This window comes from Corythoichthys intestinalis, chromosome 1 (genome assembly GCF_030265065.1).
Source record: "Corythoichthys intestinalis isolate RoL2023-P3 chromosome 1, ASM3026506v1, whole genome shotgun sequence".
NCBI classification, from domain to species: Eukaryota; Metazoa; Chordata; class Actinopteri; order Syngnathiformes; family Syngnathidae; genus Corythoichthys; species Corythoichthys intestinalis.
Window position 1 is genome coordinate 64,609,058 of NC_080395.1, and position 227,287 is coordinate 64,836,344.

Consider the following 227,287-nt stretch of genomic DNA (forward strand, 5'->3'; position numbering starts at 1 on the left):
ACAAAACTTTTTTACATCACAAACAAGCTCAAAAGTAGCACAAATGATTGACATTTTTACATAAATTTGCGTCTGATGGGGGGCCAACTTCATGGAGGTGTTTTAAGGTGGGTCATAGTGCATTCCCATCAAAATTAAATGTGCAAACTGGAAATGTAACACCTACAAGGCAATTTAAGACCTTAATTACACGGATTTTGATTCAATACTTTTTAAGGGTGATTAAGAACCCGCAATAAATATTATACATATATGTACTATATCTAGTGACAAAACAACAGGGCCCTTTTTTTGGTGGTCACCCTGTACATACACCACACACACACAGCATACTTACAAAAGGTTTTATGACCTCAAAATCAATTTAAAACGCACTGAGACAACCCAAGCATATGTAAAATGCAGAGTCTCAATGATGATTTTATTTACCAAGAGGGGGAAATTTTGATTTGACCCTTTTTGAAAAATTACCCCCTCAACCTTCAGTGGGGCAAGTAAGTATTTAGTCAACCACCTATAGTGCAAGTTCTCCTACTTGAAAAGATTAGAGAGGCCTGTAATTGTCAACATAGGTAAACCTCAACCATGAGAGACAGAATGTGGAAAAAAAACCAACAGAAAATCACATTGTTTGATTTTTAGAGGGCACGCCACCCTTTTCCGACTGAGGAACACTGTCTCCGATTTGGAGGTGCTATTCTTCAACTCAACCGCTTCACACTCGGCTGCGAACTGCTTCAGTGAGAGTTTGAGATCACGACTTGACGAAGCCATCTGCACCACATCATTTGGAAAAAGCAGGGATGAGGCTGAGGCCACCAAAACAGAACCCCTCAACGGTTCGGCTGCGCCTAGAAATTCTGTCCATAAAAGTTATGAACAGAATCGATGACAAAGGTAACAAAAATCCAACTTACTGCCAGCAATGTGGACCAAACTCCGGCACCGGTTGTACAGGGACCGAACAGCTCTTACCAGGGGGCTCGGTACCCTGTACTCCCGAAGCACCCCCCACAGGATTTCACGGGGGACACGGTCGAACGCTTTCTCAAAATCCATAAAACATATGTAGACTGGTTGGACGAACTCCCATGCACCCTCAAGGACACTGCCAAGGGTGTAGAGCTGGTCCACTGCTCCACAGCCTGGGACGAAAACCACACTGCTCCTCCTGAATCCAAGATTCAACTTCCTAATGGACCCTCCTCTCCAGCCCCCATACATTAACATCCCCACTAATCTAAAGCTAAAATTTGTGGAATACTGAAGTGGTCATCCGTGCCAGTCAAAAAGCCTTCAATCCAAAGAAAACCCCATCCAAGCAACGCCATTTCCACAAATACTGTAAGTGTTTTTCAACCACAAATCTCAAGTGTTAGGCAGACGTGTGAGTGACATACACTGTCCTACCACTTCACATTTGTCAATGTGACATTTTATATATGAGAGCAAGGCTGCACAAAATTCCAGAACTCGTATGCCCACATCCTGCCATATACAGGGGGGCAATTAAGTATTTAGTCAACCACTAATTGTGCAAGTCCTCCCACTTTAAAATATTAGAGAGTCATGGAATTGTCAACATGGGTAAACCTCAACCATGAGAGATAGAATGTGGGGGTGGGGGGGGGGGGGGGGGGGGGAGAAAATCACATTGTTTGATTTTAAAAGATTTATTTGCAAATCACAGTGGAAAACAAGTATTTGGTCAATACCAAAAGTTCATCTCAATACTTTGTTATTTACCCTTTGTTGTCAATAACGGAGGCCAAACGTTTTCTGTAACTCTTCACTCTTCGCTTGGTGTAAAGAATCCACTGTGGGAGCAATTGTTAGAAAATGGAAGACATACAAGATCACTGACAATCTCCCTTGAGATTATCAGTGATCCATGCAATAACTCACCCCGTGGTGTCAAAATGATAACAAGAACGGTGAGCAAAAATTCCAGAACCACACGGGGGGACCTAGTGAATGACCTACAGAGAGATGGGACCACAGTAACAAAGGCTATCAGTAACACATTACGCCGCCAGGGACTCAAATCCTGCACTGCCAGACGTGTCCCCCTGCTGAAGCCAGTACACGTCCAGGCCTGTCTGCGGTTCGCTAGAGAGCATTTGGATGATCCAGAAGAGGAGTGGGAGAATGTGTTATGATCAGATGAAACCAAAATAGAACTTTTTTGGTAGAAACACAGGCTCTCTTGTTTGGAGGAGAGAGAATACTGAATTGCATCCGAAGAACATCATACCCACTGTGAAGTATGGGGGTGGAAACATCATGCTTTGAGGCTGTTTTTCTGCAAAGGGACCAGGACGACTGATCTGTGTAAAGAAAAGAATGAATAGGGCCATGTATCGAGAGATTTTGAGTGAAAATCTCCTTCCATCAGCAGGGGCATTGAAGATGAGACGTGGCTGGGTCTTTCGACATGACAATTATCCCAAAAACACAGCCAGGGTAACAAAGGGGTGGCTTCGTATGAAGCATTTCAAGGTCCTGGAGTGGCCTAGCTAGTCTCCAGATCTCAACCCCAAAAAAAATCTGTGGAGGGAGTTGAAAGTCCGTGTTGCCCAACGACAGTCCCAAAACAGCACTGCTCTAGAGGAGATCTGAATGGAGGAATGGGCCAAAATACAAGCAACAGTGTGTGAAAAGCTTGTGAAGAGTTACAGAAAACGTTTGGCCTCCGTTATTGCCAACAAAGGGTACATAACAAAGTATTGAGATGAACTTTTGGTATTGACCAAATACTTATTTTCCACCATGATTTGCAAATAAATTCTTTGAAAATCAAACAATGTTATTATCTGTTTTTTTTTTTCTCCACATTCTGTCTCTCATGGTTGAGGTTTACCCATGTTGACAAATACAGGCCTCTCTAATATTTTCAAGTGGGAGAACTTGCACATTTAACTACTTATTTGCCCCACTGTAATTGCGAGTTGTGCTGCTTTTGGCAGCAACAACTGAAATCAAACGTTTGCGACACTTAGCGATGAGTCTTTCACCCTGCTGTGGAGGAATTTTGGTCTACTCTTCTTTGTAGAATTGCTTCTGTCTGCCAAATTGGAGGGTTTCCTAACATAAACTGCCCGTTTAAGGTCATACCACAGCATCTCAGTTGGATTTGAATCCGGACTTTGACTTGGCCACTCCAAAAATCTTAAAGGGCAGATGAAGAGTTCATTCTTGAGCGTTTTACTCGGTTAAATTGTATTGAATGCATTATTCGCTGTCTCAAAACTCATACTGAATCAACCGCAGAGTTTTTAAGTTACTGCCGTAGCAACACCTAAGTAACGAGAGATGCGCCTAACTGCTGGCCGCTACCCAATGACGTAATATACAGAAGGCCTCGCCAGCACTCCAATATGGAAGTATAGCACTACGCTATCATTGCCATATATTGCAAAATTTTCCTGGGTTTTCCTAGCGAGATTCATCACGCCATCTCGATGCGAGGCGATGAATTGCTCACACGAAGGCTCGAGACTCTGTCAGTGGCCCAAAAAACATTCTTCTGCAAGGATTTCGACATCTTTTGTGAGAGTCAAGCGGAAGAATTTCTCCCCGGTTCCTCAATCGCTTCGTTTTCAGCAACGACAGCTCATTGAAATGGCTTAGTAACCTTTTCAAGAGTCAGATTCCAATCACTTTTTGCTCATTTCTCTTGGAATTTCCTTGGGTGTTGCATTTGTTCATTAGATTAAATGAGAATTGGTTTGATGAACTGAAACTTTTCTGATATTAAAAAAAAATAAAGAAGCAAAACAAAAAAACAAGAAGGGGGCAATTAGTTTTTCACACGACTACAATATTTTTATTTTATTCATTCACAGATCAAATTAAGACTTGTAAAATCGACACTTACATTTGTCAATATTATGTCCTTTTTTGATCTGTTTATAAGATAAATAAATGTCAGACTTGCTTTGGCAATACAAGCCGGCGTCAGTTGAATAATTTGAAAACAAGTATAACACAACAATACAAGTGCACTGGACTATAAGGCACACTGTCAATTTTAGAGAAACTGGCCTTACAGGTAATGATCAACTGTATGAAAATAACCCACGTAATAAAAAACTAATACATACAGTAGTATGAAAAAGTATCTGAACCTTTTGGAATTTCTCAAATTTCTGCAGAAAATCACAATCAAATGTTATCTGATCTTTGTCGAAATCACACAGATGAAAAAACAGTGTCTGCTTCAACTAAAACCACCCAAACTTTTTTAGGTTTTTATATTTTAATGAGAATAGTATGCAAACAACGACAGAAGGGGGAGAAATAAGTAAGTGAACCATCACATATAATATTTTGTAGCCCCCCCCCCCATTGGCAGCAATAACTTCAACCAGACGCTTCCTGTAGCTGCAGATCAGTCTGGCACATCGATCAGGACTAATCTTGGTCCATTCTTCTCGACAAAACTGCTATAGTTCAGTCAGATTCCAGGGATGTGTTGAATGAGTTGCTGTCTTTAGGTCATGCCACAGCATCTCAATGGGGTTCAAGTCTGGACTTTGACTTGGTCACTCCAGAACGTGTATTTTGTTCTTCTGAAACCATTCTGAAGTTGATTTACTTCTGCGTTTTGGATCATTGTCTTGTTGCAGCATCCATCCTTAGCTTAGTTAGCTTCAACTGTCTGACAAATGGCCTCAGATTTTCCTGCAAAACAACCTGATAAACCTTTGAATTCATTCTTCCATTAATGATTGCAAGTTGTCCAGGCCCTGAGGCAGCAAAACAGCCTTAAATCATGATGATCCCTCCACCATGCTTCATAGTGGGGATTAGGTGCTGATGTTGGTGAGCAGTTCCATTTTTCCTCAACACATGACGTTTTGTGCTACACCCAAACAATTCAACTTTGGTTTCATCAGTCCACAAAATATTTTGCCAAAACGTCTGTGAAGTGTCCTAGTGCCTTTTTGCGAAATTAAACAAGCAACAATGTTTTTTAGACAGCAGTGGCTTCCTCCGTAGAGTCCTCCCATACACCATTCTTGGCCATATTTTACATATAGTTGATGTGTGCACAGAGATATTGACCTGCGCCAGTGATTTCTATACGTCTTTAGCAGACACTCTAGGGTTCTTTTCTACCTCTCTGAGTATTCTGCGCTGAACTCTTGCCGTCATCTTTGGTGGACGGCCACTCCTTGGGAGAGAAGCAACAGTGCCAAACTTTCTCCATTTGTAGACAAGTTCTATGACGGTTGACTGATGAACATTCAGACTTTTGTAGATGGTTTTTTATCCTTTCCCAACTTTATACAAATCAACAATCTTTGATCGCAGGTCTTCAGACAGCTCTTTTGACCCAGCCATGATGCACATCAGACAAGGCTTCTCATCAAGACATTTCTTACCAAGTGTGTGTTTTATAGTGGGCAGGGCAGCTTTAAATCACTCATCGGTGATTGGGCACACACCTGACTTAAAATGTTTGGTAAAAATTGGTTTCAATTGCTCTTTAAGCCTCTTTAGGCAGAGGGTTCACATACCTATTTCCCCCCTTCTGTCATTGTTTGCATGCTACCCTCATTAAAATATGAAAACGTATAAATGTTTGGGTGGTTTTAGTTAAAGCAGACACTGCATTTTCATCTGTGTGATTTTGACAAAGATCAGATCACATTTGGTGATTTTATGCAGAAGTGTGAGAAATTCCAAAAGGTTCAGATACTTTTTCATACCACTGTATACATGTGTATATATATGTGTATATATATATATGATTATTATTTTTTTAAAACCTAACAAAAGTCCCTTTATTAACATTAGTTAATGCATTTTTAGACAGTAATTAATGTTTAAGTCAATATATTAACATTAGTTAATGCATAAGATGCCACCTTGATAGTGTCTGTTTTCAATAAAATATGTACAAGTATTTGCTTGTGATTGCCTCAATTTCATTCATTTGAACTATTAATGGTTCAGCATATCTGCTACCCAAGGGTTACATGTGGTCCACTTTCCAATCAGGGTCCAAAAAAAACATTCAGGAATGAATTAATTGGTCTATAATTTCTTAGTTAGGGACGCATGTGCTCCACATAATACCGTACTTAAAGTTAGGTTCGGAGCAACTAATGACTGACAGAGCAATGTTTCTCAATTTAGAAGAATATATTCACTTACTCGAACTAGGATACATTAATAAGTGTGTAATATTGCACTAATGTGTATGTGAGTTAATGTAAAGTATTGTATTACATTATTATTTTTTTTAATGTTCCTTAACCATTAGTTTAGTTACCGTCTGGTTTTGCATTAACAAATGTTAATTAACGAATTAATGTTTGATAAGGGATTATATGAATATTACTTAAACATTGTCTAAAAATGCATTAACTAATGTTAATTCAGGGACCATTATTGTAAAGTGTGACCAAAAAGAATAAAATAACAAATTAACATCTGAGGGCTACCCTTAGTTTTGCAGAGCGAGCTCGAGCATTCTCTTTCACGTCATCTTTTTCTGGGGTGATCACCTTTTTAGACAAAGGATGCCAAAAACCACTTCCATCTTTTTTCATCCCTGCTGATTTTCCTGTCCTTTGCTTCCACAGGCCAAAGTGAGAGTGTTCAAAATTGGACAGATCATCCCCCTGAAGGAAGCGCTTCACAAGTCTGTCTTCCAGTGAGTGAAATGTGATGACGCAGAGACGTCCTCCAGATCTCAGTACTGTCTGTGCTGCTTGCAGACCAGCGTGAAGTTCGTTCAACTCATTATTCACAAAGATGCGCAAAGCCTGAAAGGTCTTCGTAGCCACATGCGCAGGTCGATGGAGTCTGTCCTTACGGGCATAGACAGCCGCTGAAGGAAAAGATCCTAGAGACGGACAGATGAAGAGAGACAATACATGTTTAAATGCTCCACATAGAGTTTAGTATTTATTTGGTTCTAATTTTAGATCTCACTTATAGCCATCTTTATTTTTAATACTTAACTTCGATGCCTGAAATATTTTGAGTTGAGGTAGTTACGTCTTAGTCATGCTAAATTTCTGGACAGCAGCATACCAGCACATTGAGTGGAAATATCAGAGAAAGCCAAGCCACCTCAGCATGGCCCTCTTAACATGAACTCGATATACCGTATTTTTTGGACTATAAGTCACATCTGAGTATAAGTCGCACCAGCCAAGAAATAAGCAATGAAAAGGAAAAAAAAACATATCAGCCGCACTGGAGTATAAATCGCATTTTTGGGGGGAAATGTATTTGATAGAATTCAGCACCAAGGACAGACATGTCATCTTGAAAGGCAATTTAAAATACAATAGAGAACAACAGGCTGAATAGGCGTATGTTATGCTAACATTATATAATGCTAGAAGTTAGATCGGGCCTGAAAAATCCAGCCCGACCCGACCAGCCCGTGGGTATTAAAGCCCGACCCGGCCCGAGCCTGATCAATTAACTTGATTTGCTTGCCCGAGCCCGAAAAACCCTTGTGTGATCACGTTTCTGACGATGCCGGTGCATATATGCATAATGATCACAAATTAAAGCCTGTCTTTTGTAACAAATTCTCCCAGTTAAAATTAAACAAGACTGCTAGATGGATAGTCAATAAACATTTATATCTTTTATATTTGTGTGTCTAACAGGCGGATAGTGGATTTGACATTTATTTTTATCTCCTCGAGTTGGCAGAAAAAAACACAAGTTTTCTCAATGTATATATATGTAATAGTCTATATATTTTTATGATCATTATAAATGTATTTACACAACCAAATAACGCTGGAAAAGTTTGTTAAATTTATTTCTTGTATGAGACCAAAGCGCCACATTCGTTTACATTCAGCGAAGTCGACATAGGTTTCTGTATAGCATCTTCAACAATCAATTTGAATCCTTTCCATACCCCACTCCTAGCGCAGTTGTTTGCTTTTCAATTCCACTCCTATTTCGCTCCATATCAAAAAGGAAAGGGCACCAGAGCGGGAGGGGAAGATTGAAAAGAGACTGGGGGCCACGGCGTTCAAGTGCACAGGCCTTCTCCGTTTTATTCAAATTATTTATTTTATTTAACATCCATACATCGTTTTAATATAAATATATGAATACATATTTATTTTTTTTAAAAAAGCGAGAGAGAAGTCGGCCCGACCTGACCGTAAATAACACACATAAGTCGCTCCAGAGTATAAGACGCACCCTCTGTCAATCTATGAAAAAAACTGCGATATATAGTCCGAAAAATACAGTAAGCTGTGATTCAATCTTTTCTCTCCACACCGTTGTAGAAAATTTTGAGTTTTCCTTTTAATCTAAAACAGATTAAATGACGTGTTTTGGTTTGGTGAAAATAAGAGCACTAACATTTGGAGGCATGTGCCTCCTATAGGCGGAGTTTGAATTTTGGGGCAGGGGGGGCACAAAATGTTGATGACCCCAAAACGCAGTGTCTACAATCAAATAAACTTACAAGAATATTTATAATAATGTTGAAAATAAGCGTTCTTTTGTTTCCCATCATTCTTGTGGGGTATTTTAAATCAGGCTGTTTACGACACCTATACTTTTCGCTAAGATCGTCATCCATTGAATATGGCACGCCCACCGGTGTCGTGCCAATGTAGTTACCCCCGTCACAAATTGTAACCCCTGGGCGGAGCCACTGCGCTGCACTGATTTGCTTGATTTCCGTGTTTTGGTGATGTAGTTATCTACGAGGTTTTAAAACATGGCCCATCCATCAAAAAAACCCCACTTTTTTTCTGTCATGTAATGTAACATACTGTACGTACTGAACGTAAAAAGGTAATGCTTCACTGTTTTACTCGTAGGATGACCTATAACTGTTATTACAGTAATTCAAGTCCTGTATGGAGTTTCTCCAGTTTACAACCCATAGCGTAGCACTCACAACTAATGTGTGTGTGTGCGCTCCCGTAGCCAGGGGACACGATTTTTGACGGGGTGTAACTACATTGGCAAGAACCCGGTGGTGGCTCTGTTGTACAACTAGAGTCTTTAGCGGGCAAATTGAAACTCCGCTCACAATTTTGACGGGGGTCTCTAGCGTTTCATGGTCCACATTTTCAATCCTTGGTTCTTGCTAGTTGTCGTCGCTTTTGAAAGCTTAGCTTTCATTTTATTTATTTTTGTTGTTTTATTGCTTTACAACTTTTATAGACAATAGTTTACCGGGAAATTCTTAATTTTAAAATAATATATAGGAAAGTAAATCACATGCAAGGACACTTTTTGGCCACCATGCCCTTCTTAAACTCTGCTTATGTCCCCCAAGAGTAGCGCATGTGATAGATTGAAGAGCCTCATGGAGATGACAACTCCAAATCCTTAGCAACTGGCACTGGTACAGTGCTAATATATTTATATCATTAATGCATCATGACTCAAAAATTGAAGGCAACAAAGATGAGATGATCACATATGTATGTTTAGGCCACTGTATGAAGGAAAGAAGGAAGAACAGCAGGACTGAACTGCAAGTCCATTCGGCCCATCAGAGCCTCAATGCAGAGCAGATGGATGGTGTTGACTGGCCAATGTGTCACTAAAATACTTAAGTCAAAGGAGCCAAATGTTTCTAATTCATGAGCGCCGTGTTCATATTTCAAATGTTTTTGTAGTCTGGCTCAGCTGTCACCATTCACAACAGGCACTTCAGTACTTCTGGTAAATGTGCACATTGGCTCCACAATGTAATCCTTTATATTTCAAATGCATTCATACATATTTTGATCATAAATGCCAGTGATCCTCATTAAAACGCACACCAAAAAGGAGAAGTTAAAACATCATAGAAGATGGCTTTATGCCAGCAAATTTACACTGACCAGTATATACTACATTTCTTTAGAGTCATGCATGAAGACAGCGTTTCAGATACAAAATCATGCTCAAAAGATGAATTTGAGTTTGTGTACTCAAAAACAAATCACAGCATTTACCAACTGTTTGGTGCATTTGTATAGAGTTCATGGTCCAGCATTATCCACCTCCAACCATCAGACAGAAGACATAGGAATTTGATGATACACAATAGTATTGTTAACTAACATTTACTGCTAAGGTTTTTCCTGTCTTCCTTACTTTTGTCACATAACCTGAGACAACAGGACATTATTTATTTTATCAACATAATTCCATACATCTTAGCTTCGTCTGGGTCCGAGTAGCGTTTTAATACTTCCCTGCCTGCAAACACTGCCTTCAGCTCTTCTGAAAGGAGGAGGAGGGAAGGGGTACTGAGGCATTCCCGGGGCAACGGAGAGACATGTGTCCCAATTCAAGGTCTGCACCCTTCTCAGCTGAGTCCTTCTCCATAGGTGGAGGACCTCCTCCCAGGTGGTAACCAACTGGGACAGTCTAGGCTGTGTTCACGCATGACTAGGTGCAACTAGGCACATTCAGGTAAATGAGATTGTTGGTGACAAGATTAGCGTCTGGGTTAGCAAAGTGTAGGATGTTAATTTATCAACACTCACTGGTTGCTTAATACTAGGTCCATCATCTCACAATAAGGTACGTATGACACCAAAAAGCATGTTTATTTCATATTTCACATAGTATTTTATGACCCTAAATGAAATGGATCGCTTGGATGTGTGTGGAAGCGATCGTTTTATTTCTTCAATTTTTTTAATCCCGCACGCGTGAAAATGAATAACTTCCTGTTTTGAGGAGGAATGTGAAGGTGACGTCACCTGGGATAGCATCTCACAATACAGCATTGCTTTATAGCATGCAGATAGACTGCGGATTCAGCTCATTTAGCAGATTGTTTATTTTTTCACATCACGCCAGCCAAATGACCTGCAGAAAATTGTTTCTGCGCCAGGGAGAGGCGTGTGAGCCTTTTTGGGTTTCAAAAGGTTCCCACTGACCGCGGATATTGGCCAAAACAAGCCCTACTCCTGTAAGACCATTGGACTTACAAGGACGTGAGTAAAAATCGTATTTTGTATTATGTCAAATTCTGGGATCATGGCACACGTTTTAATACGGAGGTGGCTTGCATTTTGTGGCTGATTGTCCACAGAGAATGCCGCTCGACCGGCGGCTTGTCGCACACCCCCCTCTATACTCGGCTTATTGCCCCCTTCGTGTGCCCGGTGTTCTGTCAAATGTTCAACCCCATCAAAAATTGCAACTTTGTGTTAAAAATGGCCGCGAATACAGCGATTACAAGGTAAACACTACAAACTTTCTTTAAACAAAGGACTATTTACTTATGTTTGATCATGGACGGACATGTAGAAAAGTTCTCCTCAGACACATCCTGCCATGTTAGCTGCACAACAACTGCACGCCGCTCTCGTATGACTCACTCACTGTTTACGTGTTCGCCATGTAGTACAGAATTATTTAACCCTTTAACACCGAACGTGTCGGCTGCGACACGTTTACCCATATCTTCTTTGAAGCCTTGTCACACTGCAATTACGTCCACCACGTGCCGCCGGTTGCTCTCATTTGAAAGTGCGGAAGTTGATGACCCCGCCCGTTTTTACTTGAAGTCAATTGACCAAGTAAAACGGGAGGTAATGTCATTTGAGTTTTATAGTTTTATTGCACTCATAAATAAGCATTTAAACGCTGAACTGACCATATATTTATGTCCATATTTCCATCATTTCTTGTCCTTTTTCAAAACCGACAGGAACACAAAAGACTACATATTCCAGGAGCCGTTGTGAGGTCAAGAAGGATGAACGTGAACTTTTTTAATAAATTGCCAAGCGAGGCGCCACCTAAAGAAAGGGATGCAAAATTTCACTATTTTGCACTGTATGTGTAAAGGCCAAAAACGGCTATGACCATACATGCTGTTTGTGTTAAATTGCCAAACATATAAATATTCATTCTTATTTTTTTCTGTTAAATGTTATCCTATCCTATGTATCCTAACATGTTGAATAAATATTATCAAGCTTCAAAACGGTTGGTAGAACATGTTTGGTTGTCAATAGGACATCAACATTAAAATTTTGACAAATGATTTTAGGATTTTTTTTTTCTTTTTGGATTTTTCTTTTTGGATAAAAAATATTCATTACAATTGGTCAGTGAAGAAAACAACAGTTTGGACATGAAGGTTATGGTGTCCTGAAAAAAGGGATCCAACTTGGCCATTGTGAACAAATTTTTTTCTTTGAAATATAAAGGCAACATCAAAGGCATGCAAATTCGGACAAAATAGGCTTACGTGTTAAAGGGTTAACGCCATATTGGTGTTGACCATGTGGCAGCTATGCGCTCCTCCGACGTCGGCCGGTTTGTCCGGCGGTCATTGTCCAACTGCTTCCCCGCAAACGAGCCGTCTGCCTGCAGCAGGGGAACGACTAGCTCTAACTTGCTCGCCGCCGCGCGGTTTGCCGATTGGCAAAGACAATCGACAACCCCGCCACTGTGTGATATGATCCGGGCAGGTTTTGTGTCATTTTTCGCTTCGACAAGCAAAAATAAGACTTTGAGACGTCACGTGGTTCGGGTTAGCATGTCGGCTAGCTGTCACGCCTGTTTGTTTACATTCTCCGAAGCCAGGGCAGGGAAATGACAAAAGCCGGATTAACTACGGTGACATAAAATATTGTTTGGGAGGTGCGACAGTAAAGGTGAAGTCGACAGTTGTGACCATTATGGAGTAATTTTGCCATGTCGTACTGAATAAATGCCTTTTTAATATTTCATATTCCATTTAGCACAAGACTGTTATTTGTCATGACCATACCATATTTTTTTAGCAATTGGGGAAAAATACTTTGATAAAAAGAATATCCTGTAAAAATATTGGAGCAGCAAGATTGAAACAATGACATTTAGCTGCTCTCTTCCTCGCATTTTCCTCATTCTGAATAATTACCCCTCAATGGGCTGGATTCTAAATCAGATGAAACCATGACCCTGCCGACGTCATCCTCCTGTTGGGACACTAGAGCCCTATAATGGTAGGCGTGGCTAAATGGCAGATTAAAAGACTAATTTCTCGTCATCTGCGCTTTGCCAAATTGTTGTATATAGTCTAATCGTCTCAGAATATGATTCTAATTCACATAATAATCCTATTTAAGACTTTTTTTTTATCCTGTAGTATGCACTTTAATGGCATTTGCATGCCTGCCCTATCACATCTCTATCTGAATAATCTTCCCTCCTCTGATCCATCGGTTACCCCCCACACACACACACGTTGTCCACTCGTAAATATAATTTAGATCACGATAGCACCGCTATGTTCAGTGGTAGCATGTGTGTTTAATGATGTATTCATTTTGTTTGTTGGCTGTTCTTTACTTCTGTCTATGCTTATCTCTGTCCCCCCAAAACCCCTTCCTGTCCGCTGCTTTCTCCTTATAAAACAATATGAACAAACACAATGGAAGTACACCTCCCACGTGGTACATTATAACTTTTCAGTCTATAAAGACACCCGGGGCGCTTTCACACTAGCACTGTTTGGTCCATTTTAAACGGACCAGAGTTCTTTTCCTCAGATAGTCCGCTCGTTTTGTAAATGTGAATGCGGACCCAAACTCTAGTCCGCACCAAACAAACGAACTCTGGTCGTCTTAAAATCGTGGGTCTCGGTCCGCTGTAAGCGCACCTTGCTTCCTTCGTGAATGCAACTGGACAGGGTATGTTTTTCGTAATTTATGTTCAATATTACAGCATGGAGCAGGGAGGGCATCCTTGGAAACGGAGTACAGCGCGCACGCTATTGAAAGTCAACAAAGGCAAGATGACAAACAAACCATGCTCATTGTTGTTGTGCTTTACTAAGCAGTTGTATTTGATACACAGAATTGGGTTCTAATGTGGCAGATGTGTTTTGCATGCTGTTGCTGAACGTAGTGTGTGAGAGTGACAGAAGCTGGGAAAGGCGGAGCCTCTCCGGGCGACTGAGTCTCTCCTGGAAGTGGCGACAATTTGACAGTCCAAAAAGTCACAGAATTCAGCGACCGATCGCACGCCTGTGTGATTGGGTACTACGTGGTTCCCTTTCATGGCATTTTTTTTAATACAATGCAGTTTGGCGGGCGCGACCCCCCCGTAGGCCAAGCGGTGACTTGCTATGCTGTGCTACATTAGGTTGTTTTTCTTTTGACTTACATGCATACAAACATCTGCTGCACAAAACAGTCAGTTGACCAAAAAAAAGGACACATACAGACGCACGGTTATATTATCATTGCTATATAAAAGACAGTAAAAAAAACAAAAACTACAGCATATACAGTTTAATATCACGTGCAGCATCACAGCACTACGCTGTGACGCACCACCTTCCCTCCCCTGCCGTGAGGGAGGTGTTTCCTCTTCTATTTGTCCAATCAATGAGTGCACCTTTTGTCCACGCCATGCTCCTCGGAAAGTTCGTTTGGCACAGTGTGAATGCTGATCCTTTTCAACAACTGGTTTGCGTCTGTTACTGCGAGGCAGCTCTCTAACCGGACCCTGGTCCTCTCTGTCTAAATTGAAAGTGGCCTCAGATTCCCATTCTTCATGTCTAAGCAGCGGATTAGGACAGGTTAAAAAAAAAAAAAAAAAAAAAAAAGCGGGTGGGTGTATAACGCAACCATCTCTATCTTTCTTTTTCTCATTTGCTCTCTTTCTGTCACTGTCGTGAGAGCCATCTCTGGTGTGTCCTCCACCACGGTCAACTAACTGATGCAGGTACGGGTAACACAAAACTTTTTGCAAGCATCACAGGCCATTGTCAACATCTCGGGCCTGTCCCGTTGCAGGCAGTTGCCAGCAGAGGGTGTCTTGATTTTGCCTTTTTACACCACAGAACAGGACCAAGACTCTTAGTATCACGATTTCAATACATGTATCGTTAGTCTTAATATATGGATAAAGCTAATAAATGTGGGTTTTGGGTTAGAGTTTACACCATTTTAATATAAAGGTCTGTAAAAGACCTTTAAGAGAAACTGCAATAAATAGGGAAGTGAGTGATGTGGCATTTCTTCCCTCCTGCACTAAACAGCCAAAGGTGTGAGTCACACTGCAATCAATACAATGCCTGCACAGAGACCAAGCCTTAGTCTCGCCTCACCTAGCCATGTGCTCTCTCTCCCTCTCTCTAATTCATCTTTCAAAGGTCCAGGAGACAAATCCAGGGGGAAAAAGGCTTATCGTGTGTGTGTGTGGGGGGGGGGGGGGGCATCAATATTAATACATGTCACAATCCCCCACCCCTGTACAGTATATCGCTGTTGTGTTTCATTTGCATTTTATATGAACTGATATTGTAGCGTCGCTGGCCAATATGTGAAGGAAAATTCATTGCACAACAACTTAGAACATCAACAGCATTGTGCACAATCCTGCACAAATGTAAGGGCCACCAAGAGTAAGGTAAAATAAACTACTGAATGTACTGTACTATATTATTTTGTGGTTTGGATGCATTATCCAACCTGCAATCCTGCAATTGTTTTACAGGATGTTGCAAAAAGAATATGCTAAGATCAGCACGCAGTATTTCAAAAATGAAAAACAATACAAAACTCCAGCATTGAAAGGTGCTGTAAATACATTCAAGTTTTTTTTTTTCCATCTTTCATCTCATCGATATTTACTGGTAATTGAATAACACTTGCAAACAACATGGTGGACCGAGACATCCTGACGCGTGTTTGGAAAAAATGTTCATATTGGCTTGATGTTATCCGTGCCGCTGAACCAGATGCCCGAGCCACCTCAGCTGGCTCCTCTGAATGTGGAGGAGTAATGGCTCGTCCTGAGTCCCTCCTGGATGACCATGCTTCTCATCATATCTCTAAGGGAGAGCCCGGACACCATGCGGAGGAAACCCATTTCGGCTGCTTGTATCCGGGATCTTGTTCTTTCGGTGACGATCCACAACTTGTGACCGTAGGTGAGGGTAGTAACATAGATCGACTGGTAAATCAAGAGCTTCCCCTTTTGGCTCAGTTGATGTCCCGCTCCCTCCTACCCCTTACTGGTGAACAAGACCCCAACATTCTTGAACTCCTCCATTTGGGGCAGGATCTCATCGCTGACCTGGAGAGGGCATGCAAGCCTTTTCCAACTGAGGACCATGGTCTCGGATTTGGAGGTGCTGATCTTCATTTAACTGCTTAACACTCGTCTGCGAAACACCAGTGAGAGTTGGAGATCACGACTTGACAAAGCCAACTGCACCACATCATTTGCAAAAAGCAGTGATGAGGCTAAGGCCACTAAACCAGAACCCCTCAACGCTTCGGCTGCGCTTAGAAGTTCTGTCCATAAAAGTTATGAATAGAATCGGTGACAAAGGTAAGAAAAATCCAACTTACTGCCAGCAATGTGGACCAAAGTCTGGCACCGGTCGTACAGGGACCAAACAGCTCTTACTAGGGGGCTCGGTACCCTGTACTCCCAAAGCACCCGCCACAGGACTCTGCGAGACACACGGTCGAACGCATACTCCAAATCTATAAAACATATGTAGACTGGTTGGGCGAACTCCCATGCACCCTCAAGGACACTGCCAAGGGTGTAGAGTTGGTCCACTGCTCCACAGCCCGAAAACCACACTGCTCCTCCTGAATCCGAGATTCGACTTCCTAAGGGACCCTCCTCTCCAGCCCCCATACATTAACATCCCCATTAATCACACTGTTATAGCTGAAATTGGTGAAATACTGAAGTGGTCATCCATGCCAGTCAGAAAGCCTTCAATCCAAAGAAAACCCCATATAAGCAACGCCATTTCCACAAATACTGTAAGTTATTTTCAACCACAAATCTCAAGTGTTAGGCAGACGTGCGAGTGACATACACTGTCCTACCACTTTACATTTGTCAATGTGACATTTCATTTATGAGAGCAAGGCTGCACAAAAATCCAGAACTCGTATGCCCACATCCTTCCATATACAGTGGGGCAAATAAGTATTTAGTCAACCACCAATTGTGCAAGTTCTCCCACTTGAAAATATTAGAGTGGCCTGTAACTGTCAACATGGATAAACCTCAACCATGAGAGACAGAATGTGGGGAAAAAAAACAGAAAATCACATTGTTTGATTTTTAAAGAATTTATTTGCAAATCATGGTGGAAAATAAGTATTTGGTCAATACCAAAAGTTAATCGCAATACTTTGTTATGTACCCTTTGTTGGCAATAATGGAGACCAAACGTTTTCTGTAACTCTTCACTCTTCGCTCGGTGTAAAGAAATCAACTGTGGGAGCAATTATTAGAAAATGGAAGACATACAAGACCACTGATAACCTCCCTCAATCTGGGGCTCCATGCAAGATCTCACCCCGTGGCGTCAAAATGATAACAAGAATGGTGAGCAAAAATCCCAGAACTACACGGGGGGACCTAGTGAATGACCTACAGAGAGCTGGGACCACAGTAACAAACGCTACTGTCAGTAACACAAAGCGCTGCCAGGGACTCAAATCCTGCACTGCCAGACGTGTCCCCCTGCTTAAGCCAGTACACGTCCAGGCCTGTCTGCGGTTCGCTAGAAAGCATTTGGATGATCCAGAAGAGGACTGGGAGAATGTGTTATGGTCAGATGAAACCAAAATAGAACTTTTTGGTAGAAACACACGTTCTCGTGTTTGGAGGAGAAAGAATACTCAACTGCACCATACCCACTGTGAAGCATGGAGGTGGAAACATCATGCTTTGGGGCAGTTTTTCTGCAAAGGGACCAGGAAGACTGATCTGTGCAAAGGAAAGAATGAATGGGGCCATGTATCGAGAGATTTTGACTGAAAATCTCCTTCCATCAGCAACGGCATTGAAGATGAGACGTGGCTGGTTCTTTCAGCATGACAATGATCCAAAACACAAAGCCAGGGCAACAAAAGAGTGGCTGTGTCAGAAGCATTTCAAGGTCCTGGTGTGGCCGAGCCAGTCTCTCGAACTCAACTCCATAGAAAATCTGTGGAGGGAGTTGAAAGTCCGTGTTGCCCAGCGACAGCCCCAAAACATCACTGCTCTAGAGGAGATCTGCATGGAAGAATGGGCCAAAATACCAGCAACAGTGTGTGAAAAGCTTGTGAAGATTTACAGAAAATGTTTGGCCTCCGTTATTGCCAACAAAGGGTACAAAGTAATGAGATGAACTTTTGGTATTGACCAAATACTTATTTTCCACCATGATTTGCAAATAAATTATTTAAAAATAAAAAAATGTGATTTTCTGTTTTTTTTTTCCACATTCTGTCTCTCATGGTTGAGGTTTACCCATGTTGACAATTGCAGGCCTCTCTAATATTTTCAAGTGGGAAAACTTGCACAATTAGTGGTTGACTAAATACTTATCTGCCCCACTGTATATGCGTTTTAAAGGCCTAAAAAAGTGATACAGTACTGAATTGAAAATAATGACAAAATCACAGCATGGAGATTTAGCACGTATTTAAAATGAATTCAGAAGCATGGTTGAAAGTTATTTGTTTTCTAACAATCTTGAAATTTTCCATTTTCTCCAGCATTTGTACTCCTGCCCTCTGTAGTTGCTATGGACACCGCAAGCAGTTGATGTAAAAAAGAGTGACTAATCAAACTGCATTTGAAAACTCGTGACTTTTTGTAAACTGCTGGACCCCGTGAAGGAAATGCAGACTAATTTAAAGTATGTGCCATGTTGTCTCATCTGCCCGTCATTTTCAATTCGTGTTATTTATTGTAATCTTTTTAGCTGAGGAAAAGAAGGCAAAGAAACGCAGCTTGAATAGGGACAGTAACAAATTTATATTTCATGTTGTTTATACATCTCATAGTTGCATTGGGTGCAGGTGCACAAGTCAAAGTTTAGAAATATGCTATTTCCCCTCAACTGACATATTTTTCTTGTCAGCATTTGTGGCACAATTGGTCACATAGTCCCTAGTGCTACTTCCTTCAATAAAGACCTATTTGCATTGTTTTGAATAAGCAGAGGCAGTGATTTGCTGTTGCTCTTCAAAAGAGATCAGACGGCTGCTCTTACCCACACCTGTTCTCCCAGGGCGATGCTGACGCACATGCTGCTCTGTGTAATAACTATTGACTACAACATTTTACTCATTCAGCATCTCAAATCTTGGAGCCATATAAATAAAAGCGGTGGTGGGAAATATGTGAAGTTAATAATATTGCAAATAATTTTATGTTGTGTATGAGCTTGCATCCATTACCATTAGTGTCTGTCTGTCATGAGGTTTTAGCGTGCGCAAGGTAATAACAAGGTAGAGGGAATGGCAAAAAACATCTCTACTGAAAATTCTATTTGCGTCAGTGTGAAAACATCTTTCAATAGAAGAAAGTAATCTATTTGAAATGCACAATGTATGGTGCAGTAGTTAAATTTGAAGGTACTGACCACAATTTGTTAAAATGCTTGCATTTCTGTCATTGCTATTTTGAAAAGGGAAAAAAATAGATGAAACGGGCAAAATGAAACCGAATGACTAAGACCACTACTGTAGTAATGTTTCTTTTTCATTGGAAGCAGGATTTTGAAGTCAACTTTTTGAGACAACTGAGTGAAGTAATTAGGTTCATGTCTCACTACCTGCAACCACACTTGCAAGCTGCTGTGTCCGGGTGATGGGGTTGACACGGCGTGCCTCCACAATGGCAGAAGCTATTTTCCTAGCGTGTCTCTCTTCACCATATGCAGTGAGTATAGAAGCAAGAGCCTGTTGATCTAAGGTATTCACCACGTCAGCAGCACAAGGCATGTCGGAGAACCTACGCACAAAGAGAAGACCAATTAAAGTCTGCAACGTCATGTCCTTGCTGACAGCATTGAATCCTGACTGAGGTACAGCTGAAAACCTTTATAGCTTATAGTCATCCCAACAATCATTTGTGAGGGATCAAAACAACAAAACCACGATACAGTTATGATTGGTGGGGAAAGGGCAGATGCTAAACTGAACTCATAGTATATATAAATACTATTTGCAATATAAGTAGATGTAAATTATGTATCCCAATAACAGTGTTGTTAATAACAGCATTAGAATATAACGGCGTTATTTTTTTCAGTAGTGATTAATCTAATTAATTACTTTTATCATCTTGGCAATGCCGTTACCGTTACTGAGGCGGGAAAGGCGTGCATTACTATGCGTTACTATGTTGGGTGAATGACGCGAGAAAAGTCTGAGAGAGACGGACTAACGGAGACGAGAGAGCAGAGCAGGAGAGGGGTGGAGGCAAGGGAGTTGTGACCGCGTTGCAAACGCGATGCTAGGTGGCTCCATTAATACCTGACTGTAGCGGATAGCCTACATACTACGCCCACATGATTCTACGGCCGCATTGCTTAGTAGAAGGCGGGGTGAGAGGCTGTGGCGCTGTACGAGCATGAAGCAGAAAAACATATATTTTTTAAATCAAAAACCCAATTCCAATTCTCTGAAAAATAGCGCAATCGATTTCCGACTACGTGATCGGATCATCCCTAGTGCTAACTACTCTGTCACCGGGCCACCTAGATTTTGAACAATTCCTCAAAAAGAGTCAAATATTGATTGTTTTCAAGCAGCTGCCATCCCTCCCGCTTCAAATAGATAGAACCTCTACTGTTGATCAACTAATTTCAATTCACAGCAGAAGGATGAAAAGTGCCACGTGATTGGAGGTTTATCATGGTCAATGCCCCTGAAAGTCTAAACAGAAAGTTTTAATTTGGATTATTGTTACTAAACCTTATAACATTCAAGTTTTTTGCCAATTTGGTGAGTGATAAATCTCATGAAAATATGTCACCTCACTCCATCCATTCTCATGTCCAAGGGCCCATCCTTGCTGAGTGAGAAACCTCTTTCGGCTTGATCGAGCTGCATTGAAGAACAGCCAGCATCCAATAGGACAGCATCAATACTTCCAGCTTTTACGTTGACGCAAGAGAGCAGGGATTCAAGCTCGCTGAATAGTCCAAGAAATGGTTTAACACGGCCACTAGAAGAAAAAAAAAAAAAAAAAAAAATCACAGTTAGTTGTACTGTATATTTGGATAACATTGTAAGTGTCAGTTCTTTCTGAGGCCAAACAAAACCATCAAATTAACTGAAGTGCCCCTTAAAATAGTACACACAGTAGTTTGGTCCCACTGATTCTTTGATTAATTTACATCGATACAATTAAAACCAAACAAATTACAAGCAACCTTTTCAAAAGCATAAAAACAATCTGCATGGTGAATGTATATATACAGTATGCCTACAGTATAATTCAGAGCTACTATACATGCAGAAAGTAAAAATAAGATGTTTCATATGACATGGATCTTGTTTGTCAAAGGTCAGTACAGCACACCATTTAAAAATGTCTTAATTTAGGAAATGCCATTTCCCATCCAAAGCAGAAAAAGTAACATTGCCTCATTGATCTTCAACTGCAGTGCCAATTTTCATTTTTCTGCTCTTGTACGTTGAAAAAATGAACATGATATTCTTTGGGAGCCTTGAATCTGCCTCACCTATTCCATTAGGACTTTCCAATAACTGACAGAGCAAAGCCGTGTATACTCAGTCACTTCCTCATGCAAGCACAGTGAGATCCTGCAGCCACATTCATGAAAGATTCATGTGACCTTTTAACATTGTGTGATCAAATATGATGGCACAAGAAAGCAACAGGAGTAACCATCTTCAACATTAAAACTAAAAAGTCCTCTGCAGCTTTTTCTACCAATCTAGTGGTGGTTATTACATGCGGTCCTATATTTAGATGGAAACAATACCTTCCAGACTTAAGTTCACAGCGTCCTGTCCTCCTCAGAACGATGCTGTTATAAGTTCAGTGTTTCCCACTAATGGACGAGACTGTGGCGGCCCGCCACAGTCTCGTTTGGGCCCGCCACAGTCTCGTTTGCGCCCCCCCCCCCCCCCCCGAAAAAAAAAAGATACTAATCAGATGCGTCAGTCAGCCGATTACACAGCTGTAGCCCACTCCACTCTACTACCCGCGCGAGCGAGAGCAGCATTTTAGAGCAGTATTTTATTTATTTATTTATTTATTTATTTAAGAGACGCAAGGGGAACGAGTAGGAAGAATGGGAGAACGAGCGAGATAGCGAGAGATAGCGGTCGCATGTCGTAGCAGCCCGCTGTTATTTTGTTATTGTTTCTCTTTATTATTGTTACCACAATCGAGTGGTTAAGCAAATACAGACTTCTCTCCTTCTTCCCCATATCCGGGGCATTACAATAGTTTCGATCGGACTTTTCGGCGAAAGTGAGCGGTGGACGGAAAGAAAACTTTGATTGAACTTGCGCGGAGAGGCGGGGCCCAAAATAAAGCCTTGCTCTATTTTCAGAGCGTTGGTCACAGTAAAGTATTTATTAGTTCAAGCAGAGTAAAATGATACATATTCACGGTGCAAGAACGTCGTTTCCGTGTCCATCGATTGGTAAGAAAAGGCTGTTTGTACGAGTGACGTGTGGGCGCTCCCGTCGGGGGGACATTTCGCGTGGAGTGGCTATTTTTCGGCACAACACCGACGCGCCAACTTCAGACAATTATGGCTGACGAAAGTTGGATAAATGCGCACCCCCCCACACACACAATTTCGCGAGCTCTGGGACACTCGAAAAATGACTCTCTTACCTCTCCTTGCTAAGTTAATGGTACCTCGATGTGCGTTTGTGTGGAAATTTAGTTAACGAACAATGTGGAAAAAACTATTCACCTTCTCACCGAATCAAGAAAAACTCTTTACACGGCCATTAGAATTCCCCCTGTCCTGTAAATGGGTCAGTTGACAGAAGGACTGTTATTGTTGTGGTAATGTAGTACTTATGAGGGTCAAATAAAAAGAAAAAAGGAGGGCTACGACGGCGGTCTGAAACCCGCGGCTCTTGGGCCGCATGCGGCTCTTTAGTGCTGCTTCGGAGCTTTTTTTTTTTTTTTTTTTTTTTAAATGGAAAAAGATGGGGGAGGGAAATATATTTTTTGTTTTAATAGGATTTCTAGGAGGACAAACATGATACAAACATTCTTTCAATTCATTAATATTGTAATGAAGTTAAACTTGTGGTGTCATCGTACAACAGAGTAGTCACATGGTGCGCTATAGGATCCACTGCAGGGAAAATAAACATTTAATCATGAAGGCTAATTATGTATTTCTAGCCAACTTAGTCATTTTTATAGTAGGCTAATATTGCTAGTATTGATAATTATAAGGCTTGTACAAGGCTTTTAATTTTTTGCTGCTCCAGACATACTGTATCAGTTTTTCTTTGTTTTTTTTTGGGGGGGGGGGGGGGGGGGGTGTCAAATATGGCTCTTTTCAACAGTTTGCCAACCCTGAGTCACTACGAGATGTAAGTCGTACTATTGCTACGAGAAAAAAAGTCGCATTATTACATAGGGTAACGTAGCTGTACTCAGCAACGCATTTTACATACATGTACCGTAGCTGAGAGCTATAACATTAGCCTAGCTAATGAAATATTTCAAATATATCGTTGTTATGGTTCTTCTTGGGGGGAAAAAATAATGAAAAAAAAAAAAAAATCGCCGTGGCATGACATGGTGTGGCTGTCCGACTCCGATGCAGCCCACCACCACAGTTTCAAAAAATCCTATGGTCAGAGACCCTCCCACCACAGTCTCCTAAAATCCTGTGGGAAACACTGAAGTTTATTTTATAATTCGATACAATGGCAACACTATTTAAAAATCTCCTTTGTCTTTGTTTGAGAAACACAAATACCAGTAATCTGCATGTATTTAAATTGGAATGAATATAAATAACTCTTTCATGGAAAGCAAATGGTTCCAAGTGTTTGCGTTAATTTTGACAGTAGGACTAAAGGTTTCTGATAGAGCATGCATTGCTTTGACCTGAGACTTCTGCTGACTGACGTGTTGGACAATTCTCCAAAAGAGTAGGACAGTTAGATGTTAGAATATTATCCAACAATCTAAATTGAAAAATTTAGTGTGACAGATGCGGTTGCTTCTGGTTTGATCTCAACATTGGTAAGGACGTTATAACAGCATAACCTGCATGTACACTTTTTGCTGGGGACGCGACATTTATAAGACCAAACAGACTGGGTGAACGGTGGTCAGGGCAACATTTCTCCCCAATATGAACCGAATTAATTGATAGGCTATCAATCAATAATCATTGCAAAATAAATCTGTTTTGACTTAAACTAACTTTCAGGTGTATTGGTTCAGGTAATACACGGTTCGATTTCCTTCGTTTTCAAAAACTACTAAAGAAACATTTTGAAAGCTTCCAGAATAAATGTCTGGATTTTATTAGGAAATTTAAATTGCAATATTTGAACACAAATTATATTAACATACACAACAAATATAAACTTTTTAATGAGCAGTTAACTATCTACACAGTGGCTGAGTGGTTAGCACGTCAGCCTCACAGTTCTGAGATCAAGGGTTAAATCCCGGGCTTTGGCCTTCCTGTGTGGAGTTTGCATGTTCTCCCCGTGCCTGCGTGGGTTTTCTCCGGGAACTCCGGTTTCCTCCCACATCCGAAAAACATGCATGGTAGGCTGATTGAACACTCTAAATTAAGTGTGCGTGTGATTGGTTGTATCTCTCCTTGTGCCCTGTGATTGGCTGGCAACCAGTTCAGGGTGTACCCTGCCTACTGCCCGTAGTTAGCTGGGATAGGCTCCAGCACCTCCGTGACCCTCGTGAGGAAAAGCGGCATGGAAAATGAATGCACGAATGAATGAATGAACTATCTACAAGGGGGATAATCTTTAGTTCATTGATATTTCTCTCAACACAGTTCCTCCTCAAGTTTGCGAAGGTCACATAGATCAATGTTTTACTAACTCTGACGCAGGTCTGACTTTCAGTAACAAAATTTGTGGTGTGTTCCTCACATCCACAACACTTGACGTCTTTTTACATTATTTACAGTAGCTGCTGCTGGTGGAAAAAAAATTCTAATATCCCTCGTCTTCGAAGGGGGAAGTATGTTGAATTTCTGTCGGGCTGTGAATGTGTGTGTGTGGGGGGGGGGGGCAGGGGGTCAAGTCATCAGCCAATCAAATTTGCGTTTGAGAGGGAAAAAATGGACTGGCACATTCAGCAAGTGAAAACGGGTCGATGTATAGTAAGTTTGAAAATAATGAAAATAATTCACTTAATAATGGTAGGGTCAATTCTATCCTTACAACATATGGGAAGACAATCTAAATGACCTATATTCTGAAGCCATTATATAATGCAAATAAGGTTGCTTAAAAGTTAACGGGGACAATTTCAGCATCCTGAAAAGTTAGTAGTGTTATGTCCCTTCCGTCCCAATGCAAACCTACGCCCTTGCTTCTGTCTACAAACACACATGGGCTTAGGCCTCAAATAGAAGATAAACTGGTATACAGTAAGTACAGCGGTACCTCGACATATGATCCTTTCGACAAATGACATGCTCTAAATACGATGATTTACAAGAGCGATGCAATTTCATTTTTTTCCCCGCAAGGCAGCACGGCGGATTTTCTTGTGAGAGAAATCAACATGAGTCGCAAGAAAGCTACTGCAGGTTGTGGAAAAAAAGGAAAAAGGTGACGCTTACCATTGAAATTAAGATAACACGATGGAATATGTCTATGATCTTGACGGTCCACCTCCTACCTCCTTTCGGCAGTCTTTATTGGTTAAGGTGACAATTGTTATTATTGTAAAATCGGCAAGGAAGTCACCAGATTCGTCAGGTTTTAAATAATTTATTTCAGAACTTGTGCAACACAACACGGCTACTGTACGCCGTAGCCGATGCCAAGAAAAATAGAACATGAAAAGTGAAAGCAAAAAGTCTTCTGCACCTCTCTCACTCTCTCGTCAGTCACAGTGCGTTCAGGAACAGCATGCAAAACCAGATCGCCACATTAGAACCTGATTTGTTAATTATTATCATATATTCCAATTTGTATTTATAATTTATTTGTCTTGCTATGTGTAATTGCTATTTGTAAATGTACCTGCAGCACTTATGAAGGATTTAGCGTAGGTCTTTGGTTTGTGGAATGAATTAATCGACATATAATGTATTCTGGGAATATCCCCCTCGACATGCGACCATTTCAAATAAGTTCATTTTTATGTAGAGGTCAGTGTTGTTGATCTTACTTTAAAAATTAATTACAGTTACAAATTACCTCTCCCAAAAAGTAATTGAGCTAGTAACTGAGCTACCTGAATATAAGAGTAATTAGTTACTTGGCCAAGTAACTGGTGTTACTTTTCTTTCTTTCTTTTTTTCCATTCAATAAATAAAAAAAACAACAACATAGGTCACACTATGTGAAGTTCAAAGTGTTTTTGGGACAATTGGCCCTAGCTCAATTCTTTATCCTAAACTTAATTAGACACAGGGGTATTGCAGGTATTGCGATAACTAGATAGTAACCTTTGCTATGTTTGTAAGTCATTTAATGTTGTGAATCAACTGTAACGTTAGTAAAATTGCTCACGTTATTGTATTAGTGCCCTTCCGTCTACTTTCGACATGTGAATGTTTTAAAACTGTTTCATCATTTAAAGATAGATTCAAGTCAAAATTTTGCCGATTTAGGAGTATTTTAGATAAAAAGTTACTTAGGTTAGCTAGGAAGGTTCTTTACAACAGAGCCTCCCTGTGAAGTCTACTGCTTTAAGATGGCGGCAGTTTACAACGCCGATGAATCTATTATTTCGCATCTAGTTCTCTATACAATGTGCCAATGCCGCCGAGTCTGTCATTTCGCATCTAGTTCTATACACATGTGATATCTACCGTAGCATCATGTGAGTGTAGTTTTTAGGCTATCGGCTACAGTCATGTATTATTGGAGCCACCTAGCATCACGTTTGCAATGACGTCACAACTCCCTTCCCTCTTCTCCACTCCTGCTCTGCTATCTCCGTAAGTGCGTGTCTCTCACTTTTCTCGCGTCATTCAACCTCCATAGCAATGCATAGTAACACACGCCTTTACATCCTCAGTAACGGCAAAGGCGTTGCAGAGATGAGAAAAGTAATTAATTAGATTACTCACTACTGAAAAAAATAACGCCGTTAGTAACGCCTTTATACTTTAACGCCGTTATTAACAATACTGGTACCACTGTGTGCTTAAATCTAGCCAATGAAGACCATTTAATGTATTAAAATATGGCAAATGACCACTTGTATTCATTTTAAATTTGTTTTTCCTTGCATTCTAAAGGTTTGCCTGTTGGTTGGTATCACAAGCAAGATACTACTTCAATTCCACTTTGAGGGACTGGATAATGACATTAGAATTTGGCAGTCTAAAGGAAAAAACACTTTTTTCATGTGCATACAAGTGGAAAAAAATGTTCATCAAATTGAAAAATCCAGTATTTCCCAAAGTGGCCATCATAGGTGAAGGCAGATACTGTATATGCCAGTACAGGTAGTCCCTGGGTTACAAACGAGTTCCGTTCCTACGCTGGCGATGTAACACCAATTTCCGTGTGAATCTGAATGAACCCATTAAGTACCCCTGAATACCCCCCAAATCTCAAAATAACCATCCAAAAACATGTATTATTACATGTATTATATTATTTTAATTATTAGGAAAAAAAAAAAAAAATGAAGACGAAATGGAGGACGAGACTCCGTTGTCGTGAAGTCAAAATCACATATTTCGGGTACGTCATAACTCGGGGACTACCAGTACTTTTTTTAGCCAATTAAATGCGAGTACCCCAAATTGACTGCCTTTCCTCGTGACGACAGTCATACTATTTGTCCCATGTGGATATTCAGAATTAACAGTCAGTATGCCAGTTTTCGTCTTTCGACTATACAGACAGGACAAGTATAAGGTCTTAGTGAAAAAAATTGCCACATGATTTAGGGCAGGTGTCACCATCTCCGGTCCTTGAGTGCACCTATTCAGTCTGTTTTCCATGTCTCCCTCCTCCAACACACCTGATTTAAATAATCAGGATCGTTATTAGGCTTCTGGAGAGCTTGCTAATGAGTTGATAATTGGACTCAGGTTTGTTAGAGGAGGGAGACATGGAAAACAGACTGGATAGGTGCCCTTGAGGACCGTAGTTGGTGACCAGTGATATAGGAAGATCCAAGGGTTAGGGTTTAAGATGGAAAAACAAGAAAGGTATCTACAGATTGAACAGGTACATAAACGATAAAGACTGTGCGCCTTTTTTTTTAGCTCCTTTATACCAGTGTTCAAGTCATTGGCGTGTATGTGCTGCTGATCATAAACAGAAGTCACAGGATTACAAAATGGCTTCACTCATACCGGTTTCTTTTTTCGTATATAAACATTACGTTCTCCATTTGCAGACATCTAAGAGATGTGCAATTTCTATAACATTTAAATACTTTGAGCAACTGTCTTTCACATCAATGTCATTTATACGAGGTACTGATGCTGTGTGATATGGAAAATATTTCACGACATGGGTCATTTCATATCACGATTTTGACTTGCAAGACTGCTGCATATTAAGTTACCATAATATCATCAATAATAAAATATTGATGTTGGAATGAATTGTTGTGTTCTGTGTGGATTATAGGTGTTGCTACTTTCAATTGTCTTGCATTCATTACTCATGTATGGCAAGAGGAACCAATAGCGTACCGCATGAATGCTATTTTTAGACCCTGACATCGCCATCGTAACGCGGAAGTGGGACATTACTGACACGCCCTCGCATACAATCCATGTTATTTCTGTTTGTTTTCTCCGGTAATCTTTCAAAAAAGAACATGCTGATCAAAGACTGCTGATATGGAACTTGTAGAAACAATTCAAGACCAGTGTTTTTCAACCTTTTCTGTGTCACGGCACGTTTTTACATTGGAAAAAATCTCGCGGCACACCACAAACCAAAAATGTTCCAAAATTACTTTCTGTACAGTATATTTAATTATGCAATAATTTCTCGATATCTATACTTACTCAGTGTGAAACTTGAGCCTGTATGGATGAACACAAAGCCGATATCCTTGCAGGAATCTTCATCAACAGGTCTTAGTCTCTCTCTATTTTTTATAGCGGTTAGGCTTGAAAAGCTCTGAATTGTCAGACGGGGACTTTAGAAATGTCTTTAATCGCAAGCATCTCACTGACAATGGCTTTGCAGGCAGGTAGTATTGCCTCTTTTTGGATTCAGCAGCAACTTTAGCAACAAGGTAACTGGCTTTGAGGGCTTTCTCATTTACCTTTGTAGTGTTTCTTAAAAAGTTGCCTTTTTTCTCTCTTTGTTTTCATGGAGGCGAACAAAATAGTCAATTGACCTGGTTTGAATCGAGAGCAAATGCAACTGCTCGTGTCACGTTCAAGAACTGCTCCGATTTTTAGCCACCTTGATGTCCTCAACAATGTTTTGGAATAAAACACAGGGGGAAGATTGACGGTCTCAAAAATGGTTGAAATGGAAAGGACACTTGCGTGTATATTGACACTTGACGACTCTAATCAAATGATGTACAGTAGACGTGCTGGGGTCCACATTTTCGCGGACAGCAAGGTAGCAGATGGCAAAAATCTGAGCAGTACTTAAACACGACAAGAGCAATACACTGCTCATTTGCACACAACCGCAAGCTTCTACCTACTCCTCCTTTCTTACTGCAACTTGTAACGCGTGGTAAGTAGGATGTGTGCATAAAAGTAACAAAAAGGGGAGAAGCTTCCACTTATGCACATTTATTCACAAAAAAATAATAATAAATCCACCTTGACCATACATACCCCTGCTTTCCTACTGCAACTTGTAACGCGTGGTAAGTAGGATGTGTCCATAAAAGTAACAAAAAGGGGAGAAGCTTCCACTTATGCACATTTATTCACAAAAAAATAATAATAAATCCACCTTGACCAATCGTCGCTCGGGAGCTGAGCGATTCGCACACACGCATTCGCAGAACTCCAACATAAAAGTAAGCAGCAACAGAAAAAGAACGTATTCAATGTAAATAAAGCAGCGTCACCTTGTGTTGGATGTCGGGAGGAACACCATTTAAGGAGGTGACTGTTACAAACTCCGCCCGACGACGTTAAAAAAAAAAAATAAAATAAAAAAATAAACTATTTTGGATAACTTCTCGCGGCACACCTGACGATCTCTCACGGCACACTAGTGTGCCGCGGCGCACCGGTTGAAAAACACTGCTCTAGACATTACGACATATGAAGGATGTTTTCTTCATACGTTTCCCGAAACCAAAAACTCGGAAGAGAAAATGTGAAGAATGGATCAACGTCCAAAAGACCAGTTTAGCGCCAGCAAGGTAAAGCCATTCACATTTCATATGCAGTAAAATTTAGCTTTTACTGTAGCTACTGTATTTAAACAAATTCACACCTGTTCTTTATATACACAGGCTAGGTCAATATTTTCTGCACGACCAATTTGTGCTTTACAAGTTGCTATGTAAAAAAAATTTTTTTTTCTCTAACTTGGTATTTTACTCCATCATATACATCAAGCATCAAATACTTTCATACTTAATTGGAATTACTAGAGGCCATCTCTAGTACGTTTTGAAATCGCTGATATGAATTTAAAAATATGCAAAATAGTTACATAAGATTTTAAATTATTAATTTCTTTATGTGTGCTAGACACAGACTTGGATACATAAATGCCTTATGTAACATTTTTTATTATTAAAAAGGACAAGTTCCAGTGGTGTATGGGCTATGGTTCAACTGTGGACTCATAATTACTTAAGAGTTCTGAACTATTTATAGTTGTAGCACCTCACAATATTTTATGGTGGCACCGAATGGGATTAATTTGACCCCCCCCCCCCACCCCCACCCCACAGGTGAAATAAGAGATTTTTTTTAAATTTATTTTATTTAATTATTAAATTTGTACACATTTATAAAATATCTAATTGATGATAAAAACTTCAATTTCACAAGATAATAAGCCATTACAATATGGTCTGAGGACAAGTGTTCAAACCACTGCTGCTTCTTACAAATCATGCCAGAAATACTCCCTTGTGTTGACCTGCTCAGTTCTGTTACCTGCGTCACTGAAGCCTAAGACAAGATGCTGATTGATTGCTTTCAGCAGGGGACCAGTGATGAAAATATCTTCAATCCGGTGAAGGAAAAAACAGAGAAGGTTATAAACATAGAACACACAGACAGACTGGTGCTCAAGTGCTTGTTCATACCTTAAACTTGTGCTCCCTCATTTCAGTTAAAGAAAAAAGTTCTAAAATCTAATATCTGTCAAATGATCTAAATAATGAATGTTATCAAAACTAACACACATTTATATTGCCTATATAGCAATGAATTTGGTAGCCACAACACTATTACAGGTAAATATTTGAATCTTAGCTGTGCTTTTCTGTGATATTTTTTCTCCTGCTTAGCTCACTAATACCAATCTCAAATAGGTTTCATAATACGTTTCTCTCTTGAGCCTTATCAAAGGAAAATAATTCAGGCGGTTGTTTCACATTTTTAAGCAAGTTACGTTTTTCATGTAATACAGTACAAAGGCAGAGCATTCTGCTGGTGAAAAGCGCAAAGTAGTTTAGCGTCTTGCAAGTGGAACAATAAATTATTGAAATTTGAACAAGCCTTAAAAAAGATCTAAAACTAAAGTCTAATACTAAAAAAATGCTCAGCGAGTCAGAGAGCAATTGTTTTGTTGCAGAAAAGACGTGTTAAGTATAGTTTCTGTCAGGGAGTAGTATTGTATTAACAGCATCTGTATAAAAAGCCACTAATGAGCAACAAACAGGAGCTGCTGGCATCTGTGTCTCAAGAATCTATCCATGCAATGTCCTAGAAAGGATTGCAGTCATTGTGGGCATGATTATTGCCTCCTGGCCATGTGACAGTGAAGAGCAAGGCATGAAGCAGTACTCGATAGCACTACCAGCTGCAGGTTCCTTTATTCTGCTAGGGGAGTGTAATGCTCATGTAGGCAATGACGGTAGGACCTGGAAGGGTGTGATTGTGACATAATGCCAGAAGTTTCATTATTTCATTATTATTTAAAATAAATAAATAAATAAATAAATGTTTAATGTCATTTTATCACGTTTGCAAGACCATTTGTCTTAAAAATGCACGTCCTTTTTAAAGATATTGGTCCCATATTATAAACCCATGTTATTCCCAAAATAAAATGAAGCCTTGTTTACACTGACACACTGCTACATAATTCGCAAAATTAAATAAATGAAGAAATAAAATAAAAATCTCTGCACGCATTCAAAAATCACTACGTTCACTTGACCAAAGATCAAATTTGACACCACAAATCTGAGTGACTACAATGTAGTACTCAGCCAGCAACAGGGGTTCCACATTGCTTTGGCCGCTTAAAATGCTTACTTAAAAAACAAGTACCGTAATTTCCCGAATTTAAGGCACCCCCGTGTATAACGCGCACCCCAAATTTACTTGTAAAATCTAGGGAAAATTATTGTACCCGTGTTTACCGCACACCCTAATTTTAGCACCTATAAATAGAAGAAAACAAGAAAACAGAGCTCGTGTACAGATACAGAAATGTCATTCTATTGACTGGTGAAACACAGCACAAGCATAGCACATTGGTAGTTTAAAACATTACCGTAAAATGACAATATGTACGGTAATAATATGATCTGACAACTTCTTCAATTTACCAGAATCCAGGAGAAAACAAAACAGATATGACTTTTCTTTTAAAGGCTGCTGTAAAACTTGCTCGTTTCATCATGATGAATAAATGTTTCTTCCATGGATTGATACGGTAAAATAAAAGTGGTGATTTAGGTCGGAAATCAGAAGAGCGCATCGCTGTTGACTAGAATGTAACAATAGGAACTAATGTTATTTGGATTTGAGTTTCCCGAGGGACAGATATAGTTGACGGACACAGAAAGTCTGTGTTGTGTTACGTTTGTTACGGTCCGAGTTGCGGAGCTGCAATAAACGTTGACTCAAATGAGTTCAAGAAACTAAATTCTGTGCTTTATGAACAGTGAAAAAATCAGAATTTAACACTGACGAAATCATTCAACCAATCAGAGTGAAGTATTACCGTGTAGCGAGTTATAACAGAATTCACCGGCAGAACTTATGTTGGCATGTTGTATAGTTCCCGGGGGGAGGTATTCTGTTGAGGGAACAGCGGGAAAGATAGTTATATTCCGCGGGTTGCATGTGAGACAGACATTGCTACCGTATTTTGTTGCAGCCTAAATGTCAATAAAGCAACTCGGATTAGCTCCGTTGTTTGATACTCCGCCTCCTTCCCTAGCTCGCCACAACCGAAACAAAATGCTGACGTCACGAACCGTAATGGTCGGCAACAGATCGCCGCATACGTTTCTTCAATAAAACGTGGCCGTGTCAATTAAAAAAAAAAAAAAATCGGTCTTTATAGATACAGTGGTACCTCTACATACGAAGTTAATCCGTTCCAGGACCTTGTTTGTAAGTCGAAATGGTCGTATGTCGAGCAGGATTTTCCCATAGGAATACATTATAATTCCATTAATTCGTTCCACAGCCCAAAAACCTGCACTAAATCCTTAAAAAATACTGCTGGTGCTATTACAAATGGCAATTACACGTAGCAAAACAAATAAATTATAAATCAAAATTGGAATAATGTAATAAAAAGAATAATAATAATTTCTGTAATAGTGTAACGAATCGGGTTCTAATAAGGCGGACGTTTTTTTGTGTACCTGAACGCACCGCGGGGCTCACGTGCCAGAAACAGACCGGTGAGCTTGAGTTTCACTTTCACTTTGAATGTTCTCTTGAGAACACCATCATTTGAGGCAGACAGCAGGCGTTTTGTGTTGAATAAGTTGTAAAAGAAATGATGAAAACGTGGCGAAGCTGGCGATTTCTTTGGAGACAATAAGAATTGTCAGCTTAATTTATAAAGACTGGCGAACGATGGTCGGAGGAGGACCGTGGAGATGTATTGTTGAGCCATTTCACGGATGCCCACCCCACGCTCATATTTTTCTGTCATTTGCATCTTCATTTCGAAGGTAAGCATCAACTTTTTCCTTGTTTCACCACCTGTACCAACCTTTTCTGAAACCTGTGTTGATTTGTCACACAAGAAAATCCGCCGTGCATTCGTCTGCGGTGCTGCCATTGTCGTCGTATTTCGAGCATGTCGTCGGATGTAGAAACAAATGGCGAGTCAAATTTTACGTCGGATGTCGAAAAGTTCGTGTGTCGAAGCGATCGTATGTAGAGGTACCACTGTATATATTTATATTTTTGTCTCCATCCCTGTGCCCGTTTATAATGCGCACCATGATTTTACAAGTTGATTTTGGGGAAAAAAAGTGCGCGTTATATTCGGGAAATTACGGTATATGTATCAAAACTTGCCTGGAACTCCAGACTCACCGCTGCTCCAGCACATCTTCTTTTAAAAGAAATGCTTCAAGCGCTGTCAGTTGCTGGGGTTTTAGCGATTCGATTTGTTTTTGGTCATTTAAAACTGAATTTACGCCGGATTGGAACATATTCTCGGCTCTCTCGTTCACCATCTGTGCTGTTGTGGAGACGACTTCCGACACGCAAGGGTGACGTTGCTCGTTAAGAACAACTCACGCTAATAAACGAATCTGATCGCACGGTTACTTTCATTCGGGCTCGAGAGGCCAATGAGGTGCTGGGTATCAGACTGTTCTCCCGGTGTTTGAAAAATACCGTGAGAACAGGCAATATCACAACACCTGTTATAGGTGCCTTTTATTGCGGTAAGCCTTTCGGTCAAAAACTAAATGCACACTACAGCTTGGGTCACAAGTCTTTTCCAAGTTGTGTAGTTTCAGTGATCATTGTGGTTTTTGATAGCTTTAATAGAAATGACAAATCAGTGCTTTTTTCGTCAACGATGACGATAACAAAATATTTGGTAGACTAACAATTTTTTCATTAGGAGGTCGTGACGATGACGAGCTAAAAATGTGTCTTGGGAGTAGGAATGGGAATTGATAGGATCTTTACGATTCCGATTCCATTATCGATATTGCTTAACGATTCGATTCTTTATCGATTCTCTTATCAATTCTAATTTGGGGAAAAAGAAGAACATACATTTTGATTGGAATCTAGTTTGTTTAATCAGAAGTCACAACCTTACAAACTCACAACGAGGTCAAAAGAGGCCCAAAGCCTGTGGCAATATGTAACTGTGGCAAATATACAAGAATGTGTGACATTTTACTGAAAAAATTTTCTAACACAAATAAAAAATCCTCCTTTTTAAAAGGACATATGAGCTGATAGCACTCAAAAATAATAATAAAAATGATAAATACTGTCAAATACAACAACAGTGCGTGGTGCAAATGTGCAAAATTAACAATTCTTTTGCAGAAAAATATGCATGTCTGCTTTTTCAGGTAGGATACGTGATCTTTCTAGACTTATGGTGTCTCCAGCAGTGGAGAACACCCTCTCAGATGGTGGAGAAAGCCTGCACACACAGAAAGTTTCAGCTAGTCCAAACAGCAGGGGCAGAGTATCTATTTTGTTGACCCAAATATTAACAAGTTTATAATTAGGTTGGTGTAATTACATAAGGATGGTTGGATCTCATACAGTATAAGAGGAATTTTAGCACAATCCTCCGTTAACTTGGATTTGTTACCTTCTTAGATATAGTTGGGGTATTCTATGGAAAGGCCTTTTGATCCTGATTAGAATAAAAGTGGTTTGGGACCAATGGGACCATCCTATCTCGAATTAAGGGCTAAAATATGCTGATTGGTTGTAGTCGTCAGGTGCATTTCGGGAAGTAATTTGGATGCGGATGCGGAGGTACAGTATATACTTTTGTGTCAAATCAGGAGTCAGATTGGCACTACGACACACCAAATTCAAATTATTCTGAAAAAAAACACTGATTGGTGGACTACCAACCGAGAGTGTTAAAGTTAATAAAATTGTTTAGGATTATTTTAGATACATATATGTTACATTTTTCTTATAGAGTATTCGAAAAGGAATATGATGGACCCAAAAAAAATCACCATTTCTTTACATAGTGTCATGAATAATGACCTGGCCTGTGAAAATTAATGCAAAATCACTTGGCATTGGTGCTCCAGATTACACTTGGTGAGTAATCATTCTTTTGAACAATTATGTCATTTTACTTGCTGAATACAACGTGTGTAACATGTGTAAATTACGTGACATAATACGTACTGCTTGGAATCTATAAGAGAATCATTAGATAAACTGCCATACGATTCCATGGAAATGAGACGCACGGAACCGATTCTCAATAGGAACTGGATGTCGATTCCCATCCCTACTTGGGCGACTTAAGCCTATCAAGACTAATGCCAGTTTTTGTCTGACGAGGCAATAACGAGATGAAAATTCATCATAGTTTCCGTCATAAATTTACCACGTGACATTTTCTTTATAAGAGTATTTAGCACGCATTGTAGCAGTGTTTGGTCGTGTCACTAATGTGAGGTGCTGCGCCCCTCGCCCAGGGATTAATATGTGACGGATCCTGCCGGAACAAGATCCGGCACCTCTTGATTTTGGCATACCGGTGTTCTGGGAATTATTTGCGCAGATCTGGCACCTCTCATGTATAGAAAATAATATGTGGACCGGCAATTTCCGTGGCTCGTTCGTCGTCGCTCCAACGTCCAATTCTTCCTTCGGGGAGGTGGTGTGGTGTATAAGACCACAGAGACGCATCGGACGGCTGTTGCATGGAGACTTTTATTAACTAAACAAAAACCAGCGGGGGACAGTCAGCCAGTCAACACCGTGCAACTCTCCTTTTCGCTCCCTCTCTCTCCCCCTTACGCTCGCCTACTTCTTCAGAACAGCAACGACCAGCGATGAGGGCTGCAGCAGCAGTAATCATGCTAACGGGCAGGACTGTGTGCAGCAGGAGGCTAGTGCCGCAGCAGCGAGCCAGGTTTACGGACAGCCAGGAGAGCCTGGGCAGGAGGCTGCTACCGTGGCAGCGGCTGGTCAGGTTCAGGGCCAACTGGAGTGGAGGCCAGCTACAGCGCCAGCAGTCAGGCAGGTGGCCCACCAACAGCCAGAGCAACAGGCCAGTATCCTGGCATCAGCTAGCCCGGTAGAGCAGCCGGAGCAAAAGGCGTGAACCGCGACATCAGCTCGCTTACATGGAGATTCAGAAGGAGAGGAGAGTGCACTGAGCAGAAAAAAATGTGGGACATCCAGCGAAAGGTCAGGGATGGGATGCACAACTGTTTGGACAGCAGCCCAGTTCAAGGTGAATGCAATAAAGTAGGGAACACCGTTTTGAATTATTTTCAACTTATTTGCTCACATGCGCCTATACAATAATTACAACTGTGTTATTGGAATTATTATGGAAGTATAGTGAATTGACGGATAAATATGTTTGTAAACCACAGACTCAAGGCACGAATATAACAGCGTAGTGATACATTTGGTGATGTGGCCCTAGCCATGTATTAATAATCTAGCCATGTTATATCGTGATTAATATACGGCAACTGACCAGAGAGCTTCTTCAAACCCACCCGTTATTATAATAAATAATAACGGGAGATTTGTGTTATTTATTGTTATCTCTGATTTTTTTTCATGTTTTACAAGTTAGACCTGTTGAGAAACTAATTGCTGACTATGTACTGTAAGTACCACCTGTGGTTATGTGGGCAACTGCCCGTGCTGTGCAGAGTATAGCCTAAGTAATTGTAAATTGTTGTCATAACATTTATACCATTGATAATATCTGAAATTGAAGCTTGAAAGTCGCACAGCATGGCAAGTGGGCATTTGCGTGTTTTTTAAGCACCAATTTCGTGCCGGGACCTGAGCCCGTCTCGTCATTCCTGCGCTGTCATATGTACTTTGTGTTCCGGTACCTTATGATTTACAAATTAGGCACTGCCCTCGCCCTACACACACGCCATAGTTTTGCCACAATTTTCTCGTAAATTTTTTAAGTCACCTCCTCTCCAGGCTCCAGACTTGCCTTTTGTGAAACACATGTCAGGTGCTGCTTTATAAGTTTCGTTTTTTTATCTTGGCTGGATATGCCATGTTGCTTTAGCCTTTAAAGGTCTGAGCTGAGTGATCAACACACATTAATTGTAACTTGTAGCCATAGCATTGAGCGTGGTGAGAGTTGTCTTAACTCTTGCAAAACTTTTTACATACAGTTTGTGACGTCCAGGTGAGTTTTATTCATTTTAATGTATTGTTTTCCTGCTGAGTGTTTTTTATCATCACAAAGATGGTTATGTCCTTGTACATTCTACAATTATGTGCTCGTCTGAGTCGTCTGTCAGTGTTCATTCGAAATTGTTGGAAACTATTTATTCATTCATGGACTGAAATTTTGAAGTTTTCAGACGAAAACATTTTGAGTAATTACTGACTAAAGCTAGATGAAATTTGAGTTTTCGTCGACTAAAACTAGACTAAGACAAACACAATTTGAAATGGCTAAAATGACTTATGACTAAGACCAATAAGTATTTTCGTCCAAAAGACTAATACGAAAATTAAAAGGGCTGCCAAAAACAACACTGCAACAAATGTGTCCATAGGTGTGTGCATGGATAGGGAAATGATGCTACTTCCGATTGATTGGCCATTACCCATCGCCGGATGATATTGGTGAAGATGTTTGTGACTGGTGATCGGTAATTCATGCCTTTGTCTGCTGATCCCTAACACAAATTACAAATGTTTTCTTGGCAAGCTTGCAAGCCTACATAAGGGAATACTTTTGGAAATGTGAATTACTGATAATTACAGTGCACATGCTAGTTCAGTACACATCAATTGATGTTTCGGAAAACTTTTTTTCCCCCCTTTCAGAAACAACATTTTGAATTGCAAACTACACTGTAAAAATAATCCCGCAATCGCGGGCCACTGATTTAGAGATTCGTTAAATTGCATTTTCAAAAAAGAAATTGTTTTACCAAACTGGTAAAGGGGCAGAAATGAATATACCCCCATGAAAGCTTTTGGATAAAAGATAAAATTCTCCCTAACAAGATTTCAACAACAGGTGAGTCATGACATGTGACAATAGAAGGCGTTGACCAATGAGGAAACCCCTCAACACTTCCTCCTGTCAGCTGTCATTAAATGAGATCGAAATGCAATCATCTCTGTTCGGCATCTAGGGCATCCAAGGAAGTTAACACCTTGACAGGAGTGTCACCTGATGGGTTGGGGTGTACTCAGCTATGATGTGACCTGTATCTGGTCCATTTTCAGCACTCGCCATAAATATAAAGAAAATATTTGTAGCTAATGCATGTGATTGGTATCAGTATCATGATAGGCACTTCTTCATAGAGAATAGTACCTAAATATACTTCATAACCTGGAGTGCAGCATCCTTAGGTAAAATAAGGGCCCGAGCAGCGACCACTGCTATAATGGCAGGAGCCTGCCAATTAGATATATACAGTAGAGGAAAAGAAAAAAAATGCTGAATATATTCATGTAATACAATAGGTTACTTACACAAGAAAGCTGTGTTTTCAATTACTTTGGAAATTTTAGATTTAAAAGGTTTGGTCACTGCAGTACTTTGTGACTTGCAATGAGGTTATGCGCTCTTATATCTTCAGGAAAGTCTAAAGTAGAAGAGAGAGAATCCTCCACCGCTGACGGACGATGCACTGCGTAGGCTGCAAGGGCCTTTTACTCAGGCTTCCAATAATATTGGTTAATTGCAAGATTTCTTGAGCTTCTCTCAACTTGCATCACGAGTAGGCGTCAAAGAGTTTACAGCAGGAGTATACTGCCGCTGACAGAATAGTGTTTGGAAACTCTCTCTCCTAATTGTCATTCCCTGCTCACAAGTGCATTTTTCTTACAGAATCCCTTGAGAGAGGTTTCCCCAGAATCTACGTAAAAGGATTCCTGCCCACGCCATGGTCTTAGGAACATCTCATTTTAATCCTCCCTCGGCTTGTTCATGAGTATGTACCCTCCCTGTCACCGTGGCAATGTGTCCCACTCTGTTCTCTTAGTCCCCAGCCCCCCTTCCCCTCGATCTTATAGTTCCCTCACACTGCAGAACCGTGGGCCCTTACTCTGACAAATGGCATGCTCAGCCCACCAGCTCTGCGTGGGGAGAGAAACGATGTAAGTTAAGAAGGAAAATGGATTTGATTGGATAACTAACTCACTAACCAGTGAAGAGCATTTGATTGGAGTCAAGCAAGTCCTGAGACATACAGCAAAAACTGAAATAATACATTGCTGCTACATACGTTTGCAGAGCTGGCCACAAACCAAACACTGCTCAAAAAGCTGTCAAGTGTGATGGTAGAAAGGGTAAAACATTAACCATTACCCTGAATAAATGTGTCCAGACAGATATCAATATGGGCTTGAGTTTAGGTGTTTATTATTTAGTATAAATCACTTACGGGTTCTCCTTTGCCAATTCTTCGGCCAGGGAAATTGCCATAGGATCTCGATCTAAAGCCAGGACAGTAACATCAGAAATGGCTTTAAGTACTGCTTTGGTATGACCACCACCGCCAAATGTCATGTCGAGGACAACCTATGAGACAAAACATAAAAAAATACATTGTGTTCAACAGGATTATACATATACTGTATATAGAAATATATGAGTAATATATTTTCATTTTATGATTTACAGTAGGCTTCATGCAAGCAGTCGACAAGACAAATTTTACAGAGCCAATCAGACATTTAAAGCATTTGTAGTAGCGGTCCTGCTGCTATGCAATGTTCTGCGCTGCTATGCCTATTGGGAGAAATTTACGGTTCAGTGTCTTGAACTTCACACACTACATTATAGTAAAAAAGGTTTATCCTCCACTGTTAAATCCACAATAAGTCTCATTCATGGTTCACACCTTTGAGTAAACAATCGCTAGTAGGCTTTATCAGTGCCCTAAATTTCAAATAAAGAACCTCTGTAATGCAATAAACATTTCTAAAAAAAAAAAAAAAAAAATACATAAATAAAAAAAAACAAAAAGAGATTACAATTGATTTTAGACCTATTTTATGGTGGGATGCTGAAGAATTTAAAACACCCCACTTCCTTTTGGAAATACATTAGAGTGATGTTGGAATTGCCGTAATAGATAAAGACAAACATAAAGATGAATTGATTTGTTTTACCTAATATCAATCAATTTGAATAATTGTAAACTAATCTCTTGACAGTCCTAATGTGTCAGTGTCCAAGAAATGGGAGGAATTTAGATTATTTCCTTATTCTGTAGGCAAGCTAACGATGACTGCGTGGATTTTTTTAAATGACAAAGAGGTTCCCTCCATATATAAGTGGATTTTGGTGAGGGCGCAAACTACTATGAGTGTACAGTAAATCACCAATTTCACAATATGATATTGATTGTTGGACACTAATACAATATTTGCTTATTATTTATGGATTTTTATTTTTAACAAACAAGCTTCACCTTTTCTCGTTAATTAAAAAAAAAAAAAAAGACATTTCCCTTTTCTATTTTGCACTGTTGCCCGGCGCGTTATCACTTGGGGTGCATTCAACGTCTCTAACAACTATAGTGGTATGAAAAAGTATCTGATACTTTTGGAATATCACACATTTCAGCATAAAATTACCATCAAATGTGATCTGATCTTTGTCAAAATCACACAGATGTAAAAACAGTGTCTGCTTTAATTAAACCACCCAAACATTTATAGGTTTTCATATTTTAATGAGGATAGCATGCAAACAATGACAGAAGGGGGAAAAATAAGTAAGTGAACCCTCTGCCTAAGAAGACTTAAAGAGCAATTGTGTGCCCAATCACTGATGAGTAGTTTAAAGCTGCCCTGCCCACTATAAAACACACATCTGGTAAGAATTGTCTTGTTGAGAAGGATTGTCTGATGTGCATCATGGCTTGCTCAAAAGACCTGTCTGAAGACCAGCAATCAAGGATTGTTGATTCGTATAAAGCTAGGAAAGGATCCAAAACCATCTCTAAAAGTCTGGATGTTCATCAATCGAAAGTCAGAGAAGTTGTCTACTAATGGAAGAGTTTGGCACAGTTGCTTTTCTCCCAAGGAGTGGCCAGAATACTCAGAGAGGTAAAAAATAACCCAAGAGTGTCTGCTAAAGACTTACAGAAATCACTGGCAAAGTCCAATATCTCTGTGCACACATCAACTGTATGTAAAACTATGGCCAAGAATGGCGTTCATGGGAGGACTCCACAGAGGAAGCCACTTTTGAGGAAAAAAAAGCAATGTTGCTCGCTTAATGTTCCCAAAAAGAACAAGAAAGCCTGCAAACAGTTTGCTGAAGACATGTCAACAAAGCACATGGATTATTGGAACCATGTACTATGGTTTGATAAGACAGGCGGCTTTCTTGTGTACCGTCTTCAGAAGAGGCTTCCCCCTGGGGTGACAGCCATGCACACCAATTTGATGTAGAGTACAGCGTATGGTCTTCGCACTAACAGGCTGACCCCCCCACCTCTTCAATCTCTGCAGCAATGCTGACAGCACTCCTGTAACGAGTCACATGACATTTTGGAGGGAAAATGACAAGCAATACTCAATTTGGACATTTAGGGATGTGCAGTTTTTCATAGGGGTGTACTCACTTTTGCTGCCAGAGGTTTAGATATTATTGGCTATATTTTGAGGTTTTTTTTGAGGGGGGAAATGAATTAACTCTATTATATAAGCTGCGCACAGACTATCGTACTTTTCATTGTGTCAAAAGTTTCATTTTGTCAGTGTTGTCCAATGAAAAGATATTCTTAAATATCTGCAGAAATGCGAGGGTCATACTGACTTTTGTGATACACTGTATATAGCCTTCTTCGGTTACTTTTTTGCCTTTCCTGCTTGTCATCAGTGTAATTTTGGGCAACCTCAGTGGTCGATGTATTTCAACAAAGAAAAGATGAAATCGTTGATCATTTCTCTTTTGGATTCACACCTTTGCTTAAGTTCTTACAGTATTACAAACATTAAGAGTTAAGGGGGATGCATCATGCTTTTGCAATTTGTATTTCAACTGTCAGAAATATTTTAACAAAAACATTTTGAAATAAAAAAAGAAAAAAAATTAGACCGATAACTTTTAATACCTCAGATAAGCACAATTCCAAAACTGATCTGGAATACAGTAATAAAATCAAAAATGAATACTTGTCTGGATAATTTACAGATAATTTTACATTTCTCACCTGTAATTTATGATATCAGTTACAGGGAATGATAATAAAATAATAACAAAATGCTTTTTTAGCCATTTCTCACAAAAACATTAAAATGTCGATCGATAGTGACGTGGAAGGTGGGCTGTGTGCATGAATGTGTGAGGAAAGAAATGATCAATGGCGGTTGCCTCTCCTTTTTAGCGCACAGCAGCAGACGGGGAGGGGGTGTGGGCTAGTGGGATGAGTCACACGCATAATGAACTTGCCTGTTGTGCTATTCAATACAAAAAAGGGAAAAGGAAAAGCAAAGTAGACTGGCTTTTAGAAAACCAGACGACATATCGTAAAGTGCCCACGAGATAAACTACAGTAGTTTATAACTTAAGTGTGCAGTACTTGTCACAAGAATCCTTGTTGACTTCTTAGGTAAGCTATGGCTGAAAGAAAAACATAACTTCTATCAGTTTTATTACTGCAAGAAAACTAGAGAATTACATGTGGTAATTTTCTATTCCAAATGAATATGTATATATTCACATGGGTGTCATAGTTGCACTGAGGGAAACAGGTTTCACACCTTTTGACCACATTAATGTTTACAAGACCATTTACTTTTGCTTTATCGTGGTCAACCTATCAGATGGGCAGACCAACTCTGGCATTTGTGACATAAACTGACGCCAAACTTCAGGTGAGTCATTCACATCAGTATTTCATTGAGAGGGGCACAACTCAAGCTGCTCCTCTTTGGAAAGACAAATATTGTAAATATACCACAAATTATTTTATTTTCCCTTAAATTGTGATGATATATATATATATATATATATATATATATAAACATCTCAATCAAGCTGATTACTGTATTTTAGGTTGTTATATCTGCCTTTCCCAGCAGAGGGAACAGGAGAGTTAGAGTAATGCGAGTGGTGCAGTGTGAGGCTGCAAGGTGGTATAATGCAGGAAACTTCGGCAGTCACCTCATCAGTCGATAATGTCCCCACCCCCCCAAAAAAAAAAAAAAAAATCATAATAGTCATTTTTTTATGTTCTGACAAAAACAGTACTAATAATTATATGAGGAACTTCAATGGGAAAAGGTACACATTCATAAAAAGTATGGATTACGGAACCCCAGAGGGTTACGGTGGAAACAGAGACCTCATCCCAGGCCGTCATATGCTTGAATTCATTAAGAAAAGCGGAGCAGGAACCTGAGAGACGTACTCACCTAAATCCTACTTGCGACTCCCAAGCCCAGGTAAGTTACAGTGAGGGATCTAAAATGTCATTGAGAGGAGTTTTTACATATCTTGTTACACTAACGGACAGACCATTAGAGAGACGGAGACACAGGTGCAGGATCGCTTTCCTTCGCGCGTCCGTTGCCATGGCAAGAGTGAAGCTAAACAGTTTGCATTTCTTCTTCGGGTTTACAAAGTTTATGGCAAGACAAGCTCGCAGGAACAACCAGTTCTTAACTTAGGAAAAACGGTGGCTTTTTTTTTTTTTTTTTTAAACTGTTCCTATTTGTGCCAATTTAAGTCGCTTAATAAACCAGTAAATAATGAACACAATTGTGGGGACAAATCTCAAACTTAAAGCAAATGCTTTTGTCTAAATCTACGACCGGTTACATTCCATAGAACATGTTCTATGTCATACTGAGTTTACCTTTTTCAACAGTGGCAAATAATATTTATTTGGAAGCAAGCCTTTGTTTGCATTAGGCAGAAGGTGGCATAGGATAACCAAAACTGATGGCTCTTTGAGCAGATAAACTGATACAGGTATGACAGCTTGCTACAATTAGTCTGTCAAACATATGTGGATAGTGAGCAGTGGTGTCTGATTACTTCCGACTTGAAAACTAAACATTCTGCTTGTGTGTCAAAATGGGTTAAAGAGTGAGTGAATGATAGAGGAACATAAACATTGAAAAACCTCTTTCCCAGAAAGCATTCCCAGTGGCAACCTGTATGTTTAGATAATGTTTCTTTTGTCAAAGGAATGCTCAAGAGTGGTAACAAATACAATAATTCCACAGCTTTCAGTAATGTTTGCAGTCTTTTGGCAAAGTTTGACAAGAATACGTATTTGAGCAAGTTATGAAAAAAACTTGTCCATGCATGCATTCACTGCCAGTGACCGCGACTGACATCAATCCATTTGAACTGGGATGGCTGGTAAATAATGGTAAAATTTCAATGCCATTAATGGCAATGGCCACTCCTTTTAAATTGGTTGAGGTTGGCAGTAAATAATCGCCGCAAGCTCTCCCAGTAAAAATTGATTGGATGTCTATCACCGTCAATGGCAGCAAATGAGTTGACAGTTTCAAGAAAATTGAGACGGTTTAGTTTTAGGCAGTGTTTTAGGCAGGACACCTGCCTAAAACTTGTGCACAGTACTGTTTATTTTTATTATATTATGTATATACAGGATATACTGTATGTATATATTTTCCCCAAGTGGAAGCTTCCATGATCCTAATAAATTTAGTAATAAAAAAAAAATATTCAGTACTGTGCAAAAGTTTTAGGCAGGTGTCCTGCCTAAAACATTTGCACAGTACTGTATATTTTATATATATATATATATATATATATTAGGGCTGTCAAAACTATCGCAGTAACGGGCGTTATTTTTTTTAATTAATCACGTTAAAATATTTGACGCAATTAACGCACTCCCCCTGCTCAGACAGATTTAAATAACAGTACAATCAACTGCTTGTTAATTGTGTTTTATGGAGTTTTGCCGCCCTCTGCTGGCGCTTGGGTGCCACTGATTTTATAGGCTTCAGCACCAATGAGCATTGTGTAAGTAATTATTGACATCAACAATGGCGGGCTACTAGTTTATTTTTTTATTGAAAATTTTACAAATTTTATTAAAACGAAAAATTTAAGAGGGGTTTTAATATAAAATTTCTATAACTTGTACTAACATTTTTCTTTTAAGAACTACAAGTCTTTCTATCCATGGATCGCTTTAACAGAATGTTAATAATGTTAATGCCATCTTGTTGATTTATTGTTATAATAAACAAATAGTCCTTATGTACTGTATTTTGAATGTATATATCCATCTTGTGTCTTATCTTTCCATTCCAACAATAATTTACAGAAAAATATGGCATATTTTATAGATGGTTTGAATTGTGATTAATTGCGATTAATTACGATTAATTTTTAAGCTGTAATTAACTCGATTAAAAAATTTTTAAAAAATTTTAATCGTGTGACAGCCCTAATATATATATATATATATATATAATATATATATACATATATATATATATATATACATATACATATATATATACAGTATATATATATTATATATATATATATATTTTTTTTTTTTTACAAATTAATCAATAACTTACCTTTTAGCAAGCATACGCGTCCTTGATTGACTGTCTTGACAATCAGTTGTTTATGTGGTCGGCGACAGAGCCCTTATCCATAGCGTTCATTTGGCAAGACTTCTTTTAAGCTTTAATAAAAGGAACCAAAAAAATTCCACCCCCCTAATCTTTTGGACCTGGTGTCGGAATTACAGGTACCCCACGCACAGCATTAAACTTTTGGGTTTTTGCCATTTTAAAGTTACAAGAAAGATGTCTTAAGTCACGACCACATAGTTTTCCAATGCAACTCTACGGCTAGGTGACAGACTTTTGCAATTTGGGGGCGTGGTTTTGCGATAGGTCCATTATCTTAGTGTTTTTCAACCGGTGTGCTGCGGCACACAAGTGTGCCGTGAAAGATCATCAGGTGTGCCGTGAGAAATTATCCAATGTGGCATTTATATATCTTTTTTCAACGCCGTCGGGAAGGACTAAGTAGAACGTTCTCGGTCGTGTGCAGATGAGCGAGGTATTGCTCGTGTCGCGTTCAAGAACTGCTCGGATTTCTAGCCATCAGCGAGCTTGCTGTCCGCGACAATGTGGACCCCAGCACGTCTATTGCACATCATTTGGTTAGACTCATCATGTGTCGTATACGACCGTCAATCCGTCCCACAAAGTGTTTTATTTCAACACATTGTTGAGGACAACAAGGTGACTAATGGCTAGAATTATGAGCAGTTCTTGAATGCGACACAAGCAGCTATCCAACAGCGCCATGGTGCCAAGCAAGTTTGAACGTCATCTTCAAATGAAACACCCGTCGCTTGAAAACAAGTTGATGGACTATTTTCTTCACCTTCGTGAAAACACAGAAACAGGCAACTTTTTTTTAGAAAAACTACAAAGGTAAATGAGAAATTCCTCAAAGCCAGTTACCTTGTTGCTGAACTTGTTGCTAAATCCAAAAAGTCCCACACTGTGACAGAGCCTGCAAAGCCATTGCCTGCGAGATGCTCAGCCCTGATGCAAGTAAAGACATTGCTCAAGTCCTGTGTCTGATAATTCTGAGCTTGTTCAAGCCTAACTGCTATTAAAAAAAAAAAAAAAGCAGAGAAAGACAGAGCTGTTGAAGAATAAGAACATTGGCTTTGTGTTCATCTAAACAGGCTTAAGTTTCACGCTGAGTAAGTATGCATACTGAGAAATTATTTGGTAATTAAATATACTGTACAGAAAATAATTTAGGAACATATTTAGTTTGTGGTGTGCCGCGAGATTTTTTCCAATGTACTGTAAAAACGTGCCGTGACTCAAGGTTGAAAAACACTGCATTATCTTATGCGATCTGACTGACAATATGGATAAGAAAAATATTGTTTTGTCATAAAAAAAAAAAAGTTACTGCATTTCTTAGCCCCCTTTTGTATAACACACAAAGTTTTTGCATTTATCACCACATTGCTGAAGCTGAGGATTAACAGATCATTTCTACACTGGACCGGTCTCGAACAAAAATCCAGAGTCCAGCCAGTCCGAGACTGAGAGAAAACCAAGACTTTTGTGAGTTGAGACTCAGACTGTCCGAGACCTGTAAAATATGTGCTTGAGATCAAGACCGGTTTTGAGAGTTACTAAAGTAATGTGTAATATTTTATATAATTTTTAGGGCTGTCAAACAATTAAAAATTTTAATCGAGTTAATCACAGCTTAAAAATTAATTAATCGTAATTAATCGCAATTCAAACCATCTCTAAAATATGCCATATTTTTCTGTAAATTATTATTGGAATGGAAATATAAGACACAAGAGGGGCATAAACATTCGACATACTGTACATAAGTACTGTATTTGTTTATTATAACAATAAATCCACAAGATGGCAATAACATTATTAACATTCTTTCTGTTAAAGGGATCCTCAGATACAAAGACTTGTAGTTCTTAAAAGATAAATTTGAGTACAAGTTATAGTAATTTTATATTAAGAAAAAGAATGCTTTGTGCTTCGCCCAAATGCATGGTGAGAAGTTGGGCAACCATGACTTCAGTGGTGGTTGCAAATGGTATACAGTACGTTCTGCGTTGTGTTCAATTAGGCGTGCTAAAAAAAAGATCATCTCCTGCTCCGCCCAAATGCACGATGGGAAGTTGGGCAACTATGACTGTCAGTAGTGGCTGCAAATGGTATACAATATGTTCTGTGTTGTGCTCAATTAAGCGTGTTAAGAAAAATATTGTCTCTTGTTCCGCCCAAATGCATGATGAGAAGCTGGGCAACCATGACTGTTAGTAGCGGATGCCAAAGCTTAACACAATAAAAGCTTCGGTCCAATGAACGCCTGTGTTCGCTCACATTTCTCTGCCTTTTCACTCTAAATGTGCTAAAACGGCATCATTATAAACTGTTTGAGGCAACGCAGGAACGGGTCATTCCGCGCATGTGTTAATTACGTCAAATATTTTAACGTGATGAAATCAAGAAAATTAATTACCGCCCGTTAACTCGTTACATTTGTCAGCCCTAATATTTTTTTAACTAATTGCATCATTAATAAAATAGAAATTACCTTGCTCAGCTTTACCAGTGTCTGTAAACTGTTCAAATTACTAATATAGATCGAATTTAAGTACCATAGTTATAATAGGGGAACAGAATTGTATTCCGAAATTCATTCTGAAATGAAAAGAATATCGAGCAAAAATAAAAAAATATTTTTACCAATATACAAAGTATTATTCAAATGTAGAACACTAAAGAGACAGATGCAACAGAAATGACAAAAGGATAACTTTGATTTAAAGCAAACAAGAAATAAGGTCAAATATGATGCAGAACGTCTTTTCAAAATGATGATGCGCTTCATTGGTGCCAGCTAGGAAGGATTTCTTTTAAGTGTGACATGATTGTCAATACAGTGTGCTAGGGAAACAATACAAACTATATAAAGCTTGAGTGAAGAAAAGAGGGGGCAGACTCATGTAACTGTATTCACAAAATGTAAAGAAGCATCAGGAGAGCTGGCTTCTTCTCCTGAAGGTGAATTTCATGGCACTAAAGGAAGACAAAGGAATAACAGGGCCAAGTCCATTAGGGAGAGCAAAGAGGAGTCAAGCTAAATGAGGGTTTCATGGTGGAAAACATGTTAATAGGAAAAACACATCTAGAGGCATTGAAGATGCATCCAGTAGTTTGAAGACTGAATTTACAATTCAGTCTGAAATGAAAGGATATAGGGGATGAGATGGGGGTGGTTAAGGTGGCTTCGGGGATGGGAGCTTCTTCAGTCTACCATTTTAGTCAAATTTTTACTCATGTTGCCTTAGGCCTTACAGCCATAAACAGTGTATGTTTTAACATTGATAGATATACGGTACAGTATAATACACTTTGAAGCTTCATCAACAGATGAACAAAAATCATTATCCTTAGTCCGTTTTAAATTTCAGTCACAATATCAATCACAAATGTGAATGTGCTTTCTCAAAATAATTATTTTTCTTTTCCTCTGTGCAAATACTGCAGGTAATGGATTTGACACGATTAGAAAGGAGGATAAACCACGCCCCCAAAGAAGAAAACTCCCACCCAGGAAGACTGTTAGAGTTGCATAGGAATGTGCTGTATGGTTGGGGCTTAAAACATCTTTTTTCTAACTTTAAAATTGCAAAAATGGTTAAATGCTGTGCGTGGGGTACCTGTAATTCCGACACCAGGTACCCTGAAAGATTGGAGGAAGAACATTTTTTGTGCCTTTTTCAAAGCTTTTAAGTACATATAACATGAATTAAAATCATATTTTGAGACAATTCATCTATCTACAACAATTTGGCAAAGTGCAGATGACGAGAAATGCATCTTTAAAGAGCATATGACACGAGAAAAAAAGTCTTAAATGGCATTATTATGTGAATTAGAATCATATTTTGAGACGATTCGACTATATACAACAAGTTAGAAAAGCACAGATGACGAAAAATTAGTCTTTTAATCTGCCGGTTAGCCACGCCTACCATTATAGGGCTTTAGCGTCCCCAACAGGTGGATGACGTCAGCGGTAGACTGGGCTCATCGGTTTTACTATTCAGCGCATTGAGGGGGAATTATTCAGAACGAGGAAAACGCGACGAAGAGAGCCGCAAAATGTCATTGTTTCAGTCTCTCTACTCCAATATTTTTATAGGATATTCTTTTTATCCAAGTATTTTTCCCCAATAGCCATATAAATGGCTTGAGAAGGACCAGTCAGCCCGTCGAGGGGGAACTATTCACAACGAGGAAAACGCGACGAAGAAAGCGGCAAAATGTCATTGTTTCTGTCTCTTTACTTCAATATTTTTACAGGATATTCTTTTTATCCAAGTATTTTCCCTAATTGCTAAATAAATGGCATGTTCATGACAAATAACAGTCTTGTGCTGAATGCAATATGAAATAATAAAAATGCATTTATTCAGGACGACATGGCAAAATTACTCCATAATGGTCAAAAATGTTGACTTCACCTTTACTGTCGCACCTCCCGAACGATATTTTATGACACCTAAATCGGACAAATGTCATTTCCCTTCCCCGGCTTCGGAGAATGTAAACAAACCAGAAGCCGTGACAGCTAGCCGACATGCTAACCCGAACCGAGTGATGTTTCAAAGTCTTCGAAGTGGAAAATCACACATAACTATCCTGGATTATTTGACATGACGACCCGGTTGTCAATTGTCTTAGTGGATCGGCAAACCGCCCGGCGGAGAGCAATTTACAGTTCGTTCCCCGGAGGAGGGTGGCTGGATTTGTTGCGCAGCTAACGTGCTGCTGCTAATGACCATTAGGAGAGCTTTTTACATGCCTATCAATGATCAAACGTAAGTAGTCCTTCATTTAAAGGAAGTTTGTAGTGTTTACTTTGTAATCGCTGTATTCGTATTTGACATAATACAAAACAAGATGTTTACTCACTTCCTCGTCAGTCCAATGGTCCCACAGTAAATATCCACGGTGAATGGGAACCTTTTGAAACTCCAAAAAGGCGCATACGCCTCTCCCTCATACAGAATGATTTTTCTGCAGCCATTTGGCTGGCGTGATGCGAAAAATAAACGTATTAATCCGCAAAATTAGCTGAATCCTTCGTCCTCATACACAACAGTACACTGTAGCGTGAAGAGGACGTCTTCTACCGTACACGTCACAGCGCCCTCCTCCTCAATGCAAGACCGAAGCCAGAAGTCACTCATTTTCATGGCGCGGGATTCAAAAAACTAAATAAAAATAGCGATCGCTTCCACACACATCCAAGCGGCCCATATCATTCAGGGGCATAAAATACTGCGCATATTATGAAATAAACATGCTTTTTCGTGTCACAGGCACTTTAAATCTGCCGTTTAGACCCTCTTGTCATTATAGCGCACTGGCTTCTCCATCTTGGTGATGACGTCAGAGAATTAGCGATTCAGCGGATTTAGCGTCAAGCCCAATGGAGGAAAAAACGTATTTTAGCGATTCTGGTTCAAGTCTGGATTTTTCAAACGATATTGTCGATCCAGAGGAAGTATATGACATAGAGCCATATACTATGTTTGAGTCGTATTTTGGAGGAGGAGGAAGATTCAGAACAAACACGAGGCTGATGACTAGAGCAGACTGCATGAGCAACACAAAATCTTTCATTTTTATCTCTCTACTCCAATATTTTTACAGGATATTCTTTGTATTAAAGTATTTTTACCCGATTGCTACAGTATATAAATTGTATGGTCATGACAACAGTATTGTGCTAAATGGAATATGAAATATAAAAAATACAATTATTCAGCACAACAGGGCTAAATTACTGCATAATGGTTAAAACTGCCGGCATCTTAAACCTCCCGAACGGTATTTAATGCCACCGGAGTTAGTCCAGCTCTTGTCATTTCCCTGCGTGGACCAGGAGACGGAGGAAAGAGCGTAAACAAAAGAGGACGGTGAGAGCTAGGCCACATGCTACCCGAACAGAGAGGCTCTTCCAATTCTCTTCTCGCCTTTCGAACACGAAAAATCACACAAAACTAACCGGACTCATGTCTCACACGGCGGCGGTGATTGCCTTCACCGATCGGCCAGCCCTTGGCGACGAGCAAGTTTCGGCTCGTCATTCCCCTGCTGCGGCCCTGGCAGGCAGTCGCACCAGACGCCCCCTGAGATTGCCCTGGGTCCGGCGGGACGCGACTGCTCGTCGCCGGGTACGCAGCAGGGGAACGAACGCCGAAAATGGCGCATTCTCAGTGGACAAACCGGCCGACGTCGGAGTGCTCTTTAGGCAGGCACGCGAAGAGGGCCGAAGGGGGTGGAAGTCTCAACACAATCGAGAACCGAGACGAGAGCGTAGACGTATAACAATGCTTGTCAAAAAATTAAGAAATTAATAGATAAATAACGGGCTGCACGGTGGCTGAGTGGTTAGCACGTCTGCCTCACAGTTCTAAGATCAAGGGTTCAATCACGGGCTTCGGCCTTCCTGTGTGGAGTTTGCATGTTCTCCCCGTGCCTGCGTGGGTTTTCTCCGGGAACTCCGGTTTCCTCCCACATCCCAAAAACATGCATGGTAGGCTGATTGAACACTCTAAATTGTCCGTAGGTATGAGTGTGTGCGTGAATGGTTGTATGTCTCCTTGTGCCCTGCGATTGGCTGGCAACCAGTTCAGGGTGTACCCTGCCTACTGCCCGGAGGCTCCAGCACCTCCGCGACCCTCGTGAGGAAAAGCGGCATGGAAAATGAATGAATGAATGATAAATAAATAACTCGAACCAATGGTGTCCATGCATTTTTTTTCTTTTGCTTCAAAAGGCACAAAAACGCAAAAAAAAAATATATATATTTAAATTAAAAATATTTTAAAAACAGAAAATTACAGCCGCCTTTCCGCCATGCTTTCTGTTTTGAATGTTTACTCGCAGTGACTGTGCACGTGATGTGTGCGAGTGCTGAAGTCATCGGAGTGAGAGCGTTCCATTCATATATTTGTGGAGCAATCCTCGCAAACGAATCCTTCTGCTTTAAAAGCCGTAATCAAAAGTTTGTGTCTTTGCCTTCTGTTTTAGCCGTCACCATGTTAAGTCGATGCCATTCCTTAACACAATTGTTGCGTCTTGGTGTCGCATAATCACCATGAAAACGGCCCATTAGCCTGATCGGCACTTTCTTGGATCTATTGGTTGTACGTTTGTCATGCCAGGATGAAGTAAAGCAGTTCGTTAAAGCCAGTTGTGAATGATTAGATAAATGTGTAGGCACAGCAACGGTGTAAGTTTGGTCTAAACATTGGTAGGGACACTAACCTGCATGTATACTTTTTGCTGGGGCCGGGACATTAATAAGACCAAACAGATTGAGTGAACGGAGGTCAGGGCTACATTTCTCACCAATATGAACCTAATTTATTGATAGGCTAAATGGTCAAGGCAAAATAAATCTGTATTGACTTGTATCAATTTTCACGTGTATTGGTTCAGGTGATACACACTTCGATTCAAACCTTTGTTTTCACTAAAGAAACATTTTTGAAAACTTCCAGAATAAATTTCTGCATTATATTAACAAATTTAAATTGCAATATTTGAACTACAGCCAGTGTTCTGCAATTCCTTCCTATGCGGTGAGACGTCCGACACAGTGCTCAGTTTGTCCAACAAATAAAGCATGAAAAAATAATTTATATGTTGTATATTTGACAAAATAATCGCGTTTCCAAAGTTCAAGCCTGAAAAGGGACGAACCCGGAAGTGATACGTCACACCGATGGCAGCGCTCCATACGGCCGCCATACAAAGCCCTTCAAACAATGATTCAAACAGCGATATAAGCGATAGATCGAGCGCAAGGGAGGAGATCCAAGTTTTTGAAGAGTTGGAGGAAGAATAGGAGGTTGGAATTTTATGTTGGACCTAACATGTATTAGCCAGACGCTAATCAGGATGCAAACAATGTGCCTAGACTACGTGACATGGAATGGAGACAAGACCCATCGAGATTACAAGATTGGTAAGATATAGGCTGTTATTATTTTCATGATTTGAAGATGCGGGCATTCGCACATAATTTTATGTTTTTGTCTATCTGATGACATTGTTTAAAAAAAAAAAAAAATCAGACTTCATGTTCATTTTGGCAGATCCGGCACATCTCATGCATATAAAATAATAATATAAAAACGTTGGGGGGAAAGAAGGAGATGAGTCGTTGATGGCTTTCTCCACTTTATTGTGGCAACAATAAGAAAACAAAATAATAGCGGACCGCCGCCACATTCGACCGCAAAGTTTTGGTTTTCGCTCATCTCCCCCTCGCCTCCTACTACTCACAGCTCTCCAGTAGTAGCGTCTCTTAAACGGATCGTGCATAGTGTCTTGTTATGAGCTTTTTGTTGACGAAGGTATCGAACACACGACGTGCTGACAACTTTGTTTCTTTATGAACACATGGAGCTAACAGTACGAACATAGCTTGGGGCTCTCGGCAGGCTGTGAGGAGCGATAGATAGAGCCTGTGCCTCTCTATCACACTCCCGCGTCAGGTGACCAAAACAAGAGTAACGTTGCGTGCACTTCAGGGTGCCTCGACAAACATTATATCAGAATATACACGCAGTTAGGACATTACAGTATAAAATAAAATGATAATATGCATAAATTCATTTACACAAATTGCATGTAGTTTATGAAAATTAACGTCATATGAAAGAGTCGGAGATTTGTTGGTGCACTGAGAAGCTAGACCAACAAATCACACTCCTGACATTAAAAAAAAAAAAAAAAAAAAACTTGAAATTTGCGGCATCTTGGGCGCAAGCAGCCGGGATCAAACGGTATTTCAACATGCCAGAAAGACTGTTGCATTTACTGTCTTTTTTCAAAAAGAAGGAAGATGGTTCAAAACAAGTCAGAAAAGCACATAGAAAAGAAAGAAAAAAAGGGAAGTCCCACAGCATGGCAAGTGGGCATTTGTGTTTTGTTTTCAGCACCATTTTCTGCATAATGTAATGTCCGTAACTGTGTGAGGGCCCGTGAAGGGGCCATCGGACAGCAGAGTGGTGACCTAGCGGGAAGTGAGGAGAAGAGTGCAGCGTGAGAGCGAAGTTGGCGGTCGCATGTTGCAGCAGTCCGCTGTTTTTTTTCTTATTTGTTATTTAACTGTTGCCACAATAAAGTGAAGGAAGCCATCATTCACTCCTCTCCTTTCTGTTTCCCTATTCGGGCTATTACAATATGTTCCGGGACCTGTCCACGTGCCGTCATCCCTGCGCTGTCATATGTACTTTGCGTTCCGGCACCTTATGATTTACAAATTAAGCACTGTTCCACAACAGTATGCAGCTCTGTCTTGACAAAGTCATCAGTCATCTATCCAAAAATCACAATTACTTTTTTGCAAATCCTTGATCATAAGCAGACCGGTTGAGGAAGCAGGCATCTTCGAAGTCTTTGTAGCAGAGAACACGACTCGATGATAGCGTGAAATTCATTCGCTTAGTGCGAACTAAAGATGTCCATTTACGTGCCCTGCTATCCTTCAGCCACTCATACAATTTTTCTTTAGATTGAGAACAATACATCGCCACACACCGCCATGGCATCTTACCGAGAAGCAATGCAACAATACTGTGTGTATGGCGGACTTCCCTCGAAGTTCTCGGTCTGACGTCATTTCCGAAGATTTCCGAAGATTGTCGAAGAAAAGCATTTTCGTTGTCAAGGGCTTTGCAATGGGTTAAACTAAGAATCTGGAAGGGTTGCGTTTAAAAAAATAACGAAAATATGCTTATAATTGTTTAGCCATTGATGTTATTCAAAAACATGGTTGGCCAACCTTACTCCACATTTGGTCTTTAATTAGACAGGAGTTGACGTAATGGTTTGTTTTTAAAGTGTTTGCATTTCTTTTAAATGATTTGGGTGGAGACACTTCCCTTTAGTGGCAACAGTAAATATGACGTGACTTTTAACAGGGCTCAATCCAGCTGCTCCCTGTTAAGACCAACATAAGCTAGGTTTTTGTTTGAGCTAATGTTTTTTATGCATTCGTAATTTAGCTTTTAAGTTGTAATTTAGCTTATAGTCAAACATAGAATCGAATTTAGTTTGAACAATTTTTTTGCATTGTAAAAAATGGCATTTTATAGCACTTAAGCTTGTGGACTTTTACTATGCCAATTGTTCTCTTGTACTTACATCCTCATTTTTTTTAATATACCGTTTGAGGCTAAGCTCAGGTATTTTATTTTTTAAATGAAAGTTTCTGTATTCGCATTTAATGCTTCTTTGAAAGTGCAATCTTAACAAGCCTTTGTTTTACATCTCCTAAAATTTATTCTGCAACAAATTAAATGTTCCTAAACCGATTACTTGATTATTCAAACAAACTAGTTGATAGATTAATAGACTGCTAAAATAACCGACAGCTGCAGCCCTATCAGAAATCAAAACAGTCCATGTAATACAGGGCAAGGTTCACCGGTAGTTTTCATCATGGCCCCTCAACGGTGCAGTTAAATAGCACCCACCACATACAGAAACTCCTTTAATTGCCTGACTGTTTACAATTTTTCCCTGCAGTCAGCAGCAATGCTTAAAAAACTAGTGGAACATTTATACTTATTTAAATTATTTCATTTAATGCAGTGTCCTGCAATTTATCGTTTTTTTTTTTTTTTTTTTTTTTTTGAATTTTCTGCTGCATGCTGTATGCCTGCTTTTTGAGTAAAGACACTGCTTTAAGACAGTTTAATGTATGCCAGGAGACACGATAGAAACAATGACAAGGAAAAAAGGAAACTACCATTAGTGGTTAGGGTGAATAGTGTCATGTAATGTCAAGCAGACATGCTCTTCCCTACCAAATTAGTCAGGAAAGAGTAAGCAATGAGTGGGAGCACTTGAGCTGAGAAAAACAGCACATACAGGGTGAGGCTGGTAATACAGACTGTGTTTGGTAACACAGATAAGGTCAATGCCTCACACTTGTTTAAGCTTTTTATAATACCTCTTCAGGATTGATCTTTTATGTAAAACAATACGCGATGTTGAGGAAATTAGTGTGCATTTTTTTACAGTTAGTGTATCAATACTTTGCAGAAAAACAGCATGTTAGAAATCAAGGTCAAAGCAGATTCAAGGCATTATACAAAAGCTAATCGTACTTCACTTGAGAACGTGAAATGTTCAATCATCAAATCCACAATCAGAGGCTCAATAACAAAAAATTAATTTGATCAAACTTTGAAGCCTTGCCTCACCAAAATTATTTCAGCAAAAAGGTTTTAGATTGTAGGATTAATCATCAAATACAGTATTTTCTTTCAAGAGCTCAATTTATTGCTGTCCCTTAAAGGAATTTGTAAGACGTTAAATCCAAGAATTAACCTAAGATATTCAACGTCAGGAATGGATACTTGAATTCCTTCATTGCATTCTGAAATAGAATACTGTGTATGTCCATCTACTTCCCTGTCACTGTCTGAAAAAGAGGTTCGCGAATATTCTTTTAACTTTCCACTTATTGTAATGCACCAGGTGTATTTGCAATGTGTTATCATTGTGTATTTCGATTACATCAGGTTTAAATTTAAAGGATTCACAAATAAAATTGTCTTATTCAGATTGTCAAATCAAGTATTTTCTTTGAATATAGACCACTAAATATTTTCACAGGGCTTCACAGGCCCACACATTTGGTCTGTCAAGATACGTATCTGAAGAGGGCAAAGGAGCACTTAACCATGGGGAGTAAATGCTGCACAAATCTGAAATAATTTTGATCAGTGACACATGATAAACATCTAGTAATTAAAAAGAACTATCCCTGATCATCTTCCCAAATTTACTAGAAAGTTTCAAATTACGCAGGTGGACGTCACACAAACACCAGTTCAGCATGTGTTGCAGTAATGAGTCATCCCAATCCAACTATCCACAGGGTATGTATCTGATTAGCATGCCCACGCTCATACAGAGAATAACTGTAAATATTGCTGATGGACCAAAAGTAATACAATCATTTCGACACTTTCCATGATTGCCACAACACTTGTTAGAGATTATCGATATTGGATACATGCAGTTCAGAATAGTAGTTTGAGTGACTGCTATGATAGCAATATTCAGATATGGCTCAACAGAGGTCTTCTGTCTTCCATGCACAATTTAATGTCGTGTGACACAAATACGGTTACACACACAATAAAACCATTGTCACATGTAACATACGATCTCTTCTGAAATAATTAGTTTGATTTGAACTATATTTGGTCCAGAAGCACCTTCCAACAGAATACACCAAGAACACTACTAAGGTCAGCCATTTAACAAAGTTTTGGGGTCAGGGTGAAAAAAATGTTTCTTCGTTCATTTGAAATTGGTTTAGGTCTGCAGCATCAGACAATGAGAAGAAAAAGAGCCCACTATCAAGCATGTTCAAAGGCTCTTAAAACCACAGGAAGTCGCACAGCCATCATCATGAACATCCAAAAATGGAGGTAGGCAATAGTTGAGGGAATGTTGCCGTGTAAGTGACATCTCAAAAAATGTCTGCTGAAAAAAAAATCAAAATAGCCAAATCAAAATAGAAATAAGGTTCAATGGTCACGTACGTTAAAAACCGAAGGAATTTGGCTCCAATAGATTTAGCAATTCTTGCCATGATACTATCAAACAACAAATGATTTAGGTTTAGTATTTGATGCACTTTGTAATGAAATGAAATTATACTACCTTATACTTATTAGATTTCTTAATAAAGTGTGATGAATTTCATTTTCTAAACATAGGGTTTACGGCACCTTAAAATTAATTTGCTTCGAGCAAAAGTGCTCAACTTATTGGTTGAGTGAGTAGTCTGTATAAAAATGACAAAACATACATTTTTATAATTTTTTTCTTAATATGTAAATAAAGCAATGGTCATAATTTCATTGAATAATGAAACTCTGAAATAAGATGCATTGACAAGGATACAACAAGAACCCTAATGCATGGTTACTCAGTCATAAAAAAAGGATTTATTGAGGAGTCCAAAGCATTCTTAAAGTGTCAAAAAATTCACAGCAATGGCTGGAAGGCAAAAAAACTAACTGGAACAAACGAAGCAACAAAAAGACATTGGCTCCAACATGAATCAAGGCAAAGCTTACATAAAAGAGGGTGGCTCAGGACATGGCACGAATCAAGACGAACTGACAAGTCACAAGGACAGACGCAGACTATTTATACACAGAGGAAGGGTCACAGGTGGAAACAATCAGCATGATGAGGAATCAAAAGGGCAGGAAGTAAAGCTCAAACAAGGAGGAAAGGTTACTACCAAAATAAAAGCAGACAAACCTACATGAAATGGTGGATAATGAAAATGAAACCCTAACAAGATCGATGGGACATGACAGCGTTGTGGTTATTGTGCACGATGTTGACAATGGTTAAGGAAACGTGATATTAATTTAAAAAACAATAAAAAGTACATAGCATGGGGGAAGAAGGATTTCCTCAGCCTGTGAGTGAACCAGGGGAGTAACAGGAGCCTGTCACTGAATCTACTTCTCTGGAGATGGTGCTGTGCAGTGAATGCCGTGTCTGTGACGGACAGCAGCTTTTTCAGTGACCTCCTTCCTTCCACTGATGTCAGGCTACAAAACTCATACCTCAGTCTACCTACCTTCTCAGTATAAAGTGAAAAAGATCTGTTATTGTGATGCAAACCCTTACCCAGCATACACAAGGGCATAACGTGCACTACTTGTCCCCAACCTTTTTTGCACGACGGACCAGTGTGATGTGGGCCCTTTTTCCACAAACCGGCAATGTGTGGCAGAAAATTACAGTAAATACCGTATATTATAACACGACAGGGCTAAAAAAAAAAAGATGAAGTCCAAGGAAAATGTAACTTGCCATATGCTGAATCAACTTATTTAACAGCAGCCGCTCCTAAAATTTAACGGCAAATATCCTTGGTCGCAGGCATAATGAGTTCTCCAATCGTGAAAAGTTTCTTGGCTTTAGCAATACAGTTCACCACACGGTCTGATGCTCTAAGTGCATTTGCTTTTGTTGCCTTGCTTGCTAGCTTTTAGCCACATATTACACAGACGGGACCTGGTTGTAGGCTACTCTTCTGGCTCAGCAAGTGGCCTTTTCCCTGTAAAAAAGCTGTCCAAACGTCGCCGCCAGCAGCACACAGCCAACAGCAGCTCATGCTACTGTTTACACTGACTGACACTGGGCTGCTATAGGTGTGCAAACACCCCAGTAATTGTTGTCAATAGAGTAGACAGGCATATTGATGTGTCACGAGGCCCAGGCCAGATTGCGGTTGTTAACAAATTATGGTCTAAGGCCCGGTGGTTGGGGATTACTGATGTACACAACCACGGATTGCCAAATCATCTTCAGCATCTTTTTGGAGATGATGATGGAAGTCAATCATCCGAGTTTGGAGTCTGTTGTTTCCTGCAAAAGAGGGTTAGGTGTAGTTTTGGCTGGGCAAATCAAAGGACCGTCTCTAAGGTGCTAGTCACATGATCCGTTCTAAAAATAATTTTGGCCCAATATGAAATACTTTGTAAGATTGTTGTTCATTTCATTCATTTTTGTTGTTTTATTGCTTTACAACTTTTATGGCCATTTTACCAGCTAGGTCTTTTTTAAAAAATCCTATATATAGGAAAGTTAATTACATGCTAGAGGTGTGCATCGGTACTGCGCTCACGATTCGATTCGATTACGATTCGGAGGGCCACGATTCGATTCAATTCGATTCGATTCGATTCAGAGGGTCACGATTCGATTCGGCAATGCATCAGGATGCCTTAAAGTGATCCTCTAGTTTTAAGACAAGTAATTCTTAAAAGATACATCTTAGTATGAGTTATAATAATTTGACATTAAATCCCTCTTAATGTTTTCATTTTAATAAAATTTGTAAAATTATTTTAACTGATTGTTCGCCATGGTTGTTGACGTCGCAGTACGGTGACATCACAAGTCCCGCTGCCGGACTTCAGCGTGTCATTCATTAGCAACATGTCTTCGGTTCGTTCCTTCCAATTTGAACCAGAGCGGAAAAGTGAAGCGGTAAAACACGACGCAATCAGAAAGAATGGCATAGTTTATTATTTATCACGAGGCGCAACCCTGCTGCGTCAATCGAACAAGGTAAGATTGGACAGACTGGAAGTCGCTCGTGTAAACATACAGTGGATCTGGTCGATTTTCAAAATAATATGCAATTAATTATATTAATTTCTGTGTGGTGCTTACATTTCAGAAAATTCATCAATAAAGCATTTTAAAACCTTTCATTAGGCAAATTATATTGTTCTCTTGAAATACCCACTACTCTCGAGCAATCTTACAATCCTCCCGTGATTCGATAGAGGGGGTGAGCGTCAGTAGTGCATAGACACTCCAGCAACGCAGATATGTCACAGCCTTGCCTGGTGTATAAAGCAGGGGTGAGCGAAGGCTATCGAACTCTCTCGCAAAACAGCTCTAAGGGGACTTTTACATTAGACCAAGAGGACCATGTTACTGTTGGAAAGCTATTTCACAACAACATTTGCAAATATCTTGTTGAAAGACTGATTATTCAAACTCTGCCAATCCAACTTTCTGAGTATCATCACGTGGACGAAAGAAAGGCCCAATCATTGATTGGACAAATTTAGAAGAGGAAATATTTCCCTCCTGGGAGATGAGGGAGCATTGAGCGTCACAGCACCCCACGTCAATTATTATATATATTATAATTAATAATTAATTATTGCAATGTTCATTAAAAGTGTCCAAGATACATGCGTCAATAAATGAGCAGCTCGTCATCACAGCTCTTTCATGTCAGGCGAGGCAGCTGGTTCTAACATGTTGGATGCAGAGTAGGCTGAGAGCCCAATGCGCTCACCAAAACAGCCAAATATGGCTCACAAGCCATATGTTACCAACCCCTGCTCTAAGAGGAAGCATATTTTTATTATCTGTCAATAAAGTGTCTCTATCCTTTCTTGGAAAGCATAAGTTAATGCTGAGAGACAAAAAAAAAAAACTTGGTTTAGGGAGAAATAAAGCAAGAAATAAAGCATGTACTTTCACAGGACTAACAAAAACAACACAAAAATAGAAATGTGAGCAGCTTAAGCTTCAGGTGCGGGTTGGATATTTACTTGACCTTAGAATGTCAAAGAGAGCAAATACTTTCTTAAGAGGAGCCCTGTTGTATTTGTATTTTGTTTGATGAAATTCGGCTTAAAATAGTTCATAATTTATTTTGTTTTTATCTTGAACTTTAGAAACATTTCACATATTTTATATTATATTCACCAGTAAAACTCAATTATCAAAATTTGAAGAAAAAAGTACAAATAAAAAAACTAAGCTAGAACAATGTGTCTAGTCAGTAAGGCTGACCGCAATCCTTCAATGACATGTTCTACTCACAACAGTAACTTCTCTAACCACTGATAACCTCAGACTAAATTTGTAACTTTAACAGATGAACACCTGAAGATCTGTCAATCAGCCTCTGCATCCCTGGCTGGAGTGTTTAATTTCAAGGATCAATTATTTAGTTGCCTTTTCTTTCACTAATTAGAGCATTCAAAAAGCAGTTTGAAAAACAAAAACATTCACAAGATGTATGTTTTTCCAACTCAATAAAGAAAATATAAATGTGGTTGTTTTACTTCTCTATTTCTGCGCTGTGTCAATAATGTGTTAATTGACAATACTGTTAAGGAAAGCTGCAACGATTATCAGTAATTTATATTAATGATAATTGAATGTGGGAATTCTACACAGCAATCTGATTCCATAAATGCAAAGGCAAGTCATATTGATCATGTCATACATTGTCTTGTTGTCAATCATTTAAAGTTAGAGGGAAAATTATGTAAACCCTACGGAATTTCTTACATTTTTTGCAGTGGTTGACACACTTTGGCAGCAGTTCCCTCACCAAAAATTTCCTGGAGTTGCGGATAAAAGACCAACAATGATCAGGAGTTTTTGACCCTCCAGCCTTACATTAACTGAAGATTTATGGGATTTCTGGTGTGAATAGGTCTCTTAAGGTCATGCCATAGCATTTCAATCAGGTTGTGGTCAGAACTTTGTCCGTGCCACGCCTAAAAACATTTTTCTCCTCTGAAGCCAGTCTTTTGTTGACCTTCCTGTGTATAGACCCGATCACCAACGTCACACAATCACGTAATCACTGTATTGTGCCGCCATATTGTCCGTCATTGTGTGTCCGTATTGTCATTAATCGTAGTTTCTAAAGGTGGATTCACTTGCAAATTATGGAAGCCCCGGTGCTTTCAGACGCTGTAAACTCATTGGATGAGTTGCATAAAAGCCGTTATTTGGAAAAGCTTCTGTCGATCCAGTCACCAGATCCATATTTGATGCCCAAACTGATGTTTCCTCCCGTCCGGTCCCGTCCCGTGCGTCAGAGCTCGTCCTGAGACCACAAAATTTCCAATCATACTCCAGCTTATGTCACGATGAGAAGTCGGGTACCCAAAATCGGCACCGGCCCGAATTTAAACCGACAATTGGTCAGCTGAGCGTCACCGTTGTAACGATTGTAAAATGAAACTTGATCGACAACGGGCCGGTGTGTGACGAAAAATAGCTGCCCTGCGTGAAATGTCCCCCCTGACGGGAGCGCTTATTTATAACGCTTTATTGACATGAAAACATCAAATGTTTTAATGGACGCATTACAGTAATGGATTTACGACTGTAAGATCAGTTTTAAATAATTAAATTACACAAAATATTATTACTGTATTTTAGTAACAAATCATGGACTGCGCCACATAACCATCTTTGAACAGAAATGTATTAATCTACAGGTTTTCATGACCATATCCCAATGACAATCACACAGGTATGACATCTATTAGTTCAAGCAGAGTAACATAATACGTATTAACGGTATAAGAAAGTCGTTTCAGTGTGGGCACTTCCGTCAGGGGGGACATTTCCCGCGGGGCGGCTATTTTTCGGCACAACACCTGTTGTTGCGCTCACCTTCTTGCTGCGCGACCGTGGCAACGAGCTTCGTAGTCTCCGTCTGATAATGTCTGCGATCGTGTTGGCATCATATTGATGTTTTTGCCGCTGTCTAACGGCTGTCGACACAAACGCATCATGCACCGAGATAAACAAATCGTGCTGCTTTCTAGATTTGCCCTTTCAACAACGGCCACAGAGCAACTACTAAAATGACCGTTTATCTTCTCTGTTACTGCAACCAACCGCCACACATGCCTTCACCATTTTGATTAATCAATGTTAACGATTGTCAGGAAGGTTTTTGGGTTCGTTTACTAGGCGGTGATTCCTTAGACAAGCAGAAAAACACGCAGTAATAGGAGGAATGTACGTAGCGGTAATATGTAAACACGATGAGCTGACGGACAATATGGCGGCAGCAGTCGGGGGGGCCGAGTTGTGACGTCACGTGATTGGGGTCAATATGGATTATTGCCCTGCTTCAAAAGCTTTCAATGTTGGAAGATGGCGTAAAAGTTCTTCTGTAAAATTCTTTGATAAACCTATGAATTCAAGTTTCCTTTTACGGCAAGCACATCCCATGATGTTCCCCCCATTATGCTTCACAGTCAATATATTAACCTGATGTTCTTGTGCAGTAATGGTTGGGGGGGTTCTAATGTACTGTATATTAAATACTCTAAAAAGACAAGGGGGTATGCTTATTTTCAGGCATATAGTATCATTCTAAATCACATTTAAGTAACAATTTTACCTTGAGTTGATTTGTGATAGCTATATACATGACACTTAATAGAAAACTGAAGAGGATCATGGCTGTCTCAAAGGGCTGGAAATGGAAATCTGTCTTTTTAAAAAACCTCATACCCTTCCCGACACACACCCTTCACTACGTCATCCTCCAAACACAAAAATTTGGCTTGCTTTTGTTTTCGGAGGGGTTTCTTTGAGCAAATTAGAGAAAGTTACATTTTACAACAGTGTAGCTATACTAAAGTCTGTTGGAGAGTGAAATATAAGCACAATTTTTTAATTTATACTTGCTAAGAAAGCCACAAAACCAAGAAACATACCCGTATCAACACCCAGCAGTCTCAGTGCATATTAAAACTTAGTTAGTAAATATAATTAGTACATGGTTAGATGTTATCTATTAATTTTATCATATTATATACAATAAAATATCAGTGAATGAGGAATAACAATAAATCCTAATAAATGAATTTATTCTAAATGAATAAAAAATAAAATAAAAAATGATTAATGATGAAATTCACTGATCTAACATCTCCCCATGAATCTAACATCTCCCCACAGGACTCAGGGGGTAAAAAGAAAGTGTTTAAAAATTAATAAACAACTGGGGTGAAAAAATAAAGGGACACCAAATGAGGAAGATTAAGCCACAATAGTGTCCCTTGAACATACAGTGTCACCTGAACTAATGTTTCCTAACCTTGATTTGGTAACCACTGCCATTTAGGTAAGAGTGTTTATGTCATTATGTGTCATTTTTTTTCTACCAATATGCATAATCCAGAGTTGCAGACTGTACATTTTACTTCGGTATATACAGTAAGTGTTTACAAGAGTGGTGTCTTCTGTGCAGTGATTACTGTTAAAACAAAAAAAAAAGAAGAAAAAAAAAAGGGGGGGGGGGGTTATGACTTTGTGGGGTAGTTTTAGGGTGGGGTGGGAAGCACCATCTGAGTTAAGGGCACCCAAAGGGGTTGCAGCAGGCCTGCAGTCAGGCATATAACACAGACTGGACCGATTTGAGTGGAAGGCGTCTACAAGTGCCCATTTTGCAGCTAAAATCTGTGATCCCTCCTATAGCCAACTTTACACCATTTGGCTGTGAGGTCGGCTTGTACTTCACCAAAGAACTGAAATGTCTAAAAATCAGACCTCTTCTTCCTCACGTCTAGGATGAGCAGTGCAGCGTAAGCACGGCATACACAAAGGGTATAGGAAGAAGCCTAATCATTGGTGTGAAAGGATTCGGTGGTGTTCACACGCCTCTACAGTGGCGCATCTTGCCTTCTTTCCAAGGCCCATGGTGGCCAATGTCCACCAGATGACGAAAACAATCTCTAAAGTCCCTCCACTTGGTGCAGCTGCACGTTGGTTTAAATTTGCACCAGGCACGAAAATAGGCCCTATATTGGGCAGTAAATGATTTTGAAATGATTTATAAAATTGCTCCAGCTTTCTCAGAATTGAAGAATGCTATCTCCAGACTGCATAGTTAAGCTACCTCTACAAATGTTCAATATTGAATAGAGGGCAACTGCAGAATATTCCAATGTTTTGTTCTTAAAATCGCTTAAGTGTTATTAGCAGTGTGCTTGAAGTCATTGTCTGGTTGGACAACTCAAGACATGAGGCTGATGTCAAGCTTTCTCACGCCGGGCCACACTTCACATTGTAGACTGCTGTGAAGGCCTGATTGAATCTGTGACAGATGCAGCTTAGCAGCTCCTGAACACAACAAAGTAGGTCGTTTTATTTTCTTCGAGTGGTAGAGCTTGCATGTTTTACAACTAGCTTTCCATACTAAGACCAATACGCAATGATACATATTACTGTTTTACCACAACCACTCGGTATCATTCTCATTGTCCACAGTAATAACTAGTGACATCCGTATGATAACAATGAATGGCTTTATCACAGGTTTAACTTGTTAATGAGACTATAATATAATCACAGCTGTTTCTAACAGTCCTGTCCAAATTTGTATTTAAAACTCCCCGAGTTACACCAGCACAGCTTTACAGTTACACTTTAAAGAGTGTAATAACATTGTATCACCATCAACACTTATGGGACAGCAATATTTTATATTACAGTGGTACCTCGACATCTGATCCTTTCGACATCCGACGTAAAATTTGACCCGTCATTTATCTCGACATATGACGAAATGCTCGAAATACAATAATTTACAAAAGTGTCGCGATTTCATTGTTTTCCCACAAAACGGTAACACGATGGATTTTCTTGTGAGAGAAATCAACACGGGTCACAAGAAGGTTAGTTCAGGTGGTGAAAAGAGGAAAAAGGTTACACTTACCATTGAAATTAAGATGGAAATGATAGAAAAATATGAAGGCGGTGTGCGCATCAGCGAAGTGGCTTGACATTACGGCTGGAATATGTCAACGATCGTCTTCCACCACTACTTCCACTCATCCTCTCCACTGATTATCATTATTGTAACATTGGCAAGGCCAGCTTCGTCAGGTTTTTAATCATTTATTTCAGAACTTGTGCAACACGACACGACGACAGTTCGCAGTAGCCGCCGCCAACAACAACACAATATGAAAAGAGTAAAAACTTCCCACTCTTCCGCACCTCACTCACACTTTTGTCAGTCACACGGTGCATGCAAATCGCCACTGCCACATTAGAACCCGATTCGTTACATTATTATTATTATTATATTATTATTATTACGATTTGGCTTTATAATTTTTTTTGTTTTGCTATGTGAAAATACCATTTGTAATTGCACCTGTAGTATCTATGAAGGATTAAGCGTAGGTTTTTGGACTTTGGAACAAATTAATCGAATTATAATGTATTCTAATGGGAAAAACCTGCTCCACATACGACCATTTCGACTTATAAAACCGGGCCTGGCACGAATTAAATTCGTTTGTAGAGGTACCACTGTATATTGAATTTGTGTCATTGTTTGAATAAGTAAATAAGCACATACCTGTGATGAAGCACAAATTCTGGATGTTATTGTAACAGTAACATTTTGGGACTATCAAATGAGTGAGATTTACAGCATGTACTGTGCAGCAAAACAAAATCTATCAGACTGCTTTAACAACATCTGATTGGCAAACTGTCTTGAGACAGTTGGCAAATGGGCGGACAGCGGAGGAGTTTAGAGGTGCTAAAGTTCAGGCAGGAGCGACGCAGCACCCTGTGTCGTGCCAACAGCTTTGCAATGGCACATTTCCTCACTAACTTATTGACCTGTGGCACCAACCTGTCTTGACTATGCATTGTAAGGGGGGCAGACACCCCCTCCTGTGCTTTGCCAAAACAGAAGAATTTTGACTCATAACCATCTGTGCAAGTTATCCACTCAACTAAACAAAGCAAAGATATGGCAAACCTGTCTATCAAAGAAAAAAATGGATACTGGACACGTTTTAATGATGAAATTTAGTCATCGGCCACAGCATATGTAACAAAACATGAGCTGTATCCGCAGTTCTAAAGAAGTGAATGATCAGTTTTATGTTTATTATTGGGGTTGTAATTTTCAGTCATACATGAACTGCATAATATTAAGTAAATATTAAGTTTTTCTAGGAAAGCTGAAGGATATGATAAAACTTATTTGTTTGATATTCATGCCAAATATAGCACTGACACAAAGTATTATGGGTTTGTTGAAACAGATGTATTTCTCTGAAATATCAAAGCAGCAAAAAAAAAAAAAAAAAAGCTTGAGAAGTTGGTTGAACAAGTGCTTATTCACGCGACTACTCTTCCAACAACTGAGGGTTGTTCTCTAACATAAATCTCCATGCTTGTGTCTCTTAGAATAGTCAACTTACCTCTTTTTAACTCCTTATTTTTCAGGAGTTTAAATAACGTCACCATTTTGTTCTGTGCATTGTCGCATCGAGGGAATGTGCATATTACAGGCATTGTGGTATTAGCCCTTGCTAAAATCCAAAACTAACTGACTAACCAGGAGCAGCCACTTATAGTGCGCTTAACCTTAAACTAGTATACTGTTGTGGCAGGGCGGGCAAGACCTTTTTCTGACGTCACCAAATACAATTTCAGACCCGCCTAAAAAAATCCTGGCAAAAATCCAGGAAAAAAAAGGTTCTCGTTATAACTCAGAGATTCATCACTCATTTGTTCTCACCTGTTGAATGCTTTCAGCCCTTATCTTCAAAAATATTTTATGTATTTAGAATAATCAAATCGTCAAAATAACTGGACAGTTGGCAGTTAAAAGTTAGCAAGAAATAAAACAATTCTTAAACATTTTACTGCAGCTATGCTTTCATAATAAATAACATGTATTTTCATGCAACCAATGGAATATGATATGAAATAGATACTAGTGGTGTCAACAATAATCGATGCGGCGATGCATCCCGATGCGGAGGCATGGACGATTCAATTCGATGCAAGCAACAAGCCGAATCGATTCAGCGCATTTTAAAATATATACGTACGTTCAAAAATCTTCCCTGCGCAATTCCGGTGATGCAACGGATTTGGTTTCCCCATTTGTATTATTATTCTCATGTTTCATTTTTTAGACACCGCATAACTCTGGTCAAGTTTCCCACCAGCCTCGTAGAAGCCAAAATGTCTCCAGATGTCTGCTTTCAATGTCTTAGGTGCATTAATAATCTTTCTCGCTCCCTCTTTCTCCGCTTCAGCCATTGTTATGTTATGTCCTATCTCTTAGAGGTTAGATGTGCTTGTGCCCGAACCCTCTAATAAATTCTATTTAAAAAATGGGATAAAACCGGGAGCAGGCTCTCTGTATTGTGCATTTGCTTGTGCACGCACATGAACGCCGTGGCCCGCATGTTTTTTTTTGTTTTTTTTTTTTATATTAAACTTTCCCAGCATTATTTCGTTGTGTAAATGCTTTTATAATGATCATTTTAAAAATGTAGACTATTTAAACATTAAGAAAACTTGCGTTTTTTTCTGCCAACTGAGAATTCCTTACGAAAGACACTTTTATTTATGCACACAAAGGCAACACAAATATGATCCTTTTGAATCTTCTCCTTTGTGTGTCTGCCAAACCACGTTTTTTTTTTTTTTTTTTTTTTAATATTAAACTTTTCCGGCGTTATTTGGTTGTGTAAATGCTTTTATAATGATCATAAAAATATGAAGACTATTTAAACATTAAGAAAACTTGCGTTTTTTTTTTTTCTGCCAACTGAGAATTCGTTACGAAGGACACTTTTATTTATGCACACAAAGGCAACAGAAATGTGATCCTTTTGAATCTTCTCCCGGTGTGTCTGCAAAACCCAAGTTTTTTTTTTTTTATATTAAACTTTCCCAGAGTTATTTCGTTGTGTAAATGCTTTTATAATGATCATAAAAATATGTAGACTATTTAAACGTGAAGAAAACTAGCATTTTTTTCTGCCAACTCGAATGAAAATAAATTGCTGCTGCTGCGTTTTTTTCCCCCGCGTCACTTCAACAAATAAAAATTTTTTAAAAATCGGGTTTTTTGGGCTGGGCCTGCAAATCTAGTTAATTGATCAGGCTCGGGCCTGGTCGGGCTTCAATTCCAGCAGGCCGTGTCGGGCTGGATTTTTTAGGGCCGATCTAACCTCTATTGCACATATATAGTGGGCTAGGCCTACTTTTACTTTTTACTACATTGCAATTTAGTTGATGTTTTGTTTGCAACTGAACTGATCCCTGGATTAATATTGCGATAAAGATGCTGCAGCACTACAATATTTTCTTTGTCGTTTTCTTTAATATTTACTTGAATAATTTCATTGATGGGTCGTTGTGACTAAAATACAGTGACTGTTATTACTGATTTTGCACAGGAGTTCAGATGTTGCACTGTGTGAAAGGCTGCTACTGTGTGTAAAAAAAAAGAGAAAGCCCTGGTCTCATTCAAAGCACTAATTCAATGCTGTGATCTTTTTTTTTTTTTTTTAATATATATATATATATATATATATATCTGAAAGTATTTTCATTTGACTTCAACCAGGAGTGACACAAGAGCCAATAAAAAGTTGTTTAATGTCTGACCGCTTGTGTTGCCTCATGATTCACGAAAAATATGCTTTGCTTTAGAATTTCAATGCATCCCAGGCTTTAATGCATCGTGATGCATTGCCGAATCGAACCGAATCGTGACCCTCTGAATCGAATGGAATCGAATCGTGGCCCTCCGAATCGTAATCAAATCGAATCGTGAGGGGAGTGCCAATGCACACCTCTAATAGATACCTGCATAAAGTGATTCAATTCAGTATATGGTTTTGGTCTGTGACACGTTACAAATTACCATGTCCCATTACCATCGACGTTTTCCCCGAGTAATTAAAGATGCTTGCTTATGCATTATCTTGTTTTTATCAAATGGCAAGATATAAGTATGCTTTTCTGGGAAACTCCCCGAGGTTATTAACAAAATTTTACAGGATGAAACTCCAAGCATTTGAGACAATTTTTAGTTGAGATGTGACCGAAAATTCGGCGCCAAAAACTATCGGCCGAAAACAGCTCAAAATGCATTAGTGCTTTTTGTTTTGGAAGACCGACAATTTACCACCGAAACTTGTGAAGAACCTTGGTCCTCTTGTGATGACGTAATCAAAACACAGTGAGAAGCAACACGCTGGGTGACGTTGTCTCGTTAACATTACCGGCTTGCAGCCAACATGTCCGCAGTTTGGAAGTATTTTGAGGTACCAAAGAAATGTTGTATATGAATTATGAAATGAAGGAAAACAGAATAAATTTGCTTCATCGCTGCTACACGTTCGTTTTAAAGTTGCTCTCTATTGATGTCCCGCGTCACATCGAGTACAGTGCATTTGACCCTGTGAGTTTAGTCAAGTGAACACAGAAAAATGTAATTTTTTTTAATGTATACATGTGCATTTGCTGTGGTTTAGTACAATACTTTTATGACAAACATTCCTCGTTTTGTCAATTTTTTTTCTGCAACTTCCAAACCCCTTCTTCCAGTCACCGTCTAATCCGGCAGGGAGTGATTTCACTCGGCTTCATTGCCACTAGGACTCGGCCCACTTGCTTGGTCCTCGATCGATTCCACTTCTTGCACAAATAAACAGCTAGTTCTATTTAATGGGTAGGAGGGATTGTAATAGCCTTGTAAAGAGCTTAACTAATTTCGGTGAAAACTGAATAGTTTGCTGTTGTTGTTGTTGCTGTGAACTACAGTGCCACATAAACGTACGTCGAGATCTCATTTAGCTTAGCAATTGGAGGCGTGAGACCCATTTTTCTAATGTCCCAAACTTCCAAAAAAGCGCATTTATCAAGGTTTCATAGGCCGTAACGTGTGTGTCTCCGTCCACCGAACAGAATGCAATGACGACGCCATCACCTCTGTTATAAGATGCGGTCAGAGTTTGCCACCAAATGCTTACTGCCGCCGGGAACGCACCCTCCCATGGGGTTTCAGAATCTGCACCTTTCGAACTCACTTTCTTGAGCCCCCGGGGTGATAGAACATTTTGGAAGACGTGCATACTTGTGATATTTTCTTTCATATTTTATTTCCGCCTAAACGCGTATATAAACATATAAAATAAAATAAAAATAAAAAAATGTTATGTTGTTTAAAAGGTACTGGAAAAACTAGGAATTTGGTCTTGAAAGTCTTTAGAAAGTGCTTGTATTTGGCAATGAAAAAGAACCTTACGTCAATAAAATGTATTCGGCAGGAGTGTCTCGAGGGGTCACAATGCTGAAAAAATTTTCCCCCTTCAGTTTAATCAGCCACTTGTCCGACAAACACGCAGAACAATACAGCAAGAATAAGGAGCTCACAGAAACGGGGAAAAAAAAGAAGTCGCTCACAGCAAATCGACTCCTTCTGTGGTGGAGGCTTTCGAGAGGGTGAAAAGGTTTCCTCGGGCTAGTGCCAAGGCAAAGGGCATTAATCGGAAAAGTGGCAAGGCAAAGGGCATTAATCGGAAAATAATAAATGTAATATACAGTGGGGCAAATAAGTATTTAGTCAACCACTAATTGTGCAAGTTCTCCCACTTGAAAATATTAGAGAGGCTGTAATTGTCAACATGGGTAAACCTCAACCATGAGAGAAAGTATATGGAAAAAAAAACAGAAAATCACATTGTTTGATTTTTAAATAATTTATTTGTAAATCATGGTGGAAAATAATTATTTGGTCAATACCAAAAGTTCATCTCAATACTTTGTTATGTACCCTTTGTTGGCAATAATGGAAGCCAAAGATTTTCTGTAACTCCTCACAAGCTTTTCACACACTGTTGCTTGTATTTTGGCCCATTCCTCCATGCAGATCTCTAGAGCAGTGATGATTTGGGGCTGTCGTTGGGCAACACGGACTTTCAACTCCCTCCACTGATTTTCAGCCACGTCTCATCTTCAATGCCCTTGCTAATGGTTGTTTATGATAATGATTTTCACTCAAAATCTCTCGATACACGGCCCCATTCATTCTTTCCTTTACACAAATCAGTCGTTCTGGTGCCTTTGCAGAAAAACAGCCCCAAAGCATGATGTTTCCACCCCCATACTTCACAGTGCGTATGGTGTTCTTCGGATACAATTCAGTATTCTTTCTCCTCCAAACACGAGAACCTAAGTTTCTACCAAAAAGTTCTATTTTGGTTTCATCTGACCATAACACATTCTCCCAGTCCTCTTCTGGATCATCCAAATGCTCTCTAGCGAACCGCAGACGGGCCTGGACGTGTACTTTCTTCAGCCGGGGGACACGTTTGGCAGTGTAGGATTTGAGTCCCTGGCGGCGCATTGTGATACTGATAGTCGCCTTTGTTACTGTGGCCCCAGCTCTCTGTAGGACATTCACTAGGCCCCCCCGTGTGGTTCTGGGATTTTTGCTCACCATTCTTGTCATCATTTTGATGCCACGGGGTGAGATCTTGCATGGTGCCCCAGATTGAGGGAGATTATCAGTGGTGTTGTATGTCTTCCATTTTCTAATAATTGCTCCCACAGTTGATTTCTTTACACCGAGCATTTTACCTATTGCAGATTCAGTCTTACCAGCCTGGTGCAGGTCTACAATTTTGTGTAAGGTGTCCTTCGACAGCTCTTTGGTCTTGGCCATAGTGGAGTTTGGAGTGTGACTGACTGAAGTGTGGACAGGTGTCTTTTATACCGATAATGAGTTAAAACAGGTACCATTAATACTAAGGGTGTAACGGTACATGTATTTGTATTGAACAGTTTCGGAACGGAGGCGTACCGAACGAGTTTCTGACGTAATGTAACCTTTACTTTTCGAGACTGTAAATCGATCGGGTTAAAATTTCTTTGTGTAGATTATATTTACTCAGTCTTCTCTACTATAATGAGGACCAACACGGTAGGATAGTAAACCCAGAAAATTCAACGGCGCGACAACGTGGCCGCCGCGAGAACACAGAGAAATGCGGACGTTAAAGTCAATCAGCCAATGCACACTAGTCGCAGTACGGCCGCGTGTTAGACGCGTCCCAGAAGCGGCTCAACACGACGCACATGAAAAGAATGGCAGAGATTATTATTTGACGCGAGACGCGACCCTCCTGCGTCAATACTACTACCGGTAGCTAGGATCGGGCAGACCGGAAGTCACTCGTGTAAAAATACGGTGGATCCGGTCGATTTTCAAACTAACATGCAATCGTAACCCACTTTTTGAGTCCATTAGATCTCTTCAGTGGTAGATCGGGGCACAGTTAACTTGTCTTTGTTGATTTACTGCTGTCTTCCCTCCTATAATAGTAACCAACACGGCCCTGTGTTCAATACAAAACCCTCCTACAACAACAAAACAAGTAGGAACTAATATTCACATAGTAACTAAAGTTATACAACATAAAATATACACTATAAATGAATACTACATCACATTTGTAAAATACGAACACATAATAAAATAAATAACAGCCCATTTAGATAAAATAAATTGAAATGAGCTAAAACACTTGTAATTAAATAATAAGAATAATACACAGATCCTGCTTACACAATTAAATTGATTAATTTCTGTGTGGTGCTTTAACTTGAGAAAATCCACCAATAAAGATTTTGAAAACCGTTCATAAGGGGAAAAAATGATTCATAGAGGCATTTCATTTGTAAAATACATGTTAAAATCTTTGTCATTGGGATCTCTTTTCTCTTTAGCACAGGACTTCTTTTTTCTTCTTTCTTTCTGAAAGAAAGCTGACCAATACGCGGGGTCTGAAAGGCAAATTGTTGTTGGATTATCTTTAAATACCCGCTACTTTTTGAGCAAAATTCTAGCTTTGTATAGGCTAATGTTCCTATTGTTGAAAGCACAAAGCTGTGTAATAAACAACTAGCCCATTTATATTTTGCATTTTGTTTTCTTACTGTACCGAAAATAAACCGAACCGTGACCTCAAAACCGAGGTACGTACTGAACCAAGATTTTTGTGAACCGTTACACCCCTAATTAATACAGGTAATGAGTGGAGCCTCGTTAGACCTCGTTAGAAGAAGTTAGAACTCTTTGACAGCCAGAAATCTTGCTTGTTGGTTTGTAGGTGACTAAATACTTACAGTGCCTTGCAAAAGTATTCGGCCCCTTTGAATCTTGCAACCTTTCGCCACATTTCAGGCTTCAAACATAAAGATATGAAATTTAATTTTTTTGTCAAGAATCAACAACAAGTGGGACACAATCGTGAAGTGGAACAACATTTATTGGATAATTTAAACTTTTTTAACAAATAAAAAACTGAAAAGTGGGGCGTGCAATATTATTCGGCCCCTTTACTTTCAGCAGTGTTGTTAATCTTACTGAAAAAAAGTAATTAATTATAGTTACAAATTACTTCTCCCAAAAAGTAATTGCGTTAGTAACTCAATTACCTGACTGTAAGAGTAATTAGTTACTTGGCAAAGTAATTGGTGATAATTACTTTTTTTTTTTTCCTCAAAAAAAAAAAAAAAAAAAAAAAAAAAAACATTGGCCACACTATGTGAAGTTTTTTGTGGAGGTTTTTGGTACAATTGGCCCGAGCCCAATTCTTTACCCTAATTTACCCTTTACCCTGAATCACCTGTTAAAAGTTGTTAAAATTGCTCCCATTATTGCATTAGTTCCCTTCTCTCTACTTTCAACATATGAAAGTTTTGAAAACTGTTGAATCATTTAAAGATAGATTCAAGTCAAGATTTTGCCGATTTAGAAGTATTTTATATGAAAAGTTACTTAGGTTCGCTAGGAAGGTTCTCTACAACAGAGCCGTCCGAAAAAGCCTACTGCTTTAAGATGGCGGCTGTCTACTAACGCATTTAGAGCCATGTCCGTCATTTTGCATCTAGTTATATCTATATACAGTACATGTGATATCTACCATGTCTACCATATCTACCATAACAAGCGGGCGTAGTTTGTCGGCTATCGGCTACAACATGTATTATTGGAGCTACCTAGCATCGCGTTTGCTTGGCGTCATAACTTTCTTGCCTCCTCCCCGCTCCTGCTCTGCTCTGTCGTCTCGGTGAGTCCGTCTCCCTCAGACTTTTCGACCAATATAGTAACGCATAGTAACGCATGCCTTTCCGTCCTCAGTAACGGTAACGGCGTTGCCAAGATGAGAAAAGTAATTAATTAGATTACCCACTACTGAAAAAAATAACGCCGTTAGTAACGCCGTTATATTGTAACGCCGTTATTAACAACACTGACTTTCAGTGCAGCAAACTCACTCCAGAAGTTCAGTGAGGATCTCTGAATGATCCAATGTTGTCCTAAATGACCGATGATGATAAATAGAATCCACCTGTGTGTAATCAAGTCTCCGTATAAATGCACCTGCTCTGTGATAGTCTCAGGGTTCTGTTTAAAGTGCAGAGAGCATTATGAAAACAAAGGAACACACCAGGCAGGTCCAAGATACTGTTGTGGAGAAGTTTAAAGCCGCATTTGGATACAAAAAGATTTCCCAAGCTTTAAACATCTCAAGGAGCACTGTGCAAGCCATCATATTGAAATGGAAGGAGCATCAGACCACTGCAAATCTACCAAGACCCGGCCGTCCTTCCAAACTTTCTTCTCAAACAAGGAGAAAACTGATCAGAGATGCAGCCAAGAGGCCCATGATCACTCTGGATGAACTGCAGAGATCTACAGCTGAGGTGGGAGAGTCTGTCCATAGGACAACAATCAGTCGCACACTGCACAAATCTGGCCTTTATGGAAGAGTGGCAAGAAGAAAGCCATTTCTCAAAGATATCCATAAAAATTCTCGTTTAAAGTTTGCCACAAGCCACCTGGGAGACACACCAAACATGTGGAAGAAGGTGCTCTGGTCAGATGAAACCAAAATTGAACTTTTTGGCCACAATGCAAAACGATATGTTTGGCGTAAAAGCAACACAGCTCATCACCCTGAACACACCATCCCCACTGTCAAACATGGTGGTGGCAGCATCATGGTTTGGGCCTGCTTTTCTTCAGCAGGGACAGGGAAGATGGTTAAAATTGACGGGAAGATGGATGCAGCCAAATACAGGAACATTCTGGAAGAAAACCTGTTGGTATCTGCACAAGACCTGAGACTGGGAAAGCGATTTATCTTCCAACAGGACAATGATCCAAAACATAAAGCCAAATCTACAATGGAATGGTTCAAAAATAAATGTATCCAGGTGTTAGAATGGCCAAGTCAAAGTCCAGACCTGAATCCAATCGAGAATCTGTGGAAAGAGCTGAAGACTGCTGTTCACAAACACTCTCCATCCAACCTCACTGAGCTCGAGCTGTTTTGCAAGGAAGAATGGGCAAGAATGTCAGTCTCCCGATGTGCAAAACTGATAGAAACATACCCCAAGCGACTTGCAGCTGTAATTGGAGCAAAAGGTGGCGCTACAAAGTATTAACGCAAGGGGGCCGAATAATATTGCACGCCCCACTTTTCAGTTTTTTATTTGTTAAAAAAGTTTAAATTATCCAATAAATTTTGTTCCACTTCACGATTGTGTCCCACTTGTTGTTGATTCTTGACAAAAAATTAAAATTTTATATCTTTATGTTTGAAGCCTGAAATGTGGCGAAAGGTGGCAAGGTTCAAGGGGGCCGAATACTTTTGCAAGGCACTGTATATATTCCACTCTAATTTGCCAATAAATTATTTAAATATCAAACAATGTGATTTTCTGTTTTTTTTTTTTTTACACATTCTGTCTCTAATGGTTGAAGTTTACCCATGTTGACAATTACAGGCCTCTCTAATCTTTTCAAGTAGGAGAACTTGCACAATTGGTGGTTGACTAAATACTTATTTACCCCACTGTGTATGTATATGTGTGTATATATATATATATATATATATATATATATATATATATATATATATATATATATATATATATATATATATATATATATATATTTTTTTTTTTTTTTTTTTTTTTTTTTTTTTTTTTTTAAATAAAAATGAATTGTATACATGTGTGTTATTCGGCCTTTCAGTTTTCGGCCAAGGGTTTCCAATAGAATTTTGCTTTGGGTACATCCCTGTTTTTATTCAAACGTCTCCAAACAATTACTGGTCATCAAATATTTATTATTACATTTTTTAAACATTATAGCCAATTCAAGCAATTCTTCTATGGTTCTTGTGTTTGGATTATGCTTTCTCCGAGTCCCTACACCGAAAGAAACAAACTCTTATTGATGTAGCGATCAGAGCCATCAGATCATTAATTGATACTGTTTAGTGTTCCTGGTGCCAATTCATTAGTTTAATCATGTTGCTGACCCAGTAAAATTAATTCCTTCATAAATTTGAAACTCAGGGTGAACAGGAAGTCCACACCTGTACTTCCGTTCACATGCAAATTAATGATTAAAGCCTAAATGTAATAACAATCATCAATTTATGCTAGACACAGGAATAAAAGCCATTGAGATATTACATGATCTGAGAAATAGTTTCACAGAAGAGCAAAAAAAAGGGAAAACAAAATAGAAAGATCAACTTACATGACCAGGGTGGATGTCCAAGTAGTGAAGCACCTCTTTGATCATGACAGGCATGTGAGGAGGCTTTGCAGTTGAAATAGAATGCAGTTCTTCTGATTTACACGAGGAACTAAAACCAGATTCGACACAAAGGCCAGTTGTCTGAGAGTGCAAATTTAAATTCCATAATCTCACCACTGTCTGCACAGTCAAACTTGTTTTGTGGAACAATTGGCGGGAACGAGGAGGAATATGGAAAATCATTTTCCTTAATTTGACCTGTGGAAAAGATAGAGTAAAGATAAGTAATGGATAATGCAATAAATAATTAGTAGCAAAACAGTCAGATTTTTTTGTTTTAAAATAGAAAATATATGAACAATGAATGTTGTACAATCACAAACATGTTACAAGTGCAGTGAAAATAAGAACAACTGTCCCATCACGATGCACGATCACAAGTATATACTACAAGCTTATATGATGTACTGCAATCTTACATGACAGGCAGACCAGATTAAACCATTTTGTTTTTAATATTCCCGGCTGGGATTAAATTTCTTTCTAATTGGAGACCACATTTTTAATTTCAGATTTATCCCTGCCAGGAGAATATATAGTACACTGTATCTGCAGGGTGGGAAGTCAGTACCACATGTGTCAGAAGATGAAAACATGAGATGGGGTGACAAATTATTGACACAGTCATTTACTATTAAGTGCAGAGAATATATATGAAAATGTTTATTCCCCATGTTGCAGTGGCATTATACACAACTGCAATCTTTTTTTCTCAATTCCAGTTTCAACATCATGTTGATCCTCTATATTAGTGGTCCCCAACCACCAGTCCACAAGCCGGTCACTTGGTACCTGGCCGCAAGACAATTAAATAATTATTTCCGTTTTAAACAAGCACCATCAACGCTTAAGTCTGGAGATCACGAGCCAATGGCGTACTGCACCTCAGGGTTGCCAGATCAGAAAGACATTCTCCAGACCAATCACACAGTGATGTCTGTCCAGAGCACAAATGTATTTATTTTTCATTGTTTCACAAGAAAACCGGGAATTTATCATTTCAAGGAAAAAGGTGAGATAATAACAGCTGTGAAAACAGCTATTGGGTGATTCTCATGAAGCTAACCTAAACCATGCATTAAAACCTTAAATATTTAATTTTTAGTTGATAGTTATGTCTATTATGTGGCCCAGTCCACAATTTTGTTACCAAATTAGAATTTTGTACATTCTTCCAACTGATTTTAGAGACACAAATTCATTAGTGTAATGTGTCCATGAAAAGCAAAGATGTTTTCACCTCAATACAGCATTATAAATATTCAATCAATTTCATAAATATATACAGTACATTTGTTTAAAATTATATTATTTAGAAGATTATGATAAGCTGTTTTACTTTTCATTAAAAAAAATATTTAAGGAAAATCTAGTGTGCAAGCATGCAGCTTTCATTACTGTTGCACTGTGTTCATGGTGCCTTTATAATCACAGTTTTTTTTTTTTTTTTTTTTTTTTTTTTTTTTTTTTTAAATAAAATGCACCACAAAGAAGGCAAGACAAAAGATGGCTACTAGGAAAGATTGTTTGGACTTCTTTGATATTGTTAACAGTTAGTTTATATGATTACTTTCACAATGCAATAATCATTACCATAATGTGTAATACTGTATTAGATGTTTGTAGACATTAATCAATTCGATATTTTCATTGTAAATAAAATATAATGGAGCTCAAACTGTTGATGAAAAAAAAATACTGTGTCATCATAGGATTCTGCTATTTTAAGATAGCTTCGGTAAATGTCCTTCATTACCATAATGAATAGCTTTCATGAGAATCACACAACTGCACTTTGCCTCCCTTAGCCCCGAGTCCACCGGAAAAATGAACATATGTCTACCGCTCCGCGTTGGGTTGGGATCACTGCTTTATATGACACACAACTGCTTACAAAAAGCACCTAAGTGAGTTGCACAATTTTAAAAAAAATCAGGTGTTTCCTGGCAACTAGATGAACTGAAATTGTGTTACTGATTTAGGATTCCAAATAACGCAATACATGTGGAGTAGCATCTGGCAATGATGAACTGAATATTGGTCAATGAATATGAGTGATCTTTTGTTATACTGTGCTATGTGCCCTTTGTTATATTCTAAGGGTGTAACGGTACATGTATTTGTATTGAACCATTTCGGTACGTGGTCCTCGGTTCGGCACGGGGGTGTACCGAACGAGTTTCTGACGTGATGTAAAGTGCTGTCAAATTTAGCGCGTTAACTGGCGGTAATTAATTTTGAATTAATCACGTTAAAATATTTGACACATTTAACGCAAGCGCGGAATGCCCTGTCATGCTTCTCATAATCCCACTGTTACGTCCCACGGACAACTGCTAAGGGTGTAACATAAAACGAGCCACGCACACAAGATGGAAGTAGACACAAATTTATTCACACAAGTCAAACTCGCAATGAACAAAATATACAAAATGCGGAAGGAGCTGGCTTCAGCGTAAGCCCAGGCCAAAACAACAAACATAAAGAAACTACACTTAAACCCCACCTACTAAGTAAACCCTGATCGTAAAAAAGAAAAACCAATACAGCCACTACCCTGGCTTCTACACTGAACAAAACGGGTTGAACGAAAACGGCAGTTTACCTCTACTGCTGCAGTGCTCTTATTTACAGTGGTGAACAAAAACGATCCAATAACGAATGAACACAAAATACCTCACAAAGTACCTCACGTGTAACAAAATAGCGATCAAATGCACAGGCGAATGAATGGCGAGCAAACAGCTGGCGAGGAGATACGCGGCACGTACAGTATGCTGTCAAATGCGAAGTTGCAAACTCTGAGTGTTGACTTTGAAATGACGAGCGGTCTGATGACTTTTGTTAACGCTGCCTTTATTTGGTTAACAAGACTCCATGCAAGCTCAAACAACGGCCTAATAGTATTACCCAGAGCCGTATTACCGTGTATCGGATTAGCTGCCGTAAAGCAAGTGTCGTTATTGCCGCAAATGTAAACAAAGCGCTGCATAATGGATACATGTCAGACAGCGGCTAGTTCGGGTTGCCCGTCAGTGGCGGTGACGTCGTCTGCTCGTCCGGCGTCAATCAGAGTACGCCACGTTGGGAGGGGAGGCAGCCAGCTGGCGGACGCGGCGATCAGATGACTGACAGTCTCAAAAACGATAAAAATTAAACGGCCAGGGCCGTCGCACCACTCAGAAGTGCAGTGAGCAGCGTGGGTAACGGTTAAATGTTAACATGGAAGATGGTTGGCCCTCTGGGTGGGGAATTCAAATTAAAGAATATAGATGGAACAACTCTTCAACTTCAGTGTTGCAACTGTTCAGTTTTGCACATCAGATATTTATTTTAAAGAAAAAGTCTTAGCCAAAGTTATTTTTATTTTGTTTTTCAAAATATCTACATTTCAGAATATTGCATTTTCTATTTTTGAGCAGAATTCTAGCTTTGTGTAGGCTAATGTTCCTACAGTTGAAAGCACAAAAGTGTGTAATAAACAACTAGCACAGTTATATTTTGCATTTTGTTTTCTTACTGTACCGAAAATGAACCGAAACGGGACCTCAAAACCGAGGTACGTACCGAACCGAGATTTTTGTGTACCGTTACACCCCTATTAAATACTCATTAAAAAAACATCAACAACAACCGTAAATACTAAATATGATCACATTTTACACCAGACATGTCAAACATACAGCCCAAGTGAGGTTCAGAGGTAAAATGAGTTGGTTGCACCAGGAAGGTGATCAAAATTCACTCCTTCTGTCAAATGTACAGGTTAAGTTCATGCATGCTAATCTTTGGTTGTCATATTTTGGGCAGACTTCGTTTAGAATTTTTTTTTGTGTTCGACCCGAAGTTATTGCACGACTAAATTTCTATCTTGCACTTGATGAGAATGATCTGTTTGACAGACAGAGCTATTAAATTGTATATCTTGTCCTCAAGTTTTTGTTTCATTGTCAATCTGCTTAATGTGAAGATTGTAAATTAAAAAAACAAACTACAGTTGTGGTCAAAAGTTTACATACACTTGTGAAGAACATAATGTCATGGCTCTCTTGAGTTTCCAGTGATTTCTACAATTCTGATTTTTCTCTGATAGAGTGATTGGAAAAGATACTTCTTTGTCACAAAAAACATTCATGAAGTTTGGTTCTTTTATGACTTTATTTTGGGTAAACAGAAAAAAGTGATCATATCTGCTGGGTCAAAAATATACATACAGCAGCGCTAATATTTGGTAACATGTCCCTTGGCCATTTTCACTTCAATTAGGCACTTTTGGTAGCCATCCACAAGCTTCTGGCAAGCTTCTGGTTGAATCTTTGACCACTCCTCTTGACAGAATTGGTGCAGTTGTTAAATTTGATGGCTTTCTGACATGGACTTGTTTCTTCAGCATTGTCCACAAGTTCTCAATGGGGTTTAATTCAGGACTTTGGGAAGGCCATTTGAAAACCTTAATTCTAGCCTGATTTAGCCATTCCATTACCACTTTTGATGTGTGTTTGGGGTCATTGTCCTGTTGGAACACCCAACTGCGCCCAAGACCCAATCTCCGGGCTGATGACATTAGGTTATCTTGAAGAATTTGAAGGTAATCCTCCTTCTTCATTATCCCATTTACTCTCTGTAAAGCACCAGTTCCATTGGCAGCAAAACACCCACACAGCATAATACTACCACCACCGTGCTTGACGGTAGGCATGGTGTACTTGGGGTTAAAGGCCTCACCTTTTCTCCTCCAAACATATTGCTGGGCATTGTGGCCAAACAGCTCGATTTTTGTTTCGTCTGACTACAGAACTTTCCTCCAGAAGGTCTTATCTTTGTCCATGTGATCAGCAGCAAACTTCGGTCGAGCCTTAAGGTGCCGCTTTTGGAGCAAAGGCTTCCTTCTTGCACGGCAGCCTCTCAGTCCACGGAGATGCAAAACACGCTTGACTGTGGACACTGACATCTGTGTTCCAGCAGCTTCTAATTCTTGGCAGATCTGCTTTTTGGTGATTCCCGGTTGAATCTTCACCCTCCTGACCAATTTTCTCTCAGCAGTAGGTGATAGCTTGCGTTTTCTTCCTGATCGTGGCAGTGACAAAACAGTGCCATACACTTTATACTTACAAACAATTGTTTGCACTGTTGCTCTTGGGACCTGCAGCTGCTTTGAAATGGCTCCAAGTGACTTTCCTGACTTGTTCAATTCAATGATTCGCCTTTTCAGATCCATGTATGTATATTTTTGACCCAGCAGATTTGATCACTTTTTCTGTTAACCCATAATAAAGTCATAAAAGAACCAAACTTTATGAATGTTTTTTGTGACAAAGAAGTATCAGTTCCCATCACTCTATCGGAGAAAAATCTGAGTTGTAGAAATAACTGGAAACTCAAGAGAGCCATGACATTATGTTCCTCACAAGTGTATGTAAACTTTTGACCACAACTGTACATGGAGGGCATATTGCTTCATCTATTCAAAGACAGCAAAAAATAATACGGAAATAAAAAAATAAGCAAATAATATGCCTAGTTCTTATAAAAGGATTTGCCACCTTTGCACTTGATATCGTTCCAATGAACACCTCACGTGGAGGTGTTTTTAAGAGATTGAACATTCCAAATTATCAGTCAACTGCTTCAATTCAAAAGAGGTTAGTTGGGTGATACCGTTTTTTTCATACACTGCCTGCCACAACGTTCAAGCATTTTTTTTTTCTTTATACATTTGCACAAGGCAGGGGGACACCTCCTCTCCCATCTTGTTCATCCTTGTTTACGTAGTCTGGTGCGTTGAGTCAGTTTAAATTCATGTAACTAAATGTATTTCTAGATCATAAATTGATTTATGAAAGGCTCATAGAGTACATAAACTGCTATGATCCACAATTTGCATAGGTACAATAAATTAGTGTATATTATATTGTTTAAATTCCACAAAGTTTTGTTTTGAAGTTTCAGATTGCTAATGATTAGAACGTAACTTTGCAAATTTGAATATTTTCCAAATCTACTTTTAATTATTTGCACCAAAAATAAGTTAGGAGGTAAAATAGTTATTTCACACATTAAAATTTCATGAGAGTACTTTGGATGCCTTAGATGTAGATCAGTCTTTCAAATGCTTTAGTTTGAGTCTAGGTCCCCCAAAAGTGGACTCATTCTTAGGTAGCTATCCTATATTTTTTTAATAAAGGGACTTTCCTTTAAAATGTTTGTTTAGCAGTTTTTGAAAAACAAAGGTTTGAATCGAACGTTGTATCACGTAAACCAAATTTACATAAAAGTTAGTATAAGTCAATACAGATTTATTTTGCTTTGATCATTTCCCCTATCAATTAATTAGGTTCAGATGCGTGAGAAATATGGCTCCGTCCCCCGTTCAGTAATCTATTTGGTCTTATTGATGTCCCGTCCTCAGCAAAAACTGTACATGCAGTTTATGCTGTTATATCGTCCCTACGGATGTTGAGACCAAACCTATGTCCTTGGGTTTATCACTTATCGATGGAAGAATACCGCCTCTACAACAGTAACAAAACTTTGCATACTGGCAAAACAGGGGTGGAAACAAACGCACACATCCCAATCCACCGACAGAGTGCTAAAAATGTTAAAAATTATCAGGCCAATTAATAATGTTATTGGAGTTATTGGGATGACATCATAATTCCTATTATCGGACCTATAATCATAACCGGATTTTCAGGGGGGGCCAGGCCCCCCCTGGTGGCCGAAAAGTGTCATTGCATGTTATTGACTTTCCTATACAGTATATGTTTTTTACAGTTAAGAATTTTCTGGTGAAATATTGTATATGAACGTTGTAAAGCAATAAAATAAAAAACATACATGAATGAAATGAACAAAAAAAGATATTTTTATAATGGGTCAAAATTATTTTGCTTTGCTTAGCCAAAATCACCCGAGGACCAAAAAGGAAAGATGTTTTTTTTTTCAAACCTAAGCTTTCAAAAGCAACAACAACTACTGAGCAAGAACCAAAGATTGAAAATGTGGACCATGAAACGCTAGAGACCACCGTCAAAATGGTGAGCGGAGTTTCAATTTGCCCCATTAAAGACACTAATTGTACAACAGAGCCACCACCGGTGTCTTGCCAATGTAAAAAATTGTGTCCCCTGGCTGCGGGAGCGCACACACACGCGTTAGTTATGAAGGTTGTCGACCTAAACAATTAATTAAAACCAGAAAAGAACCACAGTTATATATTTTGGACACTGACGTTTACTAAACTGGAGAAACTCCATACAGGACTTAAATTACAGTAAGAACAGTTATAGGTCATCCTACAAGTAAAACATTGAAACATTGCCTTTATTTAACATTTGTCATATGTTACGGTAGACGACAGAAAAAAAACTCTTTTTTTTTTTTTTTTTTTTTTTTTTTGGATGGATGTGCCATGTTTTAAAACCTCGTAGATAACTACATCACCAAAACACTGAAACCAAGCAATTCAGTGCAGTGCAGTGGCTCCACCCAGTCTGGGGTAACTACATTGGCATGACACCGGTGGGCGTACCATATTCAATGGATGACGATCTTGGCGAAAAGTATAACCTAAGCAGCCTGATTTTAGAATTCCCCTCAAGAATGGTGGGAAACAAAAAACGCTCATTTTCAACTTTATTATTATAAATATTCTCATTCATTCATCAACATAGTGTGCTCCCCTGCCCCAAAAGTCAAACTCCGCCTATCCCTATAATATATAGGTCACATGACCACGAGGTAGCACTAAATTGAGTTTGAAACCTCTGGTTGACACACACACTGTATGTCATCATCGGCTCTGTGTGTCCCAAATAAGCGTTGTTGAACTAACTAACTTGCAGGGCTTCTCAATATAAATGACAAGTGAGGATCGGTTGTACTTTTCGGGCGAAATGATTTTGTAGTGGTCATGTTCATGATCAAGCAAGTTAGCACACTACGTTGCTCAAAACAGAAAACATGCTAAAAACAATGCTACAATTTTGATGTCGTAAAAATTGCAGTATAAATAGTGTTGCATTGTATACTTGGAAGCTTCAGCACTATAAACTACAGTTGGTTCACAACACGTGTGGTTACGAGATCCAGATTTAGCTTAAATATAAGCCTGTTGTCAACATCTGACTCTTCCTGCGTGTTTCAACTGCATGGCAGCACACGGTGAACACATCCTCAACCATTACAGCAGCCGTGATGAGAACATAACAGACTTACTTCAATTTAATCCGTTTCCATATATTTAGCGAGGCGAACAGTAGAGTATCTAATTTACTAGAAGCTAATGCGTTGCTCCACCCACCACAGGGCAGTATGTTACGTCACCAAACTCCGCCCATTGACCAACGCTTCACACCCAATCTGAATCCACCAAGGAAGAGTGCTTGCTTTTAAAAATTTCGGCGCTTGCTTTAACGGTGATGTTAATCTTCGTCCGAGCTCGGGCTGGTTGATTTCAGAATGCAAGCATTGTTTGGATATTTCATAAATATTGCTGTCGTGACGAAATGAAAGTGTGCTCTTACAAACGATAGGTAAGTAATTGAGAATTGGTCCTGTGTGTTTTTTCGCTATTTGTTTATAACGTTAGCTTAGCTTCATTTACCATGACCGTTGTTCCGGCCGAACACTTGTGTCAAAGATCTTTTGTTTTTTAAATGCCACAGTGTATGCTACATATTTAGTACTACATTGAAGAAAGGTGCCACATGATCATCGAAGTCATAAGTCGCCCACAATCTACTTGTCTACTTTGGTCAAATGTAGTAATTTTCTCAATCTATTGCGATTTTTGACTAACTTGACGTGAAGTAGTAACGTTTAGTCATTCGTAGAGACACCCAGAGTTAACAACCGTTTTTGATCAGCCACCTTTGGGGGAAACAAAACGTATCCAGAACTTTACTGGATTTCTTGTTATTTTTTTACTAGTCTTGCTCTACAGAAACTAGCAGATGCAGGATTTCTTAGCATGGAGTAGTAGTATTGACCAATGACAACAGTGGAAGTGATGTCAAGTTGTCCAAAACTTTGTTTCATTTATATATAAATATATAGTCAAGAAATAAATCCGAGGGAAAAAAGTATTTTTGAAGCAACAAAAACACGTGATTTTATTGAAGCAGAAGTTATTTTGTTGAATCAAATCAAAAACTAAAGCAAGATGAATGTGAATTGGCAAATACCTGAGACCAATTGCAATTTCACCATTCACAATGTGTTGTAGGTCTGTAAAGAAAACTACAAGAAAAGTACAGTACATCCTTGTAATACACCTGAGCTTCTGTGATGCTTTGAGGCATCAGCAGTGTAGAACTGTATTGTGCCACAAGCCAAAGTGCATCCCTGTCACATTGGAGCCATGCCCCTTCATGTAGTTTCATGTTTTTCAACATGATTTATGCAAGTCCTTTGAATCCTGGTTTTATGTATTTATAAGTATGAAATGTAAAAATTGCACTATTTGTAAGGAAAAATTGCAATTACTTTTTTGTTGTTGTTCTTGTCAAAATTGTGCAGCCCCACTCTCATTGCAGCAACATGCAAAAGCCTGGTCCACTGTTTCCCTCGGGGCTTTTGCAAAGACTTACCACTTTTTTTCCCCATTGCAGTAACCTTTTAGTCACCAGTGAGGAAACACAATGGCAAGTGATGTTTGCAGCCACGTGAAGGTGGTTGTTCGGGTGAGACCGACCAATGAGAAAGAAAGGAATGAAAATGTTCACAACGTGGTCAAAGTTGTTGATAACCACATGTTGATATTTGATCCAAAAGAAGACGTACCTTGTTTTGGTTCCCGAAGACCTCAGAATAGAAATCTCAACAAGAAGACCAACAAAGACCTTAAATTTGTTTTTGATCATGTCTTTGGGGAGGAGTCCACTCAAGATGATGTATTTGAGAACACCACTAAAGGAGTGCTGGATGGTGTCATGAATGGGTTTAACTGCACAGGTAACAGGCCACAATCTACAAAATTCATTTTTCTTAAATTTGAAATATCATAGGCTTAATTAATAATTGCCATCATTTATCCTCACAGTTTCTCGTCATTAGTAAATGATTACTGCTATTTTACTTTCAAATTTGCTTAGAAAACCTACATGTCCACTGAAATACATTGTATGATGTCCCAATAAATACTTAAAGTTTCACTTCATGATTTGATGGAAGGGGTGCCGCCTATCTTGATGTAAGCAAGCTTGTCAATTTTGGCGAAGTTTTGATCAAAGCCTGTCGGAACATTTGCATTTTTGGGGGGGAAATTCATCTGCAGTTGGACATCTGTCCATCACATTAAAAAACCAAACAGTTATTGGACATATTTTAAGTTCTTTTTTTCCTTTCATGTTTTAGTTTTTGCCTATGGTGCAACTGGAGCAGGCAAAACACATACAATGTTAGGAACACCGAATGACCCAGGAGTAATGTACCGCACTTTGAAAGATCTTTTTAAGCGCATGGACGATGCCAAGGAAGATAAAGAATTTTCTGTTGCCTTCTCCTATCTTGAGGTGAGCCACCTATCCCCCTTCTTTGTCCTATTACTATCGTGCAAAACCTGGTCAGATGGTTCAGAAGGTGGTGGTGGTAATTTTTTTTAAGGTAACATTTTATGGTAGCATCAAATATTAATTTATGATATTTATTTAATGTGTTGTATATTTTATATGATTAAGAAAACACAAGATAAATATGTTTAAGACAAAAAACAATAGGCAACTAAAGGAGAGTAGTCTTTGAGGTGTGACTTTATTTTATGCAATGGAAGATAATGTTGCTCATTTTATATTGGGACTGCTACAACTGAGAATTTTAAAATGTTTTGTTTAATTGAGTATTACTACGGGTGTGAGTTGACTTGGGGGAAAAAATATAATTGGCAACTTTGTACTTAATTACATTTTTTTTTTTCTCACAGCTTTTTGTTTTTTATTATTTTGATAGATTTCAGTGATTGACTGAATCAAATACACCACAACATGAATATTTGTTCCCATTTATTAAACACATTTAATCTGATATTTATGTAAATCAGTAAAAATAAATAAATGAATAAGGGATGTACCAATCGCATATTTTTGCCCTCGAGTCCAAGTCACCTGATTTTGAGAACCTGCTGATACTGATCCAATACCTAAAAGTAAATATGTGGTGGTGGTGGTGGTGGTGTTTTTTTTTTTTGTTTATTTTATGAACAAAGTAATGTAGCTGTGAGCAGCTACGTACTTTACGTACATGTACCTTAACTAGAAGCTATGACAAAGCATTAGTATAAATCATTCCCTTGATTATAATTTGATGCACACTGGGGCAAAAAAAGTATTAAGTCAGACACCAACTGTGCAAGGTCTCCCACTTAAAAAGATGAGCAGGGCCTGTAATTTTCCTCATAGGTATACCTCAGCCATGAGAGGCAAAATGAGGGGGGGAAAAATCCAGAAAATCACTTTGTCTGATTTTTAAAATATATATATATTTGCAAATTGTGGTGGAAAATAAGTATTTGGTTAAGAACAAAATTTCATATGAATACTTTGTTATGTTCCTTTTGTTGGCAATGACAGAGGTCAAAACATTTTCTGCCAGTCTTCACAAGGTTTTCACACACTGTTGCTGGTATTTCGGTCCATTCCTACATGCAGATCTCCTTAAGAGCAGTGATATTTTGCGGCTGGTGTTTGGCAACACAGACTTTCAACTCCCTCCAAAGATTATATATGGAGTTGAGATCTGGAGATTGGCTAGGCCCCTGTAGGACCTTGAATCGCTTCTTACGAAGCCACTCCTTGTTTCCTAGGCAGTGTGTTTGGGATCATTGACATGCTGAAAGACCCAGCCACGTTATATCTTCAATGCCCTTGCTGATGGAAGGTTTTCACTCAAAAACTCACGATACCTTGTCCCATTCATCTTTTCCTTTACACAGATCGGGCATCCAGGTCCCTTTGCTGAAAAACAGCCATAAAGCATGATGTTTCCACTGGGGTTGGGAATCTCTGGCATGAGGCCGATTCGATATGTATCTAGATACATAGGTAACGATTCGATTAAAAAACGATACATTTTTAAGGACGAGCGATTCGATATAGTTTAAGAACGATACGGTTCGATACAGAGTGAAAACGATACGATAGTAAACATTTGTTGTGTGTGTTCGTGCAGTATTTTAAAAATATAAAAAAGACCACATTTTTTAATAGCAAAATTAAACAACAAAATTTTATACCAATGTTATGTTTTATTTTATTTTTATTTTATTTTTTTGAGAAAAAAATAAGGCTTACTATATGACCATCATTTTGTTGGATTGGATTGATAATACAATAAAACTTCAGTCACAGACAACAATAAAGTGCAGTAATTCAATTACAGTATTTCCTGGTGTTTTTAACACAAGAGGTAAGTAATTTAAGTGCAAACGTTTAACGTAAACATCTTACAAACAAAAAATATTAATTATATGCAGCAGCTCTTGAAAAAAAAGAATTAAACCTGCTAGTGTTATCATAAATAAATAATAAATAATGCTTTACGACTGGTATAATTGGGGGAATAAAAACATGGCATTTTAGACAGGTCAATAATCATTACTTTAACCTAATACACAGCAAAGTCAGTCACTTATGGCTGTGCTTCCTCATTTTTTATTGCTCATCACTGTCCATATCTTTTTTGAAGGGCAGATTTTTCTTGAGGAAGATCAACTAATCCACATGTTCATGTTTAAGTAGACTGCGTTTCGTGGAAACAATATGCTGCCCTTTCCAGCATTGTAGTGGGTTATTTTTCAGGGTTAAAACTCACGATTTCTGTACCGCTCCACACTTCACACAAGCTCTGTCCCATGCGAACAGATCTGGCTGCCTTCATCACTTCAAAGTCCGACTTTTGTTTTCCTGGGTGCGTTGAAAATCAATCACAGCACGTCGCTGCCGTCGGTGATCACACTGTCCATTGTTTTAGCATGTTGCTTCGTTGCCACTACTAGTTTCGTTTTGGGCTGTGAAGAAATTGCTACAGAGCGTGTGTTACAGTGGTTTCGTTAGCTCTCGCATTGTCATGACACGCCCGTGACGATCCGGTAATGACGGCGACTAGTAGCGGTTCTACCGAAATGCATGAGAAGTTGAGGCAACCACTTCTGTGAGCAGTGTTTGTCCATATTATATCATGCGTGCGGTCTTGATCTAAGTGTGCGCTGTGTGATGAATGACGCGCACTTGTGTCATTCACTGAATGACAAGTGCGCGTCATCCACTGAAACACACAAGCGCAGCATGTGAAGTAAAAGCTAAATTATCATTATAAGCAATGCATTGAACTAGGCATTAGAAGCCGATTCTTGTGCTCGCGATAGCCGAATTCTATCTCTACTATCGGTTCATTGAATATTTAATGGCTAATTACTGTTGAATGGTAACTTTACTATCGATACATCTGTATCTCTCACCTGGAAAACCGGATATCCGGTCGTATCGGTTTATCGTTCTCAAGCTTAGTTTCCACCCCACTGATTCACAGTAGATATGATGTTCTTTGGATACAATTCAGCATTCTTTCTCCTCCAAGCACAAGAAGTTTTGTTTCCAGCAAAAAGTTAGTTTCATCTGACCATATGACATTCTCGCTGTCCTCTTCTGAATCATCCAAATGCTCTCTAGCAAACTTCAGATGGGCCTGGACGTATACTGACTTAATCAGGGGGACATGTCTGGCACTGTGGGATTTCAGTCCTTAGTGGCGTAGGGTTCTGGGAATTTTGCACACTGTTCTTGTGTGACTCCACAAGGTGAGATCTTGCATTGAGCCCCAGATCGAGGGAGATTATCAGTGGTCTTGTATATTTTCTAATAATTGTTCCCACAGTTTTTCTTCACACCAAGCTGCTAACCTATTGAAGACTCAGTCTTCCCATCCAGGTACAGGTCTACAAACTTCGGTCTTGGCCATAGTGGAGTTTGGAATGTGACTGTTTGAGGTTGTAGACTGGTGTCTTTTGTACTGAGAATGAGTTCAAACACGTGCCATTAATAAAGGTAATGAGTGGAGAGGATAGATGAGCCTCTTAAGTCACAGCTCTCTGAGAGCCAGAAATTTTGCTTGTTTGTAGGAGACCAAATACTTATTTTCCACCATAATTTACAAAAGAATTCTTCAAAAATAGGACAAATTGATTTTTCTGGATTATTTATCTCATTCTGTCTGTCATAGTTGAGGTATACGTATGAGGACAATTGCAGGCCTTTCATCTTTTTAATTGGGAGAACCTGCACAATTGGTTGCCGACTAAATACTTTTTTTTTTTACCCCACTGTAGACGAGGCAAAATAATGATATTTGTAAAGCTGATTTTAAAACACAAGCCTTCAGTATTGTTGATTTTAACGGAGGCGGCAACGCACTTTGCAAATTACCTAGCAGCATACAGCTATATTACCCGTACGTAATAATACGAATGTTTTTTTTTTCCTCATAGCAATAGTATGACTTTAATCTGTTTTTTTTTCCTCGTAGCAATAGTATGACTTTAATCTCATTTATTTTTTATTTTTTTATGATTATTTATTTGGCCCTAGTACTCCGTTGTACGACACACATAAAGGTAACTTTAATTTAAAAAAATGTCATTATATGGACTTACCATTCGCCAGCTTGTTGTCTCCTGTCGTCTTCCAAAATGACACCTGGGTGACAGCGCTTTAGGTGTTCATTCATGGCCGACGTGCTGCCATGGTATGCAAGGTGGGCATTGCAGAGACGGCACACGACCGGGACATCGTCCTTTGTTTTGTTATAATAAGTCCATGCTTTGGCCACTCTGGTTTGCTTTTTGGGCTTTGTGCCACTTTCCCCGCTTGCATCCCGAGCGCCCGCCATTATCAACTTGCCACGCATAATATACTGTATGTACTGTATGTAAATATATATTTTTTTTTAACTCTTTACACCATCAACATCCTCGACTACTCAGGACGGCTCTAATACAAACGGAGAGAAAAAAATTACTTATAGTCCGAAAAATACGGTAATCAGATTTTAAAATTATGTTTTCTTGGAAAGGGTTTCACACAGGCAAAGTCATCATTCATTGCATGAATTGCTCTAATAATTCCATTTCATTTCTGATATTTACTTATTTGCTTTAATGTACAGTATTTCTTTAATATTTTATATTTCCTCTGTGCCTGTAAAGCCCCTTTGGAATCTACGTATTTGATGTTTTAAGCTATAGACCTTTTACAGGCTTTGATTTAAAATCTGGATATCATTTCAAATTGAGATTTCATACAATGAAATAAACAAATTGATGGATATTAGTTACTAGTTTGGTCAGTCACATGTCAGAAAATGGGTCAAATGTAATTATTTTCCTATGTAAAAGCAGATGTTTACAATTAATTACAAACTCTTGCAATGTTTACTTGGCTGTATCTACTAAAATATTTTTCCTTAAACGACAGGTTTATAATGAACAGATTAGGGATTTGCTGGCAAATGCAGGCCCTCTTGCAGTAAGAGAAGACCGTGTCAAAGGTGTGGTGGTTCAAGGCCTTACGCTGCATGAGGTTAGTAGCTACATTATTTTGTGAACACTATCTCAGTATCTCAACGGCCTGTATAACCAATTTAAAGGATATGGGAAATAACAATTTGGATCTATCAATTGGAAATTTAGTTTGTGTATACAGTACCGGACACACCCCATGAATTATATCTTCTTTGGATAGCCAAAATCTGCCGAGAACATACTCCAGGCTTTGGATTGTGGCAATCGAAACAGGACACAACACCCTACAGATATGAATGCGACGTCCTCCAGATCACATGCTGTGTTCCAGGTATTTTTCATTGTATTAGAAGATAAATGTAATCAAACTAAAATTGTAATAAGTCACATTTCAAATGGAGATAACTACTTAATTAAAAGTGTTACAATGTCATAAAACCCTTAACACATTGATGCCCTGTAATGAGTGTGTTGCATTTTTTTCCCCAGATATATTTGCGACAGCAGGACAGAGGTGCTGGCCTGAATCCCAATGCATGTGTTGCCAAAATGAGCCTAATTGACCTGGCTGGTTCAGAAAGAGCCAGTGCTACCAATGCCAAAGGGCAGCGCTTCCGTGAAGGTGCTAACATAAACCGCTCACTCCTTGCCCTAGGGAATGTAATAAATGCCCTCGCCAATCCCAAGGTAAGTTAAATGATCTAGTTTGAAACTCTATACCATTTGTTGCAATTGTGGAAAGTATAGTGTTTCTTACCACGTGAAGTTAATCAGTGGAAAGCAAGGAATTAATGGATAGAAAATACATGTGAAATTTATCTTCACATTAAACCTGAAATTTGCTTCCTTGCCAACATGCCTTTAGAATCCCATCGACTGGGAAAAAAAACAGGACTAGGCAAAACCTTGTTGGCCTCGCCTATACCGCTAATTGGCTTTTATTTATGCCCCATCTGTCCCTGTCTCCTGCGGTATAATGACAAGGGGGCATGTTTTCAACTTAACTTTGTGGAGTCTATGAATCAGGTCCGAACCAGTCCTCAAGAGCCGCTATGGGTCCTTGTTTTTGTTCCTACCGATCGAGCACAGACCGTTTAACCCATGGGTCAGCAACCTTCCACATATAAAGAGCCATTTCGACCTGGTTTCCATGGGAAAAAACAACACTGGGAGCCGTATACAGTTTTTGCCATCTCAAATTAAGATGTTGCCCAGGGGTCGGGAACCAGTCAGGATCACTTTTAAACACCATTACACCATTATTCAGAGAACACTAACGCAGGGCATTATCAAACTATGTAAACATCAAACTATGTAAAATCATGGTGGTCACTCGGAAGTGCACACCATAACTTTACATAGTTGGTGAATTGACCTGCGTGTGTGTGTTCTGCTTACAAAGAAAGTGAGCCTGACTTGTTCTGCTCACTAGAGTGAATCTAAATTCCTTTGTAAAATATCAAAAGCACCACAAAATTTTAAAATATTTTTAATCAAATACTATGCTTGTGTTTTATTTTTAAAACTAAGCCGTACCAGAGGGATCAAAGGGCCACATGCAGCTACGGAGCCGCGGTTTGCTGACCCCTGGTGTAACCAATGAGGTTTCTGCTAAAACAAGCAGCACCTGACTACAATCAGGTGACCCACTGCAGCCCAGTGTGGAATAGTTTGTGGGCCCCTGCCATAAATGGTGCATTTCGGACATCTGAGCAATCGGGTTATTTCGTTCAAAGGCTGATGGAGGAAGTAAACAAATCTCGACAGTTGTGAGCAATCGTGTGCTCGTCTAATCAACTAAACAAAAATGTACCACGTTTATGACACTTGTGCAGGTCCTCATGGGAATTGCGGTCTTCCCTTGAGCAAATAGGCTGTATTGGCACCATGGAAAAAGTGCTTAGAAAATAGATTTCGTTCCACTGAAATGGATCTACATGACCGCTGCATTATAATATACATACGTTGCTAACTAGTACCAAAAAAAAAATTCTACTCACGGTTTCCAGTCATTTTTTAGTAATTAGCGTTTTTGTGTCGGTCTTTTTTTTCCCCGTGGCGCAGTGATATTGATACGGCGGAGTCGTATCGTCAGTGTGTGAAGCCATTTTAGGTCACGTGCACCAATAGGAGACGAGGATTGTTGCGATGGGTTTGGAAAACAAACAACATGGCGGCGACCGTGTCAAGCTACGACACGAGCGAAGATGAACAAAAGATAAGAAAACCGCATTCGAAATGTAGTCAAAGGGCATGGAAACGATGCTATATGCATCTCTCATCTGTCCAAGGGCGAAAAAGGGCAGGAATTTGGCCGAAACGGCATGCAACTTGCTAAGCCTTCGTGGCTACGTCAGACAATGGCTTTCTCTCCAGGCTCCGTCGAAGGATCCTGCTGAAAATGCGTCGACTGGGATTTTTAACGACATTGACTCCAGGTAAGCCACACACACGCCTTTTGTTGTGAATAACTATGGGAGTTGGGGGGCTTCTGGTCAGATCACATATGAAGTTAAGACTTGCAATGTGAGTTCTGGGCTGTAGCGGTCATTATTATGATGTTAGATTGTTAACTTTGAGCAAAAAGTTTAGCTTGACAGATAACATAGGTTTTTCATAGCATTTAGTTTGTTTAAACTGTAGTTCCAAAAACCTATTTGATAATATTATTCAGGAAAAAATGGCAGAATAGACAAGCCTAGATAATTTGAATTGGAAGATTATGTAAATATGATATACATGAAACAGTTCACACATGGTTTATGTGTGTGTGCGTGTTTTTCAGAACTGAAACACCCTTCACTGACAGCTACAACTTCTTCTATGGGACCGTCGTCCATTAAAAGATTAGAGTTGACCAGGATCTGCTGCGAATGGACAATCTTGTGGAAATATGGCTTTATTGGGACCATGGAAAAAGTGCTTAGAAAATGGATTTCATTCCACTACGCTGGATCTAGGCGTTCAAAGCATTTTTTCTAAGCCAATACCCTTCTAACTTAGTCACCAGCCAGAAATGTATTTTGATGTGAATACACAAAAATACAGATCTAGTGTTGCTGTTTTTGCTTGTTTTAAGTGTTATATTAATTCTGGCAACACAAAATCTTTAGCAAATGTCATAAACACATCTTCCAAACATTTGAAACAAGTATTGGTGCCTTAGTATACACATAGGTGAATTCATGTAAATGAAATCAAATGAAATGAAATCAAATGCAAATGTAGCTAATTTCTTGAAGGAAACACTTCAACATTAATGATTTGCACCCAGCACAATGAAATATATATTGAATTAAGCTAAAGGCTTATGTATCATATATTAAAAATATCACAACCTACTATGCAATGAAATATATAAAATAAAAAATGCACACCATGATCATAAATGGCTGAAAATCAACCGAATTGCTACCACACACTCCTAAATGTGAATCATGGCAAAAATGGAATAAGACAAAAAATTATAGGGTGATCAAAAAATAATGTGCCAAAATCATAAGGTGATACTTAAAAAATAAAAGACATCACAAAAGAAGTGATGGACACGTGTTGAAGATAACTTCCAAGTTTTATTTCATGTTTCACAAGTGCTCAAATGTGAGCACACCCAGCAGCACGGACAAAATCAAGCCACGATGAGAATTCCTCTCAAACTTGTGCATGTCGCAGTTATTGTCTTGATTGCAACTGTTGTTCGATATTTCACATCATCAGTACTTGCTGGACGTGTTGGTATGTTAAAGACAAAGTTCATTATCCATCTTTATGGCACATAACGTATGTCATACACTAAGTGTATGTTCCACCACTTCCAGCAAATATTGATGACATGAAAGATCGAATAACAGACTATATCAACGCGGGAGGGAGGAATTCTCATGTCAACTTGAATGTTGTCCACGCTGCTGGTGATGGCCATATTTGAATACTATGAAAACATGAAATTGAACATAGTTACTTCCTACATCTGTCCAAGGTGGAGTTTTTTTTTTATTTTTTATTTTTTTTTTTTTTTATGTTTTTTGTTTTTGACATGGCATTACGGTTTTGGCACAGCCTTATTTAATCACACTGTATATACACAAAAGGTTGGAATCATTCAAGTATGGTACTGTTGGTACACAACATTTATTTAAACATGGAAGTGTCTCATACTATAAAAATACACATACAAATATTGAAAAACGAATTTAAAAAATATATATATAGAAATAAAAAATAGTAAAACTGTACATGACAACATTACTCCTCAAAATCGCTTTCATCAAAGTCATCAGCCCATCCAAGTGTCTTCTGTTTCTTTGGAAACATTCTCGCATGCTTGGCACCAATATAAATCAGTACAAGAAAGTTTTGCAGACATATGGGAACATCTTCCCGTGTCACAATTGGTTGCCTTTCAACTACAGTTGACTACTTGCAAAACAGTATCAGGGGCAGGATTTTTAGTCATCCATGTCACTGCCAACTGCCCATCCTCAATGTCCCACCCATTCCCAATGGGTGAAGGGGCACACATTTTACCTGTCAGACAACGTTTCATGATTGCTGCTTGATAGTTTGCTGTCCTGCAATGTTGGTACAGAGCATCAGTTTTTGGGGGAATAGAATGTTCTGGCAAGATTGACGAGGCCATACAGAAAAATCTGCATTTGGCATCATTTTTGGAATATAACTGGCCAAACGGGTGGCACACGTATTTCCACAACGTGTTAAATGTTTGTAGGTCAAGTTTAAAACTGCTGCCCAGCTTTGCAAACCCAGTCAGGTACTCTTTTTTTTATGACGTGCAAAATATTTTTTTTTCCCCCTTTGCCATGAAAGGCACAAGCAGAGTCACAACCTGTGAATGTATGGATGCCAATGAGTGCTAAACACACACTAGTGCCAGGAGCTGCAGAGACCTCAGAGACGTCAGTCCTCGTTCTGTTGCCTCCTCCTGTGAAAAAATGCAATTTACACTGTAAATCTATCTGCAGACTTACAGCAATCACTGCCACGTCAGTATCAGGGCTTTTATTGACTACAGCTTGATGTTCTTGAGCCAGAAGGTTTATTTAACCATCGTCACCCATAACAGGTATGCAATAAAAAGTTCTACTGGATTCACTTTCTATACACTGTACATACATTTTATAACAAAGTAGTATTGATATCTGGGCTAAAAAATGGCAACGTTACAACACTAGTTTAAATAAGATTTTTGTGAGCATAGGTTAATAACAATTAACCTTGTAGCAAAGGCGTGCGTGTGGCTTACCTGTAGTGAATGTCGTTAAAAATCCCAGTTGACGCATTTTCAGCAATATCCTTCGACGGACCCTGGGGATAAAGCCATTGTCTGACGCAACCACGCGGCTCTGCACGTTTTTTCCAAATTCCTGCCCTTTTTCGCCCTTGGACAGTTGAGAGATGCATATAGCATCGTTTCGATGCCTTTTGACTAAATTTCGAATGCGGTTTTCTTATCTTTTGTTCATCTTCGCTCGTGTCGTAGTTTGACATGGTCGCCGCCATGTTGTTTGTTTTCCAAACCCATAGCAACAATCCTCGTCTCCTATTGGTGCACATGACCTAAAATGGCTTCACACACTGACGATACGACTCCGCCGTATCAATATCACTGCGCCACGGGGGAAAAAAAGACCGACATAAAAACGCTAATTACTAAAAAATGACTGGAAACCGTGAGTAGAACTTTTTTTGGGGTACTAATTAGCAACGTATGTAAATTACAATGCAGAGGTTATGTAGATCCACTTTAGTGGAACGAACCAACACAATTTTCACTCAGCCAATACAGCCTAAAAACAGTCCCGCTTTTGTCCACTGCTGTTGACACAGACACACTGAAAGGATATTAAGTTTTGCCTTCATTTAAAACTGGTTTGACAATAAATTGAGCAACTACAAAACTATGTTAAGTGTATAATATATAGAATCAATGTGCATGAGAACAGACAAAAGAAGAAAGGTTAAAGATGGTGGCTAACTCCTAACCTCAAGGTAAGCCTGTCGCAATAAGCAATAAATTAATTCATCACACGGTAAATTAAAAGGAGGGCGGTAATTTTCCTGGCTGCGATTTATCGCCGCGTCCGTGCATACATTCATGCGTGCGTCGTGATTGCATATGAGACTCTAGTTCCTTTCGCCGATGATTATTGATCATCAAAACGCCGTAACATGAAAGGTCAGGCATACAAAATAAGGAAACACATCTATATTAAACATTGTAAAACGTTGCTACAGTGAGGCTAATGGAAAAAAGACAATGTACTAACTAGAGGTGTGCGAAATTTCCGTTTCTTAGATTAATCGCAATTTGGCCGTGGAAGATTCGAGAACGATTCACAAACATCCAAATTAAGATTATTGAAATATGTCAAGTAGAGCAGAATTAAAACACACAGCTCAATCTTCGGGACACAATGAGGAACGGACCGAGAGCAAACTTCATGCTTGTCATTACCCGGGTAATGACAATGCGCAACTCACGGCTCTGCCGCTAGATTAAAAAAAAAAAATAATAATAATAATAATAATTCCTGACTGCTGCCGACAGCCTGCTACAAAGTACTATCACATGTATAAAGAACTAGATGCAAAATGCCAGACTCGGCGGCGTTAGCAAAGCATGTATAGAAAACTAGATGCTAGGGATGTCCCGATCCAGGTTTTTGCACTTCCGCTCCGATACCGATATTGTTTTGCACTTCCGATACTGGCCGATACCGATACCGGCCTATCTGAGCATCTGTTAAAGTTTAAAGTTATTTAGCCTCCTTAATTAGTTGTCAGACTCATGTTGAAAAGGGTTTTAGTACTCTTGATAACAAGGTGAGTTTGAATAACACACAATGGTTGGTAACAAGAAACTGACCTGTTTATTCAGTGACAAACACAAAACATTCTAAATAACAAACAGAAATGGCATAGTCAGTCAGTAAAACGTGCAAATAATATTGTAAACTGTCAGTGGAAAATCCCTCGAACTTCCCAAGCTATTAGATGCTTTTAATGTTTCGTGCATTAGTTACAAAAATTGTATAAAAAGCCTCTCAGGTTTAAATAAACAACTATTTCAGTATCAAGTTAACATTTTAAAAAAGTAAATAAAATACTCAAGTCCCCATTCTGTATCAGCAGCTTTAATCTACATTCAATTAATTTAATGTTGTGAATTAACCGTTAAAGTTGTTAAAATTGCTCCCGTTATTCAATAATTCCCCTTTGTCTACTTTTGACATGTGAAAGTTTTAAAACTGTTTTGAAGATGGATTCAAGTCAAGATTTTGCCGATTTAGGAGTATTTTAGATTAAAAGTTAATTAGGTTCGCTTGGAAGGTTCACTACAACAGCCTACAAGGGAAGTCTCCTGCTTTAAGATGGCGGCTGTTTACTAACGCACGTAGTTTTCAATGCAGGTGTTGCCAACGGCGTCGAGTCCGTCATTTTGCATCTAGTTCTATATCCATATGATATCTATTACACAAGCGGGATGTTTATGCTGCATTCCAGAGAAGTGGGAAGTCTGATTTATCCCACTCGGATGGTACCAGTTCCGACCTCAAAGCGTTCCAAGCAAATGTAAACAACAATGATGGGTGATCGCGATGAGGTGTTTTTTTATTTTGGCCATCCAAAGACATTTTGACCTCCAGCGAACCTGCCTTCCTATAAGCGATCAAATAGTAGAGGAAAAACGACGGCTGCGTTATAGCCCGCACTGTAAACTGCCTTTTTTTAGTTACATCCTTTACTGATCGTCAATATAAAATCATAGCACAACAAAGATGATGTCGGACTTTTCCGGCCTCCGACTAGGAAAATATCATTGGGCTCCGACTAGGAAAATATCATTGGAACGCCACTCGAACTGGGAGGTCCAAGTCGCGAAGTCGGAGAAAAAATAACTTCCCCGACTTCCAAGTTGTTTCAATCTGATGTCACTGGACAAAATGGCGCTCAAGAAAACGTATTGAATGATAACACAATAATGAAGTAAATCAAGTTTATTTGAGACGCCATGTATTTTTTTCTCATACAGTGAATTAGCTTTGTTGTGCTATGTTTATATATTGACGATCAGCAAAGGATGTAACTAAAAATGGGCATTTTACAGTGTGAGCAATAACGCAGCCGTCGTTTTTTCTCTACTATTTGATCGCTTATAGGAAGGCAGGTTCGCTTGAGGTCAAAATGTCTTTGGCTGGCCAAAATAAAAAACACCTTGTCGCGATCAGCCATCTTTGTTGTTTACTTTTGCTTGGAATGCTTTGAGGTCGGAACTGGTACCATCCGAGTGGGATAAATCCGACTTCCCACTTCTCTGGAATGCAGCATAAAAGTGTTGGATGGTGCGTCTTTACTCACGAGAGATAATGGCTCGTCATCCAGAATGAATTCTTCGGCAATTACTCTTGTTATTCCCTAGGCTTTGGGACTGTCGAGTGCCAGTTTGTCACGCATAGCAAAAGTTTCTGCCAGTGTTAGTTGCGTAGGACCTTTCTTTTTGTCTTCGGTTTTCTTAACATACTCCTTATATTGTTTGTGGTGGTATGTCGCTAAATGCTTGATTGGGTTGGTTGTATTAAAACTTCTTACAGCTTTACCACCACGCTTGACTTTATTGTGGCATATGTTGCACTCTGCCTCGTCGTCTTTGTCGTCCTTTAAGGTGAAATGATCCCACACAGCTGACATTTTTACCGATAAAGTCTCTCGGTAAATTGGGAGACGGTAATGTAGTGTGTTGAAGGTGTGCCGTAAAATGCGGACCGGATTTTAGGGAAACCGAAGCAAAAACTGGAATGGATTATGTATATCGTGCGCTGGAAAACCCGGACCGGATTTTTTTTTAAAAAAAAAAAAAAAAAAAAAAAAGATCGGAAGTCTGGATCAGAATTTTTCCATGTCAGCCGATCCGATGCGCATTTTTTTGCCCATATCCGCGTCCGATCCAAATATCTGATCGGGACATCTCTACTAGATGCAAAATGACAGACTTGCCGGCGTTAGTGAACAGCCGCCATCTTAATCAGTAGACTTCCCTGGAAGGCTGTTGTAACGAACCTTCCAAATGAACCTAATGAACTTATCCAAAATACTCCTAAATCGACAAAATCTTGACTTGAATCTGTCTTTAAAACAGTTTTAAACTTTCACAAGTTGACAGTAGACAGAAGGGAAAATTATGGAACAACGGGAGCAATTTTAACAACTTTAACGGTTAATTCACAACATTAAATGAACTGAATGTAGTTTAAAGCTGCTGATACAGAATGGGGACTTGAGTGTTTTTTACGGTTTTGAACTGTTAACTTGATACTGAAATAGTTGTTTATTTAAGCCTGAGATGATTTTTGTACAATTTTTGTACGAAACATTAAAAGCTGCTAATAACAGGGGGTGTGTGCATCAATATTCTATTTATAATTGAATCTTAGCCTCTGAATCATAATCGAATGGTTATGTGCCCAAAGATTCCCACCTTTAGTACTAACCACTTAAGCCTGCTATAAAACACTGGCAGTCTTCTTCAAAATGCAAAAATGCGGTTAAAAGGTGACACTTCGTTTCTCACACCACATGCATAACGAAAACAGATTTTATTAGGCTGTATTGTCGCTACATTAGTGGTTGAATTGGTTAAAAAAATTTGACTATAATATCGCATATCGGCAATAATTTATGAGACAATATATCGCTTACTAAAATTTGTTATCACGACAGGCCTACCTACAGGCAGCAATACGCCCGCAGTTAATTAATTGGCCCTGATAGAAAAAAATTAAAAATCAAGTTCCAAGGATCGGGAAAATGCCTGCCAAGTTTCATCGTGATCCATCCATGAATTGGAACAAAAGTTGCAGCTAATTAGTTTTGTTAGACTGATTCTTTTGAAATGGGTAACAATTCACTTGGTTGTTTAATTTAATTTTTTGTGAACAGGTACTTAAGAGACCCAACTACAGTAATGTCTTGGTTTTCAAATTTCAAATCTTAAAAACGTAAAAACGTAAGTGTGATTAGTTATCTAATTGAACAAACATTGTTTATCATGTTAAATACAAATATTTCTTTAAGACTTGTCCCATGTTAGATTTCTGGGAGCGATAGGGGCCCCATCTCGTTAGTTCTCACAAGAGTTCACGCACGCATGACTAAACAATGGTGCTCTCAAAAATGATGAAGTTTAGCAAGAATCTCGGCTTTGCAGGTCTTTTCCCCAAAAACATATTTTGTGGTTAGAATATAACTGACAGTTATTTGATGTCCCTTCCTCATTCTCTGTGTTGTTGATGTGGCCTCACTTACAGGTATGTAATGCAGTTGGATGTGGGTTTTAGCTCTAACTAGACCACACTACTTGACATGCTGTGGTGTATGTGTTTTTTTTCTCTCCCCCAATTTTTGTTTGTCGAATTGGTGTAGAAAAAAACAAAAAAACATTTCAAACGGTATAAGCTGAATAAAATGAAAAATTATTTAACTTGCCTTTAGCTGTAGGAACCTTGTATTACGTTTATTAAATGAATGGGTTTTAGTGGTTGCTTTTAACTTTTTATTTCTCTGTTGTCAAGTGTTTGTCAGTTGCTAAAATAATCGTAATCTGTAGGTAATGCAGAATGTCATCTCTTCCTAACATTCTATTTATGGAAGAGATGATGGGGCTGGGTAAAGTCCACATTCTCATCATTTTTCATTTTGATCATGTTTTCACCAGTGCATGTTGCTTGTTGCCCGTCCGTCTGTCAGAAGGATTACACAAAAACTACTTGACCCTGAAAAAATTGAATTTTGTGGAAAGCTGCTTTGACCCGAGTATGAACCCATTACATGTCTGTGTACATATTGGGCAAAAGGGCAGATCACAGCTTTTTAGATAAGCAAATGGCAACAGCGATCCAATTGGATAACTGTCGATTTTGGTTTTTGAAACTCCATTTTCAATGGGCTTCACAGTGAAATAATGGCTATCACAGCTTTCTCAAAGTTCTGAGGTTGTGGTTTACAATCAAGGCAACCTTCCTGTGCATCTTGTGTAGGTTTCTTTCAGTAACTAAGACGAGTGGACTGAAGCATGTGTTTTCATTTTGCTCACAGTGAGTTCTACATTGTCCCATATACTACATATGCACAGAATTTGTTATGCTTGCACAATTAATAGTGTGCAATTATTTAATATAATTTAAGTTCCTGAGACAAAATAATTGAAGCTCAGACTCTGAGGATTGATGCGTACAAATCTTTAGACGTATACCTACCAAATTTCATTCTGATCCGTCGACAAATAACGAATGAGTAGCAATTTTACATTCTGCAATGAATTAACGTACCATGTTTCTGGACTTTAAAGCGCACCTGACGATAAGCCGCACCCCCCAAATTTCACAACATTTAAGGGAGGAAATCCGTGTATACGCCACACCTGACTATAAAGCTGCAGGTGTCCATGACTTAATATGTGATATTTACAAACATTTACATAAAAATATTATTCAGTGACATGAAACTAAATATGGGGGGGGGGGGGGGGGGTTGCGGTGCCAGTAATTGATGTGGCTTCAATTTCCTGTAAACTTTTTGGATTGTAATTGTACATTTTGGAAAAGTCTCACCAGTTTTAGGTTATTTCAGGCAATTTCCTTTCTTTTGAATGTATGTAACTACAAAGATCTGATGTGTGTTCTTCACTGTAGTCTTTGAATCCAGTTGTAGACCATTTCCAGGTGCAGTGGTTGTGCAACTGAAATCCACAGTATTTTAGTCCTTTTTTAGCTTGAAATGTTCCTTTGAATGTGACTTTCTGTAAACCTACTGCCTGTGTGATCACGAGACACTCTAACAGCTGTTGTATGCCCTTAATACAGACAAAATTGTTTTCATTGAGCAGCTGCTGACTAATATTGCTAATGGTGTCTTGTTTGTGGACTTTTTGCAAGAAAATGTTTCGTTCACAGTTGGGTATTCAAAGTAGGCTTACAAGAGCAAGACTGCCCTGCCTGATTCATCACGCAGGTCCGTCTTAACAAACCCAAGTTTTCCAACCAGCTCTGTCTTCTGAGGTCCAAGGCAGGAGCTGCAGACGTGACTAGGAAGCGACTATTTGCTTGAATTCTATGGCAAAATGCATAGCGTTTTTTTTGTAGATAGTTCAATTTCCCAAATTTTGTCTGAAATTAACATATTTTCTTCATTTTGTATCATTTGCAAAGAACGTCCCTAAAAGCCTTTTCGATGGGAAACAATGTTTTTGCTGTTATCCCAACTAACACCTCATTTGTGGCTTAAAGTTTCATCAAACTTATCAGTGATTAGTGTGATGAAAAGAGCCATAGTCCAATCAGCAGCTGTATATTTTTTTCAACGATTCTCTCAAGAAAACTGTCTCAATTGTTACTTCCCGGATGGACCCGTGAAATATTTCTGTGGCGGGTATATGGAATTGTCTGTCTGGCGTGTCAGGTCATAGTCAAAGATTACTTTTGAAGTTTTCAATTTGATATTTTGATAGCAAAAACCTTCCTTCCCATCATTTTTTATTTGTTTAGTCTTTCGTTTTTGCTGAATGTGATCTATTTATGTATATCAAAAGACTTATTCAGAGTCGAATATTTGTGAGGTTTAGACATTAACTGAAACATCCTTGAGCATCTCAACTTTTAAACTCATGTCAAAAATTTCCATTTATTTTAGAGCAAGCAGGCTTTTATACCATACAGGGACAGCAAACTTACTCGGATACTCAAGGACTCATTGGGAGGCAACTGCAGAACTGTCATGATTGCCAACATCAGCCCCTCATCCAAGTCATATGATGACACACACAACACTCTGAAATATGCTAACAGGGCCAAGGAAATCAAATCTTTGGTATGTGTTTATCTGTTATGTCAGTGAATGGGTTATGATGCATGGCTAGTAACTCTCTTGTAAGTCATATATTGTTCTTTTATTTGCCTAATCAGCTGAAGAGTAATGTTCTAAGCCTGGACAGTCACATTGGCCAGTATGCAGTCATTTGTGAGAAACAGCGGCAACAGGTACACAACATTAAATAAGGCTTTTTTTTTTTTTTTCCAACAAACAATATTATTACTGCTCACGAATTAATGTTCTATTTATTCAAGATTGTACAGTTGAAGCAGAAATTAAAACAATATGAGGAGAAAGCAATGTCTTCCTCGACCACAATACATTCACAGAAGCAAGCAGAAGTCAAAAGGTAATTTTTAACTGATCTCTGAAGTTTTATGTTCTGAAAATTTTACATCTTGGACTGAATTAACTGATGCATTCTGGTGTGGCTGGGGTTTTACCTTGTTCACTTTCATTTGAGCCCAAATTTAATGAACACTTCCTTCCAAAGGTTTTGAAATGGTGAGGGTAATTCCTTTATTTTGCTTAAACTGAAATTTTGTGTTTGGAACCCAAAGAATAATGCAAAACAGGGAGGCCCGATTTTTGTGTATGTTTTGGAAGTTTGTAGACCAGGCTGCGCAAATATAGACTTAATAGCTCAGAGAGTGCAAATTGATGATTTTATGGTTCAAAGGTGCGTTTTTACTAGAGCCGTCATGACTGATCTGTTGGAGTCGGAATCTCATACCAGCACATGCCTAGTACCAAACCAAGCGGCCAAACCACAATGTTTTATTGACATTTAGTCAGCAGCAACCTTACACACAAGTCACCACGCGCGGACGTTTCCGCCTTTGGACATCATAACAGTAACTATAGTTCCGTTGGAGAATTATGTACTGTAAATACTACAACTTATTAATACATGGAAACACTTTACATCTACTTATCTACTCTGCTCAACACTATATTAGTGTCTTTTCTAAGCTGCTTGGAACATTGTAACGAAAAAAACAAGCTTGACCCCTGACCATTTAGACATGCTCAAATTCCCTCCCTTCAGTGCTTAGGGAAAACTGTATGAGAGAAGTTTGTTTGTTTTAATGGAAATATAAGCTGGTTGGAGATGTATTCCTACTGACTGCTTTTGACGAGCGTTAACAAGAGGGAGTTTAAACTACACAAAGTAGCAACATAAATCTGGACAGTATCAAATTGTCTCTGGAATTGTCTCTTAAATTTACATCTGACACGCAACTTGAAAGAGCATGTTTTGTCTGTACCTACACGTTTTTCGTGTGAGCAAAGTACTGTAACATGTGGCAGGTGTATGGCGCGGTTAGCTTTTTCAAACGATAGACCAGTTATGCACTCCAGATTTAAGTTTAATCTGTTAGTATATGTTTCAATTATTTGCTCACCTGAAAAAATGTATTTCCTTACAAATAATGTGTAATATTTTTTTCTGATCTTGAAAACTGATCTTGGAAAGTTTAATCTCTTATCTCACTGTTTTAATACTTTTGGGGAAGCAGTCATGCATCAGAATAATTGATCAGATTTTACACCACTGATTTTGGAGTGGCATGGTTCTTTTGCATACACTATCTGTGTTGCATCAATCAGAGGACATGCTATTGTATTTAAATGTCATCTTTTAGGCTTACAATGGCATCTGTCGGGGTATTTGGGCTGGGGGCGGAGGATACAGAAAAGCTGAATGAATCTCACACCCACACTTTTCATTCAGTGGCATCAGAATTCACAACTCGCACAGCGAGAAGCTCCGAATAGAGCATGCATGCTTCTCACACTATTAAAAATTCAGCAGTCTAGCAAGGCCACAACGTCTCCTACGTCACCAGAGTTTCATTGAAGAGTGCAGTCACATTTCAGTGACAGCTTTCTATTTTCATTTACTTGTGCAAATCTTGTTTTCCTAAATAGGGTTAATTGAATTGATAGCTGAATCAATAAGTATTTCGAATGATCATCACTTGTCATTTAAAAGCTCACCTTTCACTTTAGATTTTAAGTTAAATAGGGTCATTGCGCATATTAGAATTATTGATCTTCTTTCTTTTTGGTTGTATAATTTGGTGTGGAGCTTCACTGAAGGTTAAAGGGAGTTTTATCTCTCTTTAGGTTGTCAGAATCTCTGCAGCGAGTCTTCTCCAACCGTGCCCAAATCAGGACAGAACAGCTGGATCTGGAGGGACAACTGAAGGAGAATGAATTGCGCCAGCGCTACAGTGAGGAGGACAACCTGCAGGTCCAATACATCTCTGCCAAAGAAAAGACTGACAAGGTAGCGGATGTGCACACTGCTTTCTAGTTTCTATCAACCCTGCAGAAAAACAGCTGCTGACTCATCATTTTACTTCGCTGTTCTCCTTAGTAGTCTGGGTCTGTAATTTACACCACAACAGGACTGACTCCTGCTCCCGCCTTGCTTGCATTCTCCGCCAACTAGTGCTGAGCCAACACCCAAAGATTTTCACAGTCTCTGACTCAAAGACTGAAAGTCAGAAGGAAGTGTTTGCGTCTTCGGCCTCGTTTACATTGAGACCTAATTTGCCCCAGAAATCCCCTCCACAGATTTGAAAATCATTATGTTCACATGACCAGAGATTAAATTCAAGCGCTGTTCAAACGACATCTCAAATCTGAGTGAATACGAGGTTTAATCATGCCAGTTAGTAGTGCAGTGCAGTTTTACAACCCAACATCCAAAATATATACTGTACTTATATACATACAGTGTATCACAAAAGTGAGTACACCCCTCACATTTCTGCAGATATTTAAGTATATCTTTTCATGGGACAACGCTGACAAAATGACACTTTGACACAATGAAAAGTAGTCTGTGTGCAGCTTATATACCGTAATTTCCCGAATATAACGCACACTTTTTTTCCCCAAAATCAACTTGTAAACTCATGGTGCGCATTATAAACGGGTACATGGATGGAGACAGAAATGTATATGTATTACATATATATATAAACCGATTTTTTTTCATTGACACGGCCACGTTGTGTTGAAGAAACGTATGCGGCGACCCGTTGCCGACCATTACGGTACGTGACGTCACCATTTTGTTTCGGTAATACTTCACACTAATCGGCCGAATGATTTCGTCTGTGTTAAATTCTGCTTTTTTCACTCTTCATAAAGCACAGAATTTAGTTTCTTGAACTCATTTGAGTCGACGTTTATTGCAGCTCCACAATTCGGAGCATAACAAATGTAAGGACACACACTTCCTGTGTCCGTCAACTATATCGGTCCCTCGGGAAACTCAAACCCAAATAATAATAGTTCAGTAGTTTTACCGTATCAATCCATGGAAGAAACATTTATTCATCATGAGGAAACGAGCAAGTTATACAGCAGCCTTTAAAAGAAAAGTCACATCCGTTTTGTTTTCTCCTAGATTCTGGTAAGTTGGAGAAGTTGTCAAATCATATTATTACCGTAAATATTGTCAGTTTACTGTAATGTTTTGAACTACCAATGTGCTATGCTTGTGCTGTGTTTCACCAGTCAGTAAAATGACATCTCTGTATCTGTACACGAGCTCTGTTTTCTTGTATTCTTCTATTTATTGGTGCTAAAATTAGGGTGCGCGTTATAAACGGGTACAATAATTTTCCCCAAATTTTACAAGTAAATTTGGGGTGCGCATTATACACGGGTGCGCCTTATATTCGGGAAATTACGGTAATAGCTAATTTATTTTCCCTTCAAAGTAACTCAAAATGTAGCCATTAATATCTAAACCTCTGGCAACAAAAGTGAGTACACCCTTTAGAAACTACGTACATCCCTATATGTCCAAATTGAGTACTGCTTGCCATTTTCCCTCCAAAATGTCAAGTGACTCGTTACAGGAGTGCTGTCAGCATTGCTGCAGAGATTGAAGAGGTGGGGGGTCAGCCTGTTAGTGCTCAGACCATACGCCGCACTCTACATCTAATTGGTGTGCATGGCTGTCTCCCCAGCAGGAAGCCTCTTCTGAAGACGGTACACAAGAAAACCCGCCCGTCTCATCAGACCATAGGGCATGGTTCCAGTCATCCATGTGCTTTGTTGGCATGTCTTCAACAAGTTGTTTGCGGGCTTTCTTGTGTACCGTCTTCAGAAGAGGCTTCATCCTGGCTCCAGGAATGCGAGGGGCGTACTCACTTTTGTGATACACTGTAAAGCATCCTCCTCAAATCAAAAGACAACGGACATTATTTTTTACCACTACTCACAGGGGAAATGTCAATCAGAGTTGGCAGTGTTTTGTTTAGACTGACGAAAAAGTGGAATTACTATTTCGCATTACACTGGTGTACAAAACACTGTTACACTGGAATGCAAAACATTGAAATATTCAGAAAACATCGACTGGGAGTCATGCCTTTCTAACTGAAAGAATATACATTAAGTACAGTGGTACCTCTACATATGAAGGTAATTTATTCCAGGACCTTGTTTGTAAGTCGAAGTGATCGTATGTCGAGCAGGATTTTCCCATAAGAATACATTATAATTCCCTTAATTCGTTCCACAGCCCAAAAACCTCCACTAAATCCTTAATAAATACTGCTGATAGTATAGACCCTACCCACGTGACGTCACAACTCCTTCCTCCTGACTGGTGCCGCCCAATTGTCCGTCAACACATCATGTTTCCCTGTTACGGCTACGTACATTCCTTCTATTTACGACGTGTTTTTCTGCTCGTTAACATTAATAATCAAAATGGTGAAGGCGTGTGTGGCGGTCTGTTGCAATAACAGAGAAGATAGACGGAGAAGACGGAGAGACTTGAAGGTCTACCGGATTCCGAGAGACCCGGAGAGAAGAGAGCGAGATGGGCTGCTGCAATTCGACGAGAAAACTGGGCTCCAAACGATTACCACAGATTATGTAGTAGTCATTTTATATCTGGTAAGATGCATTTAATACAGTGCCTTGCAAAAGTATTCGGCCCCCTTGAATCTTGCAACCTTTCACCACATTTCAGGCTTCAAACATAAAGATATGAAATTTAATATTTTTGTCAAGAATCAACAACAACTGGGACACAATCGTGAAGTGGAACAACATTTATTGGATAATTTAAACTTTTTTAACAAATAAAAAACTGAAAAGTGGGGCGTGCAATATTATTCGGCCCCTTTACTTTCAGTGCAGCAAACTCACTCCAGAAGTTCAGTGAGGATCTCTGAATGATCCAATGTTGTCCTAAATGACCGATGATGATAAATAGAATCCTCCGGTGTGTAATCAAGTCTCCGTATAAATGCACCTGCTCTGTGATAGTCTCAGGGTTCTGTTTAAAGTGCAGAGAGCATTATGAAAACCAAGGAACACACCATGCAGGTCCGAGATACTGTTGTGGAGAAGTTTAAAGCCGGATTTGGATACAAAAAGATTTCCCAAGCTTTAAACATCTCAAGGAGCACTGTGCAAGCCATCATATTGAAATGGAAGGAGCATCAGACCACTGCAAATCTACCAAGACCCGGCCGTCCTTCCAAACTTTCTTTTCAAACAAGGAGAAAACTGATCAGAGATGCAGCCAAGAGGCCCATGATCACTCTGAATGAACTGCAGACATCTACAGCTGAGGTGGGAGAGTCTGTCCATAGGACAACAATCAGTCGTACACTGCACAAATCTGGCCTTTATGGAAGAGTGGCAAGAAGAAAGCCATTTCTCAAAGATATCCATAAAAAGTCTCGTTTAAAGTTTGCCACAAGCCACCTGAGAGACACACCAAACATGTGGAAGAAGGTGCTCTGGTCAGATGAAACCAAAATTGAACTTTTTGGCCACAATGCAAAACGATATGTTTGGCGTAAAAGCAACACAGCTCATCACCCTGAACACACCATCCCCACTGTCAAACATGGTGGTGGCAGCATCATGGTTTGGGCCTGCTTTTCTTCAGCAGGGACAGGGAAGATGGTTAAAATTGACGGGAAGATGGATGCAGCCAAATACAGGAACATTCTGGAAGAAAACCTGTTGGTATCTGCACAAGACCTGAGACTGGGACGGAGATTTATCTTCCAACAGGACAATGATCCAAAACATAAAGCCAAATCTTCAATGGAATGGTTCAAAAATAAACTTATCCAGGTGTTAGAATGGCCAAGTCAAAGTCCAGACCTGAATCCAATCGAGAATCTGTGGAAAGAGCTGAAGGATGCTGTTCACAAACACTCTCCATCCAACCTCACTGAGCTCGAGCTGTTTTGCGAGGAAGAATGGGCAAGAATGTCAGTCTCTCGATGTGCAAAACTGATAGAAACATACCCCAAGCGACTTGCAGCTGTAATTGGAGCAAAAGGTGGCGCTACAAAGTATTTACGCAAGGGGGCCGAATAATATTGCACGCCCCACTTTTCAGTTTTTTATTTGTTAAAAAAGTTTAAATTATCCAATAAATTTTGTTCCACTTCACGATTGTGTCCCACTTGTTGTTGATTCTTGACAAAAAATTAAAATTTTATATCTTTATGTTTGAAGCCTGAAATGTGGTGAAAGGTTGCAAGATTCAAGGGGGCCGAATACTTTTGCAAGGCACTGTATATATTTAGAGGGTTTTGGGCTGACAACCACAATTAAGATCATTGCTAGGCTAATCGCCGACAACATACACGTATGTATGTAGTGAGAGTGCTATCGCTAAACCATATAAACATTAAAAGCCCTAACTCCATTGACAAACGACATGAAATACATTAGACTTGACAGTGGATGTTAGCAATAACAAAAGATTTTGAATTGAAAATTTCGTAACTCACCTTTCCAAGCACAAGATAGATTCCTGCCGAATTTTCGTGGACGAGGACCTGTTTCACCCAACCAGCAGCGAAGTATTTATAAGCCTCCGAGCTCTTAAAGTTTTTCAAACTTTCGTGAGAATAGGCTGATTTTGTGTGGACAAGATAGTTGTACATATCAGGCTAGCTAGCAGATGTCAGGCAAATACGGCGGAGACAGCGGGTCGAAAAACATCACTTTAGGCATCAAATATGGATCTGGCGAATGGATAAACTGAAGCTTTTCCACATAACGCCTTTTATGCAACGCATAAAGTGAGTTTACGGCATCCGAAAGCACCGGGTCTTCCATGAAATGCATTATAAATTGCTCGATCAATTGAGACCATTGATAATACAGACACAAAATGACGGACAAGTGGGCGGAACCATACAGCGAGCACGTGATTTTGTGATGTCGGTGGGTAGGGTCTATTACAAATGACAATTACACATAGCAAAACAAATAAATTATAAATAAAAATCGGAATAATAATAATATAAATTAATAATTCCTGTAATAATGTAACGAATCGGGATCTAATGTAGCGGACGTTTTTTTCTGTACGCACTGATGTGACAGAGAGATGGCGGTGTGGGCGAGAGTTAGGGGACAGTAGGTGTTTTGTGTTGGATAAGTTCTGAAATAAATGATAAAGACCTGATGAAGCTGGTGATTTCTTGGGCGATGTTACCGCAATAATAATTGTCAACTTAACTTGGAAAGACTGGCTGACGGAGGAGGACCGTGGAGACGTATTGTTGAGCCAGGTCACGGATGCGCACCCCACGCTCATATTTTTCTATAATTTGCGTTTTCATTTCAATGGTAAGCGTCACCTTTTTCCTTGTTTTACCACCCGTACCAACATTTTGAAACCTGTGTTGATTTCTCTCACAACAAAATCAGCTGTGCGTCCGTTTGCGGTGCTGTCATGTCGTATTTCGAGCATGTCGTCGGATGTAGAAACAAATGGCGAGTCAAATTTTACGTCGGATGTCGAAAAGATCGTGTGTCGAAGCGATCGTATGTAGAGGTACCACTGTACTTATAAACTCCAGTTGTTTATTCTTACAATCCTACCCTTGCCTTAACGTGACAAGTGTGTTGTGTGAAATGCACCAGGATAAGTAAGGATTTTCTAGGGTAAGGGTGAAGTTCTTCTTTAAAGGGGAAAAAAAACTGATACACTGGTCCACACACATACTGCTCATATGACAAATCAATGGACAGATGGAAGCAAGCGTGTGTGACAGTGTGTTTTGGGATTATTGTAGGTGTCATTTCCATTGTCCGCTTTCCAATAGGCTACCTGCAAACATGAGCGAAAGATTGCAATGCTACGCACTGAGCAGCAGCACATTCGTAAACGGCTGAAAGAAGCAGAAATTCGCTTTCAAGAAAATGATGGCTTCCTTCATCGTGCTGAGAATGAGATGAAATTGTTGAAGTCAAATGATCAAGTATATCAGGTTAGTACAACCATAATGTATCCATTCAAGTGGAATCCTGATTTTCCGATGATATACAACTTCTGATTTGTCTCTTAATTTTTGCTAATTTTTGTCAAATTTCCGTTGAGCAATTTTACTGGTCTGGTCAGTAAAAGAATGATGCGCAAATGACTAATTCTGTAAATTAATGATAGGAATGGTTATTGTTAACTTTTTATCTACAGTAAAATACTACTAGTATTATTACTGCTTATTGAGTTGGTACCTTACTGGTATTCTTAGAAATACTTTTTTTAATCACTCAGACAAGTAGTAGAATTAAGATTGATCCGTTTATTTTATTTTATTTTTAAATAACAAATACAGGGAGTCGTCAATTTATGTACAAATCCTGTTCCTACGCTGGCGACGTAACCCAAATTTCCTTGTAAGTTGGATTTCAATATTCGAAACTTACATGAAAATACTTAGTATAAATAAATAAGATGCTCTACTTACCATTATTGCTGAGAGGTGGATGGAGAGTTAGGGTTTGCACTGGTTCATTTCCAACCGAAAGCTTAGAACACGACTACTGTAGGCCGTGGCTGACACAAAGTTACAAAACAAGAGCAAAATAGACTGTCCAACTTCTCCACCCTTCCCTCTCTCACTCCAGTCACAGGCTATTTACAGACAGCCAAGAAAACTCTGCACTCAACACATCAGCAAAATAAGAGGCGACAGTATTCTGATGCTGATCTGAATTTCCCGTTTTTTTTTTTCCTGCGGTGTCTGATGAGGAACTAGACGGGGAGGCGGTAGACTTGTTGGTGATGTGGTGTACGTTTTTTTTGGGTCTGCATTTTTGTTGTGCGGCCATTGTACGGCTTCTTAACGCATCACACTTTGCAAATGGCGGACGTTTCGTCGATCTTGCAGTCTTTGCGAATCTGTCATGTTTCCAAACATACGATTTAAACGTTGTGTAAATATAAAAGCTTCTTCGTTGCTGCTCGCGTGAACGTCCATGCTGTTTTACCAGTAGTTTATTGTATGTACCTCACCGCCTCCGTCCGTATTCAATACAACGCAAAATATCCGCATGGTGCATTCAATGCGCCTGGGGAACAGCAGATGGGTGAAGTTTAACATGAATAAAATGACACATCGGATTATACCGATACCCACCATCGCATTAAGATGTATCTAGATTTCACATATCAATTGCATCATACCCAGTGAATGAGCCGATGCGCTCAAATCGTGCACACGCACATCAATTAACACTGTTTATTGTCCGCATTCGTATTGTGTACCTGCATTAAAAAATGAATGAAGTGGCGGGGGTGGCACTTGTATTTTTGGGTCTTGGAATCAATGTCGTGGGCACGTTGGGGTTCCAGCCTATAGATTAATGTAGAGAAAGCGTACCGTCTAAATACCTTAAATATGTGCCTCACAAACGGCGAAAGGAAAACATGGCAGCTGTCAGGCCAGTGTGTTTTTTTTTTTTTTTTTTTTTTTTTTTTTTTTTTTTTTTTTTTTTTTTTTTTTTCCCCCAAATAGGAGCAGGTGGACACTATGGGTGATGTCACCATCTCAATGGCCAATTCTCTTTACAGTGTATGATTATCACCACCGTTTTTTCCCACCATATTTTTATTGATTGTACACACTTTGATATCATTAACCAGACTTTGATTGATTCACTTTGTCTGCTGTCATGGTCAGTTTCTGTGTGGTCATTGGTTGTGTGCTTCACACCAGAGATATGCTCATCTGGTACTTGTTTATATCATCCAACAACAACAAAATCCTTTGCGTTAACTACGTAGTTATGGAAAAAAAGTAATATGGATATTGAAATTACAATACAAACACTGTAGGGTCATATGGCATGATAGACAATGATAGATTGTGGCACGATCAGATGATTAAACAGGGTAAAAAAAACAGTCATGCTTCCTGAGGACAGCTGCTGTGCGGCGAGATGGCTCTCCTCCAATACTAGGAATGCTTACGTGAATACAGTATTGTATAATGTTGCTGTAAATCAGGAACGAAATCAGAGTTGTAAAATAATGTTCATAACATGCTATACAGTCATGTGAAAAATATTAGGACACCCTGTGGAAGCCTGTATGTTTTCTAACATATTTGGTCATATGGATATTTAATATCAATTTTAACAATCTTTAGAGATTCAAGTAATAGAACTAAACAGTTAAAACTAAAAAAACATTTTTTTAAATAATATTCTGTAAAATGTAATTTTAAATAAATGCAACTTCTATTGAGGAATAAATTAGGACTACGCCACATTCAACCCCACTTAAAATGGCCAAAATCACACGCAGGGGTATCACATCAGGTGCACATGATTATAACATCATTACCCAGTGTTTTGAAGGAGGCTTGCCTTATTTAAACCTCACATTTAGTTTGATGTGCCGCTGACTGTTTAAATGAGACAAAACACCTTGGTGAGATCAAAGGAGCTGTCTGAGGACCTCAGAAAGAAAATTGTTGACACTCATGAGTCTGGTAAGAGATTTCAAAAGAATATAAAACCAGCCATTCCACTGTCCGGAGTAGTCTACAAGTGTAGGACATTCAAAACAACTGCCAACATACCCAGGTCTGGCCTTCCAAGCAAGTTACTTACTCTGCCGAGAGTAGACCGCGGGAGGCCGAAAGAAGTCTCCAAAAATCCTAAAATGTCATCACAGGACCTACAGCAGGCTCTTGCTACTGTTGATGTGAATGTGCATGCCTCTACAATCAGAAAGAGACTCCACAAGTTTAACCTTCATTGGAGGTGTGCAAGGAGGAAACCTTTGCTCTCCAAGAAGAACATGAAGGCCCAACTGAAGTTTGCCAGAGTGAATATAGACAAAGACCAGGACTCCTGCAATAATGTTCTTAGGTGGTCGGGTGTCCTAACTTTTTCCTCAGTCAGAATATGCATATTTGTTGATCTATTTGGTTTAATGAGTAAAACAATGTTATTTTTTTGTTGTTTAAAAGAAATAAAAACCAGATCAGACATTGATATGGGAACATTTCTTAGTAAAGAACTGAATATTTCATGAGGTGTCCTAATATTTTCACATGACTGTATATATTATCCTAAATGAGTTAAAATATATGTATTTATATACTGTATATTCCTCCATTACTGATTGGGGTCTGTGTTAGGTACAGACAAAACGAGTGGTAACCAGAAGCAATATTACCAGATGAGCCTCTTTTATTTTCTTCCTTTGCAGCTTTTTTTATAAGCATGCTACATGCCCTCTGAACAAGGATAAGGGCCCAAGCACACCAGATGCATGATCGTTGCGGTTCCGGTCCAATTCAGTGTTGACTGCGTGCCACGCAGTACGTCAAAAACAGGCAAATCATACCGGCTGCGGTCTGCCAACTCCGTCCCTTCGTGAGCTCTCGCCTGATCGCGAGCGATAACGTGCCATTTAAAACAACGACAAACACACAGAGTCTGTACCAGAGAGAGAGCGCATTTTTTTCCCTTGCGTGTTGATATTGTAACGTTTGCTAAGCGGAAGTTTGGCCGTGAAAAAAACACACGAGCTTCAACGCCTTTTCCTCTTTTTCTTTATTAAATTCCCGCCACCTCACCAATGCAAAAACTATATACACTGACTCTATCTAGTCCACCAATCGAATGACCGCCCCGGCGACGCTACAATATTTTAGTTGTGTCTGTCTCTTAATTCCAGATTGACTGCATCATGTTGAGATCAGGGCTCCGTGTGTGGGGGGAAGGGGGGCTATTATGCCGCATGGATGTGTCGGTGGGTTTATATCTTTGTGCACATTTAAAATTTATGGCACATAACATCTCATAGAGCTGTTATAAACAACTGTTAAATAATCTGTAATATTTATAAAATGGATAGCGAATTCTATACTACACGAACTAAAAAACAGCGTACTTGGAATTCGTGTCTCAACACTGCAGATTCCTGTGCCCAGCGCAAACTGTTGTTTTTTCTATGAAGAGTCAAGTGAAAGAAAGAGAAACGTCTTGAATAGACCACCAGGTCGAAACTTGTGGGTGTCTCTTTTTTTCTCTTTCGTACTTTTCCCCCTCGACTCTGTATACAAACCGACATTGTGTGTGCGTCGGGCACGAGAATTTCTGCAGTGGAACCACTTCCAGATACGCTGCTTTTTTTTTTTCGCTCTAAGTTGTCAGCACGTCGTGTGTTTGATATTATTGCCAGAAAAACACACATAATAGGACACTTTGCAGCTTCGCTTTTAATGCTATCCTTATAATAACGATCTGCTGCATCGTATATCACTTTGGGACTTTCCACCTCCATGATTAAGCGCTCATCATCCATCTTCACTCATGTTTAAACCGTGATTAGGCACCTGGGCTTTTGATGTCAGGCCCAGCTCTGCCCATTTTGTCGGATGCGTGTCCGGCAAAAATAGAAAATAGCCTAGACCATCCGGCGGGCATGTGGCACGCCGGAGGTGGTTCGCAGTCAATCCGGAGCACTGACGCGGCCGGTATACGTTGAACAATAGGATATAATGGGAACGGATTGGCCCCGGTGCTATTTTTTACCGGAGTCGGACCGGAACCGCAACGATCATCCATCTGGTGTACTTGGGCCCTAAGACTTCAGTGAGGATTTATGTGCATTGATTCTTGGGCAACCTTTGTCAATACATCAGCAATACAGCATATGATCACCATAAGAGCTTTTGCCTTTTACAAGAGGCCAGCAGTATCAAAATGTAAACGTTCATTGTATTCAAGTTATCCCTCAAAATAAAATGAATTTTTTTGTCTGTTTACATGTTTTTTTTTTTTGTTTTTTTTTTAATTAAGTCCCGATTCAAGAACCATTTAAGTACTAGAACTGTCTAAAAGTACTGAATAGGAACTGGTATCTGACAATAATACCAAATCTTAGGTAATAGGGTGCATTTGATTTCTTAATTGGAACCGATAAACGAGCATGATAAAGAGGCAAACTCATCAATCTACGATGGATCCTTCAAAACTCAATGCTTGTCTTTTTTGCTTATTTTAGAAGGAAGGCCGTATCAGAACTAGCATCGTGACCGTCTTTGTTTTCTTCCCATCTGTTCTTCCAGTAATTATAACCGTGCTCATTTTATTTCTCCAAGTCACTCATGGATCACTGAAGAGAATAAATCAATACACTTTGCTGGTCCCTCACACGGCAGCCAGTTACCTAAAACCATGTTTTTTTTTTTCTTCATTATCCTTTCTTCCAAGAACTGACCTAGAACTATGACGCACTCTCCGGTCAAATGTTCTTGCTGCTGTTGTTTCGTAGTTGTCTTGCGTCAAGAGTCCCCAACCTCCCCCCTCCACACAGCACCTCCACCGCCTCCTATCCACAGCATACTGACTCTCCAAAGCATATCTGCATATTTTCTCAAATAGAATCTCAAACCAGATTTACACAATCCAGCATGTCTGAGTTTTGATAGTTTGTTAAAATTAACCTATTTTTACTCTCTTCCCTAAGATATTAGAAAAAGACTTGCACTGTCACCGGCTGGAGCTTCAGGTAAATGATCTTCAACAACATATCAAGCAGATAGTCAAAATGACTACACTTCAAGATCAAGAACACAAACGTATGCAAAAGTAGGTTATTTCTATTTGTCTCTAGTCCATAGCTATGGATTAACACCAACACAAATCTAATTGAAAAAATTTGGATTGAATTGTAGAATGCTGAATGTGTTGCTGCCAGCATATAGTCGATCTTACACTGCAGGGTATGACGCTGGGCTAGCTACATCTCAAGATGAGTTGAAACACCATGAACTTGAGCAGCTTGTGCTAAGAGAGCGTGGTGTGACCTGGGCAGACCAGGCAGGAGCAGACCAAGATGTAAAAGATTCATCTGCCAAGAAAACCGCACAAGAGACAAAGGCATTAGGAAACCTCAATTTCTCCGGCGAATTGGCACCTTTCTTGTCTTTCTCACAACTCCTCTACCACCAGAGTAGCCCTTGTAGTAAGTACCCATGCTTCTTGTTTACCCTTCATGTTTTTATTGATGCATTTAGTCCACATCCAATATGTGGTATACATACATACAGTGCTGAATACACATTTTGCAACTGTCAATGATACCCATGATGATGATAATAAATAAAAATACAGTGGTACCTCTACTTACGAACGTCTACGAATGACATTTTCAAGTTACGTCACGCCTTAACGGTAAAATAAGGCATCTTGTTACGAAAGAAATTTCAGGATAAGAGAGGCAAAAATACAGGAGAACACAGTTAATCAGTGGTACGCAATCTTTTTTGCACAACGGACCAGTGTAACGGGGGACTTTTTTTCACGGACCGGTAAAGTGTGGCAGAAAATGACAGTAAATCTAAAATAACACGTCGAGGCTAAAAACTAATATTAAGTGCAGAGAAAATGTCAATCGCCATATATTGAATCAACGTTTTTTTCACAGTGGCCTCTCCCAACACTTGTCGGAAATATCCGTGGTCGAAAGCATAATGAGTTCTTCTCCAATTGTGAAAGGTTTCTTCGCTTTAGCAATACGGTCCGTCATGAGGTATTATGCTCTCAGTGCATTCGCTTTTGTTGCCTCGTTTGCTAGCTTTTAGCCACAGATTATGCAGAATGGACTTGGTCTTAGGCTCCTCTTCTGGCTGAGCAGGTGGCCTTTTCCCTGTAAAAAAGCTTTCCAAAGACGTCCCGCCCACAGCACACAGCCATCAGCAGCTAAAGTTACTGTTTACATTGGCTGGCGCTGGGCTGTTATAGGTGTGCAAACATCCTAGTAATTTCGGCCAAGCACTAGATGGCGACCTATACAAATCTTTACTAGGATTAGTCTATAGAGTAGACATGGATATTGATGTGTCAAGAGCCACAGGCCAGATTGCAGTCGTTAATAAATGATTTATTTCTCTGAGGCCCGATAGCAAATGTGCCACTTACCGGCCTACTGGTTGGGGGCTACTGCTGTAAATGATCCATATGTACTTCCTGCTTTCTCCTTTTAAATGTTGTGCCATAAGATCCCACTGCCCTGTTGGTCATAATTTCCCATCATGCTTCAGTAACACTATTTTGCTGTCCTATTGGCCTATTGTTGATGACGTTTTAATTTGGGTGTCCAGCAGAGGTTGCGCTAGACATTTTCGTTGTCTGTCATTTTGACTGACAGGGTCATAAAAATCCGGTCATAGTCTATTTTTACCCGTCACTTAAATTTTTAAAATGATAATGATGACATATTCAATAGTATTTAGTTTTCATTCATTTTTAATTAATATTGTAACGCTTGCTTGGCGGCGAAAAATTAGACACGGAAGTCGTGGTATTTTTCTCCCTTTTTACTCTGCTTACCGCCAACAACTCCGCCCCCAAAGAAAAGGAGGCAACGATATAGACCCCAATCACCAACGTCACACAATGATCTTAATTGTGGTTGTCAGCCCAAAATCTTCTAAATATATATTAAATGCATCTTACCAGATATAAAAAGACTACTACATAGTCTGTGGTGATCGTTTGGTGCCCAGATTTCTTGTCGAATTACAGCAGTCCATCTCGCTCTCATCTTCGCGTCTCTCAGAATAAGGTAGAACTTCAAGTCTCTCCGTCTATCTTCTCTGTTACAGCAACCAACCGCCACACACGCCTTCACCATTTTGATTATTAATATTAACGAGCAGAAAAACACGCCGTAATAGGAGGCATGTACGTAGCGGTACTGTATAAACATGGCGGGCTGACACACAATATGGTGGCTCCGGTCAGGGGGGCGGAGTTGTGACGTCATGTGATTGGGGTCTATACACAGGCGGCAATCTTGTCCATCAATTGGATGACGCGCTGGCACACCGGGTGCACCAATAAGAACCTCGCGTTGATGTGTCAATCACGGTGCCGCCGCCAGACCCCGGTTACGCTACAATATTCTGACAGAATAGCCAACGACGTCATGCATTAAGAGAGACAATAGCTAATTAATATGCTAACTCACCACCCTGTGGTCTGGGGTGTGAATTGCAACCTGTCAAAATGACTGACGGACTTCAGTTTTTTCCGTCACCGTTTTAAAAAACCGGTCAACGACGGAAAATTTCCGGTTAACGCGACCCCTGGTGTCCAGTATGATGACGTCCACAGGCGCGACAGGGTTTTTGTTGTTATAGCTGGCACTATGTCTTCGCCAAAAGAGCACAAGTCTCCACACATTTTTGTCACACAAAGCTTTTTTAAGCCCACACACGGTTCACTACATTAGTGGCACATTAGAGCACAGGTCTCCTTGCATTTTTGTGTCGCGAAGAGTAAGATAGGCGATAGGCACCATCTTGAAAGAGAAGGTAAGATATTTTATTTTTCTATTTACTTCAGGGTATCCGCAGGTTGCCTGGCACAGCCAGACTCTTCTCCCTGTATTTTTCAAACACTGTGAGAATAGTCTGGGACCCACCTCCTTGATGGCCTGTCGAGCCGAACGAAATCACCCGTCAAATCAGATTCAATTATTTGCGTGACATGTTCTAACAAGCAACGTCACTCTTGCGCGTCGGAAGTCATCTCCACAACAACACAGAAGGCGAACGGCAGAGCCGAGAATATAAACTTCTCCGTTCTCAGCTCACGCCGCGCAAGAGTTGTGTACCAACTGTCCGTCGCTGATTGGTCGACTCTGCTGTCTGTTTGCTGTGGTTTGCTCCGCCCTGGGAATTTGATCCGCGGCAAGGTCGCCAGACTCAGTCGCTGGAAAAGCGGTGAGTCTGGAGTTCCAGGCTAATCTGCAGGGTCATAATTAAAAACTTTTTTTTTATTTTTTTTTTTTTAAGTCTTAAATCTAATGATTAGAATTCAAGGCCTTAAAATGTCAAAAATTGTCAGAAAATCCGACATAAGGTCTTGATTACGATTTTGAAAGTCTTTGAAAATCTATTGACGTTACCTTTATTTAGAACTCTTTTAAATGTTTTGATTTTTGAGTACGCAATAACATAACTACAAAGCGGAACTACTTGTGATGCCGGGTCATTTTCCTTCAAGACTTTTTTTTTTTTTTTTTTTTCTTTTTTTTTTTTCACGGTATCGATGTGAAATGGGTCGTAAACTGAAACTGACTGAAATCTGCTGAGAAGTTGTTTCTCTGCATTATGTTCTATCATCTACTTTATTACAGGTATTAACAGTTAGGTTAGGTATATGGAATGATTCGAATGTGTCTGGCTTTTGTTTGATCAGGTTTTATCCCAATTATAACATTTTAATGAGGCGTTTCAGTAGTGCTCGGAACAGATTAGAGTATTTACATCGAAAATGAGTCTCTTCTTACGGAATTTTCTGGTTATTTCCCAGAACCAATTAATTTTGTCAGAAGAGGTACTACTGTATTCATTTATTGTATTCTTTAGTTTGTCATTTTAATATGCAAGGTTACAAGTGTGCCTGGTATTGAAAGGACACAAAAGTTGCGACAAGCTTGCACTCCTTAACTCTTGCCACGACCCGATACAGGGGAGATACGGCATAGGCTTGGCTAAGTTCCTCTCAATGTGGAATGGTTTCGGCTAGTGTTGTTCCGATCATGTTTTTTTTGCTCTCGATCCGATCATGATCGTTTCAGTATCTGCCGAACCCGATATTTCCCGATCCGATTGCTTTTTTTTTCCTCCCTGCTCCCGATTCAATTCCAATCATTCCCGATAATTTTTCCCGATCATATACATTTTGGCAGTGCATTAAGAAAAAAATGAATAACACGCGGACGAATATATACATTCAACATACAGTACATAAGTGCTGTATTTGTTTATTATGACAATAAATCCTCAACATGGCATTTACATTATTAACATTCTTTCTGTGAGAGGGATCCACGGATAGAAAGACTTGTAATTCTTAAAGGATAAATGTGACTTTGTATATCGTGACTAAATATTGCCATCTAGTGTATTTGTTGAGCTTTCAGTAAATGATACTGCAGCCATTTAACTTCTGCCCAAATGCATGATGGGAAATGCAACCATGACTGTGCGTAGGGGCACCAATTGATATATCTTCTCTGCGTTGGGAAAGAATATAGGGTGTTAAAAAAATGATCAACTACTACCTTTCTTCCCCACATTGCCTCCCATGTTATTTTTAATTGCTGAGAGATGTATTGTAAGGCTTTAGCCACGTAAAAAATGGCTCCAAAGGTTGTCAAAATTCTCTCTACTCATTATACGCTGCCTTTTAGCGCTATCTATAGGTAAAACGGTGTCTTTATAGATTGAACGTGACAATGCTTGAGTGGGCCGTGCAGCGCATGCGTTAATTACTTAACGTGATTAATTTTAAAAAATTAATTACCGCCGTTAACGCAATAAATTTGATAGCCCTACTTTAAGCCAAAACTACTCTGGATGAGTGTAAGACATTTTGTCTGTAACGTTAAATACAATTAGAAAACGATTTAAATAAAAAATATATATATATTTAAAAAAGGCATGTCCGATATTTTTTTGCCGATTCCGATACTTTGAAAATTGTGATCGTGATCGGACCCGATCGATCGGGACATCTTTAGTTTCAGCACAAAAACCATATCAAATACACAAGCCTTACAATCAGTGTGCGTTATACCACAAAGTGTGTTTGCCGTGCTGCTCGACTGCACCAAGCAGTTATTTGCAAACATTACTGTATATCAAATACCACTTACTTACCTAAAGAAAATATTTACCTTACAAAGTACCAACATTATGACCAACATTATATTTCAGTAGTGTATTAGGCATAATTGTTTGTGATAGATGAGATGGTTGTTTTACACTTTAAAAGTACTTATAAAAAATATTGTAAGCAACTTTACCACAGCACTTTCGAATAAAGGTCTTTGATAAGTGATAGTATAAATGTCTGTTAAATTTCACACACCACATAGAAGAGTGTTCTTAACAAACGAGCCAAGTACTAATGAATAAATTTTTTTTTTTTTTAAACTCACATTTGTTAAATGAGGCTGTAAAATCATTAAAAAAAAAACAGACCTCCCCAGGCTGTCTGACGTTGAAAACACACCTCGCTCCAAACTTAACCTCAGCCTCCCAAAAGTATGAGTTAGATCCTGAAAAACGTGCGGCTGTTTCAAGAAGTGTCTTAATTATGGGACCCACACACAACAACACCGAGCAAGCTACTGACCTATTGGACGATCCCACTGTTGGTCTAGCTAGTTTATTAATCGGCGGGCGAGCAAACATAATAAACAGTTCACTTTGCCTAAGGTGTCCCTTTTGTGTTGGCACATGCCAGTGGTGTGCAAAGGTCTGTTGATGCCCAGGGCCAACTGCAATATCGGTTTACAGTGGAGGGGTGGGATATGATCCCTATCTAATTTTGATTGATCATTGGATGGCCCAGGCCCAGATAATTGGCCCCCAGTGTTTCAGTTAGGATTATTTTCAGCAATGAGGGAAGGAATAGGTTTAAATAAGTGTTTCATTATTTTTTTTAAAATTTATTTTATATTATAATGAATATGGAGGTTATTAAAATATACTGAATATACTGTGTGTGTATATACAGTGGGGCAAATAAGTATTTAGTCAACCACCAATTGTGCAAGTTCTCCTACTTGAAAAGATTAGAGAGGCCTGTAATTGTCAACATGGGTAAAGCTAAACCATGAGAGACAGAATGTGGAGGGGGAAAAAAACAGAAAATCACATTGATTTTTTTTAAAGAATTTATTTCCAAATTAGAGTGGAAAATAAGTAATTGGTCACCTACAAACAAGAAAGATTTCTAGCTGTCAAAGAGGTCTATCTTCTTCTATTGAGGTCTAACAAGGCTCCACTTACACTTACCTGTATTAATGGCACTTGTTTTAACTCATTATCGGTATAAAAGACACCTGTCCACAATCTCAGTCAGTCACACTCCAAGCTCCACTATGGCCAAGACCAAAGAGCTGTGGAAGGACACCAGAGACAAAATTGTAGACCTGCACCAAGCTGGGAAGACTGAATCTGCAATAGGTAAAACGCTTGGTGTAAAGAAATCAACTGTGGGAGCAATTATTAGAAAATGGAAGACATACAGGACCACTGATAATCTCCCTCGATCTGGGGCTCCATGCAAGATCGCACCCCATGGCATCAAAATGATAACAAGAACGGTGAGCAAAAATCCCAGAACCACACGGGGGGACCGAGTGAATGACCTACAGAGAGCTGGGACCACAGTAACAAAGGCTACTATCAGTAACACAATGTGCCGCCAGGGACTCAAATCCTGCACTGCCAGACCTGTCCCCTTGCTGAAGAAAGTACACGTCCAGGCCCGTCTGCGGTTCGCTAGAGAGCATTTGGATGATCCAGAAGAGGACTGGGAAAATGTGTTTTGGTCAGATGAAACCAAAATAGAACTTTTTGGGAGAAACATAGGTTCTCGTGTTTGGAGGAGAAAGAATACTGAATTGCATATGAAGAACACCACACCCACTGTGAAGCATGGAGATGGAAACTTCATGCTTTGGGTCTTATTTTCTGCAAAGGGACCAGGAGGACTGATTTGTATAAAGGAAAGAATGAATGGGGCCATGTATCGAGAGATTCTGAGTGAAAATCTCCTTCCATCAGCAAGGGCATTGACGATGAGACATGGCTGGGTCTTTCAGCATGACGATGATCCCAAACACACAGCCAGGGCAACAAAGGAGTGGCTTCGTAAGAAGTATTTCAAGGTCCTGGAGTGGCCTAGCCAGTCTCCAGGTCTCAACCCCATAGAAAATCTGTGGAGGGATTTGAAAGTCCGTGTTGCCCAACGACAGCCCCAAAAATCACAGCTCTAGAGGGGATCTGCATGGAGGAATGGGCCAAAATACCAGCAACAATGTGTGAAAAGCTTGTGAAGAGTTACAGAAAACGTTTGGCCTCCGTTATTGCCAACAAAGGGAACATAACAAAGTATTGAGATGAACTTTTGGTATTGACCAAATTCTTATTTTCCACCATGATTTGCAAATAAATTATTTAAAAATCAAACAATGTGATTTTCTGGGGTTTTTTTCCCCCACATTCTGTCTCTCATGGTTGAGGTTTACCCATGTCGACAATTACAGGCCTCTCTAATATTTTCAAGTGGGAGAACTTGCATAATTAGAGGTTGACTAAATACTTATTTGCCCCACTGTATATGTACGTGTGTGTATGTATATATATATATATATATATATGTATATATGTATATATATGTGTGTATGTATTAGGACTGTCAAAATTATCGCGTTAACGCGCGGTAATTAATTTTTTAAATTAATCACGTTAAAATATTTGACGCAATTAACGCGCATGTCCCGCTCAGACAGTATTCTGCCTTTTGGTAAGTTTTACAGCAAGGTTTTTTGTACTGTCTAACAGCGAACTCTTGTGGTCGCTTTGCGGCATGGTTTATTGCTTTCTTGCCAGTTCAATATGGCTGCACGACGTCTCGGGCTGACGCCTACGTTGTAATGTTGTGCTTATATGATCCTTGGACAAGATTTGTCCGTAAGTATGGTTGTTGTAAAGAATGTACATATTATGTTAGTAAGCGAAATGTTATATTTTTTGTATGAGACGCTTTTTGTTTATGTTTAGTGAACCTGTATAGCGTGCTAAGCTAACGTTGTTGCTAATGCAATGCTTGTGTACTTTTTTTTGTAGTTTCACTACGGTCTAAAGAGGACAGTGGTTTGAGGCCATTTTATTAATAAATCAGATTAAAAAGGAAGAAGTCTGATTATTAAGGCGTCGTTCACTAGCTGTCTAGCTTTGGAAAAAGTAGACGCTTCGGCGTGAGGACAGCATAGACAGATTTAAATGACAGTAGAGTGAAATGCCCACTACAGTCCTTATGTACCGTATGTTGAATGTATATAATCCATCTTGTGTCTTATCTTTCCATTACAACAAATTATTTTACAGAATATATGTATAATTTACAGAAAAATATGGCATATTTTATAGATGGTTTGAATTGCGATTAATTAAGATTAATTAATTTTTAAGCTGTAATTAACTTGATTAAAAATTTTAATCGTTTGACTGCCCTACTATGTATATATATGTATGTATATATATGTGTGTGTGTATGTATATGTATGTATGTGTATATATATATGTATGTATGTATGTATGTATATAACAGTGGGGAGAACAAGTATTTGATACGCTGCCAATTTTGCTGGTTTTCCCACTTGCAAAGCATGTAGAGGTCTGTAATTTGTATCATAAGTTCTCTTCAACTGTGAGGGACGGAATCTAATCCAAAAATCCAGAAAATCACATTGTATAATATTGAAATAATAAATTTGTATTTAACTGCATGAAATAAGTATTTGATACATTACCAACTAGTAAATATTTTGGCTCTTAGTTCTTTTTTTAAGAACCCCTCCTGTTCTCCACTCATTACCGGAAGTAACTGCACCTGTTTGAACTTGTTACCTGTATAAAAGACACCTGTTCACATGCTCAAACAAACTCCAACCTCTCCACAATGGCCAAGACCAAAGAGCTGTGTAAGGACATCAAGGATAAAATAATAGACCTTCACAAGACTGGGATGGGCTACAGGAAAATAAGCAAGCAGCTTGGTGAGAAGGTAACAACTGTTGGAGCGATTATTAGAAAATGGAAGAAGTTCAAGTTGACGGTCAATCTGCCTCGTTCTGGGGCTCCATGCAAGATCTCACCTCGTGGGGCATCACTGATCATGAGGAAGGTGAGAGATCAGCCCAGAACAACACGGCAGGACCTGGTCAATGACCTGAAGAGAGTTGGAACCACAGTCTCAAAGAAAACCATCGGAAACACATTACGCTGTCATGGATTAAAATCCTACAGCGCACGCAACGTCCCGCTGCTGAAGCCAGTGCATGTCCAGACACGTCTGAAGTTTGCCACTGACCATCTGGATGATCCAGAGGAGCAATGGGAGAAGGTCATGATGAGACCAAAGGTCAAGGTCGGATGAGACCAAAATTGAACTTTTTGGTCTAAATTCTGCTCGTCGTATTTGGAGGAAAAAAGAAGGATGAGTACAACCCCAAGAACACCATCTCAGCCGTGAAACATGGAGGAGTAAACATCAGTTTTTGGGGGGCTGCTTCTCTGCCAAGGGTACAGGACGACTGCACCGTATTGAGGGGAGGATGGATGGGGCTATGTATCGCCAGATCTTGGCTGACAACCTCCTTCCTTCAGTGAGAGCCCATGATGGGTCGTGGCTGAGTCTTCCAGCATGACAACGACCCAAAGCACACAGCCAAGGCAACTAAAGAGTGTCTCCGTAAGAAGCACCTTAAGGTCCTGGAGTGGCCTAGCCAGTCACCAGATCTGAACCCGATAGAAAATCTATGGAGGGAGCTGAAAGTCCGTGTTGCCCGGCAGCAGCCCCGAAACCTGAAGGCTCTGGAAAAGATCTGCATGGAGGAGTGGGCCAAAATCCCTGCTGCAGTGTGTGCAAACCTTGTCAAGGACTACAGGAAACGTTTGGTATCTGTAATAGCAATAGGTTTCTGTACCAAATATTAAGTTCGATTTTTGTGATGTATCAAATACTTATTTCTTGCAATTAAATGCAAATTTATTATTTAAAAATCATACAACGTGATTTTCTGTTTTTTTTTGTATTAGATTCCGTCCCTCACAGTTGAAGAGAACTTGATACAAATTACAGACCTCTACATGCTTTGCAAGTGGGAAAACCAGCAAAATCGGCAGTGTATCAAATACTTGTTCTCCCCACTGTATATACACATACACACATATACATTACATTGTTCTCCCCACTGTATATGTAATGTATATGTGTGTATGTGTATATACAGTGGGGAGAACAAGTATTTGATACAGTCAATGGGAAAACCCATTGGCAGTGTATCAAATACTTGTTCTCCCCACTGTATATGTATGTATGTTAAGCCTGAACGATATATCATTTAAACATCGCCATCGCGATGTGTGCGTGCGCGATAGTCTCATCGCAATGACATGCGATAGTTTTTATCTTTTTTTCAATCCACATACGCTCTGCTTTCTGCTCTGCGCAGAGCCTCACACGCTCTTTGAACCTCACAGTCACTGCAGCACTTGCTTATTAAAGTTAACGATGCTGGTATCTTTGATCTTGCCAAAGAAGCAGACATCACAGCGCAGCAGCTGTCAATCATGGTTTAACTTGTAAAACTGTTTCTGCAAGGAAGCCGCTTTGGGATGAGTGTGTGTGTGTGTGTGTGTGTGTGTGGAGACGTTTGAGACATATAAATTAAATGCCAGAAGTGATCATGAGGAGTTTGTAATTTCTACATGTCCAACAAGAGTCACAGCTAAGGTAGATAAACAGAAGTATTTAATAAACCCAAGCATTTTTCGACTACAGTACTTTATTATTGTTCAAAAATGATTTGGTTGGACAGTTATGTTTAAAACTGATCATAGTATAACATAACATTTGAAGTGCTTAAAACCGTTTATTAATATATATATATATATATATATCTTTTTTTAATCATACTTTGGGGAAAAGGTGAGAAAAAAAACATGCCTTATATCAGACATGTCCAAAGTGCGGCCCGGGGGCAAAATGCGGCCCGTGGTCAAATTTCATCTGGCCCCCAGCCTCTGTCATAAGATCAATAACGTCTGGCCCGCACACAGACTTAATAAATTGGTAAGCAGTACTGCTACCAGCATATGAAGTAGCTTACACATTAAATTCTGCTCCTCATTTACCCACTAAAAGGCAGCAGCACTCTAAGCAATGTTACCCCATGTGACGCTTGGCTTAAAATTTTCTAAAATGGCAACAATCAACAACAACAAAAAAGTTGACTGCGACAGCCGACGCTTCAAAGATAGGTGGAAATTGGACTATTTCTTCACTAAAATACCCACAACTGTGTCTGCCTCATTTACAAAGAGACAATCGCTATTTTTAAAGAGTTCAATGTGAGGCGAGATTACCAAACAAGACACGCTGACATAGGCCTGAACGATATTGGAAAAAACTATTGTTGCGATTTTTTTGAGGTGTGCAATATATTGCGATATTATATTGCGATAGTAAAAAAAAAAATATATATATATATATATATATACTTTTTTTTTTTTTTTTTTTTTTAAAGAAATTTTCACTAGATGACTTGAATAGCTGTTTGGAAATACTTTGCATGACACACCGTGACCACAGTGTATTCATATAATACCGTTTCATTTGTGAATGATTAAGATTGCTGTATTATTATGAAGGGATCCAGGAAGCAATGTCTGCACAAAATAGATAATTTATTGAACACAATATTTGACACTTCAACAGCAGCAAATACATTAAATGACAAATAAAAGAGCAGGTGCATTCGTCCCCTAAGTTTTTGACAAAATATAACAATAAATAAAAACTTCTGTAAAATAACAACAAAGTTGTAAACATAGTTGAACAAAAATATTAAATATGACAAATAAGAGTTGTTCACAAACTATAACAATAAATAAAAACCTCAGTAAAACAATAAAGTTGTCAACATATTTGAACTTAAATATTAAATCTGTCAAATAAAAGTGCAAGTGCATTAGTCCCCTGAGTTGTTTACACAAAATATAACAATATAAAACTGCAAAACTGCAACAAAGTTGTAAAAATATTTAAAAAATATTAAGTATCAAAACTTTGTGCAGCTGTACTATAGTTATTTGAAAAATACGATTTACAATTAATTTAAATATAAAAGAAACAAACTCAATTGAACTTGTAAATAATTGAACTGAATAACAGCAAATAACTGATGAATAACAGAACCATTTTAACTCCCAAATTTCCTGCCTTCCTGATAGCTGTCACATGAATAAAAAGAAAAGACATTCCTGCAGCTGTGTTATGTATTTGTCTGCATATCGTCCACCTTCCTTGCTCAGCAATTCTCAACTGGGTCTCATAGGTTTTTGGCCAAGACTACTAGTTTATCCACCATTGCAGGCTTGAGACAACAACGTTGGCACGTAACAATGTTCCCACCTGTACTAAAAAGCCTCTGATGGGAAGCTCGTAGCAGGAATGCATAGATACCTGCGTTTTAAATGGTCCCACATGTTCGACGGATTACTTCTTGTTGAGGCAACCATGGCGAGGCACTGTCAACAGGGCTGTTTTTTGTTCCTTATATTCTTGTCGATAGCCAAAATACTTCCAAAACTCCTTTTGGAGACAGTCTTCCCTATTCAACGTGTTGCTTGCTTTCACTTTGAAAACGGCCCCTCCTCCCTCCGCTCTGCTGTTCGGCCCCTCCTCCCTCCACTCCGCTGTAGCAGGGGAGGGGGAGGAGCCGATGACTGCGAGTTGGAGGGAATGAGATGAGAGGCTGTGCGCTCTCCTTCGCGCTCCTTCCTCAAAACAAACGTTTGTGGATTTAAAAAAATGAAATGAAAAAACTCGCACGTCCTTGCGATGGGGCTATTGCGCATGCGCACATCGCGATGGCGATGTTTAAACGATATATCGTTCAGGCCTAGGGCTGACATGTACGACAAGATTACAGGGAAGATACGTACCGAGAAATTGAAGCAACTTGAAGCTAGTTTAATTCCACAACAGCCAGCAGCAAGATATCGAGAGTCGAACGCCACAAAGGCTAGTTGTGAGATTGTTGAAATTATTAATTAAAAAAATAATAATAAAGCAAATGTGACACACAGAATGGCTTGCTAAATTTGCTTAAATATATTGTTCTACGTAAAGGACGTCAGCCATGGTCGGCCCCCCACATTTTTAGCACACCAAATCTGGCCCCCTTTGCAAAAAGTTTGGACACCCCTGCCTTATATGTATCTCTTTCCAATGCTAAATCTGAATAAATACATTGAGCACACACACACAAAAAAAATAAAATTTGGGGGGGCGGGGTGCGCAACTTCGCGGTTTTTCACTTATCGCGGCGGGTTCTGGTCCCCATTAACCGTGAAAAACAAGGGATCACTGTACACTGGTCATTGAGAGTCATCCAAAGTCTTTCCAAACAGCTATTCAAGTCATCTAGTGAAAATTTCTTTAAAATATATATATATATATTTTAATCACGTTAAAATATTTGACGCATTTAACGCAAACGCGGAATGCCCGCTCATGCGTCCCATAATCCCACTGTTAATTACGCCCCACGGACGGCTCGCTAAGGGCGTGACATAAAACGAGCCACACACACAAGTTGCAAGTTGACACAAATTTATTCACACAAGTCGAACTCGCAATGAATAAAATATACAAAATGCGGAAGGAGTTGGCTTCAGCGTAAGCCCAGGCCAAAACAACAAACATAATGAAACTACACTTAAACCTCACCCGCTAAGTAAACCCTGATTGTAAAAAAGAAAAACCAATACAGCCACTACCCTGGCTTCTACACTAAACAAAACGGGTTGAACGAAAACGACAGTTTACTGCTGCGCGGTGCTCTTATTTACAGTGGTGAACAAAAACGATGCAATAATGAATGAACACAAAATACCTCACCGGATAAGCGGGAGTGTAACAAAATAGCTATCAATTGCACAAGTGAATGAATGGCGAGCAAACAGCTGGCGAGGAGGTACGCGGCACGTATGCTGTCAAATGCGAACTCTGAGTGTTGACTGTAAAGTGACGAGCGGTCAGATGACTTTTGTTAATGCTGCCTTTATTTGGTTAACAAGACTCAGGCACAATACAACACACACGCGGGGATGCGAGCTCAAACGGCCCACTACAGTAGTACTACCTTGTATCGGGTTAGCTGCCGTAAAGCAAGTGTCGTTATTGCTGCAAATGTAAACAAAGGGCTGCACAATGGATACATGACAGACAGCGGCTAGTTTCTAAAGTTGGCACCCTTCCTCGGGGTGGCCCATCAGCGGCGGCGACGTCGTCTGACCGTCTGGCGTCAATCAGAGTACGTCACGTTGGGAGGGGAGGCAGCCAGCTGGCGGACGCGACGATCAAAAAAGATAATTAAACGGCCAGGGCCGTCGCACCACTCAGAAGTGCAGTGAGCAGCGTGGGTAACAGTTAAATGTAAAACATGGAACAAAAGCAGGTTGGCCCTCTGGATGGGGAATTCAAATTAAAAAATAATATAGATGGAACAACTCTCAGAAAAAAAGTTGGTTTGCCTCAGCGACTGGCTAGAGCAGGGGTCTCCAACCCAGTCCTCAAGGCCCACTGTGGGTCCTGGATTTTGTTCCAGCCGATCCAGCAGAGACAGTTGAACCAATGAGGCTTCTGCTAAAACAAGCCACACCTGACTGCAGTCAACTGATTGCACTTGTAAAACACCAGATTGGGAAAAAAGTGTTGTCATCTTGTTTGGTAGGAATGAAATCCTGCACCCACAGTGGGCCTTTGTGGAATAGGTTGGGACCCCTGGGCTAGAGGATGAGTAAGGAAGAAGGCCACATTTATGTGTGCACTACACACACTTTGCGCGCATTATAAATAAATATACAGTGGTACCTCTACATACGAAGTTAATCCGTTCCAGGAGCTTGTTTGTAAGTCGAAATGGTCGTATGTCGAGCAGGATTTTCCCATAGGAATACATTATAATTCCATTAATTCGTTCCACAGCCCAAAAACCTGCACTAAATCCTTAAAAAATACTGCTGGTACTATTACAAATGGCAATTACATATAGCAAAACAAATAAATAATAAATAACAATCGGATTAATAATGTAATAATAATAATAATTCCTGTAATAGTGTAACGAAACGGGTTCTAATAAGGCGGACGTTTTTTTCTGTACCTGAAGGCACCGCGGCGCTGACGTGACAAAGAGGGAGGGGAGCGGGTGAAAGTTTACTTTCGCTTTCAATGCTTTCTTGAGAACATCGTCAATTGCGGCAGACAGCAGGCGTTTTGTGTTGAATAAGTTGTGAAAGAAATGATGAAAACGTGGCGAAGCTGGCGATTTCTCTGGAGATGTTACCACAATAAGAATTGTCAGCTTAACTTATAAAGACTGGCGAACGATGGTCGGAGGAGGACCGTGGAGATGTATTGTTGAGCCATTTCACGGATGCCCACCCTACGCTCATATTTTTCTGTCATTTGCATCTTAATTTAGAAGGTAAGCGTCAACTTTTTCCTTGTTTCACCACCTGTACCAACCTTTTCTGAAACCTGTGTTGATTTGTCACACAAGAAAATCCGCCGTGCATTCGTCTGCGGTGCTGCCATTGTCGTCGTATTTCGAGCATGGAGTTTTTTATTTAATGTTATTTTTGTATATTTGTTTACTGCTATATGTTAACTTGATACTGAAATAGCAGTGTGGTTTAGCCTGAGAGTATTTTTGAACAATTTTGGAATTAATGTACAAAACATAAAAAAAAAGAGAGAGAGAGAAAAAAAAGGAGGGGGGTGCATCAATAATCGTTTTATAATCGAATCGGAGTCTCTGAATCGTAATCGAATCGTTAGGTGCCCAAAGATTCCCAGCTCTAGTTGCAACTGTTCAATTTTGCACATCAGATATTTTTTTTAAAGAAAAAGTGTGCCGATGTTATTTTTGTTTTGTTTTTCAAAATATCTACATTTCAGAATATTGTATTTTCTATTTTTGAGCAGAATTCTAGCTTTGTATAGGCTAATGTTCCGATTGTTGAAAGCACAAAAGTGTGTAATGAAGAACTAGCACATTTATATTTTGCATTTTGTTTTCTTACTGTACCGAAAATGAACCGAACCGTGACCTCAAAACCGAGGTACGTACCGAACCGAGATTTTTGACTATATATATATATATATATTTACAGGGGTGCACATAATTTTTTTGCCCAGGTTCTCAGAGGAGGACCTGGAGATGTGACTTGGTCCTCATTGAGCTTGAGAGCAGACCCGCCTGATGCGATAAATTTATGACAAGCTTCACTTAGAGCCAATTAACTTTAATTATATTAACAATTAATGCTTGATTAAAATCAACTGGCACAACAAAATTGCCATTACTTTGAAGTGAAATGTAAAGAAATAAAAAGCACCTATTCAAAATAAAGGGCATTATGCGGCTCCCACATTAACTCCAAGCCTTTTTAAAAGTGGGATGTCCTCCTCATAAGACCTCATTGAACGTGCATGTTTAGCTTTGTAAAATGCGAGCAAAAACACGTTTGTCAGTGCATTTCGCTGTTCATTACCTTTATTCCGCCACTTGTCCATAGGGCGAGTGGGGTCCTGTTTGACATCGATATTTTGCGTAATTGCCACATGCGCTCTGTTTTTTCGTGCTTTTCAAAGTTTGGATGGCTGAAATTCTTTGACCCAACATAAAATGCGCTGCTCTTATCGGCGACATTGGGATTCTCATGGCACATTTTGTACCGCATTTCCGTGCGAGCATCATTTGCTTCTAGCCATGGTGCATCCTGTTGCCACTTTTCAGCAAAAGTCCTCTTTTTCGGTAGCTCCGGTGACGTCTCTGTCGTCTGTCTTTTGACGGGGGTGGGGGAACACGGAAGTAATTACTCAGTGTGGCCTGCCTCTTCGACATTTTGAGAAGTTATTTTCTCGTGTCCGCCGCAAATACAGTGGTCAGCCATCGGTATGCAAAAGCGTATCTAAGCCGTTGAGGGCCAGCGCGTTTGTCTACGTCCAGTACGCATGCACGCATGCGGACCACTTATGTGCACCCCTGTGTATATATATATATATATATATATATTTTTTTTAATTCATTTATTTTTTTTGGGTATTGATAGCAAGTATATTATGCAAAAAAAAAAAGTTTGTCTTCAACTCATGAGTCAAGACAATAGAAGATTTGGAGCCCTATAGCCGAACAGGATAGGTTAAAAAAGGAGGGTTAAAAAAAAAAAAGTTTGTGGCTCAAATAACACGAAACACTTATGGGAAGTTCCACCCCAAGCCCAAGTGCGGTCACGCTAAAAAAAATAAATAAATGTTTCACCTTTTCAGTTAACGCTGCATCTCAACACATCATTATTAAATTGATTTCAGGCTTAGTGTGTTTTCAGCACTTGTCTAAAAACATTTAATCTATTTACTACAAACCACGGAAATCCCTTTACATATCCTTTAACATTGTGCTTTAGGATTGTAGTAAAAAGTTCTGTGGTATGATTTGGGCAATATTACACCATTTTAGCGATTTCCCTATCCGATCACGTGATCGGAAATTGGGCCGATCGTGCCATTTTTCAGAGGATCGGAATCGAGTGAAAAGGATCGGGTTTGTTATTTCATTTTGTATTTCTACTCTCTTACTCTCCCTCCTGCTGCTTTTCTTGGTCAGCACTAGTGCAGCTAGAGCTTGCTTGCTAAAGTTAGCGAAGTTAACAGGATGTAGCTTTGTTCTGGCGGGTGAAGGCTCTGTAGCTCTTCGATGTAAGGCACAATTGTGTTAATCATCGTTTAGTCAATCTTCATTGTCTAGAAGCTGTTCTCAGCAGAGAGAGCGTCAAAACCGTGAGTTAATTTGAGTGGACTCACTCATATGAATGATATGAATGTTATGGAGAGTGATTAAAAGTATGGCATTAAAGGTGATGCAATGAAAAATGTGGGTGCGCCTGGTTCACTTTAAATATATATATATATATATAATTGGCGCATCCAATATCATTCAGGCCAAATTTATTTTATTTTATTTTATTTTTTTACTTTTTAACGGTCAAATAGTAACAAAATAATCTAGAAATACAATGGCTTTGCTAAAGGATACAAAAAAATATATATTTTATACTAAGCCTGAACGATATTGGGTGGAAAAAAAAACTATCATTGCGATGTTTTGGGGTTTTGCGACATATTGCGATATTAAAACTAGAAGAATTTTCACCAGAAAACTTGAATAGCTCTGTTTGAGATGGGCCTAAACGATATTAGAAAAAATTAACATTGCAATATATATTGCCAAGGCTCCACACTTACTTTTTGCATTGGTTGCACCTAACTTTTTTCTTAAGGTGCACCACCACAAAACTTTGATGCTCACGCTGCAGAGAACAGCCTCTCACTTACACAATTAATGAGTTGGCACAGCACACTTTGGGGGCAGTCTACATGGCGACTCTGCGACACAAAGACGCAATGACTGAGTTGCGGACTTGCCTCGCGTGCATATGGTGTCGGCGAAGACGAAAAATTCTGAATCCTGCCTCCAAAGTGGAAGAATCCGATTGGGGGTTGAGGGAGGCTTCCTCGGCATGCATATCAAAGGCTCCTGCGGCGCGAGACAGCACTGTTAACGTCAGCACTCGTACACGTCACATTGGGGCGTGCGCAGCGGTGCTACTAAACATTAAAAACAGCAAATATGGCGGAATGTCGGCTTTAACCCATTTTATCCCGAATTTTCCCCAGACATGCAAACTACCAAACCGGGTTGCCCCTTTCAGTAATCAATAATAAAGAAAAAAATAATTTAAAAAAATATTATTGTTTTCTGGTCACTATTGTGACCGGTGGGTTGAAATGGGTTAATTTACTGTTTTAATAATATTTTTAAATTAAATATGTTGAACTTTTAAATTTTTGTGCCTTTTTGAACAAAAGAATAATGACATTGCTTCGAGTGGGAGGGCATATTGTTTTCCGGGCTGAGGGAGCTTGGTGGGGTCAAAGTGCATCATTCTCTGTCGCCCAGTAAATCTGCACTGCCCCCTAGGGCCTGGCATGAATACTACATAGTTTTCATGCGGAATTGCGACATTGTTCAAATGGAGACGCAAATGCAAATTTGAAATTGTTCGTATTCTCGGAGAGTCACCATGTAAACGGCCCCTTCAGACTGGACTGCAAGTTTAATGATGATTAACACTAGGGCTGCAGCTATCGAATATTTTAGTAATCGAGTATTCGACTGAAAATTGTATCGATTAATCGGATAAAACATTTTGTTTTTAGGTAGGGAGCAATTATAAATATACATAAGAAAACAAGACATTTCATCTAATATTGAACCATTTTCAGTCAATCAATGTCTTTATTTTCGATGTACATTGTTGAAAACAGCCAACAATTGCATCTCAGAAGTGACTAGAACAAAAAACTTTTTACTGTTTTTACTAAAAAACTTCTTATAAATCTTAAATCTTATAAAATCATATTAAAAAAATCTTATTTCTTACCTAAAAATTTCATTACGCTTGATAACACACTAGGGCTGCAGCTATCGATTATTTTAGTAGTGGATTGATCAATGAACTAGTTAGTTCGACTAATCGAATAATCGGATAAACGTGAAAAAACTAAAATACCTGAGCTGGGCCTCAAACGGTATAAAAAAAGAAATAAATAAGGATCTACTTATGTACAACAAAAGAACAATTGGCTAACTTACAAAGCAAACTTCCACTAGCTGAAATGCTAGAAAAACATTTTTTTTTAACAATGCTCTTAACAAATGGTTCAGACACATATTACCACAAAAATTGGCTAAATATACCTCTAAACTAAATTACGAATGCATTAAAACACATTAACTCAAACAAAAACCTAGCTTATGTTGGTCTTAACAGGGAGCAGCTGGATTTGGCCTTGTAAAATGAGGCAGACTAGAGGGCAGTGTTTCCACCCAAATCAATAAAACTAAATGCAAACACTTTCAAAAACAAACCATTACACCGCCACTTTAAATAAACGAATACTCAAAGCAGCAAAATTTAATTTGAATCTTTTTTTCTAATCGAATACTCGAGTTAAATCGATTAATCGTTGCAGCACTAATTAACACCTTTCTACCCTTGATAGTAGAGCCAGATCAAAGCTACAAACCTGTCAATCGTTAATATTAAGTATCGCCAGCTGCACTGGTGACCAAGAAAAACAGTTTGGTTGCACTGCCTAGCATGAGGTAGAGGTAGGTGAGAGGCTGTGCGCTATACATGCATGAAGCAGAAAACATGAATATATTTCTTTAAATTAAAAACCGGATCCTTTTAACCCGATTTCCGATCACGTGACCATGCCGGAGATGTCCCTAATTTATATAATGCCGTTTTAGTCCAGGCTTACTGTATATAAAAGGGATCCAGAATCTGCACAGTTGCTGCTTTTATGAAGTAAGACAAAAGTTTACATGTTTAAAAAAGAAAAGAAAAAAAAAAACAATTGCACATTCTGTTATGTGTGTTTGCGCATGCGCACATTGCGATGTTCAAACAATATATTGTGCAGGACTATTTCATACTCCGCAACACCTGGAAAAAGCGGAAAAGAAAGTACTGTAAAAAGGATCAGGGTCAGGATAGCTATATTAGTCATTGACACCAGCTTTCGCAGATGACAGTGAAATTAGTTCGATGAGTGAGCATCCGGCCGTTGCAGACGTTCTGCGCCGCCCACTTCTCTCTCTGTAAAAAGTACAGTACTGTAACACATTCTCAAAATCGTGTGACTCTGACTCGGGTGCAAAAATAGGCGATCGGGACATCCCTACACCATTTATTTGAAAATGTGAAGCAAAATGTTTCAAAACAAATTGTTTTTCAAGTTTCAATTCAATTGTATATTACAAAAAACCTAATACTACTTGTGCTCAGATCTTTCGTGTACCAACAAGAAATAGCCTACTTAATTCACTTTCAGAATAAATGGTGTACAGGACTTCCAAATGGGAAGATTTATTTCTATTTGGTTTAAGTGAAATAAAACCATGAGTGTCACATGGAATAGTTTAGACCAGTGCTTCCAAACTGTCGTCACCATGGACCCACATTTTTGTATTGTTCAAAGGCACAACCCACTTGTATGAAAGTTGAGAATGTTTTCTGTTTGTTACTATATAGTCTCTGAAAGCACACGTGTAGCATTTATTTTCAAACCATTTTTAAAATTAGTTTGATGTATTGCAAAAGACATGTTATTTGCCATTATATTCGCTTGTTGGCGGCTGATGGGTTTTTTTTTTGTGGTGCATAGCAAGGAAAAATACTTCTATGATGTTCCCTCTCGAAAAGAAGTATGAATCTGTTTTCTGTAAGAAATTTTAATATGAAAAACTTTTTTTTATTTTTATTTTTAAATGGCTGCCTGTAAATGTTTAGAATACGGTCCCATAGATACTAGGCTACAGCAGTGTTTATCAACTGTTGTAATCCTGGGACTCACGTTTTTCTATTGTCATAAGGTCATGACCAACTTTTACTTTATCAACTGTTGTAATCCTGGGACTCACGTTTTTCGTCATGACCAACTTTTACAGAAGCAAGTCTTTAAAGTTCCTGCAACAGCATAAAGAACATCTTAAAAAGTATTACTATGTGAATTAGAATCATATTTTGAGACTATTCGACTATATACTGTACAACACTTTAGCAAAGCGCAGATGATGAAACATTAGCTTTTTTTATCTGCCGTTTAACCCTGCCTGTCATTATAGCGCTGTAGCATCCCCAGCTGGAGGATGACATCTGCAGGCTCACAATTTCATCTGATTTAGAATTCAGCCCAATGAGGGGGAATTATTCAGAACGAGGAAAATGCAACGAAGAGAGCAGCAAAATGTCATTGTTTTAATCTCTCTAATCAATATTTTTATAGGATATTCTAAGTATTTTTCCCTAATTGCTAAATAAATGGTATAGTCATGACAAATAACAGTCTTGTGCTAAATCAAATATGAAATATTCAAAATGCATTTATTCAATTCAACTTGGCAAAATTACTCCATAATAGTCAAAACTATCGACTTCTTGCACCTCCCGAACGAAATTTTATGCCACCGGAGTTAGTCCGGCTTTTGTCATTTCCCTGCCCCAGCTTTGGAGAGCGGAAACAAACCAGGAGGCGGGACAGCTGGCCGACATGCTAACCCGGACCGAGCGGCGTTTCAAAGCCTTATTCTCACCTTTCAGAGCGAAGAATCACACAAAACTACCCCGGAACATAACACTGAGGCGGGGTTGTCGATTGTCTTCACTGAACCGCAACTCCCCACAGCGGCGAGCAAGTTACAGCTTGTCGTTTCCCTGCTGCGGGCAGGAGAGCCCGTTTGCCGGGGAAGCAGCTGGAGAATGAACGCCGGACAAACCGGCCAACGTTGGAAGAGGGTGTAGCTGCCCGAGCCCAACCCGAGGATAGCAGAGGGCCGAGGGGACTAGAAGTCTGGACGGTATGGAGAACCGTACGAGTATACGCCGAGTATAGTGCTCTCCCGGCGGGCACACGAAGAGGACCGATGGGGGTGTGCGACAAGCCGCCGTTCGTCGACCGAGTGGAGTTCTCTGTGGACAAGGAGCATTGTCAGCCACAAAATGCAAGCCACCTCCGTATTAAAACGTATGCCATGATCCCAGTATTTGACATAATACAAAACACGATGGTTTACTCACTTCCTCGTAGGTCCAATAGTTGTTGGACTTGTTTTGGCCAATCTCGTGGTGGGGGTTTTTGAAACCCAAAAAGGTTCATACGCCTCTCCCTGGTGCAGCAACAAAACTCTGCAGCACATTTTGCTGGCGCGATGCGAAAAATAAACAAATTAATCTGCAAAATCAGCTAAATCCGCTGTCCATCTGCATGCTATAAAGCATTGCTGTATTGTGAGCAGAGGCATAGCAAGGGTCCCTGGGGGCCCCAGGCAACCAGCAAAATGGGGCCCTTCGAGCGTGTGCAAGTAAGGGGGACAGTTGGACTTGGAGCAATAGAAGAAAGAGTAGCAACACAAAAATACCACCATTGGATGCGGAGGTATATACCTTTGTGTGAAATCAGTAGTCAGATTGGCCCTACGACCCACCAAATTGAAATTATTCTATAAAAACCACTGACTGGTGGACTTCCGACCAAAATGAGTTAAATTTGCTAATAAGATTGTTTAGGATTATTTTAGATGCATATATGTTATATTTTTCTTATAGAGTATTCAACGAGGAATACGATAGACCCATTAAAAGACTTTTTTGGAAAAATCACCATTTCTTTAGTCACATGAATAATGCGAAAATCAACGTAAAACAACTCAGCAAGGACTTACCAGAGTACCTGTTGAGTCACTCTTTAAACAATCATGTGGTATTAATAGCTGATTGGACTTTCTTAAACACGTATAATCTAGGTGACATGTTTAGTGCTCATTGGGATTGATAACAGAATTGTTAGATAATCTGCCAAATGATTCCATGGTATTGATACACTCCCTACACTTGTCACTGTGACAGTGCAGTAAAGATGCATGTGCTAAATCTGTTGGCCCCTACTGGCTGGGGGCCCTAGGCAGTTGCCTGGTGTTGGGTCTAAACTTACTTGTATCTAGCAAAATAATAAAGACCTAGAGGAGGGCGGAGAGAGAATCAGACTTGAGATGAAAATAAAGCTTTTAACACTGACGGCCGTCAGGAGAAAGATTGATGCAGCCCGTGTGGCTGCAACAAGCTTATCTAAACCCTCCCCTGAGAAGCGCCAGCCTTTTATTAAGGAGTTGGAGAGCATTCATTGCACATGCGTAAGTTTTGTTTTATCGAGATTGTATCATTTACTGAGAACAGAAACCAGAATGAAACATTATGGTGACATTTACTGAAAACAAACTTTACTCTTTCCATTTTGTAAACACTAAAAAGCATAAGTGAATAGAGAAAACAATCATAACACCTAGTTTTAAACACACATTATTGCATTTACTATTATTGTGAATATTGTTAATACTGTTATTGTGCAAAAGCATTAAAGCACATCTCACACCTGGTTTGCCTAATGGGACGCGACGCCTCTGATTGTGAGATGCCGACCCGGGTGACGTCACATTCGCATTCCTCCTCAAAAGGGAAGATATTCATTTCCATGGTGCGGGATTCAAAAAAATTGAATATATAAATCGATCGCTTCCACGCACATCCAATCGGTCCATTTCATTCAGGAGCAAAGAGAAATAAACTTTTTGCTGTGATAGGCACTTTAATTTGGAGAGGCCATGTCTGGCTTAAGAAAGGATCTCTCAACTCTTGACTCTTCATTTGTATTCATTAAACCATTTCATCTTTTTCTATTAAGTATTTCAAAAATAATCAAACAGGTTCATTTACACAGCACATTTAAGTACTCCATATTTAATTATAGTTATAAAATGTAGTTTTGTTTTCAATTCGGTGTGGTTAAAATGAAATTATTTTCCCAATCTCCATACAAGCCATTTAAGGGACTTTAAAAGTTCTTGCGAGTCAATTTCAATGTAATGTTGTCATCAAAATACAGTATATATTGTACAGTGCAGCCCTTATATAACTGTTAATCACTCCACGTTCCATTATGGGGAACATTCATCCAGTTTCATCTCTCTAACGAAATCATAACTCTTTGCATCCCTCGCAATTAGTCATTCACTGACTCACTTGACTCTCTCAAACCCTTCCTATATATCCTAATATCTCTGTCACATGCTTGTAGTGTTCACATTATAGGTATAACAATGCAAAATACGCACGCTATCATCAGCTCCACTAGACTTCCAATCTTAAAAGACATGAGTCTTTTGAGGACTATTCAGTTCTGCCCTCACTCGGATGCTGCTATGTCAGTCCCCCTACCCCTTCTTAAGCCCAAATGATAGACACTGCAGCATAATATGAGAAGTAGCTCCTCCCAACAATTTGCTGAGCCAATCAAATGTCATATTTCAAGAGGGACTGGTTTTGGAGGGAGAAATTGACACTTTGCCTAGCAGGCTATAAATAGGAACGTATACGAAAGTTGTCACTTTGAAGGTGATAAAAAGAGGATTAAAGTATGTCAACACTTTTTATTCTTGTTTTTTGCTATGTGTATCTGAAAGCTCTCATCATTTACTTTTACACATTACATCACATCTCTGTATCTGATTGAGCCCTCTATTCTGCTTTTCCCTTCCAGTCGTAAATGTTTTTGTTTTTTTATGTCTTCCACTGAACACTCCCAATCCCTCCTGAGCTTCATTCATGAAAATGCAGATCCACAGCAGGGCAGGAAAAAACGTCAGCAGACGTAAATTCCCCAGCTCCACCAACCAGAAAAGGCGCACTATAAAAAACAGGCAGCAGCAACCAGGCGACCCTAATTCAGTGCTGCCTCCACCAGAAATAGCAACTCATGCATGTATTAATCCCCTACAAGCCAAAAATATGTGATGGAAGGCACTCTGCTGCCATTTATTGCAAGGAATAACTCCACTGCAAGAGAAATGTGCTATTTAATGCTTATTTAATCACTTCACTCTGAAAACTTTCTGGGACTCCTATTTGGTAAACATTACTACATTAAAATATACGTTTAGGTCATAGGCATTTTGTAAATTGACCGACATTTTTGTGTTCTGCTCGTTTTCCACTTGAGTTTCAACATCACTCAGTGAACTCTACAGAAAATGCCATGAGTGTAATAGTCTTCATCATCTGATGTAATACTTGGCCTCTGACCCCATTCTTATTTGTTCCTCTTTAATTTCAGATGGGGGCGAGTAAATCATAATAGTAATTCATTATTTGTACCACGTGTACTCACTGGGGTCACTGCTTTTTGTTGTCGTTTGCTTTTTATTTAATATTGATATTAAATTGCGACTTTTCTAGCCTAGAGACTAGTCGACTGGGAAATTAGTCGAAATTTCCATCCCTAATATATGCACACACTAGAGATAGACCGATTATCGGCCCCCCTATTTGGAAATTTGGGGTATATCTGTACTTGTCTTTTTTGATCCAACCGGCCGATATTAGGGAAATAAAATTCCACCTTTTTAAGGCCCTCAAAGCGCTTCACACTATATCCTCATCTGCCTAGTAGTGACGCAGCACCAGAAGCAACATACCCCACGTATCTTGCTCAAGGATACAGTACTTAAATGAGGTCATCAGGGCTTTCTTTTCAATGGAAAATTTTCAGAGTTATTTATTTAACCTTTTATTCAACTTTATAATAGATGTTTCTGAGTCTCGGAAATTCAGGCACTTCTGGAGATATTTTCTATTTGTGTGCTTCAATAAACATACTTCAGGCATTTCAATGAAGTACTGTGTTTGCATTCAAATTTTTTAGCCAATAATTACACTTTCACTGCAAATGAATATCACTGGCAGACAATTTTACTTTGAATTTGAATGTTTTGACACTCTACATTTGGTTTTCAAATTTTTTTTGTATAAAAGTAGATGTTATTCCTTCTCATTGTGATTATTTGCTTGGGTTTTTAGGTAGCAAAAATCAAGATGATTTACTTGCTCCAAGATGCGCTCGAAGAAATCTCTCAAGATTGCTGCCACCACAAAACCCAAAGCCTATCCCTCAAGATTTTGAGGAGGGTACTTTTCCTCTGCACTACACACCAGAAGCTGCACAAAGAGATTTACGGTTTGGTTTCCCCACTGGCATGGATCTTAACTTGACTTTTGAAGCTCAACCAACATCTCAGACCGAAGTAATCAATCCTGTCAGTGCCAATGAAGCCAACCAGATGCTTAACAAACGGTATGAAAATTTGATTCTTTTTCCTTAATATTTTATACCTATATTAACTAGCAAACATACTGTTGATGAAGCCCTCTCCAATTAAATGAATATCAGATCATATATACAAAATACACCCATAAATAAATGTTAACATCAAAACAATTTAATTGATCAAGCTGAGGAGAACATTTGATATTATATCATGACTTACATTTTGAGTTGTATAGACAGTCCAGTTCCAGTGTGGACCTTATTGAAACACTGAATGAAGTCTTTTTCCAATATTTTAAACCGCTTCACGCATAAGTCGAAATGGGGAGTGTCCTCTGGTTGAAATGTATTATCCGTGTGCTTTTTTTTGTAAATGAATTCGTTCACATTGTCTTTTAAATTGGTCACGGTGTGACGTCACACTGTACCTTGTTGTGCAAGTACCTGCCCATATCGTTCTTCCTCCACACGCACAAATATCGAGAGCATCGAGGAGCCGGACAAGCTGGTTGGCCATTGCCGGTTTCTAAAGAGAGCCGCAACAAGGGTACAGTGAAAAAATACTGTATGCTATACAGTACACTATGCAGTGTATCGTGTAACAGCATACGTACACAATACATGTCCATTTGCTGTGATTTAGTAAAATACTTTTGTCACACAGCAAATTCGTATCTTTGTCATTTTTATTTCCGCAACTTCAACTCCCTCACTGCCACTGTTCACTGTCCATTCAGCAGAGAGGCACTTTGCTAGACGTAGGCATTAGTCGGCCCCCTTGCCTGGTTCTCGATTGACACCACCCCCCGCCCCACTCTCCATCTCCACCAACTGCAATTTTTCACCGTCGAGCAAGCCAAGAGGCACTCTGCTTAGCTTGCTCTCTGCTAAAAGTCTGCCTTCTCGCCTGGTTCTACATCGATCTTTTTATCTTGACGCATCGTTTGAGTTTTTTGTTGTTAACGAGTGAATGTTTTATTTAGGGAGCAAAGAAGGACATCAAAGCATTTTAGAACCAAGAAATCCCTGCTGTAGCTTGCCTCCTGATTGAAATATGCTTCTCTGGGAGCACGTAAACCCGCTGAAGCTGGAGTTTCAAGTGAATTAATATTTTAGGTTTGTAAATTTTGAAGTTGCGAAGCTTGTTCTCGTTGAAGAACGATTGTAGTCCGTGTCTACGATGTGTCATAGTCACCATTAGGGTTGGGCATAGTTTGAAATTGAACAATTCTGGTTCCAATTCCGATTCCATGTTTCGATTCCGGTTCTGAACGATTCTCGATTCGATTCTTTTGAGGCAGGGTAAAATAAAAATACACACACAAAAAAGAGGCAGCGTCAAAAAAATCTAATGTTTAAAATGTATTTATGTTAATGTCTTAACTTCTGGATGTTTTTTTTTTAATTATATGAATTTATAATTATTATTTTATTATTAATTATTTTTATTATTATTTATTATTAATATAAATAACATGAAATTTATGAATTATATGAACTTCACAGGGCTATTTTTTAACTTGTATATAAATATTAGTCTTTGAACTTGAATGTGATGAAGTTTCTTTCCACAGGAGTGCACTTTCACAAAGATGTTTATTTTTCAAAAGCTCACAGAGAAAACATTTACACATATTCTTTTGCCATACATGTACCTTAGCTGGGAGCTGTGACGAAGCATTAGTATCAATTCTTCTATTGATTATAATTTGAAGATCTTAATACTGTTGATTTTAACGGAGGCGTCTATTGCTTTAAGACGGCGGCTGTTTGCTAATGCCAGCGAGTCTGTCACTTTGGATCTCGTCCTCAATACATGTGCTAACGCTGCCGACTCTGTCATTTCGCATCTAGTTATATATACAGGATATATAGCCCGGCTTAATAATAGGACTTATTCTCGTACTTATTATTACTTTACTTAATATTACTATTATTACTTATTTTTACTTACTATTTTCCATCCATCCATCAGCTACTGCTTAATCCGGGGTCGGATCGCGGGAACAGCAGAAGACAGACGTAATTTATTGTTTTACTTACCTTTCTCACTGGTTAGAGGACTGGCGCGGCACTCCGCTATGCTGCTCGGCACTTGTACTCCATGAAGCCGAAGGTGTTTAATTATACTGGTCGTGCAGCCACCTTTACATGATATAGTTGTGTTGCAAATGTTGCACTGAGCTGACTGGACTTTTTTTTTTTTTTTTTTTGTAAAGTTGAGCCAAACTTTTGAGCACCGCTGCACCATGTCCATGGTTGTAATCAAGTTGCACTGCACAATAGGCTTGAACGATATTAGAAAAAACTATTGCTGCGATTTTTGGGGGGGTTTGCGATATATTGAGATATTTTAAAATTATATATATATATATTTTTTTTTAAATTAAAATCACTAGATGACTTGAAAGCTGTTTGGAAGGACTTTGGATGACTCACCATGACCACAGTGTACAGTATTCCATCATTTTTCACAGCTAATAGGGACCAAAACCCGCCACGATAAGTGAAAAACCGCGAAGTAGCGCAGCCCCCCTGCCCCCCTCCCCCAATTTTTTTTTCAATTTGTTTGTGTGCTCAATGTATTTATTCAGATTTAGGATTGGGAAAAAGATACATATAAGACATGTTTTTTTCTCACTTTTTTTTCCCCAAAGTATGAATTGTAAAAATGTATATATATTATATACTGTATTATTATATATTTTAATAAATGTTTTTTAAGCACTTTAGGTGTCATAATTATGATGAGTTTTAAATATAACTGTCCCACCGAATCATTTTTAAACAAGAATAAAGTACTGTAGTAGAAAAATGCTTGGCTTTATTTAATGCTTCTGTTTACCTAACTTGGCTGTGACTCTTGGAGTGACATGTAGAAATTACAAACTCCTCATGATCACTTCTGGCGTTTATTTATATGTGTCGAACGTCTCCACACACACATTCATTCCAGCCTGCGCTTCCTTGCAGAAACTGTTTAACAAGTTAAACGATTATTGACAGATTGCTGCCTGTGTGAAGTCCGTTTCTTTGGCAAAGACATCGTTATCTTTAACAAGCAAGTGCCACAGTGACTGAGAGCTGGAAGAGGGGGTGAGTGAGGCTGTGCTAGCGAATAGAGCAGAACAAAGGCTTGTGGATTGAAAAAAAAATTATAAACTATTGCACGGTCTTGCGTTGGGACTATCGCGCATGCGCACGTCGCGATGGCAATGTTTAAACGATATATCGTTCAGGCTTACTGCACAAACACGCGCTTCTTTTGTGGTTTCTTCTTCGTGGTTTTCGGCAGAAATTTTTTTCCTCTCAGCGGTCACGGCATCGAAACATTGAATCGAAATTTTAAAATTCGAATGGTTCCGGGACCATCAGAGTGTTAGAACCGTGTCCCATCAGTGCTCGATGCCTAACCTGAGTCACCATACACACCGCCAACACCCACCGACGAACAATCAGAGAAACTAGTTGATATTTAAATATTGAATATTCAAATTTGATCGAATGAGAATTATATGTGAATTATATGAAAAATATGAATGAGAATTGGGATTTTACAGAAAGGCAAAGAACAGGACCATCTAAAATGACTTTGAAATGTATATTCTGGGGACTTCCAACTCATATAAATAAAAAAAAAAAAAGAGAAAAGTGCCATTTTAAGATCAAAATATAAATATAATAAATATAAATATTGTAATATGAATATTAATTCAAAGGAAAATCACAGAACTGGAAAAGAATTTGATAGACTTGGTCACTAATCATTTTAGACCATTGTGTTGTTTTCTTCATTGCAAGAGAACATGAAAGATTTTGTGTGGGCTGGTGAAGAAGCTAAATATTTGGAGCAAATCTGTTTTTAACATGGCCTTAAAAAGTGTTTTGTAACATTGAATTTAGTACAGATTAGGAGTATAACACCAAAGGATTATGCATACCCAGTTGCACAAGAGGTCTACAAAAAATTCTGCCTTTATACTAAATTCTAAATAACCTTATTGAGTACGACTTACACACGAGACACACCTCTCACAGTTTTTAGAAGTAGAATATTCAACAGTTCCACATTAATTATTTTGTTGTTCAATAGGACAGTGGGTGTGAATACAATGAATTCCATGAGAAAGACAGTGAACTTAACAGGTACCTCTGTATGCAGACACCAGACTTCTGCCTTACAAGAAACAAGACCACCCAATCCTACGTACATGGGCATGACGTCAGCTGCGGAAGGAAAGCGGAAACACAACCGGTAATTGTTTTTTAATCATCACTTTTTCACTCAGTGTGTTGAGACGAAGGTTGCTCTTTAGTAGATGGCGAGGATACACCCCAAAGGCTAACAAGCTGAAGGATGATTTACCCATTATAGCCTCTTTAAATCTTACAAGGTTACAGTACATGTTATTTGTAGACATTTGTAGGGTTTGACAACACTTAAATCAACAAAGACCAGGAGAGTCAAGATCAGCTATTCTCACTGAATCCTAGAAATCAATGAGTGCAATTATCATTAAAAAGATTAAATGAGACTCCTTTCTACTCTCTTGAACCATAGTATACAGTACCTTCGCCTGGATGAATGAATATAAAGCCTAATATTGTATTGCATCAAACTGCTTTGTTGCTCCATGTTGAAATTTAAGGCACTAAGCTGCCATCATATCAGTGATGCTAATTAATTATATTACAGGTGTCCGCATTGAAGCCTTAACTAGACAGCAACTTGAAAAATAAGCCCAGAACAGTGTCTTTGTTACCACACAGAGTATCAAATACTGTCACGTTGCAGAATGTAGTTTTCAGAATGGTGGATCAGTGTATGGCGGAAAACACAGACAAGGCTTAAAAAGCAGTTTCTGCTCTTGCACCCCTCTTAAAAAAAAAAAAAAAAACTGATGTAAGCCAAAAGAACTGTTGTGTTTGATAGAACAATATGTCTATATGCTGCCATAGCACATTCATGGCGCATTAAGCTCCCAAACAATTTTTAATTTGTCCGTTTTACCCTGGAAACCCCCGTTTACAGATGTCGCGCAACCGCTTTTGTTTTAACCCAGCCATAAAAAGGTAAGTAATTATATTTATTATTCGAAATGTCTCTCATTTTTAGCTTTGAATCATTAATTAATGTCTAATATTTAGTTTAAAAAAAAAAAAAAAAAAAAAAATGAACTCAGCAGCACACCTCATCACTCGAACCCCCACAACACACCACATCACCCCTATCCTCCGTCAACTTCACTGGCTTCCCGTCAAACAAAGAATCAATTACAAAATCCTAATCATCACTTTCAAAACACTCCATGGCATGGCCCCTCCCTACCTATGCAATCTACTCCGTTTAAACATTCCAACACGTCCACTTTGCCCTACCACTATTCTCCCCCGTGTCCGCCTCTCCATCTTTGGTTCCAGAGCTTTTAGTCAATGTGCCCCCCAGCTCTGGAACTCCCTGCCCCCAGATCTTCGCAGCATTTCTACCCTATCACTTTTCAAATCCAGACTGAAAACACACCTGTTCACTCTATCTTACCCACCATAACCCCTAGCTCTGTCATATCTGTACTTCTTTTTATTGTTTCAAATCTTTTATCCTTTTAATCTTTTTTATCGTACTGTGATTCCATGTCTGTTGTGAAGCGTCTTTGTGTGGTTTGAAAAGCACTCTAAAAATAAAATGTATTATTATTAAAATTATTCACTCGCATATTTTAAACTTTTAAACAAATTACATCACAATAAAAAAAATAGTGTCTGTAAAGAAGTCACGGATATCTACCTCATAACTATCGCTTAATTGTTTTTTGTTTGTTTGTTTGTTTTTCTGTCACATTTCCCCCGATATTTTAGATGATAATCGATCCAAACAAAGAAAATTTGAAGAAGAAAAAAAAACATTAAAAAGGGTAAATATTTGAAAAAGAAAATCTCAACCACTCCTTGGTGTCTGCGATTTCTGTATTGCGACCCTTGCTATATTACCGTGTTTCACCCGTAAAATTCCCAAAAAGTCCGGCTGTGGCCATTCAAAGCTGTGTCTTGACACTGTGAGACATGCTACATGAAGTTTTTGGATTGAAACAAGGTAAGTACACGATAATATCTCGTTTAAATCATGGTGTCTTTAACCATGCTCTCTCATGCTCTCACCTCGAGTTAAGGTGTAGGGGTTTGATTTTTTTTTTTTTTTTTTTTTTTTTTTAAATGCCCTCCAGTTCAAAATGTTTCATCCCCCAGAAAATTGAGATTTTAGGCTTTCGAATGACATATCACACACTCATATTGGACAATTTTAAAATTTAGCCAAATTGGGGGTCGCAGAGCGGAACTTGAGCCACCTGAGTGTTTTCCGCCATATAAGTGTCTTCTTTAAATCAAAGTTTTATGGATGATACTTTTCAGCGTTGTTTTTGTGTTTTGTATTCCTCCAGGCATAGTTTAAAGCATTTTTCTTTGCTTAAAACGTACTTATAGTAAGTAGTAGCTTTTTTTTGTTTTGTTTTGTTTTTAACAGATTTATACATCTTTGTTGTCTTTTAGGGAGAAGGATGAGAACCTTTCTGCACCGAAGCGTATTAAGAAAACTCCCTGTGTTTCCACCAGGCCAGTGAGGGGTTCCAAATTTTCTGGTAAAGCATCAGTTTAGAAAAGAGCACAATAAGTGCTTGCTTGCTATTTTGGTCAACATCCAATGACTAAATTATAACCAAAGTGACAAGTTGTTTGATGAACTGTTTTTGCAGCATCATTAGGTTCAGCAGAGAGCAAGCCTCAGAGAGCTGTGAGAGGGATCTCTGAAGGCAATCTGAACCTCCTTAGACCATCCAAACCCAAGTCTCAAGTGGCCAAATGGATATGAAGCCATTGTATGTCTGCCCCCCACCCCCATGTAAAACATTTTCAAGTAGCATTTTAGGCTCTGTGAACCTCCTTTATTTTTACTTGATTATTCATAAACATTGACCACACGCTCTCTTAATAAAAAAAAAAATACAAATACAAAACGGAATATCACAGGCGTATTAGATGTGAGGGTGAATTAAATCTAAGCTAAAAAAAAAAAAAAAACTTTCACCAACTGCCTGCCAAACACTCCTGCTGTCATTTTATGACAAAATTTTAGACTCAAATCCTTTAAATCCACTTGGTCAGATTTTGTTTTGTTGCAGGGTCAGCTGTGGGAGTGTTCCAACATCGCACCTGCAGTTAATCCCAGCTCATCAATAGTATATAAACGCAGGCCATGCAAGAGAAGGGCTAATTGCATTACGTAGTTACCCCTGAGTGTTTTGTTTTTTTGTTCGTCTGCTGCCCTCATTTGTATCCTCTACCTTGTGCAGGTTTGAGTGGGGGGGGGTTTTTGTTGTCCTCTACCTTGTGCAGGTTTGAGTGTTTTTTTGTTTTTTTTGTCTCTCTGCACATCACTTTCGTTACCCTTTAGTATTTTTGAGCCCCGTCGACTTGCTGTCACGGACCCCTTTTGTTATCACTTTTCCGCAATCGCGCGTGCTATTTTTGTTCGTATTAATAAACCCTTATTTGAATCCCTCAGTTATTGTCTGCTTCTCGGTCCAACCTTGTTTCCGCAGACGCGGACCCTCAGAATATTCGGCGCCCTTCTCTTGCATGGCCTTCGTTTATATACTACTCTTGATGAGCTGGCATTAGCTGCAGGTGCAATGTTGGAACACTCCCACAGCTGGCTCCTCAACAAAACAAAATCTGACCAGCAGCAAAATGTGACACACTTGGGCTTACATAGTCATGGGGCATTTGGTGGCTTCTCTTGACTTTCTTTCCAAAATGATTACTACTAAAACGCTCCATTAAGGCCCAAACTGTATGCCTGCTCACCTGTTGGTTGCCGTTGACAGAGATAGACATCGAAATCTATTTTCAGTTAAAATGGATTGAATTTTTGGCAGCAAATGAGTTTATAAAGACCGCTTGAGTATTCAAAAATATGTAATACAGTACATCTAGCTGACTATACAACATCCACGGAAGGAGATTTGTGGTATGGGTAGTTGGTTTGTCGGCTACGTATGTATAACCTGTTACTGTTAAACTATTTTTTTTCCACTGCTATCTAAATGAAAAAAATTTTTCCACAATGTTTTCCTGAAAGCACTGTGAAATTAACTTACATTATAACTTTACTTTTTGTTACATGAGTAATTTCTGCAAATGCACTCTGTCAGTTCTCGTGCTTTCATCCGCGAAAGAAATCGTTATTTGTGTTCAGTGCAAACATGCATATTCTGGGTCTGGAGCAAAATGTACCATGACTCAGTTGTTTGTAATAATAATTGCAATGATTCTATGTTTTTTTAGATTTCAGAAATGTTTTGAGAGTTTCTCGTAATAAAGAGAAAGCAGCTATGTCTGTGCTCACAGTGTGTTAACGAGTCTGTCTTCCATCAACACCTAATATTTTTGCATGTTGAGATGTTGTAACAGAAATAACAGAAGTGTGTAGTTTGAACATTCTTATGTTAAATGGCGTAGTAAAATTGAGTTAAAACAGCTATTCGGTACTACAAGCATACTCAAAATATAGTGCAATCAGCTATTGTGAACGTCAAATGAAAAACTACTGTATTTCAATGATGCTTTGATAAGATGCCATGTTAGCGTATTGTGGAATAGTGGCGTGCATCTATCACAGGCCCTTAATGGGAAGAAAATGAATGGTTAGTGCAGCATGTGCCAAAAAAAATACTAAAAGTTATTAGCCTCTTTTATTCAGTACAACTGAGTCAAATATTATTTCAAAAACATCACTTTATGGTCAAAACCATACTGCAATGTCATAAAAAAAAACAATAAAAACTACGGATGACATTTGATTTTTGCATCCAACAGGAAAAGGTGCCATTGCACACATATCGGGTTTTATTTTTTCAACAAAGATTCCTCCTCTTTTAAAAATTAACATGGGAATGGTACCTTCAAACACCACTTTAAAATGAGTTATGGTCCTAGGATTTAGAAGGGGTACACTCAAGGTGCGCGTGACTTTCGCTCATTCAAATTCAAGTAGTACACCGGGTGCACAATTTTAAAGTTACTTTCTAAATCCTTTTCACAAATTAGCCCTTGATTACTTCACAGACTCCCAGACAAACAAAAGTTGTTCCGAAAGTAAAAGTAGACTGCACGCCCAAGTATATTTTGTGTGTGTGTGTGTGTCAGACTTCAGCAACATTCATACAGGGATAGTGTATAACTGGTTCGTTGTCCAAGTGATTTGTCTTAAGTCATCTGTCTCTGACAATCTGGTGTTCAGGTAGCCTCCACATCCACATAGTGCTAGTGTTTGCTACTTGGTCTCAATAACAACAATCTTGTTTTGGTTGTTTCAGATGGACTTTTGGCTCACCTGGCTAAAATAATCTCCTGCAGGTTTTCTAAGCACATAGATCGGGGTGTTGAATGTAATGCTTGTGGGCCACAACCGGCGCACCAAGTTGTCCAGTGCGGCACATGTGGGTTCTGTCTATGAAGCACGTATTAATCGTTTGCGAATATGAAACCATATGTTGAAATCCATGCTTTTATTTTGAGACAAGTGCAGTAAAACCAGAAGTATTGCGACTTGTGCGAGTTACTCGATCCATTTTAAATCCTGTCTTTTGCATAGTTAATTTACTCAAGAAAGCGAATGCAAAGACAAAACTATATAGATAACGCGCTTTAAGCAGGGCATCCTACGTTCATGAAGCAGATACAATTAGGGAAATCAGTTTTATAAGAGTTTCATTTAATTATTTCATTTCTCGTTTTCAAATCAATAATCCGAAAACAGCCTGTTTTGATTTTGTTTTGAAATTAAACATAGAATATGAGAGAATGGAATTAGCATGGTATTTTTGTTCTCTTCGTTTTTGGTTTGTATGTTGACCCGGAAGCAGGGCCGTTCCTGACCAGTTTGGTACCCAAGGCAACATATTTGCTGGCTAATGATACAGTAAAATTTAACTTGAGCAGTGTGTCATCTAAACTCCTTGTAAATAACCGCTAGTTTGCAATTGCGCTAAGTATACGTGTTTATGCAATTAGTTTTTTATTTCATCACAGCAAACCTGTCTTTTTCACGTTTATGCTCTTCTTCTTTCTAAAATGCGACCCGGAGGGCTTTTGTCTTTTCATGATGTTGTCATCGTAACGTCGCTCAATCGTTGAGGCTAAAAATAACACCTACAGGTAGCTCGCTGGTCTGCGGGAGGGTGAGATTAGAGACTGTGGTGAAATTACCGCATCACAGGAAAGTGAAACAGGCAGAATGCGCAATAGAAAAATAATTTCATTATTATTTAAAGACTTATTACTATATGTATTGTTGTTTTTTGTTTTATTGTCTTGTATACTTTTTTGAATACTGCCATCATCAAATAATTTTCGAACATTTTTCTTGGCGCCTTTTTGGACGCTGCGACGCCCCTAGCATTTGCCTAACTATCCTTATGGACCGCATGGGTCTGCCTGAAGCTCAATATTTTTTTTATTTTCAATGAAGTCAGTCTTGAACCGGGCAGATCTTGAAACTTTTTAATAGAGATAAACCCACCTTCCATCCGCCATCCATAACAAAAACTTTAAGTAAAAACGTTAGCTATCGTGCTGCTCGATTCACCCATCAACGGAATCACCCAGTAGAGACTGACCAACCTTCCTGAGGAAATAAAAAAGTCAACAAATTCCAGGTCACAACACAGCGAAAATGATACAAACCAAACACGAACAAAAATACCATAATTCCATTCTCTCAAATTCTATTTTAATTTCAAAACGGCAAAACGTTTATTATTTGTGTTTTTTATTTTGTTATTTGTGTTACGATTTTTTAATTTTAAAACAAAAAATGAAATAAGTATCAATTTTCCAATTTTGGATTCTAAAACTGATATAGAATGAACTAATGATACACTGATACCGTTTAGTACCCCTTTTAAAGTAATGATGAGATGTACAAGGTAATTTGATGCATGCTATCATTAGATTGTGATAATGGGTTATTCATACGTTTTTGCTAATACTTCACAGGTTAGTGTTTGTCTTTATATTTTGACTTCATTTTTAATGTCAAAACTTTAAAGCTGCATACTACTCTGAGGACATGCTGCATGCAAAAGGCTAAAAGAAAAACATGTTTTTGGAATAACATATCTTTCTGTAAAAAATTATTACCCCTTGTGTAATATATGTGTGTGTGTGTATATGTGTGTATATATATATATATATATATATATATATATATATATATATATATAGTGGGGAGAACAAGTATTTGATACACTGCCAATGGGAAAACCCATTGGCAGTGTATCAAATACTTGTTCTCCACACTGTATATATGGCGGAAAACACAGACGACTGAAAAAAGCAGTTTCTGCTCTTGCACTCCTCTTTAAAAGAAACTGCTGTATTTTAAGCTAAAACAAATGTTGTTTGATAGAACAATATGTCTATACGCTGCCATAGCAGATTCATGGCACATTAAGCCCCCGAACTATTTTTAATTTGTCCGTTTTACCCTGAAAACCCACGTTTACAGACGTGGCGCAACCGCTTTTGTTTCAACCCCGCCATAAAACGAAGGTAATTAATTATATTTATTATTCAAAATGTCTGTCGTTTTTAGCTTAGAATCATTCATTGATGTCCCATATTTCGTTTAAAAAAAAAATTTTTTTTTTTAAACAACTTTAAAATATTCACTTACATATTTTAAACTTTTAAACAAATTATGTCACAATGGAAAAAAAATGGCGTCTGTAAAAAAGTCCCGGATATCTACCTAATAACTACCACTTATATATATATATATATATATATATATATATTTTTTTTTTTTTTTTTTTTTTTTTTTTGTTACTGTCGCATTTTCTCCAATATGTTAGATGATGAATAACCGATCCAAAAAAAAAAAAAAAAAACGTTTGAAAAGGTAAATCTATAAAAAACAAAACCTCGACCACTCCTTGATGTCTGCAATTTCTGCAACGCGACCCTTGTTATATTACCATGTTTCACCCATAAAATCACAAAAAAATCCAGCTGTGGCCATTCACAGCTGTGACTTGACACTCAGTGATACATGCTATATGGAGTTTTTGGATTGAAACAAAGTAAGTATGCGATAATATCTCGTTAAATTCATGGCATCTGTAAGGCTGCGTTCATACTACAGGTCTTAATGCACAAATCCGATTTTTTTATCATATCTTTTTTTGGCGTGCCCTTTCAGACTGCCTTTGTCCAATGAGACCATTCAAGTATTACGCATGCGCACTAATTCGCAGTCCGACACGCGCTGAGCAAGACGACCCGCATGCGCAGAAGCATCAAAACAAATGACCACACATGCTGGCTGTCATCCGTCATTCCAGGGATATCATATTTTGCTTTTTAATAAGAGGACACAAATAACAGACATAAATAATCCCAGTTTAGGCTTATATTCAAAGTATATGGATCGATAGCATGCACGCGCTGTCCGTGCATGTCACACACATACGGGCAGTTTGCCCCAACTCTCGGCCGTGTAAGCAATGTTGAAATATTGCTTATATGGTGCAGACAGAAAACCAATCATTCTCAGGCTTATCCTCAACCCTTTTTTTTTTTTTTTGACTGTTGTCAAGTCTGACCCTTCCTAAAAAGCAGTGTTCAAGGCAAGCTAGGCGCTAATAACGCACAGCTGCACCGCTACCGTAGCGTCTCTCTCGCTTTATGATGACGTAATTGCTGCATGAATTCCGATTTCAGAGACTGGACAGTACAGACCGACACTACAGTCTGGAAGAACGTGGCCCAAATCTGATTTGAACCACATACAAAAGTGACCCAGATTGGATTTGAAATGGTCCAGTTCTATGCGACATGTCATGTTCAGACCGTCAAGTTCATGCCTGACTCGAGTCGGAAATACAAGAAAAAATCGGATTCGTGCATTAAGACCTGTAGTATGAACGTAGCCTAATTCTGTTATCGCGTGCGCTAACCTCCAGATAGGGTTTTGCTGTTTAAATTTTTTTTTTTTTTTTTTTTTTTTTTTTTTTTTAAATGCCCCCCTGCTCAAAAATTTTCTTCCCCCCAGAAAATTGGGATTTTAAGCTTTCCAATGATGTATCACACATGCATATTGGACAATTTTGAATGTCGGCTAAATTGGGGCTCTCACAGCGGAACTTCAAGTCACCTGAGTGTTTTCCGCCATATATTGATTCATCTTCTGAACAGCTTATTTTCACGGGGGTGCTGGTGCATATTTGCAATCATTTCACCCGTGTGGTCATCCAAGAAATAGGCAATATCCAGCCCCCGGGTGCGCAGCTCCCTCTTGTTGTCTATGAAATGGACCGTCAAACTGATGTAGGGCTCCATTGTTCGTGGTCCTCCTCGAATACAAAACACAACTGATGTCGGGTTCTTTTTTGGCACCAACACGACGCTATAAGCGTCGACTAATGCTATACTCGAAATGCCTTTGGCCTGGCTACCGGTCGCCGTTTCACTATTGTCAGACTCCATCACGTTTACCTGTAGCGTTAGCGTACCGGTTGATAGAAACATGCTTCTGTTTGATTTTCTGATAGCCACGTGACTTCACACATAAGCACACTGGCTGTACTTTCTTAAAAAGAAGCATGTAGCCAAACAACACATAGTCAATGCGGGCTGAAAAGACTTTAATTTTTTTTGTTTCATTAAAAAAAAAAAAAAAAAAAAAGTTTACCAACATGGTCAACATTACGTCAGTCATCGTGAACCATCTCAGTAACTGTAAATTTTTGGTAAACCGCCTGGCTGTAATTCACATTCCACACTTTGTCAACATGGAGGAGTGTATCATTTTAGCAATGTGCAACGAGCACATACTTTGATACTTCTCAGCATGATTTCTGGGACATAAATAAAAAAGCAGCAGTATGGGAAATTGTTGGCTTTCAGAAAAGACTGTAAAATGTTAAAATTCCCCTCCAAATTCATAGCCAATCAGAGACTAGTGATGACACTCAGGCAGAGGGTGGTGCGCGTCACTGTCGCTTGCAGCTGCAGTCGCATTACGCCCCATGTTTTGGCTTTCAGCTCAATGGCGATGACGTTTGCATTTCGCCATCTCTCATTGTCTCCCGTGTGTCTAGCTCCTAAGACATTTGCATGTTTTACAAAAATGATCGCGACAGTCTAAAAGATGCGGCAAATTCGCACTGACTCCTCTGAGCCGTTTTCTGTGCTGTAACATTTTTTTTAAAACAGATTTTTAGATTGAAATTCTATACGTTTTATGGCTGGCTCCAAATCTAAGCTATGAATTTATTCTCTGTAATTTAGTTACTATATGTTGGATTGCTTCTTCCAAGACTTCTGACCTCTACAGGTTCCAGCTAAAAGCTTTCTGAAGTGTAATTGTATTAGGTTGCTGATTTGTCACTCCAAGTTGAAGTCTACTGTAATCCTGGCCCATAAATTATTTGAACAAATCACAATATTGTGATGTTCTCTCTGCTCAGCTTTGGAAGTACTACCACCACTGGAATTAAGTTGGGGACCCATCCCTTATCTTTTAATTACACTGTATCCTCTCCAGTGGAGCTCAATGCAGACAGCATGTGTCAGTGCAGTCTAGCGCTTACTTAAGTTGCGCAAATTTAGTAATACTGATTTGACCACAATAAGGGCCGGCCCCGGCCATTTGGGGGCCCTAAGCAAAATAATGCCAAGGGGCCCATATTTTTGGCCCACCATTTCGTCACAGTGTACTGTGAAACCCATACATGCCAACCCACACATCCATATTTTGTATTTTAATCAGATTTTGTTGCACTTCAAACTTCTCACCCCAAATGATTGTCAGTACTTACAGTAGATAGCGCCAAACCTTTTTCTAAAAGAGGAAAAGAAAGAAGTTAAGGAAGAACTTTTATTTTTTAAGCTTGAAATTAAGTATCAAAACTCACAAAAGTCAACTAAAGTTAACTGTAGTAAACAAAATAAAATAGAAACAATTGCCAGATTGGGGACCCCTTAGTGGTCAGGGGCCCTAAGCAGCTGCATAGTCTGCGTATAGGCTGGGCCGGCCCTGACCGTAAAAAATGATTTTTTGAAAATACTGGCATAGCACATATTTACCACTATTGTTTTCAAACACTGTATTATTTGACCCTCACTATGAGTCGATCTCAGTTTTCTTGAGGATCTAAATAGATATATGATGCTGTAATGTTTTCTACTTCCATCTGAAAAGCTCCAAACAAGATGCTGATAACTGGGTACCACGTCATCAGAGAGCTCCTGTTTCTTGATTGTCTCAATTACATTTTCTCCTGCTACTGACATGGATCTTGACAACTGTCTGACTAGGAATAGGACTAAGATGGTTGCTTGGACTCATCATGTTCTGCAAGCAAAAACCAGCCATCATGAGTTATGACCTTGGAATTTACAGCATAAACTTGAAGTTTACCCTGAACAATTTCCTGCTGTGCGGCCTCTCTAGATTGGAGTTTTCACAATGCTCATTTGTGAGCAAGAATCAAAGGAAATAATTCATATGCGTGTCTTTAATAAGATTTTCTTTTCAACATTAGATGTTCTTGACTTTGGGCTGTTACTGTGTGGTGTCTTTGAATGACAAATGCTCATAAGCTCAACTTCCTGGTTGGAAAATGGGTGGTGTACTCGTTTCAGAATGTCCCTCGGAAGAGACTGCATCCCACCGTCTAGAACAGAGGTCTCCAAACCGGTCCTCGAGGGCCGCTGTGGGTCCTGGTTTTTGTTCATACTGATCAAGCACAGACCTTTAGACCAATGTGGTTTCTACTAAAACAAGCAGCACCTGACTGCAATCAGCCGATTACACTTATAAAACACCAGATTGGTGAAAATGTGTGATCTTGTTGTGTTGGAGTGAAATCCTGCACCCACTGCGGCCCTATGTGGAATAGTTTGGAGACCACTGGTCTAGAACTTAGTTCATTTCAAGTCTCCCACCGCTCAATGCCTAGCTCATCCAAACACATCGTGGTTGTTGCAACCCATTCTAGGTTCAAGTTTACAGTGAGGTTGAACAAGTCCCTTGGACTATTAATGTTCTACTGTATTAAGACTGCTACAGGTTTATTACGATTACATTCAATCTGGTAGCAAGTTATACAGTCCGCTGTGTGTTTATGTTTATGCTTTATCAGGGTGCTGATTTTTTTGTTTGGGTCCTACAACATATATTTGTTGTTTAGATTTGAAGGGAAAATGTGTTTGAGTCCAATCACGACAAGAAAATAACTTCTGTGATAATTCTTGCTCAGCCTGCCAAACACGTATTAGGTTCTGAAACATCTCGTTTGGGGCAGCAGTGGTGGTTGGTAGAGTGGGTCATCTAGTGACTGAAGAGTCAGCTATACAAATCCTAGCTGTCCAATGTCAGTTTTTTGAAGCAAGGCACAAAATCCTAAAGTTCCCTGATCACTATTGTAAATGAGAACTTATTCTCAATTGCTTTACCTGATTAAAAATGAATTTTAAAATGTTGCTTTTCAACATAAATAGAAACTGAGGAAGACACAATTTCATCTTTCTGCTTGCTAATATGTCCCAAGAATCTTGGAACTTATATTCCTACTTCTGCAAAACCCATGTTTTACATATTTGCCTGTTTACATCCAGTAAGCTACAATTTAAGTAATTTGTTGTAATTTGTGTGGTGACTTTCATCTGGTCATGTATTTTAAAATTGCAATGCTAGAAAAGATATAGGATTACTGCGATGTTGAAAAATTGTACGGCATGGCTGGTAATTTAGTTAACTCATACAATGCTTTCATCAGGTCTTCTATTGACTGTGGTTGTGTTAGTAGTTGTGCAGGAGTGACTATGGCAAGTAGCATGATCTTTGTTCCTGTGTGAATTTGCATACTGTTTTTTATGTATCTTTTAGAGTAATGGCTTCTTCCTGGCAGAGTGGCTGTTCAGCCCATTTTAGTTGAGTACTCCTCCCTGTGGAAAGAAGACACACTCTTACCAGCCTTGGCCAGGATCTTCATAATGTCTTTTGGTCTTTTCAGACCTGAGCATGTCCACCAGTGTTGTTAATCTTACTTCAAAAAAGTAATTAGAGTTACAAACTACTTCTCTCAAAAAGTAATTGAGTTAATAACTCAGTTACCTCAGCGTAAGAGTGATTAGTTACTCGGCAAAGTAACCGACAGGACACTTAGACTTGTATTCTCAGTGTCAAACAGCTGAACAGGACAGGTTTTTTAAAAAAAATTTAAAAAAAGGAACCTACCTTACTTTTCATGTTCTAATGTTCTACACGTTATTACTTGATCAATTCGATATCGTCTTTCACATCAAATATGTTTAACTGATTGAATTGAACTCTTTTTCATTCCAAAAACACAATAGGTTACACTTTTTATATGTATTTTTTATTTCACCTATATAAGAGTGTAAGGGTATACAAACATTAACTTTCAAATGCTGTGAGAAAAAAAGCCTTTTTGTTTTTCCTGTTGTACTGAACCCGCACCAAACAGTGACCCCCGTCCCGAAGTGCGTAATGAACCATGATTTGTGTGTACCGTCACACCCCTAATATATACAGATATATTTTTTTCAATATGCAGGTGAGGCTCTAAAACTCTTCCCTCTTCTATCTTTACTCCAGTTGTTTTAATTTAAAAGAATCACACAATGTTTATGGATATTAGGGTGTGTCAAGAAATAAAAAGTTGAGGAATGAGAGGGGGCCCTATATTTTCAAGTTGTCTTATGATATACTTGATCATAATCAAAAGCAAAAAAAATGGTTTTGACTTTATTTACCTACCCCCTTTTTTGATTGAAAAAAACAGCACTGCGCAGCCTGAGTGAGGTGTCTCCCAGCTCCTGCTCCCCTCGATGGAGGTGATCTTTAGGACTGCGAACCTCCTCTCCTCCTCCACCTCACTGCAGAGCATGGTCACCAGGATTGCCTCAGAGTGAGCAAACCATGCAGAGGACCGGACAGTCGGCATGACGGTCAACTGCACCACCTTGGGCTGGTTGCGGAGGCAGGACAGCTCAAACAGGACATTCCTTGAACCATCCACCCAGCTGTTGTTGACCTTTACTTGGAACCAGCAGGGGAAGTACACATTAATTATGAAGGAGACAATCTCCTTCAGTCTAGCCAGGAGCTTGCCCTTCAGTCTAGCCAGGAGCTTGCCCTTAAGTCCATGACTGCGGCACCACCAGTCACAGAACAGGTTAGCTGTGGTGAGCCACCGTCTGTGTCCGGTCTTGCCAACTGTCAGTGCAGCAAGATCATTGTCCATTATGCCACTTCTGATAGCTTTGGTGATCCTGTATCCATAGTGCTGGTCTGAGGAGAGGTCTTTGACTATGTTGTCAGGAAGATCAGGGAGACTTGTCTTCCCTGGAATTGCCGGGAAGCTAAGGGTTCTCTCCAGAGATCTGACAGTCGGTAGCAACTTCCCCAGCTCTCCCTCCCACCGATCCTTGCTGCTGGTCTTCCCATCCCTCTGGGTGATCAGCTTCCTCAGCTTCAACTCATTAGTGTGCAGCTGGCACACAATCCAGAACAGCCTTCTCTCCAGGTATTCCTCCAGGAAGTGGAACATCCGGTGTTACTGTTGGTGCTGTCCCCAGCAATGAACTCTAGGGTATCGGAGACTCCGTACTTGGTGCACCACTCAAATACTTGGAGAGCGAGTGCCTGGGATGATGACATGGTGGAGTCATCAGGAACCTTCTCCTTGACGAAGTAGTGGAGGAAATGGCCATCTCCATCCGTCATAGTGTAGATATGCTGGTTCTGCATGGATGTATAAAACTTGTTGGTGTCCGGATTGAAGTCTCGAACCTTTGTCTTGGTGATTCTTGAATCTATGAGAATAGTCTTCACATTCCCTCCCAGTATCTCCCTCTTCTCTGTAGACTGCACCTTCCTCATCACCTCCTCTCTAGCACGGTGAATCTTCTTCGGATCAACAGCCAGGTGCTCACTTCCAACTGGCAGTATTTCAGCTGCAATCAGGTCCTGGATGAATCCCAAGGTGATGGCAGCAGCTTGTCTGTTTGTCGCCTCAGTCCTGATGGTGGCTAGATTTGGAATCTTGAGGGTGTTTCTTTTCTTCACAATCTCCTCAGCCATCGTCTCAGCTGTTGCTTTACTTGTCTGTTCCTGAAGCAAGAGCTCTGCTTCAGCATCCCTCCTGTCATCTAACTCCTTCTGACGTTCCTTTTCCTTCTCTGCAGAAGCCTTCTTTATCTTGTCACCCTTTTCTTTCCGTTCAGCAGCTTTCTGTTGCCTCTTAGTCTCCTTTACATCAAGCCCTGCCATCATCATGGAAGCCCTCTGGCCAGGAGGCCGGCTGGTCTTCATAGACATCATGAAGGCCAGTTCCAGCTTCGGAATCCTTTTCTCCCTCCTACAGTTACAGTCCTTCAGGTGTGCCCCCTCCTGACATCCCTCACACCCGGACTCTGAGCAGGGAAGGATTTCATGACAGCAGGAGGCAATGTTGAACAGGAAGTCCAATTTGTCCAGGAAGTCCTTCCTGTCCTCCTCCCTCTTCATGCCCTCTCTGTTCCAGGCGAAGTTTTCCAGAGCAGTCCAGGGCACCTGGATTTTCCGTTGTATGGACTTGTCTGTTATGGTGACCGGGGGACTGAATTGAGCATTTGCCCTCTGCCAACAGCCCACCAACTCCACCCTGACATCCTTGACCAGCCGGTTGATGCCATAGTTCCTCCTATCCACCCCATCCTCCAACAGCCTCTTTTCCTGCAGGTAGATGCCATGCCTCAGGACACCCCGGAGGGTAGGGAGCTCAGTTTGTATCATCGGTTCTCCTGGACCTGTCACATCAGCCAGACTAGTACCAGCCTCATGCCTGGTCTTGAGACCCATCTCAATAGGAGTTATCACTAAGGTTCAACAGTTCAATTCAAATATGTTAATATTAATAATAATAAGTGTTCTCTTAATGATCTGTGATGGCCGGCAGCATGTCGTGGCATGTTAGAAGAGTAAAAGTTTTATTGGAAACTAAATAAGTTTAATTTTTAAAAGGACCATTTTTTTTATTTTTAAAGGGACCATTTTCAACTGTAGTAAATATCTGGTTTTAAATGGAGATGATAAATATTGCATAAAAAATTACATATCTGAAAAAACAGGGTTTAGGCGGAAATGGTGAAAAAATGCAAAAACGGCCAAAAAATGCTGTTTTTTTTTTTTCAATCAAAAAAAGGGGGTAGGTAAATAAAGTCAGAACCATTTTTTTGCTTTTGATTATGATCAAGTATATCATAAGACAACTTGAAAACATAGGGCCCCCTCTCATTTCTCAACTTTTTATTTCTTGACACACCCAAATGGATATGTCATTCAAGAAAAGTTTAGGGCAAGGGAATATCTATGGTAATAAAAAAAACAAATAATTTTTATATTGTAGCATCTGCAAGGACAACTCCCACTTGTGATAATAATGCATACTCAACAGGAAAACAGCCCATTATTTTCAATAAATTGTACCCACCCGAATGTCAAGAACTGTATATAAAAAGATTTTTTTTTAAAGATTTTTTTTTAAAGTTGCCCGAGAGTTTAAGATGACGTTAAATGCTAATGCTGGCGAGAGCGCGAATGCTATGCTAACGCACCAAGCCACCTAGGATCGCGTTTACAATGACGTCACAACCCCCTTTCCTCCTTCCCCTCCCGCTCTACTCTGTGTCTCTCACATCATTCAACCAAATTGTAGTGAAGCACGCCTTCACATATTCAGTAACGTTGATGGCGTTGCAAAGATGGGGAAAGTAATTAATCAGATTACTCACTACTGACAAAAATAACGGCGTAATAACGTTTGAGTATAACGCCATTATTAAAAACATTGACGTCCACACACAACCTGAGTTTAACTGTTTTAACAGATAGTCGTGGCACCTACTTGTATAGTCATCTGGAATTTGCACCTATGGATAAAGCAGACTCAAAGTCTTTGATATCTTCACCGATTTCTTTTGACTCTCCTGTAATATTTGTTACACTAAAAACAGTGTGTCTAGGGCTCCAACTAGCAATTATTTAAGTCAGGGGTGCCCAGGTCCGGTCCTCGAGAACCCCTTTTGAGCTTCTTTTCCATGTCTCCCTCCTCCAACACACCTGAATCAAACAATCAGGATCATTATCAAGCTCCTGCAGAGCTTGCTGGTGAACTGATCATTTGATTCAGGTGTTTTAAAGGAGAGAGACATGGAAAACAAGCTGAATAGGGGCTCGTGAGCACCGGACTTGGGCGCCCCTAATTTAAGTAATCGATTAATCTATCAATTAATTAGTTTGAATAATCAAGTAATCAGATTAGGAACATTTAATGCATTGCAGAATAAATTGTAGGACATTTAAAACAAAGGCTTGCTAAGATTACACTTCCAAAAGAACATTAAATTTGAATACAAAATAAAATTCCCCAGTGCTTTTTCAAACTGTGCAGAATTGCACTTTCATTCCACAAGAGCAGTAAACGCATTTAAAAATAAATTAAAATACCTTAGCTTAGCCTGAAATGGTATTAAAAAAGTAATAAATGAGGAATGAAGTACAACAAAAGAGCAATTGGCTAACTTGCATAGCAAAAGTTGGCTAGCTTAAATGCAATATAACACTTTTTTTTGTGTATATATATATATATATATATGGCGGAAAACAGACAAGACTGAAAAAGCAGTTTCTACTCTTGCACTCCTCTATAAAAAAAAAAAAAAAACTGCTGTATTTTGCAATAGCAGATTCATGGCGCATTAAGCCCCCCAACTATTTTTAATTTGTCCGTTTTACCCTGAAAACCCTCGTTTACAGAGGTCCCGCAACCGCCTTTGTTTCAACCCAGCCATAAAACCAAGGTAATTAATTATATTTATTATTCAAAATGTCTGTCGTTTATAGCTTAGAATCATTAATTGATGTATTATATTTCGTTTAAAAAATAAAAATAAACTTTAAAAAATTATTCATTGCCGTATTTTAAACTTTTAAACAAATTACGTCACAATCAAAAAATGACGTCTGCAAAAAAGTCACGAATATCTACCTCATAACTATCGCTTAACTGTATTTTTTTGTTACTGTCGCATTTTCGCCGATATGTTAGAAGATAAATAATCGATCCAAAAGAAGAAAAATTGGAAAAAATTGTTTAAAAGGGTAAATATATGAAAAAGAAAATATCGACCACCCCTGATATCTGCGATTTCTTCGTCGCGACCCAAAATCCAGCTGTGGCCATTCACAGCTGTGTCTTGACACTCCATGATACATGCTACATGGATTTTTTGGATCGAAACAAGGTAAGTGCGCGATAATATCTCGTAAAGTCATGGCGTCTGTAATTCCGCTCTTGCGTGCTCTCGCCTCCAGATAGGGCTTTGCTGTTTAAATTTTTTTTTTTTTTTTTCAAATGTCCTCCTGTTCAAATTTTCTCCCCCCCCCCCAGAAAATTGAGATTTTAAGCTTTCCCATGATATATCACACATGCATATTGGACAATTTTGAAATTTGGCCAATTTGGGGGTCTCAGAGCGGAACCTCAAGTCACCTGAGTGTTTTCCACCATATACATACAGCTCTTAACAAATCGTTCAAACACATATTCCCACAAAAAAAAAACTACTAAATATACCTCTAAACGTAATTAGAAATGCATAAACAATTATATTAACGCAAACAAAAACTTACCTTATGTTGGTCTTAACAGGGAGGTGCTGGATGCAGCCATGTTAGATGAGTTACGTCACATTCACTGTTGCCTCTAGAGGGCAGTGTATCCACCCAAATGAATAAAACTAAATGCAAACACCCTCAAAACATACCATTACAATGCCACTCTAAATAAACGAATCATCGAAGCAGCAAAATTTGTTTGGAAGTCTTTTTCCAATCGAATTATTTGAGTTAATTGATTAATCATAGAAGAACTTAGTGTGCGAAAAGTGCTTCTTCAAATATATTCAAAGGTGTGTCTTTATTTGAATCAGATGTTGTTGCCAAGCTTATCAGAAGTTTGTCTAGACATTGCATTGTTGACGATGGCCGGAGTGTTTCGCAGCTGAGCATGAAGCGGTTGATATGAGAGTCCGCACACCCAAACCTGTAACTTGGGTCCTCGTTCGGAAAAGGTGGAACCTATATCATGGTCTTCTTCATGAGTGAGGGAGGAAATGAATTGGGAGACTGACAGGCGAATCAGTGTGGCATCTGCAGTGATGCGGTTTCTGTACCAGTCAAGAAGGAGCTGGGCCGCTCTCTATTTACCAGTTGATCAAGGTTCCTACCCTCACCTCTGAGAGAACAAGATACTAGCTGCCAAAAGAGTTATCTCCACAGGGTGTCTAAGCTCTCCTTTAGAAATAGGGTGAGAGGCTCTGTGTCGAGCCGCGCCTCCTTCGCATCGAGAGAAGCCAGAAAAGGTGGCTCTGGAATCCGATCATGATGCCTCCCTGGTGAGCTGTTCCAGGCACATCACATTGGGATGAGGCCCCAGGTAAACCCAGGACAGGCTGGGGAGACTAAGTCTCATGGATGGCCTGAGATCCGGCTGGAGGAGGTGGCTGAAGTTGCTGGGGAGAGTGAAGTCTGGGCTTCCCCTCTGAAGCTACGTTCCCCACGACCTGACCTTGAATATTGCTGTAGAAGATGGATGGGTGGATGGCAAGCCTAATGTTGGTAAACATTTAATTTCAAAGTCATTTAGAAATGCCTAAAAAATCCTCAAATTTCTCTGATACTTAACAAATACAAGAGGAATAATTTTGGTATTTTTTAATTGACTGTGAACAACTTTTTTTCAAAACTCGTTGTGCATCTTCAATCCTGGATGGCCTGGGTATTGCTTCATTGCTTTTTCTGGTGATGGCTGGTGGATATGAACCCATGGATTCAACACAGTAGTTACCTCTGTGACACTCTCATCCCACTCCCCATGGACAACCACTTGGACAACAATTGTCCCAAATAGTGATGTCCCGATCCAGGTTTTGCACTTCCGATCCGATACCGATATTGTTTTGCACTTCCGATACCGATACTGGCCGATACCGACCTATCTGAGCATGTGTTAAAGTTTAGTTATTTAGTCTCCTTACTTATTTGTCAGACTCATGTTGAAAAAGGTTTTAGTACTCTTGATAACAACTAGCCAGCTGAATTAGGTGAGTTTGAATAACACACAACGGTTGGTAACAAGAAACTGACCTGTGTGACTAAAACAAAACATTATAAATAACAAACAGAAATGGCATAGTCAGTCAGTAAAACGTGCAAATAATATTGTAAACTGTCTTAAAAAAGCAAAACACACCAACAACCTCTGTGGAAAATCCCACAAATCCCCCAAGCTATTAGATGCTTTTAATGTTTCGTGCATTAGTTACAAAAATTGTATAAAAAGCCTCTCAGGTTTAAATAAATGACTATTTCAGTATCAAGTTAACATTTTAAAACAGTAAATAAAATACTCGCGTCCCCATTTTGTATCAGCAGCTTTAAACTACATTCAATTCATTTAATTTTGCGAATCAACTGTTTAAGTTGTTAAAATTGCTCCCGTTATTCCATAATATCCCTTCTGTCTACTTTCGACATGTGAAAGTTTTAAAACTGTTTTGAAGATAGATTCAAGTCAAGATTTTGCCGATTTAGGAGTATTTTAGATAAAAAGTTAATTAGGTTCGCTTGGAAGGTTCACAACAACCTACTAGGGAAGTCTTCTGCTTTAAGATGGCGGCTGTTTACTAACGCATCTGGTTTTCAATACTTCAATGTTGCTAACGCAGTCGAGTCTGTCATTTTGTATCTAGTTCTATATACATATGATATCTATTATCTCCAGTAAAACGACGTTGACGTAGTTTGTAGCGGCTGTCAGCAGCAGTCAGATATTCTTGTGTTTTTTATCCAGTGGCATGAGTTGAGCTAAAGCCGTGAGTTGAGCATTGGCATTACTATGACAAGCATTATGTTTACTTTCGGGACGCAATGCGGTCAGTTTCTCATTGCGTCCCGAAGACCGCGCTGTGTATTAGTTCCGCTTTACTCGACATATTTCAATAATCGGAATTTGGATGTTTGCGAATCGTTCTCAAATCTTCCACGGCCGAATCGCTCAAGGATGTAATGACGGCTGGGCATGTTGTACCGTGGTTCTCAGTGTTGGATGGTGCGTCTTTACTCACGAGAGATAATGGCTCGTCATCCAGAATGAATTCTTCAGCAATGACTCTTGTTATTCCCTGGGCTTTGGGACTGTCGAGTGCCAGTTTGTCACGCATAACCAGTGTTTGTTGCGTAGGACCTTTCTTTTGTCTTTGGTTTTCTTAACATACTCCTCATATTGTTTGTGGTGGTATTTCGCTAAATGCTTGATTAGGTTGGTTGTATTAAAACTTCTTACTGCTTTACCACTATGCTTGACTTTATTGTGGCATATGTTGCACTCTGCTTCTTCGTCTTTGTCGTCCTTTAAGGTGAAATGATCCCACACAGCTGACATTTTTACCGATAAAGTCTCTCGGTAAATTGGGAGACGGTAATGTAAATGTAGTGTGTTGAAGGTGTGCCGTAAAATGCGGACCGGATTTTAGGGAAACCGAAGCAAAAACTGGAATGGATTATGTAAATCGGTGCGCTGGAAAACCCGGACCGGACTTTAAAAAAAAAACAGGATCCGAAGTCTGGATCGGAATTTTTCCGTGTTCCGATCAGATACCGATGCGCATTTTTGTTGCCCATATCGGCGTCCGATCCAAATATCGGATCGGGACATCTCTAGTCCCAAAGTTTTGTTTGGTTAAACTTGCTAAACACCTAGGATGTTTAGACACAAACTCTGTGTATTTCATCACAAGTTCCCTGAGAAGTGGGGGCATGAGATACCAACACCTTAACAGTGCACAACACCTGAACTCAAATAACTCTTCTTTCCGACACAGATTTATCGGATTTCCAAATGAATGACAACAAATGTTATCGTACATTTATGTGTGGTATGAAAATCCAATAATTGAGATCTCTTTAATCTCGTGAGTGAGAGCGGGACCAAACTACACTGTCTGGAGAGAAGTGAATTTGTCACTTTCAATTCAGTCGTGCAACTTTCCACAGCAGCGCTTTCAGTGTGATCTTTATTTTTAGCACAGTGGCTCAATGCATACAGTATATCAGCAATGTAGTGCGCAAGCTCTGACACCTGCACTCATTCACAAGAATCTCTTCTTTGTGCGTGTGTCTGCGGTCGCGTGTGTGATCGTGTGTGCGCACGCAGTGAAGCAGGTCTTGGCTAAAGTTTATTAACTTTCTCTTGGCCAATGAGGTGCCTTGTGCGTTTTTCCAACTGACCAATGGAACAGATGGAGGGGTTGGAGGGGGTGTTGCTTAGCAACTGCAGGTAGAATCTCAGATCATGTTAGACCCATTGTTTTATCTCGTTTCCCTAGGAGACATTACATGATATGTTTTGTGATGGGGTGGGGGGGGGGGCACATCTGTCAAATGCGTCACAAAGTTAACTCTATTTTTGTATTGTGAGACAAAAATCTTTGACTTTAACTGGATGGTTGCCTGGAGTTTGTTACTACACATATTTGTCTCTTCTCCGTGAACAACTCCATGCGCCTGATGCAAACATTTAAATGAGCCTTATAAAATGTTAGCACAAAACATTAATTATTATAAATAGTTTACTGGCTGATTAGTCAGTGATTTAAATGTCATGTTCAATGTGACATATTTCATCCAGTGGGGCAAATAAGTATTTAGTCATCCACTAATTGTGCAAGTTCTCCCACTTGAAAATATTGGAGAGGCCTGTAATTGTCAACATGGTTAAACCTCAACCATGAGAGACAGAATGTGGGGAAAAAACAAGAAAAGGACATTTGATTTTTTAAATAATTTCTTTGCAAATCATGGTGGAAAATAAGTATTTGGTCAATACCAAAAGTTCATCTAAATACTTTGTTATGTACCCTTTGTTGGCAATAACTGAGGCCAAACGTTTTCTGTAACTCTTCACAAGCTTTTCACACACTGTTGCTGGTATTTTGGCCCATTCCTCCATGCAGATCTCCTCTAGAGCAGTGATGTTTTGGGGCTATCGTTGGGCAACACGGAATTTCAACTCCCTCCGCAGATTTTCTATGGGGTTGAGACCTGGAGACTGGCTAGCCCACTCCAGGATCTTGAAATGCTTCTTACGAAGCCACTGCTTTGTTGCCCTGGCTGTGTGTTTGGGATCATTGTCATGCTGAAAGACCCAGTCACGTCTCATCTTCAATGCCCTTGCTGATGGAAGGAGATTTTCACTCAAAATCTCTCGATACATGGCCCCCTTCATTCTTTACTTTACACAGATCTGGCGTCCTGGTCCCTTTGTTTCCACCCCCATGCTTCACAGTGGGTATGGTGCAATTCGGTATTCTTTTTCCTCCAAACAAGAGAACCTGTGTTTCTACCAAAAAGTTCTATTTTGGTTTCATCTGACCATAACACATTCTCCCAGTCCTCTTCTGGATCATCCAAATGCTCTCTATCGAACCGCAGACGGGCCTGGACGTGTACTTTCTTCACTAGGGGGACACGTCTGACAGTGCAGGATTTGAGTCCCTGGCGGAGCATTGGGTTACTGATAGTAGCCTTTGTTACTGTGGTCCCAGCTCTCTGTAGGTCATTCACTAGGTCCCTCCGTGTGGTTCTGGGATTTTTGCTCCCCGTTCTTGTTATCATTTTGACGCCACTGGGTGAGGAGGGAGTTGAAAAGTCCGTGTTGCCCAACAACAGCCCCAAAACATCATTGCTCTAGAGGAGATCTGAATGGAGGAATGGGCCAAAATACCAGCAACAGTGTGTAAAAAGCTTGTGAAGAGTTACAGATAACGTTTGGCCTCTGTTATTGCCAACAAAGGGTACATAACTAAGTATTGAGATTAACTTTTGGTATAGACCAAATACTTATTTTCCACCATGATTTGCAAATAAAGTTTTTAAAAATCAAATAATGTGATTTTCTGTTTGGTTTTTTTTCCACATTCTGTCTCTCATGGTTGAGGTTTACCCATGCTGACAATTACAGGCCTCTCTAATATTTTCAAGTGGGAGAACTTGCACAACTAGTGGTTGACTAAATACTTATTTGCCCCAATGTAATAACAATATGATATACATTATAATGTGTAGTATATTTCTGTGTGCATATACAGTATGTGGCAGAAAACACAGAAAAGGCTGAAAAAGCAGTTTCTGCTCTTGCACCCCTTTTTAAAATAAACTGCCGTATTTTAAGCCAAAAGAACTTGTGTTTGATAGAACAATATGTCGATATGCTGCCATTGCAGTTTCATGGTGTATTAATCCCCCGAACTATTTTTAATTTGTAGTTTTTAAATACAATTAAACGATAGTTATGAGGTAGATATGACCTATTTACAAACACTATTTTTTTCATTGTGACGTAATTATCTGGGTCTTTTTCAAAGACCCAGATAATGGTATTTGTTTAAAAGTTCAAAATATGTGAGTTAATAATTTTTGAAAGTCATTTTTATTTGTCTAACTAAATATTAGACATCAATGAATAATTCCGAGCTAAAAAGGACAGACATTTCGAATAATGAATACGATTACTTACCTTCTTTTTATGGCTAGGTTGAAACAAAATCGGTTGCGCGGTGTCTGTTAACTGGGGTCTCCAGGCGGGTAAAACGGACGAAATTTAAAAATAGTTTGAGGGCTTGATGCGCCATGAAGCTGCTATGGAAGAATATAGACATATTGTTCTATCAAACTCTTAAAATACAACAATTTATTTTGAAGAGGGGTGCAAGAGCAGAAACTGCTTTTTCAGCCTGGTCTGTGTTTTCCGCCATATATAATGTGTTGTTTTTTTGTTTGTTTGTTTGTTTTGTTTTTTAACCTCTGCTCCGGATTAAGACGTCCATGCCTGTTTCTTACTCTCACAAGGAAAGCTTTCATAGTGGTGAACTTTCATTTGATGACCCGATAACGCTAAAGAATGTTTTTAACCTGCTGAATGCATAATCAAAAATTGAAACACTTTCAAACAGCATTTCAGATAAGAGTATAGTAGATTGTGTCGCAGTCCTCAAGTCAAATACTAAAGTGTTTTGTCTCTTTCTGCCTCGTGATGCTGTATGCAAAATGGGGGTTATGGAAATTCCTGGGATGCATACTGGATTTGGCATGTAAAGCAGGGCCATGTGGATTGTTGTTGACACCATATTTACTATTGTCCACAACAGCAAACTGGAAAGTAAAGAAATTTAAAATCAAACTTAGACTGATCTGTATGCTTTATTAAAGTGGAACTGCAGGATCCTAAAACTCATGTTGGTATTCTATTATACTGTGCTGGGATTATAAGGTAAGAGAAAATCCCATACAGTTTTCTGAAATGTCTGTCTGTTTGGTATATTTTTGCTGATTTATTATATGTCCTCATCTGTGGAAACCTGTGTTAAACCTTTCACAAATTTAGTGTACACAGTACATTTAGTGGATACGCTTCAAATATAATCTGTGTTTAATTATTCCATTACTTGTTTCATAAGTGCTTGTTTATAACTTCACTCCTATATAGTAAAACTAAAATCCAGTAACGAGGGCTGTGATGAAGCATTAGGAATGTGGAGTGGTGTGTTTTGGTTGGTCAATATCTTGACATAAACACCATTCTTTAACAGTATTGTATTGATCAGCAAACAAATGCAGTGAAACCAATCATTTCTGTATTTAAGTAGATATACGTATACATGCTTGTAAGTAGAAGTACTTGTTTAACTTGGTCAAAAAGGATGAGCCAAAATACAGCTCAAAAGGGTAGAAGTCTCATTAAATATCTGAAAAATCATTTGATTGACACAGTCAACACTTTATGACATCTAAGCATTCATTGTTCATGGCAGGTGTCATGTCATTATCCTTACAGTCTTGTGGCAGACATTTTGCTCATTTTGTGTGTAGGCTCAATTTATAAAGCGCTTGTATTGAAAGAGTAGCAATTTTAGTTAGTGTCCTCACCAAGAAGAACAAAACAAGATTTTGAGACCTCCTTCTGAGTGATCTAAAAATGCTGTTGTATGGGGTATGTTTACCACTGTCTTACATCACTTTCCTTTTAACGCCACTCGGCAAGTGTTTGCGAACTGCACACACTAAATAGTCGAAGCTTTGTAGGTGAAATTCTTCCCAATTATTGCTTAATGTACAAGTTGAGATGCTCAATATTGCGGGTCTCTATTGTTGTATTTTGCACTTAGGGTGTGTGTATCGTTTTCAATGGGAGACAGGATTGGACTTACTGGCAGGCCAGTCTGGTACTTGCACACTTCTACTCAGAAGCCATGCTGTTGTAATGTGCAGAATGTGTCATACACTTGCAACAGAGATCTGGCAAAGTATCGATATCACCTGGTGGCGATCATGGGTTCAGGACTTCATTGACTGCAACAAATTTGCAGCAAATGACTAAAAAGTGGCCATTAGATTTATGACTTGTTAGCAAGGGCGTAACTTTGGTCTCAACATTGGTAAGGATGATATAACAGCATAACAGCATGTACACTTTTTGGTGGGGCTGGGACATTAGTAAGACTAAACAGATTGGATAAACGGGGGTCAGGGCTACATTTCTCACAAATATGAACCCAATTAATTGATAGGAGAAATGATCAATGCTTTAATGTGAATTGTTCAGGTGATGCACAGTTCGATTCAAACCTACCAATGAAACATTTTGAAAACTTTCAGAATAAATGTCTGGATTTTATTCGCAAATTTACTGTAAATTGCAATATTTGAACATAAATTAACATACAAAATAAATACACACTTGTTAATAATCTCTTAACTATCCAGGAATGAAAGAAAAAAAATTAGCATTTGTCTTAAGGCCACTCAATGTCATCAGTCTAAATTAATATAACTGAAAAAACTTCTTAGTCAGGGTATAATAAAAATAAATAAAAATGGAGCCTTCTTTCAGGTGGAACGCTACAATACTCCTTTTTTCCCACAAGCATAGCTAAACGCAACAAAAAAAGAAAACTTTTTACCTCAACTATGATTAATGTATGATTTTATCTGGGGGAAAAAAGTGCATTGGCTGCAAATAAGAATATTTTAAAATAAATCATGTGGAAAACAAATTCATACATTTTAAATAAATGCAGGTCATTAGCCAATCAAACCTGCGTTTGAGGGAGAAAAAATGGACGGGCACATTCAACAAGTGGAAAGAGGTAACTGTAAGTCTGAACATAATGAAAATAATTCACTTCAGGGTCAATTAGGTTAGGGCGGGGTCAATTCTATCCTTACAACATATGGGAAGACAATCTAAATTACTGATATAACAGAACTCATTATACAGGGTGATTCAAAAAGAATGTGCCAAAACCATTACGGTATATTCAAAAGATTGAAAATAAAATAAACAACTAATACCTGCTGGATATAAGTATTGTATTTAACTTTTTATTTATAAGTTTTTATTTCATGCTTTACAAGTGCGGAATGTGACCACCACCAGCGTCACGGACATCAGGCTGATATGACTTTAAATTTGGTTGAAATTACTTACTTGTTAAAAAGACTTTTAATTCTTATTAAAATAATAATTAATTCAGCCTATTTCAATGATTTTAAAATGAATAAACGCGTGATGATTTGAACACATTCTGAATCACCATGTATAATGCAAATAAGGTTACTTAAAGGTTGGTGGGGACAATTTCAGCATCCTGAAAAGTTGGTAGTGTTATGCTACCTACCCTATGCAAACCTAGCCTGGAACTCCAGACTCACTGCTGTTCCAGCTATAGAGTCTGGGACCCAGCTCCTTATTGGCCTCTTGAGCCCGAACAAAATCGTCCGTGCAATCAGATTTCTTTATTTGCATGACGTGTTCTTAACGAGCAACGTCACTCATGCGCGCCGGAAGTCGTCTCCACAACAACACAGATGGCGAGCGGGAGAGCCGAGAATATGTTCCTATCCGCGGTAAATTCAGTTTTAAATGACCAAAAACACATTGAGTCGCTAAAACCAACAGTCTGTCTCACGCTAGCCATGTTGAATAAACTTCTCCGTTCTCCGCTCTCCTTGTATGTTCACGTTCTCACACTAGAGCAGGGGTAGCCAACTCCGGTCCTCGAGGGCCCCTATCCAGCTTGTTTTCCATGTCTCCCTCCTTTAAAACACCCGAATCAAATGATCAGCTCATCAGTAAGCTCTGCAGGAGCCTGATAACGATCCTGATTATTTGAGTCAGGTGTGTTGGAGGAAGGAGACATGGAAAACAAACTGGATAGGGGCCCTCGAGGACCAACGTTGGCTACTCCTGCGCAAGATTTTCTTGTCGCTATATCAACGTCACGTCCGCCCGTCGCTGATTGGTCCACTCCGCTGTCTGTTTGCTGTGGCTTGCTCCACCCTGGGAATTTGATCCGCTGACTCTGGCTCGCCAGACTCTATAGCTGGAACAGCGGTGAGTCTGGAGTTCCAGACTAATTCAACCTACATCCTTGCTTGTTAGTTTGTCTAATTACTTTTGGTCCCTAAAAAGAGGAAGGCATATTATATAAAGTATTATTTCACCGTTCACCTGATATGGATGTAAATACTCTCAAATTACTACAATTGGTAGGGACCAGTTTAGAATGCCCTCTGCCTTCTGCACATGATCACTTGGGAAAGTCTCCAGCACCCTTGTGAAGAAACAAAAAGAAAGATGTATAACTGAATCTATACTCTCAAATTAAAGATGCTGATGCATTTCGAGCACATCTTGTTTAATTTCTAATCTATTGCAGTGGTTTCTAGAGCCAAAAAGATACAAATCAATGTCCCAATATTTATGGACCTGACTATAGATAAGTTTCCTGAGTCAAATATGGACGGCACCATCTTGGAAAATATCTGCTTCGAACTTCCGGTTCAGAAAAAACCTAATGAGTTGCTGTTGAAGTCAGCAGTGTGTTGACAAAGTTAAAACGGCAAAATCAAGCCAGATAAACCCAAGGAATCTCCAAAAATGGATTTAGCACGACATAGATAAGACGTAGATGAGATTGTATGATTGTTCGTATCACTTTGTTGATCATTCGTGGAGAAAATTATAACAACCTATCAGCCTGTGTTGATGTGAGGTATAGATTGATACGCCGGCCACTTGAGTGACCAAAATGATATGAAATTACACTTTATATTACATTTGCCGAATGCAGAAGGGCTGACCCTGATTTTGTTGTTACAAGGAAATACTACAAGGTATGTGCATATAAACAAAAATAGTGTGTCATTCTTTTTTATTGCAGATATTGATCGCAGTAAAAACATTTGGACAACATGATTCCATTTCTTGTTCTATTTAAAACGATCGGTGAATGTGCAAAACAGGTTAATAAATCACAATTTATAAAGATATTAGAAAAAAGATAGCATACGAGAATGTGTTATCAGTCAACAGAGCTCCAGAGCGGCTTGAGAGCCTCACCAAACTTTGAGCTGACATTACGCAGACCCTCGGCGGCATCCAGACAGGCTTTATCCAGCTGTCCTCGGTTTTCCAGCTACAATAGTTTATCTTAAAGTTGCTGCAATTAAAAAGCTTGTGTATGGATCTCGGGATCGACCTGATGGTCGGCCGCAAGGCGAGTCCCCGTCTCCAGCCCCAGCCTCTCCGCCACCGACGGGTTGAACTTATGTGGTCTCGATATATGTCCATCAACGTACAATAAGTGTGGCACATCAACTTATCTTCACTTGCCCAACAGTGTTTTCCACCTGTAAACAAAGAACAAAAAACTTGTAACACTTGATTTTAGGCCTGACATGCTAGCAGCAGATACAGTAGTTGTAGTAAATAATATTAAAGATCATCATAATTACAATCATCATGGTAATAACAATATCAAAGGCAACAAGTCGTCTCATGCGCAAGATTTTAGCTTTAGTATTTTTTGAGAAATGGACACGTGAAAATGCAGGGATAGGAAGAACATACCTTCCATAACACAGCGTCAACATGGCTACAAAAACACCCGTTTTTGTGGTGGCACGAGTTTGGTTCCATATCTGCCTTAATGAACATGTTGTCCTCTCCTGTTGTGATGATGGCAGATGGATGCGGCATTTACAAATTGTCTTTTTTAAAGTGATCCTCTGATTTAAATACATGTAGGCTCTAATGAACCACAATTGTTCTCTTGTATCAAAATATGTTGTTAGAAACACATAAAATGTTAAATCAATGGCAATATTTTATAATATTTGGTCCATATCTCGACTGTTAGTTGGCGCCATGGTTTGCGGGCTCGCAGTGATGACGTAATTGGTATTTTTCCAAATGTGTAGCGTGTTCAGCAATTGCTTATTGCTGCCTAAACTCGCGAAGTAAAATGCCACGATGTGCTGTTTTTGGATGCAATTTCCAGTCAAATGGAAAAAAGGGGAGTGAAGTGAGTGGTCAAGGTGGAATTATTATTTTTTGTGAATAAATGTGCATAAGTGGAAGCTTCTCCCCCTTTTTGGTCCCTGTATGCATGTATCCTACCCACCACGCGTTACAACTGGCGCCCGAACATTTTTCCTGGATCCTCAGTCAAGTAAGGTTCCCATCGCGTCTGCAATAATGGTTTTGGATCTGTCCATTTATTTTTATTCGTCAGTCCCACAGCGGCTTTTCGGATCAGTCTATTTTGTGGAATCGACGGCCTAATCGCGGCTGCGATATTGCCATGGGATCGGTCTAATTCCTGGATCTTCGAGTGAGTAAAAAACGCGGATTTGGATAAGTATTGCTATCTTTTTTGTTGACTATTCTTCGTGGGAGTTTTCCCCAAATCATACTAAATAATTAAAGCACTATGGCACGCTACAGTGACGACAGTGACTCTGACGTGGACCTTACAACAACGAGTGACAAGCTGGAATTTCGGCATTCGGGGCCAGTGACGTCACGCACTGCAACGTAACAAGAATGGCAACCTATCACTTAAAATAATTTTACAAACTTTATTAAAACAAAAACATTAAGAGGGGTTTTAATATCAAATTGTTATAACTCATACTAACATTTATGTTTTAAGAATTACTTGTCTTAAAAATAGAGGATCCCTTTAAAACAAAAACATTAAGAGGGGTTTTAATATCAAATTGTTATAACTCATACTAACATTTATGTTTTAAGAATTACTTATCTTAAAAATAGAGGATCCCTTTAAGGGATTTTGATGAGTATTGTTATACCAGCTCCACTGTTGTTTTGAATGGAGAAATTCTAAAACGGAAGTTGCTTGCAGACATAAGGAGGTAAAGCGGAAGTACCTCGGAAACTTGTCTATGTGAATATAAGATAGTGTTCATTATATCGCTTTCTCTGTACATTATTCCTATTGGGGGACAAGTCACCTGTGGAGTTTGAAAGAAAAGCAACCGTTATATATTGTTTAAAGAGTAGACATAACACATTTGTTTGAGCAAGCGGAAGAGGATGGATGGATGGATGGATGGATGGATGGATGGATGGATGGATGGATGGATGGATGGATGGATGGATGGATGGATGTTGCATTCAGAAAATCACGTATTTTAGTTTTTTTCTATCTTTATATGCTGTATGTAGAAATAACCTGTCACCCTCCCTTAAATATTTAAGAAAAGCTGATTTTACTTGCCCAAACTGCGGGAGTTCCAAAGACACTCGGCCAATTCAACATTGTAGCTAAACATTGTTTGCTAGCAGCTGTCACGTCATGGTCGGGAGTGTGTACCTAGGCAGCATAACATACTGTACAATCACCATAGACAGAGATTTGTCGGATAACTCGTATTTCTTCAGCCATTATGATATTGAATCAAATGAAAATGTTTTTGTTTTTGCGGAAGATGGTTTTGAGGACGACTTATGTGGTGACGACGGTGGAACCCAAAATTGCTGCACCATACATCAATGAGCAGGAGGCAGAATCTCCAGCGGACGATGTGATCACTGACGATGAAGTTAAAGAAATCGACATCAACGTTGTGGAAAATTTGTTCTCATCTCCTAAAAACCCTACTCCCAAGATTGTTTCATTCATGCATGTTGGAGGAGGAATATCTGGAAAACAGGCTGGATTGAGGCTCACGAGGATCAGACTTGGCCACCCCTGGAGAAAATAAAAAAGCTTGGGTCTCAAGAGATTACTATTCCAGCTATGTAACATTTGATATTTTAGTATAGTTTATTATCATATATAGTATAGTGTATAATATTTGTACCTCTTGCACTACTTACCCAAGGCACAAAATTATATATGTTTTTATACAGTGGAATTTCTACATACGAAGTTAATTTGTTTCAGCACCTTGTTTGTAAGTCGAAATGGTCGTATGTCAAGCAGGATTGTCCCATAACAATACATTATAATTCCATTAATTCGTTCCACAGCCCAAAAACCTACACTAAATATTTAATAAATACTGCCTGTTACTATTGCAAATAGCAACTACAAAGAGCAAAACAAATTTTGAATAAAAATCTGAAGATAATATAATAATAGTAAAAATAATTATAATACCTGTAATAATGTAATGTATCGGGTTCAAATGTCGCGGACGTTTTTTTTGCTGTACCTGAACGCACCACGGGCCTGTCATGAGCAAGAAAGCGTGGTTCTATTTTACTTTCTGTTTTGATGCTCACATGTTGTGTTGCACAAGTTGATGGAATAAAGGATTAGAAACCTGACGAAGCTGGCGATTTCTTTGGCGATGTTGCCACAATAAGAATTGTCACCTTAACTTATAAAGACTGGCGAACGAAGAAGGACCGCCGGCCAAGATTGACATTCTGCGGCCCTATTGTCGACCCAGTTCATGGATGTACACACCATACTTATATTTTGCTATCATTTACATCTTTATTTCAATGGTAAGTGTCACCTTTTCTTTTTTTTCTCCACCTGCACTAACCTTTTTGAATCCAGTGTTGATTTCTCTCACAAGAAAATCAGCCGTGCGTCCATCTTCCAGCAAAACAAAAAAACTGCAGCGCTGTCAAAAATCATCGTATTTCGAGCATGTCGTCGGATGTAGAAACAAATGGCGAGTCAGATTTTACGTTCGATGTCGAAAAGATCGTATTTCGAAGTACCACTGGTAAATGGTAAATGGTGTTATATTTATATAGCGCTTTTCCACCTTTCAAGGCGCTCAAAGCGCTTTACACTATCTCGCCATCTACCTACTGGTGACGCAGCACCAGGAGCAACGTGGGATTCAGTATCTTGCTCAAGGACACTTAGACGAGTTCATCAGGGTGGAGAATCAAACCCACAACCTCTGGTTTGGGGGACAACTACTCTACCACTGAGCCACGCCACCCCACCCCACTGTATAGATATTTTTTTTTACAAAACATACAGTAATATTTGCAAAACATACCGAAACATACATGATATTTACAAAACAAAAATTGATATTGACAAAATATACAGCAACATTTACATTGGTTTGTGAGAACAACCGACTTTCATGACTGGTCCAAGTTTTAGAAAGAATCTTAAAACATGGAAGTGTCTTGAATGTGGCACATTTGACATGGATTACTTTATCTGGAACACTTACTTGAATGGGGATACCGTACCTGCCTGCTCGCCTAGCGTCAACACAGCCCATCTGGGGCCGGACTCGGCCACCTATTCAACATTGGAAGTCGAAAAACCACCGGATCCTGATTCCTGTCTATTTATATAGAATCGTACTACAAGGGATTTCGAAGCACATTGCACTTGTCAAAGCACTCTTGTGTCACGAACACACGACAGCCCCTGGTCCAGATTCTCAGGTTTGCTGCACAAATCTCACCCAGACTCGTCAAAGTGCATCCACTTTCGGAATTTTAAATTTGGAGATCGGTAAATCTTAATTTGCAACACTCTTGCACTCACCGACAATGCAATAGTATGGCATTTAGTGTCAGAAAGCTCAACTTGTGATGCATACACAAGTCGACAGTCTTTCTACATCCAGTCTCGCTTGTGATGTAATCTCCGAAAATTGCCGATAATACCCGACTGCGACATTTGAATTTTCATTTGTAACTGGCAACCCTTGAGACTGATAAATAAATGTCTATAAAAACACTGTGCCACCGTATTATTTCAAAACAGGTTTGGATTACAGAAGATTTCATTGTATATTTTGAATATCTATGCATTTGTTTTGTGTGTTATTTCCTCTTTAAAAAGTAAAAAGTTGTCAGTACTCAAGTAAACTACAAATACCTTAAAATCTAATTGCAATAACACAAAATATTTGTTATTTATGTTCTTATGCAGATTTTTCGGATAGTACTTTGGCAGCTAGTCATACTTTAACTATTTTTCCTTCTATCATAGTCTTCTGTGTTAAAAAAAAAAAGCCAAGGAACAACATTTTTGGAACAATCAGTTTTTTGATGCTCACTAGGTAGATGTAAAGTAATGCGGAATGACAGTATAGTGTGAGCTCCTGGGGTTAATTTGTGCAGGATCCTGCCGGAACAAGATCCGGCACCTTTTGATTTTGGCCTCCATGAGTTCCGGGACTTATTTTGGCAGATCCGGCACCTCTGTGTGTAGAAAATAATAATAATATAAAAAAGTTTTTAAAAAAATGTATAAAAAAAAAAATAATAATAATAATAATATGCATGAATGCATTTACAGAACAAATCCCAAGAATTGCATGTTGTTTATAAAAATTTAACGTCATTTGAAAGAGTCGGAGATTTGTTGATAAACTGAAAAGCTGGACCAACATATCACGCGGCATCTGGGGAGCAAGCAGCCAGGATCAAACGGTAATTCAACATGCCAAAAAGACAGTTGCATACTGTATGCCGTCTTTTTTTCAAAAAGAAGGAAGATTGTTCAAAACAAGTCAGAAAAGGAACAACCGGCGATGAGGGCAGCTGCAGCGATCATGCTAGCGGGCAGGACCAGGTGCAGCAGGAGGCTAGCGCCGCAACAGCTAGCAGGTTCACGAACAGCCAGCCAAGCCGGGGCAGGAGGCTGCTACCGTGGCAGCAGCTGGTCAGGTTCAGTGCCACCTAAAGTGGGGGCCAGCTTAAGCGCCAGCAGTCAGCCAGGTTGACCACTAACAGCTGGGGCAACAGGCCAGTACCCTCATGGGAAATTCGGGTTTGGGCTGCACAATTTGTAAGGCAGTGGGAACTTTGGGGCCAGAGAACACAGGGGGATGAAACTCGCAAAAGAATGGGTTTCTGTCATTTATTGTAATCTCTGTTTTTGTTTTGTTTTTTTATGTTTTACAAGTTAGACCTGTTGAGAAACTAATTGCTGACTGTGTACTATAAGTCCCACCAGTGGTCATACGGGCAACTGTCCATGCTGTGCAGAGTATAGCCCAAATTGTAAATTGTTGTCATAACATTTATATAATGGATATTATCTGAAATTGTGGCTTGTAAGTCACAGAGCATGGCAAGTGGGCATTTGCGTGTTGATTTCAGCACCATTTTCTGCGTATGTTCCGGGACCTGTGCCCGCACTGTCATTTGTACTTTGCGTTCCGGCACCTTATGATTTACAATTTAAGCACTTGTGAGCTCTGAAGGTGATGGGACATTTAAAGGCTAATTTTGCCATACATTAGCATCTTCATTACGCGACCACCAAATCTGCCATACCAAATAAAGAAAAATAATAACTCATGAGGATTCTCACTCTAAGTGACTGTTTTCCAATGCCTTCTGCGGAACTTTGTTCCTGGCATCTTTTTTTGTCCACCGCTCATAAGGTTTTTAGGTGATAATGTTCATATTAGGGTTTTGTGATGCAAACACCAGACCCTGTCGGCTGTTATCAGGACCTTGTGACGTAGTTAAAGAGGGCTGGGAGGAGGGTGATTTGGTGAAGATTTACAGTTTCTTTTAGCAGGTAGTGTGTCCTGTTGTGAAACAATGTGACAGAAAATCAGTAGTACTGTGATTGCTCAGCAGTGTGCCTTTCCCCTCTGCATTCTCCTCAGGCAGCGTATCCAAAGCCCACCTCAGATGTACTGTATGTTAGCCTGTGGATGACTCATCCTCAGTACTAGAATGAGCTGTACGGTGCAGGTAGTGTTGCAAATAAACATTTCAGAAATTGCAGAGTCAACTGAAGTACTTCGGTGACTTCCATTCTGAACCCACACACTGCAAATGGCAAATGACACACCAGTGTTGCTTTATTCAGCAGAGAACAAAAAGAAATGATCCCCCCGAGTTACTGCGTCCCCGCTATGTCGCACACCAATATCAGTGACACGCACAGTGGTGAGGCATCAGTTGAGCCTCTAAAATTGTATTTTCTTTATTGAAACTGCAAATTTGTCATCATTGCAGCAATTGCCATGGAGACAGGGTGAGTCCCAAACCAAGCACTATTAGACACCACTATTGTGCATCGTTGTGTGCTCATTACCCTTTACTGCAACTTCCAAGAAGCACAGCCCACTGAGGGGTGAGCGCCGACTCCGCCTTTTCAGCACTGTCACGGAACGAGCGCACATTCAAATAGTTGCTGGGCATCATTTTGCTCCTGCTTTGCTTAAATTGCCCTGACAAATGTTTACTCTGCATGAGAGAGGATTTATTTTTTTGACAGTCTGAATATTGTCAACTTTCCAAACCCATGTCAAATTGAACAAAAGGACAGATTTGCGGTTGTTCTTCTTCATGCCAGAAGGTAGCTGAAAATAGTGCAATAGCATCACTGCTGGTTACAGCCAGTACTGCACTCCATTTTGCGTCCATCCCGTTTCAGACTGATTAATCAGCAATCAATTAAACACGATTCACTCAATGATCAACTGGTGGAGTAATCTGGTGGTTATGGACATCCCTTTTTTCTTTATTATGACGCATGTGGAGAAACTGTGATGTTTTCACTCCCAAAAATGTTTACATATAGTTTGCCTACTGTCCATTAAAAAAGAATAGATTTTTGCGTGGGTGCGATGGCGTGACTTCATCTTTTCCTCTCAAAGCCATATTCTGGCCAACCCGAGCATGAGCTGGCCCTGAGGTTAGGAATTACTAGAGAGAGAGAGAGAAAGACGCACACACCACACGAGAACTACAAGACTACATTTTGACCTGCGTATCCTCTTTGTGGAGGGAGCAATGTTGAAATGCTTGCAACTTCATTTCTCAAAAAAAAAAAAAAATACTATACATAAATCAATCAATGTGACGCAACAGAATATCCCAACAGATACAGAAACCAAATCAGGATTTGGGATATTTGTCCTCTATACCAATGGTCCCCAAACTTTTTTGCACCACGGACCGGTGTAATGTGGGCTGGTTTTTCACAGACCAGCAATGTCTGGCAGAAAATGACAGTAAATATAAAATAGCACATAGACTTTATAGCCTATTGACATCACACGGGAAACGGGCCGAATCGTAGGGGGCCTACTTTCAAAAACTATTTAATATTTTCTTTATAATATATACTATATAATATTTAATATAATAATAATTATAATATGATATATATATATATATATTTATATAAAATAACATTTTCAAAATCAAAGCTGCTACCGACCTAAAACCAAAACAGGCACCTACCTTAGCCCTATATGAGTCTCCATGAGCAGCAGCATCAAAAAATTCAAAGTCGTTCCCTTATAAAATCCAAATTAATCATTTTTTTATATAAGTACAATAAAACTTAAAATGGCTATAAAATTCTCAGATTTTACACTAGATGCACAAAATTCACCATATGCAGAGATGGTCATCTGTATTTTCAGCATCAATAGCAATATTTAACATATCATAAGTTTTTGCCCAAAATACCAACTTATTTTTCTTTTATTTACTGCATGTTTACAACAGCTTATAAATCCCTCAATTTTCACATCAGAAACGTACCGTGATTTCCCGAATATAAGGCGCACCCGTGTATAATGCGCACCCCAAATTTACTTGTAAAATCTAGGGGAAATTATTGTACCCGCTTATAACGCGCACCCTAATTTTAGCACCAATAAATAGAAGAATACAAGAAAACAGCTCGTGTACAGATACACAAATGTCATTTTACTGACTGCTGAAACACAGCACAAGCATTGGTACATTGGTAGTTCAAAACATTACCATAAACTGACAATATTTACGGTAATAATATGATTTGACAACTTCTCCAACTTAAGAGAATCCAGGAGAAAACAAAACAGATGTGACTTTTCTTTTAAAGGCTGCTGTATAACTTGCTCGTTTCATCATGATGAATAAATGTTTCTTCCATGGATTGATATGGTAAAATGAAAGTGAGAACGTAAGTCGGAAATCCGAGAGAGCTCATCGCTGTCGACACGACAGTAACAATAGGAACTATTGTTATTTGGGTTTGAGTTTCCCGAGGGACAGACATAGTTGACGGACACACACACAGGAAGCCTGTGTTCTTACGTTTGTTATGGTCCGAGTTGCGGAGCTGCAATAAACGTTGACTCAAATGAGTTTAAGAAACTAAATTCTGTGCTTTATGAAGAGTGAAAAAAGCAGAATTTAACACAGACGAAATCATTTGGCCGATCAGAGTGAAGTATTACCGAAACAAAATGGTGACGTCATGTACCGTAATGGTCGGCAACGGATTGCCGCATACGTTTCTTCAACACAACGTGGTCGTGTCAATAAAATTGTTTTTTTTAATCGGTTTATAGTGTATATGTATATTATATATATATATATATATATATATATATATATATATATTTTTTTTTTTTTAATTTATTTATTCCTGTCTCCATCCATGTACCCGTTTATAATGCGCACCATGATTTTACAAGTTGATTTGGGGGGAAATAAGTGCGCGTTATATTTGGGAAATTACGGTAATACTTGAGGAAAGCATGCAGAATCAATTATAATATACGTATAAATACATTACTAATAAATTATTTATACAATCACAACTTTTTATAGAATAGAATAGCCCTTTATTGTCATTATACAGTTGTACAATGAAATTGTGGAGCATTTCCCTTTGCAGTGCATGATAAGTTAAAATCTCAAAAGTGACTTTCAAGTATAAAATCTAAATAAACAAATATAAAATGCGTATGAGATAGCCCTATGTTCGGGCAGGGCAAATAATCTGAGTGAAGTAGCAGCAGTCTGACAGTTAAGGCTTTTAATATTGCAGGTGAGTAAGTATTGCACATAGAATATTGCATATAAATGAATATTGGATTATGCTTTGTGTTTGCCGGTCAGTTTCCTTGTATTGTACTGTATTTATTTTACGTAAATATGGCGAATGTGTGGCCCGTCTTTAAGTTCACTGTGGCGCCGCTTTACAACAAGTCCACAGCAAAGAGCTTTTTACGTTGAAATTCTTGTGAATAAACGCTTAAATCCCTGAATTCTTTATAGATACAGACATAAAACAGTCTCGATTCTTGGTTAAAAGCAAAAGAAACCGTGCAGGTAGTATTTATTTTACATAAATAAGGCGAATGTGCGGCTCATCTTTGAGTTCACTGTGGCGCCGCCTTACCACAAGTCCAAAGCAAAGAGCTTTTTATGTTGAAATTCTTCCATTGATTTTTTTTCACGTTTCAAAATGCATGCATGGTACGAGAAATATTATATTTACCTTGAATCCTCGAACAAATCACTCCTGAGACAGTCCTTTCTGTTTGTATGCAGTACAGTTCTTCAAAAATCCAAACTTAAATTCGACATGAGTGTGTGCCGTCTTCGGCTATTACAAAATGAAACTCGCTCCCCTATGATAAGGCGTGATTCAAAGAATGACGAAGTGTCTCGTCAATAGGTAATAAAAGGCTAAAAACGAATATTAAGTGCAGGGAAAATGTCACTCACCATACACTGAATCAACCTTTTTTTAAAAGCGGCCTCTCCTAAAACTTGTCGGCAAATATCCATGGTTGCAAGCATAATGAGTTCTTCTCCAATCGCAAAGGTTTCTTAGCTTTAGCAATACAGTTCGCCATGAGGTATGATGCTCTCAGTGCATTCGCTTTTGTTGCCTCGTTTCCTAGCTCTTAGCCTCATATTATGCGGAATGGACTTTGTTGTAGGCTCTTCTTCTGGCTCAGCAGGTGGCCTTTTTTCCCGTAAAAAAACTGTCCAAAGACGTCACCGCCGCGCTCGCAGCACACAGCCAACAGCAGCTAAAGTTACTGCGTACATCAACTGGCGCTGGGCTGCTATAGGTGTTACCGTTACTGAGGATGTAAAGGCATGCGTTACTATGCATTACAACGTTGGTTGAATGACGCGAATAAAGTCTGAGAGACACGGACTAACGGAGACAAGAGAGCAGTGTAGGACTGGGGAGCAGGGAAGGGAGTTGTGACGCCGTTGCATACGCGAAGCTAGGTGACTCCAATAGTACCTGACTTTAGCAGATGGTCTACAAACTACGCCCACATGATGCGACAGTAGATATCACATGTGTATAGAACTAGATGCAAAATGACAGACTCGGCGGCGTTAGCACATGTATAGACCCTACCCACGTGACGTCACAACTCCGCTCTCCTGAATGGTACCGCCCACTTGTCCGTCAAAACATAGTGTTAACCTGTTACGGCTACGTACATTTCTCCTATTTACGGCGTGTTTTTCTGCTCCTTAACATTAATAATCAAAATGGTGAAGGCGTGTGTGGCTGTTGGTTGCACTAACAGAGAAGAAGTTTTACCGTATTCCGAGGGATCCAAAGAGAGCGAAATGGACGGCTGCAATTCGACGTGAAAACTGGGCACCAAAAAATCACCACAGACTATGTAGTAGTCATTTTATATCCGGTAAGATGCATTTAAGATATACAGGTACTTAGAGGGTTTTGGGCTGACAAATAACCACAATTAAGATCATTGCGAGGCTAATCGCCGACAACATACGAAGTAGTACGACATAGTTTCAAATTCAAGATGTTTGTGACTTCCCTTTCTTCCACCATCGTTATTTTTTGAATAATATTTAGCTGGTACCAAGTGAAAGAAACTGGCCTCGTCTACGGGGCTGACAAATAACCACAATTAACATCATTGCGAGGCTAATTGCCGACAACATACGACGTAGTACGACATAGTTTCAAATTCAAGATGTTTGTGACTTCCCTTTCTTCCACCATCGTTATTTTTTGAATAATATTTAGCTGGTACCAAGTGATAGAAACTGGCCTCGTCTACGGGGCTGACAAATAACCACAATTAAGATCATTGCTAGGCTAATCGCCGACAACATACACGTATGTATGTAGTGAGAGTGCTATCGCTAAACCATATAAACATTAAAAGCCTTAACTCCATTGACAAACGACATGAAATACATTAGACTTGACAGTGGATGTTAGCAATAACAAAAGACTTTGAATTGAAAATTTTGTAACTCACCTTTCCAAGCACAAGATAGATTCCTGCCGAATTTTCGTGGACGAGGACCTGTTTCACCCAACCAGCAACGAAGTATTTATAAGCCTCCAAGCTCTTGAAGTTTTTCATATTTTCGTGAGAATAGGCTGATTTAGTGTGGACAAGATAATTGTAAATATCTGCGTAGCAGATGTCAGGCAGACAGGGTGAAGACAGTGGGTCGAAAAACATCGATTTGGGCATCAAATATGGATCTGGCGACTGTATAGAACGAAGCTTTTCCTCATAACGCCTTTTATGCAACAGATCCAGTGAGTTTGCAGCATCAGAAAGCACCGGGTCTTCCATGAAATGCATTTTAAATTCCGCCATCAATTGAAAACAATGCTAATACAGAGTCAAAATGACGGACAAGTGGGCGGAACCATACAGCGAGCACGTGGTTTTGTGACGTAGGTGGGTAGGGTCTATAGAGAACTAGATGCGAAATGATAGACTCACCGCATTAGTAAACAGCCGCCATGTTAAAGCAGTAGACTTCTCAGGAAGGCTCTGTTGTAGAGAACCTTCCTAGCCAAGCTAAGTACTTTTTATCTAAAATACTCCTAAATCGGCAAAATCTTGAATTGAATCTATCTTTAAATGATGAAACAGTTTTAAAACTTTCACATATATCGAAAGTAGACAAAAGGGAACTAATGCAATAACGAGAGCAATTCTAACAACTCTAATGGTTGATTCACAACATTAAATGACTTCAAAACATAGAAGAGGTTACTATGTAATTTTTCTTTTTTTTTTTTTCTTTTTAATGAAAAAAAAAATATATGAAAGGTTACACCAGTTACTTTGTCAAGTAACTAATTACTCTTACATTTAGGTGACTGAGTTACCAACTCAATTACTTTTTGGGAAAAGTAATTTGTAACTGCAATTATTTACTTTTCTAAAGTAAGATTAACAGCACTGGTCAAGAGCCACAGGCCAGATTGCAGTCGTAAATAATTTCTCTGCGGTTCGGTAGCAAATGCACCATGGACCGGTGCTGGTCCGCGGCCCAGGGTTGGGGACCACTACGCTATACAAAATCCTACAGTGCATTTTGAAAGCCAAAGCCATCGCTATAAAACAAAACGTACCATGATGCACTGGGCCAATAATAAAAAAATAATTTTTAAATTACCATTTACAGGCTAGTTTAACATTTCCGAACTGTGATCCAAAAATATTTTTTATAGGTAGACCAACAAATTTACAACTTTAATTGTGCTTTTTTTGTATTAATTATATAATTATCATAATTGTATAGTAATATACTTGTTCAATATTTGGATGAATGTAAACCAGCAGCCATTGGTTTCTTGTTTATTTGTTTATTTTAAATTGACCCTTCATATAGTCATCTACTCAGTAAAAATCTCTATCCTTCAGGAATGAGTGACGGATAGGGAACACAGCCCGTGTTGAAATCAAGTTGACGCCCAGTTTGCAGGTGTTTTAACTTAGTCTGATGAAACCTCTCAGGAATGCGTGGGTGTCCGCAGTCTTTCGTTGATTCACATCTGCAGCATTTTCCTGTTTTGTTGCATCAACTGCTTTGCTTTCAAAGACCTTCCACCTAGGCTAGATATTTTAATTGACAGTTTTGAGCATAACAAATAACAACAAAACCAAACAAATTCTCAACCAACCTTTCCAACGGGTGCATCAATAGTGCCCAGGATACTAAAATAAAATGTGTGTGCATTGTACATTCATTTGAAAAGTGCCGTTTCCAGAGGTGTGTAGTGTGTAACTGTTACATTTACTTGAGTAACTTTTTGAGAAAAATGTACTTCTAAGGGTAGTTTTACTAAGCCATACATTTTACTTTTACTTGAGTAGATTTGTGAAAAACAAACGCTACTCTTACTTACTCCCCTACTTTGGGCTACACTAATTGTTACATTTTTCCTCTTTATTCATATAAGATTTTACTTTTTTTTTTTTTTTTTTTTTTTGCTAGCGACACCAACAGTAGCGTTACCAGTTTCACCAATGAAACGTGGCAACAATAATCACATGACTCCATTTACTCCAATCAGACTCAAGCTTGCTGTTCTATGATCACGCTGGCCTGTTCAATCACGTGGCAGCTTTAAAGCACCGGAAAAAAATTAAGTGTTTGAGCACTGCCCAAAAAACGTGACTCGAAAGCGCAGATTTTAACTTCTCTCCCAGTTTTTGTTAGGCACCGATTGACCACTGAAAAACCAGAGATATGATCTTTTTAATTTCATTAATAGGAACTATGAAGGAACCACTCATTATCCAACTATTGAAACGAGGAACTATTTTCTCCACTAGAAAGCACGCATGCTCCTTGGACGAATGATGCTTCAGTTCTGTTGATTTTTTTTTTTTTTCTCGAGACGGAATTTTTATATATTTTTTTGCATTTCTTTGGCTTAATGTGGTTATGTAATATGTTATATTACAGTATAATAATAACAGTTCATATACATATAACTTTGTGCTGAGAAAAAAAATACCATCGTTTAATTTTTTTTTTTTTTTTAATGAAACATTGTAAGCAGCTACTCACAATGTTAATCATTACCTGAATATTTTTTTGCACCAAATACTTTTTTCCCTTGTACTTTAGTTCATTTTTGGATTACTTTTACTTGTGTAATATTATTTTGAAGTAACGCTACTCTTACTTGAGTACAATTTTTAGTCTATCCACCTCAGACGGTTTCCAGGTAGTCACAAGAGTGTAATTGGTACATGGTAGGTTCACCAAAGAGTCTTTCTTAATAAATTAATCTTCAAACTTACTCTGAACATAACTCTTACTGTGAATATAATAACTAGTGCTAGAAGTAATAAGGACTTATCCAGTCCACCATTAACATCTAAAGAGCTTGATTTGGTCTGTTATAACGACAAAAGGGCAAAGCGAGGCAAATTTATTTATATAGCAAAATTCAACACAAGGCAATTCAAAGTGCTTTACATCACATGAAGATCATAAAAATCACATTAAATCAATAGAACGTAAAATCAATGACAATCGAAACAGGAAATAAAATCATACATAAAAGTCCCATTTAATCACGAATAGAATAAAAAAAATTAAAAAACTAATAATAATAAATGAAATCAGCAACGGAGATAAGCACAAGAGGAATAGAAAGCAAATAGCTTGAAATATATTGGCAGCTATGGATATGCTGTGCTAAACAAGAGCATTTTTTAGCCCTGATTAAAGGAGCTAACAGTTTGAGCATACTTCAGACCTCCAGGTAACTTGATTCAGAGGTGAGGAGCATAATAACTATATGCTGCCTCACCCTGCTTGGTTCTTGTTCTTGGAACATACAGGAGACTGGTTCCAGACAACCTCAGCGGTCTAGATGTTCCATAGGAATCTAACCAAACAAGCATGTATTTTGGTCCAAGGCCATTAAGTGTTTTGTAAACAAGCAGTAGTATTTTATGGTCTATCCTTTGACTCACTGGAAGCCAGTGTAACAATTTCAAAACCGGTGTAATGTGGTCCAGTTACCTTGTACTGTATTTGTGAGGACTCTGGCTGCAGCGTTCTATACTAGCTGTAGCTTACTGACTGATTTTTAAAAATTTTTTATCAAGATCTGTAAATATACCGTTGCAATAGTCCAATCTACTGAAAATGAATGCATGCATAACTTTTTCCATGTGTTGTTGAGTCAGAAGCCCCTTAATTCTGGCTGTATTTTTTAGGTGGTAATAAGCAGATTTAGTGACGGACTTTAGATGGCAATCAAATTTTAGGTCTGAGTCAATAATTACGCCAAGATTTCTGACTTGATTTGTAGCTGTAAGTGACATTGTGCAAGTATTTATACAACCCCTAGCAAAAAGTATGGAATCACCAGTCTCGGATGAGCACTCACTCAGACATTTTATCATGTTGAACACACTTAGATAAAGAGCTTGAGAAAAGATTGAATTAGTTCAAAAGTGCAACTCTTTAGCATTCAGAAACACTAAAAGAAATGAATAAAAAACATTGTGGTGGTCAGTAAATGTTACTTTTATAGAGCAAGTGCAGGGAAATGTATATGGAATCACTCCATTCGGAGGAAAAAAATATGGAATCATGAGAAACAAACAAAGAAATAACAATCAAAACACATCTCTAGTATTTAGTTGCTCCACCTCTGGCTTCTATGACAGCTTGCAGTCTCTGAGGCATTGACTTGATGAGTATTATTCATCTATGGTGCCAACTCTCTTTGATTGCAGTTGCCAGATCATCCTTGCAGGTCGGAGCCTTGCTGTGGACCATTTTTTTCCATTTCCACCACAGGTTTTCAATAGGGTTGAGACCTGGGCTATTTGCAGGACATGACATTGACTGGATGAGTCTTTCTCCTAGGAATGCTTTAACAGTTTTAGCGCTGTGGCATGATGCATTGTCATCTTGGAAAATGACAAACATATTTTCAATTGAAGGGATAAGAAAGCTGTCTAAAATTTCAATGTAAACATGTGCATATATTGAAGATTTAACCACAGCCTCAGTGCCTTTGCCTGACATGCAGCCCCATATCATCAAGGACTGAGGGAATTTTGATGTTTTCTTCAGGCAGTCATCTTTGTAAATCTCACTGGAACAGCACCAAACAAAAGTTCCAGCATCATCACCTTGTCCAATGCAGATTCTTGACTCTTGACACCTTGTCCAATGCAGATTCTTGAATCTTGACAAGGCTTGTCCGAGACTGGTGATTCCATACTTTTTGCTAGGGGTTGTAATATGAAGTATATCTGGGGCTATGCAATGAAAAACAGTTTTGAAAAAGTTTGAAGGAAGGATGACAAGGCAGCATGTTGTGGGCTTTAATTTTGACACAATTTCTGTAAACGTGGCATAGTCCAAGGGATTCTATTTTCCTAATTACAAGCTCCTGTACCATAAAATGAATTTGAATCTGTCGTAAATAATGGTCGTATTCTGTTTTGGGTGTTTGTATCAGAGTAATAATTGTCCACTGTAGGCCCATGTGAAGCCCTTTGAGACATTATATACTGTAAGTAAATGTACCTTGGCTTGACTCATAATGGAACGACTTTATTGTTGACATATGTAAGACAAAAACCAGAATTTCCTGGGGGTTTTTTTCCCGAAGTTAGGGGAAAAACAAAAACGAATGGCAAAAAGTACTCAGACCACTGCGGCCAAGAAGTTATACATTTAATTCAAAGAAATTGCGATTTAATTCCCCATACAATTTTCATGAAGTGACGGTGACGCCATATAGTCCAAATCCAAAGTACAATGTACCGCGACTTCAAAGAGGTTTATTTTGCTGGTGAAATTGGGCGGTTTAAAATGGGGCCCTAAGGAAGGCTGCTCTGTTTTGAAGCCAGCCTCCAGTGGCATTCTTTGGTACTGCATGCTTTAAACACTTTCGTGGCTTCATTTTTATGTGCCAGAACTTGCCCCTTGCCTACTACATCCGCTTTGCCCTTCTTTTGGAAACATATGGCAACAGACAAACAGAAGCCTGGCAAAAGCTCAGAACTGCCTCTATGGTACTTCCTGCTAATGTAGGTGTCTGCGGGACATCATCTGGCATGGTGCCGATCTCTCACGCAAAAACACGCGCACACAAATACACGATCACAAAGTACCGTTTTAGCCTTTTAACCTTGATGCCTGACAGGATTAACTGGAAGACGATGAAAGTCCTATTCAGATGACTTCCCACTGTCATATACTGTAATAGCAGCTGTATGTACACCACCGCTAGTGGTGCGACTGAATTGAAAGTTGGTACATGTGGGCTGGTTCACTGCAGATCGCTTTTCCTCCACCCACTTAATCTACATTTTAAAAATGCAAACATATGCTCCTAAGTTGAGGAAGTGAAAAAATATCCAACTGTAACAAAGTGTGAGCCATCGGGCCCACCCACCTAGTCTTCCCCCACTTTAGAGTGGCGCTCCCACAGAGGCATGTGGATGTGGAACAGGCACGCTACTGCTGAGCTTTGGCCTTAATATACTAAATGCCAGAAAATTACTCCTGCTATTGAACAATATTTTCACAAACTTGTAACAGCCTCTTTGATGAGTTAAGCTCTCGTTAGCACAAAGTTTTCTGTGCATATAATTTTGGTAACGAAGAAGGAACTTGTTTGTTTTCGGTGCCACTGTTATAATTAAATGATAATATATTGTAGTGGGTGCTAAAGGTGACACAATGCAAAACAGGAAAATCATCAGTACTGTTCCACCACAACACAGAACATCCTCAAAACCATTGGGGTCATTGTTGAATTATGTAATAACTAGCACAATATAGACCGTATATTAGCACAAACCTGCATCTTTATTAAGGTGACCTTTACAAATGAAATGTCCGTACTTGGGTCCCTCTATTTCAGTACCCATTAGCTGAGCCAATATTTAATTGATGTTCTGGAAGATTTGTGCACTGACACTGGTTCTGTGTCGTTTACAGGTTCCGTGTTTAATACCCAGCCCTAGATTAAAATGCTTTATTTTCCGGGAAGAAGTTCCCATAGCTTCCCCGCTGCCCTCTCAGTCCAGGTCTCCTAATTTAAAGCATACACTGCACTATCCTCCCCACACAATCCCATCACAGTGCTGGGTAGTGGCTGCGAGTCGGAGACCTGGCAGCCATGGTAATAGGGTGGTAGGTGGGAGCCACACTATTTTAATGGAGTGGGGGGCCTCCTGTTCGTCTGGGCTGTCGGTCGCTGGGGGTGAGTTTGGGGCTTCAGTTCCGCTCCGTCCCGTGGTGGCCTCTTGTCGTTCTTTCTCTCACACCTTCCTCTCTCTTATCGGCCTGGGTGTCCTCCTTAGGCCCCGGCGGTGACTAGGCGCCGGCAGGATGCTGAGGTGTTGCCCCCTCCAAGTTGGGGTCCTCTTCTGCCCAGGGCCTAGTGGGCAGTTGGGATCCAGCTGTGGGCCCGGTCAAGCGGGGGGTTGCTGCAGTGGCTGGGGGTCCAGATGGGTGGGTGGCAATGGGGGCAAGCAGTGGTGATGGCCCATCTGCTGGAGCTACGGGTGCAGGGACGTGCCATGCTCGGCCCCCTGGCGGTCCATTTTTCTGCATTTCTATCACACGTCAAAGTGGGTTAATGCATGACAAAGTGCAACTAGGCACATTCAGGAAAATTGTTGGTGCCAGGATTAGCGATCAGGTAGCAAGGAATAGGATGTAAATTCATCAACACTTACAGGTGATTTTCATCATAATGAGTTACCTACCTCACATTGCTGGCATTGCGTACACCCCAAACTGCCCAATCACATCTTTATCTGACCTATCTTCCCGCCTCGTTTCCTTTTTGTTTACTGTTTTATAAGGACACTCAGATTCCCATTCTTTGCATCTAAGCAGCTGAACAGGACAGGTGAAAAAAATCCTAAAAAAAAAAATCCTTTTGAAATATTTTTTTATTAGTTATTTTTATTTAGCACAGAGTACCCCCGTAATATAAATGTGTGTTTGTATTGATAGCTAATAGTGTGTATGTGTGTATGTATGTAAATATGCACACACACAACAACACCCACCCACAAATCAACAATCCTTGATCGCAGGTCTTTGGAAAGCTCTTTTGACAAGCCATGATGCACATCAGACATGCTTCTCATCAAGACATTTCTTACCCGGTGCGTGTTTTATAGTGGGCAGGGCAGCTTTAAACCACTCATCAGTGATTGGGCAAACACCTGACTTAAAAAGTTTGGTAAAAATTAGTTTCAAGTGCCCTTTAAGTCTCCTTAGGCAGAGGGTTCACTTACTTATTTTTCCCCCTTCTGTCATTGTTTGCATGCTATCCTCATTAAAATATGAAAACCTATAAATGTTTTGGTGGTTTTAGTTAAAGCAGACACTGTTTTTAAAGCTGTGTGATTTTGATAAAAGATCAGATCCCATTTGACAGTGATTTTATGCAGAAATGTTAGAAATTCCAAAAGGTTCAGAGACTTTTTCATACCACTGTAAAGCTGAGGTGTCTGTTAGTGTGCGTCTGATTATTGTAGCCCAACTAGGACTGTGCTGAAGAAACTGCGTATCACGTTTTCTTTTGTAAGGGCAACTTTTTCTCTCATTAAACATGTAGCTCTGTGCGCAGAAAGTGCAACAGGTCCATCTGAAAGTGGGATAGCTGTGTACTACAGGAAACAAAAAATATACTGTATATGGTGGAAAACACAGACAAGGCTGAAAAAGCAGTTTCTGCTCTTGCACCCCTATTTAAAATAAACTGCTGTATTTTAAGCCAAAAGAACTGTTGTGTTTGATAGAACAATATGTCTATATGCTGCCATAGCAGTTTCATGGCGCAATAAGCCCCCGAACTATTTTTAATTTGTCCGTTTTACCCTGGAAACCCCCGTTTACAGACGTGGCGCAACTGCTTTTGTTTTAACCTAGCCATAAAAAGAAGGTAAGTAATGTATTTATTATTCGAAATGTCTGTCTTTTTTAGCTTAGAATCAATAATTGATGTCTAAGGTTTAGTTTAAAAAAAAAAAAAACGACTTTAAAAAATTGTTCACTTGCATATTTTAAACTTTTAAACAAATTACGTCACAATGAAAAAATTGGTGTCTGTAAAAAAGTCACGGATATCTACCTCATGACTAACGCTTAATTGTATTTTTTTCGTTACTGTCGCATTCTCCCCAATATTTTAGATGATATTTAATCGATCAGAACAAAAAAAGATTGAAAAAAAAATGTTTCAAATGGTAAATATATGAAAATGCAAATCTCGATCACTCCTTGATGTCTGCGATTTCTGCATCGCGATCCTTTTTATATTACCATTTTTCACCCATAAAATCCCCCCAAAAATCCAACTGTGGCCATTCATAGCTGTGTCTTCACACTCGGTGATACATGCTACATGGAGTTTTTGGATCAAAAAGAGGTAAGTACGCAATAATATCTCGTTAAAATCACGGCATCCTTAATTATGCTCTCGCGTTCTTTCACCTCCAGTTAGGGTTTTGCTGTTTAATTTTTTTTTTTGAAATGCCCTCCTGTTCAAAGTTTTTCTTCCCCAGAAAATTGAGATTTTAAGCTTTCCAATGATGTATCACACATGCATATAGGACAATTTTGAAATTTGGCCAAATTGGGGGTCTCAGGGCGGAACTTCAAGTCACCTGAGTGTTTTCCGCCATATATATCTTATGAAACTAAAGCCAGTCTTATAAATGTTGTATCCGTTTGTGAACCAATTAAAAGTAATTCAAGATTTGAACTATAGAGACGCAGAAATTGAAGCTGGTATTTAGCATGTCAAGTCCTGTATGATCGGTGTTTACCTATGTCTTCTGGTGATTTATTACACCCGTGTGGAAAAGATGTAGGTGACACTTGGTGGAAGTGTGTAGATCACGCTTACAGCTTAAAGCCTACAGCCTGAGGGGATATTGAGCCATGTGCAATGTCTGAACGCCCATTCTACAGTGCTCTTAGCTTGAACTTGAAACTCATTTTGGCGCATCAGGCCTAGGGGCAGAGTTATCTGCTTGCATCAAGTTTACTTTGTTTAAGAAGGGAAATAATAGCGTATTGTAACAGGACATCCTTTGATAGTACGTAAAAAGGCCTGAAAGGATTTTGATCCAGTGATATTCTCTGTTCTGGTCGGTGCAGACAAAAGCAGGCAGCAAAGCATGTCATCTGAATGGTGTGTCTCCTTTGCAGTGTTTTACATTCCAGGGCTTTGTGTGCATGAATTTGGCTGCTCGATGACACAAAGGAGGTAGTTTGTTCACCCTTGACAAGTGTGCTTTTATTTGCAGTAACCCTTTGATGTATAGAGAAACTATGACCGGGATATCCCTTGCACAAGAAATCCCACTTCTTTGTATTTGCCTTCGGAATCTTCTCCCCATTCACTGAAAAGCCTTCATTCTCTTTATTTCAATCTGTAAGCCTTCTGTCTCTATAAAAACTGTAGCTGGCAATCTTATTTTTTTACATATTTTAAATTTTCTACCTTTCACCCTGTGTTGTTTTCATCAGCTATGGCGATAATGAAAATATTTTGTCAACGAACAATTTTTTCATTACGGTGACGAGCTAAAAATGTGTCTTGGGAGCAGAGGTTGCGCTAGACTTTTTCGTTGTCTGTCATTTTGACTGACAGGGTCATAAAAATCCGGTCATAATCTATTTTTACGCATCACTTAAATTTTTAAAATGATGATAATGACATTGTGGTGACCCTTTGTTTGGCATAATTCACCTTCCGTACTTGTGTGTCCATTTGGCCGAGCGCGTTAGCGGCTACGACACAGTCACGTGACAGAGACACTTAAGAGCCGCGCGCGTTCCGGCTTGAATAGAGAGTTCACACAGAGCAGCAGGGCTACAGCGGCTGGACACAGCAATTCGAGCAAACAAGACTCTTAACACTGCATACCGCTTCAACATATTCAATAGTATTTAGTTTTCATTCATTTTAAATGAATATTCTGTCCGAACAAGCTTAACAGAGAATCCACACCGTGCCATCACACATCAAGCAGATGAATATGTAACTTTTTCTCCGCAGTGACAAAAACAGCTGACTGTGGCCCCAGTAGTTAGGCTACATATGGAACAATGAAATTAACAGTTCACCTGCTGTGGCCTGAACGGAGCCTTACACCTTCCTCCTGGTGCGCATGGACTTGAATTGCGTGCCCGCTTGTGGAGTCCCTGTTTTTTTCACCTCTTTTATCAACACCATCGTCGTTTTGGGGCAATTTGAAGAAACTTCGGACACATTACGGCCTTGACATTTTTCAGAGTAAGGCCAACGACGTCATGCATCAAGAGAGACAATAGCTAATTAATATGCTCACTCGCCACCCTGTGGTCTGGGGTGTGAATTGCAACCTGTCAAAATGACAGACGGACTTCAGTTTTTTCCGTCACCATTTTAAAAAAATCGGTCAACGACGGAAAATATTCGGTTAACGCGACCCCTGCTTGGGAGACTAAAACATAACAAGATGGATGCCAGTTTTCGTCTGACGAGAACGAAATGAAAATTCGCCATAGTTTCCGTCATAAGTTCACAATGTGGGATATTTTCTTATTGTATGTGTAGTTAGCACTCATCGTAGCAGTGTTTGATTCTGTCACTCATGTGACGTGCTGCGCCCCCCCCCCCCCCACACACACACACAAGCCTACTCACCGACTGGTGAGTAGGGGGTGAGTCCATTCCAGGCAGCTTTTTTTGAAACACATGAGTCAGGTGCTGCTTGGTTTGTTTTCTTATCCTGGCTACATATGCCATGTAGCTTTAGCCTTTAAATGTCAGTGCTGAGTGATCATCACACACTAAATGTAACCTGTAATGTTAGCATCTTGTTTGCGTTAGCATTAGCATTTAGCGTGGTGAAGCGTAGCTTTTACATAGAGCTCGTAGCATCCAAGTGAGTTTAATCAATTGACAGTAATGTACTGTTTTCCTGCTGAGTGTGTATTATTATCACAAAGATGGTGATGTCCTTGTACACTCTTCAATTACGTATGTGCTCGCCTGTCAACGTTCATTGAAAATTGTTAGAAACATTTTATTTATTTATTTATGGATTCAAACTTTTTAAGTTTCCAGATGAAAACATTGTAATTGTCGACTGAAACTAGTCGACTGAAACGAAATGACTAAAATACGACTAAGATGAATAAGTATTTTCTTCCAAAAGACTAAGACTAAGGGGCAGTTTACATGGCGACTGCGACACCAGGCATCATGACTGTCTTGCAGAATGGCCTCGCCTGCATATGGTGTCGGGGAAAACAGAAGGTGAAGACACAAATCACTGAATCCAGGCTCCAAAGTGGAAGGATCCGATTGCAGTGGCTGGGGGGGCTTGCTCTGCATCCATATCAATGGAAAGCTCCCGTGTCCAGCACTCGCACACGTCACATTGGGCGTGCACAGCGGTGCTAGTAAACATTAAAAACAGCAAATATGGCAGATTGCCGGCTTTAATTTAGTGTTTTTATAATATTTTCAATTTAAATATGTTGAATGTTTCCATTTTTGTGCCTTTTGGAGCAAAAGAAAAATGCTATTGCTTGGAGTGGGCGGGTATGTTGTAGCCTGGAACTCCAGATTCACCGCTGTTCCAGCTATAGAGTCTGGGACCCAGCTCCTTATTGGCCTCTCGAGCCCGAACGAAATTGTCTGTGCAATCAGATTTGTTTATTTGCGTGATGTGTGCAACGTCACTCTTGCGCGTCAGAAGTCGTCTCTACAACAACACAGATGGTGAACGAGAGAGCCGAAACTATGTTCCTATCTGTGGTAAATTCCGTTTTCAATGACCAAAAACACATTAAGTCGCTAAAACCAAGTCTGTCTTGTGCTAGCCATGTTGAATAAACGTCTCCCTTCTCCGCAATCCTCATATGTTTACATCCTCGCGCTAAAGTTTCTTGTCGCTTTAACAACGTCACGTCTGCCCGTCGCTGATTAATCCACTCTGCTGTCAGTCGCCAGACTCTACAGCTGGAACAGCAGTGAGTCTGGAGTTCCAGGCTAGGTATGTTGTCTTCCGGGCTGGGGAGGTTGTTGGGGTCAAAGTGCATCATTGGCTGTCGCCTTGTAAATCTGCACTGCCCGCTAGGGCCTGGCATGAATACTACATCGTTTTCACACTGAATTGCGACATTGTTCGAATTGAAACAGAACCATAAAATGCAAATTTGAAATTTTTCATATTCTCGGAGAGTCACCATGTCACTGCTTTCATTATATGGATGGATGGATGGAAGGATGGATGGATGGATGGATGGATGGATGGATGGATGGATGGATGGATGGATGGATGGATGGATGGATGGATGGATGGATGGATGGATGGATAGATAGATAGATAGATAGATAGATAGATAGATAGATAGATAGATAGATAGATAGATAGATAGATAGATAGATAGATAGATAGATAGATAGATAGATAGATAGATAGATAGATAGATAGATAGATAGATAGATAGATAGATAGATAGATAGATAGATAGATAGATAGATAGATAGATAGATAGATAGATAGATAGATAGATGGATGATTAATGAATGAATTTCAATAATAGGTTGATTATAAAATCGCAAAATTAAAATGTGTCTTTTTAGAGTTGAGCCGAAAATTAATTAAGTTGGTAACTGAGTTACCTCATTGTAAGAGTAATTGGTTATTCAGCAAAGTAACTGACATTACTTTTCATGTTCTACACATTTTTACATTATACTTTCTATAACATCTTTCACATGAAAGACATGTATAATAGTGAGCGGTATACAAACTTTAACTTTCAAATGCTGTGAGGAAAAAAAGCCTTTTTGTTTTTCCTGTTGAACTGAACCCGCACTGAAACGTGAGCCCCGTACCGAGGTACGTACTGAACCGTGTCTTGTGTGTATCGTCACACCCCTAATATATATAGATATTCGAGGCGTGCAAAATTTCCGATTCTTATATTATTCGCGATTTGGCCGTGGAAGATTCAAGAACAATTGACAAACATCCAAATTACGATTATTGAATTACACCAGGTAAAGCAGAACTTTAAAGTGATCCTCTGATTTAAATACATGTTGGCTCTAATAAACCACAATTGTTCTCTTGTACTAAAATATGTTGTTAGAAACACATAAAATGTTAAATCAATGGCAATATTTTATAATATTTAGTCCATATCTCGACCGTTAGTTGGCGCCATGGTTTGCGGGCTCGCAGTGATGACGTAATTGGTATCTTTCCAAATGTGTAGCGTGTTCAACAATTTCTTATTGCTGCCTAAACTCGCGAAGTAAAATGCCACGATGTGCTGCTTTTGGATGCAATTTCCAGTCAAATGGAAAAAAGGGGAGTGAAGTGAGTGGTCAAGGTGGAATTATTATTTTTAGTAAATAAATGTGCATTAGTGGAAGCTTCTCCCCTTTTTTGGTCCCTGTATGCATGTATCCTACCCACCACACGTTACAACTGGCGCCCGAACATTTTTCCTGGATCCTTAGTCAAGTAAGGGTCCCATCGCATCTGCAATAATGGTTTTGGATCTGTCCATTTATTTTTATTTGTCGGTCCCACAGCGGCTTTTCGGATCAGTCTATTTTGTGGAATTGACGGTCTAATTGCGGCTGCGATATTGCCATGGGATCGGTCTAATTCCTGGATATTCGAGTGAGTAAAAAAAAAAGCGGATTTGGATTAGTATTGCTATCTTTTTTGTTGACTATTCTTTGTGGGAGTTTTCCCCAAATCATACTAAATAATTAAAGCACTATGGCACGCTACAGTGACGACAGTGACTCTGACGTGGACCTTACAACAATGTTGGAGTTCGTCAGGGAATGCGTGTTTGCGTACTGCTGAGCTCCCGAGTGAAGAGTGGTCATGGTGGAAATATTATTTTTTGTGAATAAATGTGCATAAGTGGAAGCTTCTCCCCTTTCTGGTACTTTTATACACGTATCCTAGCTACCACGTGTTACAATGTACAAGACCTGGATTACACAAGGTGTGCTCTTTGGCCTGTACTGTATGTAAAGCACACGACAGCTCTTGATGCTAACAATCTACATAATTACAGTGCCTTGCAAAAGTATTCGGCCCCCTTGAACCTTGCAACCTTTCGCCACATTTCAGGCTTCAAACATAAAGATATAAAATTTTAATTTTTTGTCAAGAATCAACAACAAGTGGGACACAATCGTGAAGTGGAACAGAATTTATTGGATAATTTAAACTTTTTTAACAAATAAAAAACTGAAAAGTGGGGCGTGCAATATTATTCGGCCCCCTTGCGTTAATACTTTGTAGCGCCACCTTTTGCTCCAATTACAGCTGTAAGTCGCTTGGGGTATGTTTCAATCAGTTTTGCACATCGAGAGACTGACATTCTTGCCCATTCTTCCTTGCGAAACAGCTTGAGCTCAGTGAGGTTGGATGGAGAGTGTTTGTGAACAGCAGTCTTCAGCTCTTTCCACAGATTCTCGATTGGATTCAGGTCTGGACTTTGACTTGGCCATTCTAACACCTGGATACGTTTATTTTTGAACCATACCATTGTAGATTTGGCTTTATGTTTTGGATCATTGTCCTGTTGGAAGATAAATCTCCGTCCCAGTCTCAGGTCTTGTGCAGATACCAACAGGTTTTCTTCCAGAATGTTCCTGTATTTGGCTGCATCCATCTTCCCGTCAATTTTACCATCTTCCCTGTCCCTGCTGAAGAAAAGCAGGCCCAAACCATGATGCTGCCACCACCATGTTTGACAGTGGGGATGGTGTGTTCAGGGTGATGAGCTGTGTTGCTTTTACGCCAAACATATCGTTTTGCATTGTGGCCAAAAAATTCCATTTTGGTTTCATCTGACCAGAGCACCTTCTTCCACATGTTTGGTGTGTCTCCCAGGTGGCTTGTGGCAAACGTTAAACGAGACTTTTTATGGATATCTTTGAGGAATGGCTTTCTTCTTGCCACTCTTCCATAAAGGCCAGATTTGTGCAGTGTACGACTGATTGTTGTCCTATGGACAGACTCTCCCACCTCAGCTGTAGATCTCTGCAGTTCATCCAGAGTGATCATGGGCCTCTTGGCTGCATCTCTGATCAGTTTTCTCCTTGTTTGAGAAGAAAGTTTGGAAGGACGGCCGGGTCTTGGTAGATTTGCAGTGGTCTGATGCTCCTTCCATTTCAATATGATGGCTTGCACAGTGCTCCTTGAGATGTTTAAAGCTTGGGAAATCTTTTTGTATCCAAATCCAGCTTTAAACTTCTCCACAACAGTATCTCGGACCTGCCTGGTGTGTTCCTTGGTTTTCATAATGCTCTCTGCACTTTAAACAGAACCCTGAGACTATCACAGAGCAGGTGCATTTATACGGAGACTTGATTACACACAGGTGGATTCTATTTATCATCATCGGTCATTTAGGACAACATTGGATGATTCAGAGATCCTCACTGAACTTCTGGTGTGAGTTTGCTGCACTGAAAGTAAAGGGGCCGAATAATATTGCCCGCCCCACTTTTCAGTTTTTTATTTGTTAAAAAAGTTTAAATTATCCAATAAATGTTGTTCCACTTCACGATTGTGTCCCACTTGTTGTTGATTCTTTACAAAAAAATTAAATTTCATATCTTTATGTTTGAAGCCTGAAATGTGGCGAAAGGTTGCAAGATTCAAGGGGGCCGAATACTTTTGCAAGGCACTGTATATTGGGAAAACGTTTGCAATATGCTTACCTTGAATATCTGCTAATAAAACCGGAGTTCCCGAATCCCAACAGCATGCACTCTCACTCCCAACCGGAGTTTCCAACAGGACTCTCTCGCATCACCAGTTCTGCCCAACTTTTGTCTTATCAGGTATTTGCTGCACGCATTTTTCCCTGAAGCTCGTCTTGTGAACAACCGACAGTGCTGTCCTGCTCTTCACTTTTCAGATCTGGTTCAAATAGGAAGGGTAGAACTGACGACATGTTGGGAAAGCTAACGAGTGACAAGCTGGAATTTCGGCATTCGGGGTCAGTGATAATTTTACAAACTTTATTAAAACAAAAACATTAAGAGGGGGTTTAATATCAAATTATTATAACTCATACTAACATTTATGTTTTAAGAATTACTTGTCTTAAAAATAGAGGATCCCTTTAACACAACAGAACACAGTCAGCACGGTCTTCAGGACGCAATGAGGAACAGACCGAGAGCACATATCATGCTCAACTTATGCTGCTAGATAAAAAAACAATACCTGACTGCGGCCGACAGCTGGTTCAAACAACGCCCAGTTGCTAGTTGCTACAAACATATGGCCACATTTGGCTATAGTAAATATCACATAGAACACACAGAACTAGATGCTAAATGACAGACGACGGCGGTGTTTGAACATATAAAGAGAACCGGATGCGAAATGACATCTTAAAGCAGTAAACTTCTCTAGAAGGCTCTGTTGTAGCGAACCTAATTAACTTTTTATCTGAAATACTCCTAAATCGGCAAAATCTTGACTAAAATCTATCTTTAAATGATGAAACAGTTTTAAAACTTTGACATGTTGGAAGTAGATAGCAGGGAAATTATAGAATAACGGGAGAAATTTATCAACTTTAACGGTTGATTCACATCCTTAAATTAATTGACTGGTAGTTTAAAGCTGCAGATACAGAATGGGGACTTGAATATTTTATTTAATGTTTTTAACTGTTAACTTGATACTGAAATATTGGTTTGGTTTAACCTAATCGATTTTTTAAAACTATTTTGGAACTAAAGTACAAAACAATAAAAGCGGGGGGGTTGGGTGACATCAATAATCGATTTATAATCGAATCGGAGCCTCTGAATCGTATTCATAATTGAATTGTTAGGTACCCAAAGATTCCCACCTCTAATAGATATATTTTTCAATATGCAGGTGAGGCTCTGAATCTCCTGCCTTTCCTATCTTTGCGCAAGTTGTTTTGATTAAAGGTTCATGGATATGTCATTCAAGAAAGATTTAGGGCAAGTGACAATTTTTAGTAATTAAAAAATATATATACTCTATATTATTATATTGTAGCGTCTGCATTACAAGGACAGCACTACCTTGGTGATGATAGTTCACACTCAGCAGGAAAACAGTACATTCTTTTCAATTAATTGTACCCACCTGAAAACCACGAACTGGATGTAAAAAAAAAAAAAAAAAAAAAAGTCCGAGAATTTAAGATGACGCCCGCCACGCTAAATGCTAATGCTCATGAGAACGCGACTGCTATGCTATGCTATGCTAACGCTCTGAGCCACTTAGCTAATCATCACCGCGTTTGCAATGGCGTCAACACCCCCTTGTTTTTCTCCCCCTTCCTCCCATCTCCCGGTATGATATCTCCCAGCCAGCTGTGATAAATTCAGACAACTTGCGCCTCAATCAACCAATATGTAGTAACACCCCTTCCCATCCTCAGTAACGGTAACAGTGTTGCAAAGATAGGAAAAGTAATTTATTAGATAACTCACTACTGAAAAAGAAAATAACGTTGTTAGAAATACTGTAAAGTCGTTATTAACAACACTGCTTGCGACATGTAAAAGTTGACACTTTTTAAAGAGCCTATCCTTGAGACCTGACATGCAAAATTTCAAGTCACTTCCACAGTGAGCCAAAAGCAGCTTTGACCATGCAACAGTATGCAAACACCTTTATTCAAATTTTCCTATCTCAATACACCAATAAGTTTTATGGTGTTATGGTTATGGTGTTATACTTATATAGCGCTTTACCACCTTTCAAGGCGCTCAAAGCACTTTACACTATCTAGGAGAAAGAAAAACAAAACATAATGAGCAAAAAAAAAAAAAAAAGAACAAAATACACTGAATGAATGCATCCATTCGCATGCGACATTAAAATGTCACAAACTAGAGCTGAGTTATAGTTTTAGGGATTCAGATTCATTTTTCTGAGTGTTATCGTCACCTGCGAAATCAGACTGAGCAAAGACAATCTTTGGATCTCGTCTGGTTTGGCAGCCTTTCAGTCTGGTGACAGGTTGAGATTACTCATCAGAGCTGGGCGGCCATAAAGCTACTGGCAGACAAGCGACATGCTCCGCTCAGGAAGATGCAGGTTAGACCGAGGTCAAGCCAGTCTCCACTTGAATAAACAAACTTAAACAAGCCTTTATTTTCATTTGGAGTGCCTGTTATATTTTGGAAAAACTCTGAGGTTATATTTCAAAATTCTTTGCTCTACTATCACATATGGAAGAAAGATAATCTTTCTTTTGCCAATGGACCATTCAACTGTAACACATAATCAACACAGCTATGTTACCCAGAAAAAAATGTTGAAATTGGATGATGAATTTCAAAATACAAGCCCAATAAAATCTCCATGGATGACTGCCATCTACAGTGATATGCAAAAGTATTTGAACCTCTTTGAATTTCTCAAATTTCTGCATAAAATCACCATCAAATGTGATCTGATCTTTGTCAAAACCACACAAATGAAAATACAGTTTCTGCTTTCACTTAAACGACCCAAACATTTATATAACATTTATATTAATATTTTAATTCGGATAGCATGCAAACAATGACAGAAGGGGGAAAATAAGTAAGTGAACCCTCTGCCTAAGGAGGCTTAAAGAGCAATTGAAACCAATTTTTACCAAACATCTTAAGTCAGGTGTGTGCCCAATCACTGATGAGTGGCTTAAAGCTGCCCTGCCCACTATAAAACACACACCAGGTAAGAATTCTCTAAATGAGAAGTATTGTCTGATGTGCATCATGGCTCGGTCAAAAGAGCTGACTGAAGACCTGGGATCAAGGATTGTTGATATGTATAAAGCTGGGAAAGGATGCAAAACCGTCTCTAAAAGTCTGGATGTTCATCAGTCGCCAATCAGAGAAGTTGTCTTCAAATGGAGAGAGTTTGGCACTGTTGCTTCTCTCCCAAGGAGTGGCCGTCCACAAAAGATGATGCCAAGAGTTCAGTGCAGAATACTAAGGGAGGTAAAAAAGAACCCTAGACTGTCTGCTAAAGACTTACAGAAATCACTTGCACTGTCCAATATCTCTGTGCACACATCAACTATATGTAAAATAATGGCAAAAAAAAAAAAGTTTAATGTTTGCAAAAAGGCACTTGGACACTACACAGAAGTTTTGGCAATTTTTTGGTGGACTGATGAAACCAAAGTTGAATTTTTTGGGAGTAACACACAACATCATGTGTGGAGGAAAAATGAAACAGCTCGCCAACATCTATGCGTCATCCGCACCGTAAAGCATGGTGGAGGGACCATTATGATTTGGGGGTGTTTTGCTGCCTCAGGGCCTGGACAACTTGCAATCATTAATGGAAGGATAAATTCAAAAGTTTATCAGGATTTTTTGCAAGAAAATCTGAGGCCATCTGTCAGACAGTTGAACCTAAAAAGAGGATGTGTCACGCCTGGGTGAGGGTTGTCATGTCTTAGTATATTGTATTCCTGCTTTATTTTGTAGCCTCAACCTCCTGTTTCCACCACTCACCCTTCCTGCTGTCTCACCTGTCACTGATTATGATTACCAATTGTTCCCACCTGTGTCCTATTCATCATGTGCTTAAAATGTTTGTCACTCCCTAGTCTCGTGCCAAAGTGTCTTCGTCCTTCGTCGTCACTACAGCCTGCATTCATAGTCCTAGATATTCTACATTGTGAGTAAATTCATAGTATTCTACAGCTTTGTTCTTTTATGCCTAGTGCCAAGTCCTTTGTTATAATATTCTACTCCAGTGCATTTTGCCTGGCTCTCTTGTTTCTCGTTTTTATTATTTTTGTTTCATAGCCCGTTATTTCCTCCTACTGGAGCGCCCTCAGTTTGTACTTGCCTTTGACCATTTTAAGTTATTAAAAGACTGAATTCTGCATCTGAGTCCGCTCATCTTGTCTAAGTGTGACAGGATGGATGCTGCAACAAGACAATGATCCAAAACACAGAAGTAAATCAACTTCAGAATGGTTTCAAAAGAACAAAATACACGTTCTGGAGTGGCTAAGTCAAAGTCCAGACTTAAACCCCATTGAGATGCTGTGGCAAGACCTAAAGACAGCGATTCATGCCAGACAGGAATCTAACTGATCTACAGCAATTTTGTTGAGAAGAATGGGCCAAGATTAGTCCTGATCGATGTGCCAGACTGATCTGCAGCTACAGGAAGCGTCTGGTTGAAGTTATTGCTGCTAGAGGGGGGGCCACAAAATATTAAATGTGATGGTTAACTTACTTATTTTTCCCCCTTCTGTCATTGTTTGCATGCTGTCCTCATTAAAATATGAAAACAGTTTGGTATGGTTTTAGTTCAAGCAGAAACTGTTTTCTCACCTGCGTGATTTTGACAAAGGTCAGATCACATTTGATGTGATTTTATGCAGAAATTCCAAAAGGTTCAGATCCTTATTCATACCACTGTAGGCATGATTTTAAGATTGATATGAAAGCGCTTGTGTCCTATTCCACCTCTGGAGGTACGATAATCACCTCAGGATGTCAGCCAGGAAATTTCATTCAAATGTCATCTGACAGTGACAGTGTCTGATTTTTAAGTGTTATCAAGAGAATCATTAAGGTAACATTCGCCCTCACTTAGACAGCAGTAGATGTGGCTTTACTGCAGTTTTAGTCAGATTTGTTGCACTTACATGTCACACCCAAAGCTCCAGATTTCACTCTGAAAGAAGGAAATGTAGTTTACATACTGCCCTGGCGTTGAGCTGGCAGTCCAGAGATGGATGATAAGGCTGGAAAGCCATGTAGAAACTATTTCATTCAGTTTTATTTCGGCCTGTGGAGCCGCTGGAGCAAGCCAAACAACCATCCATCCTGACACTGTCTGTCACACTGTACACAGATCAGCCAAATTAGCACAAATGCAGCGTTTGGCACCAGCTTGAAGTATGGTGGCAGCAGGGCGATCATTTACAGGCCACATTACTTCCACATGACATAATCTCTGAGTCACTGGCTTAGTGTGATAGTTCATTTTCACTCTTTTCAGAAATATTTTAAAACAATGTGAAGCACAATATCACGATGATTGGGCTCAACTATTTTGCATATACAGTGGTACCTCGACATACGATCGCTTCGACACACGATCTTTTCGACATCCGATGTAAAATTTGACTCGCCATTTGTTTCTACATCCGACGAAAAGCTCAAAATACGACAACATGGCAGCACCGCAGACGAATGCACGACGGATTTTCTTGTGTGACAAATCGACACAGGTTTAAAAAAAAGGTTTGGTACAGGTGGTGAAACAAGGAAAAAGTTGACGCTTACCTTCTAAATGAAAATGCAAATGATTGAAAAATATGAGCGTGGGCTGGGCATCCGTGAAATGGCTAAACAATAAATCTCCACAGTCCTCCTCCAACCATCGTTCACCAGTCTTTATAAATTAAGCTGACAATTCTTATTGTGGTAACATCTCCATATAAATTGCCAGATTCGCCACGTTTTTATCATTTATTTCACAACTTATTCAAGACAAAACACCTACTGTGTGCTGCAATTGATGGTGTTCTCAAGAAAACATTAAAAGTGAAAGTGAAACTCTCAAGCTCACCGCTCTCTGTCTCTGGCACGTCAGCCCTGCGGTGCGTTCAGGTAGCACATAAAACGTCCACCACATTATAACCCGATTCATTACATTAATACAGGAATTATTTTTATTATTTTTATTATATTATTCCGATTTTTATTTATAATTTATTTGTTTTGCTATGTGTAATTGCAATTTGTAATAGTACCAGCAGTATTTATTAGGGATTTAACGTAGGTTTTTGAGCTGTGGAACGAATTAATGGAATTATAATGTATTCCTATTGGAAAATCCTGCTCGACATACGACCATTTCGACTTACAAACAAGGTCCTGGAACGGATTAACTTCGTATGTAGAGGTACCACTGTACGACATTAGACACAATCAAGACCGGCCAAACAGTCCCGGGCCGGCTCCCCCTTGATTTTAATGCATCGCACACCGAGGTTGTGGGATGGATGGGACCTGTTGGGGTGGGGCAGGGTCATCTTCAGAGCTCTCCATCACCCGATACACATGGCACAAAGAAGGAAGGACCACAGAATATGACACATAGCTCTGACCTCCCAGTAGTTATGTCATTTTTCTGCACAGAGTCCAATAAAATAAAATAAAAAATAATTACTGAAGTGAAACTGAATGCACACACACAGAGATTTTTCTCACATTTCCTACACATTTATTCTTCCATATGTACTTTCATAATCTTAACACACTCTGCTTTTACAAACACACAAACCATATTTCTTTCCTCCATTTGTTACTTTCTGCCATGTACTGTAACTTTCACACGCAAACACACACACACACACTATCATAATGAGGAATATAAAACAACTACACTATACATGCAGGGCTCCAGTTTTATTTCCAACTTGTGTAACTTGTCCATTTCAGCCTTTCTTGGCATGACAAATTTACATCTCTGTCGTTGTTTGTTTTTGCGGATATTCTTTATCATGTCTGAAGGAGATAGTACCTTTTCTCGTAGGCATCATCTAACTGTTTGTATTACTCTAACACATCCAATATAAAATAAATAGAGCTTATACCATAGTTTAAGGAAAACAAGCAGGATAAAGGACATAAAAGATACACGACGCCTTCTTATCACGGAAGCCCAACGTGTCCATCATGAGCAAGATTGACGCACCAACTCTCACATTCAGATCTCCTGGCAGGACGCTCTGTCCCAACACAAGGAGCTCCGGAGAGCGCCCGATATCCAACTGATAACACGACTGACAAGACTCCAAGAGCCCCTTTGACACTGAGGAGGCAAAATCCACAACCCTCTTTGTCCGGACAACAGTAACTCCCAAATCCTCTTGTCCAATCCACAAACAAACAATAATCCCAAACACACCCTTCTTCCTGTCCACGGCTCGCCCCGCGAGAGCCTTCAAAAGTCTGAATGTTTAACTAAGTGTTGTCATTTTTCTCGGGAACCTTTTGTTGACTTCTAATATGGTGACCTTGGAACAAGTTTGCCTCCTCGCCTGAGTCTGTTTCGCCTTCCTGTTTCGCTGTCGACCCGAATAAATTGTCAACTCATTCTCGGTGAGCCTTCTTCAAACCTTTCGAAATGAAGTCAGTACAAAGGGTTAAGACTAACGTGAACGTACGGAGTTAGCCCTTCTGGCTGGATTGCCGAGATCCCGCCGGCCCGGGTCGTTGGAGCTGCGCCAGCGTGGGTCCGCCAGGTTCGGCTGGCGCGATTCCGGCGATCTGGCAAGAAGCTCAGATTCCTTCATGTCCTTGGTTGAATTCCACTTGGTTGGAACATCTTAGATTAGCGACGGCACCAAATTGTAGCCCATGTTCTTGTTGCTGTTGTCCTAGTTCTGAGGCGTTTGCTGGACTGTGTTTAAAATTGGCCAACAACCTCTATGCTGGCTGCGTGCATTAAAATGTCCATTTCGTACTGTGTTTTGCAGCAAGTTTGTTTTCCTGCATAGCATGTGGTCAGCAAGCGTGACTCTGTTGCTCTGTTATTAGCTGCTTGCTGACTGAAAAACACAGGTGTAAACGAATCACAAACCAGTTTTTCCTCAACAGCATGCCTGCCAATCCTTGTGATTGGTATGTCGTTTCAGCGCAGGAGTAGGGGTGTGACAAAATATCGAAATGGTGATATATCGTGATACTTTGTATCCCAAAAGGTTATCGATATGCTCCTGCCAAGAATCGGTATATCGTTTTAAAAAAGTTGTCAAAAATTAAAAATAAAAAGGAACCAACAAGTTGCTACCAATATCTTCCACCATAATAATGTCTGTGTGGCTGCCTTTGATGGCAATAGACAGCTAATCCATTTAGACCAGGAGGGGCGAATGAATTTGAAAACCATTCATTCACTCAGTTCATTCGAAAACAGAGCATTCGCAGCTAGTCGTTCTGATTTTTGGGGCCTTTACAGGTTAATTTTTGTGCATTTTAGGGCATTTATAGGTCAGTTCCTGTTGAGTTTGAGTCACTGCCTATTCATTTGGGAAATTAACAGGAGGTCACCCATAAATGCCCCCCAAATCAACAGGAAGTGATCCTGAAATGCCCCAAAATCAACAGGAAGTGATCCTGAAATGCCCCCAAATCAACAGGAAGTGATTGAAAATCAACAGAGAATGGCCTGAAATGCCCCCAAATTAAACACATTGGCTGCCATTGACCGCTATAGATGTCCAATCCGTTTGAAGTAGGAGGGATGGCAGTGAATGAAAGAATGTTCATTGTTGCCACGCTCCCAACTCAAACGGGTTGGATGTCTACTAGTCAAGAACTCATTCCAATTCACAGCAGAAGGATGAAAATAGCTTGTTTTTCTGTTTATTAGTTGTTCTGTAGAATGCCCTAGAATGATTTCCTGACCAATGTATCGATAATCGTGGTATCGCCATATCGCGAGATCATCGTTATCGTGAGCTTTTTATTGAAAATCGTATCGTATCGTGAGGTACCAAGAGGTTCCCACCTCTACGCAGAAGTGTTAGGGGCTACGGAGCCCTCGAAAGGTCAAAGATTACACACCTCATAAAGGGTAATAAAAGTTTTTTTTGTTTGTTTGTTTTTTTGCGTTATATGTTAAAAATTTAACGTCGTTAATGTGGCAATAAATTAGCGCAGCGTTAGTTCGTTAAATTGGCCACCAATAATACCATTATAACCATATATAAAACGGTATTTGTATTTGTCCTGTACTATCACGGCTTGGTTCACGCAGTCAGAAGCCAAGTACGTTCAAGTAATAAAAGGGGGAAAAAATCCATGTCGAAGTTTATCATTGATCGCTACTAGGAAAGTTAAGACGAATGTACAGGGAGGAAACTATCAAATGCAATATCACCCTTTTTGAAGTGTATTTATTTTATATGTTCATATCAGGAAATGTTTGTTTTAATCTATCGCTAGGCTGAAGTAATTGGAACACTCAGTATTTATTTTCACACTATTTCAAGAGATCCCCTCTCAGTTTTGGAACAACTTCTCTCTTTATTTTATTTTAGCCAATATAAAAAACATATCTCACGTAGGGGTGTATGTTAACTAATAATGGTTTACAGTTAACCGTCTGTAATCCAACAATGAAAATGGTAATATCCTGTTTTTTTTAAAAAGGAAAAAAAAAGTTCCAAAGGTGGCCAGGCCGAGCCTTACAAAAAAGGGTGTGTTGTTTATTTTTGTACATAAACTGTGAATGAAAGAATGTTACAACAATAACAACTCAAATTCACTAAAAGTTTGATGATTTCTTCTATTTATTTAGCATTTTAATAGGAGCTTTTTTTTCATTTTAGCCAAGAGACCAAACTTTAACCTTCAAATGCAATGATTAAAGAACCCTTTTTGTTTTTCCTGCCGTACCGAGCCCATACTGAACTGTGACCTTTGTACGCACATCAAGAAAAGAACAGTTTCTACTGTGAAATTTTGAGGCTTGATTAAGTTCTGGAGCCGCTTTACTACACCTGACACATGGTATTGCAAAAGGATAAGTGGGCAAAAAATAGCTGATGCCTAGTGCAGAAGTCTCAACATTTACAGAAATTGCTTAAAGTGCCTGTGACACAAAAAAGCATGTATATTTCATATTACACATGGTATTTTATGGTCCTGAATGATATGGACCGCTTGGATGTGTGTGGAAGTGATCGACATACAGTAATTATTTCATTTTTTGAATCCGGCGCCATATAAGTGAGTGACTTCCAGCCAAAGCCTGGATTGAGAAAGAGGACGCATGTGACGTCAGCGGACTAATCTTCTTCACAATACAGCCATTACTATAGTATGCAGAAGGACAGCGGATTCAGCTAATTTTGCGGATTAATTCGTTTATTTTTTGCATCACGCCAGCCTAATGTGCTGCAGGCTTTTGTTGCTACACCAGGGAGATTGTTGTGAGGCTTTTTAGATTTCCAAAAGATCCTGTTAACCGCGAAGAATGGGCAAAACAAGTCCGGCAATCTAGAGACCATTGGAGGGATGACGAAGTGACTAAGCTACGTGTTTTATGTTAAATCAAATACTGGGATCATCGCAAACGTTTTAATAAGGAGGTGGCTTGCGTTTTGTGGGTGACAATGCTCCCTGTCCACCGAGAATGCTACTCGGCCAACGACCGGTGGCTTGTCGCACACCATGGTTGCCGGATGATAAAGGCGCGCCCGCCTATAGAGCGCATTCCTCAGCTTGGGCCCGGGTAGCTCCCCCGAGGAGCCCCCCACCCCCCTCATCTCCGGTTCTCGATTGTGTCCAGACTTCCACCCCCCTCGGCCCTCTTCGTGTGCCCGCTTAGCGAGCACTATACTCAGCTTGGGCAGCCACGCGCTCCGACGTCGGCCAGTTTGTCCTCCAAGAATCTGCCATTTTCGGCGTTCATTCCCCTCTGCGTCCCCGGCGACGAGCATTGCCTGCCTGCCGGGGCTGCAGCAGAACGACGAGCCAAAACTTGCTCGTTGCCGGGGGCTGGCCGATCAGTGAAGACAACCACCCCCGCCGCCGTGTATGACATGAGTCGAGGTAGGATTTTTTGTTTTGAAAAGGCGAGGAAGACACTTGGAGCTGCTTGGTTCAGGTTAGCATGTCGCCTAGCTCTCACGCCTCCTGTTTTGTTTACGCTCTTTCCTCTGTCTCTGACGCCAGGGCAGGGAAATGACAAAAGCCGGACTAACTCCGGTGGCATTAAATACCGTTTGAATGGTTTAAAAAGTCGGCAGTTTTTACCATTATGCAGTAATTAAGCCCTGTCCTACTGAATAAATGCATTTTTATTATTTCATATTCCATCAAGCACAAGACTGTTATTTGTCATGACCATACCATTTATTTAGCAAGTTGGAAAAATACTTCGATAAAAAGAATATACTCTAAAAATATTGGAGTAGAGAGACTGAAACAATGACATTTTGTGTCTCTCTCCGTCGCATTTTTCTCATTCTGAATCTTCCTCCTCCATTGGGCTGAATTGTAAATCAGCTGAAATCGTTATTCTGCCGAAATCATCACCCAGATGGCAGCGCCAGAGTGCTATAATAACAGGAGTAGCTAAACGGCAGATTGAAAGACTCATTTCTTGTCATCTGCGCTTTGCCAAATTGTTGAATATAGTCGAATCGTCTTTTATCGTGTCACAGGCACTTTAATTGCAGTAATTGCCCAAAAGGGTGTGCAACAACTTGTATCATAAATTGTTTTGTTCTTCTTTTTATTATTAAAATTTTAATAATAATTACGTTAAACAAAAATTCGAAAGTGGCTGTTTTTATTGTTAGATTTTCAAGAACGTTCTCTTTATTGTTGCTTTTCTAAGTTTTTAAGTCATTACAGTGACAATTGTTTTATTAACAGAGGAATACCAACAATGTTGTCCATGTGTGTATATTAGAGTAGGTTGTGACAGTAATTAGACATACAGCTGAGACTTAATAGTTGTCGTTGTGGTGAAGGACGGAAAAGGTGCTGATTGACACAACATTTTAGGCTCGCACTCAACATTTTCGTAATGATTTTGGAGACCACAATAGATCCAAAAGCAATTAGCAGATGCAAACAGGGAAGTTTGATGACTTGTGGCATTAATGTGGCGCCTCAACAATACCTTTCTGGTGAATAATTTTGTATCATCCACAGAAGGCGGAGCTGGGATTGCTTTTCAAGCTCATATTGTCGTCGACTGCCTGCATGCTTCACAAAAGATTGGATTAAATAGAATTGAGATCGCATCTTTAAAGGAGATTGTTTCTTTGCAAGCAGGGCGAATTCCCAAAGTAGTAAAGTGGTAAAATGAGCCAACTAATACAAAGTGATAATTCTTCATTGTATGTCTAAATATCTGTACCACAATATCTATTTTCAAAGAATGCGAAAATGTATAATTGCCCACAATAATCGCCATATCTCTCTAACTGAGCTGGCTATTGACCTCAAGTCAAATCAGCACATTGACTTCCAAACTATATTCCGCTTACACACTTGAAAGTTGAAAGTGTGTGCTTCTCGGCTGACCACAGAGCAAAGGAACACCAGACAGAATGTGTGAGTGTTTAATCCGTGACCTCAGGCCAAGCCATAATATATATGGTGGTGAAGAGCGGTGGCGAATGCTCAGCTAGTGGGAAAAGGGACGAGCATGAGTCAGGCAGCGAGTCTGCGAGGAGCTCTGTGGGAGCAGAGGAAGTGTTAACAACATCACAAGTAGGAGCCATTCAAGTTACCACGTCAGGAAGCAGAAAGGACTGAAAGGAGGAGGAGGAGGGGGATGGCACTGGTGCTAGCAGTGTTGGTTGTGGGAGAGCTTGGAAGTGATGGGATTCATGCATCCTTATCATTAAATCATGTGCAGCAAACAAGGTGAATTGTTCACCAGCAGCATGCTGTCCCCAGTGAGCCCGAATGTGTTACTTCACTCCCTTATTTTAATAACTTGCTGCCTGCATGTGTAGAGCCTCAACATTTAGCGCACTCTAGTAGAGATTCAGCTATACATAACCAATATACTTGATCAAAAATACCAGACTGTTTTAAAGCAGCTGTTGCTTGTTTCACTTCTCTTTTAGAAGAGAGCATCCAAACTTTGTTAAAATAGGCATGCCTCTCTCTTCTTGGTAGCAAGAAGTTATAAAAAGGATTGATTTTTTTTTTTTTTTTTTTTTTTTTTGCACAAAGGTTATTTTATTGATCATCAAGAAAGTGTCTGTTGTGTGTTCCTTGCCCATTTTATATAGGATGTACAAAATAACTCACCATATATGATATCTTTTTGGAGGTTTCCAAGAAGGAGAAATATTTCACAGACTTAACAATGCTGGTGAGCACATGTGCTGGATTTGTTGTAATTTGGTGCTGGTCTTGTTCGTGTACGTGGAACACTAGCAAGAACGTACATTATTGATGTTTTTGTAGGGTGGAGTTTTGATTTATTGAAAGTGGTTATTTACTCAAGGTTTCTTATTTTTCCCCCGAATATTTGTTTTCTTGACTATTAAAAGGGTTAATGATTGATTTCATGAATTGTTTTGTTTGTTTGTTTTTAATAAGTAAGTATTAGCAATAAAATTTATATTTGATTTTCTTTTCATTATTTCTTGAATATTTATTTGATTTAATCATTTGTTGTATGTCGGTGTATATATATACTATAGTATATATATCTATCTATATCTATATATATATACACACTGTATATATATCTATATATACACACTGTATATATATCTATATATATACACTGTATATATATCGATAGAGAGAGAGAGAGAGAGAGAGAGAGAGAGAGAGAGAGAGATCTATATACATAGATCACTTTGACCAAATGCAGATTCTTTACTCTGGACGAGGTGATGATGCTGGAACTTTGGTTTGGTGTTGTTCCAGTGAGATTTACAAAGATGACTGCCTGAAGAAAACATCAAAATTCCCTGGGGCTGCATGTCAGGCAAATGCACTGGGGAAATGGCTGTGGTTAAATCTTCAATAAATGCACAAGTTTACATTGAAATTTTAGACAGCTTTCTTATCCCTTCAATTGAAAATATGTTTGTCATTTTCCAAGATGACAATGCATCATGCCACAGAGCTAAAACAGTTAAAGCATTCCCTGGAGAAAGACTCATCCAGTCAATGTCAAGGCCTGCAAATAGCCCAGATCTCAACCCTATTGAAAACCTGTGGTGGAAATTGAAAAAAAATGGTCCACAATAAGGCTCCGACCTACATGACCAGGAGGATCTGGCAACTGCAATCAAAAAGAGTTGGCACCAAAGTGATGAAGCATACTCATCAAGTCCATGCCTCAGAGACTGCAAGCTGTCATAAAAGCCAAAGGTGGTGCTACTAAATACTAGAGATGTGTTTTGATTGTTATTTCTTTGTTTGTTTCTCATGATTGCGTATTTTATTCCTCAGAATGGAAAGATTCCATATACGGTATATTTCGCTGCACTTGCTCTTTAAAAGTAACATTTACTGACCACTGCAATGTTTGTTATTTTTATGTATATTGTTATTATCATATATTTTTTAGTCATTTCTTTTAGTGTTTCTGAATGCTAAAGAGTTGCACTTTTGAACTAATTCATTATTTTTTCAAGCTTTTTATCTGAGTTTGTTCTACATGATAAAATGTCTGCGTGAGTGCTCGTCCCAGACTGGTGATTCCATACTTTTTGCTAGGGGTTGTATATAGTTTTACCCACTTAGAAAATAGGTAGAGATCTGAAATTTCAATCATAGATGCATTTCCACTTATAGAGACATAATCTAAAGAAAAATCCGGAACTCACATTGGATGATTCTTTAAACAATTTATTTGTAATGTACTGGGGTTCCTAAGTATTTGTACCCCTGAGAAAATCAGTGCTAATATTTAGTGCAGAGCCTTTGTTCGCAATTACAGAAGTCAGATGCTTTCTGTAGTCCATCACCAGGTTTTTACATATGGAAACACGGATTTTGGCCCAATCCTACACATACATAGTTTTGGGACTGTCATTGAGAAACACAAAGTTTCAGCTCCATCCAATGACTTTCTATTGGATTGAGGTCTGGAGACTGGCTAGGCCACTCCAGGACCTTGATATGCTTTTTACGCAGCCACTCCTTGGTCAGCTTCGCTGTGTACTTCGGATCATTGTCATGTTGGAAGATCCAACCACAACTCATCCTCAAGTCTCTGACTGAGGGAAGGAGGCTGTGGCTCAAAACCTGACTATACATTCCACCATTTATCCTCTGCTTTGTACAGTACAGTCGTCCTGTCCCCTTTGCCGAAAAGCATGAGGTTTCCACCCCCATACTTCACAGTGGGGATGGTGTACTTGGGATTTTACTCATCCTTCTTCTCCTCCACACACGATGAGTAAAGTTTGCACCAAAAAGTTCTACTTTGATCTCATCTGACCACATGACTTTCTCCCATGGCCCCTCTGCATTATTCAGATGGTCCCTGGCAAACTTCAGACGGGCCTTCACATGTACTGAGTTCAACAGGGGAACCTTCTGAGTAATTAATGATTTTAAACCATTGCACCGTAGTGCTCCACTAACAGTAGTAGTAGCCTTTGAAACTGTGCATCCAGCTCTCTTCAGGTCATTGACCAGCTCCTGGCATTTAGTTCTAGGCTGAGCCCTCACTTTTCTCATCATGAGTCTTGCCCCACAAGGAGAGATTTTACATGGAGCCCCAGTCCGAGGTAGATTATCAGTCATGTTTAGCCTTTTCCATTTTCTAACAATTGTTGTAACTGTTGATTTATTCTCACCAATCTGATTTCCAATTGTTCCATAGCCTTTTCCAGCTTTGTGGAGCTCAACATTTTTTTCTCTGGTGTCTTTCGAAAGCTCTCTGGTCTTTCCCATAATAGCAGTTGGATTATGACTGACTGGGGTGCACGAGTGATGATAATGAGCTTAAACGGGTGTGGGTGTGTGGTTCCCCATGGGGTAAAGGTGGCCTTTTTAAGGTAGAAAGACAACTCTTTGAGTGTCATAATTATTGCTGATTCTCAGGGGTACAAATACTTATGAACTCCAGTAAATTACAAACAAAAGTATTTTTAAAAAATCATACAATGTGACTTCTGTATTTTTTTTTTTTTTAATTATGTCAATATGAGTGGAAATGCATCTATGATTGAAATTTCAGACCGCTCCCTATTTTCTGCACACACACAACTTGCGCATGTGTCTATTTTTGGTCATTAAAAAAACTCTTAAATATTATCAAGTATTCATTATAGACATATTTATTATTATTATTAATAATGATTTTTTATTTGTTTATATTATTTTTGTATGATTGTAAACACATTTAGAACTCAGAGAGCAGACCGATATTGAATAAACGTTGATTTTCCATCAAAATTATCAGCATGGTTTACATCGAAATTTTTGACGTCAAGTGACGTTAAAACAACATTGTTCTATGGCATGTCAGGCGATGGTTGTGTTAACATTGTTTTATAGTTGATGAACTAATGTTGACAAATAGTTGATTTATGATTGACCAGGAAATATGATTGAAAAGTCATTGAATTATGGATGAGTGGGCGTTTTGGCCAAAAACAAAACATTGATTCAGCGTTGTTCCAATATTCATTCATTCATTCATTTTCGATGCCGCTTATTCCTCACGAGGGTCGCGGAGGTGCTGGAGCCTATCCCAGCTAACTTCGGGCAGTAGGCAGGGGACAGCCTGAATTGGTTGCCAGCCAATCGCAGGGCACAAGGAGACACACAACCATTCATGCACACACTCACACCTATGGGCAATTTAGAGTGCTCAATCAGCCTACCATGCATGTTTTTGGGATGTGGGAGGAAACCGGAGTGCCCGGAGGAAACCCACGCAGGCACGGGGAGAACATGCAAACTCCACACAGGAAGGCCGAAGCCCGGGATTGAACCCTTGATCTCAGAACTGTGAGGCAGACGTGCTAACCACTCAGCCACCGTGCCGCCTGTTCCAATATTATTAATAATCAAAATGAGGTTTAGATTTTGTAAGGATTTCAATGTTGAAACAACATTAATTGAGGGTCCAAAGGTGACGTTGATTCAACAATATAAGATCGACAGTGGAATGTTGATCCAACATATTTTCAATGTCGGTCTGCTATCTGGGAAATGAATGCTATGTTAATTAAAGGTAAATTTATTAAATTAAAATGAATAAAAGCAGAAATACACTCAGGTCACGTCTCCAAAAAACACATTT

General features: G+C 39.3%; 2 protein-coding genes across 4 annotated transcripts; one reads left to right on the plus strand and one right to left on the minus strand.

Annotated features, from left to right (window-relative positions):
* Positions 1–4,342: 4,342 nt before the first annotated feature.
* On the minus strand, positions 4,343–87,657 carry mettl15 (methyltransferase 15, mitochondrial 12S rRNA N4-cytidine). Of its 3 annotated transcripts, none has more exons than XM_057847723.1 (7): positions 87,576–87,621; positions 79,470–79,553; positions 79,296–79,387; positions 40,384–40,520; positions 20,743–20,934; positions 19,538–19,716; positions 4,343–6,856 (listed from the first exon to the last, which is right to left on the minus strand). In XM_057847723.1, exons 3-7 carry the CDS (start codon positions 79,347–79,349, stop codon positions 6,435–6,437), a joined length of 984 nt encoding a protein of 327 aa, XP_057703706.1. In that variant the 5' UTR covers positions 79,350–79,387; positions 79,470–79,553; positions 87,576–87,621; the 3' UTR covers positions 4,343–6,434. The 3 variants fall into 3 exon arrangements, with proteins under 3 accessions (XP_057703706.1, XP_057703699.1, XP_057703689.1); XM_057847716.1 differs by having other exon boundaries at positions 79,296–79,404; XM_057847706.1 differs by having other exon boundaries at positions 79,296–79,553; positions 87,576–87,657.
* A 62-nt stretch (positions 87,658–87,719) lies between these two features.
* Positions 87,720–156,869, plus strand: kif18a (kinesin family member 18A). The gene is made up of 17 exons (XM_057851097.1): positions 87,720–87,892; positions 88,970–89,312; positions 89,715–89,872; positions 94,823–94,927; positions 95,090–95,200; positions 95,359–95,556; positions 107,575–107,751; positions 107,847–107,921; positions 108,009–108,103; positions 109,885–110,047; positions 115,875–116,039; positions 121,541–121,662; positions 121,749–122,038; positions 148,218–148,491; positions 152,627–152,719; positions 155,011–155,099; positions 155,214–156,869. The coding sequence occupies exons 2-17, from the start codon at positions 89,000–89,002 to the stop codon at positions 155,327–155,329; spliced, it is 2,544 nt and encodes an 847-aa protein (XP_057707080.1). The 5' UTR covers positions 87,720–87,892; positions 88,970–88,999; the 3' UTR covers positions 155,330–156,869.
* Positions 156,870–227,287: the final 70,418 nt, after the last annotated feature.

Bases quoted from the DNA above. Each gene is read 5' to 3' on its own strand.
- mettl15 (XM_057847706.1), bottom strand. From the start codon at position 79,538: ATGATTTTCCATATTCCTCCTCGTTCCCGCCAATTGTTCCACAAAACA. The intron at 40,521-79,295 runs GTAAGTTGATCT...TTTGTCTCATAG, and splicing joins TGGACATCCACCCTGGTCAT to GTTGTCCTCGACATGACATT. The intron at 19,717-20,742 runs GTGACATATTTT...CTTTGTGCGTAG, and splicing joins ATGAGAATGGATGGAGTGAG to GTTCTCCGACATGCCTTGTG.
- kif18a (XM_057851097.1), top strand. From the start codon at position 89,000: ATGGCAAGTGATGTTTGCAGCCACGTGAAGGTGGTTGTTCGGGTGAGA. The intron at 94,928-95,089 runs GTTAGTAGCTAC...TTCTTTGGATAG, and splicing joins AAGGCCTTACGCTGCATGAG to CCAAAATCTGCCGAGAACAT. The intron at 152,720-155,010 runs GTAATTGTTTTT...GTTGTCTTTTAG, and splicing joins GGAAAGCGGAAACACAACCG to GGAGAAGGATGAGAACCTTT.